The following is a 288,358-nucleotide window of genomic DNA, read 5'->3' on the forward strand; positions in this document are numbered from 1 at the left end:
GTTTAATTTACATTTTAAAATATGTAACCTATTTTCTTTCCACCCAAACTCTTTAAAGGGAATTAGAAGCATCATGACTAAGCCCCTTTGATACAATCTTGTGGATTGCTGTGCAGTATTTGGCTCCTTTCTGTGGTAGAAGACGGAGTTCTTTATCTCTTCTGTAGGAGATAGAAAGTGAACCACTCCTTTCTCCTCACTGGTACACATGCAGGACATTATCATAAGATCTGAACTTCACTATTGGCATTAGAATAAATTAAAGCAATAATCCTAAATTTTTACCCCATCATGTGTCTAGGACTTTAGCTATATGTCTTTCCAGCCCCATTCATCAGGAATGACATCTTTTATGTACTATTCCGTGTTGTCCTATGACCTTTCTTGGCAAAAGCATGTTAAAAGATATGATGCAGAGGTTGGAAATGCATTCAACACAGGTTGACTTGTCATCTTGAACTATAGTCACTATAAGGAAAAATGGTAGGTAATCCATTGATTCAATAAAATGAGACAGAGTTAGACTGAACCCACCCTGAGTCCGGAAGTAAGCACAAACATGGGCAGATCAGAATAACTAGTCCCCAGTTAGTAAAACACAGAGATGAGTAAGTTATTCTAATTCACCAACTTTGGAGTTATGGTGGCATGTATCATGATTATGGTCACAGCTTTCAGACACTCTTGATTCTGGGACTTTTATTCTGCAGTGCCTGCTGCAGAAGGACAGAAATGGAGTAGAATTATTCCATCCATAGAGATTTCATCTTTGGGGACATGTGATAGAGTGCTGGTGACAGAGTTTTAGAGTCAGTCCAGTGTATCAGTATAATCACCTGGATGAGATTCCTACTATTCAGTTTTTGTAGGATTTTACAACTAACATTGTCACAAATGAACTGATTTTCTGCTTAATTGGGCTGGAGGCAGTGCATGTTATTTCCAAATCAGAGTCATCCCAACCAGCTTTTGTGCTTCATTGGAATTACTGAACTGAGAAAAGCTAAGGATGAAACTGGGTGAAAGTAGAGAAAGCAGGGACGTTAGTCCATGGGTCCACAGTTCCATGGCAAGGTGTCAAGGGCAATTTCTCTATGCTGCAGGCAGGATTTTCATTTTATGTCTTTGAGAAATATCAATTATTCATAGTATTACATAGAACATCTGAGCAACAAAGTAGTTGAGATAAATGTGATTCAAGAGGAACAAATATAAAAAATATTTTAAGTTAGAAATTGTGTTTATCAATCTGGGAATGAATGAATTATGTCAAATTTATATTTGTTTGTTTTCTAACTATGGACACTTAAACATTCTTTTGAAGTGCTAAGAACTCCCAATTAAGAAAAGCTGAAGAAATCATTAGCACAGATTCTATATAACACGATTTTTCAACATGACCCCTAGTAATAGTTTAAGTAACTAATATGATTATACAAAGAAATGCTGCTCAAAAGCAAATTTAATTATTAAAAAGTCATCCATGCAGACTTTTTTTTTCTAAATATTTATTTATTATGTATACAATATTCTGTCTGTGTGTATGCCTACAGGCCAGAAGAGGGCACCAGACCCCATTACAGATGGTTGTGAGCCGCCATGTGGTTGCTGGGAATTGAACTCAGGACCTTTGGAAGAGCAGGCAGTGCTCTTAACCTCTGAGCCATCTCTCCAGCCCCCCATGCAGACTTTTTTATTCTTTTCCTTCCTTCCTTTTCTTTCTTTCTTCTTTCTCTCTCTTTCTCCCATCCTCCCCCCCCCTTTTTCTTTCCTTTTTGTACTAGTCCATCTTATTGTTTGGTTCTTGGAAATGTTCCAGTTTTCAAAAGTCTCAGAGTGTTTATAATTGAATGGCATAATAAATACCAGATCTGTTCGTATTTTATAAGGTATGTAAAAAGCATGGAGACATGTTTGCCATTATTGCCATAATTCAGAAAAATCAGACAAATTTATAAGTTTTGTGCCATGTAATCCCAGATAGATGAATTTCATTTCATTCAAGAAAGATAGAATTGAGCTTCATCATTCAAAAGTTAGTATCACTTACTTGGCATTAATTTTCTATTTAGTACAAAGCATTTAGTTCTAGAAACTGGATCATACTCTGTTAATGTATAAAAACTTCCTTGACTAGTATATACATTTTAAGTTTATTATCTTTTGCCTTTATACAAAGTCCTTGGCAGACTATTCTTACACATATATTTTAGAGACAACTGAGTCTGTTTCTTGTCAGTGCTAAATGTAAATGGTTTTCATTTCATGATGGTTGAAAGTGCTTGAAGTTAAGGCATTAAAGGGTAAATTCAGCCCATTTGTGTTACTCCGAAGAATTAAGAATTTACGACAGATAGGAGTTTACCAGTGTTCATTCTGTATTTCCAAAAGCAAATGAGTTGGCCACCTTTAAAAGACTTTCAATTCAGATGAAACATTGAGTTGTCGAAGTATGGGAGAATGGAAGCCAAAAAAGGGAGACAGGGCAAAGATTTAGAGAGACGATAACAAGACCTTTCACAGCTTCCTGAGAATAAAGCAAAGGAAAGCAGTGCGGGAGAGATACTCAGAAGTTAAGAGTGCTTGCTGTGGGTTAAAAGTGCCATCTGCTCTTTCAAGGATATGAATTCAGTTTCCAGCACCCATGTCTTCAGGCAGCTCACACCTGCTTGTTACTCTAGCTCCAGGGGATCCAATGCCCTATACTGTCTTCTGTGGACATCCACACACATGACATTCACTCACATTGACACAGAATCACACAAGTAAAAAACAAATAGTAATAATAAAAAGAACAAAAACCATGAGAAAAGTAAGAATCTGATGGTCAGAAAGTAGCAAGCACATAAAAATTAGAACATGACATTTAAATGTACATAGTTGCCATTAATCTTATCATGTTCTTTCTGCAAAAGCATGTTTCACAAAAGTTAAACAAATAAATTCACTGATACTTCCCCCCTCTTGGGTAAAATCATGGACATGCTGGCATGTTTTTGCAGTTATTCTATGTGTGACAGGCTACATATTGTCATCACGTGAAGTTTTAGTCTGATTTTCATAACCAATCAATCAAGATTATGAATCAATATTCTTTTATGTCAAAACTTTATTTCATTTTAATGGCCATATCAGTACTGCACCCTATAGATTAAAAAAATGACTTCAAACAAAATTTTCAGGAACTAGATCCCCCACTATTATTTAAATAGAGATTCAGCACCACTGCACCTTAAATGTGTTAAGACTGTTAAGACATGAGCATCAACTGGGATTCAGGCTGTTATTCAGACTGAATATTCCATCACAGTCAACCTCTGCTTACTGATGAAGCTCTGATGTTTTCTAGTCCATCTCCATCTGGCTCCACATTTCTAGTATCTTTTCCTCAGCCCGGGACTCAGCCATTTACTACTAAAAGCTTCATAAGCTGAGAAAGCTTTTAGTCCAGTGTCCTGCAATGTTGAGAAGTGGTTCAAATATGGTACGGTAGCTGTTGAGTCTCTTTCCTAACAATGTAGCACATCACACAGAGATTCATGAGTAGGCGAGGACATTATTTAAAACGCACTGTCCCCTGTTCTATTAAAAGTTTATGAAATATAAATGTTAAGCTTGTTCTTAAAATATGTGGTTACAAGTTATAGTTAGGGTGAAGTATAGTTTTCCAACTAACCCTGAGCCATGGGAGGCAATCGGTTCACATTCTTGCTGACATATGCGGCTCATCTTGGACTGTACCCAGACAGATCGAAGTGGAAATGAGGTACTATTTTTTATTATTAAACTTAAGTGCATATATGAAATAAATTGACCCTGAAAACACTGGTGTGATTTGAATCATGCTTTTAAGTATGTCATTCTCAAAGTGGAAACAATTTGTGCTTAATAACAAACTGTTGCTTAAATAAATTGTGACCTACAGTGGAGTACTATCATTATTTTTATATGGTATTTTACTTAAATAGCAAATTTCTTTAAGTTGTGTATAAATGTTTGTTATTGCTAAATTGAAGGAGGCTATAGTTAAAGGCAGTATGCGCCATTTATTTCATTTGGTAAAAATAAAATTTAAAAAATCTTTACAGATGTCTTTGCATAACAGTACATTATACTGTTATTAAAAATCCCTTTCTCTTTTCATATATATTTTGTGCATTTTCTGTAATTCATAGACTTTAATTTTTTAATGAGAGAAAATCACATTACAAAAGTTTTGGTATGTGATTCTAAATGGGGCCTATGGAGCCATTTCTGAGCAGAGGGTTGAGATTCTGAGGAAAGCAGGAGCCATCTTTTACTCAGTGATTCTTCATGTTATTCCTGGGTGATCATAGAGGCACAATGTGAGTGTGTATGTAGCCTTGGATCACAGCAAATAAAAATACACAGAAGGCAGAGAAAATCATAAATATGGAAAACATTAGCCATTAAAGACCTAACAGTACTTTTCTGTTGTCCCTACTTTTCTTCTAGTTGCTGTGGATATCCATGCATGGTGAGCAAACAGATGAGTTCATTCTTACTGATACTCCTAAATAAGAAGCCTATGTCTGTCCATGCTCCCTACTGAAGTAACTACTGCTGTAATCATGTGACTCCCATGACTTCTAAAAGACCAAAGTGAGGACTCATGCAAGGTTGGGAAGATGAGCTACTGGGTGGGTACATTTAACAGAAACAGAAATTCCAGGTACAATGGGATTTCCAAGAATTATCTTTGAGAAACAAACAGAAACTGTTCTTTCTCCAAGAGCTCTTTGCCTGTAATTACGAGACTGCTAGGAAATAAAAGTGGAGACGGGTGAAGGCAACAAAAACTCCAGGGCTCTGAGAGTTCAAGGCTGGGAAGGCTTTTGGGACCTTCTTACCCAAATCTGTGATGAGACTTGCTTCCAAATTCTTCCTCCCCCAGGAATTGTGGTTCCCTGGTGCCCCTTGGCCTGCATGTGCATGGAAAACAGTTGCATTTGCTTTTAGGCCAAACAACCATTCCTCACTCTCATGGCACCTTTTGCAATTGTTTTTAACTGTGATGCATGTGTTTTTATTGAAAGGAGAATGTAGGAGCAGGACATGGGAGATCAGCTTTGGCTGGGTTATGTGGCTAAGAATATGAAAGAGAATGTACACAGGATATTTACTCTTTTTAAATTATACAAGATTAAACTTGATTTTAAAGGTTAACAGTTATTTTTGGAGAGCCACCTTTTTCTAGATTTCTATGACTAAAAGATGACAAATCTGGACGGAACAGAAAAGGCCCCCATGGGATAGATTAAGGAGTCTTAGTACACTTAGACAGAAAATTACTGTAGAACGGGTGACACAGGACCCAGGTAACTGAAAATCTGCAGCTGCTGATGGCACATGCTAGCACCAGCTCACCAGTATCTTTCAGTGACCACTTGCTTCCTTGTAACTCCACTGGGTGTGATGAGCAGCATGACTAAGACCATCCATCATTCCGTAGACTTTTTCATAACCCCTGTTTCCTGGCTCGATTATTTATGTAACATTATTCAGCATGGGAAAAGCCAGCTGTTAAAGTTTTAGAATCAGGAACAAGTACACATTTTTATTAGCCCTTTCATCTTGTCTGCAGTGTTTTTCTTGGTTTAAATAATGACAGCAGCATGCTAGCCCCTCCACTGTAAATCTGTGTGCCTTTGGAGGGCAGGATGTTCTCTTTCTTTCTCTCTTTTTTAAAGTTCTGGGGTTCCAGGAGGAGACTTATATCACAATAGATATGAATTCAGCATGTCAGATTGCCTAATCACTAGGTTGAATTCACACACCCGTGTGGGGAGGTAGTGTCAAAAGAGATCTGGTTTCAGACTGGTGATAGCACAAGGGAGACAAGAGTTTAATATTAGAAGATGTGAGATAAAAGTGGTACTCTCAGACTTTTGTAATATCAACTCATAAAGCTCAGGCTAGCAGGGAGCACAGCAGTGTGACGTGCTCAGCATGATAAAGCAGCACATACATACTATCAGAGATCTGCCAACTAACCCAATCTGCTGAGGAAACACATCAGCCTGCAATAATTCCACTTGCCCTTTGATCTTTTCTTAGCCAATTCATGGGACAGAGGGGATCAGCTCTAAGAATAAGGGTGCTGGCCTCTTTCCCAAGAACGTCCAGGGTAATGAGGCCAGAACAAGAACGGAAACAGGTTCAGTTCATCCTTAAAATACTTATTGCTCCAATATTAGACAGAGGCCGTAAAGCTCCTGCAATTATTAAAGGTCAAATCTTTTGTATGAGCAAGTCAGCCTTTTCTATGACTTGAAGTTCCTGATTCAGTTTTTTTTTTTGAATCTCTGACACACCATTCTTTGCATCTCTACATTGAATTCTTTTACTAGTTTTCCATTTCTCCACTACTTCAGTTCTTAAGGTCTTTCCTTTGAATACACTGTTCCTTAGATCACGATCTTTTAACTGCTAGATGTCTTTGGCCTACTATCAAATTCTTGGACTGAATTTCTGTGAACACCCCACACAAATTCTTTCAGGTCTCTCTGGCCTTCATTAGAGGTTGTGTTTGCTTTTTGCCCCCACACCCCAATGCCTTTTTGGTCTCAACTAAAACCTAAGTTCCTTGAGGACTTTAGTAGTATCTGGCATGTTCAAGTTAGCAAGCACAAGAGTTCACCTGTGAGCCGGGCGGTGGTGGCGCACGCCCTTAATCCCAGCACTTGGGAGGCAGAGGCAGGCGGATCTCTGTGAGTTCGAGACCAGCCTGGTCTACAGAGCTAGTTCCAGGACAGGCTCCAAAACCACAGAGAAACCCTGTCTTGAAAAACCAAAAAAAAAAAAAAAAAAAAAAAAAAAAGAGTTCACCTGTGAATGGAATCCAAGGAGGTTGGTAACAAGGCCTCAATTTTCACTCCCTGGAGCTGCTGAAGATTATCCTGATCTCTGTTATTTCTGCCCTCCATGACAGATCACCAGAACTGAGGGTTTGAGGGATCATGTCAGGAGTATTCGGTCACACTTCCGTTACCTGCTGACATTAAATTGGACTACCCAGAAGATACCTGATTGAAATACGGAGAAGAAAAACCCTTCGGCGACATTTGTTTAGAATATCACACTTCAGGTGTTGATTTATGTAGAGGCAAGAAAAATGGCCCTTTAAAAGACCTGAATGCTTCCACATAAAACCACGTTTTCAGAAAATTCACCCAGCTTTATTATTCTGTGTATACAACTTTAATTTCACATTATAAAACTTCTTTATAAGACATTATTTTATCTTCCAAGGCCTAGGCTTTACTTGCAACATTTAGTTAAAAGTAGAAAAATGATTTCTGTCACGTAATTAAAAGGAGAAAAATACTTTTTGACTATCCCTTAGAATGCTGATATATGCTCAGGATAATTTCCAAGGTCCAACCTTTCCATGTCATTGCAGGTCTGCAGATTAGTTTTAGTATTTGGATACTACACAGAGATCTTTTTATAGTGCTGGCCTTGTTGAAATCCTTTATGCCTTAAGCATGTATTTCTTTTAAGCAGTTTAATCTTTGCACACTACTTTCCCAGTATTTAGCCTAGGATGAGTAGTTTATCAAGTATTTTGGAAGAGGCTGACAAAGTCCAGGTTTGAGCACTTAACAACCTCTGCACATCTGTTTTAGGGCACTTCCCTTGTCAAATAAAACAGTAACAGTAGTATCTGGCTCTCACACAGCCCCCATATGTTCTTACGAACGACAGAAAGTATAGTATGTGTAAATAACTCACCCTAACTTCCAATACTTATGTCTTTACTTAATATCTCTACCTCTAATTTTGTTTTGGTAAAGGACATCCATGTAAATCCTCTGAATTTTTCTTTCCCATATATGTTAAGTTTAATAGTCTATTACAATGGCATTTTGAGTTCTATGAGAGAAAAGCGAAATTTAGTAATTGTTTTTAGATCAACTGGAAGTTACAATGGCACATAGGAAGGCAGGTACACAAAATCCCAAGAAACTACAATACTGCTGTCATACTCGCTGTATAGTTTGAATTTAAAGCCTAATTAAAGCCAAAATTGCTAATCCCTGGTTAGGGACATCTTTCCAGGAATAAGTGTAAAAAGGTTTGCATACATTGATTTCCATATTTAGAAAGACCATGCTTTCTAAAGCAAAGAACAAACTATTTCTCAATAAAGTGCTGATTAGAAGAGTTGGGTTTCTAGGGTTTGGACTCTCAAACTGATAGCTACTTGTGCCACAATGTGTTATCTGCAGGTCCTCAGTTGAGAATATATTTGAAATTGTTTGTATTTGACAACTGCTATTCATTACCTCTGTGGCAATTCAAGACCAGATTGAAAACAAGCCAATCAGTTTTGGCTTTTGGGGATGCCTATTTTCCTACTGATGAGAAAAAAGAAACTTGTGGAATTAGGACCTGCTTAGACGAGATGTAGGCTTCTAAAGGGACATTAGGTTAGATAGAGCTTGGGCTAGTCTGTAGCTCCTGGACTCACTCTGGCTCACTGGTCCACTAAGTTTTAAGCCCCTGCCACATATTCTTAAAAAAAAAAAAAAAAAAAAAAAAAAAAAAAAAAAAAAAAAAACCAAAAAAAAAAAAAAACCTCCACTATGACTAGAAGGGAAACAAATACCCCACAAACTTCCCTGTTGTTCTTGTCTGGTATCATGGTCAGAGTAACACAGAAGTCATTTATTCAGATACTTATAGTTTGCAGAGCTGCAACGGAGGTCGTGTGGGTAGTCTTAAGAAACAAACTAGTAAAATATTACCTCGAAACCTATCTTGACAAGTCCACACATTAAAGTAGATAAGCTACTCTGGTCATAATGGCCACCCTACTTTTTTTTTTTTTAATGTGATAAGACAAAACTAGAGGCTTTTTGACAATTCATTTTTTATTACATAGCAGACATATGAACTAATCAGAGTAGGATGATCACCTCCACTTTTAAACACGAATCATTTTTCTTTCTCCAAAAGGTACTGGAATAGAATTTCAGACTATTTAGGAATTAGTTTAGGGCAAAGGAGAAACAATATGAAGTTATTTCTCAGAAACTAGTCTTGACTTCCTGAAGGTCACAAGGGTGATTGCCAGCACCACTTTGAGAACATTTATTACTAGATTAGAGAAAAGAGTGGCCCCTAAACATTTTCAGATTGCAAGGATGGAATAACTTTCCAAAGGCTTCTGTGCAGCTTAAGTTCTTGATAACTGGAAATATTTTCTGTGCATCCAGGAAATGTAAACAGTGCACTTTTGGTGTGGGTGTTTGCTTTAACAGCGGGGACTGCTTTTAGCAGATGGAATATGAGATTTTACAGGTTTCTGGAAACAACTGGCTAGTTGCTTCTACAACGTTTAGAGAAATCTCCGGAGAATCTACTATTGTATTCCACTGTCAACCTTTCTGTTCATAAACTGAGGGAGATTTTATTATCCTCCTGAAGGATTTGTGAGGCAGGAGGGAAAACACTGATCTGCAGTTTTGAGGTAGGTAAAATACATGACTCTCCAGAATATAACACCTGTCCACCTTCATGGTTTATACCATACTCTGTTAGTGCCACGACAAACTAAGGGACATATAATATCTAACACACAACTGTGCTTTTGCAAAACACTGCGAAGCTCAGCTTATTCCATGCTCTTCTACAAGTTCTACCCTCAATGAATCATGGCTCTGCATTTGCTCCTAGAATCTTGGGATTATCTCAATAACAAGTGCTAGCACATTCTACTTCATATACATCAATCTTTCATTTATATGACGAATACAGGGAAACGACTCATATTTCTATTTTCAATGGTTACACACCATAAGAACTGTGTAATGTTTCCTGAAATATAAATTATTTACAAGTGCTAAATATTTTTTCACAAATAGCGGCAAAGATTTGATGGACTTTGTAAACTTGGAAAACTTAATTCATAAAAATGTGTTATCCGATGATGAGAATAATTTTATTATGAAGATGAAGGAATTTATTATAAATTACATATTCTTACTAACCCCAGTAGGAAATATCTTGAATGGAAACATATAAGGTAGTTTATGGCATAGGTAGAAGAGATATCAGCAAGACATTGAACTAAATTTAAACTCTTTTTCAAAAATTTGACAAATAAGTGGCTTCTGACCATCTTGAAGGACTGCCTGGAAATAAGACATGTCCCTACACTGACAATGGCACAGATGACACTCACCATGAACCAAACACCAATACAAAACAAATGTTGAGACATGGATAAAGACTCTAGAGCCAATCTGGAGCTTGCTATCCCCTGGGTCTCAGCGTTCCTCCTTAAGCTGTGTATTATAGCCACTGTGTAGAGGCCAGATGCCAGCAGTGCTTACTGCTCCTCCACATTCCATCTGAACACAGAGCTGAGTATCCTGTGGGCTTCACACCCCTACACCACCCGGTGGCTCGGAAAATACGAGTCAGGGTTTACACATCAAAAACAGCAATGTCTTTCTTTTTTAAATCAAATCCCATACCTTTGCATCGATCCTACACTCCAGAGAGCCCTACTTAAAAAGAGAAGGATGGCGGGGATAGAGATGCGCTGCCACACACAGTTAACCGTTTTATGTTACCACACATAGTCCAAATTATGTTCCTCTCATTTCCACCTACACTGTCTGAAATGTTAAATTAAACAAACATTTTAGGCCTTATTCTTTATTCTTTCCTTTTTTATGAGATGTGTGCTAACTTAGGAAAAAATGTTGACAAGACTTCCGGAAAATTCAGTTGGTAGCAGAGATGGACAACAGATGGCCACCCAGAAATCAGACCTTGAAAGATGACTTACTGTGCACAAATATGCTAATGAGGGAGTCCGATTTTTGGGACGTCCTAGAAATCTTTGACCTAATATAAAGCCCAAGATGCAGTTCAGAGCAGAATAATTACCATAATCTGATTTCCTGTCCAAAGTAAAATAGACAGGTCTTAACTATAGACATTCCAAAGATCCTTTTGAAAAAAATGATCCCAAGAAAACACAAAGTAAGCTTCTTTGATGTTACCCTAAAGTGCAATCCATGCAGCTTCGAGCAGTCTGTAAAACCTGGTGGTCTAGCAAGCTTTGTGCCTGTCTGGGCTAGGGTGATAATGCTACTTAAAAAGGCTTCAAGTTCAGTACTCTGTTTCTATAGAATTTCATTTCTGAGAAAAAATTTCTTTCATACTTAAACCAGTACTTAAATAATAAATGTTATGTGTAGTATGTGTTTTCAGGTAGATTAAATTCCTCTTAGCTTTAAAATAGCAATGGATTCCCACTTCCAATTGCCTTTTTATACTAAGGCTTCATTCCCAATCTTTGCATATATCTACATTACAAACTGCTCAAATTCTTGCTTCAGTGTCAAAGCTGAGAGATACTTAGACCGTAGGATCCAGACTAAGCAGGTATGAGATGTGTTTATCACCTACAATTGAAGCTGACAGAAAAGAAACTGTATTTAAAGAGATGCATTAAAAACACAACAAAAACCGCACTTGGGATAACTACAACGCACGCTCTATTTAGAGGAGCTGACACTAGCGAGAATGAGAACACGTGAGACTACTAGTCTGCTCTTGTTCTACCTGCTTCCATTCTAAGAATGCTCTCTCAGAGAACGGCAGCTGTATCTGTGACCACACTTGACCATGTTATATTAAAGAAATGCAGGGTTTTGTTTTAAATATTTTACACCTGTAATAATTTGCCAAGGATAGAGGTATTCTGGTTAGCAATCAAAATGGTTTAAATATGAATGCGATCCATAAGAATAGCAACAACAACAAAAATAGAACAATTTTTTTCCAATAAAAATAGGCCAGTCACTAGAAGGTCTCATTCAATGAGGACAACATTTTTAAGCCCTAGTGAAAGGAGCCTGTGGAATCCACCGTTTGTTCTACTTTGTGGCCTCAAGAACCTTATGAAAAGCAGTCCCGAGACAACAGAATGACATTTGCTGAGAGTAATACTGGAGCAACAGACTGAGGTTGATTGCTATAATCACATCCTGTGTATTAAACTGTTACATCTTAATTATTTATATAGCTCATTGGTCCAATAGCATAAAAATAGAGAACAGCATCTTGAAATTTATCTCATTTCATGTTCAGAGATAAAAGGGTTAACTATTCTTCTCATTATTTTCTGGAGGCAAGTCTTTGTTTAGAGTCTGATGGCAATCACACGCTGGTAGTTTTTGAAGCTACTGTATGAAGAGGATGCTGAAGGCCATCACTATACAGCATACAGCAACGTAAGGACTCTTGCGTTCACCTGTTGAAAAAAGGAAGACATTCATCTTGGTTGAATGAATGACTAATAGAGATATGATAAGGTTACTACTGAGAGATGGGAAAACAAGGAGCTGGAGGCAAAATAAAACAAGCTCAATACAAACTGATTAACAAGGTGTGCGAAAATTGCAACCCAACACAAGGCAAAGAACTTAAAGACTCCAAAACAAAACCATTCTTATCATGTGCTTTTCATGTAAGTTTTCAAGCAACAGGGTACATGTGGAGGTCAGAGGACAAAGAGGACCACTTTGGAGCGGGCTGTCTTTCCAACTGTCTATAAATTCTGGCATTTGAACTCAGATCACCAGGCCAGTGCAGAACCATCCTACTGGACCAAAGATTTTATTATTATTATTATTATTATTATTCGTGACTCTGTAGTTTGCAAGAGTGACCTATGTAGACGACATGGTTAGCAGCTAAACCCAAGTTATTTCTGAGACCTGTACCTGCAAGTACCAATGCCGTGCCCCTGCAGAATCTAGGAGAGAGCCAAAGAAATGCTCTTCAGCAACTCAGAGCAAAAGGATAGTCAGGTATCTTCCTAAAAAATAAGACAAGGAATTTTTCTCTAGGGAATCTAAGGCAGAGCATTCAGCAATATATCTTCTTTGTATTATGGTACCAGTTCATGACCCTCGTAGTATTTAGAAGACCAGCAAGATAGCCAATATTATCCCATTAAAAAAATAGGCACAAGCTCCTCCATAGCTGATGACTACTTCTGATACACATGGTACTAAGTCTTTTACAGTCAAACATTCTTTATCTAATCTTTGGGACGAGAAGTATTTCCATTTGGGAGATTTTGGAATACTTGACTAGATCATCCCTAAAAATCTGGAAATTCTCTGAAGTCTGAAACATTTTGGGCATCATTTCCACTCACAAAATTTCTGAAATCTCAGTATTTCAATAATTTGTTAAGATTAATTAAAAGTAGGTATTAAACACAATAACTTCTTTAATGAGTCAATTCCACATTCATTTAAGAGTGTCCACATTTAGTGTCCACACTTTCTTTTGCCTGATTTAAGATCTGATGTCAGCTTGTGAAAGTGTGTTGCTAGCATACAGACCATGCAAGGGAATTCAATTCGTTTTCATTGTTGCTGTGTTTTTAGTACCTGTAAACTGTACTAATTCAGAGGGTAGCAGGCATAAAAAGTAAAGCATCAGTCACATGGAAAGAGCTGAGGTATGTCTGAGTTCTTTGCGAGCCTAAGAGATGACTTTGACTAGCCTTACTTAGGTTCTTCTACAACGTGGAAATTCCACTTCCCTATAATTAAGCTCCTTAGTTCACCTTAGATACTCTTTACCTGGCTCTCATAAATGTCAACCTTGACATCTCCATTAAGTAAAATTCTCAAGGTCACTGTCAATGTTAAGAGCTTCTTCATTGTGTCAACACTGATATATTTAAATATTACATCTATTAAAACAGCAAACATTTATTCAGGGTTTTTGCCTATAATTCCATCCTCCAGAAAGATCACCAATCGATATAGTCCACAAATATTGAGGCCATATTCTCAAATCTAAACTGAACCAAATCAAACTGAACTGAACCGAACTAAACCAACAAAATTCTCAAATTAAACCATAGTAAAGTAAAATAACAACCACAGATTTGGTGTTCTCAAAGTTTTTGTTTTTTAAATTGCCTTTGCCTCCACCCCCAACAGACATTTAACAGACTGCCTTCTATTAAAGGAGAATCTATAATGAAAAGGTGGTTTTAGAGTAACATTGATTTAACTAAAAAAAAAAAAAATTAAAAACAGAACACTGGTTTACAATGTTAATTCATTAGTGCTAAATAAAGCCCCACAAAAACACCTCACTGATCCATAAACTTTAGGTAGATGTTATAAAGTCTGTTATTCTTTTCAAGGCTGGTATGTCCACTGCTTAGCACAGTTGCAGTAAACACCCAAAGGGAGCAATTACCCCTGAATTGAGTTTTCCATCTGCTTGGTATTAATTCTTGAGGAAGTTCTTTTCTTTCTCATCTCATGACTTAGAATGCTATAATTTACAGATGGGTTTCATTTTCATATTTTTCATTTTCTTAAGAGACTGCCATGTGGTAGAGCTGGGCATCTTTAGTTGAACTCGAGTACGAAGGTTTCTTCTTGTCAGGTCGTAGCTTTGTGTAAGTGAGTGGGAAGGGTTGCTGTCATATGATGTGTAACAAGATAAGATGACCTGCCTTCTGCCACAGTCCCGTTACAATTGCATCCTCTCTTTGTGGATATACTGTGTGTCAGTAATAGAGAGCAGCAGGCTCTTGAGAAAAATGTGTGTCAGCACCAGAATTTTCAAAGCTAGTTTGCTAAAAGAAAGCAAATGCTTTCAGATTTTCATAACACTTTTACGTGAGCCATTCAAGATTGGAGGGGGGGTGTGTCACATAAATAGCTGAGCACGCACAAAGGAAAGGCAGTTATAACTAGACAGAAAAACAGACCATAATTGAGGGACTCATCAAGACAGGCATATACTGTATGTCTGACGCTTTAAGTTTTAGTCATAATTATACACACAAAGGACACTTGGGTTGGCTACTAAATAGAATTGTCTACAGGTCTAACTCCTATTTAAAACAAAGCTAAAAGCCTTTATCTCTTCTTTGGAAGTTAGCAACTTTATATGACAGAAAAGGAACGTTAGCCCTTTAGTGCCAGATCTCTGCTGTCTCTCCCTGCAGGATACTACTCAGGTTTTTAACTTCCTTGTTCTTGGCGATACTTTGGTCTAATATATTTTCTTTTTCAGGTGACTGGACTCTTAGGCAGTTTGGTTTACACTTACACTTAGCGATGAGTGTGACAGTCTGTTTCTCTTCTTGGTTCCTTTGCAGTGTTCAAGATTTCTTCTTCTATTTTAGGGTTTGTACGCATTATTCATTACTGAGTGGCAGATAAGCCTCTATAAAAATCTCTATAAATCTAAGCCAGGCCTTTTTAATGTTAGCATCACTGACATCTTGAACTGGAAAATTTTATTGTGATTGGCCATCTATGCATTGTATATTTAGGGAGATCAAAAACCTGTACTCACTGTATGTCCCAGACTCTATAGTTTTGACAATAAAAAAATTGTTCAAGGCATGTTTAATTTTATGAGATACAACAATGTTATCTATGAAATTCATGTCTAAAGAGTACAATAAAGAAACAAAAATCTCAAAAAAAGTTTTAAGTGATAGATTGGGCTATACGTTGAACACATATGCAAGAGAATCCAAAATCTTCCCTGAATAGTAGAAAACTGATCTAGGCTATACATATTCTTTTGCTAATTTAAAGCGAGCCATATTTCCTATGAATTCTCATGCTTATTTCCATAGGAAAGAATAAGGCATCATGAAGAACACAGAGGAAGGAAAACTTCACATTAGGGGTATAATGCTTCTCTTCTATCACTCCATCAGAATGATGGCTTTCAATAAGGTATTCTGAGAAATCCTTTGTACTTATCAACTATCCCAAAGACTTAGAAACATGGACAATTTAGCATTAGACTGCTAATTTCTAGTAGATACTTGCCTATCATCTAAAAGTCCAATGGAAGGAAAAACTTTCTCCTGAAAGTTAGTGAAATGATTAACAAATGATGTCTGAACACTCTGAAGTCCAATTTACACCTCAACTGTGCTTAGTTATGTTACACTGGCTCCCAGGACTTTAGAAAAATGTTTAAGTATTCTTTTTTTTTTTTTTTTTTTTTTTTTGAGACAGGGTTTCTCTGTAGCTTTGGAGTCTGCCCTGGAACTAGCTCTTGTAGCCCAGCCTGGCCTTGAACTCAGAGATTAAATCCTAACTCAAGGGTTAAGTGTGGACCATGTGGGCTGTTGATAAACTAGCTTAAAAAGGCATAAAAAAAGGCATACTCTTTAAATTATGAAGTTAACTGTGCTTTAACAGAAGGTAGTTACAAGGAAATTCAAGGCTAATAAAATATTGAAATATGACATTAATGTGTATATACATATGTTTAATTACAAGTACATGTCATGCAAATATTTCCAAAGACAACAAACTTTACTTCCAGTCTGGGTAGTCTACGCAAGCACCACAAAGTTATTTTTTAATTAGATATGTTAAAGATGATATAGCTGATTATTAAAAATTATTATTACTTTTGCACTACATTTCCTTTACTTTCTGACCACTCTGAATTTACGTGAACAGTATCAAATGAGGATAAAATAAGAAGTCAACCTGATGTATATTTAAAATGCAAATAACCTTACTATTGTTATTACACGTGAATGAAGCTCATCCTTAGTTATCAAAATAGTATTCATGAGGGCAGGTGAGATGACTCAGTGGGAAAAAGTGCCTGCCCTCAGGCTTGCCTCTACAGCAACCATTTGTGTGGAGGAGCAAAGTAACCACCACAAGCTGTGCTCTTCACACGTACATTGTAGTGTGTGTACCCTCACCCTTACACAAATATTTAAAAAGTGTAGCAAAAGTCTTTAAAATTGCCGGGCGGTGGTTGCGCACGCCTTTAATCCCAGCACTTGGGAGGCAGAGGCAGGCGGATCTCTGAGTTCGAGGCCAGCCTGGTCTACAAGAGCTAGTCCCGGGACAGGCACCAAAGCTACAGAGAAACCCTGCCTCGAAAAACCAAAAAAAAAAAAAAAAAAAAAAAAAAGTCTTTAAAATTATGTTAAAAGCAGTAATTTTGAGAAAATGATACATGAAGATAGTTTTTACATGAGTCTTTGTAATATTCTAGACTTATTTCTTACAGAACATAGCTCTGTGTTTTATTATTTTTCCATATCCCTGTTAATAAAATATTACAAAGTTCCCCATTACATCTAGTTTTAAATAGCAGAAAAAGAAAATTGGGAGAATTCTGTAAGTTCTTACAAAATTACAGATGATTGAGAAGCCTATACTTGGAAAACTGACAATTGATTACCAAGCGTATAACATAAATAAGGTGTCCAATAATTTATAGTTGAAGAAATGAATGCAGATTAGACACTTACCAATTCGGGCACACTTCCAAAATATTCCCAATAGTCTACACAGGATAAAACAGAACAAAAACAATTCCTGATTACTGCGAAAGCCAGTTCATTTCTGTCAATATCACAGAACACTAATTCTACATACTGGACTTTAAGATGTGCTCACTGGTCAGGAGCCACCAGTTATATACGAAAACTGGGCCAGAAATACCATGAACCAGCACTGGAGAGAAGCTAGTATTAACTGGACTACATGTGTGTCAGAGGTCAGAATTAGAGCACGTTAATGTGAGAGTGGCTAAAATTTACACAAGGACTCAATGAATTAATTCATTCAACTTCAAGCTCATTGTCACTTTCAAAAGCAGAAAAATTACATGTTAATTTAAGCAGTAATTTTGAGATAATTACACATGAGGATAGGTTTTAGATGCGCTTTTGTAATATACAAGATTTATTTCTTACAAATTATAGCTATGTGTTTCATTAATCCATAACTCTAGGAGCAGTCCTTACATGTGCTAGTCAACAAGGAAATATACATAAATGTAAGGCTACATTTTTAATATAATGAAAATTATTAGTTTAGGTGGAAATAAGCATGAGTGTATTAAGTGTGACATTTAAGACATATATTCCAGGAATAACATTTAAGATGAAGATGTTCTTTCAAATTCCATGAATAAGGAAATTATGAGTTAAATATACACACATACATGGACATATCACTTATTTGGAATACATAAAAAGCAACAGCTTTGGCAAAAGCAAATTTGAAAAAAAATTTGAAAAAAAAAACAACAAAATAAATCAAAACAGTACAGCTGTTTTGAGATATATACATACCTGGAAATATGTTTATCTATGTTCACAATTATGTTTATAAACAGAGTAGTAATTAAGACAAATCAACCTTATTTATTTCTAATATGAAGACTATCTTCTTTATCTGAAGAGCTTAAATATCAAGGATATTTATATACCTTTTTTTCAAGGAAAGATGGTTAATGATTCCCCACATTTAAACAGCAAGCTTACAGGCAAATACAATTCCTAAAATAATCTAAGCTACTGACAATGCCAGACTGTGCTTTAACTCATCCCAACTTAGGGTGAGGCCTCTGAGGCCGCACTTCATGGCTTTCAGAGCAGCATCCATGCTCAGAGGACTTTATGAGGAGTCTGCAGAACAGTAACAGGGCTGTGCGCAGTGATGTGCACTGAAGGAACATGGGGCAGGAAATCTAAGCATTACTCAGAATTAGCTTTTTTACCCAAATAGAAAACTGAGGTCACCCTTGCAAAACCATGTGCGTTTGATTCTCAGTACCTATGGGTCAGAGTAAGATATCTCAAGTCCCTTCATGGGAACCTCAGGATCCTGAACAGTTTGAAATCACCAGGCCACAAAAGGCAGGTCTCCCAAGTCTAGTCTAGGAATAAGGAGCTTTTACTCCGGACTTAGTTCAGACCTATCTAGCAGTGAGCTGTTTCAGAGAATTTCCTAAGGTATGCCTCTGAACATCTAGATTGCTGCTTATTTTTATTTTTTCAAAGGAACTTTGTTAGTTGCTAAAAACCACTACAATCTGTTGCTTAATTTCTATGGCTTGAATGTGTATGCCTCTGCTGACAGTGCTGTAAGCCCAGGGAACTAGGAAGACGCTGTCTAAGGAGCAGTCCTGCAGTGCAGCCCTGGTCCAGACCATTTGAATCAGTTTGTAGAAAATGGAGTTAAATGTAAATAGTCAAGACATCAAAAATGCATTGCACCTGACAGTGAGGTAACTCCACCCAGGCACGGTAAACACAATGACAAATCTCTTGTGAGAAAAGAGAATCAAATAATCACTTCTACAGAAAAGAAGTTTTTATTTATAATCAAGTAAAATTGTTTCTAATTGTACACACAACTGACCCTATTAGCTTATATTTTGAAATGTAAAAACAAGAAAGCCTTTTGGGGACCTTTAATGTAGGAGAAATATACTACTACTCAACCTCTACTGTAAGGTTGGTAGCCCTGAGAACTCCTTGATCAATGTAGCATGTTATGGATACATTCCTACTCCCAAAGAGAAGAGGGGCAGACATGTCCACATGCAACTTCCCTTTGAAGAGAAATTTCACGACGGCGCTAGAATAGTAAAAATGCTCAAGTCTAACTTTAGTAGTGACTACTTTGTAAGATCAAACTCCTATTTTATTGGGTCTTACTTATATTACAATTCCAAATAACTGATTAGAATAAAAAGCTATAAAATCATGTACAATAGGAGTTCAGAGAAGGGGGTGGCAAGGGGAAAACCATGTCTACAAAGTTACCAGGGCACTGATAACAATTGATGGATATATAACATATCTCACCTTCAGTCAAAAGAATCCTGAGTCCACTTTTATTTAGTATGTGAAATTTCAAGCCACACTAGATCATTTTTAAAGTTTACTCATTAATTTAGTAAGGTACTATAAATATTTTAGAGCTTTAAAGCATGAAGAAAATGCAAAAACTTAATCAAAACTAAGTTATAAATAGAATTAAACTGTCTAATGACGCTCATGGTGATTTACATTCGATGCTGGTGAGAACTGACTTGACCGATATCATTAGGAAAACATACCCAGTTTTATTTCTGTCCAGGAGGCTGGGTGCCAAGGATCGGATATAAGCACACGTACATATAAGCAGCAAGATTACAGTCAACAGACTCTGAAAATTGAAAATGGCAGACTATAAAGAGAAAGAGAGAAAACAAAACAAAAACAAATTAATATCACAAGAGAAATTTCCTATCCAAAAAATGCCACACAATTCCACATTACAGGCAACACGATGTCGCACAACATGCAAACAACATCATGAAGTCTTTAAAAGTGTACTTTCCTTTCATTCTTTAAAGCAAAGAATGCAGGAGATGCATCAGAAATGTAAATCCATGAAACTGAATGTCATGGATTCAAACCACCGGAGCCAAGTGGACTCTGTATAGTGAACGCAGATGGTCAAGGCGTGCAGAGTACTAGAGAGAGGACAGGTGCTCTCCACACTGCCAGGGGCTGGCTGTGTGAGCCCCGGGACCATTAAGTCTTAGCCTTCATTTGGCATTTACAAATCTGAGCAAAGCCAGGGAGAAAGATTAAATACTGACTAAAGTTTCTTTCAACTGAGCTTTTTGCCTGGGATAAGCATATTTTAAAAATATGAAATTATGTTCCAAGCCCTGATAAATATTAAGATTATTAGACATTGGTGAAAGAAAAGCACCTGCTCTTCCTTTTCAGTTACTCGTTATGTAACAGTGCCTTCTTCTATTGTAAAGTTTTACTAGGAATCCTAAGAATTATATATTTAAAGAGGCAAACAGGTAATCATGGGTTTCAAGTCTAAAAAAAAACTAGAGTTTGGTTCATTCCATTCAATATTCAGGTCCTCTAAAAAGCAACAAGTACCCTTAACTGCTGAATGAATCCTCTCTTTAGATTATCAGTCAAGCTCTGTCGGGAAGGCTCCCATAGCCTAGCTGTCCTCCCTCTGCATTTCCGCGGTTCTTCTAATGCATAGGCTCTTCTGGAACTAGAGATTCCTTCAGCCTTTGCCTCTCAAGTGCGGGGATTCCAGGGGCACTTTCCCTTAGGAACCTTTTCTACGCCTCACATAGCAACCGACACTTCCGCTATACAAGCCACTCCCGCTATACAAGCCACTCCAGAGGTGTGAGCACTGCACAGTCAATCTCTAAAACCTGGCAAGGTGTCTGAAGCACAGTGCAAACAAAAAGAAGAGAAGCTTTTAAGAAGCTGCAAGAACATCATATGATAACTCTTCCGTTATTAGACACTTCCATTAGGAGGCACATAAAATACATCAATTCCAGTCAACAGTATGCCTATTTAGTAAATTTAGAAGCAAAATTAGAAGATTTTCTTTCTTCTTTTTTTGTTTACTCAAGACAGGGTCTCTCTGTGTAACATAACAGCTCTGGCTATCCTGGAACTCGCTTTGTAGACCAGGATGGTGTCAAACTCATAGATTCTCCTGCTTCTGCCTCCCAAGTGCTGGGATTAAAGGTACCTACCACAACAGTGTGACTAGATTTCTTAAAAAACAGCAGGAATACATCATAATTATTTTTCAAAGGTAAAACTGCTACTTGTAAGGGAGGTCCACTTGAAAATATCAGAAGCTAGTGAAAATGCTATGAACTTCAAGAGATAAGTCAGGTATGAGAAACAAATGGCCAAAATGTACACATAAATAACCATCAGAATTATATTATTAACCAAATGAAAAATGAAACAAAAAGACAATAAAGAGTAACTAGAGCAAAACCTTCAGATTTCTAAGCTTAAAAAGAATTACATTACATTAGTAACAAAGGCAAAGTTTTAGGAGGAGGAAAAAACCCCCAAACCCAAACAACTACCTTAACACACATAAGGGTATCAACTGATAAAGTTCTCAGTTCTGAAGCTAAGGCTGTGAAGCTAACCCATAAAATGAACTTAATACCAACACATGACTTCTGAAACAGACAGTTGATTCTCAAGCTTGTATATGAAAAAATAAATAAACAATGGACAGGATAATTTTAAGAAAATTATTTTTCTTAAATTGCCAGGCATTACTAAAATCATTTTTACATATTTTGATAAATAAGACATTACTGAAAAATGCCAGAATTGCACATTATTAACCAATAGTGCTCAGTGTGTGCAAGCTTATGGATTTGTAGTTGCATGCATGTATGGTGGCGAGAGGCTTGGTCCTTCCACTCTCTACCTTCATTTTTAAGGCAGGATCGCTCATGCAACTTGGGCTTTGTGACTTCAGCTAAACCAGCTCAACAGGGAGTTTCTGAGACTCTTCTATCTCTCTGCCTTTCCATCCATAAGATTATAGGACCACTTTTAAAAATATTGACACAGGGGGTTGAATTCAAGTTCTCATGCTTGCCTGTTAAGCAATCTACCAACCCAATCCCCACTTACTAATATAACTAGTGACAAAAATGATTATATACAAATTATATTAAGAACTGGGCAGACAGAATGCAAGATCTCAATGCTAGTATAGTCTTAGATCTATAAGCACTGATTCAAAGTGGGAAAATAAGGATGACTGTGGGTGGACTTTATCAGTGAGTGTAAGTTTTATGGTCTGCAAAGGATGAACAAAAACACTTGTAATAGCCATTTTAATACTTGTTTTCCTGTGTAAAGATTTTGCTCACTTACAAAGCAAAGGTGGTATTTAATATGCATTGGCTTTTAATTAAATTTGGTTTTAAGTTGATGTCTGTGAAGCCAAATGGTTAAAACACTGCCACAGTGGTTGTCTTTCAAAGATCATTTGACATGCACATGAATATACTGATAGTATTTCTCTCTAGGCAAACAATATGCATATTTAGGGTCCACTCTGGAAAACAAAGTTGACACTAAGGATATAAAGTTAAATTGCACAAATCTTTCCTTATTTGGAGCTCATAACTAACAACAACTACTGACATTCACCTGATATTATTTTTAATAATTTATTTTATTTGCATTGGTGTTGAGGTGTCAGATGCCCTGAAATGAAGTTACAGACAGTTGTGACCTGCCATGTGGGTACTGGAAATTGAACCTGGGTCCTCTGGTAGAGCAGTGATCTTAACTGCTGAGCCATCTCTCCAGTCCTCACCTGGTATTCTTTTATATCTTCATACCCATCATAGATATTATATCTTTATGTTATAGATGACAATCACACACCCCAATTATCCGATTAGAAAAAGATGGATATTTTCAAAACTAAAGAGTATTATATTGTAGTACCAGCAAGAGATGGCTTGGAACCCTGAGTGTCAACACAAGTTTTCAAAAGAAAAGCTTTAATAAGAAAGCTAACACGTGTTAATCCACAAAAGATTTCTTGTTCCTTTAGAAAGAACAAGAAAATGGTAGGTTCCAGAAAAGACAACACAGCAGTATGTCTGTGTATGTGTGCTTGTGTGTGAGTGTGTGTGTGTGGGCTGGCTAAGGAATTTTAGATTTAACACTTATATTAAACCAAGGATTTTAGTGGTAAAATGGCTAGTTTTACAAAGTAGGTTTACTATCTTCTTAATGGGGTATCTAAATTAAGGATTTCACCATGTATTCCGCTTTTTTTCCCCTGAAAGCCTTGAAAAATAATCTGAATGGTAAGACACTGAAGCTGGTCTCTGTGTGTGTGTGTGTCCACGCTCACGTATGTGCGTGTGTGCATGTAGGGAGTAGAGTTGCCTATGAAATGCTGAGTATACAAAAAGCTCATTTTAGCCTTCTTTTTCTCTTCCTGTGTTTGAAGGTTTTCATAATAAAAGATAAAACAACACTCACCATCATGCCTATTATTAAGTGGAATGTGTATATATAATTTGTATGTGTATAATCATTTACAAATGAAAGCTGTTTACATGTACAAAATATATGATATATGCAACTTTGTTCAGGGATTTAAGAAGTTTGTATTTTAAATAGATAACATTAGATGGTAATGTCTTTCAGATGTACTTAGACTCTGGTCAAGACTGTTTTCTAAGTTATGGACATTGGCCTGTTACCTGTAACATTTCTCCCAATGCTCAGCATCTGCTGTCTACTGATCCAAACTTACTCTCTGGGTTAAAAGAAACAGATGCCCTTATTTAGTAGAAATATCAATGAGACTTTCCACATAAAGATCTTAATAAGAGAAGAATGGGAGCTAAACAAAGATAGCACATGATAACAAAATAAAAAGATGTAAATTTCATTAATAACAGGCATTACTGAGAAAAATCAATTTAGATTAAAGCACTAAGTACATAATTTTGCTAATTATCTAAAAGAAGTCTACAAACTGTTGTGAATTTATATTTATTTGTCAAAGGCATTTCAGATAAATGAGCAAAGACAAAAATACTCTTCCGATTATGCAAACGGCCTAGGCTGTGAAGGCCCGAGGTAATTTCTATCTAGTATTCACATTTACCACTTTCTGCAATTCCAATGTTCTATCAAGACCCAACTTTGAAGGTGCTCACACCTTGAAAAGGGTGTATTGTTCTCATTCTAATACACACAATAAATTCACTTTCAAGAGGTATGTATAGCTGAGTAGGCAAACTTGCTAACTGAAAACTCTAGATACTCAACGACTCCACAATTTAAAACAGTAATTATGAAACATGCTAATTATCAAGGAGTCACAAATACATATGCTCTTGTGTGCTGATTTGCTAATTACTAACTTCTTTGGTCTTTTTACTTTTTAAAGTCCATGGGTAATATAAGTAAACTTAGAGAGTTACACGTATCAAAGTAAAATACAAAACCTTCACTGGGTTCTGAACTCTTTTCATCCTTAGCGCAATGGTTCTCAACCTTCCTAATGCTGCAACCCTTTAATATTTAATACTCATGTTGTGGTGACCTCCTAACCATAAAGTTATTTTCATTGCTACATCATAACTGTATAATTTTGCTACTGTTACGAATCATAATGCAAACATCTGAGATACAGGATACCTGATGTGATCCCCAAAGGGGAACTACTGCCCTAGAGTAACTAGAAGATTATCATTGTTATATCTTAATACATAAAGAGACTCTGGCTGTCTTTCCACACATCAACATGTATTTATGCAGATTTTGTTTTTAATGGGATACTGCCATAAAGAAAACTTAGAAACAACATTTTCCATTTAAGTTCTTCATTCTTTTAGCGGTTTAGCGAGTTGCCAGACTTCCTGATCTATACTTTGTTTCTTGTAAAAAGGAATATTTTGTTAACCCTGATGGGCACACTGTCTCCAAATCTCACTCTTAAAAGTGATATGCAAAGACTATAATAAACTCTGCTTGCACAGGTGGAGGTATTCTTTAATGGGCTGGAGGTGAGAGAAGGGGAGTATCGGAAGTGCTGGGTCAAAAGCAACTTATTGATCCTTCTCCCCCCAAGATAATGAAAATTTGGATGCAAAGTCTGTTGCCACATGTGATTAGAAACATATTCGTATGTGTGTGCAGGTAATGTTTTTGCATGGAGTCCATTCTGTCTACCACATCTATAAATGTTTCCTTTTCATAAAGAAGCATCAAATGACATTCCCTTGAAGCAGGGCTGCCTGTGGCATTTACTGAAACATAGTATCAAACACAATAGTAACCCTTAGGCTGTGGGACACAGAAACCCTTCTTTGACCTTAGGTCACTTACAATTGTGCACTTCACTTTAAAACACAGTATTAGAGACTACCAAATTATTCTCTTCTTACGCTCTTCAATTGTAACTCTCCATTGCAGACTAATCACCAACCATAACTAAGCAGAGCTTCCAATAGTTTGGAACAACTATGTTCCAGATGAGCAGCCAGATGAGAAGCTACTCGATAATCGTTCTTTTTTTTTCCGATATTCTTTCTGAAGTAAAATTAAGTACTTAAGTAGTGAAATAATGTAAGGGTCCACGGGCATTCTTATTTCGAGTCATTCCTGAATGTTAAAGCTATATCCACCAAGTTTGGAAGTGGGAGCTTGCTCTAGAATTATAAATGAAAGCAGCCTGGACATATGTTAATAGAACTTTTAAATCAGAAATCTTAAGAAACCACCTCTAAACATTAGAAATATGGAGTTGGGAATAGCTGGTATCAAACATATCACAAAAATCTTAAAAAAAAAAAAACGGGGAAATAAATTAGTAGATTAGGCACTCTACCTCTAAAGATTGGTTACTAACAAGATTTAATCAACAGAAAGAATGTTTAACTTACCAGATTTTCCTAAGTATTGGATCACTGTGCTCCTTGAAGATTTATTTTTAGCATCAGCAAAACAAAATGTTCAGCATATTAGCTGAGTAAGAGGCTTCTTTTTGTGTAACACTGTCTTAAGAGTTTCAAACTTTTATTGCTTACATTTAAACTAAATTTTTATTGACATTAATTCCTCTAGCTTAACTCCATAAACACGTTAAAATTAAGAGTTAATTTATAAGGATGACTGCAGCCAAGACTCTAGGAAACAGAGATACACAGCCTGAACTGGTAATTTCCTGTGACCTGGGCAAGACTTCCAATAGAGGGACTGGACACCAACCCAGCCACATAACCTTCGACCTACAAGCTATCCTACCTATGAGATGTGCTGGGGTTAAGAGTGGAATAGAGATTGTGGGTGGCCAACCAATGATTGTTCCATCCTCAGACCCATGCCATGAGAGTGAGCCCACCACTGACACTGTCTGGAATACCAGGACCCAGAGCTGAATGATCCAGAGACCTAGGACAGAACCAAACACACTGGAGAAAAAAAAATGTCAATGTAACGGTGCCTAACAATATTCTGCTATACTCGGAGATTGGTGCCTAGCCCAACTGTCATCAGTTTCCATCAATCAAGAATGGAAACAGATGCAGAGACCCAGTCAGTCACACATTAGGCTGAGCTCAGGGAATCTTGCTCGAGAGGTAGAAAGGATTGTAGGAGCCAGAGGGGTCAAGGACATCACAAGAAAACCCACAGAATCAATTAAGCTCATAGGAGTTTAGAGTCTGAACCAATAACCAGGAACCCCACAGGACTGAACCAGGCATTCGGTATACGTGACAACTGTAGTTGGATCTTGTGGGACTCCTAGCAGCGGGAGCAGGAGCTGTGTTTTGCTCATTTCCTGGCTTTTGGAACCCATTCCTTATACTGGGTCACCTTGCCCAGCCTTAATACAGGGAGATGCTTAGTCTTACTGTAGCTTGATATGCCATTTTTTGGTAATATGGGAGTCCTGCCCTTTTCTGAAGAGAAATGAAGGAGGAAATGATATAATGAAAACTTCGGTCAGGATAAATAAATAAACAAACTAAAAAATAAAAAAATAAGAGTTAAACACCAAAGACAAAAATTTAAAACACTAGCTAGACTTTTTAGTTTATTTTTTCCTTAGGGTAGAGAAGACCACAGAAATCAACACCCCTAACCTAATTATGATAGAATATATACCATAATGAGAAAATAGGTCAGCATTTTATCGTTTGCAAACCTTGGTCAGGTCAGCATTTTCCAACTAGATTTTACTTAGCAATTATTATGTACTATTGTCCTTTAAAAATGGGAACCACAAAATGGAGATAAATATTAGCTCCAAATACAAAAACACCCAATCTACACAAGTGACCCAAACTGACTGAATACATGCATGCCCTTCAGGACCAGAGGCTATTACACTTATGACTACTTAGCACATACATTTATCACCGAATAAATCAACATTTCTCCTCAGTTGCCTTTGCTCTAACTAGCCCTGTTTCAGAAGTGCATAAAGACTTTACTCATTTTTCACTACAGAACTTTGATTATGAGTCAAGCCACAGTTCAGAGTTCATACACCTCAGGCAGTGTCAGTAGCTATCTAGTCCAAAGGTGGAACTAATACTTGATAGCTTTAAAAAATGAAATCTTCATAGGACGCCTCGATAAAATGATTGAAAAGATATTCTGAAGGGTAAAAAGCAAATCCTACTATGAAAAAATGTATTTTGAAATCAAAAAAAGACAATCAAATACTGGCTGTTTGGTAAAAGAGAAAAGCTGAACGCTGGGTGCTGGCCATGTGTCAATGGCCCCTCTCTAGAACTGCTCAAAGCTTTAAACACAGCAACTCCCCAAATTTAGACTTAAAGAAGCTACAATCTCTGGGAACTCAAAAGCATTTATTAGCAGTTAAGTACTCTGAGAGAAGATCACGGCACCTACATTACACTTTATACACCGTGTGCAATGGCTTTCAGAGTTAAATTAATGGAACATTTTCATAAGATCAAATTTATTTTTGTAACACTAAAGATACATGTTTTTCTCCTGTCCTTTTTATTGTCAATACAACAAGAATTATCACCTAAATGTTTCTGTCACAAACCTGCCTTTACCTCTTGGATTTCCTGTGCGATTAATGACATCTTTGACCAGTGGTTAGGACCAGAAAGGACCAGATATACGGTGATTAAAGGAGCTGCTATGTTTAAGCCTTACCTTCAATGCTATATATGTATATATATATATATATATATATACACACATATATAATATATAAAATCAAGATGATCTTGGGTGGACAATATACTTAATCCTTTTTGTGTATTAAAATATTTATGTCCAGTAATATCTCTAATAATACATTGCATACAATTATATTTTCTTATAACACTTAAAAAAGTAAAACTTGTAGATAAAAAAAAAAAGTCCCATAGCTCAATAATGTTATCACGTATCCTTTCATAGCCATTGTACACATATAAGAACATGTACAATTCACCCTTCAATGTGGGTTATGCCTCCATGGAGTCAACAAATCATGGATTGAAAAAAGAAAACTACAGAAGAAACTTGCACATCTACACTAAACACAGGTGACATTTTTCTTGTTACCATTCTGTAGGGAGACAGTAAGATAAACCCAAGGCCTGGCTTTACTTACTAGGTATGAGAGCTGAGGCAACTCGGTCACCCTACTTTTCTGCTCCTTTACCTCTAAATATCTCAGAAGTGGGAGTTTACAGCAAGACAAGGCATAGGAACTCTTTAAAACAGAACTTGATACACACCAAGCACTAATAAACAAAAGCTTTTTTTGTTTTTTGAAAAAGTTCAATCTTTGTGTGTTCTATGAGCAAAGTTACTCTACTCCAGTTTCTTGGTAAAGAGAAAGAGAGCGTCCTTCTAAGTTTAGTACCACCGTATTAACCACATCCTTATGGCTAAGTGTATGTTACTGTGTGGTAGGCAGCAAAACAGGCTGCAATAGACACTAAAATATTAATCCAGGTAACAAAAATGTGCCAATCAACGCTACCTCCTTTCCCAGGTGCTAATCTTGCTTAGGAAAGAAACTCCAATTTATGCCCAAACTGTCAAGAGAGCAGGAAAGACTAACTGAGCTTTTGACCACCGTTCTAAAGGCTGTGTATTGTAGACGATGCTGGAACAACTCCTGGGAACTCAAACTCAGTATCTCCTCACCAGGGAATCCCGGTGGGGGGTGGGGTCATGGCTGCTTTTCAGATGATAAAAAATACATGCTTTCGCTAGGAATATGCTTATAAATGGTTTTTAATTTCACCTAAGTGGTGGTGCGGGGTTCCTTGCCTTGAACTTTGTTGTGGTTGCTATTTTCTGATTTGCACTGAAAGCTTTCCTGAGGTCTAGGCTATTAAACAATCATTAACACTAACATGAAATCCCAGGGAGGGCGGGGGTTTGCGAGGAAGAACACAGCCAGACATTACTACGAGGAAGCACATTAAGCTCCTACAAGACAGATCCAACTTTGCAGGGAACTTGAATCATTAAAACATCCGTTTGCAAAGAAGCACCATTACAATTGAAAAAAACGGTGGGGAAGAGGCCCTATCTCAGAGCTTTGGATTCAACAGGTAGAAGAGAAGGTGTAGGATCTAGAGTTAAGGACAAGCAGCAATCTATTAATTACCACTGTAAGATGCGGGTTGGGTGATACACGGAGCACATAAAAGGGGAAAAGGAAACTGAAACTAGCGTTTGAGAGTGGATGCCCACAGATGTAGGTAACCGCCCGGCCGAACATGCCACCGAAACTGTACTAAACAGCTCAGCAAGGGGGCCTCTTCGCGAGGGGCCGAGCCCACCACCACCCGCGCTCTCCCTCGCGTTCTCGGCCTGATGCTCCGGGACGAGCCTCAGAGCCGCTCGACTCCTCGGCCTGTGCCCCGCCGGGTCCCGGAGAACCTGGCTCCCTCCCGGGCTCCCGCGCCCCACAGCACCCGCACCATCCCCGCAGTCCCTCCATGAAGCCCAACCGCGGCCCTGCAGCCCAGGTTCTTACCATAGTGAGGCCGGTGCTGGTCCAGCCACATCACCCTTCCGGGCCGGGGCGGAAGAGGACGCCCGCCCGCTGCGCTTCCCGCTCTCTCCGGCCGCCCGGTTGGGCCTATCGCGGCGCCTCCGCCCAGCCTGCGCCATCCCGACTCTGTGATAGGCTTTCGTTACCGGAAAAGGCGGGGCTTGGGCGACGCCGCGCAAACCGCGGAATTAGCGGACTCTCTCATTGGCCGCACCGGGTTATCCTGAGTGCCCACATTTTCTTCGGAGGAGACCGGAAGTGGAGTCACTGAGAGGTAGGGCCCGGAAGTGGCTGCGGTCTTTCTGCATAAGCAATACTTGCGCTCTCCTGTTTCTTCCCATTTTAGCCTCCTGTAGTTCCCTGACATTTGCCTCCAACGCTGCTCAGTGTGCGGCTTTTACCCTGTTTGTGACCTTGTGTTTGTTGATCTTAGGGGATGTCAGGGCTTCCTAAGGTGTCACCTTTTGGGGTTCCTCTTTTTGTGCCTTTTGACTTGCAAGAGTGAGAGGCTCGTTGGAATATGCTGTGTTACTGCGTGACATATACTTGTATTCCGAGGACTGTGTTTAGCTTGTGGATTCACTGCCCCTGCACCGCCCGCCCTCACCCTTCCAGTTTGGTCTACATCCGGGGACTTAGACTTTGTAGGCCCTGAAGAGAGGGCAAGAGCTCTGGTCGCTACTGGAAAGGAACCACCTATTTCCGAGGGGGAGTAATTGGCTACTTTAGTACCACTAGGTGAGGGCGTTATTTTACCTCTAGTTTTCCTTATGAATTTTATAAATATGGGCAAGGTGTAATTTGATGTGTTCAATTATATATCCTTCTTCGAATGATCCAGTGATTCTGAAGTCGGGAATTTTCACGCTTCCAAGTGTATCAAAATTATGGAAATCTTGTGTATCCAAATACTTCTTACGCAGTGTGGTTTTCTTTTTTATTCAAAATGTAGCTATTCTTTAATTTATTGGCCTAGAAGATATGTATAGAGCATGAGCGAAGGAAACGGATTTGATATATTGATTCATGAGCTCTATTCAGCTGAATCATGAGAATCCAATACTTAGGGCAACACAGTATTTTTACTTAGTGCTCTATGTGATTGCGTATGATACTGTATGGCACCTAAGATTTTATTTGAAATTATAATTAGATTTTAAAAATCAACTCTATTCAGTTGCTAAAAGTTCATCAAATATTCAAATTAAGGCTCTTCATTATTAGTGGTATTGAGACTGCAGCAGAGGAAGTTAATGGGGGCATAGAGAAGAGGGCAATAGGAAATGATACCGTGCACAGTACTTTCCACATGTTATTAAATCATTTCAAAATTCTTGTGTGTTTACCTTACTACTCAAGTTGAATAAATATGAACGTTCCAAATGTAGTTGTAGAAAATATGTTCTGAGCCGGGCGGTGGTGGCGCACGCCTTTAATCCCAGCACTCGGGAGGCAGAGACAGGCGGATCTCTGTGAGTTCGAGACCAGCCTGGTCTACAAGAGCTAGTTCCAGGACAGACTCCAAAACCACAGAGAAACCCTGTCTCAAAAAACCAAAAAAAAAAAAAAAAAAAAAAAGGAAAATATGTTCTGAGCTGAGCTCGCTAAGTTTAGCTTCTGTAGCAGTGAAAAGCGTTGGTAGATGTTATAAATGACTTATTCATGTAAAAATTGCCGAGTGCTACCTTTTGACACCCGAGATTGCTATTCTGTAGGAGGCTATGCTTCAAGGGAGCCTCAGTAAGCTAAAGTTCAAGATAGTAACTGGTTTGTTGTATTTATGAACAATTTAGGCCATAGTTTTTTACTTTAGGCCATAACTTAACTTCAAAGTAGTAGCAAATAGATTTGTCAATTTTAAGTTATTCATAGAAGTACATACTATGGGGAGATAAAGCTGAACGTGAGTATGGTATTATTGTATTCATGTAAAATAGCAAAAATGAATCTAACATACTTAGATTTGTGGGGAACCTGTAAGGTGATTAGGCACACAGAGACCCTGATTTTGATTTTAATTTTAAGTGAACAATTCCTTTCTTCCTTCTGTAATTTACTGTGAATTTCTCATTTAAGAATCATTTGGGCCGGGCGGTGGTGGCGCACGCCTTTAATCCCAGCACTTGGGAGGCAGAGGCAGGTGGATCTCTGTGAGTTCGAGACCAGCCTGGTCTACAGAGCTAGTTCCAGGACAGGCTCCAAAACCACAGAGAAACCCTGTCTCTAAAAACCAAAAAAAAAAAAAAAAAAAAAAAAGAATCATTTGGGTCGGCCGGGCGGTGGTGGCGCACGCCTTTAATCCCAGCACTTGGGAGGCAGAGGCAGGTGGATCTCTGTGAGTTCGAGACCAGCCTGGTCTACAAGAGCTAGTTCCAGGACAGGCTCCAAAACCACAGAGAAACCCTGTCTCGAAAAACTTTAAAAAAAAAAAAAAAAAGAATCATTTGGGTCATTTTCCTCCTAACACTGAAACTTGACAGACATTATTGTCTTTTCTGCATCTGGAGGAGGATTTTCAGCTTTCATGTCATGATCCACAGGGTTGTATATGAAATGATGTATTTATAGTTTTCTGCAGGAGTGCGTTTAGCTTTCTTCACTGAGGATTAAATGAGTAAGTACAAGCAAGTAATTTACCCAAGTCTTTGGTACACAATAAGTGTTACGGTGTACATCACATTCTCCTTCTCTGGTGGAAGGATAATGATGGAAAAATGATTCAGTTTCATATGTTATTCACACAATAAAAGGTTTAAAATTAATTAATTTTGTTTCTTATACTCCCAGACCATTGCATTTTCTTTTTTCTTGATTTCTGTTATTGATAATATTTGTGGTTTCATTTTACTTTAATTACTTATTTATTGCTACTCAAATATATTACTAGGTTTTATTTTTATCTATAATTCTATCCATCTATTCCTTCATTTGTTTTTGTGCTTGCTTTTTCTGATTCTTAACCAAATACATAAACTGAAGCTAAGTTCCTTTGACTTTGATTGGCGCCTTCCTGGTCTCTATGTGTTTCATTCTCTTCCCCCGTGACTTCTAGATTATGGCAGGCTAATTTTGTTTGACATGTTCTTTTCTTTCATCTTAAGAAATGATTCTAGGTGTCTTCTTTACCCTGGGAGCCGCTCGCCTGCCTTAGCTCCTCACCCCTAAAGCTGTATGCCTCCTTCAAGTCCTTCTCTACCTGCTTCTGGGAGCATCGCACAGCTGCTGAATAGTCAGATGTATGCAGTGGAATTGAACTGACAACAGACATTGACAGATGGGGCCTCAGCAGCTTGGCAGTCCCAGTCCTCTGACCCTAGCTGCAGCTTCCATACCAGCATCATTTCAAGGGATATTGACACAGCTGCCAAGTTCACTGGGGCTGGAGCTACTCCTTGGGGTGGCTGGCTCCGGGGCTGGGGTTGGGACTGTTTTTGGAATCCTCATCACTGGTTATGCCAGGAACCCTTCTCTCAAGCAACAGATCTTCTGTGTAGTTCTGAGCTTTGCCCTCTGAGAGGCCATGGGGCTCTTTTGCCTAATGGATGTCTTTCTCATTTCCTTTGCCATGTGAAGTAGCTGTCCCCACTTCTACCTCCCATAGTTCTTTCATGGCCAGTATGCTGTGTATATTCCTTTTCCTGTACCTCCTGAGGAAGTCTGGACAATGTGCTTGGCTAAGGGTTTGATAGACAAAAAATAACTAAATATTCTATTAATTAAAAAATATATTGTTAATCTTTTTACATTTTAACCTCATTTATTTACTTTCCCCAGCAATAACATTTCGGTGTAGTTCTCTCTTTTGTCCCAGTTTCTAGTGTTTGATGTTTTTATGCGTTTTCTCCAAAACCACTCCTGCTCCCATACCGCACCAAGATTCTCTTCTTAATGTTACCAGTGATCTCCAGATGTTGATGATCCTCAGGCATGGTCATATTTGGTTTATCGTTTGATCACTTCCTCGCCCATGAAGGTTTTTTCCTTTACTTATTAGCTTTGTCTCTGAACTATAGTCACATGCTTCTCTTTGCATGCTTTAATTCACATTCAAGTCACATGCTTTTCTTCCTGCTTCCTTGGTTTCTCCTTCTAGGCTTGCACTGCTAGATCCTTTTGTTCTTCCCAAACAATTATTGTTAAAGTGCTCTATTGATCATTATTTTATGTTCCTTTCCTTTCTTTATCTCCTTTTTATGATACCAAGACTTTAACTTAATATTCATATATCAATAATCCACACATTCATATTTTTCATCCCTATACAGATCACAAACCAACCAACCAACCAAATAAACAGACACTCCCACATGCAAAAGTAAATATAGGGTTTGGGAAGATAGTTCAGTTAGTAAGAGCACTTGGACTCGGCATGAAGACCCGAGTTCAGATCTAGCACCCACAATAATAGCTGAATATCCCTGTAATCAAGCATTGTGGGGTAGAGACAGGCAGACCCTAAATATTCTTTGGCATAAGTTCAGCATAAAACATCAGCTTCTGCTTTAGTGAGAGACGTTATGTCAGGCAATAAAGCAGGGAGCAATAAAGGAAGACACCCCGAGGCACGCTGTAGCTTCTGCTTATGTGTACGTGGACACAAAAATACTGATAGCATAATAGTTGTCATATAAGTCTGCTTTTCTGTTTAAAAAATTCTGTATGTCCCTGTTTTTGAACTTTTAAAAATGTGACAAGTCTTTCAAATAAACCCATAATCATAATTTTGGTTTGCAATTACATTTTCTTTTTCCTTTTTAAAAAATAAAGTCTAACAAAATAATAGCAAGAATCCAATTATAGACTACTAACAGCTGGTTCTATATATTTTATGCTGAATTCCCTTTAGGTATTAGCCTAGTTTTCTTGACAAGGGGTCACATAAGTAATTGCTTCATTAGAAACATGCATTTATTTCTTCCCAGTCTGTAAGTTCAACTGCTTGGCAGAGCTGCAGAATTTGAACACCTGCAGTCCAAGCAGCTTGAAGAGGAGCCATAACTGACTATTAAGAGCAAGAAAAGAAGCCCAAGTTCAAAATGGTGTTCTCAATGATAGTGTTGTAACCAACTTGAGCTGACCTAAGCGCTGGCTTCTGCACTGCTCCTTATCAGCATCCAAAAGGGCATACAAAATGCTTTGTAAACTAATTTAAAAAGTGTCTTGTTTATTCAGAAGCAACTGTGAATGCTATTTGTTCAGACCAAGATCACATCAATTGCGCACCAGCCAACAACGTATTAGTCTTCTAAGAGAGAGGCCATGTAGCAAAGGCACAAAGTACTAAAGATAAGCTTCTCAATTCTCAACTGTTCTGAGCTCTCAATAAAGCTACTGATGTACAAATTGGGGTGGGACCCAAGTGGTTCCACCTGCAGGCTCCTCTTAGATCCCTGGCTTTGGCTGAGAGAGGTGCTGATACTAATGTGCCCTTTAGTACTCTTAGGAAACAAAACCTGGGCTCTCTTACAGTCCTAGTCAATCAGCCTCTCTGAAGAGGATTCCACCCATTTTCTCCATGAAGCCTTGGGGCAAAACACTGGCTATTTCTGTATACAAGGCTGGTAGGAGCAAAAGTATGGTTGATTTGCACTAGCTGTCTCTTAAAAGAATTTAGGGCTCATTTGTTCCTGTGCTTGATTCTTGGATGTTTTGTATTTGATATTTTATGAGAGGGTAGTCTCAGTAAAGGAATAAAGTATTCAAGAAACTAGTTCAAATGTATATTATCAAAACCTTAAGACTTAATTAAAACAATATATTTCTAATACTTTTAGAATGAATCTGATTCTTAGCTATCTTTTTAGTGTTATTGAGCTTAAACCCCTTTATTTTACTGTGAAATGAGTGACTGACAGGCATCTGGAATATTGAATTTTAAATGAATTTGTCTCTATATTTTGGAATTTGTTAGCAATTCTAAATATGGAATTTAAAAAGTGATGAAACAGCCTGTTTTATAGTAATGTCAGCTGCTGGATTTTGCTTCCACAAAGTTAATGCTAACAGTAATCATGGTTCTCCAGGCATCTGGGAAAAGAAATAATTGTGCGTGTAGGCATGTGCTTGTGTCCCTGTGTTTATGTAGGTCTATAGAAGCACAATATGGCATTTTAAAGGAGTCTTTGTACCCTACCTCGTATCCCAAATTAAAGTGTCTTTGTTTTTGTATGTGTATATTGACATGTGTGCATGTGCACTTATCTCTGCATGTATCTGAAGGCGTGAGGCCAGTTATTTCTGTTCTTATTGAAAACAGAGTCTTTTTTTTATTATTACCAAAAAAAAAATACCAATCCATATTCCCACTCCTTCCCCTCCCTCTCCCTCCACAGACCCTCCTCCCACCCCTCCAACCCTAAGGGAGTGCTATGCACCCCGCCCTGTGGAAAGTCCAAGGCCCTCCCTCCCTACTACATCTAGAATGAGCAAGGTTTACATCCAAAGAGAATAGGATCCCGTGAAGCTGGTATATGCAGTAGAGACACACCCCAGTGTCACTATCAGTGGCCCCTCAGTCTGCTCCAGCTGTCAACCCCCTTCAGAAAGGCTTGGTTGTTCCTATGCTCGTTCACTCCCAGTCCAGTTGGAGTTGGTGAGCTCCCAACAGAGTCTTGCCCATTAGACAAAACTGGCTGGTCAGTGAACTGCTGAAATCTGCCAGTTTCTACCATGTTTGTGTGACAAGAACTTTATCAACTAAACTTTCTCCCCATCTCCCAAATATGGGTTTGAATCCACATGAGTCAGAGATGTAGATCATTCAGCGGAGTGCCTGTAAATGCCCAAGTACCACTGACTTCCTTCCCCAGCAACACAAAATACTGGTGTGGTGTCATATGTGTGATCTCAGAACTTGGGAGGTGGAGACAGGGAGAGCTGATCACTTTAAGATCATCCTCAGGCACATTCTCAGCACATGTCCAACTCTGAGGACAGTAGGGCTTCATGACACTTGGGCTCAGAAAAACCTGTGCTCTTAGGGAAACTGTAATCACTGAAGAAAGTAATCGAAGGAGACACTAGAAAATGGAAATATTTTCACATTCATAAAGAAGCAGAAAAGTGACCCTAGAAAAATCACAATAACATTTTTTCACAGAAACCGAGAAAACATTAAATTCATATGAAAGTTCAATTGAATAAAATACAGGATTCAGAAATCTCACACAGATAGTCACCTGATTTTTCACACAGGTGCAAGAAACACTTACTGGAGAAAAGACAGGATCTTCAACAAATGGTGATGGAAAACTGGATTCCTTCCTTCCTTCCTCCCTCCCTCCCTCCTCCCTCCCTCCCTCCCCCCTTCTTCCCCCCCCCCCCCCGCCCCATCTCTTTTCAAGACAGGGTTTCTCTGTAACTGCCCTGGCTGTCCTAGAACTCACTCAAACTCACAGAGATCTGTCTGCATCTGCTTCCTGAGTGCATGAGCAACCATGCCTTGCACAACGCATAGGTTGAGACTTCTAAATGTAGAAGAGTGAAACTAGGTCCATATCTGTCAGCCTCCTTCAAAGTCAATTAAAAATGGATCAAAGATTTTAATGTAAGGCTTGGAACCCTAAAAATGTTAGGGGAAAAATAGGGAAAGACTTCAAGATATAACCGGAGGTGAGGACTTCTGAAAGTGACTCCAGTAACTGAGGAAATAGTCCCCAGAACTGACCAGTGAGGGGCAGTGAATGAAATGCTTCTGTAGAGCAACACTGAATATAGAGCAGTGGTTCTCAGCCTTCTGAAGGCTGAGACTCTTTAATACAGTTCTTCATGTTGTGGTGACCGCAGCCGTAACGTTATTTTCATTGCTACTTCATAGCTGTAATTTTGCTACTGTTATGAATCATAATGTAAATATCTGATATATAAGATTTCTAATATGTGACTCCTATGAAAAGGCCAATTGACTTCCAAAGTGGTCACAACACACAGCCCCAGATTAGGGGAAAATCTTTTGAGAGCTGTACATTTGATAGAGGATTAATAGATAGAATACATAAAGAACCTAACTAAATACTCCAAAGCAAAACAACCGAAGCACTAAGTGGTTATTAATGAGATGATTTGATCTCAGAAGTGTGTTGACTGGTTGATGTAAAGATTGTCACTAGGAAAACAGAAGAATAAATTAAATCAGTATGATTGGTTAATGTTCTGAATGATCTATAACTGTAGACTGTAGTATGGATAAAGCTCTCAAATATGTTTATTCAAAGAAACTGTTACTTTTGTAAGAGAAGAGTGGCTATTTACTCTTGAGGAAAGGGAAATATAAATTTTACACATGTTGCTATTGTAATTTTCTTTAGCCTTCTGTCTTCTTGTCTGTCAAATCTGCTAGTCACTGTTGAACAAAACTGATTTGCTGAGTTCAGTGGTTGGCTCTCGTATACAACATTTTACTTTTATTTTTTTGAAGTTTTTATAGCCAAAAGAAAAGTATAAATGTTTTTATTATTTAATAATTGTAGACTCCTTGTGAATATAGATTTTGTTCTTTCATTACAGGTAGCCAGAAATGGAAAGGAAAGTGAGCAGAATCTGTCTTGCTTCAGAGCCCAACATAACTTATTTCCTGCAAGTGTCTTGGGAGGGAGCAATAGGATCTGGTTTTGTTATTACTCTGACCGACGGCCATTCAGCCTGGACTGCAACAGGTAATTTTGACAGCAAACATGTTTCAAGTTAAATAATGTCTATCATGAAATCCTGTTTCACTATTGAATGATACAAATCCAGCACAATCAGATTGAATTCAAGCTTAAAGTGTTGTATCTGTCATTTACACAGCAAATGTGAAACCTTTCTATGTGAAACCTTTCTATAATAGGAAAACAAAGGGATTTCAAGGATAATGTGTACAGTACTCCTTATGTTAGCTCTGTGAGATATAATTTTCTCAGCGAGAACTATCAGCTGCTGACTGCTTCTGGTAGGGTAGCAATGAGGGAGTTGGATTGCTATGCTGACACTAGGTAGTGAGTGTACCCCCATGCTAGCTCTTGTTTAAAATTAGAGGATGTGTAGGGCTAAAATCGTGGTAGTGGCTCTGTGTGGACATTTGTTGACTGATGGACTCAGCAAACTGTATTTATACGTACATGCATGCATACATGCATATATAAATATACAGGCAATAATTAGAGAAGACAGTTTTAAGTATACACTACTAGTTAGAAAAAAAAAACTAAACTGATCACAATGTCTGTAAATGAGAGCTCCTGTTTCCTGTTTACTCACATTACACACTTATCCCAAATTCTGTGCCGTCTTCATTTCATCCTCTAAGTAATGTAATTTAGTATGACAAAATATGATACAAGACTTCTTTCTGTACTCCCTGGTAGTATGATAACATTTCAGCTTCCTGTAGTGATCATATTTCAAGCATGGAGTTTTATAGTTTAGTCTGTAATGATTTGATTTTCAGAACTATCCAATAAAGTTTTAGATTTTACATATGTTTTATGCCTTGCATTATTCAATTATTTTTTTTGTTTAAATATTAGGGTAAATGTGTAGGTAAGTATTAAAGTGTATTTGTAAACTTTGTTTACTTAAGGCTTATTACATTCAGGTCATATGGTACCTTACAGGCATTACACAAATAAGAATATTGAAACAATTACTAAATGAAGCACAAAAATGGGTTTCCTTCCTATACCTCTTCCTGTGTTTTAGTTATTCAACTTTTTGATTGCTGTAGCCTTCAATTATGGATAATTTTTTCTCTTTTTATTTAAATGGAAGGGATGTGAGGTTTGTTTTATTCTCCCACACACTAAGCTTGCTGATTTCTTTCCCATTAGCAATGCTTTATCTAATGAATGTTTGGAGACCTAATTACCATGTGGCTTGTCATCAGTCACTTTTGTATTACAGAGTGTTGTGTTATTTCATACAGTGGGCTAGTGATTGATGGTCACTGTGTGCCTTGTAAAATAATTGCTTTGGCAGCAAGAAACTTATATCACCTATTAGTGGGGGGTATCTTTAAGTTTATTGGAGATTAATTCAAGCCTTACTAATGTTTTACTATCAAATATTTAGATTTGTGTATAATCTTTCTAGACAGATATGTTGTGAACTATATGGAAATAACATTACAGAACTCATAGGAAAGGCCTTTGTATAGGTAGGTGTCTGATGCGAGGCCACCCATATTCTTAATGGCATAAAGTTGGTGTCTTCTGCTTTCTGTCATCGGTTAGGATAGGTCTGTGCAGTTTTCACTTACACATAGGAACATTCTACAAATAATATCAAAACAATGTTTTTGGAGTTTCTGCTAGTCTTAGAATAGCTCCTCAGTTTTGTGTTCTTGTTTGTCCTCTTGCCTTGTAGCAAGTTGTTCAGCTTTATTCTGGATGGATTTTATTGTTGCCATGTTTTCATTCCAGCTGTGTCAAATTTAGAGCAGTGAATGCATACAATGTGTTGTAGTTATTAACATAAAAATAAACTGGCAAACAAGTTCTTTTTCCAAGATTGAAGTTTAGAGTAGGCAATCAAAATTTCTTGTTCCTGGGGCTGGAGAGATGGCTCAGAGGTTAAGAGCATTGCCTGCTCTTCCAAAGGTCCTGAGTTCAATTCCCAGCAACCACATGGTGGCTCATAACCATCTGTAATGGGGTCTGGTGCCCTCTTCTGGCCTGCAGGCATACATACAGACAGAATATTGTATACATAATAAATAAATAAATATTAAAAAAAAAATTTCTTGTTCCTTTAATTAGGAAATATTTGGTCAAGCTTTGAAAAAACAGGTTCTTTTTTGCATATTATTTTTTATGTTGAATTTTTAAAAATTTATTTTGCATTTTTAAAAATTTTATACAAGAGTCCTATGTTACATCATTTCCATATCTCCTTCTAACTCCAAGCCCTCCTGTATCTTTTCCAATTTCTTTCAAATTCATGTTCTTTTCTTTATATTTATACAAGTATGTATTTCTTTATGCATATACAAATACAGTCTGCTGAGTCCATTTTGTGTTGCTCATGTGTGTGTTTAGGGCATACCACTTTTGATTGGATAACCACACGGGGGCAAATTCTCCCTTTTTCAGCATCCATAATTTGCATCTAGGGATAGGGACTTTTGAGATTTCTTCCATCCAGGCTGGATGTCATCTGGCATTGCTGTTCTTCTATAGGGTTGTCTTTAAGCAACCATGATATTGACACTTGATGGGTGTAGTTTCCCTGTGATATATAGGATGATATCGCCCAGGTTTTCTGGCTCTTAAATCTTTCCACTACCTCTTTCCGATGTTCCCTGAGACCTAATGGTAGGGATTGCTGTAAGTGTATCAATCAGCATTAGGCATTCTACAGTCACTCGCTTTCTATATTTTGATCAATTGTAAATTTCTGTAATGCTCTCTATCTTCTACTAAAAGAAGCTTCTCTGATGAAGGGTGAGAGATACACTTTCTGAGGGTAAATATTTAGTATTCAGAGTAGAGTTAAAAGTTACATTGGTTTAGGAAAGTGGCAGCAGTAGATTCTCATTTATGATCCATGATGCCACCATACACAGGCTCTTGGCCAGGTTTAAAATACTAGGTATAAATTTCCTCCTTTTCAGTGGCTTTAAGTTTAATTAGACAATTGCTGGTTGCCCCCAAGACGTAAATGCCACTATTGTACTATTGGGAACATCTGGCCTGTTTGCTCATTTCTGTAGTTCATACCCATGACAGTTGGTTAGGGCTACTGCTTCTTTTCTCCCTTGAAAGCTTACATAGCACCTTCAAATACTTTGAGAGTCCTCAGAGAAGATTTTCAGTTCAGTTTCAGCTTGACTCTTCCCAACTTGTGTCTAAAGTGTGTAGAGTCTTCAGAAATAGGGCTGGTCTTATTTTCAAGTTCTAGAAGGCATTCAAGGACATTGACAATAACCTATATTATTTGGGGAGTCTATTCAATTCCCCAGACTATCAACTTGAAGGGAGGTTTCTCATGCCTGGCACTGGAGGTTTTGATAGATTGTCTATAGCTCTTGGTGGAAGACATTATCACTCTAAGTAATATCAGCTAATTCTCTCTCTCTCTCTCTCTCTCTCTCTCTCTCTCTCTCTCTCTCTCTCTCTCCCCCTTTCTCTCTCACACACTCACACACACGTGTGTGTGTGTATAAACTGGAGAAACAAAAGGAGGCATACAAATATGTCAAATAATTGTATATATACATGTATGTATGTCCTCTTTTGGTCTCCCCAGTTAACCCCCTCCCCATTTTTTTCTATTTCATTCACAATAGCACCGTGTTCTACTGTCCCATGTCTCTCTTGCCCTGACGGCCCTTTATTACATACCTGGTATCTGTTCTTATTCCAGGGTGTATGTATAAGGATACGGAGCCAGGATTTATAAGGAAGTGTGGACATATAACATTTGTCCTTCTGGATCTGAATTACCCAACACAGTATAATTAATACTTTTTAATTCCATCTATTTACCTACAAATTTCACTGTTTAATTTTCTTTACAGCTGAATAGAATTATGTTGTAACTATACACATTTTTCACTTATCATTCATCAGCTGAAAGAAGTTTGCTTTGTTTTCATTCTTGGCTCTCTGCAGCAATGAGCATGACTGAGCAAGTATCTAAGGAGTAGGATGTGAAGTCCCTTGGAAATAATTGGACATATGCCAACTAGTGGTATAATTGGGTCATGTGATAGACCTACTTTTGATTTACATATTCCTAATTGCTAAGGATGTTGAATTTGATTTTAAGATATCTCTTAGCCATTTTTATTTATTCTCCTGAGAATGTTCTGTTCAGACTCACAGTTCAATTTTGTAATGAGAATGTTGTGTTCTTAACTTGCATATGTATGTATGTATGTATGTATGTATGTATGTATGTATGTATGTATAAATCCTCTGTCAGATATGTGGGTGGTAAAACTTCTCTTAGTCTTTGGGCTTCCTTTGCACTTGATCATTTATTCCCTTTGCTGTATAGAAGCTTTTTAGTTCAAAGAGTGTTCAAAACCAGCTTTTACAAAACTTGTACGTTTGAGCATAGGAGCATGAGGATTAGAATTATTAGACAAAAGGAACAGAGACATAGGAGAAATAAGAGACAGAGACACAGAACAGCATTCTGCCTCATTTGTTTTACATACACTTATATACTTCACTCCCAAAGGGGAGGGGGAGGCAACAGACTTCGTTATTATGAAATAAGGAATAGACTTGAAATCTCCAACCTCTGCACCTAAAATACTAAATAACCACACCCTAGGTCAGTATCTCTTGTTTGTAGCCACATCTGTTATTAACAACTTTGAGAGAACAAAAATTAGCTCAAACTCTCTGACCTCCAGTCAAGGTAAACAGGCTCACAGCTGTGCACCCACACATAAAAGAGGATCCACTTGTCCATTGTTAGCCCTAATTCTTGTGCAAGTAGAAGGCTATTCAGGAAGCCCTTTGCTGTATCTGTATTCAGTAGGTACTGCCGGTGTTTTCTTCGAGCAGTTTCAGCATTTTAGGTATCCTATTGAGGTTTTAATCCAGTTGGAGTTGATTTTTTTATTCAGGGTGATAGATCAGGCCTTATTTAAATCTTTTACATGTGGACATCTAGCTTACTTAGCATCATTGTTAAAGATGCAGTTTTCCCCCCAGTGTATATTTTTTATGTCTTTGTCAAATATCAGATAGTTGTTGTTACATGTAGTCATTTTTCTATCTTATTTTTTGTTTCATTGATTAACATATACATATCTGATTTTGTTAGTCCCATACTGTTTTTATTACTATGACTCTGCAATAGAACTTGAAATCTGGTATGATAGATCTGTTTCTTACAACATTATTGCTTAAGTTCAGTATTGCTCTTGCTATTCATTGCCTTTTATGGCTACATGTAAATCTTAGGAACTTTGATTGACATTGCATTAAATTGTAAATTGCATTGTTATGATGATTATATTCACAGTATTAATTCTACCAAGACGTAAGCATGAATGTAATTGGAATTTCTTTTTACCCACCAGCCCTCAAATAATGACACAGAAACTTATTTTTAGTTATGAAAACTTGACCTTTAGCATAGGCTTGTTTCCAATGAACTCATAACTTAAATTAACTTGTTTTTTTATTAATGTACATTTTACTGTGTAGGTTTTGCCCCTTTCTTGTTCTGCACACCCTACCTGCTCTGCTCTTTGCTGGAATCCTACCTTTCTTTTTCCCAGAGTTCCTCTTTGTCTGAAAGTTCTATTTATTCTCTCTTGCCTAATCATTGACTAGTCACCACTTTATTAAACCAATCAGAAGGCATTTTAGGCAGAGACACATCTTTACAATGTACAAAAATATTATCTCACAATATTAACTCATTTTTATCTAAATAAAAAGGAAAGCTCTTAACTTTAACATAGTAACACTATATATAATAAGAACAATTATCAAGTAAAAATTGCATTCAGTGTCCATTTCATTTGTATCTGGAAAATTCAGAGAATATGCTTTATTATCTACCCTATCTTGGTGAGTCAAAAGTTTTATACCTAAACTACATTCTATCATAATTTGTATTACCAACTCCAAACTATCTTTTTAGACCTTAAAATATTTTCTTAGATAAAAGTTAAGCTTTTAGGTCTCTCAACTTTATACACTCTATACCTCTTTTGTGAGTTTCTTTTTTTGAATTTGGTAAAAAGATAAACTAACTATAACTATCTAGTCCTCAATGCCATTAGAGATATGAGAACGATATAACATTATCTTAGTGAACAGGATTTGTAGCCTAAACATCTTCCAAGATTATAGAAATAGCAGCGACATCTGGCTGCCTGAAGAGTCACCCAGGTTTCCCCTATCTCTCTCCTACAGGCCTAGAATATCTGACAGACTTTTCTGTGAAGCAGTGATTTTGAAGGACTGTCTTACCTTGTCTTGGCAAAGTTTGGCATCTAACTTCTTTTGTGTCCCACTTGTTCAAATTGAACAGCACATTGTCATCAGTTGAGGCAGAAGCAGTTAGTTTCTTGCTCAGTGGCTACCTTTTGTCCACAATGAAATCAAACTCTATATGGAGATTCTTCAATGCCTGTCATACCTTTTTGAAATAAATTGGTGCTGCCAGTGGCAGACATGTATCATTGTCATGAAAAGCTGCATGTTGTTAAAACATCTTAAATGTCATATTCTGTAGGTCTTTGAAGTGTTTGAAGATCATCTATCTATCTAAAAATACATCTTTGTTTGACCTTGAAAGCATTCTAACATGGCCACAAATTTGATTGTTAAATGATAAACTACTAACTTGTATTTCTTAATCATCTTAAATAGTTTTTAATAATGACTTTCAAGGACTAGAAGTTATTATATTGTTAAATGAACTGCATAGCTATAGTACTTTAAGCTAGCGTAGAAACATATATTCAGTATAGTAAAAATAACCTTAAGTTTATATCAATATACAAAACTTCATAGTAATGTAAAATATTTAACACTAGTAGTTGCTTTTTAAATTTAAATGTAGATTCACTAATCTACCCTTTTGTCTATCATTTCTTTATACCCCCATTTTTCTTTTCAGAATGAGATCCACGAATCTATTCTTATTTTCTTAGTTTCCTCCTTGATCATGACCAAAAACAATTTGCAACTAACCCAACTAAACAATAACAAACATCCACCAAACCACCAAACAAGAAACCACCCACCACAGCTCTTAGAATGTGGGCATCATGTTCTTAGATTACTTTCTCCTGTTTTGGACAATGGCATTTTTAGGGGACTGTGAGAAAATTTACATAATGATCTTGACCTGGAAGAGCTAGCGGTTATCCATCTCAGTGTGATGGGAAAGTTCATGGCTTATATCTGAAGTCTTGTTTGGAGTAGTCTGGACCATCTTAGTTAACTGCTTTGAAGTTGTCTTATGCAGTTTGTAGCCCAAAGCTATCTTTGGGTGTGTTTGTCAGCCTAGTGACATTACTAAAATCCAGGTTGAATTGTCATTATAGCGCCCCTTCATCTGCTTAGAGATCTCAAAGATCACTGCATGGAATGGTGATAGTTCACTACAGAAAACTTAAACATTTTAGTTATAATACGTAGCAGATCTTTGAGAGGTCAAAGGACCACAATTTGTTAAATACACCTAACGTACACAAACTTAGTTTTTAATCACCTGCTTTAGAATCAAGCCTAAAATCACATTCAGGAAGGTAGATGAATTAGTTAGCACTCTATGTAATCATATATATAATAATCTTATAAATATTGAGATATTTATGCCTTAAGAAGAGTTTTAAGGAGTCAAAATAAAACCAAAGGAATATGATATTTGTGGCAGTGAAATAATCCCTTAGTTTTTTTTTTTTTTTTCTGTTTGATATCAAGTGACTCTTCTGACATGAGACAGAGAGTTTGGTTTTTTCTGAAGCATGCTTGGATATATAGAAGGAGAAAGCCACATTCTAGCTCCAAAGCCAGCTTTAAATTTCAATTGAATTGGTTCTACAAAAAGACTTGACTTATATGTCTGTAGACAAGAGCAGAAACAAACATTTGGGAAGATTTATGAAATCTTATTCTGTTTGAGGTGTGCCCAGTCATTAGGCCAATTTATTATTTTAGGGACATTTTCTTTTGATGATTTGTTTTTCTTCTTCAGATGTCTCATTTGTTCAGCTGTCTTCAGATTCCTTAGTTAGATGCCTTTATCCTCTTGGAAAGACAAAAACAAAACACCATCAACATTATCTCAACCTTAACTTTGATAAGTTCTCCTTTTTAACATTATATCTGATCAAAGGAAAGACATTCGTTAGTCTTTTACGTTAGTTTAAAATTGAATGGCCAACACTTTTTTTTTTTGATGGTGTATTGTCTTTCCTAATCAAGAGGTCTCTCTTGTTTGAGTCTAATCTTTATCTATCTTAATGATATTCATAGCTTTTTCTCCCCGTGGAAACAAAAGCAAAACATCTTCCTTAACATAACACATATTCTGGTTTCCATTCTGAGATCAACACATCTTTAAAGTATACAGACTGATTTAATTCAGCAGGTTTTTTATTATCTAATGTCTCCCCAGAGCTATATTTCCTTTCTCATTAGCTTTTAAAAAAAATTAAAGTTAATAAAGTATTGTTTAATTTATCATTGTGTTATTTATCGCTGCTTTATGTTTATTAAGGCTATCTTTTAAAGTGCTATTATATCATTCTATAACTCTTTGTCGTGTAGGATTGTGTGGTATACACATAATATGCTTTATGTTGTAATATGTAAAAAACTGTTTCATTTTACTAGAGACATGCTGGAACATTGTCAGTCTCAATTTGTACAGGTATTCCCATAATAGCCATAACTTTTGATAAATGTGTAATTACATAATTAGCGGTTTGGATCAGAGAAGGGAGTGAAAGGAGGTCACTGGTTGTATCTCTGCTGCTTTCTGATCAATCAGTTTTTACCCTGGCTTTTGACTCCTTAATTTTTATGAATAATATTTTGACAGGATTCTATAAATTTTCAAAGACCAAAGCCAAAAATATGAATAAATGATATTTTAATTAAAGGTTTACTAGACCAGACATAGATTTAACAATAATTCCACTGAAATCTTAGCATCCAGATTGGCCTCTTCACATGGGAGGTCTTGCTTCTTCTACTGTTTTTCTCCATGTCTTTCTTAAGAAATCTAAAGTTTTCACTGTAGAAGGTTTTTCACTTTTACAGTTAGATTTATTACTAAATATTTTATTTTATTTTTTGGGGGTATTGTGAATGGGAGTGTTTCTATGATCTCTTTTTCAATATATTTGTTATTAGTGTATGACTACTGATTTTTGTAAGTTGCCACTTTGCTGAAATTGTTGATAAATAATTTCTGCAAGTTTTCTAATGGAACTTTTGAAATGTATAGTATATTTTCTGTAAATAAGAATAGTCTTTTTTTCTGTTTCCATTTACGTTACTTCTCGTGTTGTTCTTACTACTGCTTCAAGAACTGTATTGAAAATGAATTGGGATAGTAAATAGCACTGTTTCTTCCCCCTGGTTTTACTGGTATTACTTTGAGTTTTTTTTTCTACTTAGGATGATTTTGGCCAGTTATATATATAGTTTTTATTATGTGAGAAATGTTTCCTTTAGGTCTACTTTCTTTAGAACTTTAAACATTTGGTCACTTTGGCTTTTTTGTCAAAGGCTATTTCTGATTTTTGTCTTTGAATCTATTTATATGATATCTTAGTTATGTTTTCTGTTGCTGTAAAGAGACATCATGATCATGGCAACTCTTATAAAGGAAAACATTTAATTGCGGCTGGTCTACAATTTCAGAGGTTTAGTCCATTATCACCATGGTAGAAAGCATGGCAGTATGCAGGCACAAATGGTTCAGGAGAATGAGCTGGGAGTTCTACATCTTGATCCACAAGCAGCAAAATGTGATTGTGTGCCACAGTGGCATAGCTTGAGCATATGAGACCTCAAAGCCTACCCCCCCCCCACTCAGTGACACACTTCCTCCTAAAAGGCCACACCTACTCCAAGGCCACATCTCCCAATAGTGCCACTCCATAATGGTCAAGCATTCAAATATATGACTCTATGGGGGCCATACCTATTTACATATGATTTATTATATATATTGAATATACTGAGCCATCGCTGTATCTCAGGAATAAATAAAGCCTTGCTAATTGTGATTGCTTCTCTCATGGCATAATGTCTCTATTCACTGTATAAGTATTTTATTGATGATTTTTACATCTATGAATTTTAGTTTGAATGAGTGGCCCTCATAGGCTCATATATTTGAGTGCTTAGATACCAGGGAGTGGAATTCTCTGATAGGAGTGGAACTCTTTGATAGGAGGAAGTATGTCACTGGGAGTGGGCTTTGAGGCATATTCATGCTCTCTCTCTCTCTCTCTCTCTCTCTCTCTCTCTCTCTCTCTCCCTCTCCTCTCATGTCCTCAGTATCAGGCTGTAGCTCTCAGTTACTGCTCCAGTGTTATGTATGCTGCTATGTTCTTATCCATGGTGATAGTGGAATAAATGTAAGCAAGCCCCTAATTAAATGTATTTTAAAAGTGCCAAGAATTATAATACAATGAAAGTACAAAACAAGAAAGCCTCTGGGACACAGTGAAAGTAGTCATATGAGGGAAACTGATAGCTCTGAATTCTCACATTTAAAATCATGGTGTCTGTTAACAACAATAGAACAGGGCCTAGAATAATAGTTGTTATCAGTACTGTCCTATAATTTTCTTTATTTCTCATATTTTGCCTGGTTTTGGTAGTAGAGTAATATGGACTTTATAAAAGGTATTTAGATGTGTTTCTTTTCCTTCTGATATTTTTGAATAAGTAATGAAATATTGCTTACAGATCTTCTTTGAAAGTTGAATGGAATTCTAGGCCTGGGCTTATTTTATTCAATCTCCTTATTTGTTATAGGTTTGTTTAAGTTGTTTACCTCTTGTTGGTTTTAACTTTGGTAGTTTGGATGAATATAAATTGTTCACTTCTAAATTTTAATAACTTAATAGAGTATGGTTTGTAAAATAATCCCTTATGACCTTCTGAATTTCCTTGGTATCTATTGCCATGTTTCTTAGTCTACTTCTGATTCTGTTAATTTGCATTATCTCTTTTTTGTTTGGTTTCTTGGACCAAGGATCTTTTGGTTGATTTTCTTAAAGGAACAATTCTTCAGATTGTTTGCATTTTTTTGTATTGTATTCTTTGTTTCTATTTCATTAATTAAAGCTTTGCTTTTTCTTTCTTCCTATATACTGGACTTGGTTTGTTTTGTTTTTGTTTTTCTTAATTCTTCTGTTGTGTCAAGTCATTTATATGTATTTGCTGATTTTAAATGTGGGAATTCAGAGCTATCAGTTTCCCTCATATGACTACTTTCACTGTGTCCCAGAGGCTTTCTTGTTTTCTACTTTCATTGTATTATAATTCTAGGCACTTTAAAGTTTGAAGATTTCATGTTTGACCCATCTGTCATTCAGTAATGAATTGTTAAATTAAGAGTCTATAATTACTAGAATTCATTTTTTATTGATTTTGAACTTTATTTTTATTGTTAGATAGAAACATGGAGTTAAGTTTTTCTAAATTTTAAAGATTTGTTTACTTATTTATTAGTTTTAGATAACATTTTTTGATAAAATTCTTTGAGAATTTTATACAATATTTTTTTTAACATATTCATGCCTTTTCTCCAACTTTTGTTAAACCTACCTTGATCTCCTTACTCATCCAATGTTGTGTTATTTTTCATTTCTCTCTCTTTATAAACCATATAGTCCAGTTTGTGTTGTCCAATTTCTCTTGGAAGTGGGGCCAGCTCTTATTTCCTTCCTTCCTTCCTTCCTTCCTTCCTTCCTTCCTTCCTTCCTTCCTTCCTTCCTTCCTTCCTTCCTTCCTTCCTTCCTTCCTTCCTCCATTCTTCCTTCCCTCCCTACCCACTCCTTCTCTCCCTTCTTCCTTCCCTCCCATTCATTATTGTTTTCAACACATCCTAACCAGTTTCCCCTCTATCCACTCCTCATTTCAGTGCCTCTCCTTATCTACTCTGTTTTACTTCAGAAAAGAGCAGGCCTTCAGGTATATTCACCAAACATGGCATAACAAGACACAATGAGACTAGGCACAAACCTATTGTGAATAATAACTATGGGATATGATGGTATCCCTATTTTTACTGACTGCATTTGGTATTTACCTAAGAGTGCTTTAGGATGCTCTACTCTGTTTGGAGATTTGGGGGAAGCTTCTCCTTCCAATAAGTATAAATGTTCTCTTTTTATATTTTAATCAATGCTTTGAAATTTTCATACCTTTTAAATGTATTTTGTTCATATTTTTTCCCAGATACCTCTGTCCCAATTTGCATGATGATCTCTAGCCCACCTCCCTCTCCTCTTTTGGCCTTTATGATTATTATTATTATCCATAATTTTTTGCCTCCAGTTAGTACTCAGCATATGTATCCAAGGGCAGGGCAGACTACCGTGGACACCTTCTGTTTACTGCATCTCCAACTTTATTGTTTTTTTGTTTTCTTAATGATAGCCATTCAGACTCTGTGGTAGAAATTAATGGTAGTTTTTATTTTTTAATTATTCTTATGAATAAGGATATTGAGCATTTTCTCTCATTAGTTTACATGAGTACTATCTGGTTTGTTTGCACATTGATTAGGCCATTATTTCAGTGTTGATTTTTCTTAGTTCATTATATTTTTAGGATACTAATTTTCCATGAGATGAATTGCTTGTAAACTTATCTCTCATTCTTCAGTATTTTCTAAACATTCCTTTTCTTTGTAGATCTCTGTAGTTTTCTGTACTTCCCTCACAGTTTTCTAGCTGTGTCTTGAACTACTGGAACCCTGTTGTTTAAGTCCATATTTGCAGTGCTTTCCTTTTGCATTCCTCTAGCAGTTTCAGGGTTTCTGTTCCATTATGAATATATTGTTGTTGGGTGTGAGGGAGAGAAGTCTAGTTTCATATTTCTACCTGTGAATGTTTGGTTTCCTAAGCATCATTTGTTGAGACAATACTTAGAATATTTTTAACTTAGTATGTTTTGCTGCATGGTTTTAATTTTTCTCTGTAAGCTTCCATGTTATTATAGACAATCCTAGACAAAGAAATACAGGCAACTATGGAATCCTCAGAGCTGAAGAAGTATCCTCCCCCAGGAAGATCACCGCATTTGGTTACTAATCCCAAGTAGCCAGCCCTAAAGTCATTTACATGCAAATAACATCATTCAGACTGAGGAACTTGTATTTATGTATTTAGGAGAGAGAAAGAGCATGCACGCAATTAAAGAAAGTGAGACTATGAATTTGAGTAAGAGAAAGGGTTTATATGGGAGGTGTTGGAAGGAGGAGAGGGAAGGGAGCGCATGATGTAGTTGTGTCTTAACTTCAAAATTTGAACAAGAACAACATATTGAAGGCTGGGTATATAGACACACAGATGTATTTCTTGCACTCATAAGGCTGAGGCAGGTGTCAAATGGATACTTGCAAAATGTAGCTTGTGCACATGCACACACACACATATAAAATTAAATCTTAAAAGATTATCAGAACTAGGCATATATGTGACTGTAATTCTAATGCCTGAGTGGCCAGAAGTTGACTTTCCAGGCTTCTTTAGTCACTAGAACTATACTAGGCGTGACAGAAACAACCGGAAGTATTTTTCTGTTAATGAAACTGGCTTAAGAACACTTCCCTCAGTCCTGGAAGCTGCCTCAACAGGTAAAGGGCCCCTTGTTTACTCATGAGGATTTGAGGCCTGGGCCTTAGCACCTATGTGGAAAAGCCATGTGCAGCTTAATACATCTGTTACTCTAGTCCTCTGGGATAGACAGGAGGGTTTTCTGTGAGTCAAGCCTAAATGGTGAGCTACCGGTTCACTGATAGAGCCTGTCTCAGATTAGCTGGAGAATGATAAAAAGGACAGCAGCTGTGCTCAGTGGGGTGGCCTCCACATGTTCACAGGGGCACCTGCACCTGCACAGAATGAATGAATGAGCTGCTGAATTTACCTCTCTAATCTCATTTATTTATAAATAATGGTTGAAAAATCAGCTCTTAATTATAAAAGAAAGCAAAAAGAAAATATTTAAAAGAAACTCCAGAACTGGTAAATCCTATAGGGACTCTGAGAAATGCAAGCATCAATCTACACATAAGACTGCCTCTGCCCAGAGTGCAACTGGTGTGGACATTATTGAATTATATTTAGATTGCCATATTGTTGGGATCTTGTGAGGGAAGCATTTTGTCTGGAAGACCTTGTCATAGCAGATGTCCCAGTGCCCTTTCTCTCTCAGTTTTTCCAGCTTCCATTCACTGTGTTTCCTGAGCCTAGAGGCGGGGTTATGTTGTAGATGTATCGGCTGGGGCTGAGGACCCTGACATCGCTCATCCTCTGCAGTTCTACTAGTTGTGGATCTCTGCGGTAGCCTCCAGCTATTGCAAAACCCAGCTTCTTGGGTGGGGCTGGGAACTATTCTCATTTGAGAATCAGGAAAGGCATTTAAAGTACAGTTAGAAGCAGGATTGACTTAGGGAAACAGCAGGGGTTGGTCATACACCGGGGTCTGTGTCTTTTCCAGCCACTGGTAATTGGCTAGGTTTTGCAGTACCAGGTGTCAGTTCCCTCCTATTGAGTACACTGTAAGTCCCACTAGATGTCTGTTGCTTATTCTCAAGATAAAATAGCACGATTGCTCCTTTGGGGACACCTTGGCAGGCCAATTATTGTTTTGCTTTGTAGGCTGTTTATTTGTCTAGAACTATTGATTACATTTGTTTGTTGTTGGGTTGCATAGCACTTTCTCATACTATGAGTGCTGATCCTCAGAGGGAAAGCTTCCGGGTCACTACTGGCTCAGTTCCCTCAGGTCTGTGCTGGAAGTGTATGTTAGCTTCAGAAATAGCATCTTTTTCTTTAGTTGTAGAGATGTAGCTAAGGACAATGGGAGTATCTCATATTATTTGGTGGCTCTCTAGAACCCTTGACCAACAGCTTGAAGCTTTCCCTTGCCTGGCATTAGGGTATTTGTTAAATAATTTATGGTTCCTGCAGGGAGCATTGCAATCCTTGTGGCATAAGTCCATTAAACTCACACACATACACATACGCGCGCACACACGTTCATAGCACTGGATACTTAGATTTGAGTACTTAATCTGACCTAACTGCAGAGATTGGGAAAGGCTAGGTGAATAATGGTTGGAGAGGAAGAGAAAGAGCTCAAGGGGTAAGGGCGCAAATGCTCTAGAAGGGCCAAGGAGAAAATAAGAGGAGTGCCTAACTGGGTCAGGACGGGGATATAGTACAGGAGAGGAAGGAGGGGGGAAGAGCATTAATGGTATTTTTAAAAAGCCACATGGAAACATTTTGCTTTTATTATTTTTTCCAATTTCTGTTAGATTGATAAAGTAGTAGTAACATCTAAATACATATTTTCTAATAGAAAGTTTTTATTTCATCACTTTTATTAATATTTCTCATAGTTTCTGAATCGGAGATTTCCCAAGAAGCTGATGACATGGCTATGGAGAAAGAAAAATATGTCAATGAACTGAGAAAAGCATTGGTGTCGGGATCAGGAGCAGCAGACACATACAGGTTCATCTTTTCTAAAGAGTCTTGCCACTTCTCCATTGAGAAAGAACTGAAAGATGTCTCAGTAAGTAAAATGTTCCGCTCAGTAACGCTTACTGTCTCAGTAGTAAAGTATTTGTTTTTATTGGTGAATTTTGTTTCACACTTAACTAGAGCTTGCTTGTTTTTGTTCTTGTTTTTTTGAGACAGGATTTCTCAGTGTAACAGCCCTAGCTGTCCTGGAATTCGGTCTGTAGACCAGCTGGCCTTAACTTACAGAGATCTGCTTCCTCTGCCTTCTGAGTGTTGGGATCAAAGGCGTGTGCTCATGCCTAGCTTGAACTGACTTTTACTAATGATTAAGCTGCATAATCAGGAATTCAGAGAAGTGTTGAGTCCATAGCAAACTGCTTTCAGCTGTCACATTGCAGTTTAAATGGCTGTCCCTTGTTTACTCATTGTTTATGGATAAGTTTATTCATGCCTTGTTTGCTTGACAGAACTTTTCGGATATTAAATGAGGCAAAACTTTCTGTGCTAAGGTCAGCTAAAATGCAGCTGAAACACTGACAAGCTTTTTCAGTCAAACCTTGGGAATCTTCTAGTATGCCATGTGTTTCTGCAAACTGATTTCAGAGTGATACCATCTTATAAACTCATCTGCTGGCAGAAATGTGCTGACAGTTGCACACATGGCAAAATAGTCTGTTTCAGCGCACTTGGATGACCCACACATTGTAAAGGAGTTTGTCACGGTTTCCTTGATGACACAGATAACTGGCAGTTGCCAACAAAACGACCTCCTAAACTCAGAAGAACGGGAAAGAATGCACATATTCAATTTAGAAAGCTTGACGAAATTCTGTTATGTTTCCACAGAACCCTGTTTCCATGGCAAAGAGACCTTCGTGAGTCCCAAGTGCACTTGCTTCAGGCTGCCCCTCTGGCAGGCACAGTTTGAGGCATTTCTTGCCATCATTCAAAAGCTTCATGTGCCAAATGGTGCTTTCAGGATCATTGTACAACTTGAAATACAGGAATTATGTAAAGCTTCTATGAAATTTATATTTTTACATTCCTTTTTAAAAGAGAAAAATGGAAAATACTATCAATATGGGTTTTTTTTTTTTCTTTTTCTGAGATAGGATTTCTTTGTAGCTTTGGAGCATGTCCTGGAACTAGCTGTTGTAGACCAGGATGGCCTCGAACTCACAGAGATGCACCTGCCTCTGCCTCCCAAGTGCTGGGGTTAAAGGTGTGCGCCACCACTGCCCAGCCCATTGTTTTCATTTTAAAGGACCTATTTTTAAGAAAAATTTACGCACATTTTTCCTGAGTATTAGAATTTTCAATTTCCAGTGTAGTAAGGGATGCTTAGATCTATAGTTTGTTTGGTGATTTTCAGGTTTTAGGGAAGATTGGGCTCAGAGTATTTATGAGATTAGCTTTGAATTTATAACTAATTCTTTAAATGTATGTATGTTCAGATCATGTTTTTTCTTTAAAAAGTGTAGGCTTTCATTTAACACTAATACTCACTAGAATAAATATGATATGATACATTAACACCATTTCTCTATAGTTTGAATTTCACCACTAAGTACTCCATAGGCGACAACAAGCTGAGGTGCACTCTAGTGCCAGCACTGGGAGCTGGCCGCACAGATTCTTTAGGTAACTACCTGCCTCTGCCAGATTATTCCCTCAAGTTCTTACACTTCCTGCTGATGTGGTCATTTTGACATTGTATCATCATAATATAATTCTCTTCTTACTTTTCTTTGAGTGGATTTTTTTTTGGTAATAAATCACAACTAAATGAATTTTTCAAAATTCTTCTCTCATACAGTACATCCCAACAGCAGTTTCCTTCCCTCCAACTCTCTTATCCCTCTCTCCTCTCTCCCACAGATCCACTCTTCCCCTGTTTTCCTTCAGGAAAGGGCAGGCCTCCCATGGATACCAACTGAACACGGCATAACAAGACTAGGCACAAAGCCTCATGCCAAGGCTGGTTGACGCAACCCAGTAGGAGGTCCGCATTCCTAAGAACAGGCAAAAGAGTGGGAGCCATCCCAATTCCCACTGTTAGGATGCCCACAAGAACACAAGTTACACAACCATAACATATATGCAGAGAACCTTGCACAGACCCGTGCAGACTCCATGATTGCCGCTTCAGTCTGTAAACGCCTATGAACCCTGCTTAGCTCTCTCAGTACCGTGTTCTCATGGTGTCCTTGACTGCTCTAGTCTTTCTTCCCACTCTTCTCTGGGGTTCCCCATCTTCCAACTAATGTCTGACTATTAATGTTTGCTTCTGCTGCTCCCATCAGTTGCTGGATGATACCTCTCTGATGACAATTGGGCTAGGTGCCAATCTCTAAGTATAGCATAATATTTTTAGGAATCATTTCATTGCTTTTTTTTTTTTTTTTTACAGTCTTGATTGATTCTATTCTAGGTCTTTGGGCCATCCAGCCTTCTGTTCCTGGCCATCATGGTTTGGTCATTGTCACAAGTTGTGCACCGCCATTATCTCAGCACATATTGCAGGCAGGACAAATTGTAGGTCTAAGTTTTGGGATGAGTTCAGATTTCATATTCTCCATTACTAGTAGTCCTTTCTAGGGTCACCTTCATAGATTCCTGAGAGTTTCCACTGCACTGGGTTTCTACATCGACTCCTAAATGCCCTCCAGTTATAGTCATTTCTCACCTTACAGCCCATTCCTTTTTCCCATTCCCACCTATCCCCTAGTCCACCAGCAAAATCTATTCTACTTCCCTTTCTTAGGGAGATCCATATATCCTGCCTTGAGCTCTTCTTGTTACATAGATTCTCTGGGTCTGTGGATTGTAGGCTGATTATCCTTTACTTAACAGATAATATTGATATTAGCTGTTAAGTAATATCAATAATAAGTGGTTATATACTGTTTTTATCTTTCTTGGTCTGGGATAACTCATTCATGATTTTTTTTCTAGTCTATTCATTTGCCTACAAATTTCATGATGTCATTTTTTAAACAGTAAATGAGTAATACTCCATTATGTAAATGTACCACACTTTCCTTATCTGTTTTTCACTTGAGGGACATCTATCTTGTTTCCAGTTTCTGGCTATCATGAATGAAGCTGATATGAACATAGCTGAGCAAGTGTGCTTGTAGCAGGATGAAACATCCTATGGGCATATGCCCAAGAATGGTAAGCTGTATCTTGAGGTAGATTGATTTCCAATTTTATGAGGAAGCACCATATTGATTTCATTAGTGACTGTACAAGTTTGCACTCCCAACAGCAATAAAGGAGTGCTCCTCTTGCTCCACATCCTTGCCAGCATGTCCTGCCACTTGTGTTTTTAATCTTAGTCATTCTGATAGTTGTAAGATGAAATCTCAAAGTAGTTTTGATTTACATTTCCTTGATGGCTAAGGATGCTTGAACATTTCTTTAAGTGTTTCTCAGCCATTTTTGGTTTCCTCTGTTCAGAATTCTCTATTTAGATATGTACCCCATTTTTTAAAAACTTGACTACTTGGTTTGTTGATGTTTAGTTTCTTAAGTGCCTTTTATTTTGGATATTAGATCTCTGTCAGATGTGGAATTGGTGAGAATGTTTCCATATTTTCCTATTAATGGTAACCTTTGACATACAGAAGCTTTTCAGTTTTGTGATGACCATTTATTAATTGTTGATATTAGTGCCTATGCTGTTAAGAGTTCTGTTCAGGAAGTTGTCTTCTGTGCCAATGTTCAAGGCTACAAGGCTACTCCCTGATTTCTCTGTTATTATGTTCAGTATATTTGATTTTATGTTGAGGTCTTTGATTCGCTGGGATTTGAGGTTTTTTGTTTTTTTTTTTCAGGGTAAAATGTGTCTCTATTTTCATTGTTCAGTATGTTGACATCTAGTTATCTAGTTAAACCAGCACCATTTGTTGAAGATGCTTTCTTTTATTCATTTTGTGCTTCTGGCTTCATTATCAAAAATCAGATTCCATAGGTATATAGATTTATGTCTGAGTCTTCAATTCAATTCTATTGATCAACATGTGTTTTTATGCCAGTACTATCTTGTTTTTATTTCTATTGCTCTGTAGTATGGCTTGAAATAGGGATGGTGATAACCTCCAACAGTTCTGATTATTTTAGCTTTTTTTTTTTTTTTTTTTTTTTACATGAAGTTGAGTATTGTTTTTTCAAGGTCTGTAAAGAATTGTGTTGGAATTTTGATGGCGATTGCTTTAGGTAAGATTGCCAGTTTTACCATGTTAATCCCAGGGATCCACGAGCATGGGAGATCTTTCCGTCTTCTGGTATCTTCTTTAATTTCTTTCTCCAAAGACATGAAGTTTTTGTCATATAGGCCTTTCACATTGCTTGATTAGAAATATTCTAAAATATTTTATATTGTGTGTTTCTATTGTAAAGGGTATGATTTCTCTTTCTCAGTCTGTTTATCCTTTGTATATAGGAGAGCTACAAATTTTTTTTTTCAGTTAATCTTGTATCCAGCCACTCCACTGAAGGTATTTATCAACTGTAGGCGTTCCCTGGTATAATTGTTGGAGTTGCTTATGTATACTATAATATCATCTGAAAATAATGATATTTTGATGTCATCTTGGTGGATTTTTTTTTCCTTTAATAAGTATGTGCAGTCCTTCCCTATCCCTTTTGGTTAATTTTGGTTCTATGTGTATTTTGTTAAATGTTAGAATGGCTATACCAGCTTGTTTATTAATTCCATTTGCTTGGAAAATCTTTTCCCAACCTTTTACCCTGAGGTAATATCTATCTTTGATGTTGAGGAGTATTTCTTATAAGCAGCAGAAGGGTGGATCCTATATTCATATCCATTTACTTAGACTGTATCTTTTTATTGGGAAGTTGAATTCATTGGTATTGAGAGATATCAATGACCAATGATGGTTAGTTCCTGTTACTTTTTTTAATTTTTTTGTTCTGGTTGTTGTTCATGGTGGTACTGGTGTGTGTGTGTGTAGTGTATATGCTCCCTTTATTTTGATTTTGTTAGTGTGCGATTATTTTCTGTGTTTTCCTGGATGTAGTTAATCTTCTTGGGTTGGAGTATTCCTTCTAGTATCTTGTGTAGAATTTTTAGATAGATAATGGTGTAGGAGGTCCTTTTGTCTTTTGTTGCTTTCATTGGTTAATAAAGAAACTGTTTTGGGCCTAGTGATAGGGCAGAATTTAGGTAGGCAGGGAAGACAGAACTGAATGCTGGGAGAAAAAAGGGTGGAGTCGGACTTATGTCATGGATCTGCCAGAGACAGACACTGGAAATTTTACCTGGTAAGCCACTGTCGCATGGCGATATACAGATTAATAGGAATGGGTTAAATTAAGATGTAAGAATTAGCCAATAAGAAACTAGAGCTAATGGACCAAGCAGTGATTTAATCAATACAGTTTCTGTGTGGCTATTTTGGGGCTAAGCTAGCCCGGCATGTGTAATGAAAAAGCAACCCCTGCTTGCAACACGATATTGTTTAAATTTAACTGTTTCATGGAAAATCCTGTTTTCTTCATCTATGGTGTTTGATAGTTTTGCTGGATATAGTAGTCTGGACTGGCATCTGTGGCCTTTTAGTATCTGGATGATATCTGTCTAGGATCTCCTGGCTTTTAAGTTGGATGTAATTCTAATAGGTCTGCCTTCATATGTTACTTGTTCTTTTTCCTTTGCAGCTTTTGATATTCTTTATTCTGTATGTTTAGTGTTTTGATTATTGTGTGGCAAAGGGACATTGTTTTCTGGTCCAATCTTTTGGTATTTTGTATGCTTCTTGTTCCTTTATAAGCAGCTCCATCTTTAGGTTAAAAAATTTTTCTTGTATGATTTTGTTAAAATATTTTCTGGGCCCTTGAGCTGAATTTTTTCTCCTTTTGTTCTTATTATTCTTTGGTTGGTCTTTTCATAGTTTCCCAGATTCCCTGGATGTTTTGTGTCAGGAAATTTTTAGATTTAATATTCTCTTTTACTGATACATCAGTTTCTTTTATTGTGTTTTCCATCTCTTCTGTTGATGAAGCCTGTCGCTATACTTCCCATTCACTTACCTAGGTTTTTTTCTTTCCAGAATTGCCTCTATTTGTGCTTTCTTTATTGTTTCCATTTCCATTTTCAGGTCTTGAACGGTTTTATTTATTTCCTTCAACTGTTTTTTTTTTTTTTTTTTTTTTTGGCTTTTCTTAAGGGATTTATTCATTTCTTCCTTCTTGGTGGTACCAGGAGAGTGGGGGAGGTCCATGTGTGGGTGGCCTACCTTTTCATTTTACATAGCAATCCCAGTTTCCACTCCCTCCCCTCCTCTCATCCAGTCCTCAGAGAAGGTAAGGTGCATTGCTTTGGGGAAGGTCCAAGGCCCTCCTTAATATATCTAGGCTGAGCAAGGTATTCATTTAAAGAGAACAGGTTCGGAAAAACAAACCAGTATAAGCAGTAGAGATAGATCCTGGTAGCACTGCCAGTGGCTCCAGCGGGACTAGTCTGGACCTGTGCTGGTCCCTTCCCTGTCCAGCGGGGTTGGTGAGCTCCCATGAGCTCAGGTAGCTGTTTCAGTGGGTGTCCCCATCATGGTCTTGACCTCTTTGCTCATATTCTCACTTCTCCTACTCTTCAACTGGACTTTGGGAGCTCAGCCCAGTGCTCTGCTGTGGGTCTCTGGCTCTGTTTCCATCAGTTGCTGGATGATGGCTCTATGGTGATATTTAAGATATCATCAATCTGACTATAGGACAAGGCCAGTTCTGACACCCTCTCCTCTGTTGCTTAGGGTCGTAGATTCCTGAAAATTTCTCTAGTGCCAAGTTTCTTGCTAGCCCCATAATAACTCCCTCAGTCAAAATATCTTTTTCCTTGCTCTCATCTCTCTCCCCCCTCCATTTCATGTATCCCATTCCTTCAAGTTCTCCTCTCCCTTCCCGTTCTCCCCTCTTCTTCCTCTTCTGCCCTCCCTTTTCCCTACCCCTATATTTTCAAATTTTGTCATGTAATCTTATCTATTTCCCCTTTCTAGGTGGATCTATGTATGTTTTTCATATGGTTCACCTTGTTACTTAGTTTCTCTAGGATCATGGACTATGCATGGGTTCGTTAATACTTTGCTTTACAGCTAGCTAGCTCGGTTCCACTTATGAGTGAGTGCATACCATGTTCATCTTTTGGGGTCTTGGATACCTCAGTCAGGATGTTTTTTTTTTAGTTCTTTTCATTTGCATGAAAATTTTAAGATGTCATTTTTTTTAAACTGCTGAGTATTCATTCATCAGTTGAGGGACATCTATTTTGTTTCCAGGTTCTGGCTTTTACAAATAGTGCTGCTGTGAACATAGTTGAGCAAATGCCATTGTGGTATGATTGAACGTCCATTGGGTATATGCCCAAGAGTGGTATTGCCGGGTCCTGAAGTAGGTTGATTACTAATTTTCTGATCAACCACCATACTGATTTCCAGAGTGGTTGTACAAGTTTGCATTCCCACCAACAATGGAGGAATGCTTCCCTTACTCCATATCCTTTCCATCATAAGCTTTCATTGGTGTTTATGAGCTTAGCCATTCTGACTGATATAAGATAATAGCCCAGAGTCATTTTGATTTGCATTTCCTTGATGTCTATGGATGTTGAACATTTCCTTAAGTGTCTTTTGGGGCCATTTGAGATTCTTCTATTGAGAATTCTCTGTTAATTTCTGTACCCCATTTTTAAATTGAATTATTTAGAATTTTGATGTCTAATTTCTTGTGTTCTTTATATATTTTGGAGATCAGACCTCTGTCTGATGTGGGTTGGAGGTTATTTTCTAAACCACTGTAAAAGACTGCTATTTTAGGTACAATAAGATCAACTCTGGTAAGCAACACATCAGATGTTCATTTCTTCATTTTCATACAACTGTAATTTCTACTATTGGAGCTTTCTAAAGAGTATTTAATTACACTAAAATATGTAATATTGTGTTTGGATTGATCAGTTAAGTTAGACCAACCAAAATATCTTTCATTAATGTAACTATGTATTTGTTTAGTATCTTTTGTGCAAACAACTAATCCCAATGATAAAAACTGTCCTTGGAATGTAAAAACAATGTCATTATGTTTCATATTACAGTTGTGGCTTTTATTCCCCCTGACAGAAAACATTTGGATTCTGTATTGGTAGTCTGAGCATTTGCATGTAATATAATCTGTAAACATAACATTATCTTGTTTGGGCCAGTAGTATTGTGTTTTTCTTGTCTCTCCAAGATCTTGGCTTGGAAAGTCATTAAAGGCTTCATACCTCACCAAGCCATCAGTTTATTCACTTCTTCTTGGGACTTCCCTTAATGGGTTTGTCATCTATCCTCAGACACTTCATTTTTGTTTGGTCTCCAGGATGCTGTCCTGGGCTTGTACATTGCACCAGCAGCCATCTGGGACTCCTTTCATTTTCTAGAAGGGCATAAGCATAACCTTGTCTTAATGTTAGAAGAACATGTGGCCCTTTCTATTAATTCCTTTCTAGGTCTTTTCATTTAACATGTGTTTTAGGCCATGTCTCCAAAATGTTTTAGTGCAGCAGAAGAAGTATTATTCTTTCTAAGGAAGAAAAACAATTAAGCACAGCTAAAAGCAGCATAGTATGCAGCAGTTTTTGTGGGTGTTTATACCTCCTTTTTATTTTTAAAATTCACTATTTAGACAAGTATTTGATGGTGTTATTCCATAATGTCTTGATCTTGAAGTAGTTTAACCTTCTGAACAGAAACATCAATCATGTTTTGAAAAGCACCAACCATAACATGAACAAATTTGAAACACCCTAATTCTGAAGGATACGTAATATCAGTTTGCCAGGTGATGTTAAATATTCACCCCTGAGGTTTAATTTTACCAGCAGAGGGCAGTGGGATGAAAGAAGAAAAAGAAGGATAGGGTCAAATGATTTGTTATGAGGTCAAGAGAATTGTAACAATTTTACCTTTTGATGAATAAGTTCATGAAATTTTTGAGATTCCTGAAAAAGGAAGTATTAGGGTCGGGGAGGACCCTAGCATGTTGGTTTGGGCATTAACAAATGTTGACGAGTTAGAATGACCATGATATGAGTTATAAAAGAAGGTTGAGTTCATTGTCATATAGAAGGCAGGGAGAAGGCAGAAATCTTTAATAAATAAATAAAAAAAAAGTGATAAAAAATAAAATAAATATACATCTTGAAAAAAAAAGAAGTCTGAAGAGAGAGAAATAATTACTAGTAACATTAGTAGTGGGGTTGGGCTTAAGTCTTGTAGTTTCTAAAAGAGAAACAATTTTAACACAATTAATAGAGTCAGTTAAAATGGTCAATGCTGAGACACATCTAATAAGCCTTTTTATAGCAATTTCAGACTGTTGAGCTGTACAAGAGATCAGTATAATATTTTTCATGGAGGATTTGGAATTTATATATAAGACTTAAGCTCCTTACACACTTGAAGAGCCATCTGTAAAAGCATTAAAAAGAGAACTCTATAGGATTTTCTGATGTAATTTTAGGTAATATCCATGGGTTATCTTCAGAAGAAATATTAAGAGGAGATCTATAGGATAATAATTATAAGCCGGGCGGTGGTAGCGCACGCCTTTAATCCCAGCACTCGGGAGGCAGAGGCAGGCGGATCTCTGTGAGTTCGAGGCCAGCCTGGTCTACAAAAGCTAGTTCCAGGACAGGAACCAAAAAGCTACAGAGAAACCCTGTCTCGAAAAACTTAAAAAAAAAAAAAAAGATAGTGATTATCTATCATTCATATATAATATGTTATTGTTACCTGCAAATTCTTATCAGTGTGGAAGAAATAACCTGTGATTTTAAATGTACAGTTGTTTCTGTAAGCTCTGTGTCAGTAAATTAATTAAAATGTGTCCTTATCAAGTCTATAATTTATTTTAGATGAAGTGTTACAGAACATTGCAGAGAATTATGACATGCATAAGTTTTTATATTACCATTGTCTTGTTGATATATAATTCCAATAGATGATGAGGAAGAAGGAAGGATAATTAATTGATAAAACAGCATGGGATTAATTTAAGGAACTACTACTTTATCATCAGCAGTATGTAATAAACTAGAAACTTGCTTCTTTTTGGCTGTTTTGTTTTTTACAGAGTTTAATGGAGAGTCTCCAGAAAGTTAATTAAGGAACAGTGTTCTCTAGCTCTGGTACCTTGTAGGTATTCTGTAGAACAGCCCTTTGAGAACTGACTCATTGTTTCTCCTTGCTATTTCAGTAACAATTTGTTTGTTATAGTGTGCTTTAAGCCAGCTGTGACATCAGAATGGACCACCCACAGAGGGGGGTGAGGGATTAGTGAGCTCAGGCTAAATGGCTGCCACCTAAGCAAATATTGCCCACTCTGTGATTTAATGCCTGTTCTAAGTGGCTACTTAGGAGTGAATCTTAAGTGCTTGAGCTACTGAGATAGAACAAGTAATAAACACTGAAACTAACAGATGCAAATTTGAAGTCTGTTAATTAAATTTTTGAATAGTGGTCACATTGTAATATTTACTTTAATTTTTGTATCGTGTGGTCTTATAATAACTTTGAGTAATATTTAAACATATTTTTACGCAATTTACTCATTCGAAAGACATTTTATTTGCATTATTTGTCTGTATAGTTTGGGTTTAGTGGAATTAGACAATATAAAAAAAGCAGTTACAATTCTCTTGGATATCCTGAAATTGTAAATATATATAAGACACAAAATAAAGTAAATGTAAAGTTTCTTGGTATTTAAAGCTTCCTAAGCATGATTTGGAAGGTCAGAATTTGAAAGGTAACATATTTGTGAGGACAGCAAAGGTCACTTAGAGTGCAGAGTGTTTTCCAGGTAAGATAATGAAATGTTCAGTTAAGGAAAATGCCTGCTCACAGATGAAATAATGATTCAATTGTTACAGAAAATTAGGTGAATGGGACTGCATTGCATGGAAATTAACTTCCTTTGGCATTGATTGCTTGCTCACATACACGCATATGAACATGTACACACATAAATATGCACATGCAAACATAAAAACAGAAACATTCATGTACTTAAATACCCAGTATTTATACATATACTTAAATATAAAGTAACACATATGTATACATACAAACACATGAACACATACAAATACACACTAGAACATATATATATATACACATAGAAACATAAACACATACATAAATATTAAAACATGCATATATACAGAAAGACATCATACACATACATAGACACATGTGCACAAATACGTATATTCGTATATACATACAAATATACATATACCATATACACAAGTATAAATTCATGCATACACATGTACATATACAAATATACTCACATCTGTCTGTCGATTCATATACATGCAAGTGTTTACATCCATATTACACACACATGCACATATATATGCATTCACATGTATATCAGCATACACACATATCTATACAAAAATATATACACATATATACATACATACACATATATGCATAATATATTATTACATAGGTGGGATAAATATAGTTAATGAGAAATGTTGTTATATTACCCACTCCAAGATGTATTTTAACAAAAATGTCATCCTATAGTTTGGGGAATTCTTTTTCTTTCTTACAGTTATAAGTGAGTACAGAGGATTTCTTTAGTTTCCTGAGTTTGGAATTGTTTCCTCCAATTCCTCCAATAAATATTACTACCTATTCAGAAGAGTCCATGTTTGTATAATTTATAGTCTCCTGGCCAAGAGGAATTGTAGTGTTGTGGTATTTATCTTATTAGATATAGATCTTTAAGATAAAAATTTCAGTCCAACAAATTTATTTAAAATGTAAATTAAGTTTTAATTAGCATACTTATATAGTCAAGTGATCTCCTTTTCTTTGTCCCTCAACATGGAGATTTCAGTGTAATATGGCAATTTTTTTAAACTTACTATCAGAAATAGTCTCCTAATGTTTTGTTTGTTTATATCTAATTCCAGAATGAAGATTCATTGTTGACTGGCCTTTACCAGAATAATTTACAATCTAAATCAGGGAGTAATTTCCCAAATGATCTTATTTTTTTTTTTCTAACATATCAGGACATGCGCATACAATACTGTAAAAAGTATAAGAATAAACATTGTTGAAATGAAATTACCAGTAATTTCAACATGTAGACTATTTAAAAATATTTATACAGTTTTCATTTGATATTCATTTTAGTAAGAGAAACAAACTATATTATTTTACAAAGAGCAAATAAAATCACTTTAATAAGCTATTTTCTAGAATACTGATTTAAACTCATTTTTTTTGCTTATTTTTCTGTAGCTTTGCAGACATAATTAGAACCAAATCTTAGTGAATAAAAATAAATTGTGTGTATCCGGGTGTTGGTGGCACACGCTTTTAATCCCAGCACTCTGGAGGCACAGGCATGTGGATCTCTGTGAGTTTGATGGTCTATAAGAGCTGGTTCCAAGACAGGCACCAAACCTACACAGAGAAACACTGTCTTGAAAAGCAAACAAGCAAACAAACAAAAAAGTATGTAAAAGGTAATAAATGTTAAGGTAGTTGTGAAATGAGTATCTATCTATCTATCTATCTATCTATCTATCTATCTATCTATCTATCTATCTATCATCTATCTATGTATCTATAAATCTATCTATCTTGAATGAGAAAGAACTTAACACTTCCATTCTGAGATTTTAGGTCATTCCAAAAGGAAATTAGCATTTTGCTTGAAATGAAGTCTTGATAAATCATCCATTTACCGATACATATCCATAGATCCTAAAGGGAGTATACCACTTTTTGCCTTTTGTGTAATAAACATTATTGAAAATACGTGACATTAATCAAAGCGATTGCTCTGCCAACACATCTGATGCCTGTGGGGATCAGTGCTTTGTCTGGGCCAGTTTTCTAGTGAAGTAACTAGACTGCCTTTGCATTCCTAGGGACACTGCTTCATCCTTAGTAGTTTGTTTCCACTTCAAGAAAGTGTTTCTCTTTGAGTTGTGCCTTAATTATGGCTGTGCACCTTCATGTTTCTCTTATTCTCTTCTCTGCTTCCATAGTTATGCTTGTAAAATTGATCATTTAATTTTGTATGAAGAAAACAGTTGAAGAAACTGTCTAAGAATCATGAGGATCAAATGACAAACCTCATAATTAACAATGAAAGCCAATCCCTTACTTTGTTCAGTTGTAGCAATTTTTATAAATCTCAATTACAACTCAATTACAAAAAAGCTGCTTCAAAAAAAAAAAAAGACTCTCAGATATTGGTACATGGTGGAATATTTCTCTGAATGCAGTGATCCTGAATAATCAGTTTACTGAGACTGGTGTATATAATTGACGTTCAGATTTACTCTTCAGTATAAGTAGATAACCACAAATTGCCAGACGTCAAGGACATCCTATCATATACATACAGTGATTTTTCTAGATTTTGCAAAAGTGTATGTTTTTGATAACCTCCAATTAATACTTTCAGATAAATTAGATAAATTTTCATCAGTGAAACAAAAAATAGAATACACACTATTAGAAAAATCTGTCAAAGAAAGGAAATCTCTCTTGCAAATGCAATAAGTTAAATGTATTAGAATGGTAAAAAATTATTGGAGGTAAAGTTTTAGGAAGTAAAAGTAAGAAAAAATAAGAGGTGAACAGCATGGGAGAAAATAAGAAAATTTGACCAGTTCAGAAACTTCAGTATCCAGTAAATATTTAAGAAAAAAACAAAAGAAGGAAATGATAGAGATTTTAATTTTATAGACACACTCACACACATGTAAACAAAACATCAAGTTCTGTTGTGTGAGAAAACAAACAGTTTAAACATGTGGATTAGTCCATTATTTAAAATTTACACTTGATTTGAACGTGTTGTATATCCTGTTATTTGCAGAATCTAGCTCTAGGTAGATGGCATGTTATCCAGTTACTGTTTAATCAGATGTGTGCACACAGATACTCCTGCTCCATGATGGTTTCAATTCCATACCTCACACTTCCTAAATCTAAAGTATTCTTTGAGGTTTTCTTTTTTTAGTTCTAGTTTATCCTTTTTTATTATGTCTTATATTTTGAGATTATAATATTATTACATCACTTCTCCCTTCACTATAACCCCTCCAGTATTAACTGTTGCTGATACAGATTTTGGGGATTAGTAAACAGAGGGCTTCTAGGAAAATACACAGGTGATGAATGTATAGTAAAATAAGAAAAGATTCCATAACTTAAAAAAAAAAAAAACTGAAAGTCCTCCATAATTTCCTAATTCAAACAGTGAATTGCTGTTATACTTTCAAACTTATTTGTAAGACACAGTTTTCTTTCCTTCCTCTAATATTTGACTGTAGTGGTACTGTCAGTCTATTTGATGGAGATCTTGAATAAGTTTGAAGGGAGTGGGAATGAATGACAGAATCCTTGCAAAGAACTTAGAAAGCACTGACTGTTTACTTACACCATCTCCACTGAAACATTGTACAGAATGAAAAACAACGGCAAAGATTTGGATTTCGGGCATTTGATGAAATAACAATGGTACAGTTACGTGTCGCTAACACATGAAAATGTAGAGTGGCCCTTCTGTTCTGATGGCGACTGAAGTAACGTCTTACTTGCTTAGGTTGAATGCCTTCTTTATGTACTGATGACTTCCTCCAAGGAAAATATGGAAGTTACTTCTAGTCATGACTAAATGAGTCCGGTATGATTTGTATAGTTTAGAAACTCATTAAAAATGATAAATGAGCCTGTTGGCACAGGGTTGTGATCCCAGGTTCTCAGCAGTGTGAGGTAGGAGGATGGCAAGCGTCAAGGCCTACCTGTAATTAAGGCAGCATGTGAGCAACGTTCTGAGAGTATTTCTCAAAATACAAAGTAAAAAGAAGGCTGAAGTACAGTTGAGTGGTAAAGACTTCCCTACCATGGAAAAGGGTCCATATTCAAATCAGAACTTATTACTAAAATATGTGACGACAGCCCACAACCTTATTGCATTGAAGATGTCATGGTGGCAGAATTCACTTTTGTAAAATATCTAAGACATATGATGTCATCTCTTGTAAGATCCTGTTTACGTTCCTAGGAGGACCTCTGACACACTGAACGGCTGTAATTTTATCTTAGCACTTAGCAGATTTTGAGTCTTATTACTAGATTAGATCTTCTACATAAACTCTGAATATTTTCAGTTTGTCTGTAATTTTATTATTAATGTAAATCCATAGAATTTTATAATAAAGTTAAAATACATAGAATTTTTATTTAAATAGTTTGTAAATTAAACAGCTAGAATATATCCCATTTTTAATATCCTTTAAAATATTTCTTCAATATGAAATGTCATGTGCTAAAAATTAAAAATGAAAGACAGGGTTTACAACTTCTAATAATTAAATTTTCAAATTGATTTTCTGAGATACTACAGATAACATTTAATGATAGGCTATATCATTAAGTTTTATCAATCAGGGAACATTAAATTATATTGAGGGCACACAAACAGAAAAAAAAATCTCGAGAAGCCTATGCACAACTCAAATAGCTTTCAAATTCACAATCATACATTGTTCATGTTTGCTAATGCTTTTTGCATCCATAATTAAATGCAATTAAGTGTGTATGTATATGTAGTCCAAATGAAAATCTCTGTGCCAGTAATGCCTTTGTACAGTGTGCCATAATCACTGTTTATATAACATGAATTCTTTATTCTTACCTCACAAAGTGGCTTTTCAGACTTCTCATCAGGTGGTGTTTTCATATATGAAGTTAGTTCTAATTGTCTTTGAGTTTCTTTTAAATGTTTTTTCATGCGTTAACTTTTCATAGTCTGTGGACTGAGCACTGCAGTGCCCAGGAGATAGCGCAGACCTCTGTCTTTAAGGAGAGCGTGTGTGCGGTGTGGTGGTCCTGCAGTGTGGAGTGGAGGGTGATCCCCTACGGGTCAGGAGAGCGTGGGTGAGATGCGGTAATCCTGTGGGGGATCAGGAGAGTGGGACTGGGGTGGGGTGATTCTGCAGGGTTTCTTGCTTACTTCTCTCACTTAAGAAAAGGCTAAAGTCAAATTTGGTTACTTGGGAAATCATTATATTTTAAATTTATAATGATACTTTAATTTGTCATTTTTAACTCTTTGTGAGTAGACGCTTATGTAATGTGTCAATCGTGGAAAGTTGATCCTCTTGTCTTCCCACCTTATAGAGAGGGATTGAATGCAGAAAACAGTATGTAGTTAGTTATGGATGCTGTGTTAGCTTGGCTTTAGATATTTGCATGTACTTTTACTTTAAAGAGAGACCTTTGTGATTGCAAATATTATGTCTAATAGAGAAGAGAATAAAATCATGCCTGATTGATAAAATTTCAGAGAGTAGTGATTCCTAACACAGATGATATCTACATTTTAAGGTCATATCAGTTGTATATGGCTATTCTAGAGCCTCAGTAGACTTAATGCAAACAGATGGCTTGGTTGCTGCAGTTTCCTTATGAAATATTATATTCTTTCTTTCATTCTGATCATATGTCTTGTTTATGAGAAGTATAATTAACTTCAATAAATAAACCGTGCTTCATACCTTGTCCTTGAATCTGCATACATTTGGTGCAGTGAACTGTTGGTTTGCTGATTGCAGCAATTTGAATGTACTATTTTCTTAAATTGTGGTTTGGCATATATCTTTAAATTAGTCCTTTTGTATAGCTATTGAATTAAAGTGGTTACATAAAATTTAAGTTCAATTATTTTATCATAACATATTTGCAGTTAGGCTGAGGTGCCCAACTATCTTTTGTCGTCTTTTTACTAAACCACTATACTTTCCTTGAATGCCACTGAACTTTGATTATTGAGTCATGGCTGGGAAATAAAGTAATTGTATTTTATTATTTTATTATTTCATTTTCAGATGCTTATTTTAATAATTGTCTACATGTAATAGTAACCTGTGAAATTTACCAGCTTCTGTTAACTCCTGAACATTTTTCAGCTTTTTTGTTGTTGTTGTTCAAGTCCTAAATGTATGTAGAACACATTTCATTAGCGTTTATTGTGTATCCACTGAAACATGGTACAGCACGGAGTCACTTGATCACTTTCTCCATTGTGTTTAACATACTTTTTTCTCTATACATTTTGAAGTTATTTTGTTTCTGGAAACATAAATAAAGAACAGATGGCTGTTCACACCTCAGTTGGAATACCAGGGGACAGAGGACTTTCATCATGTCCCTGTGGTCCCGTGCTGGCTCTCATGTGGTGGACATCTGCGTCTGTTTGGAATCATTCCTGCTGTTGTTGGGAGCCTCCTGGGGCTGGTGTCAGTCCCCCTTTCCTTACTTGAAGGCAACTGGGTTTTCTCAGTCTTTTATTACTTGAAAGATAAGCCCAAAATATATGCGAACATATATACCGAGTATGCTACTCTTGTTTGAGAATGTTCTGTATATCTATGTAAACTTTCCTTATCCATAATTGATATGTTTAGTAGGCATCTTTTATACTTCTAAGCCTCCTGACAGCATACAAAACATTATAAAGCAATGTCCTTTATTTATGGCTAGAAACCAAATATGAGTGGGTACATCCCATGTTCCTCTTTTTGGGTCTGGCTTACCTCACTCAGGATAGTGTTTTCAATTTCCATCCATTTGTATGCAAAATTCAAGAAGTCATTGTTTTTTACTGCTGAGTAGTACTCTAATATGTATATATTCCATACTTTCTTCATCCATTCTTCCATTGAAGGACATCTAGGTTGTTTCCAGGTTCTAAGTGAACCCAAAGAAATACATATAAGCATCCCCCTGAATATTAATCTTCATCAGGCGATGAAAGAAGACAGAGACAGAGACCAACATTGGAGCACTGGACTGAAGTCTCACGATCCAAAGGAGGAGCAGAAGGAGAGTGAGCACGAGCAAGGAACTCAGGACGGCGAGGGGTGCACCCACACAATGAGGCAATGGGGATGTTCTATCGGGAACTCACCAAGGCCAGCTGGCCGGGGACAGAAAAAGCATGGGACAAAACCGGTCTCGCTGAACATAATGGACAATGAGGACTACTGAGAACTGAAGAACAATGGCAATGGGTTCTTGATCCTATTGCACGTAATGGCTTTGTGGGAGCCCAGGTAGTTTGGATGCTCACCTTACTAGACCTGGATGGAGGTGGGTGGTCCTTGGACCTCCCACAGGGCAGAGAAACCTGCTTGCTCTTTGGGCTGAGGAGGAAGGAAGACTTGATTGGGGGAGGGGGAGGGAATGGGAGGTGGTGGCGGGGAAGAGGCAGAAATCTTTAATAATTAAATAAATTAATTAATAATAAAAAAACAAAACAAAAAAAAAACATTATAAAGCAAGTATGATTAGGGTAAGTTCAGAGAAATGACTAAATGTAACCATTGGAATCATGAGATATGTGAACACAATTCTAGGATTAAGGCCTTTAATAACCAAATAATGGGCAAACACCTAAGAATTTATACTTTGGCATGGTCTCAATTTTATATAGCAGTAAATTTCAATTTTACACCACAGGTTCTTAGGTGGGAGAGTTGACCATTTTGTTGTCATATATGAAACTTGGTTTTTTTCTTGTCATTGCATTATTTTAATGTTGAAGTAATGTGCCTTTTTGGATAAATGCTTAAGAAGAAAGAACATTTTAGAGAGTATAAAGCAGTCCTATTATATTGAGATAAAACAGATATATCAGAAACAGATTATAAGACGGCTTTGTAGCTTTGAAAATGCTATAAGCTTGTAAAAAGTTGAATTTTTAAAAATGCTCATAATTATGAAGGTCTTAGAAGGCCCAACCAGTATAATAAAGGTTATCTAATGGGATGTTAAGAGAAATGTTATGGTAGAGGGTATGATTATTCTTAAGGAAAACAACTAAAATTGTTAACTTAATAATTTTTTTTTTTGAAAATTACTCAGAATTGGAGTTAAATCCTTAAAAACTAATTTGGTTCATCCCAAATGATCCCTGATAGCCAGCTAAAAATTATTTAATAAGGATATAGGAGAGGTCAGCAGTTAAGAACACTCTTTGCTTTAGCAAAGAACCCAGGTTTGGAACCCAGATCCACATAGTAGCTCAAAACTTTCTGTTCCTTGGTGTAGGAAGTCCTTCTGTCTATGTGTTGCTTTCATTGGTTAATAAAGGAACTGCTTTGGGCCTATAGTAGAGCTGCAGGGGAACAGAGCTAGGTGGAGAAAACTAAACAGAATGCTGGGAAGAAAAAGGCAGAGTCGGGGATGCCATAGATCCGCCACTGGAGATAGACATCCTGGAACTTTGCTGGTAGGCCACAACCTCGTGTTGATACACAGATTAATAGAAATGGGTTAAATTAAGATATAAGAGTTAGCCAATAAGAAGATAGAGCTATGGGCCAAGCAGTGACTTAATGAATATAGTTTCTGTGTGATTATTTCGGTTCTGGGCTGCTGGGATGAACAAGCATTCCATGCAACAGTTCCTCCAGTTCCAGGGGTTCTGATGTCTATTTTAATATCTCTGGGCTTTAGTATGCATGCTCTACACTTGCTTACATTCAGATACATATACACATAAATGTTAAATAAATATTTCAGAATGAAATTATTAAGCAGAAGATTACTGCAGTCTGTCCTATGTACATTTATCAACAAGTACAAAATTGTTAGAGTATAGTAAATTTTGATTTGTCAGAACAGTCCATTATTTTCAGAGGGTTTTTTGTTACAGTTTTTTTTTAAAGAATATTATCAATAAATCATTTTAAAAGAATCTGAATACTGGTGCTAGAGAGATGGCTCATTGTTTTAAAATGCTTGCTGCATTTATAGAGGAACAGAATTTCTTTTCCATGACCCATGTGAATGGCTCACATTTGCTTGTAACTCCATCAGCAGGGTTTCTCTGTGTAGCTTTGAAACCTGTCCTGAAACTCGGCTGATAGACTAGGCTGGCCTCCAAATCACAAAGGCCTCCCTTTGCCTCATGTGTGCTGGTATTAAAGGCATTTGCCACCAGCATATTGCTCTTTGGATGCTTCTTATGTCAAAGAATAAGTTACTTTTTAAAGTTTTCTAGTTTAGGATATGTTGTATGTTATAGCATGTAACATAGTAACATCATCTGCTGATGGGGCTGACATGGTGTCTTAGCAAGTTAAGGAGCTTGCTGCCTAGACTGATGATGTGGTTTTGATCCTTGGAGTCCACATGAAAGAAAGAGAGAGCTGACTCCCACTGGTTGTCCTCTAACCTCCACGTGCATGAAAGGCACACATGTCTCAGTCTTCCAAACTAAGTAGGTAAAACCTAATAAAAAGTAATTTATAGGAAATGATATAATATTCATATAAGGAAAGTGTGAAGCAATCTTGTTAAGTATTTTTTCTGGATGCATTATGTTGCACAACTGTATTCCTGTTTCTCTGGAGGTAGAGTTGTAGATTTTCAGTCCAGGCTTGTCTCAAGGACAAGAGCACAAACAACAACAGCAAAAGCAGCAAATAAACTTTTTTTAGTTTAGAGATCCCATAGCATTATGACCCTTATTTGTAATTTTGTATTATACACATAAAATGTACCATCAGGGTGAGCTTTAAACACCTCCTCCCTCATAATATGGTAGCCCTGTGTTATTATAAACATTAGTAGTGTAATTGTAGCAGTCATTTCACAGTGAGTATGTTTATCAAAAGCATGTATTACACCTGAAATGGTTAAAATGTTGCTTGACAATTATCATTCAACAAAATGACAAAAAAGAAAGTAATTAAATTTCTTTGGATAAAATTCTCAGTGTTAATAGATTTATTTTAATTTTACAATTACTAGATTAAAATGAAATATGAGTAGTAAATCACATTTGAATTTATTCTGCAAAAGCCTAAAATTTAAGTATAAATTATAATTAATGATAATAATAACTGATAACATATAAAATAATTAGAAGTATTTGTTAACTTTATGGATGCCACAATCATTCTGAAAGTTTTGTGATTGCTATGCTCATTTTCTATAGTGTTAAATTAAAATTTGTCCTTATGTTCATTGGATTAGGTAGATCATTAAGCTAATTTCATTATAAAATAGCATACAGTGAGCTAGAGTTATGGCTCAGCAGCTGATAGTAATGGATGTTCTTCCAGGGTACCCAGATGCAATTCCCAGCACTGACGAGGCTTCTCACAATGGCCTGTAACAGCAGCTCCTGAGGAACTGATGCCCTCTTCTGGCTTCCATGCGCAATGTATGCATGTGGTACACAGATATACATGCAGACAAATCACCCATACACATAAAAGAAAAAAATAAATTTTTCAAAATAATTAGTATCTGGGACCTCTATAATTTTGATCAAACATGTTGGTTTAGTAATTATTTTTTAATTGAGAAGGAAAATAAGTTCAAGGCATTAGGAAGCAACCATTTTATTTCGAGTCACTTCATCTCTTTTAATAATAATTATGTAGTCTGTGGATGATATTTCTATGAAAAATTTCTTAGCATTCTTTAGATGACTTCCTTGCCTATGATTAATAGACATAAATTTACATTATTTACATAATTTTAATTAAATTTTAAATATTATGAGCAAGCTTTATGAAATTAGATAATATTTTATTTGAATGGAAAACCGAGACACACTGAAATTGCTGGGGAAAGGGGAAATAGTTCTCCAGCCTTCTTAATCTTTGAGTTGACAGAGATCATGAATTTTATGCCATTCACATTTAATGTCTAGTGGAACTCTTATTGGTTAACAAATGTAATTCATTAAAGTTTTTTGAGTTCAGGAAAGTATTGTATAGAGTTCTGGCCAAATAGGAACTGTTTTGTTATATAATCCTCACCCCCAAATAAGCAACATGATACTAGTGAGTCTCCAGTGATCAGAACTAAGATCTAACTCAGAGCATGAGTTATGCTGCTTTGGCCACAGTGCTCATTTGACTTGTATATAAAATGTGTGACTTCTACTTGGAATAGGGTAGGGGATTAAGAATTTATGTAGAGCCAGTCAGTTGTGGCGAATGCCTTTAATCCCAGCACTTGGGAGGTAGAGTCAGGCAGATCTCTGTGAGTTTGAGGTCTACAAGAACTAGTTCCAGGACAGACCCCCAAACCTACAGAAAAACCTTCTCTTGGAGAAACAACAACAACAACAAAAAGAATTTATGTAGAAGGTGCCTCCTATGTACTTGTTTAGATGGAATCAGAGTTCATACCATCCATGTAGCACAGGATCTCAACCTAAGGATAATATTAACTCAGCAATTTGTAGAAGCAAATGCATAGTTATGTAGAAGGCAAGTTAAAGCCCATTCATTTACAGCTCTTATGAAAGTATATGCTTTCTGAAGATGTTCCTAATAGAATTCTATATAAGAATTCTATATACCTAATATTGTATATAATGCCCAATAGTATAAAATATAGTCACCAGCAACAACAGAAAGGAGGAGAGTACCAGAAAATATGAAATACATAACAAATTTAAAGAGATATAAAATAGCTAACATGTTTTAAGAAATTATACAAGCTTTAAAAGAATATAAGGTATAAATAACAAAATGCAACAAATGAGTCATATAGAAAATAGAAATGCAAAATAATAAGTCAGAAATAAGTGAACCAGTTATGTGAAGATAAATTCTCTTTTGAAAATAGATTATAGGTTACATACGATGCTAATTCTAGGGGCAAGGAGATGGCTCATTGGATAAGAATATTCTCTGTTCTCCCTGTGGACCCAGGTTTGCTTCTCAACACCTGCAGTTGTGTTGAGTCTGTATAGTCTGTTTAGGTGTGGAAAGTCTGTATTCACCTTATTTACAACCTCAAAATATCTAGTTTTTAAAAACCAAATGGATTTGATTACAAGCTCATATTTGAAATTCCAAAATCATCTTCAAATATCTTCAAGCACTTGATTCAAATCCTATTTATCATACAAGTGAGAAAGCAGATTTTCACAGTTCAGTTGAACAAGGTTATTCTGGTGGAGGATAGCATATTTCTTTAAGATTAGAGACTGCACAGTTCCCATTAAGCATACTAAAACACGAGAAAATTTAACCATCTTCTAGATCATAGAGCAATCCTCAGAAAACAGAAGAGTACAATTTCCTGTAGTAACTTAATTACAAAAAGGATTTCTTCACTAATTATAAATCATACACCAAAATTTGCATTAAAATTTCCAGAAATAAAGATTATGAAATTTTGGAGCTGAGCAGCAGCCAATATTCTGTATATTAAAGCTTACATCTAAGAAATTGGCAGGTCTGTAGATGTATACTTTTGCAAAACCTGAAGTCCCTATGTGTTCTCTGAGAAAGTACACAGTAGGTAGAAGGGATTTCTAGCCCTAGCATACACATTGCCTTAGAGAGCCCAGTTCATCCCAGATCAGGGGCTGGAGGCCTGCCCAGAGGACTGAAAGAAATTCATGCGAGGGCCTGAATATGATGTCTCAATGTTTTGATTTAGAGTTCAAATTCTTGATAAATTTTTCGCAGTCTTATTTATTTTCTGCTCATTTTTTTTGAAGAAACATAATTTAGATTTATTTTCTGACAGTTTTTATGTGCCAAAAGATAATTCAGTTTTCTGATTTTGTAGCGAGTCTTCATTCTCCCAACTTAGCTCTTCCCTTTGAAGTATGGGTCACCTCATTTCTTACCATACATTTAGTGAGGCATTTTTGTTCAGTTCAATGTGTTCTGATCACGCAACTCTGCTCTGTACATTCTATTGCATCAGAAAGTGATGTTTCTGTGGAACTTCCTTTGGGATAGACTCCCAGCTTTAATCAGGAGAGAGAAAGTATTTCCTATACAGGGTTTCTCTGTGGAGGCCTAGGGAATCCTAAAACTCATTCTTTAGACCAGGATGGTCTCAAACTTGGAGAACCACCTGCCTCTGCCTTCCAAGTACAGGAATTAAAGACCTGAACTTCCAAACTGCCTGGCAGGAGAGAGGATTTTTAATTTTTTAAATTTTCTTTTCAAGGTTTTCTTTGTGGGAAAATGTTAGCGTTGAGAACTGAAGCACAGACAAACCATTGTGCTACTAACAGAAGATGCAAAATGAGTGCCAAGATCACAGCCACTGCAGTCAAGAGAAAGGGCTCTGCTAATCGCGGGCTGGATCTCCGAAGCTAGAGCGGCTGCCTTTGACAGTTTTCCTTTTTCTCAAATCTAAAGACTGGATAATGTTCATATTGGATCTTGCTTGTCTTAAACATTTGGTCCAGTGGGTTCTTTTTGGCTTAGAAACTTGGCTAGAGTGCAGTATGAGTTTTAGGAAGAAAAAAAAAAAACCTTGTCATTTCAGGGAGCAATGTTTAAAATACATAAGCTGTGTATTATTGCTGTGGATAGCATACAGTAAGCATGACCATAACCAGAAAGATTTCAATAGGTAGAGTGATGATATACCATCCGGGCTGCTACATTTATAACTTCTAGTTCTGTAATTTTTGAAGTGCTTGATGAAGAAATTTTATGACTGATGTGTTCATCTTTTACCATGCATCTATTATTTTCATTTTAGACTTTTAGAAGAAACTTCGTCATTTTTACTCTATTGAGAAATCGGAAGATATATTTCATTGTGGCAGTTTATTGCTACAGCTTTGAAAACCATGAAATCTGCAGTGATGCTCTTCAGTGCAGTCTGTGTAGCCCTCGGTTAGTGCTGAGATGCTTAGTGACCTGTGAAGCATCTTTCCTTCTGTAGTCTTTGCACATACATAGCCTCTGCACACCCGTTTGTAACCCTTGAACCTTGTGGTTCTCAACTGTGGGTCACCTAAGACCATCAGAAAACACAGATAATTATATTATAATTCATAACAGTAGCAAAATTACAGTTAGGAAGTAGCAACAAAAATTATTTTATGATTGGGGGTCACCACTTCATGAGGAACTGTATTAAAGTGTCATGACATTAGAAGGGTTGAGAGCCAGTGGTCTAACCCATTTGGTTTTGTGTAACATAAGTAGTTATTTCTCTTTGTAGTAAATTATTTTGTATTCACTGTAAGATTTGATTAAAACTTGATGCCACCAAAGTTTATAGAAAATGAGTTGAACTTAATTTTCCTAATGGCAGTTTAATCCAACAGCTAATTTTAAATTGGTGTCTGTTAATTTTTCATAATCACATTGCATACTTTGACCATATTCACATTCATTCCCTAGTTCCTGCTCTCCTCCCCCTCTACTCTTTTCCTTTTATTTATGGAAAATCTAGAAGTCATGGAAAGAGGAAATATGAGATTTTTCTGAGCCTGTCTTAGTTCATATAAGATGAGGATCTTCAGTTGCATCTCTATATTCTGCAAACACTGTAATTTCATTCTTCTTTACGTCTGAGTAAAATTCCATTGTGTATCCACACCACGATTTCTTTATTCATTCTCCTGCTGTTGGTCCTTTAGTCTGGTTGTACATCTTAACAAGAGTGAATAGTATTGTAATAAGCATGGTGTACACGTGTTTCTATGATATACTCCTTTGGATATTCACTATGGTATAGCTGAATCATATGGCAATTCTATTTTCTGCTTTTAGAGAAACCTACACATAGATTTCCATGGTGGCTAATTTATATTCACATTAGCAGTGTGTAAAGATTACTTTTATCCTAGCAATCTCACCAGCATTTGTTATTTTGAAATAGTGGCCGTTCTTAAACAAACTAGCATTGATTTGTATTCCCCGATGTCTTTATATACTTATTGCCCATTTTATTTTATACTCTGATAAAACCCTTGTCTTTTGTGTCCATTTTCTAAAGGGTGGAAGTCTAGGCAGAACAAAGCTGATTATTTATTTGTTTGTTTGATTGTTTACTCTGGGTCTCATAGGGTGAAAATTGGAGTGCCAGCTTGAAGAGGGTCTTTTTCTGTCCCACCAGTTAGGTCCCAAATAATGACATAGAGATTTACTAATTATGAAAGCCTGGCCTTAGCTTAGGCTTGTCTTTGACTAGCACTTATCACGTAAGTCATTGCTATTAATCTACATTCTGTCATGTACCACCCATCCTGCTTCCTTTCTGTCTCCTCTGCCTTTCTCTCTCCAGCATTTCCGACTGTACTTCCTGCCTAGCCATTGGCCGTTCAGCTTTTTATTACACAGTCAAACAGAAAATGCATCTGCATACAGTGTACCGATATCCCTCAGTGTCAGCTCGGCTTCATACAAATTCTTGTAGTGGTCGTTTGTTTTATCAGCTCTTTGCTCAGGACAGCTCTCAGGTTCTGGTCGCTATCCTCTTGGCATCCTTTGCCATCAAGGCAGCCACAGAAATATTTGCTAAATTTTTACTTTTCCTTTCTCTGTTTTGTCTTAATTGCAGTATCTTCTTTCTATAGTCAGTGTTGCCCTAATGTAACCTAGTTATAGGAGTAAATATTCCACCAAATTCACAAACTCTTACATACAAATAAATGGAGAAAATATATACAGCATGCGTATCAGAGAGTCAGAACCCAGGGAGCCATCTTGGGTTTCTTGCATTCCTAAGCTAATAGAAGTTCGTAGGTGTGTATTCTTCAGTTTCCTCTTACCATCTTCAAATACATCTGTGTCTTTCACACCTCCGGTTTCAAAGAAAATAAACAGAGTGAAAGAAGACAGAAGAAACCTTATTCTGTTTTACCTGTAAAGCTTTTGGTCCTTCCCACTCCTCCTGAATTTGTTGTAACTACCACTTTCCCTCCCCACACTCAGCTCTTTCTCGGATCTTCAGTTTCATTTTCCTGCTGCTCCCTCCCTCAGACTGCTCACTGTCCAGTCTTTTTTTCAGGGGAGGCTTGAATTTACTTTTAGATTGTTCAGGTTTAAACACACAGTTCTTTTCCTGTTTGCTAATACTTTTCCTGTTTATAGTGGTTCGTGGGTCACCTGTCACCAGAGGGAATGCTTAAAATACAAAAATATTCATGTTTTCTCCAATTTGAAATTATTGGAAAATCCATTATGTTTTTAACAAAGGAGCCAATGTTGCTTTTAGGCATGTTACATGCTGTCTTTATGTGTAGAAAAAAATGAAACAATTTTCTTAAATTAGAAGTTTGTACTGAATATCATCTAGATTTTTAGGCTGTTGAAAATTAGACGTTAGTATATACAGCACCACAGCTCTGCATGGCAGAACTTCTCCACCACTACCTTATGGCTGCCTCTGTGGGTGGGATGTTCTCTCTCTGCTTTGCCATTCATGATGTTGACCTGGCTCACAGATGCTTGACATGGTAATCCCTGGCTCAGCACCATTCTCTCTTTTGAATCTTTTTGCTTTTCTGTATTTCAGTGTCTGCTGGCAGACTGTAATGACAGTATGCTTTCTTTATGCCTCCCTTCTGGGAAGCTAGCACAATTCTTAATATATACTAGAAACAAAGTGAAAATGGTTGAATATTATTGATTGTGCTTTTGCATTGACATATATTAGTTAGTGTACAGTGGGCCTTAGGTACATACACGTTTTTAATTTACAGGTTCAACTAATTGCAGATCAAGTGTAACTGTTAAAAGTTATAACTGTTTAGATATACAGATATGATTAGAGAATACAGGTGTGTTTTCCTTGTCATTGTTCCCTAAATATATATTCCTGCACATAATACAGCAAATAACACTTTCATTATATTGAGTACTATTAATTGAAAGAGAGTTTATAGTATATAGGAAAGTGTGCCTGTGTTAGGATACAAATTCTACAGCATTTGATCCAAGTAATTGAACTTCTGTCTTTCAGTATCTTCTATGGGGTGCTGGACAGTTCTCTTGCTGATACTAAGAATTCGTTGTGATATATCAAAAGCCCACAGAGAACTAAGTGTACATTAATTCTCTACAACTATTAAAAATCTTGCCAAGTCAATTTTGATTTGCAAAGGATAATCTTTAGACGTGCTCTGCTGAATGGTGGTGAAAACTCTTTAATAATGTAGTTACCAGCGATTCATCCTTTGAAGGAAGTATAGGAATTGTTACTTTCTGTTTTCTTACTGTGTTGCTGATCTGTCTTCTTGAGTGCACTGAGATTAAAAAAAAAAACAAATTGCATTAGTAGTACATCCTCTGTAAAATACCAATAGGCATTTTATTTGTTCTTGTGTATTAATCAGTATACATTCACTTCTTTTCTGAATGGACCTCTGACAAATGCTATTTTTTATAGTATTTGAGAGTGACAGATTTGGTTATTGGTGAATTAAGTGCACATGATTAATAGAATTTATTCTTTAGTTTTTAATACTTATGATTTAATTAACATGAAATGTAAAAGCAATTATTAAACTAGAAATCTCTAAGAACAACTGCAGTGCACTTGTTTACTTACATTTTCCTTTTAGTGTTTGAGCAAGGCATTGTTTTAAGGCCTTGTTTTTGTTTTTTAGATAAGTCATTTTGGATTGTTAACAATATACATTTTTTAACTAGTATCCTAGGAAAACTGTTTTTGAATGCAAACAGAGTAGCTACTAATGCTACAAAGTGTCATAGAATGCTTTTGACAATGAGAAGAAAGGATAGTTAATCCAAGACTGGGTGGTACCTCTGCTTACTCACTGAATAAATAACAATGGAAAATTTTACATCATCATTCTTCCTTCTGTCTATTAATTTATGAGCAAATTCATATAGTGATCTTGTTTTTATGAGGTATATCACAGGATCAGATGTTCCTGCACAGTGGTAGGTCATTGCTGTGACACAGGTGTCTAAGGGAACATGTTTTCTGCTTTTCATCCACAGCTCACCTGTTTTGATACTCTTTGATTTCACTCTTAAATGTTGTTAAAGCATTCATGCACTTTGTTCTTATGAATGTACCATCTACATTTATAATAAACAAATATACATAGAAGCCTTTTCACTTTTTTCTATTGAAAATGATCAGGAAATGAAGTATCCTTAGTATCTATCTATAAACTTTATAAGGCTGAAGTACAGTCTTGATATTGGCAATCTTCTATTGCATACATCTTGACACATATTTTATACTGTTGCTATCACCAAAATGTGTGTATCTCTGTTAGTTTACTTGTTAAGAGTAGTTGATACTACATTAATTAGCACTCCTTTATATTATATAATTCTCATAAAATGATATTTCTTTATACATCACTTTACATGTTGAATTGTGTGTGTTACATAAGAGTAGGGGCATTGTTTTTGGTATTTCCTTTTGAGGTAGCTTTGTAGGTATTCAATATCAAAATAGTTTTTATTTTTAATCAGTTAGATATTTTTTGATATAGGGTTCATGTAAGCTAACATAGGCTTCAAGCTAGCTATGGAGTCTCTGCTGCCTTCGAACTACTGTTTTTCCTGTGTTCTCTCAGTGTTGGTTCACATGAGGGCGTGCCCGTACTTGGTCACGATGTTTTCTTAGAGCATAATATCATATTGATCAGTTTTGTTTGTATAATTAAAAAGATATCTCCAGAATGACCTTAAAAGATGAGAGTGTGTAAGAAATATCTTCATTTATCAGAGCTCACATTCATCCTTGTTTGAATTCCTATGGAAGAGGATGAGTGTTTCTTCCTGACTGCATTACACGTGTGACTCAGTTACCAAAGCACGTCTAGTAGTGATGTCAAGCCTTTGACACTACTTTTGAGTGATGCAAAACAGTAAAATTTAGCAGACATTTATGTTGCTCCTAACAGTGTTTTCCCATTGATCTGCCTTCACCTGCACCATGAGTCGTCTTGTTGAAGTCGTGTTTTCAGATGCCAGCCTGCCTCCACTCCTCCCTCCTTTAAGGTTCACAGTTCATCTCCAGCTACTCACTGAATGAATTGTGATCACTGTTTTGCCAAAATACAATGACTGCTGTATTATCTGAGCAGTGTTTTGGTAATGAGTGTTCTCATTTGACATTGCTTCATAAAAACACAGTTCAGAGAAGCAGAATGATAGCATGCCAAAACAGTTGATTTCTTTTGGATCACTGAAGCTGAGTTTCTGGTTTTAATATTTGCTAACAGTGAGAAGCTGTTCCATGTAAAATGACTTATTTACATAGTTACCGCACAACACTTGGTATTTCATACAGTAGGGACATTATTTCACTGCAAAAACTGATTTTAGTGTTGCAATATTTTAATATTTTGTCTGGCTACTTTATACTTGAGCTTTTGAAATTTGAAAATTTGGTGTAGCTGTATAATAGTCATGGTTCATAATAGTTTTCTGTATTTACTAATATTGTGGGCCATGGAAAATATTGCTGTTTTTTTATCCACTTATATCAAGCATATTTTCTTTGATCCATCTTTCTATACTACTGGTTGCCATGTTCATATGTACAATAAGAACTAAAGAAAGTGTTTGTAATTAAATTTCAAGTTTCCATGCAGGATTCTACAAAAACTTACTGACTATATTTCATGTGTTCTCTGCACAGCTTTAGTGTTAAAATGAGAACTCCAAAATTGAGTTAATTACTGTAACCTCTGGCATATTTCTTTCAGTACAGACACCTTTAAGTTAATACTCCATGAACAGTAATAGTAGTACAAACATTTTATAGATTTCTTTTTCCTATTTCTTTCATACTTCTGCTTCTTAGATTTATACTTAATGAAACTGAAATGATAGATTTTACTCTCCTTCTATACTAAAAAGTATATATACATACATGTATGTATGTTTTATAAATGAAATATTAATGAATTTCACAAATATATAAATATTGCTAATTCATAAATGTTGCTAATTGAAATTGAACTCATGGTATCACCATAGCTCTTTGTTAGTTTTTTAGTCTTAATTATAATCTCTTAATCATTTTAAAGATCTGATGACTATAATTCAACAAATTTTTTTGACAAATAAATGTATTCTTCTGTTAAAGGTACATTGATATAGAACTTAGGCATCTTTTATGGAGCTTTCTAATTATAAAACAAAAGAAAAAAAAAGAGAGAAAAAAAATAAGCAAACCCAGCAGCACTTTCCTGTGGTGGGGTCTGGCACCTGGCAAAGGGAAGTTTAAATAAGAAGGATAAGTCATCAGCCTTGGACCTCGAGTGGCTGAAGGAAAGAATGTACTTGATCCCCTCCACATCTTTGCATCTTTCAGTGATACCTTTGTCCATGTCGTCACTTTTTCTGGCAAGGACTAACTGGCGGGATGATGGTAAAGGCTGACCAATATGAGTCCTCCCCGTGCACAGTTATGTTGGTTGCTCATGATGTGGCCTATATGTGTAAGCTGCTAGGTGAATAGTCCTCTACTTATCAAACGCTGGGACACAGGAGCAAACAGGACCAAAGCCCTCGGACATGCAGCCATCAGACTTCTTGCTAGAATGAAGATCCGGTGACTGAGCATGTTGTCCCCATCTTCTCTTACAGCACATGCAAGAACGGGTTGTCGTGGTTGCTCTCTGTGAACAGGATTGTTATTATAATCTCAGATTATTTTCTGCTAATAAATTACTTCATGTAAGAAGAGGAAGAAGAAAGCAAGGTGATTGATAAATAGTGCAGTATAGAAACTACAGAAGGTTTCTCTGAAATCTCCCAAAACAGAAGATTGAGTTGTGTGGAGCCCACTGTTAATGGGTATTTTAGTTTTATATGGCACCCTCCTTACTTGGTCTAATTTGTAGAGATACATACCTTTATAAGTGATTTTTTTTAAGCAACATTAGGCACATAAAATATTCCAAAGGGATCCTTCCTATCAAGATTAATAAAATGGCAATTAATTGTTTAGAACAATTAATCTTGTTCTAAACAAATCTTATTCAAACTCTGATTTAATATTATTTATTTTATTTATAGCAAATATAATAAGCTTGTAATAACAGCTTTACCCTAGCGAACTATCCCAGCCTTTTTTCTAAGACTGTTTCAAAAACAAAAAAGAAAAATCGGGTTTGGGGTTATATGCTAAATCTGCAAGTATTTGTGCTTTCGTGTAAGTTGATTGGTGTCCTCTTATTCTGAATGAGTCTTTACAAATGTGTAGAGAACATGGACAAACACTGCGATGCACAAAAATCGTGCCTGCAGAATAAATCGGACACAGAAATAAAGATGAAAACATGTCTGCCTCAGAAATGCTTTGTTTAAAAAAGCATGGACCTTAATTTTTATCTATTTACTAATCTGAGGAAGGATAATTGATTACATCACTTTTAGGTCTATTAATTAGTAAAGCAGCAAATTATCAGTATTTTTGTTGAAAACCTTTAGTCATTGATTTTTGGTTCAAAAAGGATATTGATCATGTCTCACTGTATGGAGGGCACTGGAAAACATAATGAACAGCATTTCATACTTCTGTAGTGGAGTTGTCCCTACAGACAGCTTTTCTTTATATTGAAACACATCAAAATCCCAGTATAAAAATAACTGTAGAAGGATCAGAACTATCATATGAATAAGTGTTTAATAGGCGGATTTATCCTATACAGGAGAGTGAGAAAAATTATGAATACATGCAGTGGTGACAATGGCTACAGATATTTTAGAAAAGTGGATTGTGGATTTGGGAGGTAGGGTGTTGTAAGAGATCAAGCATGAAAGATAAGCAGGCACCAGCCATGAAAGCCTCACTGTTTGGGCAGGAAAGAGGCATTAGTCTCTTAAGCTAGAATTAACAATCAGATTAGGAGTTTTAGAGACCACGTGGTAAAAGCGGAGATGGAAACAAAGGACTGACAGTGGCATGAAGTGTAGTTGGAAGGCTGTCACATCACCCAAAGGGCATGCAATAAAACTAGCCCTAAGAGAGGCCATTGAGATCGTGGGAAACAAAGAAACTTGAAGTATTTATTGTAGAATTGACAAAAATTTTTAATTGAAAAGATGGAGGAAATGAAAACAGAAGCAAGGATTAGATTATAGACTAACTTCGGTTCCTAGTTGGGAAGAGAATTTGATTCCTGGGGTAAAGCAGGTTTGTGAAGTAATGGCCAGTTTAGTTTTTGATATTAATTTGTGTATGTTCCTGGTCATAACCAAAGACAGCTTAGTATGAGTGTCTAAGACTGAGAATTCTAACCTCATGAAACAGTCTTGGCTGTTCTCTGCATGCTGCCAGTGGGAAAAACCTTGAGAGTGCTTAAGATCACTCAGAGAGAAGAGGGGAAAAGAAGCGGAGTTGAGAACAAGAATACAGGCAGCCATTAATGAACCGGTCCAAAAATAGGAGTCTGCAAAGGACACTGATAAGCAGTAGAGGATAGAAACCAGGCTAGTGAGGTCACCGAAGCCAAGACCTTGCATAAAAACTGGGGCGTGTGCTCTGGCTTAAAACATTAAGGGTTCCTAATGTACTTGAATATCTAATAGGAGAAGGTAGCAGGGATGGGGAAAGGAAGGAGTAGTAGTAGAGATAAGGGTTTTTTTTTAATGCAAACATACAAATATATGAAAAAATGCAAATATAATTTTTTTTATTTGCTTTTTTGAGACAGAGTTTCTCTGGAACTAGCTCTTGTAGACCAGGCTGGTCTCAAACTCACAGAGATCCGCTTGCCTCTGCCTCCCGAGTGCTGGGATTAAAGGCGTGCGCCACCACTGCCTGGCTGCAAATATAAATGTTGACAAGGAAACCGTACAAGGCGATGAAAGAAGACAGAGACAGAGACCAACATTGGAGCACTGGACTGAAGTCTCACGATCCAAAGGAGGAGCAGAAGGAGAGAAAGCACGAGCAAGGAACTCAGGACCGCGAGGGGTGCACCCACTCACTGAGGCAATGGGGATGTTCTAGCGGGAACTCACCAAGGCCAGCTGGCCGGGGTCTGAAAAAGCATGGGACAAAACCGGACTTGTTGAACATAGCGGACAATGAGGACTACTGAGAACAGAAGAACAATGGCAATGGGTTCTTGATCCTATTGCACGTAATGGCTTTGTGGGAGCCCAGGTAGTTTGGATGCTCACCTTACTAGACCTGGATGGAGGTGGGTGGACCTTGGACCTCCCACAGGGCAGGGAAACCTGCTTGCTCTTTGGGCTGAGGAGGGAGGAAGACTTGATTGGGGGAGGGGGGGAATGGGAGGTGGTGGCGGGGAAGAGGCAGAAATCTTTAATAATTAAATAAATTAATAAAAAAAATTATATCCCAAATATAAATTTTTTTAAAAAAAAAAAGAGTTTGCAAATGCTGCAGAAATGCTGGTTGACTTTCATGTCCTTATCTTCATTTGTTTCTTCTTATCCGGTCGCTCTTTATTTCACATCCATACTGTGTGAAGAGGTTCAGATGTGCCAGGGCTTGGTCACCCTGTGTCTTTGTATCTGCTCTTTCTGCATAGTGTGATCCTGTGCTCTTTAGTCCTTCTGTAACTAGCTTTTACACAGTCGTCAGTGTCTGCCTGATGACAGTTTCTCCCGAAAGGGCATGCCAGCCTCCTGAGTACTACCCAGTATTTGCTCAGTCTTTCATACTTCCATATGATTGCTGACTTAAAGATCCTCCTCTCCCTCTACGTGATGTGTTATTAGCATGGAAAACATGTTTACCTGTTTCAAACTGGTCAAAATTCCTGTTTTAAGATGCCTAGTATACACCATATCCTCAGAGTGTATACTGAGTGAGCACATGAGAGATGTGCTGTAGAAGATCTGAGTGACCGAAGACAGAGCTCAGCTGGAAGGTTATTCTTCTAATGCAGGAAGCACCCCTTTTTCTGGAATATGCAGCAAGGATATGAAGGCCGTAGAAACCTCACTTTACCTTGAAACTATTATGGTGGGGTATTCTGGGGCTGAATATTTTGGAGGCACAGGTTAGCATGGAACCCTGTGGAGTAAGGTGGGATGAAATTTACATTGGTTACATGTTTGCTACATTCTTAAGCATAAATTGAGCTTATTGCCTCTGTTTATAGCCAAACTTTTAATGTTCTTATATTAAAAGAAAAATTGAATAGGGGGAAAAGTCTTCTGTCCAACCAACTCTATAGGAACTCACCACAACCCTGAATTGACTGTCTTTCAGTTAACATTCATAGAGAACACGAGGACTCTAATTATCACTAATTGACCCTGAAAGAATCAGGCTGGTCTAACACTGTTCACTGATCTCTGGAAAGGGGGACATATGAGCTGTAAATAGAGAGGTTAGACTGTGGTGATGGTTATCTAATAGGAAAGGGAATGCATACTGACAGTCTTTAATTAATAGAATGCAGATAGCATGTGTGTCAGAACTTTGAGGGGATTATGTGTGCTCTGGAAACTAGGAGGCTAAGGTCTTTTTGCTAATGAGGAAGGGGGTGAGGAGGGTGGAGAAGACTTGGAGTTTCTGAAGCAAAACAGAGGCTTATCACCACCACAAGATTTGTCCCAGAGAAGCTGATCATATGACAGCCCATTTTTACCCTTTTCCCAGCAGCCCATTTACTCATTTAGAGAACTCTGACATCTGCCATTTAGATTGATTAAAATTGGAAAGAGTTGTTGAGGTCGTTGTTAAGAGTGTGGTTGGAATTTTCCCTTTTGCCAGACTGAAGCCAAGTGAGATTGGTTTCAGGAAAATGTAGATTGTGCCAGCCAGTTCCACACTAGTGAAGTGAATGCAGAGGATTGATAATGAACTAAGCAATAACCAGTACAGTCCACAGTGACTCGATACACAATATCCGGTGCACAGTGAATCCCATAAGAAATGGCATATATAACTTCATTCTCCTAACATGGAATAAGAGCCAACTGTTTTTTTCCTCAGTCAAAGTGATCTCATGTACACTTCTACAGAAACAGCACGGTATTTAACTCTTCATTTGTTTTTCTTTTATGTGTTTTAAAGGAACACATAAAAAAAATCAATCTGACACCCAAATATCATATAAACTTAGTCCTAAATTACTAAACTTCCACTAAAAGTTATTATCATAAAATAGTACAAGGAACTAAAGGTGGTTGATAAAAGAGGTTAGTTGATACATGCAAACTAGCCATCATTTTGATGATTTGTTTTGTTTTTTTCTTTTGTACTGAATTCCATGTTGTTTTGATTTAATATTGCTATTATCTAAATGGATTTTTGTCTTACTTTACATGTTAGTTTATGATTATGAATATGGCAGTTCTAAACCAGGCCTAAATTATAATGTCTTCATGAATGGGATTAATAATCCCCTTAACAAAGCAGTGTGAGGGACCTTAGAAGTTAGCTGCCTTCTAACCATCAAAGGTATCTTCTGGGAGGAAAAGCTCTTGACTAGACACTGCATGTCTGTTCCCATCGTCGAATCATGAACATTACATTTCCATTGTTTTTAAGCTCGCTAGTTTGAAGCATCTTGTACCCTGAATAGACTAAGACAAGTGTGTTGCCTTGTGAGGATTCAGAATATTCTCAAATTGCTTCTTGTCAGAATAGGTCTTGTTCATTCTGGAAAAATTAGTTCACTGTTTTCTGTTTTCCATCCTTGCAAGAGAAATCAAGTGTCATTATAATCCGGATCCTTCATGTGTAACCTGTTTCATTTCTCTGGGAGTTCTTAGAATCCTCCTTTTGTTCCAAGTGTTCTGAAATGTAGTGATTGTGTTCATATGAATATCCTTCTACGAATTCACTTTTAAAAGAGTACTCTTTTAAAATTAAAATTCGAAATAATCATCTTATTAATATTTTTATAATTACTTAAAACAATTCCATGTCCTCTGTTTTGTTGCCCTTTGGATGACTGCATTATGCGAATTTAAATCCCTCTGTAGGAACTCTCGATTTGTATTGAGGTCCCTCAAGTTTCCTTTATGATGATCCATGAAGACCTAGTGAGTTAAGCCTTATCACCTCCTCACAGCCCTGCCTCTAATAACATCGTCTCTCATTTGCATCTCTATTATTTGTATACTTGTGTGTATCTCTCTTTCTCTGGCAGTGACTTAGTGACTTTTGCTGTGTGTCTGTATACTTCATTCTTTGGTTCTTGCTGCTAGGAAGTTATATTTCAACTGGAGGTCTAGCATTCTGTTTGTGGGCTTGTGGCAAAAAGCCTTGTAAATGTGGCTGTCATCCTGTTTAAATGACTTTCAGTTTCTACTTTTATTCTCTTGGCCAGCACTGGAAATGGGTTTGGATATTAGTTTTTGTTCCTTTTTTCCCCCCTCTTAGTCCTAAAGTTGCTAATTACAGCAGAAGAGCTAGTTAAGTGCCCTTTAGCACTGCCTGAGCGGGAGCCCCTGAGTGCTAAACTTTAACAAGATACTTTTGGCAGAAAACTCGTCACTTTTTGTTGTTTCCCCATTTTTCTCAACCTTGTCAAAAGAAAGGTATTGCTGAAATTATTTCCAGGCTGGTCATTTGTTTTCATTTGTCTCTAGGTGAACTTGGACATCAGAATAAACAGTATTAGTTTTTAGTATGCCTTGAGAATCTGCTTTGATGAATGATTAATAACTTCTTGTGTTTATGATATAGTGGAATCCTTGGTCAGTGATGCCAGAAATAATTCCAAAATAGCAGCAGTTATGAGAACTTTGTTTCCTAGAGATCTCAGATCAAAATATAATTAACAAAGTTCTTTCTTAGCATTATTTTATGTATTTTAATGCCAAGTATTTGAAACACTTATAATCAATAGTTTGAAAATTGTTGAGTCCTGTTCTTTCTTAGCAGTAAATTCAAAAAATTAAACATACCAATAACTTTTTAAAATCCATCTTATGTTTAACTATTTTATTTTGGGACTTAGGGATACTTAACATTTTCAAGATTTTTAAGGATCTCAGCTTTGAGTTTAATAGTTTATGATAACTTATAATGGTGTGATAGTAATGACAGCATAAATACTTTATTTCTAAAATGTGGGCAATATCTGTGTGATGACTTCTAATAATTATGTGCTTTCTTCAAGTAACAGTAGTTCATTCCTCTTTTGAGGATGGCAGGGTTGATGGAAGTGCACTATAAGTTCAAATAGGGAGGAGCCAAATTTTTATAGTTAGGGTGTGTGTGTGTGTGTGTGTGTGTGTGTGTGTGCTGTGTTACTAGATTCTTGTTCCTTTAGAGACTATTTACAAATTAATGAGCTATCCTTTAACAGTGTTCATGAATCTCAGTATTACACACCTGTACTGTGTTTAGTACACATAATAAGCAATCATTTGACAGTGTTCATAAATCTCCATTGTTATTTACCTGTATCATGTTTAGTACACATAATGAGCAATTTTTTGATAGTGTTCATGAATCTCCAGTGTTACACACCTGTACCATGTTTAGTACACATAATAAGCAATTCTTTGAGAGTGTTCATGAATATCTAGTGTTACACGCCTGTACCATGTTTAGAGCACAGAGATTGCATTTGATTACTCAGGACTCCTCCACAAATAGTTGTCAACATTGGTTTCCAAAGTAGAGAATTTTACAGTTGCTGTATAGTATGTAATCATTTTTACATGACCAGCATAATAAGAATGAATAGATGAGTTTATTCATGTTTCTTCTTATAAATTTTCTGATAGTGTTGTATTATTTGTAGGACAGATGATTCAGAAATAGGCAATGACAAAGTTAACTAAAGGAAATAAAAATAATTGAAATAGGGTCTTACTCAATTAGTCGAAGCTGCGCTGAATTTACTCTGTAGTCCAAGAAGTCCAGTCTTTGGGTTTCATGCCAGGTTTCATGTCCAGATACTTGCCCTTTATTGCATTTTACTGTAGGGGATAACTGATGTTCATACCTTTCAAAGCATAACGTAACCCAAAGCCAGAAATTGCTTACTCTGAAGGAGAAACAATACTTTGCATTTATTTTAAACATTATAATTAGTTAAAGAATAAGTTAAGATTATTTTTAATTTGAAAAAGATAACATGAATTTGAGAGGAGTGTTAGGGGTCGATCTGGTAGAAGTTAGGAATGAGAGATAAATGTCAAAAACACTGTATTCATATATGGTATAAATTTTAAAATATTTTTTAAATATTTGAATGATATTTTGACTAACATTGATTTAGAATTAGTTTTTTTCTTCTTCTTTTTTTTTTTTTTTAAAGACATGATAGATAGGGCCCCCTTGTTCTTGTTTCTGCATTAGTACTTTGTAGATTGTTTTATTCAAGCCAAAATATGGACACATTCTCTATACAGTTGATATTTTAAAAGTCTCCCATGATGAAAACCTTTCTCTAAAAACACACAGACAGCTGTAATACAAAGAGGATGCCGGCACCTTTGGGGATATGTGTTTTGTTTACAGTGTCTTCTGTTGTTTACAATTAAAGTAAACTTAGTTGTTCTCTTGCTTTATATAATCTCACAAGGTAATGTTGTACAGATGACCTTTAACTTTCAGTTTGCTTACACTCAGAAAAGCTTCAAAAAGTACATGTTCAATTTTTTTCCAGTTTATATATTCTTCATGTCATTAAATTTCTTAAACTTTACCCTTGTTACATGGACTCATCTTTTATTATGAAAAATTTCAAATGCTCTTGACCAAATGATTAAAAGCCTAAAATAAATAATTAAATCAGATACAGCAGTCTCAAATAATTTAGACCAACTGAATTTCTGCTCTTTTCCAGTACATTTTTGTTTAATGTTTCTTAAATTGTTTAATTCAAGCAAATGAGTTCCTTTCCAATGGGTATACTCATTGAAATAAAGGAAATTCTTTTGTTTATCTGATACTATTTTAGTTTTTTTAAGAGCTCTTAAAAGATGGGATAAAACAAAGGATTAGTGAATATTGTGAGCAATTTAGGCTTAAAAATAGTGATGTATCTATATATATTTTGTGGTTAGTAATGTAATACTTAATCCTCTAAAATATGTTTATAATCTCAAATCTATAAATTTTTTTTTTAGCTTCATTTTTGGTGTGTCAGAGGGTTAATTTCAACTCACAGTTGAGGACGCAGCCTGCTGTAGTAGCGCCCACCACAGCCACAGTCGCTGAAGAGACTGGCTGAGCTCTCGCCACAGGCACTGGTAGAACAGTGCACACGTCTGTGCTGTGCTCTCTGGTCCACTCTTTTACTACCCAATAATTAACTTATTCATGATTATCGCCATAGGCATATCTTCAGGCCAACCTGATCTAGACAGCCATTGAAACTGTTTTCCTCAGTTCTTCTGGATTGTGTTGCGTTGACAGTTAAAAAGCAACCATTACAGCACTGATTTTCTTCAGTTATTAGATGAGTATAAATGTCATTCAACATCTAATACTCATATTTTAAACTTTTTGTCATTTTGTCCATGATTTTAAACTGTCTTCTAACCATATGTTCTATATGAACACTTAAATCAGGAAACTTTTATGTAGAAGAGTTTACCTTTTGGTGTTATATGTCCAAATGACAATAAATTAAAGGAAGTTACTGAAGTTATTAGTTGCCATATAGGTTATAGGCCTGGATTTCTGTATTAATAACTTCTAGTTAGACTATTTTGTTTGATTTTTATATTGTATGACATGTTTTTGTCTCAAAATTCTCAACCTGAGAAATGAAATGTTTTCGAAATACTTTCATTAAATACATAAAACTACTAGAAAGTAATGATCTAGGAGCAAAATATTGGGAATAAATCCCAAACAAGTGACTTTTTGATGCTAATGATATCAATATATGTTTATATAAATATATAGATAATTAGTACATGTGTTCATTTGAGTTACATAACTAACACTTGCATTTAGTGCTTTATTCGGAAGTTACTTCCTAAAATCGTTGTAAGATTCTTATTTTTTATGAAAGTATTGTATTCTTTTATGTTGTATTCATTTAGTAGTATTATTATTAGCAAGTCATAATCTTTACATAAGAAGGCAATTCCTTTGTAGTTTCTCTAGATTATCAGTTTCTCAAAATTCTTTTAATATCACCTGGGTATTTAACCATTTAACTTTTACCTATTACCAATACTAGATATTTCTTCAGTAGCACCTTATATATGAATTATTCCAATTGTTATATACAAATATGTCCTTTTATTTTAGTAGTACATGAGTTAAAAATCATAATGTGTAGCATGTTCCTTTACTCTGAGCAGAGGAACGTCAACTTAGACTTTTATAAGTGGATGGTGTGGCATATCCAAGAGTAGGTATTGCTTTCTTTTCTGATACAAAGTTAGAGACATTATTTTTAGGCTATCATTAGCTGATTCAGATGATAAATGCAATAAGAAACTAAGGAGTGACCCAGTTTTGTGCTGTATGTTGACTGTAGTGTGTGTGGTAAGTACACTTTCTGTTTTAAACTCATACATTTATTCCCCTCAGAAGAAACTATGTTGAAAACTGTTTAATTGTTCAGTTTCAACACTATTCCAAAGCTGAACGTTTTCCTTTTATTTCTTTTTGTTCTTTTTAGTTTAGACTTGGTTCCTTCAACCTAGACAAAGTTCAAAACTCAGCTGAAGTCATTAGAGAACTCATTTGTTACTGCTTGGACACCATTGCAGAAAAACAAGCCAAAAACGAGCACCTGCAGAAGGAAAACGAAAGACTCCTGCGAGATTGGAATGATGTTCAAGGCCGGTATGTAAATAGTGTGCTTGCATTGGGAAAACACTGAGCTCTTTCATTCCTGTAGACGTAAGCTAATGAAATATAAATTTACAACATATGTAGAACAGGCATTTTATAAAATCCCTCCCTAATTATTCCTTTACTCAATTTTATTCAACCACGTTATTAGTGGCTGTTTTGTAGAGCAGGAGAGTATTAACCATTTCAGCTCTCTTGTTGCTTGGTAGAGTCAACAAACAAGAAAGTAAGAGGTGACTGCAGATCAAGTATCACAGGCCATTATTATATTGTTAAAAATCAGTAGCCGGAGTGTGTTGCCTGCTGACAGTCTGTGTGTTAAGCATACACATGGCCTGACCTAGTCCTCAGCACTTGCAAAGAATAGGGATATTTATAAGGAAAGGATTAAAGTAGCTTAATTTATAGGATTAATAATTAACAAAGGAGATGTGAAATATAAATAAGTATAGTTGACTTTTTGTTTGGAGTTAATGAATAATAACTACTTCAAATGATGTGTGTCTTGGCCCCACTAGAGACATTTTCCCTGACCGAAAAGTCATGCTACAATCATTTTTAAAAAATGACATAATTGTTGCTACTGAATAAGACATTGAAAAAGTTTTCATTTTCCTGGATTTGCCTCTTGTATTTTTTAATGTTGAATAAGAATGATAGATTTCTTTCCAATTACTACTTTTTCATGTAAATCATGTTTCCTCACCCAGTATATAATTTGTATTATTCTGTCTCACAAAAGGTGTTTGAATTGCGACATGAATACTTATATGTTCACAGAGACTAATGTGATATGTATATGTTTGTGTGTATAACAGTGCTTGGAGTAATTGAAATAAATAACTATATATATATGTATATATATATTACTATATAGTAGATTTTAAAAATGTCGCATTCAAGGTCAAGGTATAATAACATTCATCCTATTTTAAAGAAACCTGTGAACTTTTAGGATAACTATTGTGTTTGCTCTATATGAACTTGAAGACTCCTTGAGGAAGTACATATTAAAGAGTTTGATGGTTTTTGTCATATGTATATGAGAATGAGCATAATTAAAAGAAGTTATTAACAGTAAATAAAATGAATTAAGGTAGCTCATGTAAAATTAACTAATTCCCAATTATTGTAAACGGAGACTGCTCATTTGTTTCCTGGCTGCCCAGACCTGAATAATCACACAGAAACTATATTAATTGCAACTGTTTGGCCTATTAGCACAGGCTTCTTATTAACAAACTCTTACATATTAAATTAACCCATTCCTATTAATCTCTGTATTACCATGAGGTTGTGGCCTACTGGTAAGGTTCCGGCAGCTGCATCCTTTTTCTTTGGCTGCTACATGGTGTCACTCTGACTCCCCCTACTCTCTCTATATATCTTTATTTGGATTTTCGACCTGACTTTACTCTGCTAAGCCATTGACTGAAACAGCTTTGTTCATTATCCAAGAAAGCAATACATATACAGAAGTACATCCCATATCATCTCCCCTTTTTGTTTAAATATAAAAGAAAGTTTTAACTTTAACACCGTAAAATTTTATAAAACAAAACAGATATCAAGCAGAATTACAGTTACAATATTTCATTGTAATTCTAAAAAAATTATATCTAAATTATCTTTTATCAGAACTAAGGAAAACTGTAAACATAATTATCTCTCTTTAACTCCATCAAATACTCCAGAAGGAAATAAAATTACCTAGGTGTGCATTGTAGGCAACTTCTAAAACTCTAGAATAGACAAAAACATCTTGCTGTCTGGACAGTCACCTGACAGTTCTTCTGTAATGTTGGAGCATCTATTTTCAGCTTACAGGCCAGTAGTATCCAGCACAATTTTTGCTGAAACAGGAAATTTGAAGGCTTGTTTTGATTGGCAAAGTTTATTAGTTGCTTTCATCTGTGTCCTGTAGAATATCTGACAGTTTCTTCTGTGAAGAAGGAACCATGAAGAAATATATATGTATGTGTGTGTACATACATACATATCTGTATATTATATTGCCCTTTAATTGAAAACAAACATTTCCAGACAATCATTTTGAAAATTTTGCTGTTCTTTTCTCCAAACTACTTTCTGCTGTTTGTTGGGCCTAGTATTTTTAGGGCGCATGGAGACCTTTGGGAGGGATCTTGTTCCATCGAAACCACATTACTCTTGAAGGAATCCATAGGTTTTCATGCTCTGTGGAAACAAAAGTTGAACCTCCTTTCTAATGGAACATATCCTTAGACTCAAATTTTGAAGTCAAGATACCTTTATGTTGATTTAGCTTAGCAGCCCCCCCACCAATCAAATGTGTCTCTGTAGTTAGCTCTTTAACAGTCAAAAAAATTTAAAGAAAACACAATAATATATATAATCCAGATACTCTGTATGTATACCATCTTTTCATTACTTATTTTGTTTATTCTATTTTTAATATTTATCTAATTATCTTTACTTCTTTAATCTATGACTGTTGGTACTCTTTTACATTATGCTAACTATCTCTTTAAAGATTTTGTTTTATTTTTAAATCCATTTACATCTTTTTACAACTGTCTATATTCTTTTTCCCCTCTCCCAAGCCTACATGTAATTTTTAAATACACTGTGTCTTGTTTAGAGGCCTTTTATGTCTGAATCTGTCTTATTGTGTATCTGTAATTCTTTTTTGACAAAGAGCATTGTCACTGGTAAGCAGTGTGGTCGTGGCAACCCTGGATGCTGACTGACTCCACTTCTCTTGTCCTTTCAGTGTGGCTGAGGTATGGAGGTACGTTCATCACCTCTGTGAGCCATGGTTACTGCTCCAGCTCCAGGGATGCAACCTGTCTATGTTTCAATTAAGCAAGCTGTACCACTGTGCTCACAAACCCCATTTAAGTTCAGGACCTCCCAAAAGACCCAGAGCCAACAGTTTTTGCTGCTAATGCTGATTCAGGAAGCCTTCTCTTAAAAGAACGGCACCTCTGCTAGCCACCAAGAAACAGAGCCTATCTGAAAAAAAAAAAAAAAATGGGGCTACCAAGAAACTCCAATTGAATCCATTTTTATGAGTCTAAGCATGTCTTTTTTAATAAACTTTTTTAGGTTTTATGTGGATATACGTCGCCTAACGTTGATGTCATTTTGTAATGGAGACTGCTTGTTTGTTTTCTGGCTGCCCGGACCTATATTACTTGCAACTCTGTTTGGCCTTTTAGCTCAGGCTTCTTATTAACTAACTAACTAACTCTTACATCTTAAATTAACCCATTTCTATTAATCTGCCTATTGCCACGAGGCTGTGGCCTACTGGTAAGATTCCACTGGCAACATCTTTCTCCTTCGGCATGGCATCTGTCTGACTCCAACTGCTCTCTCTATATATCTGTGTTCTGATTTCCCACCTGACTTTTTCTGCTAAGCCATTGGCTGAAATAGCTTTATTCATTATCCAATAAAAGCAACATATACTGAAGGACATACTACATTGACTTTCACATTTTTATATTAAAGGAATGCTTTTATTCTTGTTTCCTTCCAGCTCAAAATTATTTTTTTATATTCTGATATTTAACCTATTGTATAAATGAGTGAAATCCAGTTTATATATTAGGAGACTATATAGAAAATCAGTTAATTCTTCTCTTTCATTTTTATTTTTATATTTAATATGAATTTGTATCATATTTGTGCTTTCAAAGCATTATTAGGACTAATATCCATAGTCTGATTGTATTTTTCTGTTTTGTATAAAAATAAATGAAAGGAGATCAATTGTGGTTATGATGTGCCACTTTATTTTCATAATAAAACTCAAAATATCTTCAGTGACAGGGAATTTGAACCTCAGATTGCCTACAGGAATGCAGACTGGGTACTCTGTACTTGAACCAGTTGCTTTAAAATGTCTACTGGTAACTAAAAAAGTACTGTGTGATTGGCATTCAGCTCCAGGTGCCTAAGCTGCAAGCTGCAGAGAGTGAAGAAGAGCCTGAAGCCTGTGCAGTGATTGCAAGTGTGAGCAGTGTGTACTTCTGTGGAACACAGGTCCTTGACTTGCTTTCTGGGGTTTTGCATGCCAGCAACAAGGCATTGCCTGTCACTTGTCTTGTATGATTGCTCTAGCTAGCTCTTTTGCTGTCATTACTGGGTCAGATATCTTCTATTTGGCCTAACAATGTGTTGCCAATGGAGTGAGCCTACAAATAGAGGGAAAGGGATCCTCTTCAGAGAATTCTAGGCTCTTGTTTGTATAATTGCTATGAGATCAGTGAATTCACATATTTCCTGAATTTGTTTTCTTTCCTTTTGAGCAGACAGCGTGCTGACTCTGAGGCTCTCTCAGTACACTGTGTCTCGTCACAGCAGCAGTTTCTCAGGGTTCTCTTCCTAGCAGCTAGAATCCCGGAACGTGAGAGCATTTAGCACACTGACGCCCCATGGCTCCAGTATTAGCTAGGGCATGGCTTTCAAGAGATTAGAAGCAGAACCCAAGTGTACTGAGTTCAGAAACTGGGGACCTAGAAAGTAGACCCTCATCAGACATTAGGCCCTGTTAGGAGTGCCTGTCACAGTTGACTTGTCAACATAACCTCTGATTGGGATGGTGTTCATTTGTGATGATATCATTTCTCCCCACAACTTTGCGCTTGTACTGCAGATAAAGGAAAGAAGGTGTTCGAAAGAAAGGCTCAAACAGGGCAACAGAAATTCCTACAAAAACTGTAGTAGATGGGTCTGAAATGTATTGGGATTGAGTAGGCATTAATATGAGCAAACTCAATAATGTACTTGTATGCTTATTAATTCCTACACTGTTTATATTCTATTTCAGGAGGTTTGTATACTAACAAGTTGTTTACAAAATATAGTTATATTTTTAAAGAGAAATTAAATGCTAAATAATATATTTTCAATTTTGAATATAGTTTTGAATTGAAATGTGTATCAATATTTGTTCAAAAGCAGATATGAATTTCTTTTCTTCAGGATGACAGGAATAAACAAGACTTTATAGAGGAGTAAGGAATTACAGAATAATAGAAAGTATAAACTTCAGTGCACAGGACTTAGCATCTTTTTCCTATTACTGTTTAATAATCATTCAATAAGTGTGCCCTTTGTTCCACTTTGAGTATGTTTCATTACAGGGTTAGTTTTGGATTTTTTTAAATAAAAGGAAAACATTAGAAATTTGTATGTGAATCCTGAGGTTATTAGCTGTATTTATTTACTAGATTTTTTTTACTTAATTTCAAACAATAAGTCTCAAGTTTCATGTTACTGAATAAGTCTTTTGTTTGCAGTCAGAACTCAGTTTAGAAATTTTCGAGCTTTATTGTGAGTTATAGTTATTACAGCCATAATAGGAGGCAGTCTTCAGTGAACTGAGTTGACTGAATTAGCAAGCCTTGGAAACTCTTTCTCTTTGTCTTAATGCCTTCAAGGTAGAATCACATTATCTACAGATGAATTCAGTCTGATTTTTAAAGACCTCTGGGGATATCCTTATGTCTCCATGGCAGCCCATTAGATTGTTTAAGAACAGTTACAGAAAATCTTCCCTTCAGAGAGCACAAGAAACAGCTGTAGCCTTCCTCTTCCTGGCCTGGGGCCATATTCAGTCTCTGGCATCTTTTTCTTCAGCTCTCAGCCTTCTTCAGCGATCCTGTGCTACTCAGATTCTCTTTCATTTTACAGCCTAGTGCTGGTATAATGTGGGCTGAATGCACTGTTAATATAATGATCACTATACTGTTTCTGTACCATATGCTCATATGCATGTGCCTCTTATTTGTTCTGGACTGTGAGTCTGTTATTTTATTTGGGATATTTTTGTATGAAATTTCTTGTGTTTGCTCTTTTTTTGGAATACTATTTTTAGATTGCTTTACTACTCAGCAATGTTTTATTTTGACTCATTGATACCTTTGTAATTAGTATGTCTTTATTTGTCTCCTTTTAAAATAAGTGTATTCTAGTCTAACTTTTCAAGTCCCTGATTACTGAGGTTAATGATAAAACTTAGCATTATTGATCTATGTCATGGTCACTTTCGGAAGGACAGATGTCATTGGACCTTTTCTGTTTGATGCTACTTACAGCATCATCTCATTTGAGCCTGGCCTTAGAAAAGGTCCTTGACTAGCTGTAATCTTTTTCAGTTGTTTGTGGGTTTGTTTTATTGTCCCTAGGTAAGAAAGAAGTCTCATGTCTCTCCTTAATCAGTAGTCTCACCTGATCAATCTTGCCCAATTTTTCAGATAGAAGTTTGGCAGGGAGCAAGTACTAAGTAAGGCACAGCAAATTACAATGCTATAGAAGATTGGTTTTAAAGATAATTTAGGTCACAAGCTCTGCATGTCTTAAGTCCTGAATACTGAATAAAAAGGCAATATTCTCTGAGTCTACTGAGAAAATAAATTTGTATTCCGTGACTATTTATAATAATACCCTATGCTGTACAACTCAGCTGTTCCTGGGAGGTTTTGTCATGGTTGATGATCAGTTTACTGCAATAAAGGTGTACAAGCAGGGAAGGTTAACCTAATGAGGCACAACTTTTTTCCCTGTAACAGAAAGATACTACCTTTTACAATATAGTTGTGGTATGGTTATTCAGGCTTATACAACTTTTATGAAAATTATTTAAATTTCACTTTGATTCCTTTTTAAAATTTAATGTGTTATACAAATAATAGTTTTCAATTGGGCAGTAGTGGCACATGCCTTTAATCCTAGCACTTGGGAGGCAGAGGCAGGCAGATTTCTGTGAGTTCAAGGCCAGCTTGCTCCAAAGCAACACAGAGAAACCCCATCTCAAAAATAAATAAATAAATAAATAAATAAATAAATAAATAAATAAATAATGATAGTTTTTATAAAGTTGTGGAAATTAGCTTGATAGTTGATATGTGTGCATAATTTTCAGTCAAGACCTTCAGGGAGGTTTATATGAAAGTCAAATATGAAATTAAGTCTAATAGATTCTGAATTTGTTATTTCTAAATTTGGGGTAAGATATTGGAGTATGTATGAAATTTATTGCAGTATACTTATTTGTATGTGTCTAAAGTATTTTATTATTATTTGTACTGGGATAGTTTAGGTGTATATATATATATATATTCGATTCATTATTGTATTTCTTATGGTGTTAATTAGAAAATATAATATGAAAACAAGAGAATGTTCACATGACAACTAACATCTGAGATTATAGATATAACATACCCCTGCATCAAATGAACCATAAATATTGGCAATATTTTTTGAAACTTGAAAGAATGAAAGGAAATAGACATTCCTAAGAGGAGTTACATACGATTGGGGTCTCTTATATCCAATGAGCCAAAATAAGTTTGCTAAGCCCCCTTTTGCCAGTGTGAAGTGTCTGAAGAAATACATGTCCTATCTTATGCTTTTAGGAAAAGTCTTCAGCCACTAGCAAGGACACAGTACTGCTGAAGTATTCAGACTAGTCTCCTGGCTGGAGACTAGAAGGGCTACAGAGTGAAAGGGCATCTCCAAGGAAGAGAACTTAAAGGTTATGTTGCTCTCAAACCAATCTAATGCCTGACTGGTTGGCATCTTGGAGGACAGGCTCAGAGAAGCTACAGAAGGGCATGTTGAAAAGGACAAGTGCTCTTGGAGACATGTAAGAAATCATCGATTGAGCTGGCGAAAAAACTGTTCCTATGAACTCACCTTTATCTCCTCAGTGTATACTGATCATCTCGGCTAGGCACTGAGAATAAAGCAGCTGGTAGAACACACATGTTCTCTGGTCTCATGGAATGACAGCCTTAGTAAAATCCATGATAAAAGAATCTGCACTGATTACTTCAAGAATAGTATTGTTACATAGTCTTTTTTACCTTACAATAAATTCTCTGTATTTATAAATAGATAGGTTGTGGGACCCATTAAGGGCCTATATAAAAAGTATCACATTTTGGCAATTTTATTTTTAATACTTTCATTGTATTATATGTGTATATATGTAAATATTTAATTAATATTAGGACATGTAGAGCACATATAAAATACCTTTAGGAATATGTGGAATAAGCAGCGTTGTAAAGATAAAAATAGGCAAAACTTGACTATATTTAAAAGAATACTGTCAATGAAAGTATTTGTGTTTAAGTTTGTAAATAGAAATTTATTCATAACCTGCTTACGTACACAGCAGGTATATACCTTCTCCCTATAGCTTGCGTTATTAAAGAAATGAAATCTCTTGAGCATTAAGGCAGTCCAAGGAGTATTATAATTTATAATTACTAGACAATTTTGTTTCTTTTTTCTTACATATCTGAAACTGAAATATATGTACTTTTTTGAAAAATTCATAATTTCTTTATTGTCTTCTTTGAAATATCAAGAGGCATAATTCAGTTCATTACATTTGTGTTTCTATTTATATTTAGGTGTGCACATGCATGTGTGGTGGGTTATAAAGACACAAGATCAATTATGTTCTTGTAGAACAAGTCATAGTCTGAACATTGACAATAAATTAGGTGTATTGCTTTTATATAAAATATGTTAGGTACTGTTATATATAGTATTAATATACTAAGGAAACTGTATAGTTATTTGAATTTCTCATGAAATATTCTTTTGTAAATAAGCTACATATAGATAAATTATTATGTTTGGACACTTAGTTTAAAAATATTTATTTCTATCCATTTTCATTATTCTTTGGTTTAGAACATTAATTACAAATATTAATAGTTATTAGTTTCCAATTTATTCGATTCTCTTCTAGTACATTTAAGTTTTTGAAAGCATGAGTAAAAATGAACTTAGTTATTTTTGCCTTCAAGTTTTCTTGAAATTGTGAGAATGAGATTGGATAAATTAATGATGTGAAATCTCCATGACTTATGATTTGTTCACTTGCTTGAATTTTTTAGATTTGAGAAATGTGTGAATGCCAAGGAAGTCTTGGAGGCTGATCTGTATCAAAGATTTGTCTTGGTGCTGAATGAGAAGAAAACAAAGATCCGAAGCTTGCATAAGTTGTTAAATGAAATCCAGCAGCTGGAAAAGAACATGAAACCTGAAAGGTACATCCCATGTGCTCTTAGACACCAGCTGTAAATGTAAGGAGACGGGCTTTACAAACTGAGGGCAAGGTAGATGCCAATTTTTAGTAATACGGTTTGTTTTTGTTTTATTGTAGTCTGGGTTTAGATACTCTATCGCAGGTGGATGCATTCTCTACAGAGTTTCTATTGACATTCGTGGTGTCGTTTAAAGTACAACATTCAAGCCGGGTGGTGGTGGCGCACGCCTTTAATCCCAGCACTCGGGAGGCAGAGGCAGACGGATCTCTGGGAGTTTGAGGCCAGCCTGGTCTACAAGAGATAGTTCTGGGTCGGGCACCAAAGCTACAGAGAAACCCTGTCTCGAAAAACCTAAAGTACAATATTCAGTCATGATCTATAAAACTGGCATCTTGGGGTATTTTGAAAGAAAGTGGCCCCCAAAAGAGTGGCACTATTAGGATGTGTGACTTTGTTGGAGTTGGTGCTGTTTTGCTGGAGAAAGTATGTCACTGTGGAGGTTGGCTTTGGTGGGAAGTTGGCTTTGAGGGTTCATATATGTTCAAGCCATGCCCAGAGAGACAGTCCATTTCCTATTGCCTTCTGATCAAGATGTAGTCAGCATTGTATCTTCCTGCATACCTCCAGTCTCCGCCATTAACGGTAATGCACTGAACCTCTGAAACTGTAAATGAGCCACCTCAGTTAAATGTCTTCCTTTGTAAGACTTGCCGTGCTCATAATGTCTCTTCACAGCAATAAAATGCCTGACTCAGAGTGTGTTTAATTTACTTATTTAATTCTTAGACTTTATGAACTAAGAAATATATCATTTAACAAAACTTTTCACCTCCTCCAAGGTTTAAGTTGGTTGAATGTCTGTAGTCTTTACATCTCAGCAATGTTAACTTTAAATCCAGCTAATGAATGCTAAATTCCATGGGGCACTTATGTTGTCTAATAAACGTATGTATTATTTTTATCATTGTCAAACTTTTTTATCTGTCTGAAACAATCTACAAACTTGATTTCTAAGGAAAAAATTCATAGATTACAAGTGGCTAGTATAGATTTGGATAATTTTAAGTGTTTTTAGTTATTAAGTCGTATAGAAAAGATTCAATTGCCTTGAATCTGAAATGAAGCATAGCTTTTGAATATCACAGTATAAAGCAGGTAATGTTTAATTTCAGCCTTTCCTAAGTCGGGTACTGGTCTGGCACTGAGGGCTACATACATATGATCTGAACAGCTATATAAGCACGCTGTTTTTCATTTGGGGGCAATTTAATGGAGCTGCTATCAGATTTTTACAATGCTAAGCATTTGCTCACAGGGATAACTTGGTGGAATGTTTTGACAGAATAAAATCTGATAAAATAATTAATTACTAATAGTGGGCATTAAACAAGAGTTTACTAATTAAAATAAAACCTTTCTTTTTGTGGTAGTTGTGAAATGATTTTTATATAAATCACATAATCCTCTCTATTTCTGTCTGATCAGAACCTTTTTTCAGGAATATTTTCTATTTGCTTATTGGTAAAGTAGATAGTTAGCCAGGGGTGAACTAATAATTTCCAATTCTGCTTTTCTGTGTTTCCAGGGAAACTGCATGTACTGAAAAAGCAGCTGACCCAGATGCAATTTATGATGGAAGTACCGATGAAGAAAGTGGAGCTTCCGTGCTGGCTGCAGGTGAGAGATCATCCCTATCTGTGTAAAATGTCTCTTGGGCTTACTGCTATAATAACCAAAAACATTTATGGAAAAGGTTTTATGAAAAACTGATCAAATGCTTTTTGCCTAAAACTTTAAAAATCTAACATTAAAATTAATATTAACCATAGACTGTAGCAGTTAGCAATAGCACGGCAAATCAAGCAAGCATACATACACTGGGGCTGTGTTTTCATTAAGTGAGGACGCATACACGAGAGACATCAAGACCTTGTTAAGTGTCAACAGATCAGAACTGGCTGCCTTTCATCTCAGAGTTTACAGAGCTGGGGCTCTGGGTAGAGTCTGGTGAAGTTGAAGTCTCCTCCTCATGAAAAAAACTTACTATCTTTTTAAAAGGATAATAGAGAACAGAGATAAAAGATGTCTATGTGGGGCATTTTTCAGGCATTTTTTTAAATCTTCCTTGACTTTTGCTTGTATATTATGATTTCAGATTTTGCGATTTTTTTGTTTTTGTTTTTTTTTGTTTGTGTGCATATATTTCTGTGCTTCTTCTTCATTTTCGTTTTGTTGTTCTAGTTTGTTTATTTGCCTGTTTGTTTACCAAAGAGAGACTAAAAGTTGCAGTTGAAGGGATGGACAGGTAAGGAAGATCTTGGTGGAGATGGAGAAGGGAAAACCTGATCAGAATATATCACATAAAATCATTTTCAATTAAGAAAATCAAAAAAAGGACAGAAACAGAAAGAAGGAATGCATCTTGGCGTTAATATCTAAGCCTCATTCAGTCCTGTGAATCAAGGTCCCAGCAGTTATTCAATCCTCTGAGTTATTTTTTAGGGTTATATAGATTTGGGGGGATATAGAAGTAGAGAACCTCTGAACTCATGTAACACTAGGAAAGTTTGACTTAAACCTGATATAAGTCCATTCTTTAGAAAAGATGTATATTTTAAACTATAGTATTTTTATTCTTCGAGAATTTCATGTAGGCATACAATGTGGTTTGATAGTATTGCGTCTCTCTACTCCTTGCCCTAACTACTCCAAATCCATTTACTACTCCTCCCTCAACTTAATTTCTTCTGTTTGGTCAGTTTTCATCATCCCACTGAGTCCAGTTTGGTGTGTGTGTGTGTGTGTGTGTGTGTGTGTGTGTATTTATAGTTATAGGTACCCAATGGTGCTTTGTCAACTTACTAGGGCCCATATACTTGAGGAAAACTCACTGGTTCCAGAAGCCATTGACCACAGCTCCTTGTCTAGGAGTGGGGTTCCTCCATAGTGGAGTATTGGCTTCCTGCTCTTGTATAGGCAGTTACAGCTGCTGTGAGTTCATGGGCACAGTGGTCCTGTAATCCAGGAGACACTGGTCTGCTCCAGTCCTTCCCAACTTAAAATCCTTCAGTTCCATTTTTCTTAGGTGACCTGAGCATTTAAGGAAGGGGTTGTGATCTGTACAGCCCGTATGTGACTATGAAATCCATACTCACTTTATTCTCTGCACTCTGACCAGCTATGGGAAGCTCAGCAGAACATTTCAGTGAGATGGATGGGATAAGGCAGAGCAGAAATTAAGGGAATCGGAGATGAGACCAGGAGCATAAAGAAACCTAAATTTCCAAAGAAAAGGAGGCATAAACTAGCAGCTGGAGGGAGAAGTGAAGAAAAAGGAGAGTTGTTTTTATTGAGAAGACAATAGGTTTGGTTACTGATGGGAACAGATGAACTTGTGAATTGGTTTATCGAGGACTCTGAAGGTTTGCACAATGACAGTTAGTTGGGAAAATGAATGAGCAAATCTCTAGAAAAGTCGTCAAGGTCAGTTGTGATTGAGACATATTAAACTAGTTAATTGATAAATCAAATTTTTTTTTTATTTTTTTTATTGAAAAAAAAATTTCCGCCTCCTCCCAACCTCCCATTTCCCTCCCCCTCCTCCCGCCCCTCTCCCCCTCTCCCACTCCTCTTCTCCTCCCTCTCCAGTCCCAAGAGCAGTCAGGGTTCCCGGCCCTGTGGAAAGTCCAAGGTCCTCCCCCCTCCATCCAGGTCTAGGAAGGTGAGCATCCAAACTGGCTAGGCTCCCACAAAGCCAGAACATGAAGTAGGAACAAAACCCCATGCCATTGTCCTTGGCCTCTCGTCAGCTCTCATTGTCCGCCATGTTCAGAGAGTCCGGTTTTATCCCATGCTTTTTCAGTCACAGTCCAGCTGGCCTTGGTGAGCTCCCAATAGATCGGCCCCACTGTCTCAGTGGGTGGGTGCACACCTCGTGGTCCTGACTTCCTTGCTCATGTTCTCCCTCCTTCTGTTCCCCATTAGGACCTTGGGAGCTCAGTCCGGTGCTCCAGTGTGGGTCTCTGTCTCTATCTCCATCCATCGCTAGATGAAGCTTCTATGGTGATATGCAAGATATTCATCATATGGCTATAGGATAGGGTCATTTCAGGTTCCCTATCCTCAGCTGCCCAAGGAACTAACTGGGGACATTGCCCTGGGCACCTGGTAGCCACTCCAGGTTCAAGTCTCTTGCCAACCCTTAGGTGGCTCCCTTAACTAAGATATGAGTTTCCCTGCTCCCCTATCCAACCTTCCTTTATCCCCAATCATCCCACTTCCCCAAGTTCCCCCCATCCTCTCCTTCACACTTTTCTCTCCCCATTTCCCCTTACCCCCAACCTACCCCTCCCCCAAGATTCCAATTTTTTGCCTGGCAATCTTGTCTACTTCCCATAGCCAGGAGGATACCTATATGTTTTTCCTTGGGTTCACCCTCTTATTTAGCTTCTTTAGGATCACAAATTATAGACTCAGTGGCCCCTATCCATGGCTAGAAACCAATTATGAGTGAGTACATCCCATGATCTTCTTTTTGGGTCTGGGTTACCTCACTCAGGATAGTATTTTCTATTTCCATCCATTTGCATGCAAAATTTGAGAAGTCATTGTTTTTTACCGCAGAGTAGTACTCTAATGTGTATATATTCCACACTTTCTTCATCCATTCTTCCATTGAAGGACATCTAGGTTGCTTCCAGGTTCTGGCTATTACAAATAATGCTGCTATGAACATAGTTGAACAAATGCTTTTGTTATATGATAGGGCATCTCTTGGGTCTATTCCCAAGAGTGGTATTGCTGGGTCCAAGGGTAGATTGATCCCAATTTTTCTGAGAAACCACCACACTGATTTCCAAAGTGGTTGCATAAGTTTGCATTCCCACCAGCAATGGATGAGGGTACCCCTTTCTCCACAACCTCTCCAGCAAAGGCTATCCTTGGTGTTTTTGATTTTAGCCATTCTGACCGGTGTAAGATGATATCTCAAAGTTGTTTTAATTTGCATTTCTCTGATCGCTAAGGAGGTTGAGCATGACCTTAAGTATCTTTTGGCCATTTGAACTTCTTCTGTTGAGAATTCTCTGTTCAGTTCAGTGCCCCATTTTTTAATTGGGTTAATTAGCATTTTAACATCTAGTTTCTTGAGTTCTTTATATATTTTGGAGATCAGACCTTTGTCTGTTGCGGGGTTGGTGAAGATCTTCTCCCAGTCAGTAGGCTGCCTTTTTGTCTTAGTGACAGTGTCCTTTGCTTTACAGAAGCTTCTCAGTTTCAGGAGGTCCCATTTATTCAATGTTGCCCTTAATGATTGTGATGCAAATTTTATTTAGATCACATTATAATACTAATGCATTTTCGAACATGAGAATTTTTTAACATTTAGAGAAAATATTTCCTTTACATTTTCCCTTTTTAGACAATTTTTATAGTTTTAATTAATATGTAACTACTTCATTTTCCCCCTAACCTTTCCTGTTTCTACAACATTCCAAGGTTCCTCCCTCTAACTTCTTTCATGCTGCCCCTCATTCTCAGATTGATAGCCTCTTTTTCCCCAGTTAGTTTTGCATCTGTCTATTCATTGTGTGTATTGATATGTATACACAAATATAAAGACACAACCATCTGAGTCTGTTTTTGTTATGTTTTCATAACTATTTCAGATGTAAGTAAAGTGCAAGAAAGAGAAAACCTATGTACTTTCCATTTTAACCTTTACAAAATTTTTAATAATTGCAGTGGACTTCGATTTTGTTCTTAAATCTAAATAGCATATCTCAACAATACATGTAGAGGATGAAAATTATCAAAGAGAAATACATCATTAAATATGTAAACATGAGATTAATGCCTTTTATGTGTTAAACTTATTCTTAGCAAAGCTTGAGTATAATTGTACTAATTTAAATTTGGCAATATTTTCCTTTTAATTTCCTATTTTTCTTTTGTTTTATGTGTCATTTATATAACTCCCATCTAACTATATATTTAACATGTAAGCCTCTGGTTCTTTTTAAATTTTTAGCTCTTTGGTCTTAATAAGCATGAATCTCAAATCTGAAACTGTTGATGTTGAGCTACAAAGTTGATTCCACAGATCTGAGAAGAAACATTGTATGTAAGACAACAGAATGTACCTCTGTAGATTACAAGCTTCTAAAATGAGCTGTTTTGCAGCCTGTAATATAGCTTATTCCATGACGCATGCCCCTGTCATTTAGATTCAGGCCTCATGCTCTCAGTGCTATGACTGGGAGCTCAAGTCTAAATTGACTCTTCTTCTTGAATGTCTAGCATTTTAGTGGAGAACCAAGCTTCCCTGCAATTTATAAAAACGTGTGTCTCTGCTGTAGCTTTTACTGTTTCAGCTATGCCCGCCTACCCTCTAGTAAAACAGGTGGGTGAAGAGTCAGTGAGGATTACTAGATTTACTGTGTCTTCAGAAAGCCATTTCTAAAAGTGTTTGAATGTGTAATTTGATAGTAATTTTATTATGGGACTTATGTTATTAGTTATTAAGATTTCTACTGTTCTCATGAGTTGTTTACATGATGCCCTGATCCTTTGTGGTGACTAAGGTTCACTGAGGTGAAGATCCTTCCTAATTCAAACATGTTCATATTTATTCAAGAGAATTTTTTGTTTTGAGGCAGAGTATGTCTATATGATCCTGACTGTCCTGGAACTCACTGTGTAGATCAAGCTTACCTCAAACTCACAGGATCCTCTCCTTCTGCTTCCTTAGTGCTGGGATTAAATGTGGGTGCCAACACACTCTTGCAAGACCTTTTTTTAATGCATTTATCTACAAATAGGATTGGATATTGATGTTTGAAAGAAATGTGTATGCAAGGGTATTCTTCATTCCCCCTGCCTCAAAGTGTTTTTGTTTTTCAATTAGATCCAGACAGGTTATTACAAATACTGTGAACCACCCTTCTCGACAGGAAATTGTGTTTGTGCCCAAATTGAGATAACTACTTTGGTTAGTTTAGTGAGTACTAGACCCTTGCAAAGCGATACTAAGCTATAAGGGCCCAAGTTTCAGTAATGGAATGGACATTTTTTATTCTGAACTCTTTAATGTTATTTCAGAACTGTGTTGATGCTGTAATAGTATAGCTGCTGCATGTTAAAACAAATTTAATTAGATATGAATACTGTAAGAATTTTAACCAGTTAAAGCACTTCAGATCTTACTATGGCTTAAAAAGCAAACAAATATTTACTAGAAAGCTAGATTTATTTCAGAGTGATTAGCTTTTTCTTTGAAACATTTTATGTTTAAACATCATATGTTTAATCAACCCTAATTAGCCATGATATAAAAAATTATGTGTAAGAATATTGGTTTTAATAAACAGTTATTCTATTTGAATAATCATTTTACTCATGGAAATTGGCATTATTTCTTAACATTGGAGAATATTTGAGTTAGCCTTACTAAAAAATCAAATACAAAAGTACTAATATAAAATGTTTTGCTTTTCATTCAGTGCAGAATAAAACAGCAAGTTATTAAAAACAAATAAAGAAGCTTTCTGTCCATTTCTCTGCATAATTATTTGCCCAAGATTTAACACATTATTTTAATTAATCATGCTTCTTTACCAACAGCAAGGTCCCTGTATAATTGCTGTCAGTCATTTGGGTTTCTACTTAGTTGCTAGGCTTCCTGGAAGGAAGTGTGGTTATAAAATAGCCTTTTTAAATAAATGAATGGCCATGCCAGGCAGTAGATGAATACTGATACAGCTGATTTTAAAAATAGAACAGAATCTAAAATTTCTAAGTATCAAAGGGCTTGTTACTTTGAACAGTGAATCTCCACTTACACAGGGGAGAGCAACATGTACTGCCAAAGAGATTACTCGGAGCATTAACCTTAGAACCATAACTATGGTCTTAATCTTATCCAGCATCCTTATCATAGATATATTTATTTAAGAATTCTAAATGGAAAGCTTGATTTGTCAAAAATTGTCTTTGTGCTGAAAAAACATTTTGGGTTGTTTCATAGCCATAGTGGGATTTTACATGTAAGCATTATTGCCAGGAGCAATATTATATACACTTTTCCAAAGGGAATGGAGTCCTAGAAAGGTCAGTACATTACCTTGGCCACATAGAAGAATTTTGTAATTGCCTTATAAAACAGTAAATTAGCTACACTTGTAACATATGGTTGAAATATAAAACACTTGGAATTCCCTAAGAATGAAAACCGAACCATTGACAGGAGGATATTGAGGACACCTAGTTCCTAGAGATCCTGTGTGTTGAAATTTGCCCTAGAGACTGTCTTCATCATAAGTTGTGCCAGTCAGACTTCATGTAGCATGAACAGAAATTTTAGATATACATGTTTCTAATGACATCTTTGCTATTTCTTTAGGTTACTTTTAAAAATACCTTTTAATTTTATATCTGTGCACTGTATTTACAGCATTTCTGTACTTCCTCCTGCCAAATTCATGGCCTTTTTGGAATTACTGTTGTTATAGACATAGGTATGTTTGTTTATATTATGATATATTGAATACAGACAAATGAAATGACTATGTAAATATAAACTGGTGGACCTTTTTAGAGTTGTTTATATTTATATTTAGAAATGACCACTTGGTATTGTCAATTAAGGTTCATCCCCCTTTGGGGGAAGGGCTGTCCCTCTCTCAGCATTTCTTAATTATCAGCATCTCTTCATGTAAAAGCTAAGAGAGAGACAACCATGACCCCTCCCCCCTTGAGATTTCTTTATCCACATTGGCGTGGCAACTGGTGTTGTTATTCATGTAAAGTAGCCATATTGTTTTGACACATTGTGTGCAGCTTCCCTGTCACATGTAGACAACACAATTTCCAAACAACTTGGTCCTCACAGTGTTCCTGCCCCTGCTTCCATGATGTTCCCTGAGTCTTCGATGCTAGATTGTGCTATAGGCATTTGACTTCCAGACAGCTATTTTAATTTTTTTTTTTTGCATGTTCTTGGAGGAACAATGAAATTGTATTTAAAATGTCTCTGAGTATAGACAGTAAAAAATGCTGGCATCTCCTTTTCAGTGCAAGAGTGGATCTAAAATTTATGAAACAAAAACATTTTTGAACATCCATAAAGGGTAGGCAGGAACACAAGCACTGCTTATACTTGAAAGACTAATAAAGTGTGGGTAGTAACTGGCCATCTGTTGCATTTTTATCCACGACTGCCATACTTGCTCTGTGCCCCTTTTGTGAACTTAGTGTGGGATTCTCATGGGACCTGGCAGACCAGAAGGGTTGGCAACTAATTTACATGGGACCAAAAAGACTCAATTGATCTTCCCAGAGGTTGAGATCCACATCTGGTGGCATTTCTTGCTGGAAGTAATGATCTTGGCAGTGGGGAATAAATGAGTTTTCAACAAAACCAGACATGCAAAGAGACAGGAAACCATGATCCATACCCAGTCGGGGAGAGTGAGGAAAGAGTCAATAGAAGCCTTCAGATTTCCCCCAGATGTGGAGTATGGTAGAAAAAGACTTCAAAGCACACTTAAAATATTTTAAGAAAACATACTCAAAGAATTAAAAATGAGCATGATAATATGTTAACATGAAAAGATTCTTACCAAGGAGATAGAAGTTACTATTTAATAAGTACAGAATGGGACTCTGGAGTTGCTGAGTACATCAGCTAAAGTGACAGGTCCATGAGGACAACCCAACAGGTGATTCAAGATAGCAGGAGAGAGTCCGCAGGCTTGAACGTGGATGAATAGCGTGTAATCTATGAGAATAAAGAACAAAATGTACCAAAGAAAGATTCTCAAATGCCTTTGGAATAGCCTCAAATGTGTTGATAAAAGTCCATATAAATTCATGAAGAGAAAATTATAGAAATTAGGAAAATGCTTGAAGAAATAATAACTTGCTTGAAGAAGATTTTATCAGAAAAAGTAAATATTCAAAGTACCTAAACTCCAAGTAAAGTACAGAAATGCATAATGAGACATTTAATCCTAGCCTGAAAGTCGGGTAGACAGAAGAAAATCATTCTGACAGCCACTGCCCACCCCAGTGCCTGCTACCTGTGCAGAGTCTCTGGTGCTGTTAGTTCCCATCTGAAGCACGGTTTGCGTAGAGTGAGGCCAGAAGAAAAATAATGGCATCAGCGGAGTGATGAAAGTAAAGAGAAAAATGTGAATTTGTAATCTTATATCCAGTAAAGTGTCTTTCTAAATGAAGAGAAAGTAAAGCCATACTTACTTTCAGTTTCTTAGGCCTAACCCACATTACACCCGTTTGTACACCACACACCAGCATCCACATGAGAGGAAACACATGGTTCTTATCGTTCTGAGTCATGCTTATTGTCATACTTTCCAGTTCCACCCAGCTTTTGTGTACATTACAAAATTTCATTTTTATAGTCGAGTAGAATTCTAGTGTGTATATGTAACATTATACTAAAGACAAGAACAAGAGGGGAGGTGTGGGTATTGTGGAGCTGCACAAAAGAAACCTGAGACAGGAAAGTACAAGAGAGACCAAGGAATAAGCAAGAGTGAGCAGGAGAGGAGTGAGGGAAGGAAAGACAAGGAGGAGGAGAATACACTAGAAAAACATTATTTGAAAATGTTAATCACTATACTTGACACTGTGTATGCCAATTTTAAAATCAAATCATATTTATAGTATAAGACAGTCATTGGCAACATACCTTATCAGGAACACTAAGGGAAATCCTTCATGCTGAGATGAATAAACACAAATTGTAGTAGGGGTTACAGGAAGAAATTAAATCACCAAAGCATTAAGCATATCAAACAATATAAATACTATATATGTTGAGAGAATATAATACTCAATAACTTGCTATCCTTGACTGAAGATTGTGCAGTAGCAAATGTAACACCATGTGTGGGGTTAAAACATAGATACAACAAACAGCCTGATAAAATTACCATAGAACCACATAGGACAAAGATTCCTATTTTACCAGCAGTCTAGAGTACATCTATAGCTAAAAATAAGAAATTGTAATTTAAAATTTGCAATTTGTAATTTAAAATATTTTCATGAAGAAAATTCTGGGCTCTGATGTCATCCTAGCTGTTTTAAAATTTAGTTGTTTAAAGAAGATGGAACATTCTCTGAAAATTTGTTTCAGAAAATAGAGAGGTTAGTACTTTCAAATCATTCTTTGAGGCTGATACTAGCATAATATAAAAATCACAAAATAGTTTGCACCTTAAAATTCATCAACTTACCATCAGATTTCCATATACAATCCCCCTCCAGAGAAAGAGAAAGAGACAGAGACAGAAACAGAGAGAGGGGGAGGGAGGGGGGGGGGAGAGAAGCACCTGGTCATTCCCACACATGTTGCTGGAAAACTCAACAAAATGGGAATATAAAGAAGCTTCCTCAGCTCCATGAAAGCATTTGTCAGACCCTCACAACATTTTATAGTTAATGGTGAGCTGTTGAGTAACCCCCCCACCCCTCCCCACACAATGTCTGGGAAAAGATGTCTGTCTTCATCATGTCGTCACTTCAGTCAATTTTGGATTGCAAGTTCCAGCCAGAATAGTTACATGAGAGAATAAATAAAAGACACCCAGAACGACTAATAATGAAAGCTATCACTTTATTGAAAAGATATTATCAACCAAGAAGCTGAATTAAAATAGAGCCAGTCAGTGAGTAAATATGGTGTTAATGTGTGATAACAATGCATAAAACCCAATTGTATTTCTGTAAATTTGCAATAAACAAACCAGAAGAAATCAAGAAAATGGAGATTAGTGTCAAGAATAGACTTGGGAATATCCCTATTCATAAGCATTTTCTTAACATGTGTGAGGTCCTAGATCCAATCCCAGCTCTTTAAAAATAGTGATAATAGTAAATTCTGAGGACTAAGTTGCATAACAAACAAACAAATCCAGAATGTGTATATTAAAAACCACAAAACAGGAAAAAAGGAAGACAAACTTGAATAACTAAGAAAGCATATGAATTTTTTATTGGAAATTTTTATATTGCTTAGTTAAAATCAGCCAGTTATATCAGATTTTAGTTTCCACACATCCATAACAAAATCACAGCTGATATTTTGGCAGATTGACATGCCCATCTTAAAATTCAAACTGAAATAGAATAGTCAAAATAGTCCTAAAAACATGAACCAGAACTTTAAGAGTTTTTACAAAGATATAGAAACTAAGACAGTGTACCTTTAGAGTAAGGATGGACATTACATAAATCCAACACAATTTTTATGGTTATTTTCTACTAATCCCTAGCAAAATTACAATTTAACAGAGAAAATATAAATGTGGTTTTTTTCTATTTTAGTTGGACAGTTTTTATGTGTTTGAAATGTAAATTAACTTTAATATTTGCTCAACATGTTTCTAAAATTAACTCAAGTAGATCATAGACTAAAATGAAGAAAATTCCTAGTTTTTATCTATAATATCAAAAGCAAAATACACGGTAGAGATCTTGTGGGAGCGAAACCAATGCCTGGCTGGGAGCTGCCACCGCAGAGGTCTCTGGCCAGTATTGCTTCCACCTGTCGACAAGCATGGGGAATATCTTTGCAAACTTCTTCAAGGGCCTTTTTGGCAAAAAAGAAATGCGTATTCTTATGTGGGCCTGGTTGCTGCAGGGAAGACAACAATTCTATACAAACTGAAGCTGGGTTGTTGTAATAAGAGCGGCGGGGCTGTGTCCCCGGCACCTGGCCGCCCGCATGGCTTATGCCCCAAAATAATTACATGGAAACTGTATTCTTTTAAACACTGCCTAGCCCATTAGTTCTAGCCTCTTATTGGCTAGCTCTTACATATTGATCTAACCCATTTCTAATATTCTGTGTAGCACCATGAGCTGGCTTACCAGGAAAGATCTTAACCTGCGTCCGTCTGGAGTGGGAGAATCATGGCGACTCACTGACTCGGCTTCTTTCTCCTAGCATTCTGTTCTGTTTACTCCACCTACCTAAGGGTTGGCCTATCAAATGGGCCTAGGCAGTTTCTTTATTAATTAACCAATGAAAGCAACAGATTAATACAAGACCCACCTCCATCACTGGGTGAAATTCTGACCACCATTCCCACCATTGGTTTCAACGTGGAGACAGTTGAGTACAAGAATATCAGCTTCACTGTGTGGGATGTGGGCGGCCAGGACAAGATCCGGCCACTGTGGCACCACTACTTCCAGAACACCCAAGGCTTGATCTTCCTAGTGGACAGCAGTGACAGAGGGCGTGTGAATGAAGCCCGTGAAGAGCTCATGAGGATGCTAGCTGAAGATCAGCTCCGGGATGCCATTCTCTTGGTGTTTGCCAGTAAGTAGGACCTTTCCAATACCATGAATACGGCCGAAATCACAGACAAGCTGGGACCACCAGCGGGGACGGACTCTATGAAGGACTAGACTGGCTGTGCAATCAGCTCCGGAACCAGAAATGAACCAGACCCCTCCCTCCCCCTCACTTTCTCTTCTCCGCCCTCCACTTTCCTCTCATGTGGCAAACGTGCGACTCTGTGGTCCTGAGTGCCAGAAGCTGTCTCCATGGGTTGGTCACAGTGTGCATCGCATGGTGCTGTACATGTGCTTATGCAGCCTGCAGCCAGGTTTTTATTTAATGTAAGTAGTTTCTGTCTCCACTGAGGCAGTTTCTGGTACTCCTATGCAATGTTACTTAGCCTTTTTATTGTAAAAAGAGAATCAACTCACTGTCAGTACTGAGAAGGGATTTGGGTGTAGGGGCACCTGGCCTCCGAGAGCCATTGGGCTGTAAACTGGTGTCAGTATCCATTTGGTGGTTGGTTTTTACCCAAACTCAGTGCATTTTTTAAAATAGTTTAAAGAAATACAGGACAAGAACACTCGAACACACAGAACGTAGACTATGCCTAGTGTAGGTTTTGCAGTAATGGCCTGAATGCTAGTTCATTGGATCACCTGTTCCCCGTGGGAACAGGAAAGAAGGTGGACAAACCACCATCCGCTGCATGGTCACAGTAGAGCCCCGTGACTCGCCTGTCTTTGGGTCACCTGCATTCCATAGTCTTGTGCTTGTACTTGTGCTCACATGGTCACCTAGGGGTGGGCTGGGAGCCATTGTGGGATTCAGGGCCCAGCTTGTATTTGGTGTGCAGCCAGGCCAAGTGGCAGTCTACATACCCAGCTTACTCTTGGGCCCTCTTGGACGCACTGGCAGGAGGCCTGGGTCTCACCAGCAGGAGGGCTGGCAAGCCAGGAGGGTCGATCCATTCCAGACCCCCATCTCCGTGTGTGCAGTAGCTTCCTCCCTCAGCCTGCAAGGGTCCGATTTGCCATCGAAAGACGACCTCTACTTTTTCTTTTGTATTTTGATAAACACGGAAGAAGCTGGAGCTGTTAAATTTATCTTGGGGAAATCTCAGAACTGGTTTATTTGGTGTAGTGGAACCTCCTACTGCTTTCAATACACAATTAGTAATCAACTGTTTTGTATACTTGTTTTCAGTTTTCATTTCGACAAGCACTGTAATTCTAGCTATTAGAATAAAGTCTCTTAACTATTTGAAAAAAAACAAAAACAAAATACACAGCAGACAAAAGTTGATTGTATTTTATCATAAAAGGTTTTGTAGCTCCAAAGGACACCATTAAGTAAATGCCATAATTTAGGAGAAAGTGTTCAAAAGTCATGTATCAGACAAGGGTCATGTTTCCTAAATAAAGAACCGCATAACTAAATAAAAAGAAAAGAAACAACCTAATATAACATTACCAATTGAATTGGCATTTCACTGAAGATGATATAGCACTCACTAATAACTAATAATCAAATGAAAATCTTCAAACACTATTAGTCATTAGGGAAATCTAAATTTGCCAAAATAAAGTCTAATATTACTTCAGAGAGATACAAATTAAATCAGGTACTGGGAAAGATGCAGACAAAATTGACCTGTTACACATTTCTGATGGGAAGGAAAAAATATTTTAAAAACTTTAGAAAAGCATTCTGCATGTCTGTTTTTCCTTTAAAAACATTTCATGTGTATGATTGTTTGCCTGTGTGTATGAGTGTATAAGTAACGTCTGCATAAAGAGCGCATTGATCAAAGTGAGCATGGATACAGTGCCTAGAACTGCAGCTAAGAGTGCTCAGGAGCCGCAGGGTCGTGCTGGGAACCAAGCTTTGGTTGCCGCCTGAGCAGTCAGTGCTCTTAGCCATTGAGTCATCTCTCTAGCCCCAAGTTTAGCAGATTTTGTTTTTTGGGTTTTTTTTTTTTTTTTTGCTTATCTTGATTTTATATAGAAAACAATTTATACTCTGTTATTAGCATGATTCAGACACATAGACATTGGATTAACTGCATCTTCGTTATGAGGCACAGAGCAAAACTCATGGAGGTAACTGAGCTGAACTCATTTCAGTGATTGTGCTTCAGAGTCTAATCTCTGATTGTCTGGACCACCACAATTTTATTTTTTCATAGCCATGGGCAGTTCTTAGATCATAGAGACCTTGTCATTAGGTACACCCATAGGACCTTCCAATGTCTAAAAATTCAGAATTTGTAGATTGTTATTTAACAGTTTCATTCATATTAGCAATATCTTCTTATTTCTCTTTTCTAGCATCCTCTTACCTCCCTCAAATCCCTATCAATGTCCCCACCCTATCCTTACAAGTCCCAGACCCATAATTTTGGGGTTTGTCACGTTTTGTGATTCATTTGATTTAAGCCTGGCCATCTGTGTAACCATTGGACGGGAACTATCCATCTGATTTTGGTGGGGTCTTTAGTAGGTATATAACTGAAGCAATGATTCCCTCATCCCTGGAATCTCTCTGGAGTCAGTAGTTCAGTGGTGTGAGCACGGCCTCATGGGCCCTGCTCTTATCTGTATCTGACTGTTGAGAAGGCTCATTTTCACATGGATCCAGTGCACGTAGCCATGAGTGCTGACTGTTCCTGACTCACTGTCTTCATCAGAAGGTGACCCTTTCAACTCTTCTCCTGATTTTTAACTCTTACATTCTGTAACATTTTCAAACTCAAAAGATCTATGAGACCTATGTGAGATACACTATTCCTGATGGTTTCTGCCTCCTAAGTACTTGGGTGGAAATTAGGAAGTCTCTAAATAAAGATGAAGATTTCCAATATTCCCTCCCACCCTTGGTCTCTCTCATAAGGAGGTTAGAGGAGGACATCTTATGGGAATCATTTCTTTCTTTGCAAAATGTGAGTATCTGGAATTGAACTCAGGTATACAGGCTGGGTAGCAGCGGCTTTTACTCACTGAGCCATCTTTCTTGATTATGAATTGTTGTTGTTTATGTGTCTGTGGGTATTATATAGAAAAAAAGGTAAGAGTTACAGTTCAACCAATAGCAATAAAAATGACCATTCTTTTGCATCAATTTTTGTTGAATTCTCAAAAAAAGACTAAGAACCGTGTTAAGCTACAGGAAGAGTGTTTAATATAGAAAGACTGGATTAAGATATTACGTGAAAACTGAAGCCTGGAGTGGATGTAATGTTGAGATATGATGTAAAATAGAAGCATTCTAGAGAGCTGAACTTCTTTCTTTCTATTCATTTACCTAAAGATATGGCTAGAATTTTATTATGCGATAAGCTAGCAGTTAGCCATGTGGAACTACTGAGGACCAAATTGTGGTTTGTGCAATTTGTGATATACTGTAAATATACTACATGTCATTTCAAAATCTTTTAGTGTAACTTATTATTAAAATGGTAGAATGTACTTCCTTAATGCACACTTATCTTAGGCGCTATTTTGAATCTATTTAGGTTTCTTAAATACTGTCTTTCTTGTAATGCAGTTCTTTTTAAAGCCCAATTAGTGTTTACTACTTAACTACTAATTCCTGATTCTTTTTTATTTTAAAAGTGTGGCTATCCCAGAGATGGTACTTTCGTACTTTGTATTAGCTTCATTTTTAAAATCAAAGATACACTATATTTCCTTTCAACATACTTATCATGTTGCCTGTGCTAAAATATCCCATTGTATGCTTATTCTGTAGTTATAGAATATGTTTGTGTTATTGTGAAAAAGAAAACAAATTGAGCCGGGAGGTGGTGGCGCACGCCTTTAATCCCAGCACTCGGGAGGCAGAGGCAGGCGGATCTCTGGGAGTTCGAGGCCAGTCTGGTCTACAAGAGCTGGTTCCAGGACAGGAACCAAAAACTACGGAGAAACCCTGTCTCGAAAAATCAAAAAAAAAAAAATAAAATAAAATAAAAAAAATAAAAGAAAAAAAGAAAGAAAAATTGAACTATCAAATCTTTGTGAAACTTTTAGAGCTAGTTCCAGGACAGGCTCCAAAACCACAGAGAAACCCTGTCTCGAAAAACCAAAGAAAAAAAAAAAACAACAACAACAAATCTTTGTGAAACTTTTAATTTAATATTTAGTCCCTTAGGTCGAAGGACTCATATTAGTCCCTTAGGTCGAAGGACTCAAATGTAAAACTTATGGTAGGCATCACTGCATACACTTAAATACATAACACAATTAATTGCAGTAATAAACAACTTAAAGATACCCCCATCCAGAGTTGCAGCTCAGTGGAAGACAGATACCTCCCATGGATGAGGTCTAGGTTCAGGTTCTAATACTAATGCAAGAAAACAAAGTTTGAATCACTTACAGTTTCTCCTAGGAAAGGGAAGCTTCCCATCTGCATTGATTCTATAAATTAGACCACAACTGAGTGGAAACAGAGGATGGTGTGAGTATAGCAGCAACCCCGAAGTCAGCTGAAGTGCTAGAATGCCATCTATAGAATTCTCACCTTCTGTTACTGTGACAGGGATCTCTACCAAAAGCAGCACATCTGGTCCCTTAAGCCAATTCATCATTGTCACTTATAAGCCATATTAAGATCAAAAGCCTAGAGAAGGTTAGCCATGATGAAGTTCTGGAGTGCTGCCAGCCCACCAGCATTGATGCAGTGCTAGCTGCAACTTAACTCTGAGAGCCTGAGATGTGTGAGGGATGGATATCAGCAGGCTCTCCAGACAGATCTGAATGTGTGGTGTGTGGATGAGAAGGGTCACCAGTAGGGGGGCCAGATGAAAGACATAATGTGAGCCCAAAGTGATTAATGTGAGCCTGTGGTAAAACCAAGGAGTGGTAGAAGAGAGTGAAGCTTTACACGAAGACAGATGCAAGGTGTTTTGTAGAGTGCCAAAAAGAAAAGAGCTTAGGGTACTCTTTGTCACATCACTGTTAACAATATGGTAACAAAACCACCATGCTAGTTTGTAACTTAAATGAATAAACCAGATGAAATAAAAGGTTATAAATGGGTGATTTTTTTATAAACTAAGCCGTATATTCTGGTTTTCCTTTGGTGTTAAGTTTTTCAAGTAATGTTATGTATAAATGCATGAAAAGGGGCGTTGACTCTGTAGTAGACCTCAGCAATTCCTTATATTTTAGGCAGGGCTCCCTTTTTTTATTACTGTCATTTGTTTTGCTTCTTATTCTTTTTCTTTCCCTGGAGCTGAGGACCAGACCCAGAGCCTTGGACTTGTTAGGCAAGCACTCTACCACTGAGCTAAATTCACAACTTCTGTGTTGCTTCTTTTTTTTTTAATTTTTTTTATTTATTAAATTTTTTATAATTAAAAATTTCCGCCTCCTCCCCGCCTCCCTTTTCCCTCCCCCTCCCCCCACTCCCCATGCCCCACTCTCTTCCCCCTTTCCTCTCCAGTCCAAAGAGCAGTCAGGGTTCCCTGCCCTGTGGGCAGTCCAAGGTCCTCCCCCCTCCATCCAGGTCTAGGAAGGTGAGCATCCAAACCGGCTAGGCTCCCACAAAGCCAGTACATCCAGTAGGGTCAAAACTCAGTGCCATTGGCCATTGTCCTTGGCTTCTCAGCAGCCCTCATTGTCCACCATATTCAGTGAGTCTGGTTTTATCCCATGCATTTTCAGTCCCAGTCCAGCTGGCCTTGGTGATCTCCTAATAGATCAGCCCCATCGTCTCAGTGGGTGGATGCCCCCCTTGCGGTCTTGACTTCCTTGCTCAAGTTCTCCCTCCTTCTGTTCCTCATTTGGACCTTGGGAGCTCAGTTGTCCATTGCTCCAATGTGGGTCTCTATCTCTATCTCCATCCATCGCCAGATGAAGGTTCTATGGTGATATGCAAGATATTCGTTAGTATGGCTATAGGATCGGGCCATTTCAGGCTCTCTCTCCTCAGCTGTCCAAGGACCTAGTTGGGCGCATCTCTCCGGACTCCTGAGAACCCCTCTAGAGTCAAGTCTCTTGCCAACCCTAAGATGGCTCCCTTAATTAAGATATATACTTCCCTGCTCCCATATCCAACCTTCCGTTATCCCAGCCATCCCATTCCCCCAAGTTCTCCCCATCCTCCCCTTCTCACTTTTCTCTCCCCATCTCCCCTTTCCTCCATCCCACCCCACCCCCCAGTTCCCAAATTTTAGCCCAGCAATCTTGATTACTACCAATATCCAGGGGGATAACTATATGTTTTTTTGGGGGGGGTTCACCTTCTTATTTAGCTTCTCTAGGATCGCGAATTATAGGCTCACTGTCCTTAATATTTATGGCTAAAAACCAATTATGAGTGAGTACATTCCATGTTCATCTTTTTGGGTCTGGGTTACCTCACTCAGGATAATGTTTTCTATTCCCATCCATTTGCATGCAAAATTCAAGAAGTCATTGTTTTTTACCCCTGAGTAGTACTCTAATGTGTATATATTCCACAAAGTGCACGTTTGTGACCCTTGGGAAAAGGGATGAGTAGTGAGTAATGGTGTATCTCTGTCCCTTTGTATCTACAGGGGATTACATCTAATGTCCCTTGCAAAGGTCAAACTCTGTGATGTTCAAGTTCCTTATATAACATGTATTATATACACACTTTACCTGCTCATCACCTTCTGTATATTCACTTGATGCCCAGTTTCCTCACCTACACACTCAATCAACTTCATATCAGAACTATTGTTTTTAAATTGTCTAGTAGAAACAACTATTTTTATAAGATTTATACTACATTAAGTATTTAAGATAGTCTAGAGATGATTTATATTATAATCCAGAATGTGCTTGATTATATTAAATATTTTAATATCTTGTCTAATGGAATTGATCACTGGATGATTTTTGAGGTTTTTTTTTTTTTTTTTTTTTTTTTAATTTTCGAGACAGGTTTTCTCCATGGCTTTTGGTTCCTGTCCTGGAACTAGCTCTTCTAGACCAGGCTGGCCTCGAACTCACAGAGATCCTCCTGCCTCTGCCTCCCGAGTGCTGGGATTAAAGGCGTGTGCCACCACCGCCTGGCTTTTTCTTTTTTTCTTTTTTTTTTTTTTTGCCTTTTTTGAGATAATGCTTCTCAGTGTAGCCCTGACTGTCCTGGATCTTGCTCTGTAGATCAGGCTGACCTTGAACTCATAGAGATTTGTCTTCTCCTGCCTGCCAAGAGCATGCACATACACTCACGTAATTAGAAGACAAAAATAAGCTATTACTACAGATCATACCATTGACATCCTCAGAATTTTTGCAACTCAGAATCTGTGTATCACTAGGGATCAAATATTGACAGTATCATGTCTGCCAGTCTAATTTTATAGTTTCTGTGGCTCACAGAAACAGACATCAGCTCATTTGAACATTTGACATATTCTCAATGCAACTTAAGTGCTACCAAGAGGCAATTAGAGGAAACAGAAAGATCCTCTGGAACACAGAAACTGTATGCTGTGTACTCTTTCTGTCACTTATGAAATGCGGTTGCCTACTAGTAGAGATTTTTTAAAGGGTAGAAATGAAATAAAACTTTGTCCCAGAATGAATGGAGACATAAAGAATTTCCTTGTATAAGCGAGACTTGCATTATGAGCCACTGGCACTTGTGATCTCAGACTGTTTTGGTTGATACTGTAATGTTTACAAGATGAGCATAGAAAGATTATTAAGTCAACCTGGATGTTTTCTTGAGTACATCATCTAGGTGACCTTACTATTGCTGAGCCCAATAGCTATGACGGTGATGATCCAGGGTCATCCGCTTAAATGATCACTGATAGGTTGTGAAGAAAGAGCTACTTGCCCTTGTTTCAAATGCTTTTCCAGCAGTTTTGTTTGAGTGGGAAAAGTTAAAATTAAGTAGAAGCAGGATAAGAGAAATGTAAGAAATTCCCTTCATTCCATTCTAAGTACTTAAGTACTTTTTGTTAAAGATAGGTTTTATAACCAAAGAAATTTCTAAAATAGTGAGTTAAAAAAAATTAAAGTTTCCTTTATTTATAAATCACTGATTCTAATGTGGTTATTAAAAGCAGTTTTATTAAATTAGGAATACGGATAGCATGCATAATTTTCATTATTTTAATATTTCATTGTTAAAAAGTTAATTACTTTCCAACTGATCACAAGAATGAAAATTTAAAGATGAGAGTAACTAGCTATTCTTTACTTTTAAATTTGTCCTTTTGCAATAGAATTGCTTTTTATTGATATTACATTTATCATGAATGATGTCTGCTCAAATAAAGGCTTCCTTTCTTTTAACTATTCTTTTGACTTTTTATGAGTTTTCTTATCCTAACTGGTTTCAGTGTGATGCTTCTAGCATTTATGATTGGGCGTTCTAAAATTATGAAATGTCTTATACATTTTGATCCTTTTTGTGATACTTCTAGCATTGTTTGGAAGGTATCAAAATTATGTTTTTAAAGCAAAAAATGTAATAGTATTAATGTTGAAAATCTTGCAAACACTAGTATTACTTTTTTCCTGAGTAGCTTTGTCACTCATTTAGAAAGAAATAGACAAGGTTTATTAATGTGCCTTTTAAAAATTTTTTCACAGTTTTTAAAATTATATTTTCTTATTTTTAAGACATCCCAACTGCAGTTTCCCTTTTCTCCACTCCTCGCCATCTCTCCCTCACCCCGTCCCTTTACCCCAGACCTCCTCTGTTTCCCTTCAGAAAAGAGCAGGCCTTCAGGGCTATCTGCCAAACAGTCTTAACAATATATGCTAAAACTAGGCACACATCCTTAAGGCCAGATAAGGCAACATAGTATACAGAAAGGATTCCCAAGAGTAGGCAAAAGAGTCAGAAACACCCCCACTTCCACTGTTAGGAGCCCTACAAAAACACCTCACTAACAACTATAACATGTTTACAGAGAGACTACAGACCCATACAGATTCAGTGATTGCCACTTCAATCTCTCTGAGCCCCAATGAGCACTACTTAGTTGATTCTTAAGGATTCTTCTCACGGTTTTTCAAAGGTGTAGCAAGCCTACACCTGGGCTCTTTCTGTACAATAGTATCATATAGCATCCCAATGCGAAATAAAATTGGACTTTTTTGGCAAATGGAGAAAGCATTTAAAAGGACAGTTGTTTTGAGAATTTTACACACACAGAGACACACACAGTGTATTAGTAACACACACACACACACACACACACACTCCAGATAACCCTTGAGCCTCTCCGTTCCTTTCCCTCTGAACCCTTTTTGCTACCATTAAAGAAAAATGATTTCCACTCCTTGTGGGCACTTCTATTATTTATGAAGGCTAGTCAGTCTTAGGCAGGTATCCATATTGCTGTGTGTTCATAGTTGCAATGACAGTACAGTCCAGACAGGTTTTCATGACAATTCCTCTGGGTATCTCTTTAATTCTTTCAACCATCTCTTGCACAATGATAACTGTCCCTTGGGGAAGAGGACAGTGATGCAGATGTCCCATTTAAGGGTGAGCATGCGTGACTATTTAATGAATATGTATTTGATCACATTGTGTAGTGACTCGCATTTCTTTATTTAATATCTCTTACAAAGGAAATCAGGATTAATAAAAACATGTCTTCTTAATACTTTTTTTATACCTGTACACAGATGTTCAGTCTTAATCAAAAAACTTCCCTTCAGAGTGTACGAGGCCTCATGTAGAGACACAGGGCTGTTTAAGATGCTGGGAATAAGGGCCAATCAGCTGTAAACAGGACATTGATGTCCCCTCTCTGAGGCTCAGGGAACAATGCAGGAGAACAGAGTTGAGGGAAGGAAAATGCAAAAACTCCAGGATTCAGAGAAGGACTGTGAAATGTCATCTTATGACTGAAAAGTAGCCAATGTGTTCATGATCCTCTATTATTAGTGGATACCTGAAATGGGCCTGCACAGCACTAAGCCTGTAAAGAGTCTGTCATAGAAGAGGGAGGAACCAAGGTGGTCTTACCCCTCTTGATGCACTATCAGCTTCTGATGGATTCTGGAGAAAGAGCAGACCTTTTCTTCTGATAAACCCGCCACTTTTCAAGCAGATAGTTCCAAACCATGATCATACATGGCCCTGGTTAAGCTTAGCACATCACAAAACAGCAACAAAAGACAAAAATATGGGAAGTAGGGTCATATAGAGGAGGTGAGGCATGATGAAGTGGGATTCAGATGAAAATAAGAGAGGGTATCTTAGTTAGATTTTCTGTTGCTGTGAAGAGACACCATGACCACAACAACTCTTCAAAAAAAATTGAATTGGGGTGGTTCAATTACAGTCTCAGAAGTTCAGTCCATTATCATCATGATGAGGAGCATGGCAGTGTGCAGGCTGAGAGTCCTTCAAGAGGAAGTTGACTGCAGACACTGGTGGTATGTGAACACAGGAAATCTCAGTGCCTACTCCCACAGGGACACACTACCTTCAGCAAGGCCATACCCACTCCACCAGTGCAGTTCCTAATAGTGCCACTCCCTATGGGATTATGAGAGCCAATTACATTCATACTACCAGAGAGGGTGAGAGTTACAGTAATCTAAATGTACTATATACATATACGTATGAACTTTTAAAGAACTTATTTAATAAAAGATTTAAGAAGTGAAAAAGAAAAAAAAGGAATAGCATCTGCTACTTACACAAACAGCCTTCTGTAAACACATAGTCAGAAAGTCTTTCTGAAAGCCGAGTTTTTATAATCTGTATCACAAAGTGTGAATGGCAGTTTTATCATAGAATGTGAAAAACATTGAGAACCAAGGATGCAGGGGGCACTGTTTTTATTCGTGGTGTTCTATTGCTTATTTTCCTGTTTAGAGACCAAAGAATTAAAATTAAATCATGAACTGTAAGATTCTAAGAATTTATTAATGTGTTCTTTATTCTTTTGGAGGAAAAAGTAAGGTATTTCCTGAGCCAGCAGTTGCTAATGAGTCTAAGGAATTCTCCCTACTCTGCTGTAAGAACTCAACTTGCTTCAGTGAGGTTGCTTGTTTGATGTTCTTCCACCTTTTTATTTAAATGGCACATGCATTACAGTAATTCATCTACTAAAGATGGTACTGCATTTTCATTTAAAAGACTTGTCTGTTTTCTCTGTGTGTATGCATATGTGTACATGTATCTACATCTGGTACCTTGGAACTGAGTCACAAGCATTTGTGAGTCAACTGACATGGGTGCTGAGACATGAATTCCGGTCCCCATGATTAGTCAGCACATGTTCTTAACCAAGGAGCCATCTCTTAAACACCCTGATTCTGTTGTGATTGCACTGTCAGCATGATGGAAATTAAAAATGCATGTCTATAAAGAGATGAAGTATAGCTCATCTTAATGGAAATCATCTGAACTATGAGCTGAGATGTTGTATCGTGTTTTCTTTATGATTGTGAGTAGTAAAGAAGGCAACTTTTATATATTAGCCAAAGATTCTGGAAGTCACACATATATAAAAGTATTTGTAGTTTATAGAACTCTGATTACTATTATTCTTAGGAGTTTTATTCCAGTAAGCAAAAGTTTCTAACTTGTAAAAGAAATTTGACCCACTTTTCTTTGTTCTTCTCCTCGCTACTTCTTTACTGTTTCCAAAAGATGCGTGAACTAGTCTGTTTTCCTGCATCGCCCATTCTTTATCTTACCAATTGTAATGTTTTTAGCATTTTATAAATTGTGACCAAATTCTTTGTAGCATAATTGAATATATTTGAGACAAACACAATAAATGAAGTTTAATCAGAAATCATATTGCATATCTGCTGAGTTGTTTTAATGCCATTTGTAAATTGTGGACAGATTTGGACTTTTATTGTTGTTTAGTATGCCGTGAAGACAGACTGATAGTTTATTTGAACACAATTACATAGCTAAACAAAATCCAGTAGTCGGTAGTTTAATTTTGCACAATTAAATCTTCTAAGCATTTTAGGAGGACAAAGTACGGTTTTTACCAGTTGTTTTCTCCAAGGCTTGTGACATTTATTTAACTTTGTGTTGTACCCAAATTAGCCTAAAAGACTCTATTCTTCCTCTGTGCTTTGGCGGGTGTGCCACTTACTCACAGATGTACTATGATGGATTATAAACTGCCTGGGAGATCCCTTTCCCTGGGTTTGTCATTTATTACAGGTCAAATGAGTCACAATTCCTTTGGCTATTGGACTTTGAAACATTCAGTGAGGTGCTTTTACTTACTTACCACACAATGTGCTTCTTTTAATAGCAGTTCCTCCTAGTTTAATCTAGCTTTTGGATGCCTTGCCAAATAACAGATCATTGCTTATTGTCCTTTTCTTTCCATGAAACTATCCTGGAATATTTTTAAAGGTCTATGTACACACTGTGTCTCCATAAAAATAATTCCATAATAATAACTAGCTCCACTGTCCTGCCAGCCTAATATCAGTCACCTTTAACAAATGTCTTTCTGCATTCATAATGTTCAGCAGTGCTGTTTTAGTGAATTGTATGTTTGCCTGATTTTGAACTCTAAGAAAATAGTGAATCATGGATTACCATCGCAGCCTTAGCAGAATAATCTACATTTACCATGGACTGTGCAGATTTTATCAGATTGAAGCATCCATTACTTCCGTTGGACATTTGTAAGAAAATTTTGGTAAGACTATTTCATAAAGATTTAAATAGCACTGTTGCCGAAAGCTAAAATAGCTAGGGCAGCATCACCTCTCACACCTTTCCGAAGGATGTGTGTGACACCACTCGTTAAAGTGCTGGGACTTCTCTTTAAAGATGCTTATTAACTTTTCTGTAAAAATTGAATGTTGTAGAGATTTCTCCAGATCTGTCTATGTAATTCTATTCTTCCATTCCAAGCAGAATTTCAATTAGGCTTACTAGGATTACTCAAATTGTTTCTTGTTCAAAAGCAAGGTCATTTAATCTTGTGAGTTGTTGGTCAAAAAGAATGATGGAAAATTGAGTCAAGATTGATTTTTATGTGTTCTTTGTAGACTATTGTGCAGCTAGTTGCTTTCTATAATTTATCTTTTTTCATCTTGAACACAATCAATATCAGGCCTTAATACTCTCATTTAAGGAAGGTTGCATAATCTGTCCAAGGACATGCAGTGATTAAATGGAAAAGGCGTATTCTTAACACACAGATGTCTGTCTGCCTCTCACTCCTGTGTGCTGGAATAGAGGCATGTGCCATCCTGTGCGGCTGAACTTATATTAAATAACAGAAAGGCCCAGGCTCTTTCATGCGTCACTATTTGAGGATCTTTCTCTGATAGTTCATACATGTATCTTATTGTTAAGTAAATGCTTACCATTTATATGAATCTAAGATTAGGGTTTTTTGTTTTTGTTTTTTGTTTGTTTGTTTTAATTGGGATGGCTTGAAACATGACTTAAATGTCAGTTGAATACAAAGACATGACTATCTGAAAAACTTTTAAAACTTTTAATAAGCCGGGTGGTGGCAGCGCACACTTTTAATTGTAGCGCTCGGGAGGCAGAGGCTGGCAGATATCTGAGTTCGAGGCCAGCCTGGTCTAAAAGAGCTAGTTCCAGGACATACTCCAACACTACAGAGAAGCCCCGTCTCAAAAAACAAAACAAAACAAAACACAAACAAAAAACCCCCAATAAATTTGATGTCAATATAAATCCTACTTATTTCCCTTGCCCTTGCTTGAATTAGATCACTACATATGCTTCCTAGAGTACAGAGAATGCTAGATATTTTTTAAAATGTAGACACAGGTATTGTCCTATAATAAATCTTTGAGGTGTTATCATAGTCAGTCCATGTTATTAAGTTCTCACGATGACCTTTCTGAGTGGATGCTCTAACCTAACCTACAACCAAATCTGAGACAAAATAAGCAGGAAAAATGAGATAGAAAACATATAATACAGAATGATAAATAATTATCTGTACAAAGTGTTTGACTTTGTATATATATCAGGGAAAAAAGCACTTATTTTCACATAGGGATGATATCAAAATGAGTTTGATCACTGTCTTAATTAGGACTTCTCTTGCTGTGAAGAGATCACAGCAATACTTGTTTAAGGAAAACATTGAACTGGGCTTGGCTAACAGTTTCAGAGGTTTAGTCCATTATTATCATCGCAGGAAGCAAGGCAGCAGGCAGCAGGTATGGTGCTGGAGAGGTAGCTCATACTTCTACATCTTGACCCAAAGGCAATAGGATGTAAACCATGTCCCACACTGGGCATAGCTTGACCATGTGAGACTTCAACGCCTGCTCCCACCGTGACACACTTCCTCCTACAAGGCAACACCTATTCATGCAAGTACCACTTCCTATAGGCAAAGTTTTCAAGAGCATGAACCAATGGGGGCCATGCCATTTTAAACCACCACATTTTACTCCCTGGCCTCTATAACCTTGTAGCCTTTACATAATGAACAAATGCATTTAGTCCAACTTCAAAATTCCCTTGTAAACAGAGACTACATTTTTGTTCCAAACCCCCCAGACACAAATAATTACACAGAAACTTTAATAATTACAACACTGCTTGGCTAATGGCTCAGGCATACTCCTATCTAGTTCTTACATTTAAATTAACCCATTTCTATTAGTCTGTATATCGCCCCAAGGCTGTCGTTTATTGATAAGGTTCTGCGTCCTTCTCCTTGGTGTTTACGTAACTCCGCCTTCTTTCTCACTGCATTCAGTTTAGTTTTCCAACCTACCTATTTTGTGCCCTGCCATAAGCCAAAGCAGCTTCTTTATTAACCAATGGTAATAAAACATATTCATAGCATACAGAGGGGAATCCCACATCATTTCTCTTTTTTTGTCTAAATAAAAAGGAAGGTTTTAACTTTAACATAGCAAGATTATATATGCAAAACAGCTATTAAACAAGAATTATAGTTACAATATTCAGTCATTTACATTTGGCAAGGTAAGAAAAATATTTTCTCATTTATCCTATCTTTGTGAGTCTAAAGTTTCATATCTAATTTATCTTTTATCATAACTAAAGAAAACTATAACTATCTGTCTTCAATTTCATCAAAGACTCCAGAAGGATATAATATTACCTAAGTAAACAGGAAGTGCATTGTAAGCAACTTCTAAAGCTCTAGATTTGACATAGACATCTAGATGCCTTGACAGTCACCCAAAATTCTTATGTAGCATTGGGACATTGATCTCTAGCCTACAGGCCATAGTATCTGGCAGACATTTCCATGAAGCAGGGAATTTGAAAGACTGTTTTGCCTATATTAACAATTTGCCAGTCATTTTCTTTTGTGTCTTGAAGAATGTCTATCATATTCTTTCATGAAGCAGGAACCATGCAAGACTGTTTCATATTCTTTAGGCAAATTCAGCAGCATACCATCAGGCTGTTCAGGAAAGAGCAGTTTCTTGCCCAAATGGCTAGCCTTGAAGGCAAATTCCATAATGAGTTTCATCAATCCCTATCTGGAATGGGAAATCCTTCTGTATATGTGTTGCTTTTATTAGTTAATGAATAAAGAAGCTCTTTGGGCGTCTGTCAGGGCAGAATAAAACAAGTCAGAAATTCTAAGCAGAGATAGAGGAGAAAAGAAGGCATAGTCAGAGAGATGCCATGTAGCTCTTGAAGGGAAAAGATACCCTGGAACCTTACTGATAAACCACAAGCCTCATGGTATATTTACAAAATTATAGAAATGAGTTAATTTAGGATGTAATGGTTAATTAATAAAAAGCCTAAGCTATTGGCCAAGCAATGTTGAAATTAATGCAGTTTCTTTGTGATTATTTTGGGTCTGGGTGTCCAGAATGAACAAGAGGTCTTCGCCTATACCCATCAGCTCTCTGAAGTAATTAATGCTGCCACAAGCAGACATGTCTCACTGTCAAGAAAAGTCTAAGTTCTTAAAACATTTTAAATACTGTATTCTGTAGGTCTTTGACGTGTTGAAGTTCTAATATATCTCTATATCTAGAAAACATAACTAATGATATTAAAAGTTTGATTATTATAGACGACTACCTATTAGCCTGTGTTCTTTAACTATACATTATAATACATTTTTGAATGAGTTGTATAAACATAATACCTTAAACAAGAATAAAAATATACATATAACAAAATTGACTTTGAATTTGTATCAGTAAACCAAAGTCCTTACCAGTGTATTCATTTCTGCATTATGTCCTCCCACTGCTTTTGTCGAAAGAGATTGACTGTAACCATTAACCATTTATAATAAGCCTCCTTTAAATGAAAACAAACATTTATGAACAATCATTTTGGGAATTTGGGCATTGTTTTCTCCAAACTGCTTCCTACTGGTTTTTGTTGTTGTTGGTGGTGGTGGTGGTGTTTTTTTTTTTTTTTTTCTTTTGGTTTGTTTTTTGTTTTTGGAGAAGTACTTTTAGGGTTCACAGAGACCTTTCGGGAGGTCTTGTTCCATCAAACCACATTAGCCTGGAAGAAATCCTTAGTTTCTCATATTCTGTGAAAGCAGAACCTCTTTTCCAGTTACATGTCTGAGACGTGTAGGTTCGTGTGTGTGTGTGTGTGCGTGTGTAAGTGTGCAAGGATGCACAATGCTACTTAGAGCTGGGCACTCCAGTATTTTCTGTATTGTCTATAGGTTGTCATTGAAATAACCACTGCTGCTGGGCGGTGGTGGCACAAGCCTTTAATCCCAGCACTCAGGAGGCAGAGGCAGGTGGGTCTCTGTGAGTTCGAGGCCAGCCTTGTCTACAAGAGCTAGTTCCAGGACAGGCTCCAAAGCTACAGAGAAACCCTGTCTCAAAAAAATAAAATAAAATAAAATAACCACTGCCCACTACAAAAACCAAAAGCAGCTTCTGATGAAGGCTAAGAGCAATTCAAATCTATATGTATAAATGTAGTTAGAAGACAGTTTGGTATGATGTCCATTTAACAAAACAACAGTATTTTTAAATAAAAAAAAAACATGATGCCTATTTATTCAAGCCTGTTTTACATACAGTGCACAGAAAATTAAAGTGAATTATTAAACTCTTTTTCTCTTCCAACTCTCTAATCCCTTTTCATCTCACTGCAGAAGTCTATTTAAGTAAGATAACAACTATACTTTCCAATAAGATTTAAGATTTCACTGAGACCTTTACTAATATATTTTGCTTCCTCGGTGGATGTACACATGTATGTAGAGTGGAAATATATGTTGCATGGTTTACTAATTAATCTTGTTTTATCGTATAGCCTGGTAATATTTTCTAAATGTTGGTTACAATTATTTTTTATAACTCCCTAATGGGTCTTCTTCTGATCTTTGAAAATCTCTGCTCAGAGGTTTTTATACCTCCTCAATTTATTTCAGTATATTGTTTCACTAATACTTATTCTGTTTATTATCTTCAGTAGGTGTTTGAGATTATAAACTGGGAATTCCTTGAAATATAATTATGAACAATTTTCTTTTATCTTAAACCAAATAATTTGAAATTCCTCTGTTGAAATTTGCTTGGGTAATTTTAAAATTTCTGTCTAATCTGTCTTCCACCATCAATATCCAGGTTCTTTATAATTGGTATAACATTTATTTTTTTTTCATTATTTGTTTTTGTATGTGAGGATGTGCCATGGTGCACATTTGGTGGTCTGAAGTCAACTTGCAGGGGCTTGTTCTTTCTTCTGTTCTGTGGGTCCCAGCAGTGGAACTCAAGGCATTAGCCTTGACCGATAGAGCCTCTATACCCAGAGTAGCCTATCCTGCATCAGACTTCTTTTTTTATATAAATATAGAAATACTTATAAAGTATTGGCCTGGCACATGAATTATTACAAGGGCTTACTATTAAGAGAATCTGTGCATGAGCTGTTACAGAAGTAAATGCCATGAAAGCACCATTAGAGATAGGAGGGCTTAAGTAGTCATTGTCATATTCTGAGTATCTTAGTTGCTTTTCTCTTGCTTTGCTGACAATATGAACAAGGCAGATGGTTGGAGGAATCCACTTGTTGGTTCCTGGATGCTCAGCCCTGAAATAATCACACAAAAACTGTATTAATTAAATCACTGCTTGGCCCATTAGCTCTAGCTTCTTATTGGCTAACTGTTATATATTAATTTAACCCATTTCTATTAATCTGTATATCACCACGAGGCTGTGGCCTACCAGCAAAATTTCAGCGTGTCTATCTCCAGCAACAGCTCCATGGCTTCTCTCTGACTCTGCCTCCTTTCTCCCAGCATTCAGTTTAGATTTTCATGCCTAAATCTGTTACCCTATAACTCTGCTATAGGCCCAATGCAATTCCTTTATTAACCAATGATATTCACAGCATACAGAGGGGAATCCCACATCACCTCCCCTTTTCTGTTTAAATAAAAAAGGAAAGTTTTAACTTTAATATAGTAAAATTGCATATAACAAAACAGGTATCAAGTATTTATATCTACAGTATTTATATGTACTGTATCTTTTATTACAATCAAGGAAAACTATAACTATATATTTTTCTTTCTTTTTTCTTTTTTTTATTAATTAATTTATTTAATTATTAAAGATTTCTGCCTCTTCCCCGCCACCACCTCCCATTCCCTCCCCCTCCCCCAATCAAGTCTTCCTCCCTCCTCAGCCCAAAGAGCAAGCAGGTTTCTCTGCCCTGTGGGAGGTCCAAGGTCCACCCACCTCCATCCAGGTCTAGTAAGGTGAGCATCCAAACTACCTGGGCTCCCACAAAGCCATTACGTGCAATAGGATCAAGAACCCATTGCCATTGTTCTTCTGTTCTCAGTAGTCCTCATTGTCCGCTATGTTCAACAAGTCCGGTTTTGTCCCATGCTTTTTCAGACCCCGGCCAGCTGGCCTTGGTGAGTTCCCGATAGAACATCCCCTTTGCCTCAGTGTGTGGGTGCACCCCTCGCGGTCCTGAGTTCCTTGCTCGTGCTCACTTTCAACTTCATCAAACACTCCAGAAGGATATAACATTACCTAAGTAAACAGGAAGTACATTGTAAGCAACTTCCAAAGCTCTAGAATTGACAGAGACATCTCGCTGACTGAATAGTCACCCAAGGTTCTTCTGTAATGTTAAGGCATCCATCTTCAGCCTACACGCCCATAGGATCAGACAGACTTCTCCATGAAGCAGGAAATTTCAAGGATAATTCTGCCAATATTGGCAGATTGTCAGTCACATTTTTCTGTGTCCTGCAGAATATCTAGCAGAGTCTTTCATGAAGGAGGAACCCTGAAAGATCATCTCACTTTTAGTCAAGTTCAGTAGTCATTTCTCTGTGGGTCCTACATGTTCAGTTCATCAAGCAGTCCAGGCAAGACCAATGTCTTGCCCAAATGCCTAACCAACTCCATAAGGAGCCTCTTCGATGCCCATCTTCCTCTTGAAGTAGATTGGTGCTGCCAGGAGCAGATGTGTCTCATTGTCAAGAAGAGTCCTAAGTTAAATGCCATACTCTGAAGGTCTCTGAAAGATTTGAAGAATACCTATCTATCTGAAATACATCTCTGTATATCTAGAAAATCTAAATAACATGACTACAAGCTTGACTGTTATGGATGATTATCTATTAACATATATTTCTTAATTATGCATTACATTTTTAAATGTGCTACACAAATGCAATACTTTAATCAAGAACAGAAATATACAATAAACACAGTATTCATGGCAACCTTTCATGGGTTCTTGGTCCATCAATCCATATTATCCTCAGACCCAAATTTTGAAGGCAAGATACCTTTAAAATATATGTGATGGTTTAGTTTAGCAATCCGCAGAATGAAATGTCTTTCTGTACTCAAAAATTCAAAGAAAACACAATAGTATACATATTCCAGACTTTCTGTCTTATTCCATCTTTACATGGTTTATTCTTTTTTACTTCTTTAATCTGTCTGTATTCTGTCTTCTTAAAGACTTTGCTTTAGGGGCTGGAGAGATGGCTCAGAGGTTAAGAGCACTGGCTCAGAGGTTAAGAGGTCTTCCAGAGGTCCTGAGTTCAATTCCCAGCAACCACATGGTGGCTCACAACCATCTGTAATGAGATCTGGTGTCTTCTTCTGGAGGGCAGTAAATGCCTCCAGAACACTGTATAATAATAAATAAGTCTAAAAAAACTTTGCTTTATTTTTTTTTATAAAACATTTACTTCATTTTATATCTTTCTATACTCATTTTCTTCTCTCTGTCAAGCCTTCATACATTTATCCAATACTGTGACTCATTTAGAGAGGTCTTTTATGTCTGAACCTGTCCTATTGTGTATCTGTAATTCTTTACTGTCCAGGCCCTTCTTATGAACATAAGCTGCAACATGACTAGGTCAAATACGACCTTGCCTGCTTGCTCCACCCAGCCCAACATGGTGGAAGAGGACCACTCACCACCTCTGCAAACCATGCACGTTGCCCCACTTCCAAGTTTGCAGCAAGTCTATGTTGAGCCATTAAGCAGTTGTAGCACTCTACTCAGAAAATCCATTTAAATGCTTGATAGCTGGACCTTGTCAGGTTTGCACTGTCAGCACTGCTCAGAAAGCCAGTGTTTCAATATCGCAGCTTTTTTTGCTACTACTGCTAAATCAGAAGAACCTCTCTTATAGGAGCACCAGCATACCCCCAATAAGCAAAACTCATACAGGAAAAAAAAAATGCAGCTAAACTTTGTTTTTCAGTGTCTAGAATCCATTTGCAAACCCTCTGATGTTTTAAGTGGATTTTAGTTGGCCATGTGGGCACCAGTTTGTTAGAGGAATCTGCCACTTGTTGGTTCCTGGCTGCTCAGCCCTGAAATAATCACACAGAAACTGTATTAATTAAATCAGTGCTGGGCCCATTAGCTCTAGTTTCCTGATGCTAACTTTTACATATTAATTTTACCCATTTCCATTAATCTGTGTTTCACCATGAGTTCATGGACTACCAGCAAAGTTTCAGCGCATCTGTCTCTGGCAGCTCCATTGCTACTCTCTGACTCTGCCTTCTTTCACACAGCATTCAGTTTAGTTTTCCCCACCTAGCTCTGTTACCCTATAGTTCTGCTATAGGCCCAAAGCATACAGAGGGGAATCCCACATCAGCAGATTTAGAAGAAAGGGTTTATTTGGGGCTTACAGTTTCAGAGGGTTAAAGTCACCTGTACCATCATGACAGGTAGCATGACAGCAGGCATTCAGTCATGATGCTGGAGCCATAGCTCAGAACTTATATATTGAGACAATAACCAAGAGGCAGAGAGAGAGAGAGACTCAGAATGGCAAGGATTTTTGAAAACTCAAAACTGGTCCTCAGTGGCATTGCTTCTCTAACAAGGCCATACCTCCTAACCTTGGCAACACAGTTCCACCAAATAAAGATCCACTATTCCAACTCATAAATCAATGGGGGCCATTCTCATTTAAATCAACACACCGAGGTGCCAGGGATTCAAGATTTGGAGGAAACACATTCAGTTTCTAGTAAAGAATTCCCTTTTGATCAAACAACAATCTAATACAGTTTCCAAGAGAAGTATTATGAATTAATTTAATAACTAAGAGAGATATGCCAGGAGAAATGTACTAATCCAGAATGCTAATATCAGTACGGTTAGAAAGAAAAGTCAAAATTCACATTTTAATGGGGAAAAAGTAAGTTCAAGGTGGAAATATGTGCTAAGTTTTGACCTAGCCAACCCCCAAGAGTGCAAGCAGAAATTCAGTATTCAGAAGTGGCAGTGCTTATCACGCCGCTGAGTTTCTCTGAGCAAGAAAATTTCTGAGAATGAAGAGCCCATAGTGGAGGGTAGCTGATCTTAGACCTTATCTAAGTCAGGTCTTATACTTTATCTCATTTTGAACACTACATAAAGTCAAACCGCTTTTACAATTGAGATATAACTAACTGAAAGATGCAGTTTTCCAAGGAATATAAAATCTAGTATGTAATATAAAAACATTACTGTTTCTTATGCATGTGATGTACTAGTAATTAATTACTCTTTGTGAGTTATATTTTCTTATTATTTCACAGTTGTTTTCTATTTCTGCTATACGTTGTGATTACTATCCTATAGCGAGTCAGGAATTCGTCTTTCTCCTTTAAGGAGGTTTGATTTGTTTGGGCAGGTGGCCAATTTGCTGACAACTCACCTTGTTCCCTTTTCTACTAATTTTTGAGCACAGCATGGTGGTTCTGTCTAGACCACGGTGGGTGTCGTGGAGAGCACAGCATTCTCACCTCCAAATCTCCCAGTGCATAGTTGATGTCTGGGCTTCTCCACAGCTCACTAGGCCCCAACAAAGTCCTCCTGACTGTCCATGTGTAGTTTCACACCTATCCAGCAGCTGATTTTTACCTTTCTCTAGTTTTGAATGTGGATGACAAAAACATGTAAGTGATGCAGTTTTCAAGGTAAAAACTATACAATATGATTTTTACCTTTTCTAGTTTTGAGTGTGGGTGACAAAAACATGTAATTGATCCAGTTTTCAAGATAAAAACTACACTTTTTTTGTAAAATAAAGTTATTGATAACATTAAATACCACAACAGAGAAAATATCATACTGATGTTTGGAAAGGAAAAACTTTCAACCTGAATAAAACATCTTCTAATATGAACTTAAGCACTATGAGATAGTCTGAGATTGCATTTAATTTGTCTTAGGTTTAATTAATAATCACCACTTGTTTGAAAGAATAATAGGTAAATTATATCATCTTATATTCACAATAATTACTGGATCTAATGTCTCACACTATATTTTAAATGTGTTTTATTAAATCTTTGAGAATTTCTTAAGTGTATTCAGTGTATTTTGATCAGTTCACTCCATACTCCTTCCCCTAGCAACTGCCAGATAAAGCTGCTACCCAAACCATAAGCAGTGTTCACTCTTAAGAGGCCACAGTGTAGGAATATCAGGTACCTGTCCCTGCAGCTTTCCGTGAGACACAGTTATCTTGTGTTGTGATTGCTAGAGGTCCTGGTGTATGATACTAAGCAACACTGGGGTCCGAGGTTCTTTGTCCTGAAATCTGTGTTGAGTGAAAGGCCATCCCTGAGCCTTTGGAGGCTGGGGTTGATAGTGATGCTCCATCTGTGGCTAAGCCTTAGCAATTGCTTATTCTCAGCATTTTGAACATTAGTTGCATCTATAAAGCATTACCCATGGAAGCGAGAAGTTTCTCCCACCAAAGTTGGGAGAACACAAATCTATGGATAGAAATAGAAATAAAAATATTTAATAGGTAGTTTAAAAATAAAATAATCTGAAAAAAATCATGAATAGGTGTCTCTCTACAGCCTATGACTCCTCTAGCTATGAATTTGGCCAGGCTTACACTACCACAAAGATGGTTCAATGGGTTGCTTTTTGTCAAAACTGATTAGTGATTATGTTTGAAAGTTCCTTGTGAGATGTTTAGCTTTACAAAATATTAATTTCATTGTTCAAACGCACGCAAAGAATATCTGAAATTGGCCATAGTTCAAAGAACCATTAGCAACTTTATATTGCCAAGGTATCAACCTTAATGAAGAGAGGGTTAGAGCAATGCAAAGCCTGTTTTTCCTTAATGTAGCAAATTTGTTCAGACTTTTCGAGATTAAGTTGGAATGGGAAAAGGAAGTGAATGAATGTTGTCTTCAGGCAACCTGTCACACCATTCTTCCTTCTGCTAGTGCCCAGCAGAGAGAGCATATAACCTTCAGGAGGTACTTCCTTTGCCTTGGCTGCTTTTCCCAGCCTGTGATTTTTGTGTTGTTATATATTGATGATATTTAAGAGGTAAACTCAAAGAATCACTATAGCTCATTAAAATGCTTTTCATTTTATTTTGCTTTATCTATTTAGTTTTCATTTTACTGAAATAGTCCAAAAGTTTTATAAAGAGCTACATTTCATTAAAAGGTCATCAAGAGATAAAAACCAAAAAGCCTAGAAATCTGTATGAACAAGCACTAGCAAATGTTTGCTGTTGACCGAAGTCCACACCTGACCCAGGAACAATGAACTCTGTGTTGACTCGAGCATTGCAGACATGGGTAACTGTTGGAAGCTGAGGAATTACAGTTTAGTTTTGTGGAAACTTATTAGCCATTAAAAGTACTTTCCAGGGTTTGTTATTTTAACTGTAAAATTATATAAATTGATTGTTTAATGAGGTTCTTTCATAAACTGCTTTTCCTGGGTAACATTATTTTTTTATGCTAACTAGATTGGTGGCAGCAGACATAATCAACAGTATATTTATATTTCACATAAACAAAAATTAACTTGAGCAATTACTTATTTTAGCCCAATTGGTATTTAAATTTTATGACAGTTATCAATGAGTGTGTATTAAGGAATTGTTCTGTTTTATACATTGTGCTAATACTAGCAGCACGTACGAGAATTCCAGCCCAGCTTCAAGCTTCTTGTAAGTATCAAATTAATTATTTTAGGAGTGAGGAAATCAACTAAAGATGTTAGGGAGCTATCCAAAAGGGTCTAAAGGATGCTAAAACTAAACAGGCAGTTTTGATTCACGTTTGCTGTTTGGGTTCCTCGAGAATATTCTCTGGGGCTTGGGATGTAACTCGGTGGCAGAATGCTTACTCACCATGTCTTGGCCTACTAGTCACCATAGCACCATACAGAGACAATTGTACTGAAACAAAATCGTAATCCCTAGTCTTTCTAATATCTAATATCAGAAATATGATAAACTTTTATTTTCCTCTTGGGAAATCTGTTCCAATACCATCTGATAACAACAACTACATTTTCAAAAGAAGTGTCTGCAAATAAGGAAAGCAGTATAAGAAATCAAATTGTACTAGATCGTTAGCAAAGGAACCAAAAAATGTGGAGCTCTACAGATTAATTGGAAAAAATATAAATTGGAGGTAGTGCTTTAAAAGCTCAGTTCTTTTTTAAACTCTATGTTATAATTTCCTCCATATGGCTTCTTGGAAATAGTTACATTCTCCTGTCCTACTTGGCTATAAGCCTTGGGACGGTCTTCTAGATAGTCCCTAACCCAGAAAACCCTCAGAGGTTATTGAATCTCAGAGGAATAATATATCCCTATTGTGTGAATAGAATTTCATTACTAGCCATTTAGTTAATAAATTGAAACATAAGCACTGAGCTATGTTGTTGATGAAGAGTGCTATTTAATGTATTTACCCCACATTTTTATAGTATCAGTACTCTGGCATGCACAGTTTATGCCAGTGTCCTACCATGTCTCTGATTTTTAGAATACTGGATTTCTAAAAATGACTTCTTATGTTACCCCAGTTTAGTAAAGATTTGTTGTGAAGTTTGCATTGCAGCAGTGCAAGCCAGAGAGAAGCCTGACTTTTACCAATGTTTGTAAACCTTGAGGTATGTCCACGTGCACACAGGTGCATTCAGTGTTTGATGCTGTGGTATTATTTTATTTAGTGATTGCTGATAACTAGGTTAAACTGTTGACCTTTTGCATGAGGTGATCATCAGTTGTTCAGTAGATCATAAAATCAGGATGACAAGAGATGAGATCTTTGAAGGGGGCTCTTTCATGAATGATGGGGAAAAATTATTTTCACTTGTTTTATCAGATTGCAAATTTACTACCTCCCGCAGATCACTTAAGATACTGCTTTTTGAAGTGTGGTGTGACTCACTTTATCTTAGCTTAGTTTCCTGATTATCTGGGTTCTTGTCACTAAGACATATTGCAGAGGCCCAGTGTAGCCTCAGGCCTTAGGATGTTCACTCTCTCTGTGGGAAAAAGAATGATTTCTGAAGTTTCAGAATATAAATTGACTTTCCCTCCTTTGTTTTATATCTTTGAAAATAAAATATTATTGATTGCAAATATTTAACATCCTGCAAAATAATTAATTAAATAGTCCAACAGTCATAGCTGTCTTCATAATAGATGAAGATTTTATGACAGTTGAGTTATTTTTTATTGAAAATCCACTAATTAATTCCCCCTTTCGCCTTTTTAATTTATGAAGATCGAGAAGTTGCCCTAAAAATTTATTCTTCAATTTCATTCACAATGAATCTCAATTATTTTCCTTTAAGTTCATAAATATTCTTAATATTTCATTTGTGTTATATATATCTTGATATGTTTGTACATTTATAAAGTGATATCTAATTAGTTTCTATTTGATTGTTTTTTATTATATCAGAATTCAGAATGAGTATACATCTTTTCAACTGAGGAATCTAGAGATTCCATTATTTGCCCACTACAAATGGCAGAAGTGGAGATCTGTACTCGTGTGCCTCGTTCCCTTTTACCCTACTTTATCTTGGGTCCTGGAGTCAATTTGATTGTGAAAATCAGAACTTGCATGTCCTAATTTCTCATACATAAAACTACTGAGTAGTAAGATAACAATATTTCCATATGTAGGATGTAAATTATCACTAATATTCATACAGTAATTAGAGAGAGAAGGTTGTATGGAAAGAAAGTAGCAGTACAAGATACTATCTTTCAGAGTGGCTAACACGATGAACCCTAGGAAAAGGAAGATATCTGTGGGTTGGAGCTACTGGAGGTGATGAATATGATTTGATGCTGAAGGGAGAATGTAAGTGGGCATTCAAAACAAAACGCAAGGGAAAATGTGAGTGTTAATAACACTGCAGATCTTAAAAGAATGTGAAAGACATTTTTTGGAAGGTGTGGTTATCAAAGCAAGTCGGGGTCATATTTAAATGCTAGAATTTTAATACTTTGTTATGAGTCTGAGAAGCAAGTGGTGACTTTTAGTTTGTTCATGACCTTTGCAAACAACACAGATTTGTTGTATTCCTGGCCAAAGATGAAAGATTAGTACTTTCCTTATTCTACAGTTTAATGTGAGAGCTACATTGCTAATACTATGAATAATAAATCATGTCCCTCAGGACTTTGGACAGGGAAAGCACGTGAGGGGAATGCAGTAAATGTGTGTGGCCTGGAAAGAAGAGATGTGCTCTCTCTGTCAGAATGTAACAAACAGTGAGACATCATATGGGGGAAAGCCTCTACAGAGTGCTAGGACGAGAACCTGATATTGTATACCTGGAAATAAATTTCTGTTTTTGATTTTATTGTATTAATTGCAAATAGATTCTTTTCTCATACAATACATCACAACCACAATTTCCCCTCTCTCCACACCCCTAAGCCCATCCCATCTCCCCTCTCCCCTGGATCTACTTTCCCTCTCCATTTCCTCTTTAGGAAAGAGCAGCCTCTAAGAGACAGTAGACAAATAGGTCATACCCAGATACCATAAGTCAAGGAGAAAGTCCTTATATCAAGCCTGTACAAGATAACCCAGTAGGAGGGATAGAGTCCCAAAAGCAGGCAAAGGAGTCAGAGATACACCCATTCCCTCTGTTAGCAGTCCCAAAATCCACCAAGCTAACAGCCATAACATTAATGTAGAGGACCTGGCACAGACCCATGCAAACTCTGTGATTGCCATTTTAGTCTTTGTGAGCTCTTATGAAACCTGCTTAGTTGATTCTGTGGGCCATGATCTTCTGGTGTCTTCAAACCCTCTGGCTTCTACAGTCTTTTCTCCCCTTCTTCTGTAGGATTCCCTGATCTCCAAGGCGAGGGGCCTGAAGGAGACCTCATTTAGACTCACGCTGTGCATAATGTCTGGCTGTGGTCTCTGCTCTGGCTACCATTTACTGCAGAAAGAAGCCTCTCTGATTATAGGATAAGGAAATAACTATGAGTGTCGCAGAATATTGTTAGGAATCATTTCATTCATGTGTGTGTGTGTCTGTGAGTGTGTGTGCGTGAGTGTGTGTGTATCTGTGTGTGTGTATGTGTTTGACTACAAAATCTAAAAATATTAAGACTTAAGAGTTTAATGATCAGAAACTGAAGTGTACCAGGTATTTTTTCTCATCGGACTGATCCAAATTCCTGACAGTTTAGCCAAGGATCATTTAGTTTGACATTGAGAATAACCAGGGAAGCCAGCCCTCTCCTCATGTCTTCTGTAAGCTGCCAAGATCCTGCTGTCAGATGAGAAGGCTGGTGTTTGTGAGCCACCTTTTATAATAGCAGCGACTGTGCAAAGATCTCTCATTTCCAGAGCAGCAGACCTGATGGGAACTTGAGATTCATTCCACAGCTTCTGCCAGTCAGTGCTTCAGCTTTAGTGTGTTGATTGGCAATGGCCTTTTTCTTCTGTTTTCTTGTTTAGAAATTACTGGAAATACTAACATACATTGATGACAAAGAGCTGGTAATAGTTTTAAAACTGGGAGTTCTAGAAGTACAGTTACATACAATTCAGTTTCCAGTCAGTTGCAGTTGTTACTGTCCCATCTCCATTTGAAAGGTGGTAAATTTGCTACCTATGTGTCTCCTTTACCCTCATTTTTTTTTCCTTTGTAGTCCACTCTTATCTATTTTTCTTGTATTGAAAATAGATTTTTTCGTACAATATATTCTGATTAGTATCCTCTCCCCCAAACTCCTCCCAGATCCTTTCTACCTCCCCTCCCATCTGAACCTATACCCTGTCTTCCTCCCCTTAGAAAACAAACAGATGTCTAAAGAAAAATAATGAGGCGAAATAAAACAAGCAGAGAAAACAACTGGAACAGGACAAAACAAAAAACAAAGAAAAGAGCAAGAACTGAATGAGACTGAATCAAAAAGATGCAAAGACACACACATCAATGCACACAAGAATCCTATAAAAACACATAATAAGATTCATTATGTTAATGCAAAGGACCTGTAAAGTGGTTTTATTTTAATCCCTGAAAAACGTTATGAGACCACCTCCAAAGGTGCCCCCTATGTTCATTTGGTGCGGGTCATCTACTATTGGGCTTTGGATCTGCCCTTAGGAGTGTACTCTATCCCTAATAAGACACCTTTGGAAATTGATTTTTCATGTTCAAATAGTTATCAGTTGGAGACAGTTTCTAGGTCAGGAATGAGAGTTTGTGTCTACTTCCCCTCTCAATTCTGCAACCCCATCTGGCTGAGTCCCTTGCAGACCCTCTGTATGCTGCCATATGTCATTGGTCCTACTGTGTCTAGGAGACCTTGTGTCCTTGGTGTCCTCCATCTCCACTGGCTCTTAGAATCTTTCTGTTTCCTGTCCCTTAGGGTTCTCTGAATCCCAAGGACAGGAACTTTATGGGAAAAAAATCCATTTAGGATTGCACCTTCTAAGGTTTCTCATGCTCTGCACGTTGTCCAGCTGTAGATCTCCGTATTTATTTCCCATTTACTGCAGAAGGAAGCATCTGTGATGACGGCTGAGCAAGGAACTGATCTATGAATATAGCACATTGTCACGAGGAATCATTTTAGGATTACACTCCTTTAGCAGAACGTTAGAATTTGTTTTTGCCTTAGGTCCCTGGCATGACTGTTCTCAGGTTCCTCAGCAAGTAAGCAGTATATGGGATGAGTTCCATCTCATGAAGTGGGATTTAAATCCTTTTCTATATTGTTGGTAGTCCCACATACCGTGTGCCATCATTGCCCCAGCATACCATGCAGGTAGGTCATTAGTATAGACCAAGGGTGTTTACCTTTTCTCCTTTGGTAACATGCAGTGTAACTTCCAGCACAATGAACAATAGTCATTAGTGAATGAAGACTCTAAGTAAGCACCAGCTCAACCTCTCCGTGTTCAGTGAGTTATGTAGGTGTTATATTCAACAATGGGTACTTGCCATTTGGTTGTAGAGACCAACCAATAGTCTTGGCAATTCTCATGTATGACCTATTTGTTATAGTTTACTAAGAATATAATTCTATGAAAAGGACACTTAGAAGAAATCCCACACTAGCTCAGAATTCAGAAATAGATGGTTAGTTATTTAGGGGTAAACTCACAAATCAGAATTCTCTGCCTGAACGGAGAACAGAGACTGAATCTGGCAACCCTAAAAAATGGCCAGGGATGAAGGGGCGGGTGCAGGCTCTGCATCGGCATACATGGTATAAGAGGCCATGCCCTAGTAGGCGGGGAACCACAAGCTGTAAGACTTCCTACGGTATAATTCCATTCAGGTCGTGCAGTTCTTAACTGCTTTTGAATAGTATTCTTCCTCTTCTAACTCTATTCAAGTTTCCCCCGTGTCTTAAGTAAGTATCATGATTAAACCAATTGTAACTTTTGAAAATGACTGTCTTAGTTAAGGTTTTTATTGCTTTGAAGAGGCATCATGAGAAAAGCAACTCCTATAAAGGAAAACATTTAATGGGACTAGCTTACAGTTTAGAGATTCAGACCATTATCATCATGGTGGGGAACATGGTGGCATGCAAGTAAATATTTTGATGGTTACATCTTGGCTTGAAGGGGAGAGGAACTCCACTGACAAATTGGGCAGTATCCTGAGCGTAGGATACCTCAAAACACCCCTCTCCCCCACAACACACACAATGACACTTTTTCCAACAAAGCCATACCTCCTAATAGTGCCATTCCCTATGAGATTATGGGGACTAATCTTACAAGACTGGTGAGACTTCAAGTTTCCTGTCCATTTAGGAGTACCAGTGATCTTCCATGTAAAATACTAATTGGTAGAGATTCCTGAAGTTGGAATGTGACTCTTACTGTTGTCAAACAGTCGCTCTGTCTAGAGTTCAGAGTGGGACACAGCCTCACTCGAAGTCCTAGCCTAAAAAGAAAAAGAAAACCATCTCCAAGCATGAATAGACCTTCTGTGTTTAGATACTTACATATAAAATGACGAGGAACATCTCAAGTGTCTCAGTGTGTCTGTATATCTCCTTCAAGTTGAATGTCGCATAGGACTCTATATGCAGTTTTCATCCATCTAGTTTACATTTCTTCTTTTTATTTTAGAGATTATAATACATTTACAATATTTCTTGCTTCCTTTTCCTCCTTCCAAACCTTTCCCTGAATCCCTCCTTGCATTCTTTCAAATCCATGGCTTCTTTTTCATTAATTCTTATTATATGCATACACATACACACTGCTAACTCTATGTAATGTTACTTGTATATATAAGATCTCTTATTGAACTTCTAACCATAATTTTAAGTCATCATTTACAGTTTTAAAATGAATATTAGAAATGTTGTAACTTTAAAAATATGTATCTTACCATTTTACTAAAAGTTAATTTTTTTCCTCCAAAGCATTGAATATAATATTTGTCTGTTTTTCAAATCTACCGATAGTTGAAATATCATCTACTTACACATTTATACTATGGTTGCTCATATTCATGATATTTTTCTTCATTAGTTGTCTCATAGCTTAATAAAAGGTGGCAAATAATTCAGCTTTAACATTTTCAGGAAACAATCATGTTTTCTTTTTAATTACTCTTCTCTATTTTAGTATATTTTAGGAATGAGTAAAATTATCTACATAGAATCTTGTAGAATTAATTGACTTAAAGCTTTGAAAAGTAAAATATGTTTGCCTGGATATATGTTTGCATGCCTCTTTACCAGCAAAATTATATAAAAATTAACATTAAAATTAATAGTGTTTGCTTAGGAAGCCAACTAAGTTCTGGACATAAGTTCAGAACCTGTACAGTTCTGTCATTGTTTTTGCTAGGTCTATATTTACAACACAAGTAAAATTGTGGCTCCATTCAATCTCAAGCCCCATGTCAGCCTGTTGTCATCATCAGCCCACTCTGCATCGTACCTCCTCTAAAAGAGAAGCTGTGGGCTATGACTGTATTGGTTTCCCACAGTTTTTCAAATTGACTATCCAGCCAGGTATAGTGGTGTGGTGTGTAACTTCAATCCCAGGACAGGGGAAGGCTAAGGCACAGACATCTTTGTGAATTTGAGGCCAGGCTCGTTCTACATAGCAAGTTCAAGGCTCACCATGGCTATATAGTGAGACTCTTTCTCAAAAATAAATAACTATTTTAAACGCAGTTAGGAGTTCAGGTAAGAGGTTTTCACACCGTTCTCGGGGCAGTGTTCACTTGAGGAGAGAATTACCTTTAGAAACGGAGGTTGCTGACTTCTTGTTCTCATTGAGCCAGCTGCTGTTTATGGGAAGGGACTGGGCCTTCACAGTACCTCTCAGTAAGTGCCTGGATAGTGTTCAAATTCCTCCATAATTATGAATCAGAACTTTTTTCTGCTAAGCTTAAATGAGACATGAGGTCATGTGTTTATACTCAGAACACATATTGAGAGCTCAAATCTTTTTGATGTCGTTGTAGCCCCCAAACACCCCTTTGTTATAAAGACATGGATTTTCGTGGGACAGTTCATGATTGGTTAACAAGAAGGTATCGTTAGTGCCCTTAAGATTTTCCAAACAAGATTAATAGAAAATACAAGAACATAAACCTAGTGTGTTTCGATTGTTGCCTCTGCGTAACAAGTACAGATCACCTTGAGGTTTTCCTATTTTAGCCACTTCAAATTCCATTTTCACTAAGGGCATTTGATTTTCAAGTTTGTAATTTTCGTTACCTAACATTGCCGCACTTCCATTCGCACCTTGTAGGTTAAGTTGCTTCATGCCGTTCCTTTAGTACATTTGTTACGCTCTTTGTGACTGTGTCTGCCGCAGATAGACAGAGACTACTTCAACCAGCTTATTCAGTAGGCACTGTTGATAATTCTCATGCTAGTTTTTAACACTGCACCCCATCTTCCTGCTGCACATCAGCAAATGTGCATAAAGGTTGAATGGTTTTGCTATCTTTTCTTTGTGCTACATATATCATTGTTGGGGAAGTAATTTAATATTTAATATAAATAAAATGCATAAACTAATTACATTGCATTGCATTTTGTTTTAGCCACTCTTTGTAAAGACGATTCCCTGTTTTCAAGTCCCGATGTCACTGACATTGCGCCAAGCAGAAAGAGGAGACATCACATGCAGAAGAATCTTGGGACAGAACCTAAAATAGCTCCACAGGAACAGCAGCTGCAGGAGAAGGAAAAGTAAGTGTTCTGTCTGATGCAGGACTACATCTTCGTATGAGACATTCTCAAATATTAGAGCTTAAAAAGTGTAATGTGGGATATTATAAAGTGACACATATATTTTCTCTGGTATTTGGTTAATTCCTAAGAATATTTATGTCATGATTTCCAAAAATTTAAACTAAGAAAAGTTTTCTTTGTGCTTTTCACAGTTTAATTAGAATTAGCATATAGAATACTAAAAATATTAGAATGCATATTGTTTTCAGTTAAGCATTTCAATAATTTTATTGCTTAAAGGATACTCAGATCACATTCAAATTAGCCACTCTGTACCCACCCCACCCCCGTAAACTCCTTCTTTCTAATCTTCTGTTTTCTTATATCAAACTTTGGAATTACATGTTTTATTTTTATTCTTGGTTTCAAACTTGAATTATATTCTAATTTAATTGTAATGAATTTAAAGTAAAATATTTCATTTTAACAAAATAATATTTACATAGTATTACTATTTGAATTCTTAACAAATGTGTGACTTATTATATGTATTGTGTGTTTATGTATGTATGTGTGGATATTTATACATATATATATATATGATTTATTTCCTTTTCTTACAAGTTGTGGTTAATTGAGAAGATGGTCGTGGTGTTATATCCCTGCAGAATGTGGGAAAAGAACACCTGGAGCTCTCAAGGTCCTTCCTTGGGTCTCCATGTGTTCCTCCTTCTTCAAGTCCTTACCTGTATGAAGCTGAGTTTTCTTTACATCATGAGATTAATGTGTCATAGTTGATAAAATGCAGAAGCAAATGAAACTTGAACTGCTTTCAATCAAGTCAGCCATCAAACATTTACAAATGCACAAAACAGTATTGTCACAAGCTTTTTGCTTGTCTATTTGAAAATATATTGATGTTTCTTAAAGAGATAGTTATTCTATTAGTGAAAAAAGGGATATGAATTTGAAGGAGAGTGGAGAGTGGTACATGGACAGGTTTGGAGGGAGGAGAAGGAAGGGAGAAATGTCAAAATTATAATCTCAAAAATTAAAAAAAAATTGTATGTTCCTCATATTGTCAGCATGATTTGTGTAACCTTGAAATACTTATGAATATTTTAGTGTTAATTTTTAAGATGCCATATGTAGTTTACATGAACAAGAATATGGACCTAGCACTCTTGATATGCTCAAAAAGTTTAAAAGTGTAAAGTGATCTGGAAACCACAATGCTTTAGAATTCTGTAAGCAATGAGAATGTGAGGGGAGGCAGAAGCCATGTCTCAGGAGTCTGGCAGGATTCCAGCAGCATTTTTACGGTTTCTAGCATAAATAAGTATTTCATATGTATGTAACTACTCTCTGAGTCTATAATCCTGGTGCTTTTGTGGCTGGAGATAGTAGACTGTGTAGGTTCAAGGTCAGCCTTGTAATGTAGTTAGTTCAAGGTCAACTAGCTATAGAATGAGATCCTGTGCCCAAAACAAAACAAAAAACATATAGATAAAAATAATTCACATATTTATTATTCATTTCTGCAGTTGACCTGATATTTATGTTCATCACACAGGATCCATTGTGTATAGTATGTGTGTCCAGACAACGTATGTAAAACACCAATCTGCACTCATCTCCTGCTCTTCTAGCTTTGTTGTCTGAGTTTAGTTCTCAGCTTTTAACCATTTGAGAGAGACTGTGTAATTCAAAGCATATTATTCCTTTACAGAACAAAGAAGAATTATTTCTAAATTAACATGCTACTTATATAGATAGTTATTGCCAGGAATAAATTACCAATAATCAGAAAAACTCAGAGAATTCTCCCTTTCATTTAGCCAATCAGCAGATGTAACTCATGGGTATAAGTTATGTGCCCAGCTTGGTAGGAAATCTTAAGGATCCAGAAGGGTCAAAACCAGAAATATTTAACCAATATCTTTTACTGGTTTTGGTCTGATTGTTTTGTCTGATGAAAATCTTGTGCTGTAAGGAAGGAAATGTATTGAATTATGTGGTAGAATAGCGTTTACCTCTTTCCAGTGCATTTGATAACTAAATGTAATATTCTAAAATACTAGCATTCCCAGTGTGCGTGTTGCTAAAACAAGCTTGGGATATATGCAAGGTAGACAGGTGAAAGAATTTTTGTTCTGAATCTTGACTAATCTTATAAAAGATTTTAAATAAAAGTAATGTGCTTTTGTTTCCAAAAAAAAATTCACATTATAACATTTCCTTATGGTTTAAAATGATTCTGTTAGTTTTCCCACACTGCAAAACTACAGCAAAACCCTGTCTCAAAATTTTTTTTTAAAAAAATTGGCATAGACCATATCATCTTTTTTGATTTGTATCCCAGTCCTTGTAGGACCATCTGTCAGGCTATTCCTATGTAAGACTGAAAAGCATGTGTAAGAATTCTGAGGATTAAAGGCAATGTAGTTTAGCATGTGTCAGTCAGAGGTTGAGTCTCCTACACCCTGCTTTAAAATTCCTTTTTCATCACCCAACTGAAGGAAGATATGAATGTATAAATTTTGGGGTTTTTTTTGTACTTTAGAATGGCTTTTTGTTTTGAATATACATGCTAAAATTTTAGAGCACATACAAAATTTAAATACTTGTTCTATGTTTCCAATTATTTCTCTAAAAAAAGAAGCTTCTGAAAAACAAAAATACATTCTTATCCAGAAATTAAATAAAAAGCAACAACAACAACAAGAAAAATAGAATAAGATGAGACCAAGTGGGATGAGTGGGAGATAACTGGAACATGACTAAATATTGATGATTACCCCCTCTTTTTTAAATTCTTAAACAATTTTTTTCAAACAAATTCTCATTAACAATGTATAGATCATTTAGGTTATTACCATCAACCTTAGCTTCCCAAGCAAATGGACTGTTAATGTTTTAAAGCATTTTACTATTAATACAGCATTTATGGGTCACTATATTTTATGTAATTACTTTGATATTCTGTTTCAGTTTATTGTACTGAGAGAGGTATAACCTTTTTGTAAAGTTTACAAAAGTAGATAAAATATTTTCTTTGGTTTATTTACAAGGATATTCAGTTGCAATATCATTCAGAGCAAAATATAAAATTTGTTTAGTGCTTATCTAGCATTACCAGAGCTTAGGGTTCAGTCCTAAGCACTTTGGGGTAACGATATACCCTGTACTCACTACTCTAGAAAATGGAAGCTGAAGAATACAAATTCAAGGTCTGCCTCTTTGATGGCTACATAGTGAGCTCAATGTCTGTCTGGCCTAAATGACATACTAGCTCAAAGATGGGTGAAAAAGGAAAAGATATCAGTTTTAACCCATTTGGAATGTAAATATTTGGGTCAATCCCTTAGAAGATTATATCCTCTGTGTCTCCCATGATGGTCTCATACCCTCAGTTGCTGGCCTTCATTATGTGGTGGCCACCGACTGTCCACTGACATTGCTGTGCATAGTATTCACCTTCCTTTATTCCATATAACTTCATCTATATGACAGAATGCAAAGCAGTAATTAACCTAGATATGAAGACCTTCAGAATTTATCAGAAACACTACAGATGGTTCAGCCTGAAGAATCATCATTTGATCTATAAGCTGAAGGGAAAAGAGGAGTCAAACAATGAAGTAGGGGGGAAATAACAGTACTCAACCGCGGTATAGGCTGGAAGGAGATGCTCAGAGGTGTGCATGCGACAGCAGAGTGCAAGGCGGATGGTCTAAGATGCTGGCGGCTGCTGCTCTGAGGACAGAGCATGGTGGGCATGTAGCCTTGTTAGGAACTCTGCCTTTCCTCCAATATATGAGCATCCACAATATTATAAAGCAATTCTCTCTTCAGTTTTTTTCTGCCTGTTGACACTGCTCCATAACTCTTGTTAAGACATATTAAACTATTCCTTCCTTCTCACTTCCATACCATTGAGACCTAGCATCTTGGTACATGCCAAGGCCCCCCTAGTTCTTCCACATTGTCCCTTTTGTGCCTTTCTTCTGTCTCATCTCGATTCCTTTTTGACTGGGAGGACCTGCAGAACGACATTCCACCAAGTACCCAAAGCTGCCACAGTAGGTTGCCACTCTGCTAGGAAACCTTTGTGCTCTTCTTGTTCTGGACTTCAGTCTCTCCAGACTTAACTCTTTGATCTGCTGCAGTCTCCCGCAGGGGCCCCTCCTCCCACACCACTTCTATTTTCTAGGAACCTGCTCCTCTTGGTACAACCCCAGTACCCCTATTTTCCCATGTGACCCCTTTCTGCATTTCCTTCTAGTTCAGCTCCATCCTTTTACTCTTTCTTCATACTGGATGGTAAGTCCCTGTTTCTGAAGCCATAACTTACTTATGCCATCCAAAATTGGGAAATTGAGCTGTGGACCAACTAAAGACTTCATCTTTACTTTCCCTTTATGGTTTTGGAAGGTACTTTGTATTGCATACAGAGAAGAAAATTAATCATTAATTTCTACAAGCTACAATCCCAGTGAACCGCAATGATCTACCCATATGTAAGCTATGCTTTGCAGGAGAGTCACAAAAGACATGGTCGAAGCCAACCAACAAAAAAGATGCCCTTAGTTTTGTTCCTTGTCTTGTTTTAGTAAGTTTTGTCTCGTTAGATTTTATTTTAGCTTGTTTGTTTTTATTTTCATTTTATGTTTGTTAGTTTTTTGTTGAGCATGAAGTTTGATGAGTAGGGAAGTTGAGAGTATCTATAGATTTGGGTGGGGAAGAATGGAGGAAAAGTGTATTTAAAAAATTCAATTAAAAATCTTTTAAAACATCAAATTATCAAACTGGGAAGAAAATTCTGATATGTGGATCACTATTACGTATTTGTGATCTGATCTAATAATTTATGTGTCAAGTTATTATACCTTTCTCTCTGGTCTGTTTTGTTTTAAACTTCTTACATTGTGTGATCTCGAATTGGCAATGATGTAGCTTTCAATTTTTGAAACACGGTAAAGTAAAAATTGAAAACATACCAAAGGTTACTAGATGCTTACATGAATGAATAAGAGCTTAATTTAGCATGAATTAGCAGTCCAGAGGTGCAGATTTATACTGTCATGTTGTTTCTTTCTAGTGAATATAAATGCTTTTTCTCAGGAATATTTTTAGATTGCTAATTACTTACTGCTTCTAGTATTATTCTGAATCATTAACTCTGCTGTTTATTGATACATATTTATTCAGAAATAAGTGTGACTAACACAAACAGTGTGGTTGTGCTTCAGGAGCATCCTCCCTCACTGTCATTCATCCTTAGCACTCAGTTACTATTCAAGGTAACCATGTGCTGTGCAGCCCTGGCTCTCTGCTATTGCATCCCACAGGGCTGCGATTGTAGACTTGTCAGCCTTTTCATCCTGTGTGTTCATCAAAATGAGTAACCGACAAAGTCTACAGAAGCTGTGAAAATACTGCTGAATACGTATGCTTCGATAATGCCACCAAGCACAATACTGTGAGCGTACAAGAGCATTATAAAATTACTTTCTATGAAATTTTAATGGTGAAATAAGTAAATGAAGTAACATTGTATTCTAACTTTATTTGGCATCCATCTTTCAAGATTTTTTTTACTTTTAATTTTTTTGTTTATTTATTTATTTATTGTAGATTTCTGCAGCCTCCCCGCCACCGCCTCCCATTTCCCTCCCCCTCCCCCAATGAACTCCCCCTCCCTCAGCAGCCAGAAGAGCAGTCAGGGTTCCCTGCCCTGTGGAAAGTTCAAGGACCTCCCACCTCCATCCAGGTCTAGTAAGGTGAACATCCAAACAGCCTAGGCTCCCACAAAGCCAGTACGTGCAGTAGGATCAAAACCCAGTGCCATTGTTTTTGACTTCTCAGCAGCCCTCATTGTCCGCTATGTTCAGCGAGTCCGGTTTTATCCCATGCTTTTTTTTAGACCCAGGCCAGCTGGCCTTGGTGAGTTCCCGATAGAGCATCCCCATTGTCTCAGTGTGTGGGTGCACCCCTCGCGGTCCTGAGTTCCTTGCTCGTGCTCTCTCTCCTTCTGCTCCTCATTTGGGCCTTGGAATTTCAGTCCGGTGCTCCAATGTGGGTCTCTGTCTCCTTTCCTCGGCTGATGGAATTTTGCATGCAAATGGATGGAAATAGAAAACACTATTCTGAGTGAAGTAAGCTAGACCCAAAAAGAGGAACATGGAATGTACTCATAATGGGTTTTTACTTTTAATTTTTAAAAATTCACTTATTTTATGAGTGTTTTGCTTATATCTCTGAATGCATTGCCTACATGTATATGCCCAGTGCCCATGGAAGTCAAAAGAGTGCTTTAGATTCTCTGAACTGGAGGGTCAGATGGTTGTGAGCCACCATGGGGGCTGAGAACTGAAACCAAATCTTCTGTAAGAGCAACAAATACTTTTAACCACTGAACCTTCACTCTAGCCTCTCATCTTAAAATTCATTTATTTGTTTGCTTGTTTATTTATTCATTTATTTTGGTTTTTTGAGGCAAGGTTTTTTTGTTTTGCCCTGGCTGTTCTGGAACTAGCTCTTGTAGACCAGGCTGGCCTCAAACTCATGAATATCCACCTGCCTCTGTCTCCTGAGTGCTGGGATTAAAAACTTGTGCCACCACTACCTGGCTTCATCTTAAAATCTTAATGAACCCTTACTATATTATAAATCAGAATACCTAAGAAAGAATTTTTTTCCACACAAATTATTTTTAAATTAAGAACTCTTTTATTTCTTCCAGATGGAAACATATACAACTCTGTTAATAGAAGTAAGTGGAAGTCTTTTCATAGCAATCTATTGGCATGTCCTGAAGTCAGTTCTGGCTCATTTTAAGAAACTGATGAATATGTTCATTATTTAGCTAAACTGGGGCAATTTCCATGTCTTATTTGGATTCTCAGCCAAATAATAAAACCAGCAAATCAATACTGTAAATGCTATAATTAATGCTTTTTTAGGTGTCTCTCCGCTTTTACCATGTAGAAATTCTGCTTTTCTGCTTTGCTCTGCTTTTCACCCTCTCACAAAGCTGTTTTATCTAAAGAGATTAGGGTTACATATAAACAAAGGCTGGGTTACTTATTCATAAAAACTTTTATAAATGAAAACTTCTTTCTATCAAAGTAGTTTTTATGAGAAAAATGGAGAAGACTCCGAGAATAGAACCACATCTAATTGCTTCCATACTACTATTATTGACAACCAGGAAGGGAAATCACACATGGAAATATGCAAATTCCATAAGCACTTGTCAAAATGTAACTAAGAGTCTACTCTGGCCAAGCGAAGCCTAATAGATATGGACCGAGTGCTGCATGTGAGAGATGCAGGGAAGAAGGACAAGCATTTCCTGGACTTTGGTGATAGTGATGTCAGTACATATTTATATGACACCATTCATGTTAGAGACGGGAGTGAAAGGTTGTACTCCAGCTAGGGCTCTCCCTCCAGCTATGGTGGGAGACGATGTGAGTCACCATTGACCCTTTATACTCCATCTGTATGACCCAGACATTTACAGAGAACATTTTCGGAGAAACTCCACAGTAGGTCATTTATTTGACTTTGAATTTCCAAATGTCCTTTAGTACAGTATTATGAAGCATTTCTTCTCTATTACACTCTACAAAATGGAGACAGGAGGGAAATAGTAACAATACAAGGATTAGTATTCTCTTTAGAACTCATTTGGGATATAGACTCTAATTTGTTTTAAATGACAGTAATTTTATAATATGAAGAAATTTCAAACATACTTATGATGTTAAGCATGACAATGTATTACAAAAGAACACTCTAGTATGCCTGTAGAATCTCCTCATATTCTCTGTACAACTTAGGAAGGTGTTTGCTTACCACATTGATGGCCTTTGTTGGGAGTAATAAGGTCATCTTCTGAGTGACAGAACACATGTAAAAAGAGTCAGCATCACCTCATCACTAAGGCACCAAGCAAAGTATAAACAAACTCTTGCATATCCTTTAGAAACTTCTAGAGACCATATTTGTTTCTACAGGCTACAAATAAAGTATGTGTAGGTTCCAGTATTTCAGGCAGAATCTCATGGGAATGATTTAGCTTTTTGTGTGGTAGATGTCTTGTAAAAATGTTCAAACATGCTTTCCAAAATAATAAAAAAATATTAAAACTTTACAGATGTTTCTCCTCGAAGAAATGTGAGCTGTGTGTTCTGAGTTGTCCTCATTTAAGTGCTCCAGGTGCATAGTGAATGGTAAATGGTTACACTCTAAAGTAAGACTGTGTTTGGGTCTTATCGCAGACCGTGTTTTCACTGTGTGCCAGGCTAATTGGTCTGCAAGCTTTTGGGCATACTTCTGTTTCTGCCTCCCATATCTCTGAGGGCACCCTTGGATTACAGACACAGCTTCCACATCTGGATATACATGTATTCAAGGCGTCTCAGCTCAGGTCGGCTCAGTTGTGTAGCAAGCTCTTCATCCACTCATCCAGCAGTATTAGACATAACTTTTAAAACGTAAGGGTCTAGTTGGAAAAGTATACAAGAGAACGTTAGTATCAATCCATTTGTTTCTAGCAAAATGGGCCTTTTTTTTTTTTCTTTTTCAAGACAGGGTTTCTTTTTAACAGCCTTGCCTGTCTTGAAACTCTCTGTAGACCAGGCTGGCCTCCAACTCACAAAGATCCATTTGCCTCTGCCTCCTGAGTCCTGGGATTAAAGGCATGTGACTCCACTGCCCAGAACAAAATGAGCTTCATTTTTACTTGTTTTCTCATTATAGAAGTTATACATGATCATTCAAAATAATCAGGAAATACAGACAGCAAGGATGAGAGCTGAGTCTCTCGCATTCTCCTCTACGTGGACATGAGCAGCAGGAACACTGTAGCAGCAGCTCTGTATCTTTGCTCTCCCTCATCTGTATTTGGTTTGCAAAACTAGGCTCGCAGCATGTATGATAGAACCTATTCGTAAATACAAATGCATGTAAAATTTTCATTTCAGTATATATTTTCAACAAAATTTGACATTTCACTCTATAAATGTTTTCTTATTTCTTTAACCAATCTTCTATTGGAATGTATGTATTTTTGCATTTTGGGGGAAAACTTTGTATTTATTTTAATATACTATGTAGTATAATTTTTATAAATTGGTTATTTTCTTAGGTATTGTCCCAAAAACAAAATTATTACAACATCAGGGAAATAAACTTGTTAGTGTTATGTTATATTTGTAAGAATTCCTTCAAAGACTCTTAACTCTTTTGATTTCATGAGTAGTGTTTGCTCGGTGCTTTTCATAATCTGCTTATTTTGGTTATAGGCAAATGATTTTAATAGACAGATAATATCTCATTATTAAAACCTTTTGTGTTTCAATATTAAAGAGCTTTATATGTATACATACTTGTGCATGTGTGTATGTGTATGTTTGTGCGCGTGTGAACACATGTGCATGCATGTGTGTGTATACTGTAAAATTGTCTTCACATTTTACCCAGGCTCTGTGTGTGTGCACGCACACGTGTGTCTGTGCACAGGCGTGTGTGTGTGTGTGTGTACTGTGAAAGTGTCTCCATGTTTTACCCAGGCTGTGTGTGTGTGTGCTGTGAAAGTATTTTCATGTTTACCCAGGCTGTCTGTGTGTGCATGCACACCTCTATGTGTGTGTGTTGTGTGTGTGTGTAAAAGTGCCCCCATGTGTTACCCAGGCTGTATGTGTGTGATGTGTATTATGTGTGTGTGCTGTGAAAATGTCTTCATGTGAAACCCAGATTGGCTTTGATCTTCCTGAGTCACTTTCCCGATTTTTCAGGTATGTTGCTCCATTTTCTTTTCTCAAATACTTATTGGAATTTTGTCATTTACCTCTTCTTAACTTCAGCCCTTTTCAGTAAACAATATTTGTTTTCTGTTGCTTTAGTGTTCCTAATATCCTAAACATTAATCTTGTCTTTCCAGATTACCATCTAAATTCTTTTTTTCTTTTTTTTTTCTTTTTTTTTTTTTTTTGGTTTTTCGAGACAGGGTTTCTCTGTGGTTTTGGAGCCTGTCCTGGAACTAGCTCTTGTAGACCAGGCTGGTCTCGAACTCACAGAGATCCGCCTGCCTCTGCCTCCCGAGTGCTGGGATTAAAGGCGTGCGCCACCACCGCCCGGCTACCATCTAAATTCTTGTAAATGTTGTGAAAGTTATTAAATTTATCATTTTCATGTTTTATGTCTGCATAACAATAAACCATATATATAGAAAGATAGAAAAATGATTCATATGTGTGTTATATTATTATCTGTGCACATTTAATAGATCAGAAAGCTCAGATCTAAATAAGTTGTACTATTTACTCTTTAAGTAATTTTCTGGTTCTATGTTTTAGGATAGATTCATCTTATCTATCCTAAGGACCATATTTTTAGCCACTGTTATGTTTAGATGGATTTTGGTGGGTAGAGTGCCAACTCACAAAAAATGACATGGAGACTTGTTAATAATGAAAGCTCGGCCTTAGCTTTGGCTTTTTCCTGACTAGTTCTTGTAACTTAAATCGACCTATATTTTTAATTGAAGTGGCTCAGCCTCCTTTACTCTGTACCGCCCATCCTGTTTCTTCTGCACCTGGCAGGCAACTCCCCTTTTCTTCCTCCCTGTGCTCGCTCTGTCTGGCAGACCCACTTGTACCTCCTGCCAAGCTATTAGCTGATTAGCTTTTTGTTAAACCAATCACAATGACACATCTTCACACAGTGTAAAAGAATATTCCAAAAGAGTTATACTATCATATTAATTTTGATTTAATTCCTGTGTGTCAAGTATTGTGTTAAGCATATTAATTGAGAATCTTTAATGTATTTTTTCATTGCAACTCTGATCAGTGGGGCTACATTTTCATACATATTTGTAAAATAAATGAATAAAGTTGAACTTCAGTGAAGTTCAGTTGTTTGCTTCAAACCACTGTATTAACACAGTGGAACATAACTGCAAACCCTGTGAGTTCAGGGGTTGAGTTAGTAACAGCTATGTGACTTTAGGGTGAGGATAGAGAGTTTTAGCACTTCACTTTTTAGAACACTATCTTCCCAGCTCTGTTGGCGGCATCATGTGCATCTTTTCCTTGAAAGGCAAGGGTAATTTTGAAATGCTTAGACCAAGAAAAATTCCTTTTCTTATACTTCTTGTGGAAATGAGAATTGTCTGTGTTTCTGTTAATTCAACAAATATTTTCCTTCTCTTTTAAGTATAATGTTAGATTAAGTCAACATGTTTTAATGTTTTAAAATAAAGGATATATTTTAAAAATTGATAACATTTGCTCTACATATGCACACATATAAATTATGTAATAACAGAGAAAGGGGAATTGCATATGACAATTCCAAATGTTTCACATCCTTCTGTGTTTATATTTAATTCCTAAATTTGTTAATAATATATGGATTTTTGAAGTTGAAACTCAAACTATTTGAAATATTTGCATATATATTTATATAGAGAATGTCATACAAAGGTATCTAATTCTTACAATTTGGCATATCTGAATTTTAAACTCCTTTACTGTCAAATTAGGAAAATACAATTGAGTTATTGCTATATATTTTCTTAAGTCATCAAAACAAACTTCTTTATTATACAACTTTAATTTTATCATAATGTTTATGTTACTGGCAAAAGTAAACACTGTGGTGGTTTTAAAACAAGGTAGTTTTTATTAGCTTTCCCGTGTGTTGACCTAGCTGTTGAGACTATGGCTCTCACTTTCCCTGCTGCATGTTTTCATTAGTGGCCCCTGGCCTTGTTCCAGAGTACACTGCCTATGGCCAGGTCACTTCAGGGATGATTTATTAATTGTGCCTGCAACTCCAAAAGTAAGATTTCTCCTATTTATTATCCTGCATTTGCCAGTATCATCAAGAATTATAATTTAAAGTTTGCCTGGGGGATTTTTTTTAGCATTTTAAGTGTTTAAGGACAGAATATTCATTTATTTTATTGTATGCAGTATTAACCACAGTCTTCTGGCCTTTGAAAGAATGCCTTTGAAATGATCAGGAAAATGTGTTTTAATTTCTATTTTAATGAAACCTTAAGATAATATACTTCAATAGAGCATCAAGGGTATTTTAAAATATACATTTAATGTTTATAACTCCTTCTGGGAATAGCTCCTGTAATACCCCCCATATTAATGCATGAGTTCAAATTGAAAAGCACTGACACATTTGGATGTCTTTTAAAATAAATTTATTAGGGATCTGTGTTTATCTTTCTGACTTTCAAGTAAATAGTCTTTCTGTGTATATGTTTCTATCATTTGAACAACTTGTATACCTATATCTCTAAGCAATACATTGGCTGAAGAAAACTACTGATTGACAGTGATGAATAGAAGATACAGTAGAAGGAATCCAGGAAGAATTTAAATAGAAGGTATATAAATGTGAGTGTGATTTTGAATGAACAGAAACAGAGATACTTCACACTGTTGTCTCTATACAACCCTAGACAGATGAAGCATCATCAGTTTTTGAAAGTCGTTTGGTAGGCATGCTCTTTCCCTAAGCAAATTATCTTTGTTCTCTTAGAAGTCCACCTAAAAGTGCTCAGTTTAGCAGCATATTACTAAAATTGTAATGATAAGAAAGATTTTCATGGTCCCTTTACAAGGACAACATGCAAATTCATGTAGCTATCTCTATTTCTACACAAGGAATAAAAAAAATCACAGAAGAATTGACCAAAAAGGGGGAAAACCCCACCATAGCAAGAAAAGTAACAGGAATGAATAAACTCAGTTTAAGAATAACATCATTATTAATAATCTCCCTCCCAAATAAAAAGACGCAGACTAATTAGTTGGATGGAAAACAGGATCTGATTTTCCAATGCATCAGAAAATTAGGAAACAACCTACCTCATGACCCAGCAATACCACTTTTGGATATATTTCCAAAGGATGCTCAATCATGCCACAAGAACATGTGCTCAGCTATGTCCATAGCAGCATTTTTTGTCATAGCCAGAACCTGGAAACAACCTAAATTCCTCTTGACTGAAAAATGGATAAGGAAAAGGTGGTGCATTTACACAATGGAGTACCAAACAGTGGTAAAAAAATAATGATATCTTGCTATTTGGGGGGAAATGGATGGATCTAGAAAATATCATATTGACTGAGGTAACCCAGACCCAGAAAGAAAAATATCATGTGTACTGACTTGTAAGTGGCTTTTAGACATAAAAAAAAGAAAAATCCACACCTGACTATACAATCCCAGAGAACCTAGACAACAATGAGGACCATAAGAGAGACATGAATGGATCTAATCTACATGGGAAGTAGAAAAAGACAAGATCTCCTGGAGTAAATTGTGAGCATGTCCTGGGATCATAGGAGAGGGTAGAGGGGGAGGGGAGAGAAAAAGAGGGGAGTGGAGAAAAATATATAGCTCAATAAAAACAATTTTTAAAAAAGACACACTTCATCGGCCAGGACAAACATCCCCACGGGGTAAAAGAATGGAGAAAGGCAGTCCAAGGAAATGAAACCATGGAACTATTATACTATCTGACAAATAGACTTCAAACCAAAAGTAATTAGACGAGATATGAAAGGACAGGACAAACTCATTTAAAAAATATCAACCAAGAATATTTTATAATTCTAAACATATATACACCTATCAGAAAGTCAATCAATTTTATAAATGTCCCTAAAACAGTGATAGTAGGTGACTTCAATATCCAACTCTCACTGCCAGACAGGTCATCCATATAAAAACTAAACAGAAATGCTAGAGCTAAATAATATCATAAATCAAATACCTCTAACAGACATCTACAGAACATTCCATCCTGACACTAATTTATTTGTTTTTCCTTGGCATCGTCTACAAATTTAGCATTATAGGGCACCAGGATATATCACTACTGCATGTACTGGCTTTTTGGGAACCTCTTCTCTTTGGATGGATACCTTGCTCAGCCTAGATATAGTAAGGAAGGCCTTGGACCTTCTCCAAAGAAATGTTCCTTACTTACCCTCTCTGAGGATTGGATGGGGGTGAGATGGGAGGGTGTGTGGAGGGAATGGGAGGAGGGTAGGGAGTGGGAAATTGGATTGGTATTTTTAAAAAAATCTAATAAATTATAAAAAAGAGCAATTTCTATGGTAAATGGTAATTGACAGAGATCTACAGTTGGACAATGTGCAAAGAGTGAGAGACATTGGAACCCTAAACCCTAAGTCAAACCCTCTTATGACTCAGAGGTCTACGTTGAAGAGGAGTTTTTTAGAAAGATTGTAGGAGACAGTGGTGACAGATGACTCCAGAGAAAAACCGTCTTCTAGATAGATCCACGTGTGAACCCGTGGAGACTGTGACAGCAGATCTGAGACCTGCACAGTTTAAGCCAGACTAAACTTCAGCAGACTTGAGGGGAGTGGGAACAAAGTTCCATTGTAGAATAGGTCACTTTAAAAATTGTAATGTTCAGGAGTATAACTCAAAGTGACTCTGACTACATGTTCAAGACTTATATAAGGTCAGATCTGCCAAAAATCCTAGCATGGAAGGAGAAAGTGCTCATGAGTTGCCACCATTAGCTGAGAGGTGGTTGGCAATTGATGGCTGCGAATGGAGTGAGAGTCAGTTTTCTTCAGGAATACATTTCCAGATAAGCTTTTCATACCAGTTCCTAGTCCTAAACCCATGTCCATACAGAAAGAACTAAGTGAACTCAGAGGGTTTAAAAGCACATGAATTTGTGCAGGACAGGGGCTGGGAGATACTCAAGAGGAGTTGGAAAGAAGGAGTGGAATTGATCAAAACAATTATCTAGCAAGGAAAAAATAGTCAGTCCTAGAAACAGATACCCAAGTTACATACAGAGTAGGATTACACTTAGAAATATATATGTATAAATATATGTATGCATATGGCAGCAATTGCTGTTAGAAAGAGACCCTTCATTTAAAGTAGAGCAAAGTAGGAAATGTGGAAAGGTTTGGGATTGGAACAGGAAGTGGAAATTGATGTAATTTTATTATGATCTCTAAAATAAAAGAAATAGAAAAAGAATGCAAAACTATGAAGGAAGAGAAGGTACTGGGGGCTGTCGGGGACCAACTACTGCAAAAGGAAATGAGAATTAGAATACATGGAATATTAGGAATATTTCAAAATTTTTTCTCTAAAAGACACGAGACAAGTGGAAAGGTTTGTATGTATATGGGAGGGTTCTGCCTACATGTCAGTATGCCTGTAAGAAAATATCATCGTGTTTTTCTTAATGAACAAGTGAAATGTATACCCTTGACCAAGTAGTTTTGCTTTCCTTGCTTTTTTTAACCCTTGTATAAAATGCGGGCCTTGCCCAGTTAAAGTTATATGATTAACTTCAAAAGTAAAGAAATATCAACTAGATATAGGGACTCAGAGTACAGATTTCAAAACCCAGTTTTCTAGATATCTTTGTTAGCTTTATCGCTAAATACAAGTAAAATTTGAGTATCACACCTGATTTTTCTCATATGTAGCAGAGTGTGTCTGTGGCTGGGATGCTATATGCATCTGCATCTGGGGTGGACATGAAAAAGATATTGGATGTCCTGTTCTGTCTCTATTTTATTGAGACAGGATCTCTCACTGAACCTGAACATAGCCTAGCTACTAGCAAGTCCCAGTCATTTCAGCCCCACAACTATGAGGTTACACATGCATGTGGCTACACTAAGCTTTTCAAAGTGTCCTGGGGCTTAAAACTCTGATTTTTATGCATTAACAGCAAGTTTTCTTACCAACTGAGTCATCTCTTCAATCCTCACTTGATGGTTTTAAAACCATACATAAGAAAGGAACGCCTGACTTGATTTGTGGAAATTATGAATTGATGAAGGTAATTCCATAACACACTTCCTGGAACATGATTGGTACTCGGTATTATTTTTCATCATTTGTTGTGTTTTTATTTTTGAGACTATTTTCATTACAAAATTTCTCCCTTCCTTTATTCTCTCCAAACACTCCCATATACCTCATCCCTGCTCTCAAATTCATAGCCTCTATTTTTCATTAATTTTTACTGTGTGCATATATGTACTTGTGTGTGTGTGTGTGTGTTCCTAAATATAACCAATTGAGTCTATACATTTTATGCATATTTTCAGGGCTGACTGATGCTGGGCGACCAATTGGTGTCCACTTTCCCTGGGAAGACCACTTCTGCTCCCAGGTTCACCTGTTTGCCTCTATGTTTTTGTGTAGGATTGAGGCCTCCTGGGTTTTCCCCATCCAGTTTGGAGTGTCCATTGGTGTTATCCTTGTTCTGTTTATATTTGAGCAGTCATATTGGTGAGACCTTACAGATATCTGATGTTACTAGGAGATAGAATCTCACAGAAAAGTCCCTGATCTTCCAGCTGTTACAATCTGTCCCTGAGTATCAGATCAGGGAGTCTATTGTAGATGTATCCATTTGAACTCAGCTCCACAACTCTACATATTGATTGCTTGTGGTTTTCTGTAGTGGTCTCTATCTGTTTCAAAGAAAAAATTCTTTGATGGTGGCTGAAGGCTACACTCATCTGTGAGTATAAGGACAAATGTTTATGAATTAATCTTAGATTATCCTGGTTTAGTAAATTAGTGACTAGATCCTCCTCCAATAACCATGATGTCTCTAGCAGTGAGTTGTTAGCTAGGTTTCCAGTTCCGAGCATGGTACCCCTTTAGTGATTAGGTCTTCAGGTCAATCACAGAACAGTTGGTTACACCAAGGTGTGTGTACCGTTACTGCACCTGGAAAGTTATCCTGCCATGATCGTCACTGATGTGGTTCATAGGTGTGTTGTATAGGTGGTGGTGGTGGTTTCTCCCTTTTTTGAAATATTACATAGTACCTTAAAAGATAGTCAGCCTGGAGGCGACTTTCGGGTCTGTCCAGCTCTGTGCTGTGTTTCTAAAGTTCTTGGTGTCCTTAGCAATAGAAACTTGTTTTCCACCTCTAGGCGGTAAGCAAGAATAATAGCAATAGGCTGTGTGTTTGGGGAGTCTCTTAGACAGCCCTGATAAAGAGCTCAACAGAGAGTGTTTCGTGCCTGATATTGGGACTTTTGTTTTGTAACCACACAACAAAATTCACTCTTGGAGTGATTGCTGTCAGCCCAGATGAAAAAAGTTCATTAAAATTTTATGTCTATGTATACACTGAATTAAAAGCATTTTAATTTGGGGAGTTATGTAATCAAATTATCATTATTATTTTTAGTCTAAGATGCTTTCTACAGGTGTTTGTCCCCAGTTATGTTACATGTTCTTTCAACTCTTTCTATGCCCTATTTTATGTCAGCAGTATTCAGTGCCTTATTACCAGTATTCTATTATAAATAATGGTATTTTTATTAATGAAACCCTAGAAAAATCCAATATTTGAAATAGGATTCTTTGGAGAAGATAATTTTTCTAATAAAAAATTTATTCAGCAAATATTTGAAAACCTGATACTCATGGATAGAATAGTGAATTAGTTACTGTTTTTGTTGCTATCATAAAGGACATGGACATAAACAAGGACAGAGTTTTATTATGTAGGGTCACAGTTTGAGAGATGCAGTCTTTCAGAGAGAAGGCGTGGTGGTTTGAGTATCACATTGCTTCCTCAGACAGAAAGCTAAGGAGACATGAATGCTGGTGCTCAGCTGGCCCTCTCCGGTTTCATCTATTCCATTGTCCCATACTAGAGCAGACAGAGTAATACCATTCACCTCTAGGATGAATCCTCCTCCTCAGTTGTATATCTCTGGAAACAACCTCAATTGATAACTAAGATTACCCTTCACAAGTCCAACACTTGTCAAACACATCACTTTAAATCATAACATTCTACTCCTGGACTCTGAAGTCCTGTGTATTCTAAATGCATTTAGTACAACCATAAAAGTTCCTGTAGTCTAAATAATCTCAATACTGTTCAAAAGCCCATAGTTTTCTGAGACTCAGGGCATTCTTTTAACCAACAATAAGCCTCCTCGAAAGTCAAACAATAAGTTATATACGTCTGCCATACAAGGACACAGATTAGGCACCCTTCTTTCTAACAGTGAGGATGCAAGAACTGCAGAAGGGCAAACGTTGAAGATCCGTCTCCAGCACCTAGGGCTTACAGCTGCACCATCTGTGTCTTATTGAGCGCTGGTTGCCCCATCTCTCTAGCTCCGTTGCCTGTAACCTCTCTCGGGCAGATCTACGCCTTGAGCATTCCTAAGCAGGTTTGTCATATCCCATTGTCCTAGTATCTCCAAAATCCTGTGTTCTCTGCTAACACTTACGGTGAAGCTTCACGGATTTCCACCATGGCCTCTCAGAGCTGATGTGATGGGAATCTGATCCAGCAAAATGTTTCCTGTCCTCAGCAGCTTTCTGCCACAGTGGAGCTAGCCTTTATGACTTCATCTTCCATTTTCAATGCCCGTGAAATTGGCACCATTTAAGATATCTGGCCTAGGCCACCACAGCTGTTGTGGTAGCAGAACCTTGAAAATAAAATAAAACACTTGGCTTAGGTGTTTGTTTCCAAACAGGGAAAGTCTTCGGGATATTCTAGGCTCTGCCACTCTTCTTTCAGGTGGATTTTCATCTTTAAAAGCTGCTACATCTTGGATGAGTGACTCTTACCTATGAGGTACTTTTCTTATTGTCTCAGTACTCTTCTCCAGGTTTCTCTTTATATCACTAATCTCATTGACAATCACATCTGCTTTATCTGCATCTACCTTGCCTGCAACTCTGAACTCACACTCCTCTCTGCACCACACTGCACATTTGATATAGTGGTTTGTTTTCATTATCAACAGGTTTTAGAATCACCATTGAAACACACTTTTGCTTGTGCATGTAGTAAACTTTCTCTTCCTTGAGTTGCCTTTTTCAGGTGTTGGCATGCAGAAAAAGTAAAATAAAAGTAATACAGACACTGGAGATCTAAGAAAAGTGTGCAGTAACCATGCCACAAGCTGGGTATGAGGATTCCTTGAAACTTCCTGCCTTTTCTGTTCCTTTTAAATTCACTTCACTCAAATTATCACAGCACTGGTAGAAGAATGTATGTATATATGTATGTATATATTCTTAGGAAGATGGGGTGAAGATAACAATAGTCCATACAATAGTCTAGTAAAAGTTGTTAGCAACCTCTGCTGTTTGGTGAAATTTCGAGGAGTTCCTAGATACTAGACTGTTTTAGCAGTAAGTTGTCAGGGTTGTTTGCTTCCAGGGGTCACAATGGGGAAAAGGGGGAGTCAAGCGTACTCCTGTGTGGGTGAATGATATGCTTAAATACATAGAAATATAGATCTGTTGCATTATTCAAGGTCATCTAAAGGAACAGATCCAATAGAATGTAATATATACCTATATATTAAAAGGGGATTTGTTAAAGTGGTTTGTAGATGGAGGTCCAGCTAGGCCAACTAGGCTCTTAATCCATGGAAAGACCAAGAATCCAGTATTTGTTCCGAGTGAAAACCTGGATGTCTCAGCAGTTCCTGTCTCGAGCTGGAGTCCTCAAAGATGAGAAAGTCTTCACTGTACATTGGAATCACAGTGAAGTGGGATATAGTACCAGAAAAGGGATAGCTCAGCAATGGGATAGATGAACTTGCCAGTAAGAATAAGGGCAAACAGGCAAAAAGCAAAAGCATCCTTCATCCATTTCTTTTTAAGTGGGCTACCACCAGGGGTTGGGGCTCAGATTTAGGGTGGGTCTTTCTACCTCAGATAATCCACTCAAAAAAATTCCTCATGTCTCCAGCTGCTTCGGTGTTAGTTATTGCTAGATGTAGTTGACTACCAAGATTAAGCCATCAACTGTCAAAGAACAAAAATTTGATGTTTTAATTAGATTAAGTTAAATAAAAACTAAGACTCATCAATCATGAAAACAGAAATGTTAACATATATGATCCTTGACTTTCTAGGAGAATGGAGATCTGGCTCAAAGGATTATGTGGCCCTAGGCATTCAAGATTCAAAACAAATACTCTTAAAAATAGGTGAAAATAGTGAGCGTGGCTGAATGCTACCCTCTCCAGCAACAGAAGAGTGATTCCAAAGTTGAGTTTTAAACAGCAAATACAAGAAAAGCAGAGAGAATAACTGTGGTGCCAAACTCTATGTTTCATCCTTTAATGAGTAATAACAACTGTAGAGTAATCAAATCAGCCAGAGTGTGGATGTCTGTTGTGAAATAAACTGGCTCTAATATCTGTGTGGTTCCTTTCTGTATTCTTAGTGTGTTTAAGGTACTTTATTATCTGTCTTTGGAAACTTTCATGTCATCTCAGAACTAGATTTCGTTGTGTAGTAACAGATAGTTAAATGGGGTTTGGGAAGAAAAATCCTAAGCAGATTTTGTTTATGTTGAATTCAGACTTCACTCTATAACCTGGGCTGACCTCAACTTTGATAACTGTGAGCAGTCATCTTCCTAACACTCCCAAGCACTGCTGTCAGAGGCGAGCCACCACACTAGCTGACTCTACCAAAATCAAACTTTGAACTAAGCTCTTCATAGACATGAGTGAATCAAGAAAAGTTTTATTGGGAGAAATTTTAGCCATGGATTCTGACTCCACAGTATGTTCAAATAGAGAAAACAAAGATATGTGAAATAAAATAGGGCAGTGATGAGAGCAATTGTGATAGTCATCAGTTCCTCTCACCAGAAATGAGCACATCTCTCCCTGCCTTCTGTGCACATGGTTAAATTCACTTCGTAGTGGTAGCTGAATGAGTATATTAGACCCATTCTTGACAAGTGTCGATTAAAAGTGGTACCTCTAAAATCAAGTCCAGAAAACTTGCCTTTCTTCTCCCTTAGTGACTGATGTGCTGGGATCTGCCCATTCAATTTAAAAAATGAGAGCAACAGAGTTTAGAGTCTCCTACCCCGGGCCGTATCTGATGAGTGTGGCATAGCTAAGAAGTTATCTTTGTTATTTCCAGCCATTATGGAGTTAGGTGTTAGTCCATGTAGCTGTCGGTAGGCTACAGGGACTTATCTAATTATAGGATAGTTTTACCACCTTCATGTTCCTCTGTTCTTTTAAAAACAAACAGCATTAGATAACTTTGGTTAAAGTTTGTTATCACTGTCCTTGTTTAAGCAAATTAGAGAGTTGGAATAAAAGATTTCTTAACTTTATAATAATAAATGTACAGTCATGAAATTTATTTTCATATGTAACAGTAGACAATTTTTTACTCTTATATAAATATAATTGCATGGTATAGAAACTTTATAACAAATAAAATATTTCCAATGATCATATAAAAAAATAGCATTTTACTTTAAAAGAAAAATGGAGCATTTTAAACTATTTTTTTAAGCACGCAGTAGGAATTGATTTTATCCACAGAGCTGTTTAAGAAATATTCCTTTTTAATCTTGTCTTGTGCCAGTTGGGCAAGTAGAATCAAGCTCCTAACTGAAAGGTTAAGAGAAAAAACACTCAGAGCTTTGACATCACCTCGCCCCACCTAATGACCTCACTTTCCATTTGATTTACTGTTGTCTGGCTGTTACTCATTGAACTAAAAGAAAATGTAGTTATCCAAGAGAAAGCTGCTGTCTCTGTTTCCTCTAAATATGCCACAGCCACAGTGCAGAGGATCCAGAAGACTTGTAAGGTGAATAAAGATAGCATTTGCGCGGTGTGACCAGAGTGAGATAGTACTTTCTGCTCCCTTGTATCTCTTAGCATGCTGTCTGTCTTAGTCCATTCTTGGGTTACACCAAAATGTAACGTAGTGGGTAATTTATACGGTATAGTTATTTATTTCTCATAGTTTTGTCTGTGAAGTCCATGATCAAGGTACAATCTAAAATTCAGTGTCCAGTGAGGACTTCCGTGCTACATTGTCACGTGGTGTTCTGACTAGTTTTCTGTCAACTTAATACAATCTAGAGTCATCAGTAAGGCAGGAACCTCAATTGAGAAAATACCTCCATAAAATTGTGCTGTATTTAAGCCTTCAGGTAATAATAAGAAATGAGATAGATGTGGAAGGGCTCAGCCCACCGTGGATGTATCCATCCCTGCTACCATGGTCCTGGGTTCTCTAAGAAAACAGGCTGAGCAAACAATGAGGAACAAGCCAATAAGCAGCACCCCTCCATGTTCTCTACATCAATTTCTGCCTTCAGGTTCCTTCCCTGACTTCCTTTGATGGTGAACAGTGACGTGGAAGCATAAGCTCCTATCCTGCCCAAGCTGCTCTGGTCGTGTTTTTCATTGCGGCAATAGTAACTCTGAGACACCTGAAAAGAGATCAGTCCTGTACCCTAGCATGCTAAAGGAAAGGTGAAAATAGGGGAAAGAGGCCTAGAGGAATTTCTTCCAGCTTTCTCATAAGGCACTCATCTCTTCATAAAAGCAGACCTCTAGTGATCTAATCACTTCCTTACAAGGCTCCACATCTTACTTCTCCAAAACAGAAATTTTCAACATGAATTTTGAAAAGCAACATCATTCAATCCATTGCAATATGTCTATCTTTTGATTAGTTGTGAATTGCATAGAAAATTACTGTAATGAAACATGGATTGAGAGGCCTTATTCAACATTCCAATGACTCTGTAATTATGATCTTTGTTTATGTTTCTTAGAGTTTATTTTCATACCTCCAAAGTAACCTGCACTGTGTGAGCTTTTGTTTGTAAAGAACCATCCAGGCACCTTGCGCATTACACAATGTATCATCACTTTAAAAGCGCATCTCTGGCATGACTCAGAGGTGCACCTCTGTAATCACAAGTCCTAAGCCACCCTGAGCCATATAGTGAAACCCTGGCTCAAAATAAACGAATATATAAGGCAGAAAACATCTATGTACTGGAGTAGATATAAAATTATCAAGCAATGTAGGAGCCTAGCCTTCAAGTTTGCATTGTGTCAAAAGCTAAACTCGTGTTGTTTAGCTTCTTTCAAACTGGTGTCTATGTCCATCACTGCTTTGTGGAAGTCCCTGTGTAGCTCCTTTCCAGACTTCCAATACTACAGCCAGAGAAAGTTGTCTGGGATGTTAGTTCCAATCTCTTCATGAGTTTTATAGTTTTCAAGAAAGTTCAAACCCCACAGAATCTTTTGGAAGCTTGGCTTGCTTGACTGTAACTCTGAAGTTGCACAGCAGCAGTTAGCAGAGTTCAGCGCACATCTGCAGTTGACATGGTTTTCTTGTGTTTTAAATGTTAGCATTGACATTTTAACTTAAAAGGGAGAGATTTCTGATTTCTCTTAACATTAGAAGATTGGTGCCATATGCAGTGGCAATTAACTATTGCAACTCTTTTCTTGAGAGTATGTTCACTCTAGTTTTATTTTTTAGGTTAAGCCATTAATTGTATGAGGGTGGGCACATGGTACAGTAGGCATGTGTGTATCAGAGGCCAGCCTGAGAGACCCAGTTTTCTCCTCTCATCGTGTGGATCCTGGGATTCAAACTCGGGCTATCAGGTCTGGGCACAAACACTCAATAAGCCATATTGCTGCTCCTCCTTCTTTCATTTTCTATAATCTTCACTCACAAATTTAGTTCATTTGGATAACTTTGGGCATTTGGGTTTGCATGTCTCTCAAGTCTCTTCACCAGACACCTTTTAAATGTTCATCATCCATAGCGCCGTACTGCACCACGTTCCTCCAGCGTTCCTGTTTGGGGCATCTTCCTGCCTTTCCAGGTCTGTGTCACATTGACCCATGTACTCTCTCAAACTACAAGATAAGCTCTAGGTTCTCCAAAACACTCCCCCAACTCCACTTCTGTCTACTGGCCTCTCAATCAACTACATTTGTCACAGTGTGTAGTAGCATTTATGTCTTTTTTCTTTTCCTGTAGTTGATATATTTTTTTAAAAAGGAAAACACTATGCATACAGTGACACTTTCCATCAGAGAACCTGCCTCTTGTAACAGAACAGTGACTTCATTTCTCAGCTTGTCTTTTATCACATCTGGATAGTGACCTGCCAAGTTAGGAAATGTTTCCCACTGTCTACTGCAAGCTGAAGAGAACATTGAACAGTCTGCTGCCCTCTCCTTAAGTGAAGATCTGAGAATCAAGCCGTCTTTTACCATACTTAGCCTAGACCTAGCATCTTTGATTGCCTGTGCTTTTTCTGTCCTCCCAGCAGCATATTGGCTTTTCATAATTCTCACTTCTCCCACTTACATGTCCACCTACTTGAAACATCCATACTAATTTCTTAATTTTTTCTTTAATTAAAATATTAATGATTTTTAGAATACCAGTGACCAAAAATTTCTCTATTTAGAAAAATCCGCACAAAATAGGACATTGAAAATGCATCTGAAGAGTGCTGTATGACTCAGTTTTCTGATTTATTTGATTAGTGTTCCCTAACTTATTTTACTTCACTAACTCAATAAACACGTAAATTCACTCAGGTTTGTAATTTGCGTGTGAACTAAACTGACTCAAGCATTCGCATTTGCCTGCTCTTTGGCATCTGAAAGGAAGACATGAGATACATGTTCCATTGGTCCACCCTCCTTCACAGACGTGAATGAATCCATGAAGCACTCTGTCCTGGACTTCAGGATCTTAGCTCATCGCTGCTTCTCCTTTTTCCTAGTATAAGTCAGACCTTTCCCATGGTTCTTTTTTATTTTGTTACTGAGATATGAAAACTGGTATTCACTTTTATTTGAAGAATTTGAAGAATGAGGTGACTTGTTTCAAATGTAGGAAAATAAAGAAGCTAAGAACCATCCTGCAAAGCCCTCTGCTGAACTCCACCCACCTCCAAAGACACTGTAATCCATAATACAAGGCAGTTCAAACACACACGGAGATCTTTAAGGTAGAAGTGATACAGGCAATCACTAAGGATACTAGTCATGAAAAAGCTTTGAAAAGAGGGATGTTGTAGATCATTCTTTTACTTGACATTTAATTTTATAGTAAAAATGGAAGTCAATAATGTCTGATTAAAGATATATAGTGCACTTTATCATAATCCATCCTAATTTGCAGATTAGTGTATTTTTATATTCTCCAATGAAAATATTTTTTCTCTTTTATTTATTTTCTTTTTTATTAATTTTTATTGAGCTCTACATTTTTCTGTACCCCCCTCCTTCTTCTCCCCTCTGCTTCAACCTTCTCCCAAGGTCCCCATGCTCCCAATTTACTCAGGAGATCTTGTCTTTTACTACTTCCCATGTAGATTAGCTCCATGTATGTCTATCTTAGAGTCCTCATTGTCATCTAGGTTTTCTGGAATTGTGATTTGTGGGCTGGTTTTCTTTGCTTTATGTTTAAAAACCACTTATGAGTGAATACATGTGATAATTATCTTTCTGGGTCTGAGTTACTTCACTCAAAATGATGTTTTTTAGCTCCATCCATTTTCCCGAAAAATTCAAGATGTCATTATTTTATTCTGCTGTGTAGTACTCCATTGTGTAAATGTACCACATTTTCCTGATCCATTCTTCAGTCAAGGGGCAGTTAGGTTGTTTCCAGGTTCTGGCTATGACAAACAAAGCTGCTATGAACATAGTTGAGCACATGTCCTTGTGCAAGGTTGAGCATCCTTTGGGAATATGCTCAAAAGTGGTATTGTTGGGTCTTTAGAAAAGTTGTTTCCTCATTTTCTGAGAAATTGCCACACTGACATCCAAAGGGGCTGTACCAGCTTGCATTTTCACCAGCAATGCAGGACAACTTATGCTGGAGAGGTTGTGGGGTAAAGGAAAATCTTAATGACTTAATGTACTGAGGCGGGAACCATTCAGTCTTGTATCATCAAGAACACAGTACCTAAAGTATAACAATTTAATTTACCTAACTTACCCCTCCAGATTCCACATGTAGGAGATTCGGGTTTTATTTTTTCATGTTAAAATGTCTTAGAGTGGCATTGTCTTTCTTGTTTCTTAAGTTCTAATTTTAGTCACTATTTTTAGTTTTCAGATTTTATCTGTACATATATATTTTGGTCAAATCCACTCCCAGAACCTTTCCCTGCAGCTCCTCCCCCATTCTCTTAATTACTTTTCCTTCCCAACTTCATGGGCTGTTTGCTCTGGATCTACTAAGCCTTTATGAACATGAGTGTAGGACCACCTACAGAGAAAAGATGGCCTCTCATGTAACATGGAGGGACCAGGCCTTCTTTTTTTGTTGGGGTTTTTGTCCCGCCCAATACCCCACAACTGTTTAGCCCCAAAGAAAATCACACATAGGTCTCCATAAATTATAAGCTGATTGTCCCATTAGCTCTAGCCTCTCACTGGCTAACTCTCACATCTTGATTAACCCATTTTTCTGATCTATGTTAGCCATGTGGCTCAGTACCTTTTTTCAGTGGGGCAGATCACATCCTGCTGATTAAGTGGTCTCGGCAGGAGTGGGAGGAATCAACTTCCTCCTTCCCAAAATTCTCCTGTTCTCCTTACATCATTTCTATTTCCTGTCTGGTTTTTCCACCTATACTTCCTGCCTGGCCAATCGGTGTTTATTTGAAACATGATTGACAGAATACAAACAATTCTCCCACACCACTCTCAGAAGCTGCATGCCTAAAGAAAATGGACTTCCCTCCCTTGGTAGCCATCAATGGGCAGGAGCTCCTTAACTAGCAGTGGGACTTTATGACTCCATGCAGGTATTTTGGGCAGCTTGGTCATATGCAGGTTTTACACAGATAGTCCTAGCTGCTATGAAATCATGTGTGCAATAGCCTGGTCATGTCTGTGCCAGGACTGTTACTCATTAGCCCTTGAAATCACCCAAAGAATATTTTATATTTAAAGGGATGTTATCTTTATAAATGGTCCATTCAGTAACTAGATTCTAAAAGCAAATTTATTTTCTTATGAATTAAAATTCAGAAATGCACAGGTGGACATAACTATTCCAGGAAGGATAGGTAGGTTCAACGGAGAAGTCACAGCTTTTGTGAAGTAAACATGGGTCATTGTACTGTTTCTGTAGTCTGTCTGTCATGTTTTTCACAAATTGCTGTGTTGTATAAACAAAGGAATCGAAAGTAAACCTCTTTCCAGAACAATTCTGGTTTGGTTGTAGTTTCGGCCAGCAAAAAAAAAAAAAAAAAAAAAAAAAAAAAAAAAAAAAAAAAAAAAAAGAAGAAGAAGAAGAAAAGGAAAGAAAGCTATAATGCAAAATTGTGCAACAAATGAGTGTCATTCGAAGGAGGAATTGTTGGTTCCATTTCAATAGCCTTGATAAATTAAAAGTAATAAATTCAGTTGCAACCCACAAATCTGTTCTTACAAATCTGAGTGGTATAATTTTTTTTCTGTTCCCGTTGCTATTTCCTCTGGGGTATATTCATGGGGTGGAGCCATGGTCTGTGACCCCTCCGTTGTCACTCCACCCTCCTCAATGTGGCAGCTGACTTTCAAAAGCTGAGACCATGACGTTTCCCAGGAGCTTGTTATTCGCTTTCCAAAGTTCCCTTGCCATTAGCCTAAGATACCATGTCCCCTGGCATGTGTTCATTTAGGAAACTTAGACCATCCAGCACTTAAATCCTCATTAGTAAGATAACACCCATGGCTGGGTGAGGTTTGGGAAATGGAATAATTTGGTGAATCTCTGGCTGAAACCTAAGTGGCTCTCTTGGGACCAATAGACTTGGTCTGTCTGCAGGAATTTCAGTTTCCTTTCTCAACTCATCCACTTTTTGTCAGAGAATCTATGTAGGAAAAAGCTCCCAATCCAGATCGTGCTAACTTTTCTGGCTTACAGATTTGAGTTTCTGTCTGATTGCTTGTCACCTTCTTTCTATAAGCAAAGCCATTAGCTGTGCTCTCCCTTGCTTAGTGGCCTTCTGGTATGATTGTCCAAGATGTACACTTGATTTTTTTTGGGGGGGGAGGGGGATGTTTCAAGGCAGGATTTCTCTGTGTAGCCCTGGCTGTCCTGAAATTTGGTCTCAAACTCAGAGACCCACCTGCCTCTGCTTCCCGAGTGCTGGGATTAAAGGTGCACACTATAGTACCTGGTCTAGATGTACATTTTATGAGACACAGAAGACTCTCTATATTTGTCCTAACAAATATAATGATAGCAGTAAGTACAGTCACTATTAGCACCTGCTCTGTGTCCATCATGATAACACACAAACTCTACAATTCATAACCTACAACTTAATCTTATCTGCACCAAACACACAAAGAAACTGATACAGTTGCTCAAGAATATATGACTGTGAAAAAGGCATCCTTTCCCCTGGGAGAAAACTTGCCTCGTGGTTATCTTACTCTACAGTGAAAAACCATGAGGAGAAGCCAGTGATGAGTACATGTTGTTGCCATCAAAATTAGCTCAGCACAGCATCGTTTTCTTCTGTGATGTTTTCAATAAACCAAGCAGATATCAGTTATTATTAACTATATATATATATATATATATATATATATATATATTTAATAGTTTTCCTGCTTTAGAAGTCTGGATTAAAGTTTTAGATATTGACTTTATTATAATTTCTTTTAGTCATTTAACTATTTTATCCTAGACGTGGTTCTGAAAGAAAGTTGAGTACTACTGGCCTGTGTGAGCAGCTGTAAAAATATGTAACCAGAATTAAAGGACTGCTCCAGTACATGCATTGACCCCCTAGTATTCTAGATCAGCCCATGCTAGAGTATGACATACCTAGCATTCATCAGGCATACTGCCAAGAAGTAATGACCCAGATGTTTCATGACACTTTTATACATTCTCCTGCTCTTTCTTAGCCTATGTTTTCACATAGGTCTAGTCAATATAGTCTTTAAGTAGATAGGAGACTGGAAAAGAATGAATGTTGACTGGAAAGATCTTGGAGTATGATTGACATTTTGCCCCACTCATAAGTTTTCAGGGATAGTATGAAAGAAGACATTTTATTCAGTCCAATGTCATTGGATTATGCATATATATATATGAACATATACATGTGTATGTAAATAGGTATGCATACACACATATAATTTTTTCTCAAACTCATTGTGTAGCCAAAGATGAGCAGAATATCTAATTCTACTGCCAATGCCTCCTAAATGCTGGGATTATAAGTACGTACCTCCATGCCCAGTTTCTATTGTACCGGGGATAGACGTCCTGCGTGCTAGATGTATTCCCACCACCTCAGCTACATTTGCAGCCCACAGACTCTCCATAGTGTTTGTAGACAGGTAGGCAAGCCATGGTCCTAGGACACAACTGGAAGATGGCACCACTCCCTACGGCATACTCTACACATTCCAACTGGAAGATGGCACCACTCCCTACGGCATACTCTACACATTCCAACTGGAAGAGGAAAAATAAGGACAAGTTAGTTATATTAATGTTGATGTTTGACTCTTCCAACTTGGAAATTTACATAACATTTTATAACAGTTTTCTTTATTCATCTTATAAATTATGCAGACAGGAAATGCAGGAAGACATCTACAAATGTAATCATAAAATCCTCTTTGATGTGTCTCTTCTTTACAGTAGCTCTACTGGTTCAGTTACTTCACTGGTTCAGTAAAAGCAGGTGTTCAACTTATTCAGCTTTCCCTTTTAAGTACAATCTGAAGACTTCTTTACATCTCGGAAGTAAACTGTACTGAACTGTACATCTTGCTCATATATTAAGTGTATAACTTAATATTTTAATTCCATAACTAACATTTAACTATATTTTTGTAACATAAAATATAAAAAAAACTGAGTTTCATGTTTATTGTAGAGAATTATATACAAAGGTAATTTACTATATTTTTGAAATGTTTAAAATGTGCATCATTCATACTGTATGTGTTTTATTAGTACTGCATCATAAGTACCCTGCTTATGTTCTGTATGATGTGTGTTTTTGTAAAGATTATCTGCTAAAAACCAATATACATTACTTTGGTGTTTTGTAAAGCATTTTATTACAGTTTCACCTGGCAATTTCTTGTCTGAAAAATGAGCAAAATAGTTGAATTCACTTTACTACTTAGATTAATGGAATTTTTTTCATTGAGACATCTTTTAATTTATCTATTTAGAAAGCTCACGGGTTCTCTAAATTAGTACAAAATGTCTTAAGTTTTCCACAATTTTCTCTAATCTAAATAAATAAATTTTATCGTTTTTACTATTTATACCATAGAAACTTATAAATTGCTACCTAATTATCAATGCTAATGGATTCATTTTTCTACAATATAATGTGTCACCTTTGAAGGGGAAATGTATATCCATAAAAGTATTGCTTTATTGAATTTTGTATTTTATTCACTTTAGATAGGTTGAGCCCTGGGTAGAATATAAACAAATTTAGAAAATAAAATGAACTCTGCTGATACCTTTTAAATTCTTTAAATAAGCTGGCAGTGGTGGTGCATGCCTTTAATCCCAGCACTCAGGAGGCAGAGGCAGGTGGATCTCTGTGAGTTCGAGGCCAGCCTGGTCTACAAGAACTATTTCCAGGATAGACTCCAAAGCTACAGAGAAACCCTGTCTCAAAAAAACCAAAAAAAGAATTCTTTAAATATCTAAGGAGTAAAATATAAACCAATATACCACATTTATGTACCTTCGGGGGAGGAGGTGTTTGATACTCTCAAAAGCAAAACAAGCATATGAGAGACACACTGGTGATGTCGAGACTTAAGACCTCAGCTCCAGGGGATCTGAAAATCTTTTATGGCTTCTTAGGGCATACATGTGATATATATTCATACAGACACACATACATATGCATTAAAAATTAAAATGTTGCCGGATGGTGGTGGCATATAACTTTAAACCCAGCACTCAGGAGGCAGAGACAGGTGAATCTGAGTTCGAGGCCAGCCCAGGCCTGGTCAACAGATTAAGTGCCAGGACTTGCTCCATGGCTACTGAGAAACCCTGTCTCAAAGAATCCAAAATAATAATAATAATAATAATAATAATAATAATAAAAATGTTGATTGAAGTAATTATATATAAAACAATTATTAATACATTCACATATAGGCATGTGCCAACACAGAGGTCAAAGCTTAACTTTGAAAAACTGATTCTCTCCTTATACCATGTGGGTTCCAGAAATGGAACTCGGGTCATTAGACTTGGTTACAAGTTCCTTTTCCAATTATATCACCTCCTCTGCCCATTTATACTGGGTGGTGAGGTGTTATATAGAGTCGTGGACTTTCAGGGTACAGTATTGTCCACTTTCCTTGTGTCACAATGACATATTCATTTCCAATGCTTAGACATGAAAACCTATTCTTAAAAAAAAAAAAATCTCTGCATACTATTCCAGTTAGATGTTTCAGTGGGTTAAGATGCTTGATGCCAAGACTGACAACCTGACGTCAGTCCTCAGAACCCACATGATGGAAGGAAAGAACAACAAACTCAGCCCTGCAAATAGTCCTCTGACATCCACACATGTGCCATGGTACATGTACACACACACTCACACACATCCTAAACAAATAAACCAGTATACTTTTGAAAATTCATGCATATCTAAATGCTTACCTACTTACCTACCAAGTCATTATGATTTTAAGTGCTTTGCTTTGTGACAGCTGACTTGTAGGCAATATATAAGGCTTTTGGGAAAGATGGTGGATGGGAACAAGTCAGTCTTGAACCAGTGTCAGGAAGAGCATGTGGTTATCCCTAAATATACCTGTACCAGATAGGTAGGTAGATAGATACTTAGCTAGGTAAATAGAAATGTGCAGTTTTTTTCTCTCTGTACATACGTTGTAATGTGAAGAACTCGTGGGCATTCTGTGAGTAAGATAGAAAAAAAAAGATTAAGCAAAACCACAGACTTCATAAAGAGAAGTGCAGTTTCCACGATTTCCCATAGACTAGAATCTCATGTAGAGTTTATTCCCTGAACTGATAAAAAGTGATCTGGAAGTACCATGTTTCCTTGTCCCTTACTGTTGGGAAACTGAAGGAAAGAGAACTGGCCTGGGATTCAGCGCACACACTAGCATGTTAACTTTATTGAATCAATACTTCCCAAATGTGTTTGAATTTAAAATCTTTTTAAACAGAGTGTTTTGTGGGATTTTATAAAATACTGGCCCAGAGCATTTTCTCATTAAAATTATTACAACTTGTACTAAATGTCCTCAGAAAAATTAGGGTTGAGTAAATTTTTCTCTGGTAAAGAGTTTGCAGTGTTTTATGGGATTCTTTACCCACAAACTGAAACATAATTCTCATTGTTTTCCTTATGGTAATGAAATGTAAATATTGTATCTAAATGACATTTTAATGTTGTTGTATTCCCCAAATCAATTCAATGTTGTAATTCCTTTCTGAAGATGATGTTAGTTTACAGTTCTGCAAGTTAAAAAAGACGACTTCTCTCTCACTCCAGGCTATCTGGCATCCCAAAACACTGCACTCAAGGGACACTTGGGGCTCTCTTCTTTCCGCTCCTCCCCCTTCTCCTTCCCTCCTTTTTTCCTTTGTTTTTACTTGGTGGTGGTCATCTAGCATATTAAACATTTTCATAAACCCACAATTAAATCAAATGTGTTCTTTACTTATTCCCTGAACTAGATGATAAAAAAAAATATTTTTGATTTCTGTTCACAAGGAGAGTTTTCTGTAGCTTACCATAGATAAAGTAACAGAAAAAGTGATCTTTTTAAGTCAATATATGGTAATTCTGCAGGATTAGTCATAATTGTCATAAACAATAAGAACAACAATGAGGTTTATTACAAGCCTGTTCCTTGCCCAATGTAATTTTATTTAACAATTAAGAGTTAAAATGTAAATGAGGATGTGTAACTTTGTGTTGGCCTGCTGACTCAGCTCTTCTTTCCAGGGACTCATTCCCAGGCCACCACGTTGGAGACTCTGTGTCTCTAGTAAGAACCTCTCTTTCTTGTTCCTAACCAGTTTGTTTCTTTCTTCCCAAAAGAAATTGCAATCTTTTCTGTGACAGAAATCTCAGTGACCCTAAATCTTTTAATTGAAGATAAATTTTCTTATTACAGTCTATTTTGATTATTGCTTCCCCTCCCCCAGCTCCTCCAAAATTTTTCTTCCTTCGCCAGCAACACAAATCAGCATCCTTTATTTCTCTCTTATTAGGATACAAGCATACAATTTAATGATAATAATAAGTATGATGATGATAAAATAATAATAATAAAATTAGAAAAATAAAAACAAACCAGATTAGCACAAAATGAACAGAGGAAAAGGAGCCAAAGAAAAAGCTCAGGAAACACATACACAGGAACACAGGAACACACACAGGTCCCATAATAGTCACAAAACTGGAAACCATAATATTGAAAGGAAAAAGCATTACAAGACAAAGAACATCCAGAAATGCCATTGGATTCACTTTGTGCCTCCTTGTTCACAGTTCCCTGAGCCCTGAAGGGATGGGCTTGGTGGAGGCATCCCATATGGGACTGAGTGCTTCAAGGAGTTACTCTGTGCACACTGTCCTGCTATGGCTGCCTGTGTTTGTTCCTATCTGCTTCATGAAGAAGCTTCTATGATGATAGCTGAGCAAGACATTGACCTGGAGTATAGCTGAACACCATTAGGAATCATTTCATTGCTACACTCCTTTAGCAGAAGAGTAGAATTTGTTTTCCTTAGGTCCCTGGCCTGTGTGCTCTCAGGTCTTGTCCATCTAAGTAGTGGCAGGGTTGGGTTCCATTTAGTGGCGTGGGTCTTACATCAAATCAAATATTTGTAGATTATTCCCACGAGTTGTATCACTATTGCAGCAGTTAATCTAGCAGATATGTCCCCATTATAGATAGAAGAGTTTGTAGCTGGTTTGGTGTTTACCTTTCTCCTTTGGTAGCTTTCAGAAAAATAGGAGCAGGTGAAGGCTCTAGGTAAACACCAGCTCGACATCTCCATGTTCAATGAATTCTGTAGATGTTGTATTATGCAACAGGGTCTTACTGTCAGTTTGTGGAGAGCAATCAAAATATTGACAATAACCTAGGTTTTTTGGGAGTTCCCATAGGGCCCCTTTGGTCAACACATCAATTAGATTTAATCCATTCTTAGAATCTATTCTTAGGCTTTATCTGGAGACTAGCGATGTCTAGCAGTGGCTCTGTCTTCCCCATTACTTGGCAATTCCAATTATATCACTTTTATATATGTATAAATTATAGAAAACATATGCTGTGTTAGATTTCCATATTACCCCTCATTTGGTCCTTAGGATTAACTGTCCCTCCCCGTATGCCCTCCCTCAATCCTGTCATTCTCCCTCACTTTAATCCTGTCGTTCTAACCACCACTACCCATCCATAACCATCTGTTCTATTTCCCCTTTCTAGGGTGATCCAACCCACACATCTAGTCCCTTATTCTGTACCTGTTATATCAGATTATCTAAGAAAAATAATAGGCACCATAAATATATAAGCATTTATGGTTTTAAACAAAGAAGATTTTTAAAGTTTCCTTATCTTAGTTACTTTTCTATTACTGTGAAGTGATACCATGACCAAGTCAACTTATAAAAGAAACTCTTTAATTGTTGGCTTGCCTACAGTTTCATGGGGTAAGTGCATGAACGATCATGGTGAGGAGCATGGCAGTGAGCTGGCAGGCAAGGGGTAGGATCACTGGCGTGAGCGCATATCTTATCTGTAAGTGGAGGAAGAAAAAGAATGGGGGGAGAGAAAGAGAGAGAGAGAGAGAGAGAGAGAGAGAGAGAGAGAGAATGAGAATGAGAATATGAATGTGTGCACACCTGACACCTGAGCCTGGGCCTGCAATGGGTCTTTTCTCACAGCCCACCGTTAGTAGCATACCTCCACCAACAAGATCACATCTCCTAATCCTTCCCTAGATTTTCTACCACCTAGGGACCAGCCATTCAACTATGAGCCCCTCTGGGTTATCGTCATTCAAACCACTAGAGTCCTTTTAATTTTTTTTTAAATATTTATTTATTATGTATACAATATTCTGTCTGCGTGTATGCCTGCAGGCCAGAAGAAGGCACCAGACCCCATTACAGATGGTTGTGAGCCACCATGTGGTTGCTGGGAATTGAACTCAGGACCTTTGGAAGAGCAGGCAATGCTCTTAACCTCTGAGCCATCTCTCCAGCCCCCTAGAGTCCTTTTAATTAACACTACAAAAATAATCAATATATAGATATTTAAGGTTGGTTTCATAAAAATATGTATTTGGCATTATTATCTAATTCTTCTGGATTGATTTTTAAATTCTTTTGGAACTGATAAGGATACTTTATTTGGAGATTTTTCTTTTCATCATAAATAGGTAAATATCAAATTTTGTAGACTCAAGAACAAAGGCAAAATTATGAGATGAAGACAACACTATTGACTTCCACTATCATTTGGAAGCAACCACGCATTTGAACTCCAGGTGATGCCATGGAGATACTCAAGCTCCTAAATGCATAGGAAGAACATTGGGAAAGTGTTTGTGCCAAAAACATAATTGAAAGATAGTAAGGTAGATCAAAAAGAAAGATTTGGTACTGTTTGCATTGTTACAGATGTTGTGTGATGTTCTGAAGTAGTCTCAACATGAAGCTCTAACGGCAGAAATCTATCTTCATTATACTGAGCTATTAGAAGTCACAGACTCTCGGGTGCATTCATGACTCTCAGAACAACTGCTAAATCAACTAAGCAAAATATTTTAGGACCAATAGATATCGAACACATAATGTGGTTTATCCAGGACAGGAGCAAAATTGCCAATGCATCCCATCATGTTCTACTTGGACACCTTTCTAAAAATAAGATTCTTATTAGTTCCCAAACAATTAATAAGAAACTTGTACAGTACTCCATGTGCCTATTGAATCTTGGGAAGATTCTAAGTGATTGATTATGTTATTTGATATATATTATTATCAGACAAACAGTTTTTCTTCCATATATGATTGAAAGTGGCAAGAATAGGACTCTCAGAGACGAGTTAGAAGGCTATTTGATTTGGTGTTTGCCACGCAGGCATTTACAAACAGTATTTCCTTAAATCTCAGGGCTGAAGAAGTTTGTTTTCTTGCATTTTCTAAGGTTATGGAGTCTCTGGTCCCTGTCTCTGTCTGTCTTTCTGTCTGTCTGTCTGTCTGTCTGTCTGTCTCTCTCTCTCTCTCTCTCTCTCTCTCTCTGTACATTCTTATGTTATACATAGGAAATTTAAATATTTATTCATTTCAGTTCACAGGAATATATTTTTGCTTTTGAGAACTGGTTATAAAAACATATCTAACACTAATGTATTTTATATGTCGCAGTACTAAACAGGAGACTGTAGAACATTTTAAATGTCTCATGTGTATGAATGTGTATATAGCTGTATGTGTAGTAAAATGATATAGAAAAATGATACCAAGATTCTGCTTCCTTTTCTTAAGTTATAAGTATCTTTACCTTAAAGCCCGGTTTCTTCGTGCCTTCTTTAAGGACTTTAAAACTATATCCTACAGTATTCTTGTTCATCCTCAGGTTTGACACTACTAACCACATAACTAGTGACCCTAGCTGTGTTTGGTATTCTTTGGGGCTGAGTTATTACATATCTTCTGAGCAAAGCTACATCTGTGCATGTGTGTTCTTTCGATATGGGTGAGCCTTTGTATTTCCCATCCTGTTTATAATCATTTATTTCAGCTACTTCTGCTGCTTTTACATTTCCGTTTTTTATGGTAGTTCTTACTGCCTACCAAAATCACCATTCTGCAGCCTGCCATTTCATCTTTGAGCTCATTCGGGGTGGATGCAAACTTTTCCTGTTATTGCAAGTCACTTTCATGCTTTGTCCCTGTTTCCCAAACTGCAAGCATTCCAGTGCTTCATTGCCCCTTGAAGTTTAGGAGACTGAGCTCAGAAAGGAGAGTGACCTTAGACTAACAAATAGATAGGAATATGATAGAAAATTTAGTTGACATTGTAGTAATGTGGACTTTAAAGTTGTCTGAAAACTGTGAGATGGCACTATGAATGTTCTAACAGTGCTGGGGAAATGTGTCTGCCATGTTTTAGTAGGTCAGATTTGCAAATCTTGTTATGTAGCTCTCCTAACTAAAGTTCATTTTCTTCTGTTTAGTGAAAAGAGATGTGTTAAGATCCCTGCTGTTTCAATAAATGTGCCTGCAGCTTTACAGTGCTTAGTCTGCAGCTGCATTGTTAGATAAAATAGTTTTCCTAGAGAACAAGTTGCTGTTTATTATAAAATAGCTCTGATTATTTCTAGCAGCACTGTTTTATGTGGTATTAATATGGGCACAGAACTGTCTTTTGTTAGGATTTATTTGGTATGGGTGTATTCCAGTCCTAACATTTTTTATACCTTGTGTATGCTTGCGTTTTTGTCTCTTTAGATGTACAACATTTAAATTGTTTTTGATTTTCTTAATTCTAATAGATTTTATCTTTTTGCTGATTTAGAGGGGATTAACTGCTTCTCTTTCTCTGACTCAAAAATCGAACATACGCTTTTAACTTTACATGATGCAAAGTCAGTCAAGTACCCCCACATACACTCCTTCAAACAGCGGAAGATTATTCACTGGGCAAGGTTTTTTGGTGTGCTCATTTAAACAATGATGCACTGTTACTTTCAGAAATCCAGTAGGAGGTTTTCATTTGAATGTTTTCACTACAGTGTTTAATAACCTATACATGTATCAAGATATCACCTGGTAGCCTATAAATAGTTTTGTATGTCTTGATGTACCAAGTTATTTCTAGGACTGTAATAAATAAGTGGTTGTTTTATTATGGTTGGTTGCTACATTTGAGCAAGCACTGTCTTTCTTTCTCCTGTTTCCATGTGCGTTTAGTTACCTGTGGCTATAGTAACCACTAGGTACATGATACTCATTCTCTTCAGAATTCTTAGAATTCTGTTATCAAGGTTCTTCTATGCTTTGTTTCTGCTACCTGAGAAAATTATTATATTGGTATACTTCAAACTAATATAAAGGTTTATTGTTACAACACATACTATTAATTTCATCCTCAAATATAACCAAGTGCAGGTTTGCAGTTATGGTGTAATAACAAGACCGCCCCGTCCTCTGGGGGAGTAGTCACTAGAAGTTCCATTGGTGGGACGTAGGCTTTGTCTGTGACTACCATGCTTCAAACTTTTGTGAAAGTTGAAGTGTCAGTTCACTTAGCTTTATTAAACATCCTCAGATACGGAGAAGGAGATGGAGAGGTAGGAAGAGACTGGAAGAGGGAAGTTTTCTTTCTAGGACATCTAGAATACACCATCATGTAGATTTTAGCTACATTATTTCCCTACTAATTGCAGTTTCTCCAGTGCTATAAAACCAGTAATAGTGTGTGCAACATATGTACACAATTCAATTATATTTTTTTTTGCATTTTGATAGAGGTTTATTTTGGGGTGGTTAAAACACACAACACATACAAACAAAACAAAGAACAGTTGGAGTTTGTATTTTGTCACTCCTTTATATTTTACATCACACCTCCCTTCCCTTTCCTCCTTCCAAACCCTCCCATATACCTCTCCTTGTTCTTACTCAAAGTCAGGATCCCTTTTTGTCATTATTTAGAGTATAGCTAGTTTAACTAACAAATGGATAATGAAAATGTAATGCATGTACACTGTTGAATACTCCAGCTCTAGAAAAAAGTGAAATCATGAAGTGGAACTAGAAAAGATAATGTTGCGTGAAGTAAACTAGGCACAGAAAGACAAACATGACATATTCTCTCTCAGTGGAGACTTTTCCCAGCAAATCTTCAGATCGCAGGGCATATCCTGTACTAACTGCAGAAGTCAGGAAAGTAAGAAGAGACCATTGGCATGGTAAAGTGTTGGGCACCCAAAGAGACGGGGATAAATAGCAAGCTACAGGTAAATCTCTGATCTGGGAAATGAGAAAGGAGGGCACTAAACAGGGAGGGTGAGGGAGATCTAAGATGGAGGGTAATAAAACAGTAAGTATGTCTGAAAAAGTCACAAGGAATCATGCTATTAACTGTCTACCTAAAAATCTGCGTGTAAGTATACATATACCTTAAGTGAAATTTTCCCAGTTGAGCTGATAATACTCTCTGAAGAGCCAAAGATAAAGTGAAAATTTCCCATTTGAGCTAACAATACTCTCTCAAGAGCTAGAGACCATTAAAAAACATCCCCGTACCAATTATGAGAAGCTCTCTTTTTAGTTTTTGGTCAAGGTTGCCCAAGAAACTCCAAAACATCACAGCCTATTGCTGTTACACTTAGTTGCTCTCAAGAAGTGGAAGGTAAGTCCTGCTGAAGACACCATGCACGTTAGACACAGGGCCCAGGGGTCCTGGAACTGGAACTGACCTGAATGCCTGCTCCCTAGGGACTAGCTTTCACAGTACCATAAGATGCCGTGGAAACTTCTAGAGGTAAGCAACCAACAATCCTCCCTAGCTGTGATGCCTATGAATCACAACCATGACCACCATTACCTGATAGCACTAACGGTGTTATAGTATAGCACAGACCTTACAGTAGCCAACAGCTCTCTCATTGCACTTAAGATCTGCTCACCAAGAGTGAAATCATGCCTGCTCTTGAAAACCAGACTGCTACTCAGGTCTAGTGAAGTCATGGAACTTGGAGGAGACCCTCAACTGCCTCTTTACTAAAGTTCTTTTAAAGTAGGAAATATTGTCCAAATACCTAGACTTATATATTATTAAAAACAAACACTCAACTTCTTAAGCTTTTGAAAATTATCAATATTTTGCTAATTCCATAAAGAACACTGTTAAAGGTAAAGTTAATCATATGGGAAAAGAGGTTCATAGTACACAGGCTTCCGTTTAAACAGAAAACAAGCATAAACAGCCACATTCAAAGAGAAATCTCTTAAAACGGTTGCTTGGAATAATTAAAAAAAAAGCAGCAAACAGAGCAGTAATGACCACTACTGCAGTAATGTCCGTGACAACTTTCCACACTCTTCCCACCACTCACGCTCCTAAGCCAGTCCTTCCATAGACTCCATGGAGTAGCCACTGGTTTAAACTGCATTTTGTAGATGAAGAAACTGAAACACAGAGAGTTGTAGATGATGAGCGATAGAGAAGGACATCAGACTTGATTAACAGAATCATAGGCGTAGACTCTGTGTTGTATTGCTGCCGTAGCAGTGAACTGTATCAACATCCTTTTCACTTGTGTACAGAAAGCGTTTTAAGTACATTTTATTTGAGAATTAAATTCAATAAAACATTCATTTTTCATAATTATTATATAATAGAGGACACAGCACATACATGTGTGACTAATAAATGTTTTTTATAAGAAAACTAATTAAAATTATAATTTTGTGATTTTATAAAAGTAATATTTGAATACATTATAATGAAAATAGCAGAAGTTATTAATAACACTTCAGATTTATTAAATTATAGCAACTTTTTAACATAAGACAATTAAATTTTTATTTTTAGTTTTATTTTAGCTTTTAAGTCTTTAATTTTATAGTACTGTAATTTAGGAAAATTATATATAATCTAGCAAAAAAACCTACAATTAATAAGAGAAAAAATACTGTTAAGGAGACAAAGATGAATAGTTAACCTAAATATTGTTAATGATTTATTAAGTAAATTGAGAGTAAAATAAATAAGATAATGATTCAAGTGAGGCTAATTTCTTGGTTTAAATGTTGCAAATACAATGATGGAAAACTTTGATAATATTGTAAATGATGTGTGGAAAATAAGGAAAAATTTAAGCATTGATAAAATTCATTTCTTTGAATTCAGCCACAGTCAACTGAATTGTCTGAAAAGAATTAGACAAGGAATAGATAGAAAGGAAATCATAGATTACCCAGAATGGGGACTAATATAAAACTAATTAATAAAAAGGACAGCCAGTTAAGTTACTCTTGATCTTGTATTTCAGAACTCAGTGCATAGATATTTTCCCAAAATAGAAAAGAATAAATATATATATGCTTCATACCAAATCTCATAAATCATTTTTCAAACACTCTGAGCTTAGTAAAGATCCCTGTATTTGTAAGACTTGAATCAAGTGCTGTTATTATACCTACCTGGGCTCATAGAAAATTAAGGCTAACACCTATATTTATGAATAGCCAAAAGCTTCAAGAAGTAGGAAATTAGAAGCTATTGAAAAATAGAACTTTTCATCATATTAAAGTTTATTCACGATTAAGTACTTGTATGTTCATCTCCCTTTAAACATAAAAAGAAAAAGACTTCAGTTCGTAAGATCAAGACCATTATTAATTTGCCATATTAGGCAATCGAGCCACATTTCAACACAGGGCTGACCTTAATAAAAACATCAAGTGGTTGGTAAATCTGTTACAGTTGTGTGCTCTTCTCTTAAGAATGATTTTTAAAATATCAAATTTTTATCAGTTTTAGGTTAGTATGAATAATTTCTCAATCAAAAAGAAATATTGGTACCAAAGAAATGGTTTACTACAATGTTCACCCATTGTAGATTTATGAGTTCTGAAATTGAGTCAGCAGTACGTGGCACTGATGGAGAGTGGGTGACGCGGGCAAAACCGCAGCCCTCCCCCACCCTGACTCCAGTGAGCCTCTGCCCTGGTGAGAGCTGCAGGCTGGCCGGCATGAGCACGAGAGACACAGGAAATTCTGAGTCATCCTTCTCTGGTTTCTTTTCTTCCATGAAGCCAACAATAAACCAGAACATAGAACAGAATAGAAAAGGGAAATTAGGAAACAGAAAAAGGGAAATGTCACAACCATAAGATATATCAATGTTCAACTCTTTGATCACCCTCTTTCTCTGTGGGAGTAACGATTCGGGGATAATTGCATTTGGCTCTCAGTGTCTTTCCAATGAAAGGAGATTTAACTTCTTTCCCTCTCTCTGTTACATAGTACAGGATTATTCTGGCCAAATGATGCAAAGAACTTTAGCTTTTCCTATCTTACTTTAGTCTGACACACTTGTTAATGGAATAATATTAGACGGCTCCACGAATTCTAATGGGATTTTAATTTCATTATTTCAAACCACCGGTTTTAGTTATTTGTTCTAGTGTCTAGATGGTGGCTATATGTTATTCCTGCTAATTTCTTAGATCTTGGAGTGGGACTAAATGCAGAATATGGGCAGTATTTCATTTTAAGCATTCTGTTGCAGTTTTGGCAACATTGACACTATATTCAACACTGAGGAGCACCTTGCTTTCTATACATCTTTCAGTATAATTTAGCTAAAGGATAAGCAATAATCAAAAACACTTTTAAAAACAACTTAGGACTCACATTTTAAGAAAACGATAAAGAGTACACTTGATTATTTTAAGAAAGTCGTAAACTGCATGTTATAGACTAGGGACATGGTACCAACTTAGTTGTGGCTATCAGGAACTTTAAGGGTTCAGTGCTGAGCTTGAGAATGTTATAGGTAAGGGAAAAAAAATCTCATGAAAGATTCAGAAACATGGAAATAGAAAAAGAAATATATGTAAGGAACAGAAAAATGATTAATTTATAGCTGAAATTTAGGTTAAGTAGTAAGGGTAAGAGAGAATTATAAAAGTACTATAAAATCCAAGATATATATATATATATATATATATGTGTGTGTGTGTGTGTGTGTGTGTGTGTGTGTGTACATATATGTATGTATTTCATGTATGTATATATATATATATTACATGTATATGCTGTAGAAGGTTGGACTAGTAGAGCTATAGAAGTCCGAGAAACATTTATATATTATAATCAATTAGGGTAGAGTTAACACTGAATGTTATAATTCATGCTTCACTTTTGTGAAAAAGCCTTTTAAAAGCACATGATGTATATTCTGTGTCTTGCTAAACATATTATACATTCTTCTTTCTATTACTGTTTTATGAATCCTTAAATATCCATAAAATATTCTTGAAAGGCCAAGAAGAGTGTTGGTAAATCAAAAGATCTTAGTGATACCTTGTCTTCATTATCTCAGCTCAGGTAAACTTTTCATCATTTTGCTTATTAGATGCAAAACTACATTTGAAAAACAAAATTATGGCAATTAAAAAAAGTTTGAATCTAGGAAGAAAATTTTGTGTGTTGTCCTCTAAGAAAGTATTCACTCAGTCTGAGCATTCGATTTCTTTTAATACCTAGACATAAATTACCTGGATAGAGAATGAGTTAAAACATAAGCACATTGATGTATAGAAATAGTAAAACATGGTGTGTCTGTTTGAATGAAAAGCTGTGTAGATAGGAATAAGATAATACCTGTTACACAATGGTCTGATTTTAACCATTTATATTTTGAAGAAAACAGTAATCTTGTTTAATACATTAATTCATGTGTTTGCAAAATAATTTCCTGGTTTGTTGGAAAAAGCAATACTGAAAGTTTTCTATACTTTTAAACATTGTTTTTATGCTTAGCTTAAGAGGCCTTCTAAAATACTGCTCTTCGTGGTTCATGAAAGTGTAAGTACTTGTAATATGTCATGTTCTTTACAAGAAAAGACTCGGTAAATATATTTCAACTGAGCTACAAGTACAGAAAATATCCTCTGGGTTTTTTTAATTAAATGGTTCAAATTGCAATTTATTCATTTAATCTACAAGCCACTCATTAAAATTTGTATTATATAATTACATAATCATTGTTCAGCTTAATCTTAATTTGTAATTATTTCTGTTAGCTAATATTGTCAATCTACTCTCAAAATTGTACTTGATTGTCTATATTTCCATGTATGGGAACTCATAATTCCAGAACCACATTTTCCACTTTCTGTCCATGGGCAGATGTTTACATAATGCTACCCTTAGAAATAGAATTGGAAAGTTTCAGCAGGCTATTCATGGCACTCCATTAATTTAATAAGGAAAATTATCAAATCTGGAAGTTACCCTGTTTTCCATAAGTCGCTCATTAGTATTTGTACCATGTGACTTTTACATTGCTTTTGAACGAAAGAAAAATATATTGTAGTCTTCTAGAAAATAAATTGAGGTTTTAGCTAGAAAGGAGGGAATTTTCCACAGCACACAGTGATCAAAATCATTTCTATCATTGACTGGCAGTGTGAGAGAAGAGCAAGTTATTGCAAAATTTGAAACAGATTTTATGTGATAGGTCTCCTAGAGAAAAATAAGATATTCTTTTAAACGCTGTCATATGAATCTTCTTTTCATAAACTCAGAAGTGTGTAGCCCCTGCGAATTGAAAGGTAAACTCGTGTATTAACTATTATGGTGATAAAAGCAATAGGTCACAGATCCCCAAGTCTTTAAAAGTGAAGTCATATTGGAGACTTGGGAGCAGGAGAACATCTATTAGATTATCCCTGTGAAGAGAGGAGGCGGAGACTGCCCAGCAGAGCAGGGCCATGTGAGCCAAATCCAGTTTTCCTCTGGGAGTTTTGTAGCTCTCCAGGCTTGATGTACCAGTAGGAGCTGAATAGAAAGGATGGGTCTGAGTTAGAAATGAAGGAAAGGAAATTTTCCCTCGGGCAATACTTGCATTTTCACATCTATTCTTTGTACCTTTGTACCTTTCTGCATCACAAAGAGTCATGCTTCCTACTGTTGCTCAAAAAAGAAAAAAAAAGTCAGAATCTAGTTGCTTGGAATCCGTGAAAATGTGACTTCCTGTGACAACATGTGAAAGTGTGGTGGCAAAAGGGGGCTTTGCAAGATCAACATGACAGTTCTTGGAACCTGTGATTGTTTCTGTATAGGACAGACTAGATTTAACATAACTCGAGCATCCCCTGGTGAGCAATGTCAAGATGACCCTAAATGAACTATAAGTGTGTCTGTGTTGGAGGGAGGAAAGGACAATTTCAGATGAATGAGAAAGCACTTGTAGAACAGAAGATGCTGAACTGCTGCCTTTGAACACTGAAAGAGGTGGCTTGAGAAAAGCAATGCAAGAATTGGAACCCTAAGCAATGGAAAAGCCAAGGAAACTGATTATCCCCGAAAACCAGTGGTTAAAGCGTAATCCTGTCAACACCTTGATAACTTTCAGAACTAAATGGGAGCATTTTCTTTTTATGGAATCCTCAACTTTGTGGTCATTTATCCATAGCAATCTAATAGACATTAGGAATTAAGTTCCCATAGTCATGGAGAAGACTGGACTAGGTTCTCATTGTTAGAGAAGTAATTCATTTAGTTCTGCCAATAGAACATGAGAAGCTGTGGTCTAAGCTAGGAAGTCCCTCTGCATGACAGCCTGAGAATCTGTGAATGGGCGTATAGTCTGTCCACCATCTCTCCACAGCTGCTTCTTAACAAACAGCACGTATTATCATTATTGCAAAGAGAACATAGTAATAGCACAAACACTCATAGAGGAGTGGGATCGAATGGGCTGGGCTGGGCTGGAATGGAATGGAAAGGAATGGATAACCCAGAAAAACAAACAAAAACCTAACATACTAAAGATACTAAAGAAAAGTATCTTCAAATTCTCCAGTCAATAAATAAGCTATTGATGTGAGACTGGGAAATTCACGGGGAGGTCGGAGTGGAAGCAGGGGTGAATTGGTGCAACAGAAGAAATCATGGCTGCCAAAGTGTTTGAGTCCATTGGAAAGTTCAGCCTGACATTAGCAGTTGCAGGGGGCGCGGTGAACTCAGCCTTATAATGTGGATGCTGGGCACAGAACTGTCATATTTGACCGACTCCATGGATTACAGGACATTGTGGTAAAGGAAGGAACTCGTTTTCTCATCCCATGGGTATAGAAGCCAATTACCTTTGACTGCCACTGGCAACCCCAGAATGTACCAGCTATCACTGGTAGCAAAGATTTGCAAAATGTCAGCATCACACTACGTACCCTCTTCCAGTTGTTTGCCAGCTAGCTTCCTCGTATTTACACTGGCATCGATGGGTGAGGACTACGATGAGCAGGTGCTGCCATCCATCAGAACAGAGAAGCTAAAGTGGCTAGTGACTCACTTGGAAATGATCACCCAGCGAGAGCTGGTCTTCAGGCAGGGGAGCGATGACCTCACAGAGAGAGGAGCAACGTTTGCACTCATCCTGGATGATGTGTCCCTGACACATCTGACCTTCAGGAAGGAGTTCACAGAAGCAGTGGAAGCCAAGCAGGTGACCGAGCAGGAAGCGGAGGGGGCCAGATTTGTGGTGGATAGGCTGAGCAGCAGAAGAAGGCAGTCATTGTCTGTGCTAAGAATGACTCCAGCTCACTGGCCACCACAGGTGATGGCCCTACTCCACAGCCTGAGGACATTGCTTACACACTCTCCCACTCTCAGAACATCACCTACCTGCCAACAGGGCAGTCGGTGCTCCTCCAGCCTCCCCACTGAGGCCTCCCCTGCTTGCACCTTCTCAGGCCAACCAGGCCATGGCCTCAATCATTCTGAATACACTTTCTTTCTGCTCCACCCCAGAAATCATGGTGAAATTTCACGATTGGCTTAACATGAAAGAAATAAGCAAAATCACTTGAGAGCTCTAAAAATTAATTAATTAATTAATGACCTATTGAAGTACAGGGTCAGTATTTAAAGCAAGTAGCACAAATGACTAATAACTGTTTGAAAAAGTATTCAGTACTTTCAGTCATCAGAAAAAAATGCAAATTAATTGTTCTGGGACTCCATCTCACCCCAGCCAGAATGGCTAACATCAAGAAGACAGCAATTATTAGCAAGTATATGGGAAAAGAGAAATACTTTTTAAATGATGGTAGGAATTAAACTGTGCAGCTGCAGTGAAAATTTGTACAAACTTCTTTAAAATCTCCAAACAGGGCCTGGATAGATGGCTCAGCAGTTCAGAGCACTGACAGCCCTTTCTGAGACCCTGGATTCCATTCCCAGCACCCACATAACAGCACAGCGCACAGCTGTCTAGAAATCCAATTTCAGATCAGGCATGACCTTCTTGTCTCTATGGGCCCTGAATATATATCATGGACAATCATGCATGCAGGCAAAATACACATTCACATGAAATAAAAAAAAAAGAAACTTAAGAATACTAAAGATACAGCTACCTCATGTCCCAGCTCTAACACTTCTGCATATTATACCCAAAGATATATATGTCCACGTCCATCTGCAAACATACTTTATACATATTGTTACTGCTGCTCTGAAAGGAGTAAGTGGGACCTGCAGAGCTGCCTGCAAGGAGACCAGGTTGATGTCATACGAGTGGCTCTTACTCTCATGTTTAGAAGCCCACAATACAGGAAGTACTAAATGAGAAGTAAAAGTTGCCCCTCACTGAACCTCTCCTCTGAATCTCTATCTAAATGTTTCTAGTAAACTTGCTTCTATAATCTTTATTAAAGTGTTTTTTCCAATTGAAGTCTATGTGTTACTGTGTACAAATGAGGTCAGGGACTACTCGTAGTGCTGACCCTATTCCTGAGAAACTTTAATACACTAAACATTTAACTTTTCATGACAACAAAATACCTTGTCTAGATTTCCCACAATGCAGGACATTGGTATTTCTTCCCATTTTTCTAATTGCTCCCATGTACCCTACATAGCACTCAGAACTTACCTCAGATTCTTTTTCCCCTTGCTCACTCTGCATACCAACAACTATCTGCAGTGTGTTCTTTCTCCTGATCACCTGTGGATGCTTTTCTGCAGCATCCTTTGCCTAGACTGCTCCTCTGGCACACTAGCCATCCCCTTCTCAGTCCCCACTTCTTGCCCTCCATGAAATCTCCTTACACTATACAAATATTGTAACATATCCCATCCCAAAGACTAGGTTTCATGCCTTTAAGTTTTTCTTCTCTGACCATACCAGTTTCTAAAATGTTATGTTCTAATTCATGTGATGTACCTTTCCCATAATATGTTATATAACAACAACAATTTGTACGAACAATTTGTTACTGATACCTGAGGAAAGAATTTCTAGACACATTATGCTCAACTAAGATTGTGTTACTTAATCATTATTCTTCCACATACATCCCTTTTTATTCTCAAATATTGTAGTTTTTCCTTTAGCAAATGTCAGCTTAATATATAGTTCTTTAACTATCACAATCTTAGTATATGGCATAAACCACTTTTAAAAATTGTGCTACTCAAATGAATAAGGATCCTAACTCTAGAAATAGACACAGATGATATGGTATCTTCTTAAATAACTTTGAGTTCATCACAGTTTAGTGAAAGAAGGTTACTTATTACATAAGAAAATATTGCAATCTTGTATGAAATTGTTGTGTGTTGTAGATTGTCTATATTCAGATTAAAAAGAAGCAGTGATGACTACTTAAATTTCAGTGTAAATGGTGTGGGTGATGTGGATTATAATGGGCACTGGCCGTGCCTGTAGTTCACTGATAGTAGTTTCACTTCATTTTTCACAATTACAAAATTTACCACAAATTTCATCAGAAATTTTGTAATTAACACAAAAAGCACATCACAAAAGTTCCTGCTCAAGCTGAGTATGTGTCTCAGTGGTAGCGCTGCAAGGCCTTGGTTTAACACCCAGTACTGCAAAGCAAAGATCAATGAGGAAAAGTGATCTGTAAAACTCTGGGGCCAGGAAGATAACCCAGTGGCTTAAGGCACTTGCTGCCAAACGCTGACAAAAGAATTGCAATTCCTAGAACCCATTTAAAGGCCAAGGATGAGAGCTGACGTCACAAAGTTGTCTGATGGCTTCACACGTGCCCCATGGTATACATATGCCCAATACACATCACATATAATTTAAACATACATATCACATATCTTTCGCACACATGATTAAAGCCCCTAATCAGTGTTTCAGTGTCGCAATTTTCTTGTTGAAGTATGAGCGGCGGGGCTGCGTCCCCGGCACCCGGCCGCCCGCATGGCTAGCTTATGCCCCGAAATAATTACACGGAAACTGTATTTTTTTAATCACTGCCTGGCCCATTAGTTCCAGCCTTTTATTGGCTAGCTCTTACATATTGATCTAACCCATTTTTAATATTCTGTGTAGCTCCACGAGCTGGCTTACCAGGGAAGATCTTAACCTGCGTCTGTCTGGAGTGGGAGAATCATGGCGACTCCTGACTCGGCTTCTTTCTCCCAGCATTCTGTTTTGTTTACTCCACCCACCTAAGGGCTGGCCTATAAATGGGCCAAGGCAGTTTCTTTATTAAATGAAAGTAACTCTCCATCATTTCCCCTTTTTTTGTTTAAACAAAAAAGAAAGGCTTTAACTTTAACATAGTAAAATTACATATAACAAAACGGTTATCAAGCAAGAATTACAGTTACAATATTTATATCTATTTTATCTTTTATCATAACTAAGGAAAACTATAACTAACCATTTTTCAACTCCATCAAAGACTCCAGAAGGATATAATATAACCTAAGCAAACAAGAGATCCAAAACTCTAGAAATGACAGAGACATCTCACTGCCTGGACAGTCACCCAAAGTTCCTCTGTACCGTTGGGGCATCCATCTTCAGCCTACAGGCCCATAGTTTTTAGCAGACATTTTCATGAAGCAGGAAATTTCAAAGACAGTTCAGTCACTTTTTGTTGTGTCCTGCAGAATGTCTCGCAGACTCTTTCATGAGTCAGGAACCCCGAAAGATCATCTCACCTTTAGGCAAGTTTAGCAGTCCTCTCTCTGCGGGTTCTTTGTATCCAGTTTATGCATCAGTCCATGTAAGAGCAGTTTCTTGTCCAAATGGCTATCAAACTCCTTAAGGAGCCTCTTTGATGCCCATCTTCTTCTTGAAGTAGATTGGTGCTGCCAGGAGCAGAGTGCCTCATTGTCATGAAAAGCCCTAAGTTATTAAAACATTTAAATGTCATATTCTGCAGTCTTTGAAAGATATGAAGAATGCCTATCTAGCTGAAATATATCTATGCACGTCTAGAAAATCTAACTAACATGACTAAAAGCTTGACAATTATCGATGATTATCCATTAACAACCTATATACATTACATTTTTTAATGAACTATACAATCACAATACCTTAATCAAGATTAGAAATATGCATATACATATAACAAAATTGACCTTCAAATCCACACCAAAGCAAATTATTCATATCTATATCATATCCCCCTTTAAATGTAAAAGAACACTTATAAACCATATTTGGGAACATGGGCGCAGGCACACAGCAGTCCACATTGCCATCAAGCAAGCCGTAGCACTTTACTCAAAATGCTCCATTTAAAAGCTCTGTCTCCCGCAGGAGCCAGACAGAGATTGTGATGGCGGCACAGCCCAGAAAGCCGGCATTTTAAAACAGCCAGTTTTTTTCCTGCTGCTGAGTCAGGACAATTTTTTTGCGGCACGCAACCCAGAAACAGCAAAAAGCTGTCTTAAATTCTCTCTCTCTCCTTTTCAAGCCCTCTCAGGTTTGACGTGGAGTTCATTATCACGCTGGGCGCCACTCTGTTGAAGTATGAGCGGCGGGGCTGCGTCCCCGGCACCCGGCCGCCCGCATGGCTAGCTTATGCCCCGAAATAATTACACGGAAACTGTATTTTTTTAATCACTGCCTGGCCCATTAGTTCCAGCCTTTTATTGGCTAGCTCTTACATATTGATCTAACCCATTTTTAATATTCTGTGTAGCTCCACGAGCTGGCTTACCAGGGAAGATCTTAACCTGCGTCTGTCTGGAGTGGGAGAATCATGGCGACTCCTGACTCGGCTTCTTTCTCCCAACATTCTGTTCTGTCTACTCCACCCACCTAAGGGCTGGCCTATAAATGGGCCAAGGCAGTTTCTTTATTAAATGAAAGTAACTCTCCATCATTTTCTGATAAATACTATAAGCCCATAATTTTCTATGAATTTGCCTCTGTAAACATCAGTTTTATTTTATGTACCTCAGGGAAATACACTTGAATACACTTGTTTGATATGTAAATGGCACTTATCCTATACTAAATTATCTAAGGAATGAAGGTCCAGCTTGGAAAGGAAACCTCTACTTCACCTTGAATAGACTGATTTGCTGTATGTGACAGAGACTTTGAAGCTCTGGACAAATTATGAATTTTGAGATTTTCCTAGAATTATGTTGGAATCTCAGTGTGGGCCAACTGCAATGACATGTACTGATATTTTGTCTATGTTTTAACAACTAAAGCTTGCCCAGCCATCCCAGAGTTAAACCACTCGAGGCTAGGGAGTAGTGGCACACACCTTTAATTGCTTAATCACGGGACTGGAGAGACAGAAGCAGAGGGACGTCTGTTAGTTCAAGGCCACTCTGGACTACATAATATTGAGTCTGTTAAAGAAAAGAAATAGAACTCACACAAAGATATTTCCAACACTTGGGAGTCACACATCTTTAATTCTAGCACTAGAGAGGTGGAGACAGGAATTATATGACTGGATAGGAAGAGGAATATAGGGCGGGAGGAGGCAGGTGCTCAGTGCAGTCTGAGGTTTGGTGGAGACAAGAGGTAGCAGGCAGTCTGAGATGCAGTCTAAGGAAGCAGTCTGAGGACAGGATCGCCCTTTTGATCTGAGCGTTAGAAGTAAAATGTCTCTCTAGCGGCTGACTGCACTGCTTCTCTGATCTCTCAGCTTTCACCCCCTATTATCTGACTCTGGGTTTTTATTAAGAATAATTATAATTTGCTGCAGTGACATGTGTCCCTATGGTAGGAAAGGAGAAAGATAATAATACTAATACAAAGGCAGGGAATAAAATGTCAGTGTGACTCAGTGAACAGTGTGCAGTGGTGAGGCTCCAAGGCAAGGGATGCCACAACCCCAGAGCCCAAAGCTAGAGGAACACGTTGTCTCCTCCTAGACACAGAGCAAGGCCTCTTCGTCTGACAGCTTCATTTTGTTCAAGAAGAGGAATTTTAGGTTGCTGAAACAGAACTATGAGAGAGAAAACACGTGTTGTTTTAAACCACTGAATTTGTGCTAGTTTTCTACAATATTCATAAAAATCAGATAGAATGACTTTAATGACAGACACAGATACAAATACTAACAGTTTTAGTGAGGTGAATGTGTGATTGAGACATGGGAAAGAAGAACAGAGGACAGGAGTATGCCCTTAACTCTGATAGTGTGCGTTCTATGAAGCTACTTGGAAAATCTAAACTGATCTCATAGCAGAAGTAAGGGTTTCCTAAGCAAGCAAGAGAAATCGCAAAATTAGAAATGAATCTGGTTAGTTTTGTACTACAAAAAATTTCCATGTTTATTCTAAGAATAAGATTAAGACTTAAACAATATTCATTGATTTTTTTTAAACTTTAGTGATATTCATCAGTAACTGTTTGAATAGTGACATCACATATGGTAAAAGAAAGGGCCATCATTTCACATCATTGACAATTGCCTAGGATGTTAGAGGATCTGGTTCACTGGAGAGATGGCTCAGGGGTTAAGAGCAATGCCTGTTCTTTCAGAGGTCCTGAGTTCAATTCCCAGCAACGACATGGTGACTCACAGCTGTCTATAGTGAGAAGCTGGTTCCCGGAAATGTCACATGAGCCTCTTGAAGGCACCAAATTTTAACCATTTGAAGTAATTAAGACACTTTTCTGTCTATGGACATCACCAAACCCTGAAATCCTAATAAAATTTTGGATATGGTGTTAATAAAAATATTTCTCATTTCTCCTTTTGTTTACTGAGAATTTTGACCTGGTAAGTTTTCATGAAGTGAAAAGTAGGAAGAAGTCACTTCCCTGTGTTCTTTTTTCAAAGTGGTAGCAAAGATAGCTAGAAGAGTCTGATGCACTGCACCTCAGTTTGTGATGCCTACCACACTCAAGTGAGATGTGAAATATGTGTGCCTGGAATGAGAGGATAGGTGAGAAAAGCTATAAAGAAAAGTGAGGATGGACTGTGATGGGACGTCTTTAATGATTTGACTGGGAAACAAAGAGGAGAAGACAAACAAATTATATAAAGGACAGTTAGCTTTCATCCGGTGATAACGAAGGAGGTATAAAGGCAGCTGTTGATTTCCTCTTTGTACCAAGAGCCAAGAAAAGAGTTAGCCAGTTAGTAAATCTGCAAAGCTCATTCCCACATCATAGCATTAGACATTATCCAACTCTTCAGTTCTGAAGGGAAGGAAGCCAAATACTTCCTAGTATTTCCCAAACTACTAGAAAATAAACATTAAAAGTGATGTTTTATCCATATGTACCAGGTGTCCTGTGGACGCCCAACATTCGCTCTCTTTCTAAAAATGTCTGACTCACCTGAGAGCCTTGGGGCACACATGTCCATCCCAAGCCTCCCTGGCTGGCAGCCCAAACATTTAGTAAATTAAGCTGTGTCTACATCCCAGTTACACACGGGTTTGCAAGCTCAGCCCATCAGGGAGGCCTCCCTTCATGTTTTATTCTGGCAGAGGGCTTTCAGGGATAATTGCTTCCATCACAGGCTAAATAAGTTGGCTATTAATGCAAATGAACACAGAACTGCAAAGGAGATTATAATTTATGGAGACAGATGACAATTTCCTGTTGGCTTCTTTGTTTGCATGCTTGCTTTTATGAACTGTCTAAAAGAACTCTCTTATTGATAAAACTCTTTAAATAGTTTATTTATATGCAGAGTAATATTGCTAGTGTATAGTAAGAGTTTCCCCTCTTATTTCCCTCTGAGCATCCTCCCCCTTTCCCCCTAGTATATATCACTTGGGATTTCTAAAAAAAGGAAAAAAAAATAAGGAGGAGGATAATGGTCTCACACAGTGTTCTCACATACTCCCCTGTAGGAAAAACATATGTGCTAACATTTGCTTGTAAAAGATGTACTTTAAATATTTTACAATATCTACTACTCAGATAAGAATCCTATCAATTCTAAAATATAAATTCCTGGGATACTCACTTGTAGGAAGAAAATATATGCTTATAGAAAGTTGCATTTAAATATTTTCAAAATCTTTACTTCTCATTGTAAAATAAGATTACTATAACTATTCTAATATACATTTAAACTTTCAATTTCAAAGTTATGTGTTCAAGTATTTTGTTAATTTTGACTTAAACAGATGTACACATTTCTATTAGTTTTCCAAGTTCTTTGGTAAGATATACCGTAGGCTATTTAAATTTTTAATGTGTTAACTTGACTCTATCTTAATCCAACCCATACCACCCTAAGCCCAGAAACTTGAACCATTCTTAAACTATTAATCTGCAAATCTCCACTAGATAAAAATTTATTTCAAACCCCACCATTCAGGCTATAACAAAATGAATGTACGTTAAAAATACCACCTTAATCAGCTAATAAACCAGTGTCAAATTTACAGAAGTAACAGCTGCACTCATTTAGTGTTTGTTTCTTTGGAGAGGTTGGAGGTTTAGGTCACTGGTAAAGTGCTTACCTAACAAGTGCAAAACACTGGGTTTGCTCTTAAATAAAAATCTTCAGTAAAGAGACGGGAAACATAAAATGCATACATCAATATCTTTCTTTGTACATACGATGAAATTGACTTTTGCAATAATCATAAATGTTAGTATCTGGGAGGTGAAACGTAGAGTTCTTATTTGTAAGGGCAAATATGCCCTTGAGTTCCATGTGTTGATGCCAATGGACTACTCTTGTGAGTGCCTTTGTTTCTTCCGAGGATGGACTGGGAATTAAGGTCATGCCGCCTTCATTTTGGATACTCATCTTAGGGATGTAGGATATATAGATTTTTAATTTTTTAATTCATTATTATTATTATTTAGTTTTTCAAGACAGGGTTTCTCTGTAGCTTTGCCGCTTGTCCTAGAACTAGCTCTTGTAGACCAGGCTGACATCAGACTCACAGAGATCCACCTGCCTCCGCCTCCTGAGTACTGAGATTAAAGGCGTGCACCACTACCGCCCCACTGAATATGTTGATTTTTGCAGACAAGTCTTACTCTGTAACCCAGGCTTAATGGAATTTACTGTGTAATTTATGCCTATCTCAGACTCACTGCAATCCTACTATCTCCAGCTCTCAAGTGCTAAGATTAAAAGATTTTTACAGTCCTTGCTCTCGCCAGGATATGATATTTTTTGTTACCATCTCAGTTTAAAAAATAAAATCTAGCCGGGCGATGGTGATGCACGCCTTTAATCCCAGCACTCGGGAGGCAGAGGCAGGCGGATCTCCGTGAGTTTGAGGCCAGCCTGGTCTACAAGAGCTAGTTCCAGGACAGGAACCAAAAAAGCTACGGAGAAACCCTGTCTCGAAAATCAAAATAAAATAAAATAAAATCTGTTCCATAGAAGCAGCATAAAAATAATTTACAGATAGAATTATTAAAGATGCGTAAGATTGATGGCCATTGCAGCTAATCTTGTATTAGCTGCTTTCCTAAGTTTTGTGGGGATGTTTCAAGTGATTTTTTTTAAGAAGATACTGGTCAAATAATATAGGTAAGTGCCACCTTCTTTAGCTTGTTGATATTTCCTATTCTTTCTGCTGTAGCCTGCAGTCAGCATCTCCCTCATGCAGTGAATCTGAACTGTGGTTTTAGCAGCTGTGGCCTTGCTTGCTGTCAGCTTGATTCTCTTATCCCTGTAAGCTTTCCCTGTAAGCTGTTCTCTGAAGCTTCCATTTTATATAGTCTCTATATTAGATTTGCCTTCTTTTCTGAGATCTTTCTAACAAGCCATTTCACATGGAATAGTCTTTGTAGGAAAGTCCACTCGTGATCTGTATATTGTATTGGTGTCACAATTTCCACTCATTTTGAACTGCAATATAATGCTCTTCGTGATGTTTTGCTTTGGCAGGTGTAATTTGTGACTGTAGAGCATAACCTTTTATTTCTCCAGGGTTGCATTTCTTTTGGTGTTGGCGCAACTAGTTCCTGCTTTCTTGTAAGCAGCTTTTAATCTGATTCTTAAACAGTGTACAAAAGTAACGGAAAACCTAAAAATGCCCATTGAGTATCCCTGATAATTTGACAGTAATAACAGCCCTTTCCCTTTTTAAATTGCTTTTCTCCATTTCCAGAGAGTTGATAAGGAACCCCTGCTGCTGTTTCATGGGCATGCACTGCACAATTAACAAAACACCATTTTTTAAGTCTGCAGATTCTTAAAATCATTGGTGACATAAATCTGCATATTAATCAGGACTAAGCTCATTATGGGTACCAAATTGTTTGAAAATGCTCTTGTTTGCTTTGTTTATCCATGGTATAATTAGTATAAAGTAAAGCCTGTGCCCCTAGGTATGCAGTTTCATGAGCTGTGGCACGTAACAGTGAGAGAGAGGACTTTAATTATTTATTATTTATTTATTAAAAATTTCCACCTCCTCCAATCCTCCCATTTCCCTCCCCTCTCCTCACTCCCCCTCCCTCTCCCTCTCCAGTCCTAAGAGAAGTCTGGGTGCCCTGCTCTGTGGGAAGTCCAAGGCCCTCCCCCCTCCATCCAGGTCTAGGAAGATGAGCATCCAAACAGACTAGGCTCCCAAAAAGCCAGTACATGCAGTAGAATCAAAACCCGATGTCATTATCATTGGCTTCTCGGTCAGCCCTCATTGTCAGCCGCATTCAGAGAGTCTGGTTTGATCACATGCTCGTTCAGTCCCAGTCCAGCGGGCCTTGGTGAGCTCCCATTAGATCAGTCCCACTGTCTCTGTGGGTGGATGCACCTCTCGCGGTACTGACTTCCTTGCTCATGTTCTCCCCCCTTCTGCTCTTCATCTGTGCCTTGGGAGCTCAGTTCAGTGCGCCAATGTGGGTCTCTGTCTCTATCTCCATCCATCTCCAGATGAGGGTTCTATGGTGACATGCAGGCTATTCATCGGCGTGGCGATGGGAGAAGGCCAGCTCAGGCGCCCCGAGAGAGGACTTTCCGTCACCACAGACATCTTCCACACGCTCCTTTGTAGTCAGTCAGTCCTGCCCCATCCCCAGCACTGGCAACCACTGGCCTGACTTCTGTCACCATACATCTGCCTTTTCTAGAATGTTAAATAAAATTATAAATATGTAGTCCTTTTTAGTATGCCTTCTTTTATGTAGAACAATCCCTTTGGAATCATTCTGTGGGGAATTGTATCAGCATTTCATTGCCCTTTGTAACAAGAACTCCGAGTGAATATGTCATATTCGTATATGCATTAAATTGTGCATTTAACCAATAAAGTCACTATTATTACAAATTTCTCACTGTGTGCCAGGTACTGTTGTAAATGCTTTAAGTTATTTAAATGGACAAATGCTGTAAATCACAGCATGACATTTGACACTAGCGTTACACTTTTAAGACTGAATGCTGTCTCCTCTACTTACCATTTTATGGACTTGAGGAAACAGTGTTTCTTCTGCATTCTAGCACTGTGATGCGATGCTATCAGGATACTTCCTAGTGCTGGTGAAAAGTTGAAGTTAGTTAATACCTGAGGTAAGCAGAGCATGATCTGCCCCATGGTGCTTAGTAGGTATCAGTTGTGGTTCACTCTGAACTTAGGGGAAACTTTATAAAGTTCAGTTTTGGTATCCTCAATTTAAATATGAGGCAGGCAGATACAAGTTCTTATTTTTTTTTTGGTTATGTTATCAATAAATGACAATAAATAACAGATCCAAGATGTTAGTACAACTTTTTCTAATTTGAAACTTCATTCTTTTCTATGAATCTTAGAAAATTAAAAGTGCTAGATCTAGGCTGGAGAAATTTTTCAGCAGTAAAGAGTATATGCTCTTATTGGAAAGGATCAGAGTTCAGATCCCAGCATCCAAAAGGTCCCAGCATTCAAAACTGCCTATAACTAACTCCAGCTTGAAAGGACCCAGTATTCTCTTCATGCCTCTGAGGTCACCTGCACTCGTACACACACACTCGTACACACACACACACACACACACACACACACACACTACAACAGATTAAAGTTAAGTACTTTTAAGGTGCCTCTGTCAAAATGAACATTCTACTAAGGTCTAATTTCTACACAATTTATGATAACCACCTAAGTTTTTAAACAAAATAAAACATAAGATTGCAGAAAGTGTACAAGTTAAAGCCAAAATAGGTGCTTTGATCTGAACAATGAATTGTCAAATAGGGCGTCTTAAAGATGTTGATCGGCACACGAGAGGGAGACTACATCAGACCCCCAAGTACCCTAGCAGACACCCATTGATCTCACTAGAAATAAACATAAATGTCTATAGAGGAAATCCACAGGTTCCCCAAGTAATAAATTATCTCAATATTGTTACACTTTTCCACAAAATTAAATGTGTAAACATTGCCAACTGATTCTATAAAACTAGCATAACACTAATTGCAGAAACAGATAAAAGTTTGGGAGGGAAAGCTTACACACAGAAAATCCCAACCCACTATCATTCGAGAACAAAGTGGAAAATTTTCAAATGATAAAATCAAGCTTCATCTAGCAACTCATTTTTAAAGCACTAAACGTGAGGGGAAGAGGGAACTGGAAGGATGGTAGGTCGAAGGATACAAAGTTTCCTCATGAATGAGGCCTAGGAGTTTTATGGACAATAACATGGTTAGTTAACATTATACGGTGTCTAGATGGGGTTGAGATTAGTGATCTCACCACAAAAAAGCAACTCTTTGAGTCTTAGGTATGTTGATTGGTATAATTATGGTATTTATTTCGATATCAAAACATAAATTTATGTACCCTAAATATATATAATTTTCCTTGTCACCTAAACTCAGTAAAGCTGATAAATGCACCAAAGGTCAGCTGATTTCAGCAGGGGAAAAGCAATTATAAGAGAAGAAAAAAGCCTACATGATGTAATAAACTAATATGTGAAAGTTTTTTATAGTTCATCATTTGTACATAAAATTTTTCTTTTTAAGTTCAGATTCAAACAACTTTCTTATATGCCCCAGAAAGAACCAAACAAAATAGAAACTTGTTTATATATAATGACAATCGGTTACTCTTTCAGCATTATATTAGAAATTCTAGATAGTACATGTAGAACACAAAGAAATAAAGCATGTAAGTCTGATTAAGAGAACAATTTTAGCCGGGCGATGGTGGCGCACGCCTTTAATCCCAGCACTCGGGAGGCAGAGGCAGGCGAATCTCTGTGAGTTCGAGACTAGCCTGGTCTACAAGAGCTAGTTCCAGGACAGGCTCCAAAACCACAGAGAAACCCTGTCTCGAAAAACCAAAAAAAAAAAAAAAAAAAAAAAAAAGAACAATTTTAACGTTCATGGCTCATATAATACTTTTATAGGAAATCTGAAAAAAATCTATGACATTGAATTAATAAAAACATCTTAACGCTGTAGCCACGGGCCACAGCTTAGCAACAGCAACAGCTACATCCTGGTCCCAGCTGCTGCTGAGTACTGTGTCTGGGTTTATGGGCCTACCACAGCTGGGGTCTGTGTTGATGTCTGATGGCCCATGGTGCCACCAAAGGACACATGGCTACCTAATTCTAGGCCATAACCTATGACCATGGTGGTTTTCAAGGACTATGCCACTGTCAAGGCTATGACTGTCACCAGGGACCACACTATCATCCAGGCCAGGGTTACTACTAAGGGCCTTGTCTGGACCCATGGCTCTACAGTAGCCAGAGTCTGAGTTGATGTCCATAACTCCTGATACCATTGAAGGCCATTCCAATGCCAAGAGTCTGTGCCAGGTTGGTGTCCGAGGGCCAGTCTGCTGCCGGAGCCATGCCATACCAGTAGTGGCCTGAGCTGCCACTTGAGACCATGGTGACATCTGAGCCTAGGCTGTGGCCTAACACCATGTCTTGGTCTGTGGTCCTACCACAGCCAGGATCTGTATTGATGTCCTTGGCTCATGTTGCTACCAAAGGCCACATGGATGCCTAGGGCCTAGGCTACAACCTGTGATCATGTGGGTATCCTGGGGCCATGCTGCTACTAAGGCCATATGGATCTGAGTGGCCTGTGCTGTCATCTGGGTCCGTGGTATCGTCTAGGCCAGGGCTGCCTCTAAGGGCCATGTCTGGGTCTGTGGCTCTACAGCGGACAGGGTCTGGGTTGATGTCTGTGGCCCGTGTTATTGCCAAGGGCTGTGTAGATGCACAAGATCTGGTCAGCCACCTGAAACTATGTTAGTTTTCTTGGGCCATGCTGCTGGACCATACTGATCTGAGTGGCCTGTGCTGTCATCAGGTCCATGATAATGTCTGGTCCTGGGTTGCTGCCAAGGACTATGTGTGGAGCTGTGGTCCTGCTGCAACTGGGGTCTGTTTTGATGTTCATGACTCATGTTGCCATGGGGGTCATAAGAACCAAGCATGTTGAAATCCAAGAGCTGTGCTGGACTGGCCCTGCCCGTCAATGGCCTTGGGATTGCTGGCCCTGCCTGTCACTGGCCCTGGGATTGCTATCCCTGCCCGTCACTGAATACTGCAGCAGTAGACCTGGTCCCCCACAGTCAGAAAAGATGACCCCTCACCTTTCATACCTATGGTGATAGGCATGCACCTCACTTGGACAGCACACTAGCAGTCTAGAGAGAGGGCCTTGCACTTTGCCTGGACAAGACTGTGCAGGTGGCCCTGGTGTTGTGAGTATTGGTGAGCCAGATCCAAAAAGGGCCTGAGAGCAGGAGAACTGGCTGTGCGCCTCACAACAGGCTGCATTGGGTAGGCTGACCTAGGCAGTGCTGGAGTGCTCACCTGGATGGTGATAGTGAGGGAAAGCTGATGGTCTGATCAACCCATCTACAACCCAGACCAGAACCTGGGCTATGAGTTGACACATACACCTTCTGTGAACTGTTAGAACACATGAAGGGGATGAAACTGATGATTCAAAACATCAGGACAGCAGGATATCCAAGAGGAGCACCAGTGAAAGCCCACTATTGATGGTATAGCAGAAGCCAGAGGCCTTGAACCAAACCAGTGACTCATGGCAGTGAACACTTGCAAGTGAAGATGAAGGAACTAAAGGATTGGCTGTACCTCAGCAGGCCACACCACAGGTCTGAGTTTCTTCTTGTGGAATAGGCCTTAAGTCCAATTGGAAAGTTGTTGGTTACTCCCATGTTGCTCTTGCCATGACTTTGTTACTATTAAAATACATTAAACCTAGAGAAAAGGAGAGAAAGGAAAGTGCATATTTTAAACTAGTATCCTCAAACAATAGTTTTTAAAAAGAAAAGAGCAGATAGTCATATACATCTCTATACAGGGAACTGAGGGCAGAAAGAGGAAGAAAAGCTCAAAAGCATGCTGGCTGGTTGGATTAACCAAAGAGGTCTGGACTCACTGAAAAATGCTATCTTAAAAGATAAAGTGAAACCTTGTGTTGTGACACATGCCACTAATCTCAGCACTCAGGAGGCAGAACAAGGCAGATTTCTGTGAGTTCCAGGCCAGTCTGGTCTACAAAGTGAGTTCCAGAACAGCCTGGAAGACATCTGATTTAGACTTCTAGCCTCAACAAGCATGCACATGTAAACCTGTTGACTGGGTTTTCTGTCCTGCCTGTTTTCCACAGTCATTAATTCCCAAAGAAATCACACAGAGGTCTATATTAGCTATAAACTGATTGACCCATTAGTTCAGGCTTCTTATTAACTCTTACAACTTATATTAGCCCATTATTCTTGTCTGTGCTAGCCACATGGCTCAGTACCTTTTTCAGCAAGGCAGTTACATCTTGCTTCTATTATGGCTGGGCCAGGGCTGCCCAAAGAACTTTCTTCTTCCCAGAATTCTCCTATTCTCATTGACCCGCCTCTACTTCCTGTCTGGTTGGCCTGCCTATACTTCCTGCCTGGCTACTGACCAATCAATGTTTATTTAAAATATAATTGACAGAATACAGACAATTGTCCCACACCATACGCCAACATGTTCACATATATGCTATGCATGTATGTACACACACTCAAACACAGCACAGAGATGAAGTAGTAGAATTCAGTTTAGGGGTATCTTCCACATTTCAAAGATTGAGACTTGTAGAACCATCTCTTAATTCTTAACACTGAAGTGTGAATTGTATGGCAGCATTTCTCACACCCTTTTTGATGCAGTGTAACATCCAGGTATAGTTTCCAAATAAAATGCTCCATAGGAAAAGATTTGGTTAACATGTCTATTGCTATTGCTATTGGTACAGTCTGGTCTGTGCAGCCATTTCTAGCAGAGACTGCTTCACAGCAGACTTTCTAGTATTCTAGCTCTTAGATTGTTATCACCCTGTCTTCTATTATGTTACCTGTGGCATAGATGTAGGAGTTGTGATGTAGGGCTATCCATTGGTTAGGTCTGGGCTCCAAACAATCCTTTGATTTCTGTGTCCAATAGTAACCAGCCTTGAAACATTATATACACAAACAACAAAAACAGGCACAGTATGTCGTACTTATAAATATTTATGCATGCATATATGTATTTGTGTAACAAATACAGTCAGAGGAACAGGAGTTGTCAGCTTGAAAGCAGGGCACCATGAGAGGGCTGGAGGGAAGAGAGGGAGTGTAGAGTCTTTTGGTGTGGTGCTTTTCTTTGCTTTAAATAGTCTCTTTGAGACAGAAAATTAAACTCTTAAAAGACTTTTCCACTGAAGAAATATTTTTGTCACATGGTTCTCTAAGAAATGAAGGAAGTAAACTGCTTATGTAAATAGCCAAAGAGATTTATTAAACACAGAGTAGTTTTTACTGCTCTAGGGGCTGATGTTATAAAGTATGAACATTTCCTGACAAAGTTTACTCGTGTTTGTTCATCTTCAGTAAGTCAACATATATCTATTTATTGTAGGTAAATTATGTGTATTATATATAGACAATCTTTAAACTATATAAGAAATAAAATATCTATAATAATTGATACCAAATAATGAATTTTTGTATTAATTGTCATTATATAAGTGAGAGTTTTGTGGTCACTAACTTTTCATTTTGCTCAAAATAAGGTAATATATTGTAAGTTTATTGGTATAACTTTTGCTAATAAGAGATGGCAACACATGCCTACCTCAAAGATATCTTATTTAAAACGCAATCATCACTTACCTTGTTACAAATATAACAAAGCAGAACAGCACAAGCAGAGTTATTGCTTGAACAGCTCTAAGTAGCCAGTTTTAAATTCTCTGTGACTTCTGAGTGGATTATACCATATGGCTTTGTCATGTCGACCTGTTGCTAATAAAGTAGGACTGGTGTGTAATTATGCTTTCAATGATTCATCTGTGAAACACGCTGGATTATTTCACATGGATGCATCTGGTACACATGTGTACAGTGGTTATTCTGTGGTGATTGACAACTATATTCTTCTCATAAAGTCCTAGATGCACAGATGTGAAGTCTTGATTTCTTAGAGAGACAAAATGTTGCCTTTATAAAATTTGTACCTTAGCAATTTTTGAATGGAAAATTTATTCTTATACATGCATTCGCACACAATACAAAATTTGCTCTGTATTGAAATATAATGTAAACATTTCATGAAATGTTTTTCTATCACTGAGCAGATGCAGTGAAAGCACCTTGATCTTTTGGTATTCATTCATAGCATGACATCTGTTTTGGATTGTAGGCCCAAAGAAGGCAGTGACCATGTCAGCTTTATATTATGCAGACAACATCCAGTAATGCATAATTCTTCCTTGAATGTTTGCTAAGTATTTGTCAGTCAAGATGGGTATGCTAATGACTTTTAAAAATAGCATTTATAATGTGGCCATAAGCACCTTTTGCATTAAAGGGGCATTAGCCATATAAATTGTCCTGGTTTGAATGTCATACATTATCACATGGCCATGTTGTTTTCAGTAAGATAAGTTTGCAATATGTTAAAACAGTTCTGTAGTGTACATTGTACATGTAGGATGTAAAAGTTTTAGCTGATATTTCTTAGATAGAATTTGAACGCATAATAACAGGAACAAAGGTTGAAGAAAAGAAGAAAGTTGGGAAAGAAGCAATGGTTAAGATCATAAGGGGAATGGTAGGGTATGGAGTCAACCACTGACTGGGCCACTTGCAAGTTGTAAGGCCTTGGTGGACAACTCTTGTGTCTCTGGTTTTATTTTCACCTGGAAAATAGAGATGTAAGAAAATGAAGTTATTGGTTATGTAAGGAGCGTGATGTAAGAATACTAAATACTTTACATTGCGTTTCCATAATATTTGAAGCACTGTATGAAATAAGACAACCAAACCAGCCAACCACAAAGAAAACTGTGGAAGGAAGCTTCCAGTTGTACACAGGCATGTAAAACTTCTCTTCGTTTACACAGAGAAAGGTTGTAAACAATTTCTATTGTGTGTATTATTTCAGTTATACATGTTCTCTGAGTGATGTCAAATTATCATACATATTTAAATTTATGATAAAAATTTGAGCACTAATGATAAATACAAAGAATAGGTTGCATTTTGTTTTTAGCTCATCTATTCATGTACAGGTCAGAAGCCTATAGACACAAGCTATGGAAGAAAACCTATGTATCTTATTTCAAAATAAATAATAACCTTTCATTTCATGTGTAAGGAAGAAAATTTGCTTCCACACAAGTATAAATAGATAATAAACACCATCTATAACAGGAAAGATAGACTACTCTGTTTTTCAGGAAAATAAATAAATAAAAGTTACATGGGGATCTGGATCAATTGGTCACTTAGTAGAATGCCCAAAGCCCCGGGTTTTATCTCCAGCACCACAAAGTCAAGTATGGTGGTACACACCTGTAGAGAGGTGTAGGCAGTGAGACAGACACTCAGAGTCATCCTCCGGTACATAGTGAGTTCAAGGCCAACATATTTTTTATCCCAAAAATCAAATTTTAAAAATGAATAAAGCTTTCGTCATTCTGGAGTGGTGCTTATAGAATCTACTGAACATTGTTGTGACTGTGAATTTAGAGACATGGTGTGAAAAAACAGTAGTCTTCAAAGAGAAACTGAAAGACTGTTTAAATCATCCTCTATGTTAGTAACATGCAGCAGTTGACTATATACTGTCTCCACTCCCCCGAGATTTGTTCCTCCTTTTCAGGTTTATGTGATGTTATTGTAGTATCTGTTCTTATTCTTTACAATTTTGTGCAGCTCACATTGTTCTATGATAATCATATCAAAATAGAACCATGTTAAAAATAATTGAATTTCAGTTGAAAAAAAATATATATGTTACTTTCATAAGCTCTACTTCTTCTGTAGCATTCTAGAGTAAGAACTCTTAGGAATGCATTTACATTCAACCTTTCTAGTTAGAGATAGACTTTTTTTTTTTTTTGGTTTTTTTCGAGACAGGGTTTCTCTGTGGCTTTGGAGCCTGTCCTGGAACTAGCTCTGTAGACCAGGCTGGTCTCGAACTCACAGAGATCCGCCTGCCTCTACCTCCCGAGTGCTGGGATTAAAGGCGTGCGCCACCACCGCCCGGCAGAGATAGACTTTTGTCATAGGAACATTACCTAAAATTAGTATAGTATAGTTGGTGTTAATTGAAGCGTTATTTATATTAGTATTTAAATTGTTTATATTCTTTTTTTTTTTTTACCATTAATCAGGAGTCACTTTGGATCCATAAAGGCAGCTCAGTATGTTAAAGGGCCTGTTGTACAAGTCCGATGACCCAAGTTACACTCCTGGAACCCATGGCTCCTGAAAGATGTCCTCTGATAGTCACATATGTGCTTTGGAACACACACCTGTACTTACACACACATGTACTACATACATACTAATAAGGGAAAGTTAATTTAAAAGAAGAATCAATTTTGTTTTTAGGATACTTAGAATATTATGAGGTTATTAAAATTAGTTGTGCAGAACTGCCATTTTCTAACAGGTCGTCTCCAATAAATTATTAAGAGAAAGTACAATAAGGAATTTCATAGTATCATAATAAATGAGAACTATATATATATTGGTATAAGTTTTAGAGGATATACATTAAAATATCAGAAGGTGAAGGCATAAAGTATAATCATTAGTTTCTTTGAATTTTCTGAAGTATTTGTAACAGTTGTACTAGATACCAACCAGAAAAATGGATGTGGTTCAGATTGGATCTAGAAGTTCTGTTCTTGAAGTTCTAGTCTTCTTAAAATGATAGAGAGTAAAGTATTTATTTATTTGTGTCAAATTCTAGATTACTATTTCACTATAAAAGATATGTGTGACTGAACAGAAAATAAAGCAAGGTAAGACGTAACATAGAAAGGTCAGCACGTTAGATAGAACCTGAGAGCCACAGTGTTCTCTTCCATCCTGGGCATACAGTAATAGAATGTTGTACCCAGGAGAGACATGCAAAAGTAGAAATGGCTTATTAGCTCTCACTGAAATTTTGCATATTTGCATTGAGATTTTCTGGAATAGAATGACCTATTAATATGTTAGTATAATAAAATGGATTTAGAACACATATCAAAATTCCCTATTAATACTCAGTAGACTGAGTATTATCAATTAACTATTTTGTTTTAAAATAGCTTAAAGTGGCAAAAAATTTTATTTTGTTATGAATAACAATTGCTTTGAATCACTAACAGCAAAGTGTTTCTTCTGTGGTCATGGGTAACTTTCCTGTAGATTACTCATGTAGTATTTTGTATTATGTATACATACGTACAACATACATATGTACATACATACATATATGGATGGGCCTTCTCTAAGGAAAGATATGTTATAACAGAATATTTTAGGCTTACATAGATTTTAAACCCTATAAATCAATACTTCATACCTATGTCACCATCATCATATATTAGCTTTTTAAGTATTTTTTGCTCAGTTCAGTAGTAAAATTTTCAAGGACGTAAGATTTGGCTTTAATCTTTTGTGTCAAGGGCTCACAAGATAGCTGAGACTTAAAAATGTTGAGGCATGGAATGTATGAGAAACACATTCTGATGGGTTGGGCTGATTATTAGTTAAGTTCTTATGTTTACTACTTTCTAATAATTTGTCTTTATCATAGGCCAAGAAGTTTTTGAAAAATACATATTGATTTTTTTATTGATTTTTTTTTTTATTGAGCTCTCTACATTTTTCTCTGATCCCCTCCCTTCCTTTCCCTTCCCCCCTTCAACCCTTCCCCAAGGTCCCCATGCTCCCAATTTTCTCAGGAGATCTTGTCTTTTTTTAATTAATTAATTAATTTTTTTTTTTTTTTTTTTTTTTTGGTTTTTCAAGACAGGGTTTCTCTGTAGCTTTGGTGCCCGTCCCGGAACTAGCTCTTGTAGACCAGGCTGCCCTCGAACTCACAGAGATCCGCCTGCCTCTGCCTCCCGAGTGCTGGGATTAAAGTCGTGCGCCACCACCGCCCGGCCAATTAATTATTTTTTTAATTGAAAGAATCTCCACCTCCTCCCTGCCTCCCAATTCCCTCCCTCTTCCCCCACTCCTCTCCCCCTCCCCTCACTCCTCCCCCCTCCCTCTCCAGTCCAAAGAGCAGTCAGGGTTCCCTGCCTTGTGGGAAGTCCAAGGTCCTCCCCCCTCCATCCAGGTCTAGTAAGGTGAGCATCCAAACAGCCTAGGCTCCCACAAAGCCAGTTCATGCAGTAGGATCAAAACCCAGTGCCATTTTCCTTGGCTTTTCATCAGCCGTCATTGCCTGCCATGTTCAGAGAGTCCTGTTTCATCCCATGCTTTTTCAATCCTAGTACAGATGACCTTGGTGAGCTCCCAATAGATCAGCCCCACTGTGTCAGTGGGTGGGTGCACCCTTCGCGGTCCTGACTTCCTTGCTCATGTTCTCCCTCCTTCTACTCCTCATTTGGACCTTGGGAGCTCAGTCTGGTGCTCCAATGTGGGTCTCTGTCTCTATCTCCATCCATCGCCAGATGAAGGTTCTATGGTGACATGCAAGATATTCATCAGTATGGCTATAGGGCAGGGCCATTTCAGGCACCCTCTCGTCATCTGCCCAAGGAACTAGCTGGGGACATCTCCCTGGACACCTGGGAGCCCCTCTAGAGTCAAGTCTCTTGCCAACCCTAAGATGGCTCCCTTAATTAAGATATATACTTCCCTGCTCCCATATCCACCCTTCCTTTATCCCAACCATCCCATTCCCCCAAACTCTCCCCATCCTCCCCTTCTCACTTTTCTCTCCCCATTTCCCCTTGCCTCCATCCCACCCCAACCCCCAAGCTCCCAATTTTTGCCCGACAATCTTGACTACTCCAATATCCAGGGGGATAACTATATGTTTTTCTTTGGGTTCACCTTCTTATTTAGCTTCTCTAGGATCACAAATTATAGGATCTTGTCTTTTTCTACATAAGTAGATTAGATCTATGTAATTCTCTCTTAGTGTCCTCATTGTTTTCTAAGTTCTCTGGGATTGTGGTTTGTAGGCTGGTTTTCTTTGCTTTATGTTTAAACATCTTGATTTTTAAATAAATCTTTAAAAACTTTCCTTGAAATGGAAATAATTTACGTATAAAAAATAAATCTCCCAGAATGAATTTGTACTTCCTGCTGTAGAGAAAATCCAGCTATTAAAATAGTTCTTTGAGGTTACTTAGTTACAAATTGTCCTTCTGTAGATAAATGTTCAAGAGTATAATAGGAATTATCAAACACCCTTTTTCTTTTGTAATGACAAACAAACCTGTTATGAAAAAACAAAAAGTATACTTTAGATGGTCATTTAAAAGAATTAAGTTTTTTATAGAATAATATTTGGGGAGGATTTCAAAAATTTATATATATATACATATATATATATTTAAAGTTAATTCAAAGGTAATTATGATCAGACTAGAGAACTCAGGTGAATATTTCCCATGAGTAAACACCCATGGTTGTCCAGGTTTTGTGGAGTAAATATGCATGTGAATTTCGTAATTTCAAATAAGTGTTGGTTTTTTTTTTATTGACTATTTTAATTTTTGCTGGTTGGTTCTCTTTCTTGATTGATTATTGAGAGACTCAGCTGGTATCCCCCACCTCTTGAGAAGAATATGATATATGCAGCAGATTTTATTTCATGCTTGACTTATTTTTCAGTAGGCAAATAGAAGACATTTATGTTCACTGACACGTCAAAAGGTTTAATAGTAATAAAGAACAATAACTTAATGACTCAAAGAAAGAAAAAATTCAGTATTCTAGAGTCTTCTGTTGGTTGGGTTCTGAAGATGTGTGTGCCTAGAAATTTTCCAGCATTTCCTGTTGAGACCACAGCCACAGGATTAAAAGACACAACTTGCCTCTTTCAAACATGCCAATAAAATGGAACTGAAAATACTAATATGAACCTTCAGCATATAAATATATAAACTCCAGAACTACTTAGATAAGTCACTGTGTACACTCATAATTTAAAGTAAAAACAACTCTGGCCAGCCTGGGACAATGATTCTGGTTCCAATAATCTCTAATGAAGACCCAACATGTATTTTTTACAATTTTGGGGTCATCTCTCTTTTTAATATTTTTAGTTGATTTTTATTGAGCTCTACATTTTTCTCTGCTCCCTTCCCTGCCTCTCCCCTCTCCTTCAGCACTCCCCGATATGTCAGATGCCCTTTTCAGCCAGTCTAGGGCTTTTTTACCTCTAGACTTTACATAGGATTGTTCTTATGTCACTTGTTCTAATCAGTTTTCCTTGAAATCTATGTACCTTGGTAGGTTGAAGCAACAATTGAGCCCTAACAAAATGAACAATGGAATGATGGCAGAAAAATACTCTACTCCAGAATGACTGCATTTGTAACCCCTGGACTCTGAGAATGTGTTTGACTGTGTGGAAGCAAGAATTGAGGTTGCAAATAAGCTGGCTATATAAAAGCACAAACGTAATATTAGATTATCCAGGGTGGTCCAGGGTAATCACTAAGTGGTAGAATCAGGAGGGGAAAGTGAGAGAAAATGAAAGCGTCACAGCATGAAAGTGGTGATGTGGCAGGCGGTGGTTGCACAAGCCTTTAATCCCAGCACTTGGGAGGCAGGGGCAGGCAGATCTCTGTGAGTTAGAGGCCAGCCTGATCTACAGAGCTAATGCCAAGTGCTAGGACAGGCTCCAAAGCTACAGAGCAACCCTGTCTCAAAAGAAAAAGAAGGAGGAGGAAGAGGAGGAGGAGGTGGAGGAGGAGGAGGAGGAGGAGGAGGAGGAGGAGGAGGAGGAGGAGGAGGAGGAGAAGGAGAAGGAGAAGGAGAAGGAGAAGAAGAAGAAGAAGAAGAAGAAGAAGAAGAAGAAGAAGAAGAAGAAGAAGAAGAAGAAGAAGAAGAAGAAGAAGAAGAAGAAGAAGAAGAAGAAGAAAAAGGAAGGAAGGAAGGAAGGAAGGAAGGAAGGAAGGAAGGAAGGAAGGAAGGAAGGAAGGAAGGAAGGAAGGAAGGAATTAGAAAGCGATGGTGATGTAAGGATGTGTCCTACTACCAACGATGGAAGTGGGAGAATTCAGAGAGTTTCTTCTTCACCCTCTCCTCCAAAGGAGAGCACCATCCAGCCAACACCTTGATTTTAACCAAAGCTTCTAACTAAGGTGCCACATTATGTGAATTGTAGCATCAGCCACGGGAATTAAAGCAGCACATTCTATACCAGAGGGAAGCCATCCTTGGTCCTAGGTCCATGAGAAATCACTGCCTTCTATGGCTCAGAAGACCATCTGATTACGTGGTTTCTACTACTCCAGCACTAGGCTTCCCTAGCCTGGAGCTCGTTTTCTATATTTCCATTTTATTTCACTAAACTAGTAAATTCTAGAGTCCAAGTCAAGAGATTGTATTCTCAGGGAAGCAAGTTAATGTTGACTGTTCAGAAAATGCTGGTTTCTTGGAAAGTTAATGGATGAGATTGTGAGAAAAAGAGCACCCAACACCAGACTCATTTGGAAACCATGGTAAACAAGCTTTCTTTTTGTTTTCTTAAAACACTTTTTAAAATATAATTTTGTGTATGTGTGTGTGTGTGTGTATATATACATATATACATACTGGCAGTTAAAGAGACCATCTAATATAAGTTATCCCTGTTTCCAAATCAAACATCTACCATCTCTGGCCACAGAACCTTCCAGACTTGTTCTAGACACAGAAGCATCTTTACTCAAGCATTTATACACACACACACATATAATTTAGTTTTCTACATACACTATTCTGTACTTTATTTAAAGATGTCATTGCAGGAGAAATTTTATGCCTTCTGTTATAGACTCTTGCCATGAAAGAATTATAGGAATTAGTGAAAGAAAATAGTTTCGTGACATTTGCACTAAATGTCTCCTACCTTTATAGAGAGCATCCCACAGGACAACTTTTTGAGACCCACCATCTCCACATTCATGCTGGCCTCCTGAGAATCATAGTGTCCCCTGGAGGAAACACTCTAAGTAATGTTCTTCATTAACAAGTGCGGCCTATGTGCTGTTGACTTTGGAGGGAAAGTGTAGGCTAACGCCCTGGCTTTGTTGCCTGCCTGCCTCCTCCCACATTCACCGCCTCATGGACTGAGAGACTTTGCTTAGTCTTCTCCTCCGTCCCGTCTACCTCACTGATTTACTCATTTGTCATTGTTAATACATGCAATCGCTGGAACATTTGTGTGGCAAACGTGGTGCCAGGGAAAATACAGCGGGGCCTCCCAAGAAGGTTTCCCATGGAGTGCACTGAGCAGCAGTGGCAGACATCCCTGTGCCAGTTCCATCCAGTGAATACACAGAGTGGAGCTGACGCTACACAAAACAGGTTTGAAAAGCTTGTGTAAACTAGTCCACTGAGAATGGGCTTGGTTGCCACAACAGTTTATTTATCCGCAGACATTTAGCAAGTGTTCAATTTATTGTTATGGAATTTCTGTATAAGTGCTTCCCTCCTTGGGGATTGTGGCTCTGTTTAGCTAATGGTTGGTGTTAGTACTGAATTCTATGCAGAACTCAGAGGCCAGCTTTGTGGAGTTGGTCCTCTCCATCTACCTTTATAATGGGGTTCTAGGGCTCCAACTTGGGTCGTCATTCTTCTCTGGCAACAGCTTTTCCAGGCTGAGCCATCTCACTGATCCCCAGTAGTCTTATTTTCAAATGTTTACTTGAAACACTCTACATGAAATATTTAGAATTATCCTTTTGCAATGTCTATACATCATTAAGTGCATTATAAGGTTAAATATAACTACTTTTTGTTACTCTTTTTTTCTTGTTTTATTCAATGTCACATATTCCAAAGGGCATTTCTGTGCTCTTCTTGCTCATGTTTAGACAGCAGGGTTGTTTGTATTAGAAGTTATCTATGAATTTAATTGAAACTAATGAATAGTTTCTCTTGCTTGCTACTTGAGTTGCCAGGAGAGTCTGTTTCTCTTCTTTCACTTTCTCAGGCCAATGAAATGACGTCTAGACTTGTGAATTCCAGACAGCGTGAGCCTCTGCTTTTACTGGGTCATGGAGGCTTCGGTCTGTTAATTTGTTTCAGAGAAGCCTTGTTTTTTATAAGGTCAGCATGAAATCAGTCAGCCACTCTTCCCATCCTAACACCCAATATATCTCTATATACTAATTCTATATTAAAAATAAACTAGTGGCATTGGTAATATCAAATCTTTAAGTTCATCATTTAAATATCTTATTTAAATGGTAGTCATAGTTGAGTTTGGTAGTTCATCAATGTTCTTGTAGAATGCATGATAGGAGCTGTGTTAAAAGTCAGTGTGATAGTGGTCTGCCTGCCTGATCTTGGCAGGGACCTTATCATTTGATTTAGTTTTGTTGTTGGTGTCTTGTTGGGGGGGTCTCTTTCTCCCCCCCCCCATGCCTTTGGTTTTTGTGGGATTTTCTCATGAAAACTTGAACTGATGAATCCTAAAGTCAAGCCATTAGATATTTGGCTTCTTTTTGTTTTGCTTTTAGAGACAGACTTTTGATATGTAAACTGTAAACTAGCCCAGGCTCACCCCAAACATGTGCTCCTACTGCCTCAGCTTCCCATGCACTAGGATTATTGTCATGCCCCAGCAATTCTTGTCAGGATTGGCTTTTTCAAGTTGTATTTTATGTATTTGTGTGTGTGTGGTATATGTTCTTATAGGCAGTTACTCATGTGCCACCATTCAAACTCCAGGGGTAAAAAAGAGTAAAACAAAGTTTAACTGTGTAGGCAATTTTTTTCTTTATATAAGCAGAACAGTTGCTTCCAGCTGTCCTGCTGAGGTGGCTGGGTGGTGGTGGTTCAGCACTTGAATGTGTGACGGCTGTGATCTGGGAGTTTAATACTTCTTCCTTCCTGAGAAAAAACATTGCCTGCCCTTCTATGATAAATCTTCAGCTTAACAGTGTCCTTCCAGATTATTCTCCTCAGCTCCAGATAATTAATAATGAGTGAAATAATTTACCTAAAATGTAAGCTTCCGCAGTCAACATTGCAGTGAGAGCCAGAGTTGGGGAAAGTGGCAGCCACTCGAGCTGTTAGTGCAGTCTTGAGTCACTCCTCTGCTTCCTTTTGCTCCTTTCCCTGTCTCTTCAATTTTAATCTTCATTGTCCACAACAGTATATATCTGTGTCCCTATGGATGTTTATTACATCTGCTTTTCCATGAGATGTCAATTCTGGCTATTTTCAGCTCCTCCATGACAGTCTTTTCAGCTCCTATAGACCTTGTAGCTTTGGCTGTGGTGGAGATATTTATAGAGAAGAACAGGAGATTCAGTGCTAGTTTAGAGAGCTTGGTTTGAAACACCAGCTGGTCATCTACTTGGAGGGAGAGTGATGATGGGGGAGGGAAAACAAAGCGTTTTCTCTTTAACAGGTCCTCCTCTGGAGATCTCTTCCCTTTCACCTTTTACTGTAGTGACAATTGATGAGGCCATGTCTGCCCTCCTCTGAAGATGCCTTTCCTGAGTTTTGTTGCTATGTATCCCCTCCCCTATGGTTTTAATGTGCACATAGAAGTTAGTTGATCCCAGATGAAGATTTCCTGATCCTGGCTTCTGAATTCCCCCTGGGAACCATCATCGAACAGTGAACTGTCTGAAATCTACCTAACTCCTAAATAGTAAAAATGTAAAACAGAAAAAAATCATCTTAGTTCTTTCTGTTTTCTATAAATTTACAAAGCATCGCTGAAATATTTGTCACTTGTAAAAGAGATGAACGTTTCTTCGCTGTGGACAGAGTTTTAACTGTCTCTGTTGACTCGCTGTGATATGAGACCTGAGAATTGTGCGTTTCTGTCACGTGCTATCCTGATTGCGCTGTCATGGCTCGCGATCCTAACAAAGGTCAACTCAGTTTCTTCAGTTCCAGGCTTTCCACAGACAGAAGTTATACGTGTAGCACTGGGAATCTCCGTCTTTCTGTCTCGTCCCTTCAGAGTAATCCTTTTTTCTTCTGCTGATATTGTAAAACAGAATTGATAGACCTCTGTTTTCTAGGTATGTACAGTGTCTAGACAGTGAACAATATTGCAGAGGCCTTTCCACGTCTGGCTTCCTAATTGACATAATTCAGTCCTCTTTTTGCTCAAGAGAGCTAAAAGCAAATAATACATTTTAGACCAGAGAAAAAGATGTGTGTGTATGTGCTCGCATGCATGTATATGTGTGTGTACTTGTGTGAAAGCATATATATATATATATATGTGTGTGTGTGTGTGTGTGTGTTTGTGTGTGTGTGTGTTTCTACATGTATATGTTTGTGTATATGTGTGAAAACGTGTAAAAGATATGTTGCTATTTATATAGTATCTTTTTTCTCTTATTAAGAACATTTTAGATACTTGTTTACATGCTATGATAGTTACATCTGTGTTTCCTGTTAATTCCCAGGGGTTGTAATTGTCACCTTGACACTGTGTTAATGCCTAGTATCTTGGCATAATCAGGTTATCTGCCCTTGACTTACTTAGCATAATGAAGACCCATCCCTGATTGGGAGTAGCCAGTCATGGTTAATTGTGCATAGTCAAGAGACCAAAGAGGACTGGGCAGTGAATTCAATTTTAATAATCTGTGCAACTAAATATAGGTGCAGGGATTTTAAAATAATAATACACAGCCCATATTTCTGGATTTCAGTTGGTTATTCCTTTATTCTGCCACTAACAAATCTTAATACTTTATTCAATATTTAGCCACTTGTAATAACAGCTTCTGTGTGTCTTGTGGGAATTCACAAGCATTTTCATTTTCGTCACCTAGTTTAATCTTCACATCACTATTAAGGCTCATGCTACCTCAGTTTTACGGAAGGAAAACTGAAGTCCTATTGGATGGACTGGCTGGCCTAGTCATACCATAATTCACACCCACATGTCCTAACTTCAACCTTGTACTTTTTCAGCTGTAGTAGGCTAGGCATGGCTTTGAAGCTGGAAATATGGAGAAACCTCTATTAATGAATTGATTTGATCTAATCACATCTACCCCTGAAGCCATCTATAGTTAATATTGAGCAATGCTTCCCAAGGCTCAGTGGTGAACCATTGGCAGGGTTTACTCAAGGATTCCAATTCACTTTGACTGAGCTCTGTGATCCTCCAGCCCAGTTTGCTTGGCCACAGTGGTCATGGAGTGAACAGGCTATATTGTCTTGGTTTCACAGATGTGTTTACATATAGAAGTCAAATCCAGTAGCTGTACTCATGCATCTAAATAGAATTTAGCTTACTGTGTGATTAACTGTAGACCCTATAAATGATATAGACAACTACATTTCGTCCTCATGTGCCAGGATATGGTGTCATCATTAATCAACTGACCAGCTGACTACTAGAGTGAAGCTGTGTGATCAGAGAGAACAGTTGCTGAGAGACAACATGGATATTAATGGGTAAAACAAATGTACAGACTCACAACCAGACAGTATGCTGAGGAAGGGTGAACTGAGAACGTTCAACTCTAAACAAGATGTCTCCATCCAGTTCCTCCTCTCAGTGCTCAGTCCTGCAGAAGAGGAGAGGGAAAGAGTTTAATAGGCAGAGGGGATGGAAGACACCAAGAAAACAAGGCCTTCTGAATCCACATGATGTATACACATATGAACTCACAGAGACTGAGGCAGCATGCACATGGGTCTATCCCAGATGGATCCTAGAACTGAAAGGAGAAGTGGGCACATGTAGGCAGAGACTGCTCATTTGTCCCCAGCCACCCAGACCCAAAATAATCACACAGAAAATATATTAAAGACTACTTGACCTGTTGGCTTAGGCTTCTTATTAACTAACTCTTACATCTTAACCCATTTCTATTATTCTATGTATCTCCACAAGGCTATGGCTTACTGGGTAAAGTTCTGGCATCTGCCTCCTTTGGCAGCTATATGGTGTCTCCTGACTCCACCTTCTTTTCTCCTCTATCTCTGCTTAGAATTCCCACCTTGCTCTATTCTGCCCTGTCATAGGCCCAAGCAGCTTCTATATTGATTAACCAATAAAAGCAACACATATACAGAAGGACTTCTCACACCAGACATATGCCCCCACCCCTGACCCAGAAGCTATGTCTAATTGAAAACTGCTTGCAAATGAAAATTTAGTTTTCTCCATGGAGTTTCACTTGGGGAGCAAACTACTCTTAAGGGTAGGCTGCATGCCCAGTAGTAGATAGCCAAGGGAAAATGAACCTCCTGACATCCTTGGAAGTTCAAGTCATTCTGCTGTTGTTATTTAAATGTATCTTTTTTAAGTTTAACTTTATTTATTTTTTGCCCCCTTTACTCTACAGGTCGTGTGTGTGTGTGTGTGTGTGTGTGTTAAATGGCTTCTGGTTTAGTGTTTTTATGAGAGTCTTGAGTGTGCAAATGAGTGTGTCTCCATTTCTTGTGCCTTCTCTTGGGCTCTATTCCTTCTGCTCATTGTTTTGTCCTAACCCAATGTTCTAATTTTGTTTTATCTTATTTTATTTTATTATTATCCTTTAGAAAGCCATTTATTTTCTGATGAGAGCCAGAAAGGCAGTGGATATGGACGGGAGGGAGATGGGAAAAACTGGGAGGTACAGAGGGAAAGGAAACTGTCATCAGGATATATTATGTAAGGTTTAAGAAAACAATTTTCAATAAAAGAAAAAGTAAAGATAAAATAGAAATTTTAAAATACCCTAAAAGATAACTCTCCTGGCTTTCTTTTCCCTCTAGGCTTGCCCCTTCACTGCCTCAGACCTTGAAAGAAGAACATGGTGCTGCTGCAAACATGTCTTTAGAAACCCTGAGGAACAGCAGCCCAGAAGATATCTTTGATTAAATACAAACCCTAGAACCCGACTTCGGTGTTCATTAAGCTATGTTCTTCATCCAGTTCTTTCAAATGAAAAGACAAGCTTTCAACTTGACATTTTTCTCAAGCATTCAGGTTGCCCATGAAATTGGACTTTTGTTCCAAATGGCACATTTATCATATTCCTTTAAGTATTATTGTGACTTTCTAATGACTCTTGGAAGATTTGGGGAATAGAGTAAAAAAAAAAAATTTAAATGTCACCAGTTTTTTTCGAATTGTACTTTAAACATGTTTGAAAAGTTTAACTTATGAGATGACACATATAAAATAGATCTTTATGTTGTATGTAAACAATTGAAAATTGATAGTTAATAAAAGTTTGTGTTCTTACAGAAACCTTATTTATCTGAACTTTTTTTTTTATTTTAGTAACTTGTCTTTCTAAAGCATTTACTGATGGACACACCACGTTCCAGTGATGACCCGTACCCATGCACACACTGGCAGCACTAATTGGCCTTAGTGGGGTATTTTAAAAAGCCAAGTTAGGAAGGGAACATCTTGAAGAGTATGTGGAAGGATTTAGAGGGAAGAAATAGGGAACAAATTTATCACATTTAACTGAAGAATAAAGAAAGAAGTACTTACATATGTAAATGTAACCATTTGGAAGACCAAAACAAAATAAGCAAGAAATAACCTTTTCAGGCTTTTCTTGAAAGCAAAGATCGTGTCAAATCTAAATCCAGTAAAACTGGTACATTTCTTCTTAATGTTCACCATCCTACTTCCTAACCTATCCTTCTGTCATCATTTCTTTCCAGCTGAGCACCCATTCCTTCCTATCAAAGTTACAATGCACAGCATGTTGTCAAATCTCATATTGGGTCTATTCCGTGTCATCTGCATTTTTGATGAAACTCATCACTTCTGTTTTTCTCCTCTTGATTTTTGGAACAGCATCCTTCTTTTTTCTGGCCCCCTACTTTTTAGGCTTCTCTGCTGATTCTTCTCTGCTCAGTAGCCAAATGCTTGGTCACTCTAGGTTTAGTCCTCAACACTCTGCTCATCACTGTCCAATACCACTTTAGGCTTTATGTTATTTAAATGTCATCTATATAGCTTATCTCCAAAGTTAATAGGCAAAGTTATAAAGAGACTTATACATACGTATATATGTATATACTTACATGTACATGTATTTTGGTATGTTTGTTTGTTTATTTTGTTTTGGTTTGTTTTGGTCCCCAAAACCCAAAATAGTTGAATTTACATGAGTAGGCACTCATATTTATTTCTTTATTCTTGAGTTTCAAACACGTGCAATAAAATGTGTATGTGTATGTGTGTATATATATATATATATATATAAATGTGTGTTTATGTATATTTTGTATATATATATATGGAGAGATTTTCCTACATTTTGCCACATATAGCTTATGCCTATAATCCCATGACTCAGAAGACTAAATCTGGAGAATTTGCCATGGATTCAAGACTAGTCTGGATTACCTAGTGAGTTATGAGCTAGCTTGGCTATGAAAAATTTTTTTTTTAAAAAAAAATTTATCACAATTTAATTTTTTGATGGTTTCCGTAAGAAAAAACTATATAAATTATCAATTAAAAATATAATTCTAAAACACAAACTTACTTAGCCACCCGAGAATATTGTTTTACTGTTAAGTTTTGATAATCTAAGATGTATGCACATTAGCTCTCTCCAAGGGACTTTTAAATATGGGATGGTATTCAACTAATTAAAATTATGCTACCAGTATGCATAAATAACAACAGCATCCATAAAGTTTATCAGATTTTGAAAGTTTTAAATTTTTATTTTCTCTTTGTAGACCAATGGATATTTTCATCCATTTCTGTGTCACATTGATTCAGTTGTTTACAAAAGGGTACATACAGGTTGTCCATGTCTTGTGGAGACCTGAAAGGCATGGCATTCTGTTTCATGCACTCCATAGACAGCGCTCTACACGGTACTCAGATCCTGCCATGTTCAGCTATGTTTAAGCCCATGGTTTCCACTGTCTGTGTTCTAAAATAAAGTGTTCTAGAGACCACAGATGTGGACTTGTAAGAACTGAGCAGGACTACATTATGAGTCTTTGAATGTTAGTATCCTCATTCTAAGACAAATGGATTTCAGTTCTGGAAGGGGGATTCAGCTTAAAATTTTTAAGTTGGTGGCTGACATCAGATACAGTCCAGGATTCATTAGAGAAAGAACAAAAAGTCCCTGTACAAGAAAAGGTGTCCTTATATAGTCTTAAAAGGTCAGAGATCTACTTTTGAAAAGGTTTGCATCCTGGCCTCTAATTCAAATTTATAAAATACAGAACTCTGTCTTTGAGCCAAGCAACTATTTATTGGGTGTTCAAGTCAACGAATGTTTACCCAGGGAAGGTTGTACACAGAGTACAGGACTGGGCCTTCTGGAGAACTGAAGGCTAGATCTCTTCATTTTGCAAGCAGTCGCTGAACATTTGTGCTAGTTTTTGTTCTTGGCATGAGATGTGACAAACAGTGAGCAACACAGGTAAGCTCCCTGTTTCCATAGCACTCATGTTGCAGTAAATAAAGCCTGGAACCCTAAAACAGGACCATTTTTTGAAAAGCTGTAACTGCCCTATAATTAACGGAATTCATGGGGCTTTTTTAGGATGCCTGAGAATAAGAAAAGAAAAAATAAACTGCTGATCAATGAGACTTGCTAGACACGGCCCAAAAAATCAGCTCTAATCCTTTCATGCCTCTCTCATCCTTATACTCAGTATCATTTATAGGATCCATTACAAATATCTGTCATCAAAGTAATCATCCTCAATTTACCTGTGAGTTAGTAATCCCAGAAAACACATAGTCACATTTCAGCCTCATCTAATGACATTGTTAGGGAAAATGATGACATCCACAAGACCTTCCCCGCACATATTTATGGCTGTTGTCTGAACTTAGGTTTTTCACCAGGGTTCTTTTTAGATGAGATTTCTCTGTAGATGTTCTCTGACTTAACCTAAATGATTTTCTCTGTATACTAATTGTAAAGGGGTCTTTGAAATGACTGTCCTCTTTCTCTCTTTCAGACCAGTAACTCTCTTGTCTCCTCAGTATCAAATACTGTCCAAGTTACACTTGGCTCATATTTACCCTGCCCTGTGATCCTTTTACTTATCCATGATTTCTGATTTTCCTCCAATATGTGAATAAAATTCAGCATTTATTGCTTGCCTGTTAATTTTTTTCTTTCTATTATTTAAGTATTTCATCTGAAATTCTCATCCCACATTGTCCCTAAATATGCTTGCTTCTGCAGGAGAGAATCACCCCCATCTCCATATTGATAGGGAATTTTTTTTTTCATGAAAAGCAGGAGCGATTTTGGTGACCTAAGTTCCAGTTGAAGGAATATGAATCTTGAACCATTTGCTTTGTTTATAGAGAGTTTTTAACTTAATGGTGATCTTGGATATACTAGCCAGTCAAGCACAGGTAGTTGAAACAATGTTTTTGGAACCTGCTTATACAAGACCCTCCTATAAAGGCTTTGTCTCTGAGCTGTGCTCTTCCTCAAAAGCTGCAGTTGAGACAGGAGCTTTTATGAAGGTAGTATAATATTCCTAGGAATATTATCCATACATCACAGGAGTGTGACACAGTAAGAAGCAGGAAGGGAGAAGGCAATGCAGAGATGCCCCGTCAAGATGGCTGCCATGTAGGCATAATGTGTTCTCACCAGGATCTTGGAAGAAGCCGTTTGGATGATTTTTCAAAACTACACACGGTGGGGCACGAAAGAAGAAACAGTTATTTATTCCTTGCTGCTTTCAGTTAGTGGTGGCCTGGAGGCCTTGGTCCCTCACATTGCAGTTCCTACTGATGACCCATGCTCTGGGGTCAAAAGCAGAAGTATAGAACCAGTGCATTTCCCGAAGGAGGTCAAATCTTACTGCAGTTGACTGATGGTGATTTTAAGGATTTTGAGCCACAGCCCAATGGTTAACCAATGTGGTACACATTGTTTTATGCCGTTTTGTGCAGCCCATCTCACAATCTTAGTCGAATTGGTAAGACTGGGAGGCCAGGGAATAACCTGGCTTCATGACTTGTCTGAAAATGGATTTTCTGGGGAAGTCAACTTGTAAGTGATGAGGAAGCTAAAAAGGGTAAAGACCTGAAGAAAATGGCAGAGTGAAGCAAAGGAGTCTAATGATGAGGGAAAGCAGTGCCTGCCATGCCCCTGACACCTGCGCTTTTCGGAGCTAGTTCCAACGTAAGTATACTGTTAAACACTAATGTGCCCCTTTCTGTAGTTTTGTTAGTTGAATGGCTCTTTAAACGGAGCGTGAGATTAAACTAGCAAGGAAATTTAATACATTTTCCAAAGATTTCAAATAGCAATTTCCCAGGAGATGCTGTCTCCCATGTCTGGCCTCTACTGATTTGCAGATCATAAAGGAGTCTGATCTGTAGGCTAGAGTCCAGTCCACTTCAGTGAGACTTTCGGGAAACCTGACTGTCTAAGCCACTGCAGTTATTCTAGGCCGCAGAACTGTAGGCAGATAGTCTTACTGTCAAACATGAATAACCACTTGCTACACGGTGTGTGTGTGTGTGTGTGTGTGTGTGTGTGTGTTTATTCATGAGCTTATGCATGTTATAGCTCATGTGTAGAGGTCACAGCATTGTTTGGGGAAATTGGTTCTTCCTCCCACCAGGGATTCAAGAAAGTGAACTCAGGTTGGTGGGTTTCTCTTCAAGCACTCTTACCTGCTAAGTGAACTATCTTACCAGCCAGAATGCAGCTTTGCTTGTACAATAGTTTATCACAGATTATTCATTTTAATAAGATTTTCCTATTCTGCGAGAGTTATGATAGAGAAAAAAGAAAAAGAATACAATGACAAAAGGAGTGTTTTCTTTGAAACTTTTATATAAAACATTGTTATTTATCTTTCTCTGTGTGTGTGTTGTGTGTGTGTGTGTGTGTGTGTTAGTTACAGAGGGTGTTTCATGAGCACACATCCCTGTAGAGGCCACAAGGAAGCATTGGATCCCTTAGAGCTGGAGTTGGAGGTGGTTTTGAGTCACCTGATGTGAGTTTTGAGAGTTCTTAACCACTGAGCCATCTTTCCAGCACCCAAATAATTCCATTTCAGAAGTTCATTTTTATTCCAACCCTAGAATACTGTTATGTTCCCATTTCATTATGAAACCTCAGGGAGAAGGCATTGGAGCCCAAGGAAATGCAAGAAGGAGATAAGTGAAGTTTCTGAACTTCCCTTCAAGGATCCTCCAAGTTTGTCTGAGGAGCAATCTGTGCTGTTTGAGGCATGGAGGAATGTATGTAGCATGATCAATACTTTGTAGCAAAAAGGACCCGTGTAGTTCATGTAGCCCATGTAGTTGGAAGGACTGTCTACCAACTAAGAATCTTGAATTGTTACTAAGAGGGAAGCTATTAATGTGAATGGCAGGCTCTAGGAAATTCTCAAGGGAAGTAGGGAGGTGACTGGATTGGGATCTGTGTTCTGAGTGAAATGATTAAAGGGAATATGAGAGCAGGCGCAACCAACCACGCACTCTCGAACAACCACGCACTCTCGAAGGATTCCGATTTGTCTGCGTGCTATGCAGCTCTTTCGTGCTATTTCTAGCTCATGTAAGACATCATCAAACAGTGCTACAGACCCAGGAACATGCACAGACTGAACTATCTGGAAGCTGAAAACCAGCTGACAGAGAAACTCTTTCCCATCCATCTTCAGGGATGATTTGGGAGTGTTGTTAGGTTCTGGTAAAATTAGCTTACATTTTTGATCGATCCCAATCCTGTTTTGACTCCTCATTTCCTATCAAATGCTACTTATGTGCACCTCTGAAATGATTGCTGCTGTTGTTATTGTCAATTCATATCTCTATGAACCTCTTTCCGGAGGCTAGATGTGGAACTGTGATATTGGAAGCAATAATCATTTGCTTCTTAAGGCAATTAGTGCAGAGATAGCAACTCAGTATCTAGTCATTTCAAAGGACACTGGAAAGAGTCAGCTACACTGGTGTCATTCGGGGGATGTTAAATTATATGAAAAGCCTGGAAATCCATTATGACCTAACACCTTTCTTGGAATTTTGGTCCCACATTAGTTACAAGGTACAGTGTATCTTTCTCCCAAGAAAACAGTAAAATAAATAGCACTCTTAAAAATCTCAAATTATGTCTTGTTTCTAATTTAAACAGAGAGTTTTAGACAATTTTATCATCATTTCTGAGCAGGGGCCAAAAACCAGCCCCTATATCTCCACAGACTTCAGTGGACAATGTGTGAGGAGACACTTTTTCTACTTCTTGCATGACTTTTGCATTTTTTTTATTTTTGAGACTATAATGTAATTATGCTGCTTCTTCCCTACTTTTCCTCCCTCCAAGCCTTCCTAGATACATCTCCTTATACTCTTACAAATGCATGAGTTCTCTTTTAACTAATTGTTCTTACATACATATAACCAGCCCATTCTGTATAATGCTACTTACATGTATGTTTTCATGACTGATCATTTTATATTGCATAGCCAATTGATGTGCTCTTCCCTGGGGGAAGATGATTTCTCTCACTTTTCACATTCCTTCATTGCTTGTAGGTCTTGTCGGTTGAGGCCTTGCTGTCTTTCTCCTGTCCACTTTGCTGGTGTCCTTCTTCCAGTCATGTTTAGGCTGTCATGTTAGTGAGACTTTATGAATTTAGCTTCTAATATACAGCTATTTACAAACCTTCCATGTGTAGGTTATCCAGTGTTTTGAAAACAATTAGGCTTTCTATCAATATTCTTCAAGTAATTAACAGAGAAGCGTTTGCAACCAAGCCCTCTATAACGTTGCTTAAGGGCATAATAGAGCCATTAATAATGCCTTAAATAAAACAACCACCAGCATCCTAGCAGCCTAGATGCAGGTGCCAGCTCTGCCCCGCAGAGTCATCCATCAGGCCTGCTAATAGAACAGCTCCAACAGAATGGCCTCATAAAGAAATGTGAGTTGAGTTCTGATTTTATTCTACTCAATTAAAGAATTGCTGAAAATTCTGCCCTGCATTTTTGACACATGTTTCCAATTAGTGCTGCAGTGCAGGCCCCTGACTTGATAGAAGCATTGGTGTGGACCTTCAGAACCTCTGCAATGTACTCTTTCATTTTACAAGGTGGCCAAAGTGCAGTCTTAAATATCTTTTTAAACTTTTAACAAAAACCCAGAGGTATAAGCTTTGAGAAAGGTGAGGAAAGGGGAACGCAATGTTGTTTGAATTTCCTGCAATAGATTTCTAAAACTGTGTGTGCATTAGGGGGAACTATTGGCAGTGAGCATTTGTAAGCTTATGTGCAAAAAGCATTACAGCTCCTGGGACTTGCACTCCAAGGCCCTTAGATGGGAACTTACTTACCTCAGGAAATACAACTTACTGTATAGTAAATTTGTTTCATATGACCACTCTCCTCAAAAGGCAATAGAACCCTCCATTCGAGTAAACTGTTTCAGGAGTCTGCAAACTGCTGGGGTACTTGCCTACAGCAGGGTCTTCTGAGTAACTGCTTAAAGCTTGCTGAGGTTTTAAGGGACAAAATAAAATGAGTGTTGCAGAATCTGGAAATTTGATGGCATGCTTATTTAGGCCATCAAACCCTAGTTTCTGTGAAAATAAGGGAAACTTACAAGAGGAAAAATTAAGATAAATAAAATGTTTTACGACTCCATTGGATGGTGTGTACTCTCCACGGCTCCAGGAGCACTGGGATGGTTTTCTACCCTGGGTCATGGGAAATTATGATGTTTTCTGTCCTTCAGAAGGGTGCTAACCTAAGCCCTTTATGTGATTAGTTCCTACATAAAGCACCGAACAATGCACTTGGTGTCTGGCTTTTATGTTTCCAGATACCACTCAACTTTGTGTCATAATACTCAAACAAGAGTGCCCATCAACATCACAGACAAACAACAACAACAACAACAAACTCTGTCCTCTAGACATGCTACAGAATTCTGAAAAAATGCACTAACTAGTGCAAAGTAAAAGCAAAACTGTGAACAGGTAAAACTGAGTATGTGGATTGCTTTTTTCTAATTTCAACTAAATAAAAGGTCATTGAGATGGACTTTCTGGGAGCTTCGATTCAGGCTCTGTGACAGCAGTTATTGGTGCCCTGTTTAGGTCTCATAACTGTACAACAGTTCTCCATTGAATTTTATTGATTTTATTGAGCTATACATTTTTCTCTCCTCCCCTCCCCTCCCCTCCAACCCTCTCCCATGGTCGCCATGCTCCCAATTTACTCAGAAGATCTTCTCTTTTTCTACTTTTTCTATTTCTCATGTAGATTAGATCTATGTAAGTCTCTCTTACTGTCCTCATTGTTGTCTAAGTTCTCTGGGATTGTGGTTTATAGGCTGGTTGTCTTTGCTTTATGTTTAAAAACCACCTATGAGTGAGTACATGTGATAAGTGTCTTTCTGTATCTGGGTTATTTCACTCAAAATAATGTTTTCTAGTTCCATCTATTTTCCTGGTGCAGGAGAATTGTTTGTATTCTGTCAATCATGTTTTAAATAAACACTGATTGGCCAGGCAGGAAATATAGGTCGGAAAACCAGACAGGAAGTAGAAATGATGCAAAGAGAATAGGAGAATTCTGGGAAGGAGGAAGCTTATTCCTCCTACTCCTGCCTAGACCACCAAAGCAGCAGGATGTGATCTGCCCCACTGAAAAAGGTACTGAGCCACATGGCTAACATAGATCAGAAAAATGGGTTAATCAAGATGTGAGAGTTAGCCAGTGAGAGGCTAGAGCTAATGGGCCAATCAGCTTATAATTTATGGAGACCTATGTGTGATTTTCTTTGGGGCTAAACAGTTGTGGGGTACCGGGTGGGACAAAACCCCCAACAACAAACAGGACCCTGCTCATGTTACATTTTCCCGAAAAATTCAAGATGTTATGTTTTTCTTCTGTGCAGTATTCCATTGTGTAAATGTACCACACTTTCCTTATTCATTCTTCAGTCGAGAGGCATTTAGGTTGTTTCCAGGTTCTGGCTATGGAAAACAATGCTGCTATGAACATAGTTGAGCACATGTCCTTGTGGTATGATTAAGTACACTTTGGGTATATATCCCAAAGTGGTATTACTGGGTCTTGAGGAAGGTTGTTTTCATAATTTTCTGAGAAATTGCCATAACTGATATCCAAAAGGGCTGTACCAATTTGCACTACTACCAGCAATGCAGGAGTGCTACCTTTGCCCAACATACTCTCCAGCATAAGTTGTCATCAGTGTTTTTTATCTTGGTCATTCTTACCTGGGTAAGATGGAATCTCAGAGTTGTTTTGATTTCCATTTCTCTGATGGCTAAGGATGTTGAGTATTTCCTTAAGTGTCTAAGGTCTTAGAGAGAGCAAGGATACAAGGAACATACCTAAACATAATAAAGGCAATACACAGCAAGACAACAGCCAACATCAAACTAAATGGAGAGACACTCACAGCAATCCCACTGAAATCAGAGCTAATACAAGGTTTTCCACTCTGTCCATATCTATTCAATATATTCTTGAGGTCCCAGCTAGAGCAATAAGACAGCAAAAGGAGATCAAGAGGATACAAATAGGAAAAGAAGCAGTCAAACTCTCACTATTGCTGATGATATGATAGTTTACATAAGCAACCCCAAAAATTCTTCCAATGAACTTCTATAACTCATAAACACTTTCAGTAATGTTCCTGGATACAAGATTAACTTAAAAAAATCAGTAGCCCTCCTTTACACAAATGATAAATGGGCTGAGAAAGAAATCAGAGAAACATCACCCTTCACAATAGCCATAAATAGCATAAAATATCTCAGAGTAACTCTAACCAAACAAGTAAAAATCCTGTATGACAAGAACTTTAAATCTTTGAAGAAAGAAATTGAAGACACCAGAAAATGAAAAGATCTTCCATGCTCTTCAGTAGGTAGAATTAACATAGTAAAAATGGCAAACTTACCAAAAGCAATCTAGAGATACAATGCAATCCCCATCAAAATCCCAGAAAAATTCTTCACAGATCTCAGAATAACAGTACTCAACTTCATATGGAAAAGCAAAACACCTAGGATAGCCAAAACAATTCTGTACAATAAAGGAACTTCTGGAGGCTTCACAACCCCTGACTCCATACTCTACTACAGAGCTAAAGTACTGAAAACAGCCTGGTATTGGCATAAAAACAGCCAGGAGGACCAAGGGAACTGAATCAAAGAGCCAGATATTAATCCACATACCTACAAACACCCGATTTTTGACAAAGAAGCAAAAAAATATAAAATAGAAAAAAGAAAGCATATTTAACAAATGGTGCTGGCATAACTGGATATAAAAATAGATCCATATCTATCACCATGCACAAAACTCAGGTCCAAATGGATCAAAGACCTCAACATAAAACCAGTATCACTGAACTTCATAGAAGAGACAGTGGGAAGTACACTTGAATGCAGTAGCACAGGAGACCAATTCCTAAATATAACCCCAGTGGCACAGACACTGAGAGAAACAATTAATAAATGGGGCCTCCTGAAACTGAGAATCTTCTGTAAAGCAAAGGACACAGTCAATAAGACAAAACGGCAGTCTACAGAATGGGAAAAGATATTCACAAAGCCCACATCAGACAGAGGTCTGATCTCTAAAATATACAAAGAACTCAAGAAATTGGTCATCAAAAGAACTAATAATCAAAAAAAAATGGAGTACAGGCCTAAACAGAGAACTCTCAACAGAAGAATCTAAAAAATAGCTGAAAGACAGTTTTCCATTTTTGTAGTGAGGGTACCACAAAATAATTATCAGCTGTCTGCTAAATCTAAGATTACCTTGATTGCTCAGGTATACGTGTTTATGAGAAGCCATAGAGCAGAGTTGTCCTCTTCTAGTAAATTTTAAGTTTCCTCACTAAAGGCTCTGTTCCTGCCTTCTAAAGCCAGCAGACCTACCTTCCATCGATTCCTCTCCCTCCAGTTCCCTCTCTAATGACCCTCTGAAACGCATCCTCAAAAAATACCTTGAGAGAAGAATTCTGTCTTCACTGGCTCTCTCCATCGCTCCACTGACTCTGACCAGGTTGACTTAATTACAGAAGTGGTTTTTCTCCATTTTCAACGAATAACTTAAGATTTAGCATATTGCTAAATTTCCTGACCATGGTGTCAAACTGTGCCAGAGGTTTCCATCCCGTGGTCGGTTGAAATTCACTGCAAAGGGACCACTATTTGTAGCACAGTACCAAAGTGTTCTTCATGTAACCATGGTATTCACATTGCTAAATTCAGTGGCCATACCTAAGTCTCATCCGAGTCATATTACAACACTATGGCAACGCCCCTCGTTTCCTAACTGCTGTCTCAGTGATCTTCTCACTACCTTCACAATGCCCCTCTTTGGCTCCTTTGACTCCTTTCTAAGTGTGCTAATACTTGTGAAAGACTCTCTAATTGGACACAGTCTCTTCTTTTGTACATTGGCCCTTATTGTGGACAAAATTTGTGTAGATATTTAAGGTCATAAGAATGGAGTTCTTACAATAAACTCCTCAAATTTTCCGTACAATAGAAACAGAATGAACATTGCCAAACTCTTTTTATTAGACTACAATTACCCCGATACCCAAACCACATAAAGACATTACTGAGAAAGAACTTCATACCTCTCTAAGAAGAAGAAACTAAAATATGAATGTGATGGCCCAGCCCTGAAATCTCAGCAGTTGAAAGGCAATGTCAGAGTTGCTACATGTTTGAAACTGGTCACAGTTAACAATTTTCAAAAAGGAAAAATTTTTTCAAACATTGTTCTGAACCAGTCTTTCCCATTTTATAAACAGCAATTCCATTTTTCTTGTTCTCTTTGATAATCATTTTACACTTACAATCTACACCTAATATACAGCAGAATACATTTGGAAGCTTTAATTTTTACTAATGTCACAGCTATGTGACATCAGCACACCATTCACCTGAATGATTGCCAGGAACACCCAGCCAGTCTCCCTGGAACTTGACACATAGTAACAAGTGACCAAACCGATATATGGCACCTTCCTCTCCTCCAGACTCGGCGTGACTCCTCTAGCCTTCAAATTCAAGCCACAGTCCCTGTCATGACTTACAAATATCTGGGAGTAACTGGCCTGTACCACCGCACTGACTTCATCTCCATGTCATTGGCTTTCTTCTTTCTGCTTCACGTACACTCAAGCAATCACTGTACCCTCTGTCTTTGTGTGGACTGTGCCTTCTAGTAGGAATGCAGAAATGTTCCTTCCCTTAAATAATTCCTAGTTTTCTATTTTTTATGTTTCTGCTCAATTTCAAAGTTTATGCCATCTGAGGCATTCTCTCACCACCCTGTGAACAATGCCCCGTCCTCTCTGCCTATAGCAATACTGTTCTCAGTGCCCTGAGTGGTTATTTTTGTGCCAGAACTTTGCATTCCAAATGGTGTATTTGTTTTTAACCATCTTTCTCCACCACATTATAAACATAGTTAGAACAGGGATTTAGTCTAATCCATTCTCCCCTATAGGCTCTTTCTAGAACAATGTGTAATAGATGCTCAATAATATTTTATTTAATTATTTAGATATGTACCATTATAACTATATAAAAGATAAACACATAAAAGACATGTGATGTGGTTTATTTATTTCAAGGAAATGTTCTTGAATAAACAATTTACCCTATACAAAATCAAACAAAAAAGATTGAACAAAAGGGCAGGATCAGACTCTTAGCTTTGATATTGTTTGAGTTTTACACTTCTGTGTGCACATCTTATATATATGCCCCAGCAGGCAAGTATAAGGCTGAAATCATTAAATTCAAAACAAAGACCCCACCCTTCAGTCTGTGAGTGTGGGGTTCTTTCCTCTACAAACTTTCAGCCTGTGTGAATATGGGGTCTTTCCCTCTACAAATCTTCAGCCTGTGTGATTGTGGGGTTCTTCCCTCTACAAACCTTCAGCCTGTGTGAGTGTGGGGTTCTTCCCTCTATAAACCTTCAGCCTGTGTGAGTGTGGGGTTCTTCCCTCTTCAAATCCATCATGCTTATTGTTGATCATGTTGGACAAAACCTTCTGGCCAGGGTCTTAGGTTTTTGCACCTCTCTAGGATCACTTCTCTATCATCTTAGACCATGTGATCTTGAAGAGTTGTGCCCAAGCAAAAGTGTCATGCCCCCAAAGGATCTCAAGACTTCTCTCAGTCCATGCTATGATCAAAGCCCACCTGGGATACGATTCTGTAAGTTCTCATCTGTTCCCCAATAACCTCTGTATTGCCAAGTCCTCTGGCCATTCCATGGTCTTCATTGTATTTATACATTAATAGTGATTGTGGGAAAACCCAAAAGGTTAATCATAATGCGAAGGAAGTACTGTTAACTGAAGAAGTGACCGCAGCCAGACTTCTGGAGACTTTCCGGAAACAGGAGGTATGTTACAAGAATCACATGTGTAGATCACAGCACATGGACTTGCATGCCCACCAATGGAGAATCCTCTAACATGTCTGTTCTTCCAATTCAGGCATCCTCAGATTTCAGGGGTGAGAAAATAGCTTCTCTTGTCCTAAAGCTTACTTTCTGGGCCATCACCATATACTACTGCCCTTGTCTCTGATTCTGGGATACCCCTTAATAACAATACAAATACCACACTACTTCTTTAAAGGTACCTTTGACATCATTGATATTAAGCACACTATTATTCTCACGTGCACACTTTGCCAGTCTGAGCCAATGTCTAACTCAGAGCCACTGGCATAATAATCATGTTGACAAGTTGGAGGTTTTAAACGAACATCACAGGCATTTCTACATTTGTGTCCACAAGCTGTCCTGAGGCGCAGAAGACTTCCATGATACAGCAGTTTCACACAGTTTTATAAACACGTCTGCTGGCCCCTGACAGTAGGCTCCTTGTGGACCTTCGGTAGGCAAAGCAGAGCAGAGGAGATGCTGTGCCTGGAGTAGGATGCTCCGGTTCTTCTTACTTTAGTAACAAAATTTGGAAGCCATTGGTGTGATAAAATTATAAGAGAGGACTCACATGCCAAACTCAATTCAAAACCAAATTCTGGTTGAGCCTTGGAAAATGTCTTTTACTTCCAAACTCCTGCTCTGTCACCTCTAAAATGCAGCCAATAATTCCAGGTGGCTCTGAGAACTGAGTGAGATAACAAAACAGTGATTTTACTTGTGTCTGTGCTCAAGGCTCTCTGGGAAAAGTGGGGGGTGGTAGTTTGATCTGCTGGCACTTTTGTCTAAGTATAAGACTGTCCTGGGGGAAGGACAGACGCAATGTAATGCCCCAGCAGGAAAGCCTGGTGCTGGTGACTAACCAAGTCCCTTAGGGTTGTAGAACAATCATTTTTTTGTAAGCAAAGTTAAGTCCCTCCCTGCTGTGACTAACTATGACTAACACAGAGAAGGGAGTTGGCCACCCTCTTGTAAGACACTGTTGGGAAGTTGACCACACGGGGATACAGAAATTTCACCACAGATAGGAAGTTTCTGGTCCTTGTAGCTACTATAGCATTTCATAAGCTGAGAGAAATTTACTCATTTCTAGGAAACAAAGGGCAACCCGTATGGTACCCTAAATGCAAAGTTTCTAGAAACTAGCTTTGAATTCCTAAAGTAAAATTTATTCATTACTGGTGGGGTAAGAGCCTTTTGATAAGGCAGGTTGTGTTCCTGAGTATGTTGGCATGGGCAGAGATGTAGAATCTGATAAATGATGGTGTGCCAGGAGGTGAAATGAAAGCTCATATCAATAGCAGAAATAATAGTCCTTATTGACCTCAGTATTGGAACTGTTTTGAATTTCTCTCTCTAAACCACTGTGAAGCTGGTCCCTGAGGAGTATCCCAAGTGTCACTGACAGTGGACAAGTATGTAGCCGTGTGCAGGACTTCTTGGAAGCAGCTTAAATATTTCTTTTTTTAGTAATATTTAAGCTGTTTCTTCTTTTGTAGAAAACCCCCACCTTTCGTAACCTATTTCTCCATGTAGTATCCAAAGCAATGATCTTGCAAAAATGTGACTTGTGCTGCAAGAGGCGTGTGCCATGAAACCCAAAAGGAGGAACAAACCAACAAAGCTGAAAAGCTATTGGGTTTCTTCACTTATATTTTATATGGCTGTACTCATTATAACCTTGTGTGACTTACAGACCACAAACGTGGTCAGGTTGCATAGCCCCTGGCTGGACCCTGAGCAATTGAAAGCCCCTAAGTTTTAAATGAAACTATTCAAAGACTTCCTTTACTTCCCCAAACTTCTCTTGGACCCTCTGGTGATTAGTGCCACTCTCAGCATAGAGACGAAAACACAACACAATCATGTGGTTTCAGCTACTGTACGTGTGATTCTTTCTTTAAAATTGACTTATTTAATCCATTCGTGCTTTACAGTTGCTTATTCTTTTGACGCTGCCAAGGTTCAAATCCAGGAACATAGGCATGTAGGCAAGTTCTCTGCCATTGAAGAAATAGCACTAGCCATAGAGATGTGATTCTTGTCCTGGAATCTTTGATATATCAATTATAAAGAGGACATTAATCCAGAACTGTTTTTTTTTTTTTATCTATTCTTAGAAGCTTCTTATTTCCCAGAGAAAAAGGAGGTTTCCCCAGAACCAGAGCATCCCTGCTTCTCATATCCTGCGTTGTGGGTCACTCGGGCATATTCTCTACTAGAGCTCCTGGGAACACAGAGATCCTTCTTAATTCTTTATTCTGCTGCCAGTCTCTAAAGAGCCTGCCTCTCTGAGTGGGTTTGCATTTGGAAAGTACCAATCATCTAAGACTGATTCAACAATCTCCTTTCCAGGTTAGCCACACCATGTTCCTACTTGAGTTCTTTCCAGTGGGCTGAATGGCACCACCATACTGGTGGTCACCGTAGTTTTAAACTGCCTTGAGCAGGCATTATACCCACTTCTGCTTTCCGATCAGTCTGAAAAGTCTTTCATTTCTTACCATGTAGCACTTAATTCAATTCTCTCTTTCCCTCCCTTCCTCCCCATTCCCTTTCTTCTGCCTTTTATTTCTCTAACACTACTACCATGATTTCCACACGTCACCTGCACTAACAACCCATAACAGTTCTGGTGGAGAGAGAGAACACAGGGAAAACACCATCCCCTACCAATAGATGCCGTATAACAGTTTCACTACACGGGACTGGTGCAGCAGCCTCCAGCCGCTCTCCATCTACCTTGTCCCATTCCCAACCCTTTCTCCCACCTCAGAAATCTCAACATCTATGCTCTTTAAGGTATCTCCAATCCATTAAACAGTCTAATCTTGAATATGACACAAGGCCTGTCATAGCACAACGCTGCCTCATTGCAGTGGCCTTTTCTACTTTCTATTCTCTCCTTTAGTCTATCTCTGTGTGTGTCAGTGTGTGTGTCTGTGTGTCTCTGTGTGTGTCCCTCATTCCTCTCTGACACCGAGCCCTTTGCATGAGCTCCTCTGCCTTCCGTTGCCTTGTTCACTGTGCTGCCCTGCTCCCTGGCTGACCCCCATTCATCTGACAGGTATCTCTGATGAAGTGTCGCTGTCCCCAGGAAGTTTCCCTTGACTGTACCAATCTTACGTAGGCATTTCTCTTCAGTACTCTCTCTGTGTTTCGTCAGCCATCACGCTTACTCTATTGCAGCCACATGTTTACTTCCCTCTCTCGCTCAGACTCTCTCAGCTCATGAATTTAACCGCAGCCTTCCATTGTCGGTCCATTCCACACACAAGCAAATCTTCCTGCGTAAATGAATTGGCATCTCATGGCAACAGAACTAACAGGGCATTAAAGAAAGACAGATCGATGCATGCACACCACTATAAGGGTCAGTGAAAGAGAAGCAACAAACTCCCTCCAGAACAAGATCCACATGATTCAGGTTTATGGCGCAAAGATTTTCAGTGGCGTAGTGAGACTGGAAACCAAAGTGAAGTTCATTGAAACTGGTTGTGACATATGTATGTGTAAGAATAAAAGGGGGCCAGATGGTGGTGGTGCACGCCTTTAATCCCAGCACTCGGGAGACAGAGGCAGGCGGGTCTCTGTGGGATCGAGGCCAGCCAGGTCTACAAAAGTTAGTTCCAGAACAAGCAGAGAAACCCTGTCTCGAAAAATCAGAATAATAACAATAATATAACAAAAATAAAAAATCAAAGGGGAGCAAACTCACTGGAAAATTGCTCCATAAGGGGGAAAAAAATGAAGATATTGTTGAAGAGACATATATACAGATTCATATATGAAAGGTTTTTAAAAGTTACTACTGGAGAAAAAAATATCAAAATTCTGCCTAGGATGAACCAAAAGGAGACAATAAAAACAGGAAGGGAGGAGGCACGACTGGGTAGTGTACACACTCACATGGGGAAGGGAGGAGGCACAACTAGGTAGTGTACACACTCACATGGGAAAGGGAGGAGGCACAACTAGGTAGTGTGCACACTCACATGGGAAAGGGAGGAGGCACAACTGGGTAGTGTACACACTCACACAGGGAAGGGAGGGGGCACAACTGGGTAGTGTACACACTGACACAGGGAAGGGAGAGGGCACAACTGGGTAGTGTACACACTGACACAGGGAAGGGAGGGGGCACAACTGGGTAGTGTACACACTCACACGGGAGGAGGCACAACTGGGTAGGGTACACACTCATGCGGGGAAAGGCAGAGGCACAACTGGGTAGTGTACACACACACATTTTGAATCACAAGCTGTGACAAAAATCTACCGAGAGAAATAAAGAAATCCCAGAAGGCACTAGAAAGGGAGTTCACAGTGCTGCTTGGCTGTGCACTGTGCAGCAGTAGTGTCTTTCCGGTAGCCATTATTGTTGTGCTGCAACCACAGTGTAAGAGAAAACAGAACCGAGGTGGGAGAATCACGTAATGAACAAGCAGGTATTCACCTCCCACTTAAAGTATCACGCACTTTTGAAGACCTGCTGGATCCTGAATTGAAAATCATTTTTCTCTTGAGAACTACATCTCCATCCAAGGTGCACTTCATTTTTTTTGTATGAAAAATGTTTCAGCTGTAGCAAATCATAACGAACGTGTTGAAGTTTACACAGAAATATTTCCAGTAAACACAGCAGAGTGCGGTGTTTCAAGGAGGCTGTGTGAGGGCTGGGAGGATAAAAGCCACCGAAGACTAGCAGATGTGCCCCGGGGCCCTCCTCATTGTCATCAATCATAAGCCTGTCCTGCCTCATGGTTCTCGAGCAGTAGGTCTGGGACCCCTGAGGGTAGCAGAATTTATTGTGAGGGGTCTGTAAATCCACATGCACATTCAATCTGGAGAGACTAAATAAATAACATGTCATGAACGTGCATTGCTATTTTTAACATGTCTATAGATGAGGTGATGGGAAAGCACAGTTTTGTTCACGCAGCTGAAGTAATAGCGGTGCTTGGCCCTTAGGTCTTTTCAATCTACAAATATTGAAAGGATCATTTCTAGCATTACATCCTCATAGTCAGAAACAGCTGAGTGAGTATGGCCTCTTACGGAAAGCCTCTATAAAGCTACCAGTAGAAAACTTAAATTCTTTTTTTTTTCTTGCTGATTTTTTTTTATTAATTAATTAATTTAATTATTAAAGATTTCTGCCTCTTCCCCGCCACCACCTCCCATTCCCTCCCCCTCCCCCAATCAAGTCTTCCTTCCTCCTCAGCCCAAAGAGCAAGCAGGTTTCTCTGCCCTGTGGGAGGTCCAAGGACCACCCACCTCCATCCAGGTCTATTAAGGTGAGCATCCAAACTACCTGGGCTCCCACAAAGCCATTACATGCAATAGGATCAAGAACCCATTGCCATTGTTCTTCAGTTCTCAGTAGTCCTCATTGTCCATTATGTTCAGCGAGACCGGTTTTGTCCCATTGAAAGAAGACAGAGACAGAGACCAACATTGGAGCACTGGACTGAAGTCTCACGATCCAAAGGAGGAGCAGAAGGAGAGTGAGCACGAGCAAGGAACTCAGGACGGCGAGGGGTGCACCCACACACTGAGGCAATGGGGATGATCTATTGGGAACTCACCAAGGCCAGCTGGCCGGGGACTGAAAACTTAAATTCTAAGCAGAGTGTTTTATTTTATTTCTTTTTCTTACATTTCATTTATTTGGTGTGTGTGTGCATCTCTCTCTCTCTCTCTCTCTCTCTCTCTCTCTCTCTCTGTGTGTGTGTGTGTGTGTGTGTGTGTGTGAGAGAGAGAGAGAGAGAGAGAGAGAGAGAGAGAGAGAGAGAGAGAGCAACTTGTGGGAGTCGGTTCTTCCACTTATGTTCTGGGGATCTATTTCAATTTGCCGAGCTTTGTAACAAGAGCTTTTGCCAGTGAGTGGTCTCAGCAGCCTTTGGTGTGTGTGGGGGGGGCACGGGTTCTTATGATGCCCAGGCTGGCCTGGAATTCATTTATAGCTGAAGGTGATATACTTCTGATCCTCCTGCATCCACCTTCCTAGTGCTAGAATTACACCTGTGTACTCTCATGCCTGGTTTCTTTGGTACTGGTGATTGCGGGAAGGGCTGCATGCAAGCAACCTCTGAAAGACATCCTGAACCTATCATATTGAATTTTTAAAGCGTTTCATGCATTATTAAAGTTATGTAGAACACTATAGCATGCTCATGGAACAAACTTGTTTTATTCAATGGTTATTCCTGTAGATTGTTTTTGCGTAAAGCCAGTTTTAGTCCACACTGAAAATATCAGCATGCCTTAAAAGTGAAACCTAGCATCCAAGACAAGATCTGTAGTCTGGCAGAAGAGCTTCTCTTTTGAATACTGATAGTACTCGCCAAGGCAAAGAACAAAAAAAAAAAGAAGAAGAAGAAGAAGAAAGGAAGGAAGGAAGGAAGGAAGGAAGGAAGGAAGGAAGGAAGAAAGGATGGATGGATGGAAGGAAGGAGGAATCCTTCCTTCTACTTACTTTCTGCCTGGAGAAAGTATTCTTTGTGTTTTTTTCATTTTCCCTCTATGCTGTGGTGTCTCGGGGACTGTTCATGTAAGAGGGGAAAGAGTACTTTTGGAACGCAGGCAGATTCGTCTCAAGTGCCTTACTCAATTCAGGTCAGACGTCACTGCTATCGTTTCTAAGGCCAGTGGGTGGAAAACTCGCTGTCCCTCTCTATCTGTGAGATAATCCTGGCTCTCCCTTTCTCACCATGATGCTCTTGCCAAAATGAATGAATTCCACACCTACCTCACTCATAATGACCTCTGAAAGAAGAGGAGCGAGTGTTTCTTGCAGCTAGCTGAAAACATTTCCCTCCAAAGACTGCAAATAGCACAAATGCCTACTCCAATTGATGGATAATCCTCACAATACTTTTCCTCCAGTGCAGCATATTAGAGCCAGCATCACACGCAGAATGAAATGGGCTGAAGTCACTAGTGATGTTCCAATCCTAGATCTTCTTGCTTAACTCTCACAAACTAGTCTCTTGACCTTCTCTTTGAAAACCAGCTTCCTTGAAAATGAACTTGATTGTAAAAAATTTCCCACCTAAGTAATAGACAGGGCCTGGTGCTGCACAGAGGCAGTGGCTATGGAGTGATGAACAGAGTAAGTTCTTCCCAGGAGACATTCCCTATGACTTCCTAAGTCAACACGTCCATATACTACCAATGTAAAAAGACTACAAGCCAGGAGGCACCTCCTGTATTTAAGATCACCCAGTTTTCTTACTAGTAATCACTTACAGCATCCCTAAACATGTTTACAAAAATAGCAGCACTATTTTTCTTTGTATTTGAGCTTTATTAATCATCATCTAAATTGTTAATCTTTATTATTTATTTCAGACTCTCTCTATATATATATACACATATATATACATATATATTATAAAATGCCTTTATATCCCAGACACTTGATTTTTAAATAAATAGAGGTGTTACTTGGTACACATCACAGATGCTTTTTAACACTGCTTAGAATGTAAAGACAACACATCTTGCATCTACTTGGACTAAAACTACATAGTAAAATTTGATTCTATAAACACATAAAAAATGACATTGCTGTCTATTCACCCTGTCACTGTGGAAAAAAACTGAATTGAGTTAAAATGTGAGATTTATGAGTAAAAAAGGACAGTGAGAAAAAGCAGAGTCTACTGAGAATTGCCATGACAGAGATTTTCATGTCACATTCAAAATACGAAATAAACACCTGTCACAGAAAAGTATTCTATTATGACATTCATGAAAAATATGCTTAAAACATGAATACTTGTAACTGTGTTCAGTTTAATACTTAAGATATTCTTAACACTCACCTTTCATTATCTTCCTAAGTACTATCCCAAATTCTTACAAAGGAAGAGAAGAAGAGGTATGAAGAAGAGAGTTTCTGAGCATCTCAGGATAGCCTCTGTTGTAGCTGGAAAAACTGATAGACAAATGTCAATGTTAGCTTAAAAATAAAAATGCTTTATACTAAAAATAGTGGCAAGGTAGAAGTGACCTCTGGTAAGAGATTGGAGTAATGACTCATTATTAGCTAAGAATAATGATTGCTCTTCCAGAGGAGCCAGGTTCATTTCTAACACTCTGGTGGTAGCTAACAACCATTCCGGTTTCAAGAGATCCAATTCCCTCTTTGAGCCTCTGCAGGCACAGAGCATGTGTAGCCATACATAAAGACAAAATACACATATAAATAAAATGAAATGAGCCTTTAGAAGTGGTATAGTATATGGATTTATTGGGTTGTGTGTTTGAACCAAATAAAAAGCAGAGGTGTCCATCATTTCAGAACATGAATTACACTTGATTTGTTCCTGCTGGGCATTTCATACATGATACCCAAGGGCACTGTAAGGGTAACGGGCATACCACAATTAGAAACACAGCATGAGGGAAAGCTTAGTCATACTAAGTAATTCCCATGTCTTATCTTTACTGAGGGATCAAGAAGATTCTATTTAAATTCCTTCATTTACGAATTGGAGCTTACAGTTAGAGGATTTTTTTGTATAATTCTTGTGACTATGAAAAATGTTATTTTCTAAATATAATTTGGGAATTCTACTTTGGATCTTAGGATTTAAAGGAATCAGTAATAACTAATAAGGTAAAAATGATGTGTATGGAAATGTGTCAAATAAAGTAAGGGAATTGTTTTCATAAATCAGTTGGCCTAACCTTTTCATCAGTTTTGGATTTTAATTTTATATTAGAAATAGTCTTCAATAAAGTATTCATTATACAAATTGCAAAAGTGTCAACGACGGGTTCATATTTCTTTTCTTGAAGCTGCACAAACCACTTCTAGTGATTATTGTACTTCGAGTTGTCTGTATGCTAAACTGCCTTTGTTTCCCATTGACTTTGAGACTGAATATCCACCAACAGGAAATATCACTGGTGTTGATCCCGACTTGGCGACGTTATTGGGCTCCACCCCAACAAGTCACCAAAACATTTGAGTTTAGTCAGAACACTAATTCGTCACTCCATAAAACTAAGAGTGCCTCTCCATTCCACAGTAACCTGTTCATACACCATGGGGAATGGCAGATCTGTAAATAAATTCACCCATGAGAAAGCCCAACTTTCTCAAATGTCAAAAGAGAACCGAGGCTTCTCCACATTTTCTTTGAATAATGGGGGATGGCAAGGAAAGAAAGGTGGCAAGGAACAGAAAAAGAGAGAAAGGGATCTTTTAACTCTTCAAATTGTGCTGTGAATATATAAAATAACATTGTTGAGAGAAAGATCATGTACTCCAGTTCAGGGGTTTTTGAAGAGAAGGCCTAGCTATGTCATAGGCTCTACTCAGCACTGGTTGGATACTTCTGGTACCACTTAGCTTCATTTTAGAGATAAGAATGATGATGTCATCACTGTAAACAATGTCCATCAGAGAAAAACCATGTGGTGCTGCACAAGTGTGCCGTCTCTGTGGGCGGAAGAAGCTAGGTGTGTTAGAGGACAGCTTGAGCCTAGACGACCATTGTTAATGAATGAAGTGTTGGAGACTGGGAGCACAGTGCAAAGCCATAGAAGGTCGTGAACCACAGTCAATCAAGATTTCAAACTGGTAAATCTATGTGATTTCCATAGGGAATACGGTTAGGACTTTGTTCCAAACAATGAAGAGAAGACAACTTGTCGCGTTTAGAAATCCTTTATATCCTGCTCTTTTACTCTCTTTTCAGTTCTAAATGTGGAACTCTGTGAAGAGAAGGCTTCTTCTCGTCCAGAACAGAGGCGGTTAACTGGGACTCAGTTCTTGCTGAGACACACTCTTTCCTGAGTAATGCTCCAAAAACTTGGATCTCAGTAATGGCTTTCTTTTCTGGGAAGAATTTTACTTTTCTAGAGAGCCAGAAAAATCCCTCCTCATTAAACATCAGAATAGCCTCCTGGAAAAAAATGGCTTTTGTATCTCACGTTGTTGAGAATCTGAACTCCTGGGTAACTTACCAGCCATTTCGAACCAAAACTTAGAAAAGTACTATTGGTTTTCTGCCCTTGTAGATCATTTCCAGCTGTTGAAAACAAAAATATGAGATGTTCTGAGCTGAGAGAACTCGTATTTAAAAAATAAAATCAGATTCCCATGTAAAGATAGAGGCCTTGATAATAGCAACATCAGATCCTGTGCTGTGCAGATGTCAGGGTAGGGACACCATATGCTGTTAGTGTAGGTGAAATATGACAGAGCAGTTCTGGCAATGTACACCAAAATCCTCAAAACATATACATTTTTCAGTTCATGATGACAGACTGGCCATATACATTGACCTCCTATTTCTTCCAAGAACCCATTAGACAGTGTTACAGAATAACCCTTATATCTGTGTCTTTCACAATACAGAAAGAAAAATCAACTCAAATAGTTTCATAGGAAAAAAATTAATCTATGCCATCACTTACTAAAGTATGGGGTCATGTAAAAAGTTATAAAAGTAAGTGACATTTAATGCTATTAACAACACTATTTGTGGAGGGGCCCAAGGACATGATATTGCTAGCAGATCCCAGAATCAAGAACTACCAGTCAGGAATTGGAATCACAAGTTAGGGGGCTATGCAGGTTCAGAGGCTATTGAGTTGGATATAATAAAGGAAGTGCTGGTGATTGTAGAGAGGCTACCCAAAGCATCCTCAGGCAAAATCTCTCTTTCTTTCCTCCTCTTCCCAATATCTCTCCAGTGCTTCTTAATGGTTGAACATGGATGATGACTGGCTGGCAATTGGTAGCAAAATATCACTGGCTAGGGCCAGTTTCCTGTGACAGAAAGCCAAGAGGGTGGGGTAAAAGTGGTAAGAGCACAAAGGAACATGCCCAGCACAGTGGATAAGACAAAGTTGGCGTATTGCTAAAGGTTTAATGTCTAATTTATTCATGTAATATGAGTGTAGGAAAGAGCATTTGACATGAAAAAGTGAGGAATCAACAGTTGGCAATAGAGATCGGTGTAAAAAGATGGCAGTTGGCTTGCCTTAGGTATCCCACAGAACGCTGGGTACAAAACCAGTTGGTAAAAGTTAGGGGGAAAGTAAAATATGAAGCTAAAACAGATTACTTAAAGCTGAGTGTGACATAATTAAGCCAGTACTTCTACAGCATGTACACAAGGCACTGGAAAAATATGACCCATGGAAGACACCTGAGAAATTCTTTCTTTCTTTCTTTTAAATATTTATTTATTTATTATGTATACAATATTCTGTCTGTGTGTATGCCTGCGGGCCAGAAGAGGGCGCCAGACCTCTTTACAGATGGTTGTGAGCCATCATGTGGTTGCTGGGAATTGAACTCAGGACCTTTGGAAGAGCAGGCAATGCTCTTAACCACTGAGCCATCTCTCCAGCTCCCAAATTCTTTCTAAAGCTATCCAGGAACGTAAAACTTCTAAACAGTACAGAAGAAGAAAACCATCATCTCTAGGTTGTTGCCAAACCATTAGCTTAACAGGCAGCTTCCATTATCCACCCTAAAAAACTTACTAGTCAACATTGTCTACCCATCCCAGGAAGACAAACTTTGTAGGAAAACTGGTCTGTTAACACTGCATAGCAGAAATATATGTTCATCTCCTCAAGCCTTCTTGCTTAGTGTGAGACAGGAGTCATTCTCAGATGAGGAAAATGGGTAAAATGAAAAGGGAAGTGCAAAACTTTGAGCTCAGAAAAGTCAAATTAGAGGAGGCTGAACTAGTTGAGGAAATTAAAACATTGAAAACATTCTTAAAAGCATCCTGAAAATAAGATCTAAGGAAAATAACATCAAACCAAAGAAACAGAACAGTGATAAATGAGATTTAATTATGACTGCCAAATCTAAAAACATGGAACAGAGGCCAGAAAATAATAAAAATCCACCAAAAGATGAAACTACAAATGAGAAAGATGATGAGATAAGGAACAAGCTGAGTAGCCAACATCCAACTAATAAAAACCATAAAAAGAGGGAAAGAGAGAGAACCATGCTAACATTATGCAAACAAGTAATAAAAAGATGTGAACTATAGCTAAAGAGAGATGAGAAGCTTCAAATCAAGTCATGCCACCCACGACCAAATCTAGAAAGAAAGATAAAAAGCTTCGAATCATATCATGCCACCCAAGGCCAAATCTAGTGGTCAAACAAAATTCTTATCTAAGCACTCTGTGACATTTCTGAACAGACTGAGCATGCTGTACTTGTGTATTTAGGGATACATACATACATGCTTGTACCAACAATTGATGAAAAAGAGGAACTGCATTTGAAAGAGAGTAACGATGTGTGTATGGGAGGACTTAGAGGCAGGAAAGGGAAGGGTGACATGATGTAATTATAATCTCAGAAAATAAGTAATCAAAAATATTGACAAGAAGATACCAAGTTACAGAGAGAAAAACTTCAGACTAATACAGTTAGTGTTCCTGATAAAATGATTCGCAATCTAGAAAACTAAAACCACTGTGTCAAGGGCATGGACCCTGGCTACTTGAATCACCTCATGTGAAGCCACTTTGGTGTACTTCAGTTAAGGGCTCTGTAAACTAATGAAAGCATGTCCAATCAGCGGTAGACACATGGAACATCTAGTTCTGGAATGGTTTGGACAATCAGACCCAAAACACAGGCTCCAGGCATGAGTCCCAGCACCCATATGAAAAATTGATTGTGGTGGCACGTGGTTGTAGTCCTATTACTTGGAGGTGGAGACAACTGGATCCTTGGAACTCACTGGCCAACTAGTTGAGGCAAATAGCTCAACTCCAGATCTATAGAAATACCCTTTCTTGAACAAATAGAAGGTTGAGAACAAAAAAGAAGACACTCACCACATACCTCTACCCTCCACACATGCCTGCACTTTCAGAAACTATAAGTAATTTGACTTTAGGTGGCTTTGGTGGATTCAGTAATTATTTTGTTGTGCTTAATGGTAATGATAGAAGAAAGAAAATAACAAACTAAAGCAAACATTACGCAAATAGAATTTTTGGAAAGAAAAGATCAAGGAAGATACTATTTTTTCAAAATGAAATTTTAAAGGAATGCTAATTACAGAAAAAATTGAGTATTATACATAATTGCCAGGGAACTGTACCTAAATGACACAGATGTATGTAACTTACAAATAATTAATTGTGGAAAACAGAAAAATCTCAACAGGCAATAGATAACCTCACTAGAAAATTCAACCAACATTTAGAGAATAATATCAATCATCTTTAAATTTTCCCAAAAACTTCAAGAGGAATTACACATTCACATACAACCATGTGTTGTGTGAGTGTGGTGGTGATGGTGAGGTGGTAGTGGTGGTGGTGGCAGCAGCAGCATGTGTTTCTATAAAATAAAAGTAGATGTGAAGTTATGTAGGTAAGCCGAAACCACAAACAGATGTATGTAAGAAACGGACATCAGGGTAGTGTGGGGTGGGAATAGACTCGATATATAACACACTTATGTAAAACTTTCAACAAATTACAAATTGAAAAAGAAAAATTCTGTTCTTCAAAGTACTCAGTCAATAGAGTAAAAAGGTGACTGAGATAATGAGAAAAAATATTAGCAAATCAACTATCTAACAAGGATTCAGTATGCTGAATACATAAAGAACCCCACAACCCAACAGTAAAATGAAAAATAACATTCTAGTACACTGCTGTCTTTCCCTCTCCTTCTAGAGTTGTGCTTACAGATGTACTGCTATATGGACTTCCATGTGAATACAGGGCCTTCTAATTCAGGTCCCCAGACTCTTTATATTAGTCTTTTCAAAACAGAAACAAATGAATATTGTTGAGACCCAATGAAACTGGAATATTTTTGCACAACTGGTGAAGATGTACAATGGTGTGACCATTCTGGAAAATAGCATTGTGATTTTTTTCAAGGTAAAGGTAACATTATCTTATGATCCAGTAGTTCAGATGGGATCTCTATTGTTGTAGTAAAGCACCATGGCCAAAAGCACCCTGGGGAGAAAACGGTTTGTTTCATCTTATAGCTTATAGTCGTTTATCTGGGAATCAGGATAGGAACTCAAGGAAGAAACCTAGAAGCAGAACTGCGGCATAAGCGATGGAGGGATGATGCTTACTGACTTGCTTCTTGTGGCTTGCTCAACTTGCTTTCGTATACCAGCCAGGACCATCAACAATGAGTGGAGCCCTTTGAAATTGCACATTCATCATGAAAATGCCCTACTACAAGTCAATATAATGGAGGCATTTTCTCAATTAATATAGCCTCTTTCCACACATGTCTAAGTCTGTGTCAAGCTGAAAAACCTAAACCATCACATGTAGTAATTCACCTGTAAAGCTACTAGTTATGGATCAGTTTCCTCTGATATTGAAACATTCCATCCTACAGGGAAGCACCTTAAGGCAGAAAGTAACTCAAGTAGCTTCAAGAAGTCCCTGAAACTTTCCAAATTCATTAGACCACTCCTCCCCCAGAGACAAACAGTAAACACAGCTGAGATTCACTTTCAGGCAAGCCAAGCTGTGAAAGACTCAAGAGGAGCAAAGCTGCCGAGATACAGAGCCCAGTCAAACAGTAGAAACCAACAGATCTGCTGGAAGAGACTTGGAGAAACTGAGATACTTAGACAGCACCACCTGTTAAGCTGCCTGCAAGCTGTGCAGTATGCTCCAGGTTTCCAACTTTTATGAGTGGTCAACCATGCTAGTATGAGCTTTAGTGATGCAGCTGTCTTTGAAGCAACTCTTTCCATGTGTTCCTGCACGTAACCCCAGTAAAACTCATTGGTTCACCAAGTTAACTTTGGTGTTATTTGTACTTTAGTCTGGTGTGGACTCTATAACCAGGATAAGTAGATTACTGTGTATGGTATCTCCCCAGGAGAAGTCTGTGACACAACACACATCTCAGTGAATTGCAAGCAGGGTCCAAATGTATTTCTGCACCATTACATCATACACTAGTCAGGAGGCAGAAACAACCTAAATATCTCCCAGCAGGTGAATGAACTAACCAAACTGGTATGTTTGCACAATGGAATAGTATTTTGCTTTAAAAAGGAAGCAATTCTGTCACATGATCCAACAAATCTGAGCCATCACATGCTAATGAAACAAGCCTGTCACAAAATGACAAAGTACAAAGTATTTAAAGGATAAGCCATCTAAAGCAGTCAAAGTTTTAATGGAATTGTGGCTAGTACGCAGCGAAAATGGAAGTTGCTTAATGTGTATAGCGCTTCAGTTCTACAAGAAGAAAACACTCTGGAGATCCATCTCACGGTGATGCAAATAAATGGACTTCAATAGAACCGTACAGAAAATTCAGATAGTGGGAACTGGGCATGGAGTTTATGGTAAAGCATTTGCTTAGCATGTGAGACGCCTAGGATCAATAGCCAGCATGTTCCTTAGATTGAAATGGTTAGCCTGGCGGTGGTGGCACACGCCTTTAATCCCAGCACTTGGGAGGCAGAGGCAGGCCAATCTCTGTGAGTTTGAGACCAGCCTGGTCCACAAGAGCTAGTTCCAGGACAGGCTCCAAAACCACAGAGAAACCCTGTCTCGAAAAACCAAAAAAAAAAAAAAAAAAAAAAAAAAAGGTATATATTTTTACCATCTTGTTAAATAGAATATGTGCTTTGGTTAACAAATTTGTGTGTATGTTTAAATGCGCATTATAACTGTAGAAGAAGAGATAACAATGCTTGGAGAACACCATTTGAGCTATAATTAAACCCCGCTTGACTTTCTAGACTTGCTGACTTCTGTACCATAGGCACAAAATATTTTATAACAGTGAAATTTTCAACAATAAAAAAAATGGAGAATAAAGAAAACACCTGCAGTTTACGGAGAGTGAATGTCCCAGACTCTAGAAACCTGTGTGCCGAAGAAGCAATTACACACTCCTGAGAAGTTCAAGTCATCAGGGTCCTACAGGGACCCATATGTAGTGTTTAGACCTTTGCGGGCTGCTGTGACTTCTGTCTACTCTTGGGAAAGAGAGCTAAAAACTAAATGGTACTTTCGCATATGAATTAGAAACTTCTAGTTAAGATTATCTTTGTAGGATTTTCAAAAATAAGTAATGCTTTTAGAGTTTCTTACCTGAATATACTGTATTACATCATTTCTACTCAACTCTCTTCCCCAGCCACATCTGTGTTTTCTCCGTTACTGTTAAATTCATGAATTATTCTTCTTTAATTGTTTTTGTTACAGGTGGAAAGAGAGGGAGAGAGAGAGAGAGAGAGAGAGAGAGAGAGAGAGAGAGAGAGAGAGAGAGAGAGAGAGAACCTGCTGGGTTCATTATCTGTTGTTCCTATGTATATGTGTATAGGACTGACCAGTAGGGATTGGGATTGGATAAACTATTAGGGAAAGTGCTGTTCTTGGGGAAAGCAGATTTACCCTCATTTTAATAGTTACTGACTGCTTATAATTCTTCATCTAGGAGTGAAACCTGGGGAGCTTTTCCCTGTCTATGATAGCATGTCAACCAGGTTGTAATTTTGAAGGTCTCACTTCCCTATTGTTGGGATTTCATGGCTGCAGTTTCTCGGTCAAAGAAGACACTATCTTGCAGTAGAAGTCTGGTCCTCTGGCCTTTACAGTCTTTTCTACTTTCTGTCCTAATGGTCTCTGAGCCTTAGGTGCAGGGATCATGCTGGAAATATGTAAATATTCTAGTTTAGAACAGTAATAGATTCTCCTCTAAGTTCTGTGACCTCAGCCATAGGTAGTTGGGTGAATTTACAGTACTAGGCATGAATTCCCTCCTATTAAGTGGGCCCTAAATCTAATTATACAGCTCTTGGGTGCGCAAACATCGAAGTGCCCCGATTATGTCCTTGATAGGCTGTTTGTTGTTGTGGTTCATAGACTGTACAGCTGGACGGCACTACTGATTTCTTTGTGGGGGGGGAGTGAACACCATCTCTGTATACTATGAGAGCTAGTTGTCAGGGAGGAAACTTCCAAGTCATTTTCAACTAGATTTCTCCAAGGTTTGGATCCAAGTGTGTTGTATGTTCAGCAATAGGGTCATTGTCTATGAAATTAAAAATTGCTCAAACCCCCAGAATAAAAATAAAACACACATAGACAGTCCAGATTTGCTTCATTCAATGTAAAAGTGTTTTCTCTAAATGCTAGAAATAAATTATTAGTACTAAAGTTAAAATACAATTTTAGAAACAAAAATAAAAGTCACAGGGAAAAAATAAACACATTTTATTATTTTATTCAGAATACTTTGGGCTGCAAGCTACCCCCCAAAAATTATCTTCTAGGGAACATATCTTGGTTTTAAAAATGATGCCATATCCATAGCAGGTCAAGCAAAAGAGCTGTCTGAGGATGTTTGTTGGCTTTTCTTTAGTTTGCATACAGCTACTTGGTTTCTGGCCCTTTGAATAAATATTCAACTTTTCACACAATCAGATTTCATACCACCTTGTTAGGATAACATTCTGGACAGGCTTTGGGCATTCACTAACTTTTGCAAGTCAGACACGTGAACTTAAAAGTGTTTGAGATCACCACATATCCAGTAAATGCCATTCCTTATATTACATGTATATGTGTGTGCACTTTATTGAGCAGAGTGGCACTAGAGCCTCGAGGGCTTAGCAGTATACTTAAAAGTACATGCAGGTTGCTTCTATGGCATAGAGCTTTCACACATGTTTTGCATATCTCTGGTAAAACACACATAACATAACCTCTCTTTTGTGCAGTTGTACAGCTGGTATTTTTAATTCATATTTTTAAAGTAGTTGAATTAAAACAAGACTTAGGGAGTCTGTAGCATATTTTTCCACATGGATGACAAAAAGTAAAGCTTAAGCACTATTTTTTTTCAAAGTCCAGGGACCAGAATAGAAAAGCCACAGTGATCTTAGAATCCTAAAGAGCTGCAGGCTGATTCGGTGCCTGATCAAGACGAATGACACTAGCAGCTGTAGAAAGAATTCCCACCAGCTACCGACCCACGAACAGTGGCGTCATTTTTCATTCTTAGAAAGGTATCAAAATAAACTTAGAGAAACACCAATTACTTAGGGTTACAATGAAATATCCCAACCTCAATGTCAGAGGGTGTGATTTTAGCCACTTTTCGCAGTTTAAAAATGTTAAACATTTAAGTTTCCACAGAATTTAACGATTGCTAAACACAAATCATTTTTTTTCTACAGACTTACTGTTTTCCAAATGCCTAGAATAGTGTCGGACATGTGGTCCGTAAATGTTGTTAAGTAAGATGTTCATAATATATAACTCATTGAAGATCCAAGTACTGAGTGGGATCACATGCACAAAAATTACACAAAAGAGATAGACACATAGCAGTAAAGGATGTTTGTTCACTAGTTTTGTGAAAATGCCTACAAGGGTGTGTGTTTCTGTATGAGGGTGTGCATGTGTGTGCCTTCCTGGTTGTCTATGCGTAGATGCATGTGTGTGTGTGTGTATGAGTGTTTGTAAGCCTGTGTGTGACAGAGCGTGTGTGTTTGTGTGTGTGTGTGCATGTGTTTAAGCCAGGCCATAAATCAATCTTGGGTGTCATTCTTCAGGAACTATCCATTTCCCCAAGCCCCCACCCCCATCATCTTGTTTTTTGAGAGTGTTTCTCATTGAGACCTGGAGGCTCACTGATTAGACTTGACTACCTGACCAGCAAGCCGCAGGACGTGCCTGTCTCTGTTTTTCCAGTCCTACAAATGTAATTAAAACTGTGTGCCACCATGTTCTATCAGGATAAAATAGAGGTGCATCATCATGCTTGGAGTAGTACAAGGGATGGTTAAACCATGTTGAGGGTAAGTATGATGTAGTTATTTTTTTTATTTAGAAATTAAGAATGACATAAGGAAATATGTTTCTTTGTCGAGTTGACAAGGGCTGAATTTGTGATGGCTATTTTTGGTTATCAACTTGACTACCTTTGGAATTAACCAACACCCAAATGGCTGGGCACAACTGTGAGGGACTTTACTTAAATGTTGTGAAGTGTGAAGACCAACTTCTAATCCAGATCTTTGAGGTAAAAAGATACATCTTTAATCCAGAAATTTTGGGGTGGGAAAAGTTATCTTTAATCTTGGTCACACCTTCTGCTGGTGTATAAAGAACTTGGAAGAAAAAAGTTTGTTCCCTTTGCCTGTTAGCTACCCATCTTGGAGTCAAGTCAATTCTTTTATTGGCATTAGAGCCTACTTCTTCAGAATTTTGGCATATACTGAAGACCAGCTGAGATATCCAGCCTTATGGACTGAGAAACTACTGGATTCTTAGAAGATCCATTGACAGACAGCCATTGTTGGACTGGCTGGGCCACAGACTATAAGTCATTCTAATAAATCCAATAAATATATAGAAAATATATATGTGTGTGTGTGTTCATTCTATAAGTTCTCTTCCTATATAGAACCCTGAACAATATGCTAAGAAATGGAAAAATATTGCATTGTTACCTTATTCAAGTAAAAACAATGTTTACTTTGACAATGAAGACATATTTTGGCACAAAGCTTCATTAATATTTAAATATTAATGGTACCCATTAATGATAATTAAATAATCAATGATTTAGCTTATAAATGAAAGCAAACAGCTATTGATTTGTGCTCAAGATTTCCAAAATAGGTACACATGATTTCCTTTTCTTTTGTGAGCAACGAGGGCACTCCAGATGGATTAGGCAAGTCAGCTTTCATGCTCATCCAGGACTGGCTACATTTTTCTGTGACCATGCTACCTTTAGGCTTCTGCTTGATTTCTGTTCATACCTCATTTGTTTCTTTTATGAACATGTTAACTGTCAACTGGGTTTTGAGATGGATATAAATAGAGCTGACAAACTCTGGCCAATAATTGCATTTCTACCTTCATGAGAGAGGCTGCCGGACACCATGATGGTGTGTCCAATGAAAAAGAAAGGTCGAAAATAGCCTTTGAGCATTCTTTTATTGTCAGCAATAGCCAAGATATTTGGAAAGGAAACATCAGGAAAGTGTATGTATAGAAAGTCATTCCAGGTGTCCTTCTCTAGCTTATTTTAAATCGCTCAGGCCTTCCAACCATGCGGGCGGACGCAGCCCGCCGCTCCAACCACAACACAAAAATAAGTTTAAAAGGCTCTTTTTCCTGAGATGATTATTCTGTATACTTTTTCAATGTGTACATAATTAACTGTTACAATACGGTAAAGTAAAATTTAAGTTGACAATAGGATCAGCAGTTTAAAAAAAATACAGTGCTATGCAGAAAAATACAAGAATAGACTAAAACAGAAACACTACCTTACAGGTACTATAATATTTGGTTTCAGGCAGACAAACCTACATGTCGATGGGTATTGCGTGAGGATAAGATGTATTTCTTACCGAGGGCTGGAGTCAAAGTTGGAAAGATTTCTAATAGAATATGAATAGTGCTTTGTGGATACTTGTCCAGAAATCAGAATTTTGTTTGTGCTTCTCATAAGCATTTTCAGAGAAATATTTCTCATATGTATGGCAGGAATAGTACAGAGGATTTTAAAAATCAATCGATATGAAGCTTTGGTGAAGAGAGCAAACCCATGGCATAAAAATCAGATGCTGCAGTTCCTGACAAATTCCATCTATATATGCTGTTTCTGTTTGCTGTCATCCTTTTGTAAAACAAATTATTTGTAGTGGAACTCTGCCATATAGATACCTTTGAAACACCCTGCGTTAAATCTGTTTCTGACAAGGTAAGGCGAAATTCAGTCCTCTGTTGTGTTTTTTGTATATAGTGACACGGAACGAAGGGAAGAGAGCTGTCACCATTGGTCTAAAAACCCCATGAATAATTGCCGTCTTCTCAGGAGAGTCCTTTGCCCTGAAAGCCTTCATCTTCGGATCATCTGTCTTTGGAGTTGCACGGGCTCACCAGCCTCCTGTCTCTTTCTTCAAATTAAGGGCACTCAGCAGAGCTGCCACACTGGGCACTAATGAATTCTCTGAGACTAATCTACACAGAAATGAGAACAGGAATCTGTCACTCACTCTCTCAGGAGGTAGCAGTTCACACACTGTTACATCACCCTATTAAAATAACTTATTAGCTGCCTTGCTTGTCTGCTTCTATTCATTAAGAAGGTGTGACCAAAGAGACAAGCATTTGAACAAATTATGCAATTTGATTTGCATTGTTCTCCATATTATTTTTATCGCTGAATGCACACATGTTTCAAACAAATTCCAGCATTTTGTAGAAGCTGTAATTTACCTTCGAGAAATCTCAATAAGATTATGACTTTTACTGACTAGATGAGAAAAAGTGTTTGCAATAATCCACATCCTGTTCCATATCTGAGAAAGCTGTCATGTTGTTGTTCCATTCTGTGCATTTCTGGCTCCTGGAAATGTTTGTTCCCACAGCGGACTTTCGGCACGAGTGTAGCATATATAGTGTCCCATGACAATCCTCAGTTATTTTGAGAACTAAACTGGAGAGGGAATTTGGGCAGAGGACCCAGGAGTTGGGAATATGCTTCTCAAGTCCTATGAATTTCATCAACATCTTTTTCTGTTTATTTTTGTCAGTATAGTACCACGGAGCAACCTTGAGTTTTAAATCTGTGGAGACTGCATCACTATTGGCTTTTTCTTTCTTATAGCTGTGCAATTTGGGGGGAACTACTTAGTATTTTTATACTTCTTTACTTCATTTGCAGAATGTTTCCACGCACTGTGGTTATTGGAAGTGCAAAAGGTATTTAAGCAGTGTTTGTCCTGGGTAAATTCTGAGAAATTGTCTATTATATTTATTAAAATCCTATTATTATTCAGGTTTCCTCAAATAAAATATAAGGACAAAGTTACATATTTTTTTTTCTAATGAAAACCCTTTCTTGTTTGCTTTTCATGGAACTGTTTGAAAACTGGAAGCATACAGCCTAGCTTTAAAAACACGAAAATCAGTTTGGGTTCATTAATAAGCTTAGTGAGTTTGCACGTAGTCCAGGCCTCCCCCAACCATCAATGAAGTAGAGTCCTGTCCTCGAGGTGCTGATGCTGGGTGTAAATGCGGTGATGCTGAGCCAAGCTCTTTAACTCTAAAGCTTCTCTTTCCTCACTGGGAAGGGATATAATTCTGCTGTTGAGGAATGAAAGAGGCTGTAAGATGTTAACCATGTATGCACACTCATCAAGCTGATGAGGTATTATTGCTCGTGATGGCTACTGATCCACCTACTCAAGGTCCCGCTCTGGATCGGTTTCTCATAGTTGCTTGCAAGCAGCCTGTTCCAGATTCATCCATTTCTAATCTAAGTCCTCAAAGTCCACATTACTTGGGGAGCTGCCTGGGACTAGTCAAGTTCCAGAACGGAGCTTTTCAAAGTAAATCAAATCACACTGCAATAGAATTTGTAATGTTGGCATTAGTTCAGGTTTTTAGCATGCTAAGTAATGTAGTCTATAGTAAAGTTCTATTTATTTTATTCTTTGATCATTAATAATTAAACACTATTAAAAATGAACATTCAACTCTGATGGATTCATTGTATTATTGAGTAGCACAAATGACTCACAGCTTTTCAAAAACCATTGAAATTAGAATAATACTCCAAAAATAGCAGCCACATAGGCTCATTGTTCTCTAGTAGGTAAGAGAACAGATTCCAAATCAATTTGTATTTTTCACAGTCAATAAATTCATTAATAAGTGACAGTATGTGCATGCAATAATGATTAATTTATAAGAGGCCATAAATTTGAAAGAGAGCAAAGGGGAAGAAGGTATATGGGAAGGTTTTTAGAGAGGAGAGATAAATGTTGTGGTTATAATGCAATCTCAAAAAGTAAAAAAGAAAGAAAAAAAATCTCACCTGGGAATGGCAATGTAGTTCAGTAATAAGGTCCTTGTCTCACTCACATGAACGCTGGGTTCAGTCCTGAGCACCACGTAAACTGAGTGTGGTAACACACACCTGTAGCCCCGTCACTCAGGAAATAGAAGCAGGACGATCTATAAATCAAGGTTATCCTTAGCTGCACGGTGAGTTTGCAGTAGGACCGGGACTACATGAAGTCCTGTTTCCAAACCAAAACAGCAACGGCTTACCCGTATGCTGCTTCAGCGAGGGGTGGTTTCTTGCACTCGGGGATTGGTGTAACTGTATCGCCAGCACAGCTGATGCCTTTCTAGCGTTTTGTGAAGTATGTCTCTCCAGATAATGTTCTGCACAAATCGTACATTTCTGTCAGGTAGTTGTTTGGTAACAGCAGAGTCGGTAAAAATCTTAAAATCCAAACTTCATCCCAAGTGCAAAGGCACCTGTGCTGGCATTTTCTTACTGAAAACATCCCCAGCGAGTCATCCACGCCTCCAGAGTCGGGGAAAAACAGTACCCAGTAATAGGATATTCAGATATGCTTCACTGTTTCTCGCTTACACGGGATGCATGACCATCAGTCTTGCTGGTCATCTTGACAGGGTTAAAATCATCAAGGAACTTTCCTCACAAGGTGTCTATAAGGGTGTTTTCAGAATGGTTCGGCTGAGAATGGAAGGCACTCTGCGTCCAGGAGGCAGCGTTCCTTGTGCTGGGGCCGTGGACTGAACAAAAAGAAGAGAGTATCCTGAGAGGAAAAGCACATCCCTGCTTCCGTGGTCCACCATCTTTCACCTTAAATGCCATATTTTATTGCTTATTTCCCTTTATTTGCTGTAAAATACAAGTGTCTGGAAGTTCTGTATTTCCCAGTTTTCTTCCAGGGGCAAATTATATGTGTTCATATTGTATATGTGGGTGTATTCATTCCTGTGACATATATGAAAGATATTTAACTTCTTTTGTGTATTCATATTGTATATGTGGTATACTCTTGAAGTACATGTTAAATATATTTAACTTAGCATATTATATGTATTCATATTATATATATGGGTGTATTTTTGTAGCATATGTAAAAGATATTTAACTTAACTTATATGTATTATTATGATATATGTGGGTGTCTTTCAGTGTATGTATGTCTCTATGTGTATGTGTTCTGTGTGAGAGAGAGAGTATGTGTATGTGTATATGTGAGTGTGTATGTGAGTGCTACTTCTGTGTGTGTTTGTGCGCATGTATACATTAGCACATCCTTGTATATACAGGTGTTTGTGGCATTCAGAAGAGGGTGTGGGATTCTGGAAAGGTGGAATTGGAACAGTTGTGAGCAGCAGATGTGAATGCTGGGAGCTAAACAAGGATCTGCAAGGGAAGCAAGTGCTTTTTCCCACTGGGACATCTCCCAGCCCTTCCTTTCTCAGGAAGTTCTGAAGTGACAATTAGAGATTATAGCTCATCAGGCAAGTGGACTGTAGCCCACTTTTGTCTGGGCTGTACCCTAAGGATGTATTTTAAATGATATTTGTTATGAGAAGTAAAAAGACAGAGGAGATATATTACAGAGACCATATGTAGGCCACAAAAGGCAAAATGCCCACTCACTGGCCAACACCCAAGCTAGATTGTGTTTGTGTGCCGGGATAACAACCGTCTCTCACACGCACATATTGCAACAATCTTGTACAACAAAAGTTTATTTCTTGCCAACCATGCCTAACCAGGTTATGAGAGTTCCCTGCTTATCAGAACCAATGAAAAATACAGGCTGGCAAAAACTTCAGGTCAATATGTGTTTGACGGTCACCATAGTAATGAGAATGATCTGAGCCAAACACTGGCTCTGGGAATTTCCACCTGTGTGTGAAATGCACCACATCTGCCCACACTCCAGTCACATTTCTGCATCTGACTTCAAAGGAGATGCAATTCTAGCTCGTGTCTGGAAGAAACACAACTAAATTTATATGGGGAATGACAGTATTAATGTAGGCTCCATATATCTGAGGGCACATACTTGCTTGTGCCAATAAAACTTATTCAAGAAGAGAGGAGTAAGAACCCATTTGTTGATTCTTTTATCTTTATGTTTGTAAATATAAAGATATTACTATGACTTAAATATAAATAGATATTTTAGTTATACATACTAAATTCCAAACCTATAGGTATATCTGTGAATATTACGTAGTGTATAATTGCTTAATTATAATATTATGAGTAGTTAATATAGATCTCACTACATCTATTTATCTGTAGAGATCTCTTCCATATATATTGTTATATGGGCTTCAATATTGAGTGTATAATAAATATGTTTATTGGATAAAAAATTCAAAATATGTAACAGAAAAATTAGATTTCATGGGATAACAACATTAAGTTTAATATGTGTATATTTGCATGTATGTATATTCTATATTAGTGGTATTTTTCATTAACTATTCCTGCTTCATTTACCCATGTACATATGTATATATAGTATATATAATCAGAACTCTGTCATCTATAAATTACAAGAAGAATAAAAAAATAGAAATAAATTTTTATTTGGTTTTAAATGCATTCTGGTCTCAAGATATACAACTGTGTGCATCTGATATGAATTTTTCAAAATTGTCTGAAATTTTAATGTTCATTTTTTTACTTCCTAGCTTTAACTTTAAGATGGAAGGGACTAAGGAAGGGCGGGAGAGTTTGTTCCTTCTACTTTTGTGAATAATTGGCTCTTAGTCAAACTTGGGAATTTGGGGTAGTGAATTTTCTTAAATTAGAGGTGCCTCAAGTTTTTAAGATAAGTAACAATGTTTGAAGAATCATGAGAGGATAAATATTGGCATTAAAAGGACCACACAGTTGATTCTGGTTTAGCGTCCACATGGTTAGGATAAGGACATGAGGATAGAGCCACGGACAGAGTTCTCAGGAATTTCCATTCCCAGGTCATCGCTGAGCTATGTACTTTTGTTCTATACTGAACCTCTTCTAAGCAAAAGCCTTATATTATTTTAGAATCACGCTCAATAGAATTTTATAAGATTTCATGCTGGTAATAGTTGTTGTGACAAAGCCCATCTCCCCTTGAAAAGGAATGGTTTGCTTCACTTCTAAAGGCTTTGGGGAGTCAGTGGATTTATATCCCAGAAGCAAGGACAAACTGTTCTCTTCAATTTTCCCAGTCCACTGAGAATGCTGGTCAAAACTTCCTTAGTTCATTGGTAAAACAAGAAAAATTATAAATGATAATTAATTAAAGGAATAATTTTTCTTTTCCTCGGGTGCATTCTAACTTGAATCCCAAATTACTGTTTCTTTTTAACCCTGTATTAACTAAAGGACTAAGACTACCCATGTGGTAAGATTCACAAATAACCAAGTGTTAGTGGTGCTGAATAAGTGGGGAACAAGGAAGAGGGATCCCAAAAAGGCAAAAGTTCATTCCAGAAAACCAAATCAAAATATTTAAAGGGCAGAGATCTTGTGAAAGAGCCAACCGTGGAGGGGACCAAGCCTGTCCTCCATCTGTGTTTGGGGAATCGTTAGCAGCAATGTGTGGGAAGTCAAACAAAAATGGAGAGCAGAGATTTCTTTGCTTTTAAAACAAGGATGTTTGTTTTAAGGAAAGTATGTGTGGGGCCAGGAAGGGAGAAAGCAAGACTCCTGTGAGAGAAAAGGGACGTGGAGAGAAACACAGCAGCCGTTCAGTCAGACAACTTGTGTGTGCTCCTGATAGCAAATAAGCCAGAGTCAATTTTCATTAAGAGAAATAAAAAAGAAAAAGAGAGAAAGAGATGGGGGAGAAAGGAAGGAAGGAAGGAAGGAAGGAAGGAAGGAAGGAAGGAAGGAAAGAAGGAAGGAGGGAGGAAGGGAGGGAGGGAGGTTGGGAGGGAGGGAGGGACGGAAAGAAGGAAAGAAGAAAGAAGGAAAGAAAGAAAGAAAGAAAGAAAGAAAGAAAGAAAGAAAGAAAGAAAGAAAGAAAGAAAGAAAGAAAGATGTTGAGTCATTATACAGGAAACAGTGCAACTTTAATCCTGTTTCTGGGACGTTAAACCCATCAGGTAGGGCTTGACTCTTAAGCATTACTGAGTTCTGTCTCGGTTGACTTCTCTGGATTTTTTTTTATCTTTTCACTGAAAGTCTTTGTATTTCCATGGAGTTTCTTCTTGAATTGACCTGTGTCACTGAAAACTTTGGTTTAGCTGTTTTAATAGGATAAAAAGGGGTCACAGAAAGGGAGGGACTGAGTAGGAGGTTAAGGAACAGTAAGGCAGTACAAAGAAGCTTTATGAAAACACAGTATTTTCTAAGCTCATCAAAAATTAAGTTTGACAGAGACTCCTGCCAAAGATGCACACAACTGCTCCCCAGAACCATGGATTATTAAATGAAACTCTTAGGAAGCCCTAGAAACATAGGCTACTGTCATGGTTTTTGGCTGCCCACTATAACCTATTGCTAAAGACACTAAACACCTTGGCTATAGGACATAGAGAAATTCATCTCAAATTGACAGGCAACTTCATCCCTGCTGGTTAGCTGGAATGTACCATGATCTGCGGTAATACCCAACAATACCAACATGCTGGGCAAGATGGATCTACGGGTGGAATAACAGCTTGACTGTTACTGGATCTGAGGCCTGCTCCTCAGAAGGGAAATTGTGTCTAGTGCTATACACATGGTCACAGTTCCACAGCTGGGAGCATCATAGGCGAAACTGCACACAGTCTTCCATATATTTATGTCCTTATCCAGATTTGTGTTGCCCTTTCTCTTGGTCAGGAGAACTTCCATTCACAGTAGGAAGCAGTCAGTACACAGGCTTCTAACTGGTCAAAGTTTGGAGAATAAAAGACAGTGAGTACTCCTCCATGGATTCGACATCTATGTCATCCTTCCTCTTCCAAGGCTCAGGGAGCATCATGGGAAAGGAGACAGAAATAAGAGCTTGATGATGGGGAGGGGTGTTATGAAATGCCGTCTTTGGGGCATGGCACAGCTGTTAAGCTCATGAACTCCAGCAGCAGTGGTCACCTGCACAAGCCAGTAAAAATTCCATCGTGGATGAGGGAGGGTCTCACAGAACCCCACCCCTAGTTAAAGAGAGTTAACTTCATTCATTCATAAGTAGAAATTCCTTCAGGAAAGCCAGCAATGCTTTAGTATTTCATTATTTCCAAAGAGAACTAAATTTAATAATATCAGCTTTTTATTAATTAAAGGTCAGGTTGTCTCATTTCCTGTGAAATTATGAAAATAGTAACATTTGTTCTAAAAATATTAGCATCACGAAGTTAAGTATTTCTTATTTGTGTGAATGCAAGTAAATAGGATTTCTGAGAATTAAATCTGCTTCAAAGATAATATCCCTGCAATGTACATCATTCAATTTTAGAAAACAAAATCTTCAAGATTCATATTTTATAAAGCTAAGTTATTGTTGGGTCATATTCAACCACCAAAACTGATTAACATTGCCTACATACTAAAATTTAAAACAAATAGGTCAATAAGCTACATCTCATAAAAGGTACCAAGGGAAGCTCATAGTTCACTTCTCTAATAACAAATTTCTAATTCTGAAACATTAGCAGAACCACCCAGCAAGGAATCCTGGGATGTTTGTTCATTAATCTGAGACATTCTTCTTAGACTTATGAATATTTATTAGCCCCAGAGTTCAATCCAGCATTATGAGAAGTGAGAGGCAGTGTCTTCTGGATGCAGAGGGCACTTTTCATTCTGCTGCTTCTCCACACACTCACTGGCATCTTGCCACGCTTGAATAAGCCATTCAACACAGAGCTGCCATCTAGTCCAAGTACCTGAAGTGCAAAAATGAGAGAATGCCTGATGAAGCATGTGCTATCCTTCCCACTGGTGATGCAGACTCTTTAGTGGAGCACAATTGAATAAGCACAGGAGAGGCTTCTAACCATCAATCTCACTGCCTCCTGCTTTACAGACAGGAAACCTGCACGTTCACTTAATGCCTATATTGTAAAATGATACATGAAGCAACTGGCGAATTCAGGATAATCTCTGTCTTTTTTCTTTTTCTCTCTCTCATACACACAGGTTCTGTGGGTCTATAATCAATAATTTACTACATATAAAACATTGTATTCATTGCTGGTAAGGGATGCTATGATCAATAAAAATGGCTCCACTATTTATAGGACATAACACCTCTATTAGACACAAAGGAACAATTCTTTTTAAAGGTTATTATGCGGCCCAAGATTGTAGAAGGTTCCTGCATTGGAATTCGGTGAAAAAGCAACTATTGTGGTACAGTGGAAACACACATTCACACAGCATACACATATACAAACACACAGAGAAATTACACATATACACACATGTACACCTACAACAACTGCACATATACAGACATACTCATGAATATATGAACTTCTACACACACACTAGCTATTTTGTGATAAAGAAGTTTCTCTTAATAAAGAGCTAAATTGAATTTCTTAATCTTAAGGGTGTATCTATGTGGTAGCATGGGCTTGAAACTCTGTGACTTAGTTTCAAGCCACAAGGAAGGAAACAAAAAGCATGGGAAAATTAGTAAGAATTAAGGTCACCCATTCCCCATTTCTAGTTGATTCTACTGGAACTAAGAGCATTCTACTCATCCACACATTTATTATTTTACACAATATTATACATATATTTGAATATATATGTATATACATACATACAGCACCTTAGGTATAGCTACAAGATACATAGTATGAACATAATTGAAGACAACCTGCATTTCTGTAGTTTAGAACCAACTAGTGATTAATGATTGACTGCTCATGCCACAAGGCTGTATCATCTACCACTTCTTGCTTTACTACTCAGGATCCTGTCCAGCATCTCTTGTTGTGTTTAATTTGTCATGTCTCCTTAACCTGCTTTAGTTTAGGACAATTCTCTGATCTTTCGTTTCCTTGGTTTTGGTTCTGAATGATGCAGATCTATCATTCATATAAAATCCCTCCACTTTGATGGCGAACGTTTCCTTACAATTATGATCAAACATGCTTTTAGTGGGGGATACTATAGCAGAGAGTAACCTTCCCAGATATTGCAGCAGGAAGACTGCTGGAGAATAATCCTTTTGTGTGCGGTAAAGATTTGCCACTTAAATTGGCTTCATATAAAGCTGACAAGCTAGTAGCCAAGCAGGAAGAATAGGCGGGACAACCAATCTAAGGATGCTGATGAAGAAGGGCAGGGTCAGAGAGTCTCCAGCAGATGCAAAGGAAACAGCACATATAGAAAATGAGGTAACAAGCCATGAGCCACGTGGCAGAGGGTAAACAAGAAATGAGTTAATTTAAATGTAAGAATTAGCTTTAACAAACCTGACCTATCAAGTCTGACCTATCCTATCATTTACAACTAATATTAATAAGTTTCTGAGTGGTTATTTGGGAGCCCTGCTGGCACAGGAAAACTCCGCCCACAGGAGACACATTACATTTTGAAATAATATATGTAGCTAGAGTTTACCATTTATACTTCTCTATTATTCTATGAATTCCACTTCCTACAGTGTCACCTGTCTCAAGGATTGGCAAATCACACCCCATTCATTTGGGCAAGCTATGATTTTAAAAACAATCTTTAATGTTTTATTTCTCCTTAGCTCCCAAATCAATATACACACAATCAAGTCTTCCCAATTTTAACACCAAATGTTTATTATAATAATTCTTGCCTGTCTTACTGGGTGGAAGTGCACATTTTAATCCCAGCACTAGAGAGGCAGAGACTCTGTGAGTTCGAGGCCAGCCTGGTCTACAGAGTGAGTTCTAGTACAGGCTCCAAAGCTACAGGAAAAAAAAAACCTGTCTTGAAAAAAAGAAACAAAAAAATAGTTTTTGTCTCTCATTCTTCACTGACAGAGAGAGAGAGAGAGATTGCTATTTTGATACTTTCACCAAGTCTACTTGGCACAATCTACTAAGTGGTCTTCCTGAGCCCACATTGCTCTCTTGCAATTTTATTCCACGTTTAATTGTAATTATCTTTAGTATTTGAAATTACAATATAATTATATCATCCCCCCAAAGCCTTTCCTTCCTCTGAATCTTTCCATATATCTGTTCTTAGTGTAATTTTGACCAGGTAATGTGTTAATTGCCCTACCTCAACCATGCCAAAATTCTCTATTAAATTCGCTTTGCTCTTAGATTAAAACTTAAAGTGTAGGTAAATAGAAAATTGAGAAAAATAAAAGACAACCTCTGCTTCGGTGGTCTTTTCACTATGCTGAGGAAGACTGATATTACTGTAATAATCACAACAAATGGCAGAAGTAAGATCTCTCTGTCTCTCCACTATATCTCAAGCTCCTAGCCCACCTCTGCCCACTAACTACACTGGCTGCTTTACCCTCCTAAATTAACTCTGGACCCACTCTGTATTTGTGAACAGGATTTCCTCCATCTGCTTCACCCTCTTCCACTCACTCAACCAATCTGTCCATCCTTCGAAGCACAGATTCCTGACCTTGTCTTGCCTGGGACATTCTGTTACATGCCTTTGTAAAACACAGTCTTTACATGCAGAGTTTATACTCGATTTGATTACTCCTTATCTCTTGTGATTATTGGGAAGGTATTGGTTTCTGAAACAGAGCATGGGCACTGTGAAAGCAGGGATTCTATTTGATTTCACTCACCTTTCTAGTACAGCATCGTAGCAGCCAGCACAGCACCTAGCACACAGTAGGTGGTTTGTATTGAATAACTGGGCAATGTAAACTCTACAAATCTTCTTTATAATTGATGGAATAAACCACATATTACCAAGAGAAAGATAAGGACCCACTGTATTCAGTGGCATACATTCTTTGTCACTTTGTTCTATGTTCAAAAATCCCCAAAGAGGGAGGGAAGTGGGGGGAGGGCAATATTTGGGAGGAGGGGAGGGAAATGGGAAATGGGGAGCAGGTGGAAATTTTAATTAAAAAAGAATAAAAATAAATAAATAAGTAAAAAAAAAAAAATCCCCAAAGACCTAAACACTCCAATATACCACTATAGCCAACTGTGTTGGTAACAATGGGTCACGATGGCTTTCTTGCAAGTGCTGTCGAACTACTATGAGGTTACAGAACTCAGAACCTGACCTTATTCTTTTTGGGGTATCGAGAAGGCAGATTTTGATGGTGGGAAAGCAAGCTGATTGCAAAGGGGTGTGTATAACTGGCAGAAAACACACGAAGGACACTGTGGCTGCTAGGACTGTAAAACCTAACCAGGGACAAAAGCGACTCCCTTTGACTTCTCAAGTAAATCTGTAAAATACACTTTTGAAATGAACTAATTATGTGGTAAGTATGTACAAGCAAAGGATCCGAGATCCTGTCTCAGGTGTATGTCTGTGCCAGGCAAACTTGGGAGACAGCAACACAATAGTGGAGCTGGAGCCTGGATTTCTTGGAGCCAGGACAAAAGTTTATGACCAATAGCATGTACTCTCATCTGCGTCCCCTGCATATCTACCAAAGCATCCACCTCTGTCTGCTGCTTCATTTGCGCCTTTTTGGAATAAAATAGTAAGGTACTAAAGAATATATAAGGTAATTACTTAGCTATGAGTAAATGGTAAGCGAATTGACAGCAGCGGCAATTTTGATCTGTGTCCTGACTTCCAACTGGAAGGTTTTAAAAGTCAAATAAAGGCATGTTTGTAGAGGTATTTTGTTTGTTTGTTTGTTTGTTTTTTATGGCAGCAGAGCACTTTAAAAGGTCAGTGGTGGGGATTAAGCTTTGTCTTTTACTATTGTAAATATATAATAGAATGTATTTTAAATGCTTCAGAGTTTTCTTAAATGCAATGTTTTTTGTCAAGGAAAATTTCTTCATGGTGCTTTGATTCTTCCAGGCTTCATTTCATTATCATGGATATTTAACCTATGAAATCCACTCCCTTGCTTTCTAAGAACTATTAGATGGGCAAGAAGCCTATTAGCCTAATAATAGTTCATTCTTTGAAACAGGAAGCAAAATTTTGCCACGATTAAACAAGCCCAAACACCAAAGGTTCAAGGTCAGGCTGAAACAGAAACCACAAATTTTGATTTGATCTAAACTTGGCAGGGTAGACCTCACATCATTGTTTCTACTGTTGGATAAAAGAGGGAAATATTCACAGTTGAACAAAGAGCAGCAGAGAGACCAGTCTGAACTAGCAGAGTGCTCAGGAAAGGATTAAAAGCTTAGGTCTGTTCCAGGGAACAGGAATCTGAAGACCTGTGCACATGTTCCAGTAGAAAACCCTGGAGAAAGTTAGCAGAAAGTTGAACGCCTTCAGAGAAGTCAGCGAAGCTCTCTGAGGCAAATGAGGAGCCCAAACATACACATATACCAAGTGCATATTAATTCTCAGAGGAATTTCATAACTGAGAATTGAGGTCCAAGGTAATGTTTAGATGTTAAAAAAAAAAGAAAGTCAACTTTGAATTACCATTACTTAACTTAAACCCCATAGTTAATGTGACCAAAATTCCTTCATCTGCATATAAAAAATTCTAAGGAAAGGAACGGGGTGTGTGTAAAATATTTTCAAATCACTAATACACACATACACACAATGATTTCCTTTTTTCTTTACTTTTCTTTCTTTTTTTTCTTTTCTTTTCTTTTTTTTTTTCTTTTTTTTCTTTTTTTTTTTGGCTTTTCAAGACAGAGTTTCTTTGTGGGACAGTTCTGGTTTTCTTGGTACTTGCTCTGTAGACTTGGCTGGCCTTAATTTACAGAGACCCACCTACCTCTGCCTTTTCAATGCTCAGATTAAAGGCGTGAGCCATCACCCGGCTACTGATTCCTTATAAATCACTATTTACACTGGAAATTGGCTTCATGGTGTCAGTGAATGCCATGCAGCTACAGGGTGGTTTTGCAAGGTATTTACTCACTGTGCTTCCTGGAAGGAGTTACAGTAGAAGTGCAATCTAGAACATTTCCTAAGACTTTTACCTTGGGGTTCTGAAGTACAGTGCAGACTACATGTATAAACCTAAACACGATGAATTATTATTTCCAAAACCCACACAGTTATCATAAAGGCCAAGAACCAAGGTCATGTCAGTAATTCATAACCCTTCCCCAGGGTCGATAGTTGTAAACCCTATCTTCCAAACTTAATGTTCCAGATAAGTGACATAAACCAACTTTATTTGAATAATTCTGACAAATGGGATGAGAAACATGAGAAGGGGAGGATGGGAGGAGCTCGGGGGATTGGGATGGTTGGGATATAGGAAGGATTAATACAGGAGCAGCGAAGTATATATCCTATCTAAGGGAGCCATCTTAGGGTTGGCAAGAGACTTGACTCTTGAGGGGTTCGCAGGTGTCCAGGAATATGTCCCCAGCGGGTACCTTGGGAACCTGAAATGACCCTATCCTATACTGATAAATATCTTGCATATCACCTTAGAACCTTCATCTGGCCATGGATCGAGGTAGAGACAGAGTCTCAATTTGGAGCAACGGTCTGAGCTCTTAAGGTCCAAATGAGGAGCAGAAGGAGGGAGAACATGAGCAAAAATTCAGGACCACGAGGGATGCACCCACCCACTGTGACAGTGGAACTGATTTATTGGGAGCCCACCAAGGCCAGCTGGTCTGGGACTGAATCTTTTAAAGTCAGGATTGATGTTCCAATCTAGTGAGACATTCCTGGAAGGAATATAACCACCTCCAGCAGAAGCTCAGCTTTCTCCATCGATGCCATGCATGATGTTATCCTACTCAGTTCTGAGATCCACTCAAAGGAAAATCCACTGCCTTCCCAGAGTCTGATTTGTATAGTAGTGGACCTGGCATCCAGTGTCTAAAATGAAAGAGCCTGGTTTCCTCAAAGAAGCTTTCTTCTGTGCATTCGTGTCCTTTCCTACTGGTGTTAAACCTTTGGTAGGATAATATCATAGCTAAATACAAGGTCGGGTGAATGAACTCAGTATCTGCCTTAAGCTTTACTGGGAATGAATGAATGAACAAATGAATGTGATTCCACTATGCCTTCCATTACTAGGTCCTTAGATACACACATCTTGAAAATACCCCTTCTGCCAGTGAGGTGTGTTGGAAAGTCTCTGACCAAAGATAATTTGAACTCCAAACCAGATTCCTATATCCTGGCTGAGTTACCTGATCAACCAACCACTGCCCAGCTTCTCTACTGTAGGAAATGGACATGAAATGTGCTGTCCTTTTTATTAAAGGGTTAAATGAGATGAAGAAACTTTTGTCTTTAAGGAAATTGTAAAGATGCCATTTGATAATAATCCCTCCTCAGCCAGCAGATTTCTAAAATTCAAAATATATGCTTGGGTTTCACTCGCCGTAGCAACCGCATAGGATTAAATTAGTCAGTTGCTGCAAATGTGAAGCTGAGATCTGGCCACTCACAGTGAGACATAGGACCCACTGCAGTCAGTGTGTAAAGACCCCGTGGAGCCTGCTGAGTGAGCTGGGTTGCTTGATTTGACAAGCCTAAGCACCTTTCTGAAAAGTAAACCTTATGTTTTTGCTGAAATATTTTGGCTTGTGTGGCCATTCTGCTGGACCCAGATACCATTCCTAACAGCTACCCAGCAATACTCTCCTAACAGCACCCCAGGAATGCTCTTCTAACAGTTACCCAGGGATGCTCTCATCCCAAGCCTGACTTGGAGTAGTTGGGCTCTGTCCGCTTTTGTGTGACTCAAAGGGGAATCCTGGAGCAAGCCTGCTTACTGCACAGCCTCATTCTTCACTCATGTCTTCTATTTTAAAGACCCACCGGCTCTTCATACATAGTTTTTGCCTTGTATGGTTCCCTGAGCAGCTCCTGAACTCACCCTCTTCTAAGCATGCATCCTTATCTCACTCCTCCCAGTATCTGCCCTGGTACTGTACCCCTGAACAGTCTGTTCTGGGTTCCAGGTAGACATCATTACAGATGAGTGTCGGGTGCACGGCCCTCGTTATCTGTTAGCTGCTTTCTCTAGCTCTACCAGATGGTCTGATTCTACACAGGTCCCCAACATCCTCAGCCACCAGCTTTGTGTTTGGAGCTGTACATGAGCACAAACCAGTTTAGAAGTTTTTGCTGCTTTGAGTCTTGGTTGGTTGGTTTGATTTGTTGCCTCTGGAGTCGAACTTGTACCTCTTGGTCATGCTTCACAAGCCCTATAATTAAGTTGTACTCACAAAAACTCTTAGCATAAATAGGATAATTGAGATGGCAGAGGGGCTAATACTGGTTCCCAGGGATATTAAATGCTTGTTATCAGTGTCTCCATCAGGAACCCAAGGCTGAAGCAATCTTTAACATCCCTTTCAGTTCCCTGCGTCATCTTTGCTTCAGATTCACTGGAGACCACAAGTTCTCCTGAAGTGATGGTATTCTGTTTCCTTTTGAAAAGAAAGACGTTTATTGCTCTCGCTACTCCTAAAAGTTATGACTTAAAAATACATTGTTTAAAGTAAATGATTTATATTTGCTTTCCCCCACTTACCAAAATGCTTCTTGCTAATGGGGATTTTGTAATTAGGGAAACAATTTAAGAGGTGAGACGCCACCTGGTGGACACGTTCTCAGTCAGGTCTAGGCCCTGCAAGAACAAGAGAGCTTTGTTTCTCTTGCCAAGAAATCGCACCATAATTTTCTCCTTCCTATACCCAAATCTCAACTTTGTAATTGCCTTCGCTTTCTGTGAATCACACAAAACTTTTATTTATTAGAAGAAAATATATTGATTTGGGCCATGTTTATTTGATTTTTTATCTGCTTGATTCACATTTACAATGTGCTAGGCACTGTGAGGGGGGAAAAGATAAGTCCAGCTAACTAAGACTGGCTGGTATTAGCCTCTTATCAATTTGGTTTGAAAACAATCCTTGAGTATTCAGAGACGCCTTGGCTAGACAGTCAGACAAGGGCTAGAAGAGCTCACACGTCTTGGAGCAGAGCATACAATAGAGCCCAACCTTTTCTCTAGTGCCTCACACTGGCTCGGCAGTTTCGACTTTGCCTTGTTACACAGGGAAACCATTTAGAGGGTAATCTGGAGCTCTGGATTAGCAGAGTTATTGCAGTGTGAAGTGGAATCTTTGTCTGGATAATGTTTTCACTACGTTTAAGGAAATCTAAATGACCTCCACTTAAAAGGAACTAAAGGACATGATTATGCTGGTTTCTTTCTCCACCTCAGAGAAAAATATCCATCTATGATGTCCACTAAGGTTCAAAGAAGCTTAGGAGAAGGTGGTCATGGTTAATTAATGAAACATCAAGAGAATTGCTACCAGCCTCCAGCCCTGCTTATGATGCCTCGAAGGTACTTTATTTAATTTTCACAGCAGAAACTCATTCATTTATCCAAAGCTAATGGCTCCTTCCGGCAGCCGCAGGTCAGCCAGCTATTCATATTGTGATTGCGTCACTGTCATTCTGTATTTCAGCCTCTCACAAACACATTATTATTTTCCTTTTCATTATTGTTTCTCTGCCCTAATTGCCATCAGCGAGCATAGGACATTATGATATTTCAATTTCTGTTTCCTCTGTTCATGAACCTAATGCAAAATATTTGCTCCTTTGCAGGTTTTTATTTGATTTTTATTTTTTAGACACTTCTTAGGATGTCTCAAAGATTTTGAAATCTCTCTGAACCTGAAAAATCATTCCTTTATTGGGATAACCACTGAAGTTGAAATTGCTTCCCTTCCTCCCTCTTGTCTTGTCTTCCTTCTTCCTTCCTTCCCTATAGCAGGGCTACATACACAAGCTCCCTGAGCTATGTAAACGCTGACATATCTCTCCAGTCTCTGTCATAACTGAGACCCTCAAAAGATTCCATAAAATTTCTTGCTAATACTCTTCTCCTTCTGTTCCTGAAAAGGGTTAATAAGGGGGCACTTCATAAAGTACTTTTTAAAAGAGGGCTTGAAGCTAAATAAGAAGGTGAACCCAAAGAAAAACATATAAGCATCCCCCTGAATATTAACCTTCATCAGACGATGAAAGAAGACAGAGACAGAGACCAACATTGGAGCACTGGACTGAAGTCTCACGATCCAAAGGAGGAGCAGAAGGAGAGTGAGCACGAGCAAGGAACTCAGGACCGCGAGGGGTGCACCCACACACTGAGGCAATGGGGATGTTCTATCGGGAACTCACCAAGGCCAGCTTGCCGGGGACTGAAAAAGCATGGGACAAAACCGGTCTCGCTGAACATAATGGACAATGAGGACTACTGAGAACTGAAGAACAATGGCAATGGGTTCTTGATCCTATTGCACGTAATGGCTTTGTGGGAGCCCAGGTAGTTTGGATGCTCACCTTAATAGACCTGGATGGAGGTGGGTGGTCCTTGGACCTCCCACAGGGCAAAGAAACCTGCTTGCTCTTTGGGCTGAGGAGGAAGGAAGACTTGATTGGGGGAGGGGGAGGGAATGGGAGGTGGTGGCGGGGAAGAGGCAGAAATCTTTAATAATTAAATAAATTAATTAATAAAAAAAACTTCCAACACCAAGCGGCAGAATATGAGTGAGTCACGTGACACGAAATAAACTGGTTTTTTTTTAGGGAGAAAAAAAAATAAAAGAGGGCTTGTAGGCAAGTCCAAATAATGTATTGGAAAACTCCAGGGGAAAATGTGGAGAAATTACAACCTTGGTCACACCCCCATATTCTGTGCCCAAGGTGTATTACATTGTCGTGAAAAACTGTTTTTATTCTTACAAAGTATCTATACCCTTATGAAAATCCCTACAGAGGCCATTCACAAATACTAATTTCAATAGAATTTGTATCAATAAACAAGCCCAAAGTAAATATCTACCTATTAATGTATCTTAGGTACTGAAGACAAAATAGCAATAAATATAAGGCCCAATTTTACACTGTAAGGATTTATACTACTCTTGGAATTGCAAGACCGATTTCAAACCAAGGTGGGACTGAGCCTGTAGGGCTAACATTTTATGGAGCTGATCATGTGGAACAGCAAAACTGTTCAGTGTGGTACTAGGAGCACAAACAAGGAGACAATACAGTTGGTGGAAGAATAGCTTCACTGAAATTATATCCACATATTCGCCACTAGAAACTTTTATTGTGACCATATTTGGTGGGGGGGAGCCCTCACAAATATAACTGAGGAGCTTAAGATGAGGTCACCCTAGGTTACCAGAACAGGCACTAAATCCTAGGACAAGTGTCTTTATTAGAGACACGGAGAAGGCATAGATGCAGAGGAAAAAGACCTGTGGAGGTAGAGGCATGTATTCAAATTATGCGGCCACCCACCACATAATTCCTGTACTCATCTGAAACTAGAAGTGAGAGCAAGGGTTCCCTCTACCCTAGAGTATTTGAAAGACAGATGGCCCTTTCAATACCTTGATCTCAGGACTTTAGCCAACAGCTAAGAGAATACACTTTCTGTTGTTTTATACTACCAAGTTTGTAATTATTTGTGATGGCAAGTATAGGCTTCTAATACACATGCTGTTAGTCCATTTGACTACTATAACCAGCTACTATAGATGAAGTAGTACAACAATAGGGTTCTTAATCAGCGATCCAGGGATGGGAGGGCAAGATCCTGGTGCTGGTCGGCTTGGTGTGGGCTCAGGTTTCCCTCTGCCTTCAAGATGGCACCTTGCTGCCGGGCAGTGGTGGCGCACGCCTTTAATCCCAGCACTAGGGAGGCAGAGGCAGGCGGATCTCTGTGAGTTCAAGACCAGCCTGGTCTACAAGAGCTAGTTCCAGAACAGGCTCCAAAACCACAGAGAAACCCTGTCTCGAAAAACAAAACAAAACAAGCAAACAAACAAACAAACAAACAAACAAAAAAGATGGCACCTTGCTGTTGTGTCCTTAAAAGGCATAGATGCTGTCCTCACATGGCCTGGCTTGTTCGCTCTAGCCTTTGTATCAGGTCATTTATCACACCAGTGAGGACAGAGTGCAAATGTCCTAATCACTCCCAAGTGCCCTGTATTAGTTAACACCATTGCCTCCCCCCATCGCCTTCCCCATTGCTTTCCACCACTGCTTGCTTTCCCCACTGCCTTTTAGCACTGCCTTCTACCATTGTCTTTTGGATTATTTTCATAACCATGGATTTTGAAAACATATTGATACCACAGAACCTGGGAAACAAATAAAACCCTTTCAGGAGTCTGGTTCTACTTTCAACAATTCCTTTATTATTTTTTTTAATCTAAGCTGTAATGATGTAGAAATTTGAAAGGCAGCCTGACAGAAAAATGAACTTAATAATGTCTACACAGAGTGTGGTGACATCTTTGAAGAGATCTGAAGGTGATATGTCTGGCCAACTTCTTGATGTACTTGAAACTTTGTGTTGTTTTTCTCATATGTAGCACAGTTGGGTAAACAACATCACAGATCTTTAAAATCCTCCCACAGATCCCTTTGAGTACTTTGATCTGCAGTTTTACATCATTACTTTGGAATCCTTAAACCTGAGTTTGGAATGGAAAACTAAAGGCAACCATACATTGTTGAAATTTGATTCTGAAAATGGATAATCAAAAGCATTTGTATCTTGCTCCTAATACTGGCTCTTTATCAGATAGCCAATTGTCTGAGCCGTTACTTTTCTTTATTAATCATCTTAGGAGAAATTTTCAAACGTAAGTATGAAGTAAGTTTAATTCTTAAACAAGGCACTCAACAAATATTTGTTTGGTGAATGAAATTTATTCATTTCTGAGTATAACTTTACATAGCTCTTTGTTTGAGATAGTACAATTCAAATAAGCCTACTTAAGCTGAAGATATTTCTATAAAAGAGTTGACGGTAGCTATGTGATAAAAGCCATATGATTCCCTTATACAAAGAAAATAGTTGCAACTCCCTGAGGGTACTGAAACAAAACAAAACAAAACTAACCCGGAATCGTGCAATAGGAGGGGGACTAGGCCTCACTAGAGACTGGTGGCCTGTATTAAGAGACTAGTCACTACTTAACAGCAGCCCATGTTCTCAGATAGAACTATGAGGCCAATGTTTCTACTTGTCTCATATTTTAAGAAACCCAGAACATTTGACATTTTAAAGGTTTTCATTGACAAGATGTGTGTGTGTCGGGGGTGGGATATTCACTCTGTGATGATCAAGCCAAATCCATCTGCTACTAGAGAGTTCCAGATCCCAGAAGTCTAAATCTAGACATTTTAGCATCTTTAATTTGCCTCTAATGTCCTTGAATTTCTTTCTCATTCACCCTTGTTTCTTTCCTTCTTTAGAAATGGCACCTGCAGCAACAGGATTCAGGAGAGAATCTTGAAAGACTTAATCCAGTTCTGAACTCCATAGTAAGACTTCCCATGAGTAAACCAGAACACAGTCTAAAAGCAAGCAAACCTGAGCACAAACAGCCCTGCACCATGAACATTCTTCAGAAGATCTGGCAGCAAAACATCTTCCAGGGGTTTCCAGTGGGCATCTAAGTTTCTGAAAATGAGTTAGGTGTTATAACACATAAGGTAAACTTCAGCTACTTGTTACATACCAACCTTATTTATTAACACAGATACCAAAATACAGAGTAACCATGACACTTTTTGAATTAAATATTTTAAACTAAAGGGCAGGAAGCTTTTGTCTTGAGTATTTTCAACTTTGTTTGCCATCAGAGAAATTCTTTTTTGGTTTGAAATGCTATCATTCTTGACGGCAGAGTATTGTAATATATTTTTGTATTTGGTTCTTTGCTAAAACCAGAAGTTCTGCTCTATCTTTATGTCAACGGCCAATATTTTCAATATAACTAGCAGGTCTTTATTCTTACTTAACAAACACTAATTTAGGCTGAATGTTCTTCATCTGAAATTCTTGAGAACAGTAGAGATACAGATTTGGGATTTTTTTTTCTTTTTGGATTTCAGAATGTTTTCTTATACTTATTTTTTTATTAATTTTATTGAGCTCTACATTTTCTCTGTTTCCCTCCCTATATTCCCCTCCCCTTTAACCCTCCCCCATGGTCCCCATGCTCCCAATTTACTCAGAAGATCTTCTCTTTTTCTACTTCCCATGTGGATTAGATCCATGTATGTCTCTCTTAGGGTCCTCATTGTTGTCTAGGTTCTCTGGGATTGTGATTTGTAGACTGGTTTTCTTTGCTTTATGTTTAAAAACCACTTATGAGTGAATACATATGATAATTGTCTTTCTGGGTCTGGGTTACCTTACTCAATATGATGTTTTCTAGCTCCATCCATTTGCCTGCAAATTTCAAGATGTCTTTAATAATTTTTTTTCTGTCGTGTAGTACTCCATTGTGTAAATGTACCACATTTTCCTTATCCATTCTCTGGTCAAGGGGCATTTAGGTTGTTTCCAGGTTCTGGCTATGACAAACAAAGCAGCTATGAACATAGTTGAGCACATGTCTTGTGGTATGATTGAGCATTCTTTGGGCATATACCCAAAAGTGGTATTACTGGGTCTTGAGGAAGGTTGTATTCATAATTTTCTGAGAAATTGCCATAACTGATATCCAAAGGGGTTGTATCAGCTTGCACTACCACCAGCAATGCAAGAGTGTTCCTTTTACTCCAAACCTCTCCAGCATAAGCTGTCATCAGTGTTTTTGATCTTGACCATTTTTACAGATGTAAGAAGGAATCTCAGAGTTGTTTTGATTTGCATTTCTCTGGCGGCTAAGGATGTTGAGCATTTCCTTAAGTGTCTTTCAGCCATTTTAGATTCCTCTGTTGAGAGTTCTCTGTTTAGGTCTGTACTCCATTTTTTTTAATTGGGTTATTTGTCCTTTTGATGACCAATTTCTTGGGTTCCTTGTATATTTTTGAGATCGACCTCTGTCTGATGTAGGCTTGGTGAAGATCTTTTCCCATTCTGTAGGCTGCCATTTTGTCTTGTTGACTGTGTCCTTTGCTTTATAGAAGCTTCTCAGTTTCAGGATGTCCCATTTATTAATTGTTTCTCTCAGTGTCTTTGCTACTACTAGGGTTTTATTTAGGAAGTAGTCTCCTGTGCCAATGCATTCAAGTGTACTTCTCACTTTCTCTTCTATGAGATTCAGTGTGGCTGGTGTTGAGGTCTTTGACCCATTTGGATTTGAGTTCTATGCATGGTGATAGTTATGGATCTATTTTCATTCTTCTACATATTGATATCTAGTTATGCCAGCACCATTTGTTAAATATGCTTTCTTTTTCTATTTTATATTTTTTGCTTCTTTGTCAAAATCAGGTCTTTGAAGGTGCATGGATTAATATCCGGGTCTTCGATTCGGTTCCATTGGTCCTCCTGTCTGTTTTTATGCTGATACCAGGCTGTTTCAAGTACTGTAGCTCTGTAGTAGAGTTTTCTTATACTTATTGAGATATACTAGAGATGGAACCCAAGTCTAAGCAGAAATTCATTTATATTTCTTTTATACTTTAGACATGTGGTTTAAAGGAAATTATGTACAATGCCTTAATGCCTCTTTTGGCTGTTACCTTTAAGAGGTTAGGTGTGGAACTTCCTACTTGTAAAACTACGTTTCAGGTTTCATAGGAATTTAGATTTTGGATTTTGTGTTTTGATTCCCAACATAGTCCTAGTAAAGAACAATGTATAAAAATATATGAAAACAAACAAACTCTGTAGAAATAAGATTGGGGAATCACATAGGTAAGTTGAAATTGTCCATGTTCATTCCCAATACCACTATATAGACAGACAAACAGACACACAAACACAGAAAATCTAGGACCAGAAGAACAGCACAAAGGAAGAAATGATCCTTAATAGGAGTATTTAAACTAGGAAACTGGGAAATACTTGAAGTGAGGAATGCATCTGTATCCCTGAGAACTGATTGCTACACAGTGGTCAACTCTCATTATGACCATGCTACTTATTAACCCCAAGGGAGGTTTTGCTGTCAGCCATGTGATAATGGAACTTTCCTTTTGCCTCCACCAGTGAGAAAATGACCACTTTGAATAAGTTCATCTTGCTAAATGTTAAGAAAAGGCAACATCATGAAAGACAAGTCTGTGACTCTCATCTGCTGTGTGCAAAGGGGATACTTTTCCCCATCTTAACTCACGCCCTATAGTCCTCTCCTTATCTTTAGAGCACAACTAAGGGGTAAGGAAGAGCTCATCACCTTGATCTGTTTCAACCCGGAACCACCAAGAACACTAATGAAGCATTTTCCTTCATCTTAAGTTCATTCTCTGTGAGTTGGGTTTTACTTTAGCTTCAGGTTATTTACATACTCAGAGATACTTTGGTTTTAAAATTGGTATTTCAAGAACATATTGATGGATTGTTGATGTCATATCATGTAAAGAATCTTGACCTTTACTCGTTGAGTTTCCTTCTTCCCATCACCCTTTACTGTTGAATTTGTTTGCCTTTCTTGAGGGTCTTTAGCATTCAGAAAGCTAATTTTTGAAGTACTTGTGAAGTAGGTGCATTTACTCACAGGCCTTTTATGCAGCAAGGTATTTTATTTAATAGTTCCTCTTGGAGTCTGGACCTGCATTAGTGAGATTTATTACTAGTGAAGTCCCTGCAGTAAAGGTCTGTTCTGCTATGGACACTTGTCTATTTGAGTGAGGCTTCTCCAGGACTTGCCCAGGCTCCTGTGAGCTTTTTCATGTCCCCTGAAACTCTGCCACTTTCTACCCCTGTTACTTCAACTGTGTTCCTGCCAACTAGAGTGTTGCTCACCAACTGAAGTGTAATTTTCTCATCAGAGTTGACTTTCATTTCAAGTGTAAAGATGGAAGGCAGACCTGGCGATGAGCGCTAATTAGAACACACTCAGAGGTAGAAGCTCTTCTGATCTCTAGGGCTTCCTGAAAGGGTTAGGCAATGGTTCCCATTAAAGGGTTTCAAGAGAGGATCTGACTTTTGGGCCTAGGCTACAGGCAGCTGGGTTTTTGGTTTGTATATTTTTTGTTTTGTTTTTTTAAAATTTTGTTTTGTTGGGTTTTTAACTTTTTTTCCTTGCACTGATTCTATGAGGCCAAGGGGCATGCTCTTAACAGTTGGAGCACCCGCTGACATCAAAAAAGATGAAAAACATAGCACGGTATGCGTTAATCATCCATAGACTGCCCAGGGCAAGCGGGTCTTTACAAACATACTTAATGAGAGAGTTGCTTGGTAAACCTCGTCAGAGCAGAAGTGAAAAGAAGTAAAAATACTTCTAAGTATTCCTTGTGTTCAGCTCACATGGGTTCCTACCAAGCTAATCTAACCGAATAGGTAGTTTTCATTGATTAAGATCTTTTATTGAATGTGTCCAGTGCTAAGCTCTGTTGGTGATGGAAGTGACGTAACATCAACTGGTGGGCCATGAAAAGATGAGCTTTCCTGCTTTTCTATTTTCCAAGTTAACAGTCGAAAAACTGCAGTTTCTTTATCTCTAATCCATGAGACAGAAATGAGTATTTCAGTGTAGCAAATATGAATAATAGACTAGCTTTTTGGTGCTCATTGCAAGATGCAATATATTTGCAAATATAGCATATTTGCTATTCCAGTTATTGATTGCGTGTTTACTGCTTTAACTGCTAAATTTAGCTGTTCACAACACAAAAATGAGAACACAGAAGACATACATCTGAATAAGATGGAATGTAAGGACCTACTTCTACTCTCTGAGCAGAAAGAACTAAAAAAAAAAACCAGGGAAAATGTATTGAAAACAATTTAACATGTTTTTGAGGAATTTTTCTTGTTGATTTCTTTGTGTTGCTTTTGTTGGTTGTGAAAATACTCCTTTTATATGGTGAAGATATAATTAGATTTTCTAATCTCATGTATCAAAAATGTGGAAACATGTTCCCATAAGAAGCCTGTGAATTAATGTTCACAGCATCTTTATTTGTAATTAACACTTGAGTGGAAACAAGGCAAGTGAGCATTAATAGTGAAGGAATAAAGACACTGTGATATAATCCATACAGTGGGATACTTCCTAGGAATATTCTTTACTACAGCAACACAGATGCAAGTAGAGAAGGAAGGGAGGGAGGAGTGGGGAGATGAAGGAGGGAGGGAGGGAGAGAGGGGAGGGGAAAGGAAGGGAGGGGAGGTAGGTAGGGAGGGAGGGAGGGAAGCAAAAAGAAAGGCAGCAGCAGTCCCACAAGCAGTAAGCATGGATTCACTGACGAACATTCTAGAAAATACTTGCTAATTTGTAGAGAGAGATTAGTAGTTGAAGGTAGGGGCATGGATGCTGAGAGGGAAGCAGCTGGGCAAAGGCCTGAAGCAATGGGACACATTGCATCTTTTGAACATAACATGTTTATTACTGTGTTGATGGTAATACAAGTTCTTGCATACACAATGTTGTCAAATATGTACTTTTCCACTTGATGCTTATGACATGCCATTTAAAATATTTTCTAAAATGTGTAAATTATGCTTATTATAAAATGTATTTTAAATATCTTCTGTATTTTGTGTGTGTGCATGTATGCATACACATGCACGTGCAAGTGTGTCTCATACGTAGAAGTCGAAGAATCACTTTCTGGAGTTTGTTATGTGTTTCCACTATGCACATTTCAGGAATCAAAACTCCAGTCAATGGAGTTTGATGGAAGTTGCCTTTACCCTCTGGATCATTTCGCTAGCTGTTCCTTTAGTCCTTTTTAAGGTTAGAGTTCAATGGAATAAAGTAT

The 288,358-nt window shown here is 37.7% G+C and overlaps 2 protein-coding genes, 1 non-coding gene and 2 pseudogenes across 4 annotated transcripts; 3 read left to right on the plus strand and 2 right to left on the minus strand.

Moving 5' to 3' along the window:
* Window positions 1–8,608: 8,608 nt before the first annotated feature.
* Window positions 8,609–30,294, minus strand: Tmem167a (transmembrane protein 167A). Its single transcript, XM_057789914.1, has 4 exons — window positions 30,174–30,294; window positions 19,933–20,042; window positions 17,330–17,364; window positions 8,609–12,295 (listed from the first exon to the last, which is right to left on the minus strand). The coding sequence occupies exons 1-4, from the start codon at window positions 30,174–30,176 to the stop codon at window positions 12,225–12,227; spliced, it is 219 nt and encodes a 72-aa protein (XP_057645897.1). The 5' UTR covers window positions 30,177–30,294; the 3' UTR covers window positions 8,609–12,224.
* On the minus strand, window positions 19,283–19,417 carry LOC130887712 (small nucleolar RNA U109). The gene has a single exon (XR_009058405.1). It is a non-coding gene; the product is annotated as a small nucleolar RNA U109 (small nucleolar RNA).
* Window positions 30,295–30,413: 119 nt separating the features above from the next.
* On the plus strand, window positions 30,414–228,612 carry Xrcc4 (X-ray repair cross complementing 4). Of its 2 annotated transcripts, none has more exons than XM_057789572.1 (8): window positions 30,414–30,465; window positions 38,697–38,845; window positions 54,240–54,415; window positions 95,728–95,894; window positions 104,810–104,962; window positions 106,548–106,639; window positions 151,014–151,161; window positions 228,132–228,612. In XM_057789572.1, the coding sequence occupies exons 2-8, from the start codon at window positions 38,707–38,709 to the stop codon at window positions 228,235–228,237; spliced, it is 981 nt and encodes a 326-aa protein (XP_057645555.1). In that variant the 5' UTR covers window positions 30,414–30,465; window positions 38,697–38,706; the 3' UTR covers window positions 228,238–228,612. The 2 variants fall into 2 exon arrangements, with proteins under 2 accessions (XP_057645555.1, XP_057645553.1); XM_057789570.1 differs by lacking the exon at window positions 30,414–30,465 and adding an exon at window positions 30,492–30,929.
* On the plus strand, window positions 117,543–118,434 carry LOC130887260 (ADP-ribosylation factor 1-like; annotated as a pseudogene).
* On the plus strand, window positions 196,706–197,480 carry LOC130887658 (prohibitin 1-like; annotated as a pseudogene).
* Window positions 228,613–288,358: the final 59,746 nt, after the last annotated feature.

Source organism: Chionomys nivalis, chromosome 15, assembly GCF_950005125.1.
Source record: "Chionomys nivalis chromosome 15, mChiNiv1.1, whole genome shotgun sequence".
Classification (NCBI taxonomy): Eukaryota; Metazoa; Chordata; class Mammalia; order Rodentia; family Cricetidae; genus Chionomys; species Chionomys nivalis.

Excerpts from the sequence above, each read along its gene's own strand:
- Tmem167a (XM_057789914.1), bottom strand. Across the intron at positions 17,365-19,932 it reads CTGGACAGAAATAAAACTGG|ACTATTGGGAATATTTTGGA; the intron begins GTATGTTTTCCT and ends TATCCTGTGTAG. Across the intron at positions 12,296-17,329 it reads TTGGAAGTGTGCCCGAATTG|GTGAACGCAAGAGTCCTTAC; the intron begins GTAAGTGTCTAA and ends TTTTTTCAACAG.
- Xrcc4 (XM_057789572.1), top strand. The coding sequence starts at position 38,707 with ATGGAAAGGAAAGTGAGCAGAATCTGTCTTGCTTCAGAGCCCAACATA. Across the intron at positions 95,895-104,809 it reads TGGAATGATGTTCAAGGCCG|ATTTGAGAAATGTGTGAATG; the intron begins GTATGTAAATAG and ends TGAATTTTTTAG. Across the intron at positions 106,640-151,013 it reads AGCTTCCGTGCTGGCTGCAG|CCACTCTTTGTAAAGACGAT; the intron begins GTGAGAGATCAT and ends ATTTTGTTTTAG.